Source organism: Ochotona princeps, chromosome 22 (assembly GCF_030435755.1).
Source record: "Ochotona princeps isolate mOchPri1 chromosome 22, mOchPri1.hap1, whole genome shotgun sequence".
In the NCBI taxonomy this organism is placed as follows: Eukaryota; Metazoa; Chordata; class Mammalia; order Lagomorpha; family Ochotonidae; genus Ochotona; species Ochotona princeps.
Window position 1 is genome coordinate 8,109,189 of NC_080853.1, and position 209,651 is coordinate 8,318,839.

General features: G+C 48.5%; 3 protein-coding genes across 7 annotated transcripts; 1 reads left to right on the forward strand and 2 right to left on the reverse strand.

The window, feature by feature from the left end:
- The first annotated feature begins 17,108 nt into the window (after window positions 1-17,108).
- On the forward strand, window positions 17,109-64,579 carry STAU1 (staufen double-stranded RNA binding protein 1). Of its 5 annotated transcripts, none has more exons than XM_058679301.1 (13): window positions 17,109-17,439; window positions 28,947-29,015; window positions 38,721-38,859; window positions 41,215-41,383; window positions 43,940-44,038; window positions 55,443-55,673; window positions 56,354-56,497; window positions 58,654-58,800; window positions 59,792-59,867; window positions 60,042-60,202; window positions 60,288-60,361; window positions 62,020-62,142; window positions 62,817-62,907. In XM_058679301.1, exons 3-12 carry the CDS (start codon window positions 38,780-38,782, stop codon window positions 62,096-62,098), a joined length of 1,260 nt encoding a protein of 419 aa, XP_058535284.1. In that variant the 5' UTR covers window positions 17,109-17,439; window positions 28,947-29,015; window positions 38,721-38,779; the 3' UTR covers window positions 62,099-62,142; window positions 62,817-62,907. The 5 variants fall into 5 exon arrangements, with proteins under 5 accessions (XP_058535284.1, XP_058535280.1, XP_058535283.1 ...); XM_058679297.1 differs by adding an exon at window positions 63,351-64,579 and having other exon boundaries at window positions 17,114-17,439; window positions 60,042-60,361; window positions 62,817-62,902; XM_058679300.1 differs by adding an exon at window positions 63,351-64,579 and having other exon boundaries at window positions 17,114-17,439; window positions 55,461-55,673; window positions 60,042-60,361; window positions 62,817-62,902.
- Window positions 64,580-74,068: 9,489 nt separating this feature from the next.
- On the reverse strand, window positions 74,069-104,662 carry CSE1L (chromosome segregation 1 like). The gene is made up of 25 exons (XM_004585887.4): window positions 104,515-104,662; window positions 96,239-96,334; window positions 93,284-93,426; window positions 92,247-92,348; window positions 91,857-92,002; window positions 91,442-91,532; window positions 90,610-90,717; window positions 89,254-89,346; window positions 88,183-88,350; window positions 87,950-88,079; window positions 86,717-86,782; window positions 86,199-86,401; window positions 85,424-85,508; window positions 84,954-85,015; window positions 82,583-82,719; window positions 81,808-81,911; window positions 80,285-80,382; window positions 78,667-78,817; window positions 78,382-78,590; window positions 78,035-78,132; window positions 77,870-77,955; window positions 76,824-76,905; window positions 75,940-76,086; window positions 75,354-75,585; window positions 74,069-74,460 (listed from the first exon to the last, which is right to left on the reverse strand). Exons 1-25 carry the CDS (start codon window positions 104,648-104,650, stop codon window positions 74,371-74,373), a joined length of 3,063 nt encoding a protein of 1,020 aa, XP_004585944.3. The 5' UTR covers window positions 104,651-104,662; the 3' UTR covers window positions 74,069-74,370.
- Window positions 104,663-109,966: 5,304 nt separating this feature from the next.
- ARFGEF2 (ADP ribosylation factor guanine nucleotide exchange factor 2) lies at window positions 109,967-203,881 on the reverse strand. The gene is made up of 39 exons (XM_058679333.1): window positions 203,577-203,881; window positions 190,027-190,057; window positions 189,048-189,171; window positions 180,454-180,600; window positions 179,143-179,322; window positions 178,577-178,811; window positions 167,835-167,903; window positions 165,630-165,781; window positions 163,240-163,370; window positions 162,020-162,254; window positions 161,398-161,497; window positions 160,565-160,704; window positions 159,287-159,395; window positions 157,495-157,678; window positions 155,207-155,318; window positions 154,508-154,713; window positions 152,490-152,574; window positions 152,219-152,390; window positions 151,461-151,612; window positions 150,175-150,303; window positions 148,185-148,343; window positions 147,125-147,272; window positions 145,985-146,084; window positions 142,161-142,201; window positions 141,893-142,062; window positions 137,314-137,465; window positions 133,246-133,418; window positions 131,580-131,740; window positions 129,269-129,399; window positions 129,006-129,135; window positions 125,239-125,374; window positions 123,439-123,577; window positions 123,272-123,326; window positions 120,892-121,006; window positions 117,734-117,864; window positions 114,622-114,790; window positions 112,535-112,673; window positions 111,578-111,695; window positions 109,967-110,571 (listed from the first exon to the last, which is right to left on the reverse strand). Exons 1-39 carry the CDS (start codon window positions 203,695-203,697, stop codon window positions 110,395-110,397), a joined length of 5,358 nt encoding a protein of 1,785 aa, XP_058535316.1. The 5' UTR covers window positions 203,698-203,881; the 3' UTR covers window positions 109,967-110,394.
- Between the last annotated feature and the right edge of the window lie 5,770 nt (window positions 203,882-209,651).

The following is a 209,651-nucleotide window of genomic DNA, read 5'->3' on the forward strand; positions in this document are numbered from 1 at the left end:
CACTGTGTGTGTATGCTGATATGGGTAATGGACTGAGCCGGACCATGCACTGGCTGGCACACACAGGAGTCAGGTTGGGATCACCCCTGGTGAGGTTTCTTTGGGGATCCCCTCCCCCAACTGGATCACTTGACTCAGAATTCCAAACATGGTGAAAATCACAGGATCGTGGAATACATGTGTCAGAACTGGTCTCCAGGGTTGCTGAGGCCTGTGCCATGGATGGCATAGTCTGGATGCTTATGGAGGTCATGACAACTAGTTCACTGAAGCAGAACAGATTGGACAGCTCTCCCAGTCAAGCCTTGACAGTGAGCAACTGGGTGAATTGAGACTCTAAAGTGGACTATGTCGGCAAATAGACCTTGGGAAGGATTTCCTCAACCGTGAAGCAACAAAGTCTATAGCATCTCAGAACCATCAAAACCACTTAAGCAGTACCCTCAGAACATGCTCCACACCAGGAATCCTGGGAGGACATCAAGGGCCGTCCCCCACTCCTGGGTACTGAAGCAGCTGGGCTGCTGGGAGCAGTCCTCTCCCTCTTTCTCCTCACTTTCCCCAGATACAGGGAGAAAAAAAGGAGATTAGAGAGAGTTGTCTTGTTCACTTTCCCCATTCCTCGAGCCTCCCTACCCTAATCGATGGTCCACATGGGCATGCATCCTTATCAACTATGTAAACATTATCAAGGCCCGGCGTGATAGCCTAGTGGTTAAAGTCCTCACCTTGAACATGCCAGGATCCCATATGGGCGTCAGTTCTAATTCCGGCAGCTCCACTTCCCATCCAGCTCCTTGCTTGTGGCCTGGGAAAGCAGTCGAGGAAGGCCCAAGGCCTTGGGACCCTGCACCCGCATTGGGAGACCAGGAGGATGTTCCTGGTTCCTGGCTTCAGAAGTGCACAGCACTGGCTGTTGCAGTCACTTGGGGAGTGAATCATCAGATGGAAGATCTTTCTCTCTGTCTCTCCTCCTTTCTGTATATCTGACTTTCCAATAAAAAAATTAAAATTTTAAAATGTAGGGCCTGGCGGCGTGGCCTAACGGCTAAAGTCCTCGCCTTGAAAGCCCCGGGGATCCCATATGGGCGCCGGTTCTGGTCCCGGCAGCTCCTCTTCCCCTCCAGCTCCCTGCTTGTGGCCTGGGAAAGCAGTTGAGGACGGCCCAATGCATTCGGACCCTGTACCCGCGTGGGAGACCCGGAAGAGGTTCCAGGTTCCCGGCTTCGGATCGGCGCGCACCACCCCGTTGCGGCTCACTTGGGGAATGAATCATCGGATGGAAGATCTTCCTCTCTGTCTCTCCTCCTCTCTGTATATCTGACTTTGTAGCAAAGTAAATAAATCTTTAAAAAAATTTTTAAAAAGTAAGTATCAAAGGGCCCGGCGGCGTGGCCTAGCGGCTAAAGTCCTCGCCTTGAAAGCCCCGGGATCCCATATGGGCGCCGGTTCTAATCCCGGCAGCTCCACTTCGTATCCAGCTCCCTGCTTGTGGCCTGGGAAAGCAGTTGAGGACGGCCCAATGCATTGGGACACTGCACCCGCGTGGGAGACCCGGAAGAGGTTCCAGGTTCCCGGCTTCGGATCGGCGCGCATCGGCCCGTTGCAGCTCACTTGGGGAGTGAATCATCGGATGGAAGATCTTCCTCTCTGTCTCTCCTCTGTATATATCTGGCTGTAATAAAATGAATAAATCTTTAAAAAAAAAAGTAAGTATCAAAAAGAAAATGAAAAAAAATTTTTATAGACAGGCTTGTATTGGTGTAAAATGCTTGAAATCCCTGCCTGTATTGACTAGCGCCTGCTTGGAATCTGCCAGGAGGGGGCGCAAGCGAGAGACTGGACAGTTGCAGCAGAAGAAGGAACCTGCTGGTGTGCTGTTCCTTTCCTGTGTTGCCCCAGCTATGCATCTCCTTGAAGTATCCATTCTTTCAGTCTGCAGGGCTTGAATTTGTCTTCTGTATATTTAGTTTTTAAAAGGTGGCCAAACAGAGACAGAACCAGGGACAGGCAGAGGCAGAGAAAGAGCTTCCATCCACCGACTCTTTTCCCCAGTACCCACATCAGCCACAAGGCGAGGCCAGGCTCAAACCAGGAGCCCGCAACTCCATCCAGGCCTGCCACGTGGCTAGCAGGGATTCAAGGGCCTGGACCGTTCCCTGCTGTCTCCCAGGGTGCACAGAGGAGCCAGCATTTGAGGTATTCCCAGTGGGCAGTGTAACCATCATACTATACAAACACCCCCAATTTTTTTTTTCTTTGAAAAGAAAGATTTATTTATAAACTGGAAAGAGGGAAGAGAAAGAAAATCTTCACTTACCAAATGGCTGTAACAGGCAGGACCAGCCTAGACTCTCGCTCCTGGGAGGCAGGGACCAAAGTGCTTGAGCCATTTACCGCAGCATCCCCAGGCATATCAACAGGGAACGGGATCAGAAGCAGAGTAGCCATGCTTTGCATTGTCCCAAGCAGCAACCTAGCCACAGTGCCACAACCCAACCCCTCCCTCCTCAGAGCCAGCATGTCTACACCCACGCAGAGCCAAGCAGAACTGCCTTGGCTGGGTTCCCTGCAATCTGAGAGCCTCCTCTGGGCTCTGGGAGCTCAACAACAGCAGGTTGACGCCTCTTTGGAGACACAAGCATTTCCAATACAGGCCCCCTACCTTCGGCCTGGCCCAGTTCTGGTTGTTGTGGCCATTTGGTGGATGAGCCAGTGGATGGAACAGCTGTGTCTCTCTGTAATTGCCTTAAAATAAAATCAGATTAATTTCATTTTATTTGAAAGGCAGAGTTGCAGAAAGAGAGAGAGAAATATATAGAAACCTTCCATTCTCTAGTTTATGCTCCAAATGGCCACAACATCCAGGGCTGGTACAGGCCCAAACCTAGGCTCCAGGAGCTTCATCCAGTCTCTAACGTGGGTGTAGAGGTTCTGGGATTGAGGCTGCCTTCTGCTGCTTTTCCAGGTTCATTAGCAAGGAACTGGATCAAAAGTGGACCAGCCGGGACTCAAACCAATGCTCACATAAGATACTGGCTTCACACATGACAATTTAACTCATGCCACAGTGCCAGCTCTTGTAACTCTGCCTTTCAAATAAATAAACTGAAAATTTAAACTTTCATAACTGAAGTTGTAGAAAGAGGATAGGGCAACAGGTGAATTTCATTTCATTTTTATTTTAAAACTTACTGTTTTATTTGAGATATGAAGGAGAAAGTTTGTGTTTGCTGCCTCAGCCCGCAAAGCCTGCAGTGACCGGGTGGAGCCAGCTTGGGGCTGGGAGCCAGATACTCGAGTCTCTCCCATAGGTGAGAAGAGCCCAACTACTTGAGGCATCACAGCTGTCTTCTGAGATCTGCATTACTAGGAAGCTGAAGTTGGAAGGCAGAGCAGGTGTGGAAGCCAGGTCCTCAACCAGGAGACACAGCCATCCTTACTGCTAAGCTAAAGGCCGGCTCCTCATCACGATGCTTTGACCAGAAAGGATGTGATTACTTCTCTTCACATTTCATTGGCCAAAGTACAACCCGACACCCAGAGGCTAGAGAAGTACAGACTTGCCTAAACATACCGGAAGGGAGAAGCGTTGGAAACATCTGAAGAAGGACACTGATGGCCGCCATGGTGACATACAAGATTTCTGGGGAGCTCTCTTTGAGAAGACGGTGTTTACCTGTGACCTGGAAGAGCCTGCTTTGAAGTTATCAGGACAAGGAGTGTTGTATGAAAACAGAGTAGCAAATGCAAGGGCCCGGAGGTGGAAACGAGGTTGGTTCATTTGAGGAAGTGTGTAAAGAATATAGTGAGTGGGAAGACAGAAGGGAGATGGAATTTTCCATCCAAGCCTTGTAGTATGCAAGCTGAGAGGGAGGCATCCTCGTATCTGCATGAGCTGTTGGGATCTTTGTAAAGGTTAAAACATTTTTGGAAGGCCTCATTTAAACAGGTGCTAAGTTTCTAGGTAGCTTCAACTGCGAATTAACACTGGGAAAGTCAACTGATTTTTATCTCTTGAGCAAAGTTAATTGATGTGACTGTGTAGAATAATGAGGGTGGGGGCGGCCTTGAGGCCAACAGAGGGTTCAGCGAGGAGGAATACTTGCTTAGCAATGTCTGATGTGGACAACGGCAGGAAGAGTAGGGGTCCTGAACTTGATTAGCAAATGCGGAGTCAGAGGAACTCATTCCTGATGCTTCTTGAGTGTGGCCTCATTTGTCCCTCATAACTATAAATTACCCCCATGTCATATAGGTGAGGAGTCCAGGTCTCAGAGAACATGTAACATACTAACTTGGAATGCGAGCAGCTGGCATTTCACACTAGGTCTGTCTGACTCACTGTCTCTCAGTAAAACCCCAAATATTCTGATTTAAGTACAGGCCGGAGCTGAGCTGATCTGAAGCCAGGGGCCAGTAATGGATCCTCATGTGGGCACAGGGTCCCAATTTGGGCCATCCTCTGCTGCTTTCCCAGGCCATCAGAAGTGGAACAGCTGGGGCTTGAACCCATATAGGATGCCAGTGCTGCAGGCAGAGGGTTACCTGCTACATCGCCACATCATCTTCAGTATTTTACCTTTTGGAAAGCATGTGAGGCCAGCGTTTTACATAGCACATTAAGCTATTGCCTTACTATGTGAGCATCCCACTTCATAGCATCCAGCGGCTCTGCTTTTGAGTCAGCTGCCAGCTAATGTGCCTGGGAAGGCACTAGGTGTCACGCAAGTGCTGAAAGCCCTGCCACCCACTGGAGAGACACAGGTGGCATTCCAGGCTTCAGCCTGGCCCGGTCCTGGCCATTATTGTTGTTTGGGGAGTGAATTAATCTCTCTTTCTCTGTCTATTTCTGCCTTTTAAGTAATAAAATGATAAATCTTTTTTTTTTAAGCGTGAAATAGGCAGTGGTGGTATGTTTCTGATTTCTGATTTGAGAGGACTGAATAAGGTAGCACAGGTGTAGCTGGATTTATCTTCTCAAATCCATTTTCCCTACTTCCTGGGTTGAACTGTGCTTCATGTTAACTATCCTTCCATCTTTTTCAGTGGGAGTTAATTAACTGAACAACTAAACAAGCTTTAAAATATAAGAATGTAGAGGCTAGGGGATGGCATTGTACCATAGCAGGTGGCTCTAGTTCTGGCTGCTGCACTTCCAGCCAAAAGACGAAGATGGCCCAAGTACTTGGGCCCTTCTAACTCACATAGCAGACCCAGATGGAGCTGCTGGCTGCCGCATTCAACCCTGCCAGGTCCCAAGGCCAACTTCAGACATTATAACTGTCTGGGGAGCGACCAGCAAATGGAAGCTCTCTCCCCTAACCCTTATCTCCTCCCATCACACTGCCTTTCAAAAAGAAATTTTTTTAGAGTGTTGAAGAGCCCAGCATGGTAGCCTAGTGGCTAAAGACTTCCCCTTGCACGCTTCACGATCACATTTGGGCGCCAGTTCTAATCTCGGCAGCCCTGCTTCCCATCCAGCTCCCTACTTGTGGCTTGGGAAAGCAGTTGAGGACAGCCCAAAACCTTGGAACCCTATACCTGCATGGGAGACCCTAAAGCGGCTCCGGGCTCCTGGCTTCAGATCAGCGTAGTTCTGGCTGTTGCAGCTGCTTGGGAAGTGAATTAGTGGACAGAAGATCTTCCTGTCTTTCTTTCTCTCTATATATCTGACTTTCCAACAAAAATAAAATAAATCTTAAAAAAAAAGTGTTAGAATGGGCATTGGGCCTAGCAGTAAAGATGCCGGTTATGGCGTCTTGTCTCCTGTATAGCTCCTGGATGCCCAGCTCCAGGCCCTGACTCCAGCTGGCACAGACCCTAGCAGGCAACTGTGACATGGGATGTCAGGACTGAGTTCCTGGCTCCCGACTTTGGCTTCAGCCTGACCCCACCCATTGTGGGCATTTGGAAATGAACCAGTGAATGGGAGCTATCTGTCTCTCTCAAACAAATTAATAAAAATTTAAAATAAGCACATAAAAGAGGGTATTCTTTGCAGTTTTGATTATATTCACCCCAAATTAAAAGCAAATGAATACACCCCTCAGTGAGTGCAGTAGGTATTGGGAAAGAGTGTTTATTGACTTGCAAATGCAGTGTTGTTAGATGAAAACAAAAAGCTGTCGAACAGTAGGTGCAGTAGAGTGCCATTTTTTCCCCAGTAATAAAATATTCATATGAAAGTCTGCCTGGAGATGCTGCAAATGTTGACAGAACTTATTTGTGGGTGGGGCAGGAGGAGCTGCTTTTTGCTTTCCTTACTGTTACTCCATGCTTTCTAATTAGTTCTCATTCATTATTTATATAATAAAGGTGTTTACATAAAAGGCAATGTTATTTCCATTTTATATTTTTTAAATCATCCTACAAGTACCAGGATTTTCTCAACTAAAGCAAAAGCTAATATAAAGACACTATTCTTTTTCCAGCTATAGGCAATTGTCTGGGTTGCCTTGTTCACCTAGGCCAGTGTTACACTGCTGGGAGCAAAGCAGCCAGCAGCTGGTAGGCATTCTGGACCTGCTTAATGCCAAGTCTGTTAATGATACCAGTGTGCCAGCTTAGTCTTCTGTTCTGTTTGTTCAGTGTTTGTTTTGTTTTGTTTTCAGATATGTGGGGACGATGGAGGATCTTGAGCCAGGACACCCCACTCTGGTCCCCAGACATGCCGTGCTGCTGTGTGGTAGGGGAAGGGGGCTGCAGGGAAGGGGTCCTGGGGACATGTTGGAGTGAAGGCCACTGAGGGCACGTTTGAAAGGGGAGAACTTCTGAGAGCTTCCATAGACTAGTCCGCTGCACTCCCAAGGAGGCAAGGGAGCTGAGACGGAGTAGTTTAGGGGGGAAAACTAGAGGGCATGTGTTTTCAGGTCAACGTACTGCCCATGTGGGAGACTTGGGCTGGGCTAAATGGCATTTCCCACCACCCATTGGTACACATGAGAGCTGGGGCTGGACTGCAGTACCTGCCCGTGAATATTGAGCAAGGGGTAGACCAGGTCAGGCTGGGCCACAGTGTCCACTGGAACATGAGAGACTAGATTTTCTTTAAAAATGTATTTATTTGTTTTTTTATTGGAAAGACAGATGTACAGAAAGGAGGAGAGACAGAGAGGAAGATCTTTTGTCCGATGATTCACTCCCCAACTGGCCGCAACAGCTGGTGCTGCGCCAATCCAAAGCCAGGAGCCAGGAACTTCCTCCGGGTCTCCCACGCGGGTGCAGGAACCCAAGGCTTTGAGGCGTCCTCAACTACTTTCCCAGGCCACAAGCAGGGAGCTGGATGGGAAGTGGGGCTGCCGGGATTAGAACTGGCGCCCATATGGGATCCTGGCGTGTTCAAGGCGAGGACCGTAACCACTACGCTATCGCACCAGGCCAGAGAGAATAGATTTGGGGGCAGATTTTGTAGGGAATGTGTGGGCTTGCCTATGTGGTACTGTAACACCCACCAGTTTGCATGAGAGCTGGGGTGGAGGGAGGGTGATGGGCTGAGCCAGGCTGGGCCACAAAGAGTACCTGACACTTGCAGAAGCCAGGGCTGCGAGGCAACTGGATTGGGCTAGTCTACAGTACCTGTCAGGGCATGCGAAAGGCAGGACTGAGGGCAGACCATACTAAGCATGGCTGAGCCACTCAACACCCAACAGCATGTATGAGATCCAGGGTTGGGGTGGGTCAGATAGGGGAACCTAGGGAATTCCCTTGCCAGGCTATAACACCCACTGGGGTGCATGGGAGCCAGGGCTGGGAGGACAAGCCAGGCAAGATTGCAGCACCTGCTGACATATGTAAGAGTCAGGGCATAGTGTGGGTGACACCAGGCAGGGCCAGCCTGCAACATCTGCTGGTGAGAGCTAAGACTGAGGGTGTGAGGCTGGGCTGAAGCACCCATTGGCACATGCAAGATGCAGGCTGGGAATAGGCCTGGTAGGGGAACTTAGGGGACTCCCCTGCTGGGCTGCAGCTCCCATTGGTGAGTGTGAGAGCAGACTGGGTGTGTGCCGGGTCGGGCTAGGAAGCATCTCTATGGTTTTGCTGCCAAAGATGTATAACTTGACTCTAATCCTAAAAACAGTTCAGTTAAACCCAAGTGGAGGGACATGCCACTGATTTGGCACTAGAGTTTTCACAAACACATGTGGAAAGAGCCCTGAGAGTCCTTGCATCCCTGAGGATCCTTTGACGGCAGGTGACAGACACCAGCTCTGCCTACCTCCAGCAGGAACAAGAATTTCCTGGAACGTGTGAGCTATAGGGCAGGCTCTATCATGAACAACTCCTTCACTTGGGCAATTGACACAACAACTCTTAACTGCTCTGTGCCTTGCTTTTCTACATTTTCCAAATGGCAAAAATTAAAGAACATATTTCATAGGATTACTCGGAAGATTAAATTTCAGGAATATCCATAAAGCATTTATTACAATGCCTGATAAGAACAAACTGCCCCCTAAAACTCCTGCAAGCCATTCAGGACAAACACCTAATGAGACGTGTCTGAAGAGTGTCCGGACTGAGCTATTAGCTTATCTACCCAGCCCATTAGGCCTGGGTGCCAGGCACGTAGGCTCAGTTCATCTCAGCCATCTGGGCAAACTCGCATAATGCTTTTGTTCTTTATCCATTCCCAGAAACATCCATCCTAAATGAATCAGTAGCTTTCTGCTCAGCATACTCTGAGGGTGGTTGTAAACCATCATCTTCTATTAAAAGCCTTCTCCAACCTATGGGTAACTCACTCCTCCCTACTTAGGTCTATGATTTTCAGGCCAAGCCAAAGTATGTTTACTCCATATGGTAAAGGAAGATTTGCTACCATGGAAGGCACCAATTGTAACCAGAGTTTGACCACTTCAAAACACTTTCCAAGGTTAATTGAAAGTGTCTGGGTTTGTGTTTCAGATTTAGGTCCCTCAGATTCTGCCCTGAATGAACCTCATGTTACCCTTGTTACAGAGCCTGTTCTTTCCTGTGAACGCTGACATAGCTGATGCTCCATAAATATCATTATCATTTAGGATTGTTCGAAGTAAACAAGGAGTAGCCAGTGCAAGATTTATAGCCTACTTCCTGAGTTCCTCACTTTATATGTTGAATTCCTCACCACAACAACACTTGATTATAACTTTTAAAAACGTTTATTTATCGGGCCCAGCGGTGTGGCCTAGTGGCTAAAGTCCTCTCCTTGAAAGCCCCGGGATCCCATATGGGCGCCGGTTCTAATCCCGGCAGCTCCACTTCCCATCCAGCTCCCTGCTTGTGGCCTGGGAAAGCAGGAGAGGACAGCCCAAAGCTTGGGGACCCTGCACCCGCATGGGAGACCCAGAAGAGGTTCCTGGTCTTGGCATCGGATTGACGCGTACCAGCCCGTTGCGGCTCACTTGGAGAGTGAAACGTCGGATGGAAGATCTTCCTCTCTGTCTCTCCTCCTCTCTGTATATCCGGCTTTCCAATAATAATAAAATCTTTTTTTAAAAAAAGGTTTATTTATTTATTTGAATAGCAAAATGGCCAAAAGAGAGGAAGAGATAAATCTTCCATGTGCCAGTTCTTTCCTCAAATGGCTGCACCAGGCAGCAGACAGGAGCCTGGAACTCCATCCGGGTCTCCCACATGGGTATGAAGGACCCAGCACTTGTGCCCTTCCCAGGAGCATTAGCAGGGAGCTGCATTGGAAGCAGAGCAACCAGGATTCACAGAGTGTGAACATGTCAGAGAGCAGCTTAGGCCCCTGCTCCACAACCTCGGTGCCTTGATGCTAACTTTTTTTTTTTTTAAGATTTATTTATTTTTTATTGCAAAGTCGGATATACAGAGAGGAGGAGAGACAGAGAGGAAGATATTCCGTCCGATGATTCACTCCCCAAGTGAGCCGCAACGACTGGTGCTGCGCTGATCTGAAGCCGGGAACCAGGAACTTCTTGCTGGGTCTCCCACGCGGGTGCAGGGTCCCAAAGCCTTGGGCTGTCCTCAACTGCCTTCCCAGGCCACAAGCAGGGAGCTGGATGTTAAGTGGAGCTGCCGGGACTAGAACCAGCGCCCACATGGGATCCCAGGGCTTTCAAGGCGAGGACTTTAGCTGCTAGGCCACGCCACCGGGCCCGCCTTGATGCTAAGTTTAACTGATCCTTGGTCCTCCCTCATTTTTCCTAAGTGCTGATGAAAACCATGGGATTTTTCCTACTCCCAAACAACCACTCCTTCGTTCTGTATTCTGCTAGGGCTTTGAAACAAAAACTTGGGCCCAGTGCAGTAGCTGGCAGCTGAAGTCCTCACCTTGCATGTACCGGGATCCCATAATGGGCTCCAATTCTAATCTCAGCAGTTCCACTTCCCATCCAGCTCCCTGCTTGTAGCCTGGGAAGGCAATAGAGGGTGACCCAAAGCCTTGGGACCCTACACCCACGTGGGAGACCCAGAAGAGTCTCCTAGTTCTTGGCTTCAGATCAGCTCAGCTCCAAATATTGCAGCCATTTGGGGAGTGAACCAGCAGATGGAAGATCTTTCTCTCTGTCTCTCTTCCTCTCTGAATGGCCAGTCCCTTTCAGAAGCTCCATGCATGTCTCCACCCTTAGAAAGCCCTTGCTTCTCTTGTGAATTCTGCGTGGAGAACATTTCACCAGAATAACTGTCTCCCTGACCTTTCAGATTGGCAAATCAGTAGCTGTGTTGTACTGTGTTGGCTAGCTGGTTGTAAGCAGCAGCCTTCCTTCTAGTGCTGGGTGGAAAGAACCGATCAGTACCTAAAAGAATACTAAAAGATCTAAAAAATGTATTGTATACATCTCAACAATGTGGCCTTGGGTCTAGCACCATGGCATAGCATGTTAATCCTCGGCCTGTGGTGCTGGCATCCTATTTTGGCATTGGTATGTGTCCTAGCTGCCCCACTTCCAGTCAGCTAGCTGCTTATGGTCTGAGAAAGCAGCAAAAGATGGCTCAAATTCTTGGCCCCTGCGTCCATGTGGGAGACCCAGAAGAAGCACCTAGCTCCTGGCTTCAGATTATGCTCCTTGATTGTGGCCTGGGAAAGCAAAGAAGCTCAAAGCCTTGGGACCCTGTGCCACATGTGAGACCTGGAGGAAGTTCCTGGTTCCTGGCATCATATTGGTGCAGCTTCAGCTGTTGCAGTCACTTGGGGAGTGAATCAGTAAATGGAAGATCTTTCTCTCTGTCTCCCCTCTTTCTGTACTGTGTTTCACTCCTCAAATAGACAAAACTGCCAGGACTGGGCCAGGCTGTAGCCAGGAGCTTCAGTGGAGTCGCCCATGTGGTTAGCAGGGGCCTAAGCACTTGAACCATTCTCTGCTGCTCTTCCAGGTGCATTGGCAGACTTGGTGTGGAAGTGGATAAACCTGGACACGGATTGGCACTCGTATGGGATGCCGACCACACTGGTGATGGGCCCCTCAACTTATCTTTTAAAAAAATGTCTATTTTACTAGGAAAGTCAGATAGATGGAGAGAGGGAGAATTTTCCATCCACTGCTTCACTCCCCAAATGACGGCAATAGCCAGAGCTGGACTGGTCCCAAGCTGGGAGCCAGGAGCTTCTTTTTTCTTTTCCTTTCTTATCTTTCACTTTTTTCTTTTTCTTCCCTTCCTTCCTTCCTTCAGGATTTATTTATTTTTATTCAAAGGGCAGATCAGATTTATAAGGAGAAGGAGAGACAGAGAGAAAGATCATTCTTGTGCTGATTGACTTCCCAAATGGCTGCAACAGCTGGAGCTGAGCTGATCTGAAGTCAGAAGCCATGAGCCTCCTCCAGGTCTCCTATGTGCATGAAGGGTCCCAAGGCTTTGGGCTGTCCTCGACTGCTTTCCCAGGCTACAAGCAGAGAGCTGGATGGGAAATGGGGTTGCCAGGATTAGAACCGGTGCCCATATGAGATCCTGGTATGTGCAAGGTGAGGACTTTAGCCACTAGGCTACTGCGCTGTGCCCATTGTTTTCTTTTCTTTCTTTTGAAACTATAATAAAATATATGTCTTTAACAGAAAAAATAGGAGGGAGAGAGGAAAAGAGAGAGAATTCCTCTCTGTTGGTTCACTCCTTAAATGTTTCCAACAGCCAGAACTGGGCCAGCTCTGAAGGTGGGAGCTGGGAAGACAAGATAGGTTTCCCAACTGGGTTGCAGGATCCCATGTACTGGAGCCAGGGTCTGCATTGGTGGGAAGCTGGTGCTGTGACAGGCAATTCAGTTCATATGCTTCAACACAGGACACAGGCATCTTAATCACTAGGCTAAAGAACTTCCTTTTCACTAATACTTTGTTTTTTAAAGATTTATTCATTTGGAAGGCAAAGCAGAAAAAACCATGTTGGATGTGTTGGCTCAGTGCCTAAACATCTGAGACAGCTGGTGCTGGGCCAAGCCTGAGCGATGAGCCAGGAGCGTCATCTTCTCATCTCCCACATGGTTCAGGGACTCAAGTACGTGGGCCATCACTTGCTCCTTTCCTGGGTTGGAAGTGGAACAGCTGGGACTCCAACCAGTGTTCCAATGTGGAATAGTTCTGTCGCAGGTTGTAGCCCAATGTGCTATGCTGCCACAATGGCCCCAAGATCATTTCTTTTGAATACTTCGATAGTATTCCATGGCCTGGACAGACCACAGTTTATCCATTCATCTACTGAAAGGTAGTTTTCTTGGTGGTTTCCAAGTGTGGTCACCTAGTTATTTTTTTCTTAAGTGCATTTATTTTTATTTATTGAGCAGAAGACAGCAAGGGCTTTCCATCTGCCACTTTACACCCACAAATGTTCACAGCAGCCAGGCTTGGCCAGGCTGACCCAGGATCCCAGACTCTGTCCAGGTCTCCCATGCAGGCGGCAGGGACCCAGGTCCCTAACGCCCCAGGGCACACACCAGCAGGAGGCTGGACAGAGATGTGATTCACACCCAGGCACTCCAGAACAGGATGTAGGAAAGCCAGGAAGTCACTTAGCCTGGTGGCCCACAACACCTGACCCCTTTACCTACTTTTTAATACAAACCATCTTTTACAGTTCTTGCCTGTGCTGTCTTACTTTGGAATAGGGAAACTGAGGCAGTTCCCTGTTAGCATCTTGTTGCATAGAAGATGAAGCTAAGGTAGTTAATAATTTGGGAAGATTACATAAGAATGACATTGAGCCATCACACCTTAGATATTCTGGAGATGAAAATTATGTATATAGTCATAACTGTAAATGTTAAACAATGGTTGAACTGAGAATTATGGATAAAAGAAGGGGAATTTGTGTGTTGTAGAAACTGTCAACAAGAATAAGGAAGCAAAATGCTCATATTTCATAGCAGACAACCAAAGGAACAAGTGTTTGTCGGACAGTCTGCCCAGGAATTCCATTTAGAAGAATGAAAAAGGAGTTTAGAGTGAATGGGGGTTGAGTGCTGTTTTTCATGACAATGTAAGTGTGTTTATACTATTTGACTTTTATTTATTTTCAATGGAAAGGCAGATTTACAGAGAGGAGGAGACACAGAGAGAAAGACCTTCTGTCCAATAACTCACTCCCCAAGTGACCACAATGGCTGGAGCTGAGCCAATCTGAAGCCAGGAGTCAGGAGCTTCTTCCGAGTCTCTCACGCAGGTGCAGGATCCCAAGACTTTGGGCCATTCTCTGCTGCTTTCTCAGGCTAAAAACAGGGAGCTGGAAGGGAAGTGGGGCAGGTGGGACACAAACCTTTGCCCATATGGATGCCAGCACATGCAAGCAAGGATTTAGCTACTAGAGTATTGTGTGGTGCCAGCTATTAGATTCTTTAAACTACAGTCACATATCACTTTAACTAAGTCAAATTTAAAAACTATGTAATTGGGGCCCGGAGGCGTGGCCTAGCGGCTAAAGTCCTTGCCTTGAAAGCCCCGGGATCCCATATGGGTGCCGGTTCTAATCCCGGCAGCTCCACTTCCCATCCAGCTCCCTACTTGTGGCCTGGGAAAGCAGTTGAGGACGGCCCAAAGCTTGGGACCCTGCACCCGCGTGGGAGACCTGGAAGAGGTTCCAGGTTCCCGGCATCGGATCAGCGCGCATCGGCCCTTTGCGGCTCACTTGGGGAGTGAAACATCGGATGGAAGATCTTCCTCTCTGTCTCTCCTCCTCTCTGTATATCCGGCTTTCCAATAACAATAAATCTTTGAAAAAAAAATAAAAATAAAAACTATGTAATTGAAGCAGTTGGGAGACTGGGTGTGGCTTCTTCTCCCACTTGCCCCCACCCCATTTCCCAGATACAGGAAGAAAAAGAAAATTTGGAAACCATGGTCTTATCTACTTTCCCCTAATCCTTGGCCTTTACCACCCTGATCAAGTATGTAAACATCATCGAAACACAATTTGTTTAAAAAAACCGATGTAATAAAACATAGAAATTATCTACGGACTAGATAATATTTGAACATAACATGCCTAAGTACAGTTGCACTCATGAGGAAAACTGTAGAAACTCCAGTGCTGTTGGACACGACAGGAAGCTCTAACTCGGGGGAGGACGGCCCCTAACGAGCGCCTCCAGTCCAGTGTGAGTGGACACCTCCTGCTCCCAAGCAACTCCGTGATAAGCAACGGGTTCTCCCACGGGATCGTGTCAAACAGGGTGAGGGATCTGCTGTTCCCATTGGATTCCTTGGTGTTAAATTTAAGAAAGAAGTGGGTCAGCTCAGGCAGCTGGGCTGCTTGGTGACCCAGAACTAACTCATGAGATCTACTTTGCACCTCACTTCTCTGGAGCCCATCACATCTCGGTGCAACAGCCTATCAGAATTTTTTTAGAGCAGTGGGTGAAAGAAAAAGAACTAGGAGAGAAAAAAAAAAGGAAAGGAAGGAAGGAAGGAGGGAAGGAGGGAAGGAAGGAGGGAAGGAGGGAAGGGAGAAGGAAGGAGGGAGGGAGTGAAAAGGGGAGGTGAGTTCCAGCTGTTGCGTCACTCGGGGAGTGAATTAGCAGACCCAAGATCTTCTTGTCTGTGTATCTGCCTTTGCAATAAAAAGAAAAGATTTTAAAAAGATTTATGTTATTTTTATTGGAAAGGCAGATATACAGAGAGGAGGAGAGACAGAGGAAGATCTTCTGTCCAATGCTTCACCTCCCAAGTGGCCACAATGACTGAAGCTGAGCCAATCTGAAGCCAGGAGCCAGGAACTTCTTCTGGATCTCCCATGAGGGTGCAGGGTTCCAAAGCATCGGGCCATCCTCGACTGCTTTCCCAGGCCACAAGCAGGGAGCTGGATGGGAAGTGGAGCTGCCGGGATTAGAACCGGCGCCCATATGGGATCCCGGGATGTTCAAGGTGAGGACTTTAGCCGCTAGGCCACGCCGCCGGGCCCGATTTTTTTTCTTAAGATTTAATTTGGGGGGCCCGGCGCAATAGCATAGTGGCTAAAGTCCTCACCTTGAACATCCCGGGATCCCATATGGGCGCCGGTTCTAATCCCGGCAGCTCCACTTCCCATCCAGCTCCCTGCTTGTGACCTGGGAAAGCAGTTGAGGATGGCCCGATGCTTTGGAACCCTGCACCCGGAAGACCTGCAACCCTGCACGCGTGGGAGACCCGGAAGAGGTTCCTGGTTCCCGGCTTTGGATCGGTGTGCATCGACCCGTTGCGGCTCACTTGGGGAGTGAATCATTGGACGGAAGATCTTCCTCTCTGTCTCTCCTCCTCTGTGTATATCTGGCTGTAATAAAATGAATAAATCTTAAAAAAAAAAAAAAGAAAAAAAAAATCCTGAAATCAGCAGGTAATATCTCAAAGATAGGCAGTGCAAAAATCTCCCTAGGAAACAGGTAAGTATGTTGACAGCAGACGGACTGGTAGTAGCAGAAAATGACATTAACCTTGATATCCCTCACAGGGTAGTGCATCCACGGGATGTACACTGTACAGCAGTGAACATGAGCACACTAGAACGAGGTGCCTAAACATAGCGGAACCACCCAGAATATCACCTTGAGGGAACACAGCAAGCTATAAGCTTGAGCCTGGGAAAGCCATACAGGACCCTGCAGCTGCGTGGGAGACCCGAAGGACGTTCCTGGCTTCCGACCAGTTCAGTTGCGGCCATTTGGAAAGTATACCAGCAGATGGAACAGCTCCTCTTTCTATCTTTCCTTTTCTGTGTAAAATCTATCATTCAAAGAAAAATAAATATTAAAAAAACTATACAAAATTGTACGATAAATTAAAAAAAAGGAAAGAAACTGTGACCACTGGGGATGTTACACCAAATTTTATGTGTTCCTTTTTACAAGATGGATTAAAAGGGAACAGGCAAAGCTCGTAAAACCCTTATGAAAAGTTTTTCTGTAAAGATGACACTCTCATTCTTGTTTCCATTCAATAGGAGGCTCTGTCAGTGTATGGAAACAGAAAAGAAAGCTGGACTGGAGATTTTCTTTTTAGATTGGAAGAGTTACAGAGATGGGGATGGGATGGGGACAGGGGAGGGAGAGGTAGGGAAAGGGGGAGAGGGAGAGAGAGAGAGAGAAACTCTTCCTTCTGCTGGTTCACTCCGCAATGGCCGCGGTGGCTGCAGCTGGGACAGTCCGCAGGCAGCAGCCAGGAACGTCTTCCAGGTCCCCTAGATGGGTGCAGGGGCCGCAGCACCTGGGGCCATCTTCCACTGCTTTCCCAGGCTTGATGACAAGGAGGTGGATGGGGACGGGTCTTCCAACTAGAGCTCCTATATCCAGGAGTCAGCTCAGAGCGCAGGCCCCAAAGTTATGGAATTAATTCGTGTATTTCATCCACACTAGAACGTAATCTCCAAGAGGGTAGGAGTGTTTGTCCCGTGGTTAGCTCTCGGAGTGGCGCTTCGCACATAACGGAGGCATGAGGATTAGAGATAGAACCGGCCCCTGACGAGACTCTGACACGAAACAAGGAAGTGCTGGCGGACAGCAGGCACGCGTTCCCCACGGTCCCGCTCGGGGAAGCAGCCGAACTACAATCCCCAGCAGGCCTCGGGCCCAGGCCCCGCCTTGCAGGCTGCTGGAGTGCTTTGTGGGCGCAGACCCCGTCGCACTGCCCGCCGGGACTTGTGGTCCGCGGCGCCCGTGCTGGGGGTGTGGAGCCGGGCCTGGAGGCGGGCGGGGGCCGGGGGCGGGCGCCGGCCCCTCCCCCGTCACTTCCTGCCCGGCTGCGGGCGCCGGAGCGGCTTCTCAGCGTTTGCGCCGGCCGCCGTCGCTTCTCCCTCGGCTTCCCGGTTCCTGTGACCGGCCCCTCGCCACACTCCCGCCCGCTTCCTCGCCCCGGCCCGGCGGCGCCCGCCTCCTCCGCAGCCACTCCGCCTCTTCCCTCCTGCCGTCCCTTCCTTGTCTCCCTTCTTCCTTCCTCCTTCTTCCCCCCCCCCCCCCCCGGCTCAACGCCGCCGCCACCGCCGCCGCCCAGGACCGCCATCCCGGGGCGGGGGTCGAAGCTCGGGGCAGCCAGCCAGGTGAGGCGGCCGGGCATGGCGGGGCCCCCCGCGCGGACGCCGCGGCCGCGGGGCGGTGGGCGGCGGGTGGGGCCTAGGCCTCGGCGGGCCGCGCGCCCGGCCTCCTCCTCCCCCCAGCCTGCTCCGCCGGGCCTGGCCTCCCCGCCCGCCGGGCCTGCCCCTGGAGACGAGGAGGGCGGCGGGTCCTGGGGCGCCCCTCGCCTCCGGGCGTCCGCCACCTCTTTCTTGCTGGGACTGGGAAACAGGTGCTTCGGCGCTCTCCGCCTGGCGCGCGGGGGACGCTGAAGTTATTCCTGGGCCAGGGGGGTGCTGGCGGAGTCCGAGGTCCCGGAGCGTCCGAGGGGCTCCCTAGCCGGGCTCTGGCGCGTGCCGGGTTGGGCACCTGTGTCCAGCTCCGGCGCTGTCCCTTTGGGGCCGGCCGCTTCAACTCTTTTGTGTGTGGCAGGTTAGGGGAAAAAGGGGGCTGGCTGGGAAGGTTGTGCGAACTGGGACGTGTGAAGCGCTTATCGGAGCGCCAGACCCACAGCGTGTCCCAATAAAAACCGCCTGCAATAATTCATTTGGCGTGATATGAAGGTATAATTTAGTGGGTTGAGTGGTACGCAAATTGACCTACCTATCCCCTGCGAGTTTCCCTGAGTCTGGAACGGCTGGCGTGTGCGGGGGACTTTGGTGGTGGTTGTTGTTTTTGGGTGAGGGGCTCCCCGGGACCCTGGGGCCGACCGCCTGTGTTGTCGGCGTCCCCGGCCGTCTCGCGGCTGCTCCTTGTCATTCCGTTCCTGGGCAAGTTGCTGGCGGAGTCCCTTGTCAGCCTCCCACGCTGTGGGGGCAGGGGGCGGTGGGCCGAAGTGGGCGAGTCCGTCTAACTTTGGACTTGTTTTTTAAATCCGCTGCAACTTGGCAATTTGTTGCTGTCTCTCGGTCGGCCGGCCGTGCGCGACTGTGCTGGACACCGTCGCTCCTGCGTGTTGCAGTCTTGGCTTCAGGACGAAGTTTTCGTCTTGTTCGGGAGGAGGGGGAAGATTTGTGTTTCGTTTCGTCCTCCCAGTGGTCGTCTGGCTGTGGGGAAGTTGTTAGGGTCACGCTTCCGTTGTGTTTGTGTTTTTGTTTTGAATGCTGGACAGAGTCGGGGTAGGGTTTGGTTGGTTTCTGCAATCGGCTAAGCAAATGGAGATGACATGGCTACTTGTTGCGGCGGAAACTAAAAATACAGTTGGAGTGTAGGGGGAGCAGTTTCGGTGCTCCTAGTGACAGGTGGGAGCTTTAGTCAAGGATTCGGAATTTCTGTTAATTCTGTTCCTAGGCGTGGAGCTGCACGTCTCCCTAAAGAAGTACAGCTGTGGATGTTTAGAGACTGGTCCTGCTCTGCCTTGGTATTTAAATAGTAAATTTTACGTAGCAAAATGAAACGTTTTCCTTTATACTCAAGTTCCAATAATGGAGAATGCGTGTTTTTCATATATTTTTTTCTAAAATACTTTGACACAGGCTTAGATCGTTTCTAGTTTAAAATCTGACTTTTTAAAAACATGTGACTGTGTAAGCATGTTCAGAGCAGGTTTCCCGCTACCAGGTCATACATTGTGGTTCCAGGCAAGTGATTTTTAATATCGCAGTAGCTAACAGATTTTTAAACTTTTTTTTTCGTAATGGAAAATATGTGAATATAGAATAGTATTGGTCATTCAGCTTAGTTTCTTTTTCTTTTTTTTTAATTCAGCTAGTTTTTTAAAAAAAATATTTACTTAACAAAGGAGAGACACTCTTCCATCTACTGGTTTACCCCTCAACAGCCTGCCACAGTTGGTTGGGCCAGACTCCCACGTGAGCGGCAGGCACACATGCTTGAGCCAAGTCGGGGCTCCTGGGCAGGCAGGTACTCACTCCATGATGGGAGGCCAAGTGCTGGCTTAACCCCAGTGCCACAGTGCCTGCCCAGCGTTGACAATTATTAACTGAACAGTTAAGAGAGTCTCCATTTCATGTTGTTCCTCCTCCCCCACACTGTATTATCCTGAAACAAATGTTAAACGTCCTGTCCTGGTATCGGCGGCTTTGAGTGGTCGATCTGTCCTAACGTTTGCATTTAGAAAAATCACGGCTGTTTTTGCGGGGTGGGGCGGGGAAGCTTCTCCAAACAGGTCTCCAAACAGGTGACAAGATTGCTCCCCAGCAAGGAAAAACCACCCGCTACCCAACCCCCCCTGCTGAGTTAGCTTTCTGTGTACATAAGTCTTAATTCTGGAGTTGTTAATGACTAATTGAAAAGCCATCAAATACAGATTTCCTTAGCTCTGCTTTGGAGGAGCCCCTTTTAACAGAGGTTAGCTTTGTGACAAAGTTAAATTACAGTTAATAGTTCATAATGAAAACTTTGCAAGTTTCTTTACAGTGGTTGTGTAAATATATTATTACTGCTTGAGGGTGTTTGACTTCAGGATCTTCTGCTGCAGAATTGCTCTCCATTGATTCCTATAAACAGCAAGCTATTACTGGTAACAAAATAATTTTTGTGACTCGCATGAAATCACAGAATAAACGTTCATTTTTTTTTTAAAGATTTATTCATTTTATTACAGCCAGATATACACAGAGGAGGAGAGACAGAGAGGAAGATCTTCCGTCCGATGATTCACTCCCCAAGTGAGCCGCAACGGGCGATGCGCGCCTATCTGAAGCCGGGAACCTGGAACCTCTTCCGGGTCTCCCACGCGGGTGCAGTGTCCCAATGCATTGGGCCGTCCTCAACTGCTTTTCCAGGCCACAAGCAGGGAGCTGGATGGGAAGTGGAGCTGCTGGGATTAGAACCGGCGCCGCTAGGCCACGCTGCCGGGCCCTAAACGTTCATATTTTAAGGAGCTCTTTCCCAGAAGTGTTATAGGTAACTGCCATTGTTAAGGTGATGTTCACATTTCTGGTCACGAACAGTTTCTAGGTTTTTAACTTGTAATATTATTATTCAGTTGTGTGGGTTTACACTGGAACCTGATCAGGCATACAGCAGAAATGTGACAAGTTTATAGTTATTGCAACTTGGGAGATAAAGAGGAATAAAATTAATCTAGGGGGAAAAGTTGGTTATCTAGGAAAGTACACAAAATTTATCTTTAAAACATGCTCAGTGCTTGCCATTAGGCTAAAAGGTGAAACTTCCAAGTATTTAGAATTATTACCGTAAGTAGTTTCTTTAGAATAAATTGTTACCTCTTAAGATTCAGCCAGAGAGCCCGTCTATACACAGATTTTTTTAAAATATATTTTATTTTTATTGGAAAATTAGATATATATATATATATAGAGAGAGAGAGAGAGAGAGAGAGAGAGAGAGAGAGAGAGGAGGAGGAGGAGGAGAGACAGAGGAAGATCTTTTGTCTGCTGATTCACTCCCCATGTGGCCGCAATGGCCAGGATCCAGGAGCCTCTTCCAGGTTTCCTACGTGAGTGCAGGGTCCTAAGGCTTTGGGCCATCCTTGACTGCTTTCTCAGGCCACAAGCAGGGAGCTGGTTGGGAAAGTGAGGCTGCTGGGATTAGAAGCGGTGCCCATTTGGGATCCCAGTGCATGCAAGGTGAGGACTACTGTGCTGAGCCCTCTGGGTGTAATCCTTAAATACTGGGTTCAGACGGCTCTGCTCCTCAGTGCTGTCTCCTCCTGGGGGACACAGGGCAGGCATTTGACCTAGGTGCCACCCAGTGTGGCTCAGCATATGGGGTGTTTTTCTTGGACAGCCTTTTACTGAATACAGTGAAAGTTAGATTCATCAGCATAAAGATGCAGCTTTCGTGAAAAAGGCATCATTTTGTGGAATTTCCTAACCCGGTTCAGAGAGCTTGTTTATCTGAGTGAGACCATCTCATTTGAAGTTACACATGATGACATAGGCTGCTGCGGGGGGGGGGGGGGGGGGAATGTGAATTCCTTCCCTCAAAGGAGCGCTTTCAGGATAGCTTGCTTTCTTTTTTAGAAAGGGATTTTCTGAGCCATCCAGCATGCTCAGGGAATTGTAGGTCGGCTTGGTTTCACTCTAGACCCAAACCAGGTTGTTTTAAATTAACTTCTGGTAGAGATGTTTGCGGTTGAAATGCTGGTGGTGTAGTTTTCTGTTGAGCATTTCTTTAAATATAACCCTTCACCAAAATCCAGCGACAGTGTTTATACTGCTCCAAAAAATACAAATTGCAAATTAGAGAGTGAACTATGAGAAGACCTGTTAGTTGCCATGGTGCCTTGCCTCAATATTTCAAACGTGTAACGGAGTTTGAAGACATCTTAGTGCACACCTCTGTAACTGCCATTTACTTTGTGCCATTCACATCTTGTTGTACTGGTTTCGTCATGTCCCATATGTCTGTCTCATTTTAAAATGTGTTTTGATACATTTCAAAGAAAATTGCAACGTAAACATATAAAATGCCTCAACATGCATATTTATTACCATTAATTTTTAAGCTGTGACAGGCCTACAAGGTATCTTTGGGATCCAAGAACTTGGTTGGTTTAAATTTCCAATTTTGCTTTGACTCCAGAGCTGTTTGCTTAAAAAAAAAAAAAGAAAAAAAAAAAAAAACCTCTTTAGTGAATTTTGCATGTGGGTGCTTATCTATAAGGCATGTATTGCAAAACTGATGTAATGCTAACCAAATCCTTTGTTCTTACCTAATAAGGTGATAATAGGATTAATAATATATACATTTGGTTATCAGATACCACCTGATGAATGGCCTGGATATTGTTGACAACTTAATGTTCTCAACTTCAAAAAATAATGCTGAATAAGGCTCATGTAAAAAAATGATTTATGTTTCTAGATTAGTAGAAACGATAATTATATATATATATAAAATTTATAATTATATAAACTGATACATATATATTTAAAATATTAAATCTGAAATTTAATATTACTAATTATTAAATTAAATTATTAGATTATTACTAATCTAGTGTAATCTGAAATTTAATTTTGGGAAAGAATTGTGGTGACTTCATGGGTATGTAGCAGCAATGGAAATAAAACTGGCCATTTTATGATAATATGATAGAAGCTTTTTTATCATGTTTCCCAGAGTATAAAACGATGGCTGAGGACTACCCCCTCATTAGAGTGCCTCTAAATTTGATGTAGCTGTTGGACTGGGTGCCCAGTGAGTGGGTTGGCTTTAGTCAGCATGTTCTGTGTTCCCATTTAAAAATTTTTACAAGTTGTATGCTGCTAAAGGTTTATATTTATAGATGTTTATGTGACCGAGAGCAGGATAAGTGAATTTGCTGGATAGTAATATTTGCTACTATTTATTGAACTCTAACGTGTGCCAGGTTAGAATTACAGGGTGAGAGTTATTTGAAGCAGAAGAGGAGTCCAAAAGGTCAGGTTGAATTTATTTAATATAAAAACTGCAGTTCATAGAGCTCTTTCTTGGTACTAATGTCCAAAGTAGACCTTTTGTGATGTGCAGGTACTCTCCAGGCCTTGGGAGAGAGGCTCATCAGAGCCGAGGATACTGAGGTGCTGCAAGAGGTGAAGGACCTGGGCAGGGCCAGGAGCCAGGCGGGTGGTGTCCTTCCCACTGATCTGCACTGTAACTCTGCTCAGGCTAATTGGTTCTGCTTATCACCAGTACCCACTGCCCCCAACCCCTCTTCACTTGCCTGTCCCTGGCACTGGGATGAGTTTGGCTTACAATGTTACATCTTAGAGGTAAATGGAAGGTGGATGTTCTACTAACTTTTGTGTTGGGCCTAGTGTGGTAGTCTAGTGTCTAAAGTCCTGGCCTTGCATGAGTGGGATCCCGTATGGGTGCTAGTTTGTGTCCCAGCTGCTCCACTTCCCATCCAGCTCCCTGCTTGTGGCCTGGGAAAGCAGTAGAGGACGGCCCAAAGCCTTGGGACTCTGCACGCACGTGGAAGACCTGGAAGAAGCTCCTGGCTCCTGCTTTCAGATCGGTTCAGTTCTGGCCATTGCTGCCACTTAAGGAGTGAACCAGAGGATGGAAGATTTTTCTGTCGTTCCTTTCTCTAAATCTGACTTTCCAATAAAAATAAACGTTAAAATTTTTTTACCTTTGTGTTGAGGGAAGCTGTTTCCTAAATTATTGGTAAAGTCTGTCATGGCGTTTGTTAACAAATTATTCAACTATGGTCATAGTTGCTCAGAAATCGGCTTCTTTTGAATGATACTTGATCGTAAATGAGTTAACTTCTAGTTAAATGAGTAAAGGCAAAGAGGATGTTGCGTTGTCTGCTTTCCAGTGGTTTCTAACATCCAGCTCCTGTTAGGAGTGTTGAATGCAGCTTTTCTTTTTGGTATGGAGCTGTCTTCTGAATATTTCTTTTTTTTTCTTTGAATCAGAAGCCCCTCTGGTTCTCTGTGCTGCAGGCAATGTTTGTTGATGGGTAGTCCTAAAAAGCCAGGCCGGTGAGATTAAATCTGCACTTGGACTTGTGTTTTTAGTGAGATGGTGTGAGATTCCTTTCACTGTTTACCTCCAGGAAGGGGACTTTGTAGTCTGTAAGTCCTAAGTCTGTCTCTGTAATCGCCAAAGGAAATGGGTCTTTTTCTGGGGATGATCAAGTGAGCAGGTAATGCTGCTTACATTCTTGCCACAGTGGCTCCCTTGGGGTTAGCTTTGTGATGTAACTAGTTCTTATCTGATTGTCTCACCTCTTTGCTGTTTGAGATTCCTCCTTTCTATAGGTTAAAGTGAACTGAGGCATGAATTTGCTTTTGTAAATTCCACTCTAATACAAATAGGGCCATCGTCTGCTGACACCATTGGGGTTTTATGCAGAATGCTAGGCAGTCCTTTCCTCCGTCGGAGTAATTTATGTGCAATAAATCCGATTATTTTTAGAAGCTTGTGTCTTTGTTGCACAATTTCACCAACCTGTTCCTTGAGTTTCCCTTATTCCTTGCCTACCTGATAGTTCAATATAATTAGGTAAACAGCTTTCTTTTTGGTTTTCAGTAGAGTAAGCCTTTGTGGTCACTAATGATTGATATTGAGTTTCTCTAGCTAGTAATTTCCCTAGTAGAGAATTTAAGTACTAAACATAAAGCATAAAGTTTGCTCTGTTTCTTTCTTTTTTTTTAAAGATTTACTTATTTTCTATTGGAAAGGCAGATTTACAGAAAGGAGAGAAAGATCTTCCATTCACTGGTTCACTTCCCAGATGGCCGCTGTGGCCAGAGCTGAGCCAATCTGAAGCCAGGAGCTAGAAGCCTCTTCTGGTCTCCCACATGGTGCAGGGTCTCAAGGTTTTGGGTCATCCTCAGCTGCTTTTCCAGGCCACAGACAGGGAGCTGGATGGGAAGTGGGGCAACTGGGGACATGAACCCATGCCCATATGGGATCCTGGCAGCTGCAAGGCAAGAGCTTTAGTCACTAGGCTGCTGCACCAGGCCCGTTGTATTTTTTAAAAAAGATTTATTTATTTTTATTGCAAAGTCAGATATATATGTATAGAGAGAGGAGGAGAGACAGAGAGGAAGATCTTCTGTCCGCTGATTCACTGCTCATGTGGCCAAAATGTCCGAATCTGTGCTGATCTGGAGCCAGGAGCTCTTCGGGGTCTTCCACATGGGAGCAGGGTCCCAAGGCTTTGTGCCATCTTCTGCTGCTTTCCCAGGCCACAAGCAGGGAGCTGGATGGGAAGTGGAGCTGCCGGGATTAGAACCGGCGCCCATATGGGATCCCGGGGCGTTCAAGGTGAGGACTTTAGTCGCTGGGCCACTGTACCGTTCTGGTCCCTCTTTCTAAATTTTTAATGTTTAAATATTTATGGAGAAAGAGGGAAAGACCTTTCATCTGCTGGTTCATTCCCCAAATAGTCACAGTGCTCGAAGCTGAGCTGGTCTGGAGCCAGGGGCTTTTTCTGGGTCTCCTACAAAGGTGCAGGGTTTCAAGGCCATCCTCTTGTTTTCCCAAACCATAAGCAGGGAGCTAGGAATGGAGCAGCTGTGAGTCGACCTAACACCCATATGGAATGCCAGTACTGTAGGTGGAGGATTAGCCAGGTGAGTCACTGCATGGCCCTGTTATTTCTTCTCAATAGTGTATTTTGAATGTGATTAATTAATAACATTTACTCAATTAAGGTGTATCCTGTTGATGTTTAGCAGTTTACTTTTATGTGGCAAATACAGTTCACAAATATTTCACCTACATTACTGGTTTATTCACCCGAGAATCATATGACTACTGTAACAGTATTTTGAAATTATTAGTTTTTATATTATTTTAAAAATATGTTAAAGAGCTGAAGCCTATCAGTATAACTTGGTTCGGGTGATTCAATTAAGTGGGAAGGTTAGGGCCCAAACTTGTCCCCATTCTGAGTTCTTTCTGCCATGTTCCAGTAATTAGGTGCCACCTGATTTACCCTTAATCAGCAACTTATGGCCAAGAGATCTTTAAAATTATGTGTCTTTTTCAGTAATAAAATGATGTGCTATAAAGGATGTTAGTACTAATTAAAATGCAGCTGTGATTTAAATTTGTATTGGAATCAAAGTTATTCCTACAGAAAAGTAACTTTAGTGAAAACAGAAGTATGTGTTATTTTTGTCCTCTTGCCAGTGCCTAGAATAGTGTCTGCAAGTGGGTCATTAATTGAACTCACTTTCTTATACTTTGGTAAGGCTTGTGGAGGGGTGTGGGAGGAGAGTGAAGGTTCGTGCAGTCTTCTGTCTTTTGCCATTGCTTGGAGCAGGTGCTGTATGGACACTGCTCAGGGCACCTTGGAATTGTCTTTGGAAATTGATGAGACTTTCAAAAGATGGATTTCGTTAGAAGACGGATTTACTCAGGCTAGCACTTGAGTAAAGGTGTTTGAGACCCAGTTGATCGTCGACTCTGCTATTAACCTGCTGTTACTCTGAGTATTGTCATTTGGTTGGACTCTGACAGTTCCTTTTTCCATTCTGATTTTTTTTTTTTTTGTTTAAGCTTACGCTTGTGGGCTAGAAAACTAGATGATTAAAGGTTTCAGTAAGTGCTTGGTATACTTGGGCTTGCACTGAGCGAGACCCTCGTTGGCTGAGGCATCTGTGGCTGTGTTTAGATGGCTTGAGAGTTCTGCTTTGTGCAGCAGCCGCTTTGTCAGTGTCTATTCCTGCCACTGCTTTGAATAGGCAGGATTGTGGAACAACTTTGTTCAAGATTGGAAAGTTACTGCTGCACCTGAACAGCCTTAGGATCAGAAGTGTTTCAAATTTGGGGGATTTTGGGGGTTTTGGAGTGCTAAACTGTGAGTTAAACATTCCCTAACCACAAAATCTAAAATATGATTTGATGAAAAACTTTCAGATTTCTGGGTTAGCAATGTTCTGCCTGTTTAGTATATGACTTACAAAAGGAGCCTCAAGGAGCCCCTGTTGCGATAAAGTGATTAAGCCATTGTGCTGATGCTACTAGCCCATTTGGATTTGGGTCTTGCACTTCCCATCCAGCCCCTGCTGATGGTCTTGGGAAGGCAGTGGAGGATGACCTGAGTGCCTGGGTCTCTGCCCCTCAAAGAGACCAAGCTCCTGCCCTTGGCCTGGCCCACTCCCAGCTCTGTGGCCATTTGGAGATTGAACCAGTACATGGAAGATCTCTAACTTCCGTTTTTTTTTTAAAGATTTATTTATCTGTTTAAATTGGAAAGTCTAATGTACAGAGAGGAGGATTTCCGTCAGATGAATCACTCCCCAAGTGGCTGCAATGATCAGAGCTGAGCCTATCTGAAGCCAGGAGCCAGGAGCTCTTCTGGGTCTCTCATGCGGGTGCAGGGTCCCAAGGCTTTGGGCTGTCCTCGACTGCTTTCCCAGGCCACAAGCAGGGAGCTGGATGCAAAATGGGGTTGCCGGGATTAGAACCAGTGTCCATATGGAATGCTGGTGCATGCCAGGCGAGGACTTTAGGCACTAGGTTACAGCACTGCGCCCATCTCTGCAACTTTTTTTTTTTAAGATTTGTTTATTTTTATTACAAAGTCAGATATACAGAGAGGAGGAGAGACAGAGAGGAATATCTTCCGTCCGATGATTCACTCCCCAAGTGACCACAATGGCCTGTGCTGCGCCAGTTCGAAGCCAGGAGCCAGGAACTTCTTTCCGGGTCTCCCACGTGGATGCAGGATCCCAAAGCATTGGGCTGTCCTCGACTGCTTTCCCAGGCCACAAGCAGGGAGCTGGATGGGAAGTGGAGCTGCCGGGATTAGAACTGGCGGCCATATGGGATCCCTGGGATGTTCAAGGTGAGAACTTTAGCTGCTAGGCCACGCAACCGGGCCCTGCAACTTTCAAATAGATAAATAAATAAATCTCAGGAGGTGGCTGGGGAGGGGATGATGTGGGGAAGGCAAGAGAAGATTGATTGTAAGACAGAACAGCAAAAGGGGAGAGCTGGGGAGATCTTCATTTACTGACTCACCCCTCAGTGGCCAGGGCTAGGCCATGCTGAAACTAGGAGGGAGAACCTCTCTACTCCCGGTCAAGTGGCAGGAATTCAGGCCTTGGGAGTGCCCTCTGCTGCCCTCCCAGGTGCATGGAAGCAGAGCAGCTGGGACTTGAACTTGCACTCTATTATGTCTGGAATGGGATATCAGTGCTGTACAAAATGACTTTTTTTTTTTTTAAAGATTTATTCATTTTATTACAGCCAGATATACAGACAGGAGGAGAGACAGAGAGGAAGATCTTCTGTCGGATGATTCACTCCCCAAGTGAGCCACAGTGGGCCGATGCGCGCCGATCCGAAGCCGGGAACCTGGTTGGGCCCGGCGGCGTGGCCTAGCGGCTAAAGTCCTTGCCTTGAACGCCCCGGGATCCCATATGGGCGCCGGTTCTAATCCCGGCAGCTCTACTTCCCATCCAGCTCCCTGCTTGTGGCCTGAGAAAGCAGTTGAGGACGGCCCAATGGATTGGGACACTGCACCCGCGTGGGAGACCCGGAAGAGGTTCCTGGTTCCTGGCTTCGGATCGGCGCACACCGGCCCGTTGCGGCTCACTTGGGGAGTGAATCATCGGATGGAAGATCTTCCTCTCTGTCTCTCCTCCTCTCTGTATATCTGGCTTTGTAATAAAAAATAAAAATTAATCTTAAAAAAAAATGACTTTTGTTAAATTTTCAGTGCAATTATATTTGCATCACCAAGCATATGGTTAAGATACTTATGAATAGAATATTTAGCTGTTTGTTACAGGATCCTTCAAAAAATGTACCCAGATGTTTGAAAATCAGGCCGGCTGATTGTACAATGTATGATGTACAGTTCCTTAAAAATTAAGTGCTGGGTTTTCACAGCTCTCCCAATAGGAGATAATTGAGCGAAAGCAGGGAGGTTCTGTCTGTGAGGGTGTGTGTGCGCATCCCAGGCAGCTTTCTTTAGTGGTCTCACCGTGGGCAGCTTCGCCCCCTAACCTGTGAGGCTGAGCTGACAGCGGCTTCCCTGTGTATAAGTTTTCAGGTTTCCCTAAAATGTGAACAGTATGCTTCCGCTTCATCATTGTTGTTTCTTCTTTTCCAGGAGTTTCCTAACCGCATAACCTCTCAGAACTGAAGGAAAGTAGTGTTCCCAGAACGCCCTGTTTCTGAGGTACCTCAGTTTCACTTTATAATTTCAGACTTGTAATCAATGGTACTTGAATGATTCTTCAGTGACTTGTGATGAAGCTGATTTTTATTTTAGGCTGTGGTGCTAGAGTAACATACGAAATTTCTTGCTTGATATATATTTTTTCCTTTTAAATTTTATTTGAAAGGTGAGTTTTATAGAAGGAGAGAGAAAAAAAAATCTATCATCTACTGGTTTACCCTCTAAATGGCTACAATGGTCAGAGCCGAGCCCAGCAGGACCCAGGAGCTTCTTCTGCATCTCCCAAGTGGTTGCAGGATCCCCAAACTTGAGCCATCTTCCTCTGCTTTCCTAGGCCATGAGCAGGGAGCTGGAATGGAAGTGGTGCAACCGGAGCACAAACTGGTGCTCATATGGGTTGCTGGCGCTACAGGCAGAGAATTAGCTTGCTAAGTCACTACACTACCCCATTATTTTTCTTTTTGATTCTTGATTTACTTGATACATGCAGGAACGGTTACTGTTGATAGGTATATGAAACCGGCTAGCCTGAACCACCATGTCAATGTAGTGAGGTGAAAACTGACCACTGAAGTTGTTAAATTTAACTTGTTTAATAGTATCTTGGTGATTGAAGCTTTTTCTTTTTTTTTAATAAAGATTTATTTTTTTGCAAAGTCAGATATACAGAGAGGAGGAGAGACAGGAAGATCTTCCGTCCGATGATTCACTCCCCAAGTGACCACAATGGCCAGTGCTGTGCCAGTCTGAAGCCCGGAATCAGGAAACTCTTCCGGGTCTCCCATGTGGGTGCAGGGTCCCAAAGCTTTGGGCCATCCTCGACTGCTTTTTCAGGCCACAAGCAGGGAGCTGGATGGGAAGTGGAGCTGCCGGGATTAGAACCGGCGCCCATATGGGATCCCGGGGCGTTCAAGGCGAGGACTTTAGCCGTTAGGCCACGCCGCCGGGCCCTGAAGCTTTTTCTTTAACAAAAGGTTATTTTTATTGGAAAAGCAGATCTACAGAGAGAAAGCTCTTCCATCCACTGGTTCACTCCCCAGATGGCTGCAGTCGCTGCAACTGGGCCAATCTGAAGGCTGGAACCCATAGCGTGTTTCACATCTCTCACATGGGTGCAAGGACTCAAGTACCTGGGCCATCTTTTTCTGCCTTCCCAGACACATTACCTGAGCTGGATTGGAAGTGAATCAGCCAAAACCCAAACCAGCACCTTTGTGGGGTGCCGGCATTGCAGGCAGAGGCTTTAGTTACTGCGACAACTCCAGCCCTGATGATTAAATCTTTGACAGCTTAGATTCTTTTACAAAGCCGTTTATTTTCACACTTAGGGAACTAATTCACCATTTTTTGTTGAGGTTATGAATCATGCTGTGTTTGCCACTTGCAGCTTGTGATCATCCAGAGGAGAGAGAGAAGTTTAGCAGGTTCAGGATTTTACAGTTGGTAGTTTAGGGCACTGCAAAATCGTGGTGTGTGTGTGTGTGTCGCAATTTGCCTTTTGGGTCTTACACATGGGTCCAAGAGTTCAGGCACTTGGGCCCCGTTCTGTTGCTTTCCTGTGCATAGTAGCTGAGAGCTGGATCAGAAATGGAGCAGCAGGTACTCAAACCAGTGCTCATATGCTGGCATTACAGGCAGTGGCTTTACCTGCTTGCCACAGTGCTGGTCCCAATGTATATGTGTGTTTAAAACTGTCTGTGAGGGGGAGCGAGTTTAAAAAAAGCTTTATTTGTTTGAGAAGCGCAGTGACGACGTTTCAACAGGCAGTTCATTCCCCAGATAGGTGCAGTGCCCAGGGCTGGGCTGAAGCCAGGAATCAGGAGCTTCATGCGCGTCTTCCCTGTGGGTGGGCCATCATCTACCTCCTTCCCAGGTGCGTTAACAGGGAGCGGGATCAGAGTGGAGCAGCTGGCCCTGAGCCCTGTCTGTGTGTTTGTTCTCCCTTTCCCTGTAACAGCAGAAAGCACAGTGTTTGTCAGTGCTGTGCCCTGTCTCTGGGGAACTCCTGCCTAGACCTGCTAACCAACTTTTCTGAGTTGGAAGAAACAAGCATTTTTTTTCAAAGGTTGAGTTAGAGGCATCTTCTGTTCGCTGGTTCGCTCCCCAAGTGGCCACAGTGACTGGAGCTGAGCCCATCTGGAGCCAGGATCCTCTTCTAGGTCTTGCAGTTGGGTGTAGAATCCCAAGGCTTTGGGCTGTCCTCTGCTGCTTTCCCACAAGCAGGGAGCGGGATGCAAGTGGAGTAGTTGAGACATGAACTGGCGCCCATATGGGATTCTGGCACTTGAATGAGGAGGATTAACCTATTGAGCCATTGCGCCAGGCTCCATCCTTTTTTTTTTTAAGATTTATTTATTTTTATTGCAAAGTCAGATATATATATAGAGAGGAGGAGAGTAAGAAATATCTTCTGTCCGATGATTCACTCCCCAAGTGACCACAATGGCCGGTGTGCTGCGCCAATCTGAAGCCAGGAGCCTGGAACCTTCTCCAGGTCTCCCATGCAGGTGCAGGGTCCCAAGGCTTTGGGCCATCCTTGACTCCTTTCCCAGGCTACAAGCAGGGAGCTGGATGGGAAGTAGAGCCGCTGGGATTAGAACCGGTGCCCATATGGGATCCTGGTGTGTTCAGGGTGAGGACTTTAGCTGCTAGGCCACGCCGCCGGGCCTGATTTTCTTTTTAATGTCAATAATATTCTTAAGATAGATTTTTGAAAGAGTAATGTGGCGGTGGGGAAGACAAATATCTCCATCTTGGCAGTCACGGGAAAAAAAAATCTGTCGGAACCAGGTCACAACGGACTTCTAAATGGTTCTAGACTTGTCCCTGGACAAGCTCGACTCTGAAAGCTTCAGAGGCCCTCTGGTGTTAGTTTGTTCTGATTCCAGAAGTAAACAAGGGACCGCTGCACCGTTGGGATGTTGGTGGATGAGGCCAGCTTGTGCCTCTGCCGGCCTGGCCTGGCCTGGCTCAGCTTGGTGTCTTTGGGTTGCGTACTCCTCTTGCTCTCGGGGGATGTACCAGGACTCAACTGCTTAACTTGTTATGGTTTTTATCTCTCTCTAGAGGTTAGGCTTTAAAAATCATCTTGAGGCTTTAAAAAAATTAAAGTAATATGCAGTTACTCTGTAATTAGTTGATGTTTGGGTTACTGCTGCTTTGGTTGAGTATTTCCTGAGAGATTTGTCATTTCTATTCTTTTTGTTGTTGGTTATTTTGAAATAGTTTTGATTGGCTTAAAACCTTTTCTCCATTTTGTGGGATGGCAATGAAAATGAGCAGTGCTGTTTGTTTAACTTGCAAAGAGATTGAAATTTATTTGGAAATATGCCTAACTCCAAGGTGAAAGACACTCCCGTGCTGCCTCCTGCAGCCTCAGCGGAGGCTTTTCAAGTCTTGTCTCTTGCTTCTCTTCTTTGATTCTGCTGGTAACAGTGCAGACACCACAGCACGGTCTTTGCTGTGCGCCCTATATCCTAGCATAATGAGCCATGATGCAAAAGTTTTCTTGTTTAGAATATATGATTAAATAAACTATCTGGAATATCTTAGAAAAACACATCTTTTGTCATCATAAAGACAAAGACATAGCAGAAATGGGAAATTCCTACTTTCCTTCAGCCAACTTAAAATTTCTAAGGATGCCAGTCTGAATCTGTGGCCCTTAAATGAAACTGTTTATATTACTTATCAGTGATGTTACTAATCCCATTTTTTTTCTTTTAAAATTTATTTTATTGGAAAGTCAGATCGATACGGAGAAGGAGAGACAGAATGATTTTTCTTCTGCTGGTTCACTCCCAGTATAATGGCTGGAGTTGAGCCAGTCCAAAGCCAGGAGCCAGGAGTGTCCTTTCTGTCTCCCATGTGGGTAAAGGGCCCCAGTGCTTTTGGGCTGTGTTCTGCTGCTTTTCCAGGCGAGGATTTAGCCACTTAGCCATCACTCTAGACCCAGTTGCTCATAATTTTGACACCAGAAACTTTTGACCTGATATTAAAAAAACCTCCATTTTAAAAAAAAGTTAATGGGCCCAGTGTGGCCAAAATCCTCACTTTGCATGTACCAGGATCCCATATGGGCACCGGTAGCCTGGGAAAGCAGTCTAAGACGGCCCAAGGCCCTTGGGACCCTGCACCTGCATGGGAGACCTGGAAGAAGTTCCTGGCCCCTGGTTTCAGATCGGCTTAGCTCAGGTCGTTGTGGGCACATGGGGAGTGAATCAGCAGACAGACATTTTCTCTCTTTCTCTCCTTTTTCCTCTCTGAGTTTTTTAAAAGGTTGAATTTTGAGTATAAGTGTAGTTTGCAATTTTTAATATCAAGTAATATTATACACTGCTGATTGCTCTTTGTGAAAATAACGGAGTGTGTAGGTATTATAAATCACTTTAAAGATACTGGGAAAGCTGTCATGTCAGAAGACTTAACTATATTCCAAGCAGAAACATATTCGTGTTCAAATCAAAGCTATATGCTATACTGGGACTATTTTCAAAAATGAGTAGTTGACACTGATTGTGAATATTGGACATTGCTTATCTCCTTAGAATTTACCTTTTTATTTTCTTTCCCTTGAATTTTTTTTTTTAAAGATTTATTTATTTTATTACAAAGTCAGATATACAGAGAGGAGGAGAGACAGGAAGATCTTCCGTCCGATGATTCACTCCCCAAGTGAGCCGCAACGGCCGGTGCAGGTCAATCCGAAGCCGGGAACCAGGAACCTCTTCCAGGTCTCCCAAGTGGGTGCAGTGTCCCAATGCATTGGACCATCCTCGACTGCTTCCCCAGGCCACAGGCAGGGAGCTGGATGGGAAGTGGAGCTGCCGGGATTAGAACTGACGCCCATATGGGATCCCGGGGCGTTCAAGGCGAGGACTTTAGCCGCTAGGCCACGCCGCCGGGCCCTTTCTCTTGAATTTTTTTGGGTAGAAGTTGAGACTTCATAATCCTAAATTAACGTGTCCTGAAAGCTGTTTAGCTGCAGTTGTTTGCTTTTGTCTCAAGTTCAAGTTAGAACCCATCTGCCACGGTCTCAGGGAGCCCAATTTCGACTGAGTAGGAGGACCCAGTCTCTTTTCACAGCCTTTGATGCGCAGTCCTCCTGCCAGCTCTTGGCCCTGTGAAAGTGCAGGTAGCCCTTTTCAAAACTCTGCTTTACCCTTTGCAACTGTTACCACTGCCAGTGTAGCTGCAGGTAAGCATATGAGCCAAACTGTGTTCTGTTGAAATGTTTTCTGAGTCTGTGTCCTGGGTCTGAAAAGTAGGTTGCAGGTGTAGGGAACTCTGAGAAGCAGGAGAGTTACTGCCCCCCACCCTTCTTCATCCATGACCCCAACAGTCTTGTGAACGGAACCTGATAGGAGGCCTTGGTTAGTTAGTGCAGCAACCAAGGTTGTAAGTTTGAAGAGAATTGAAAATTACTCAAACTGAAAGACTCATATGCTAGGCAGGAAGAACTGAGCAGTAAATACCACTTTAGGTATTTATTGTTCCCTGGGAAAATTCTACTTTTGAAATTATTTCCCAGAATGGGCAAGGAAGTCTTACTTGTGCAGGCTCCCTTTTTGTATGTCTGTGAGAATTTTATGTCAAGGCAGGGGCAGTGAGATTTATTGGAAGGCAAAAAAATGCATTGGTATAGGCTAATTTTTATTTTGAGGAAGTGAGTTTAGATCTGGAAGTTTCCAGAAACCTTAATGAGGACCAGTTAGAAGTTAAAGAAGGAAAAGTTGTTTGAAAGCAAATAAATTTACAAGCATTCAGATCTGATTATTAGAAAATGCACGTGTGCGCTTTCATAGGGCAGAGCCATTGCATCAGTGAAGTGTCAGTGTGGACTCTCCATGTGGAGGTCTTAGATTCCTTTCCAGCCCTTCCTTGTACCTAGCAGTTCCCTTTGCGTTTCCCCCTCTCCCTCTTCCTTGGTAAATCTGTTCTCTGAGTGTTGTTTTTGCTGCGGGCAGAATGTGACGTGTTCCGTGCTACCTGGAGGATCCCTTGAGTGCACCAGATGGCAAGCGTCACGTGTTGGGGTTCCCCGCAGCTGCAGGTTTCTCCATACTTGCCAAGTGAGGCTGTATTAAAAAGAAAAGGCATGGGCTTTTTCATTCCTTGGAGAGACAGTGTTCTTGTACCATTTTTTTTTTCTGATATCCATCATTATATTCTTTATCATCTCTTTTTTAAAAAAATAAGTTTTTTTTTTTTTTAAGATTTATTCATTTTATTACAAAGTCAGATATACAGAGAGGAGGAGAGACAGAGAGGAAGATCTTCCGTCCGATGATTCACTCCCCAAGTGAGCCGCAACGGGCCGCTGTGCGCCGATCCGAAGCCGGGAACCTGGAACCTCTTCCGGGTCTCCCACACGGGTGCAGGGTCCCAAAGCATTGGGCCATCCTCAACTGCTTTCCCAGGCCACAAGCAGGGAGCTGGATGGGAAGTGGAGCTGCTGGGATTAGAACCGGCGCTCATATGGGATCCCGGTGCGTTCAAGGCAAGGACTTTAGCTGCTAGGCCACGCCGCTGGGCCCCGCAAAAAAATAAGTATTATTTTTAAATATTTTTACATAGTTGATAAGGGTCAGGGGCCACAGGACGGTGGGTGAGATCACCATTTCCACATTCTCTTTTTTTCCTTCCTGCATCTGGGAGAAAAGGGGAAACAAGGAGAGACGACACACCCAGGCTCCCAAACTCCTCCACACCCGGGGATGGAGGACAGCCACCCGACACCACCCCAGAGTCCCCATGTGGGGCCTGCTCCAAGGGTCCTGCGCTTGAGCTTTTGATAATTCAACAGTTCCGAATTACTGCTGATCTCGTAACTTCAAGCATGATGAAATCTCTCCAGAATCCGCTGGCTGACATAGTCTACCTTAGAGTCTCTGTTTGCTCAGATTTTCACTGCCAACATTTGGCTATGGTGGTTGATCGATTTGTTCTGTCCTCCATCCCCTGTTGTGGTACCAGGTGTTCTCTGAAGACTCCAGTGTACTGCCATATCCTCCATGTGCACCTGGATATGCTGTCCACTGCTCCGTCTCAGCCACTGAGGAGGCCCAGCTCTGACACATGCACTCCATGGTCAGACCATGGCACCTGCAATTCTCTCCATGGTTGCATCTGTGAGTCCAGCAATTCAGCTGGGAGGATCCCCAAAGAAACCTCATCTGAGGTGATTCCAGACCTGATTCTTGTGTGTGCTTGCCAATACTGAATTTGAATACACGGTCTTCATGCAAGCCAGTGGGAGCTGCAGCCTAGTCGGGGTGACCCGCAATAATCTTGCCTCCGCCTTCATTTCCATGTTTGCCAGTATGTACAGCAGATTGTTCCAGTCTGACCCACAACCCATTCAGCTCTTATACATGTCAATAGGCATTGAAGCCTCGTTCAACCCAACCAGCCCTTCTCTCTAGCCCACACATGTGCCAGCAGGTGCTACTCTGTCTACCCATGCTGACCTCAGTCCTAGTTCTCATGTTCACCAGTGGGAGTGGTAACCCAAGAGTGAGTTGTCCACTTTTTCCCTACTGGGCCCACTTTCAGATACTGCACTGTCCAGGTGGTTCTGCAGTTTAACGTGACAGATTTTGACCCTCATGCCAGCATCTGCCAGCTAATGCTGTGGCAAAGCCCAACCAACCCATACCCACTCTGACTTATGCATGCACCAGTACGAGCAGTCAACCTAACCTGGCTTTTCCTGAATCAGCTCACATGAGGCCCACAGGTATTGTAACTCTAATTCACGCTGTCCAGTGGGAGTGGTGGTCCAGCATGGGTACCCCATGCAGACCCTCTACCGACTTCGCCCCTCCCCCCCAGTTCTCACGTGTACTGATTGGGTGGCCCAGTTAGGCATGGCCTGCCTCGCCTTGGCATTTGCCAGTGGGTGCTGTAGCCTGGCTGGGCCCAGCTAAGCCCCAATTCCAGTTCATGCTGGTGGGGGCTACAGACATAGCGAGCCCAGCTGTCCCCCAGGCCTGGGCCTCATGTGAACTGGCAAGTTTTGTGACCCAATCTGGCCTTACCTACACTCCATTCTGGTGCTTGGATTCGCCAGCAGGTGATACTAAAATACCACGTCATGAAGATTGAGGTGTTTCAGGTGACACATTATAGATAACATAACACGTTTTCTGAACTGAGAAGAAACTCACACTTTTTATCTTTAAGTGTTTGAGTGTAGCTGACACTTGGAGCCAGCAGATCAGCACTGGGAATCTGAAAGAGCTAAAAACCGCAAAGCACAGCTGCAGACAGACCTTGGGAGGAACCCCGTTTCCTAGATCCCTGAGCAGCTCTTTCTGTAGTGAAGGGAGGAATTCAGGTAGACATGGGCCAACATGAAGGTTTTTTTTTTTTTGAAAGATTTACAGAGAGAAAGAACAAATCGGGAAGATCTCAGCATGATTTCTGTGTTTTTTCTTTTTTTTCCAAAAAAATTTGTTTTTCATATAAATTCTCTTGAGTCCAAATTGCTGTTAAAATGGTTCAGGCTGTACTTAAAATGTAAATGCATCAATTATATAATACATGCAGTTGTACTATGAGGAGACTCATATTACTCATGTTACTCATGTAACTGAACTCTGAGGAAGCTGTTTCTTTTTTGTTGTTTTGTTTTTTAAAAAGTTTACTTGAAAGGCAGAATTACAAAGAGTGAGAAGACCTAGAAAAGTTTTAAAATTGCTAGTTTGGGCCTGATGCAGTAGCCTTAGTGGCCACAGTCCTCACCTTGCACCTACTGGGATCCTTTATGGGTGCCTATTTGTGTCCTGGCAGCCCCACTTCCCATCCAGCTCCCTGCTTGTGGCCTGGGAAAGCAGTCAAGGGCAATCCAAAGCCTTCGGACCCTGCATCTGTGTGGGAAACCAGAAGAAGCTCCTGGCTTCTGGCTTCAGTTCAGCTTAGCTCTGGCCATTGCTGCCACTTGGGGAGTGAATCAGTGGATGGAAGATCATCCTCTGTGTCTTCTCTTTCTCTGTGTATATCTGACTTTCCAATAAACATACATCTTTAAAATCGCTAGTTCATGCTTCCAATGGCTGTAATGGCTGGCGCTTGGCCACGCCAAAGTGTGGTGTTTAGAGGTCCGTCTTGGGCTCCCATGTGTGGGACGGGGACTCATGCACTTGAACTATCTACTGCTGCTCCCAGAGGAATTAGCAGGGAGCTGGACCAGAAGTGGAATGGCTGGAGCTTGAACCAGTACTCACATGTGATGCTGCATTGCAGGCAGTGGCTTAATGCACTGTGCTATAGCGCTGTCCTCAGCATAGTGCTTTGTAAGCTTAGCACACTGCTTTCCATCAGATGCTTCTCTGTAGGTGGTGTGCACAGTAACAGTAAGTCATTACTAACAGTTACATTGGTGAAGGATTCCCCAGCAATAAAATAATTGGGATAGCTGTGGACCTTTGAGTCATAGAGTTTTATGTGCAGTGTGTGATTATCACTGAAATGTCTCAGGTTAGATTGTTCTTTCTGGTTAATCTCAGTATGCTTGGTGATAGGATTGTTGTGAATATGGAGAGATCATAGCAGATGCCTAGGATTCTTGTCCTGAAGTCAAGCAATGAAGTACTCAGACCTCATGAATCCAGTTAGTAGAAAGCGTGCCAGTCTTGTTGATTCTGTTGCCATTGTCTTACTTACCTCCCCCACCAAATGCCTTGTGTTGGTTCTCTGTTGCAGGAGCCGTAACCCCTACTGTAGAGCTCAATGCACTGTGTGTGACACTTGGAACCAAGCCAATGTATAAGCCTGTTGACCCCTACTCTCGGATGCAGTCCACCTACAACTACAACATGAGAGGAGGCGCTTATCCCCCGAGGTAGGTGTTTGGTATTTGTTTTTATAAAATGCAGGAAAAAAATATATCCAGTTTTTTACATAGGATGTATTCTATATTCTATATCCTATACACACACACACACACACACATATATATATATTCTATATTCTATAGATTGTGCAGTGAGTAATGGTTTGGTCTTTGGCCCACCAAATGTTAAAGTCGTTTTAGTTGTGGTTGTATCTTTAGAACTGTGTCTTGGTTCGTTTTTAAACTGTTACCTTTGCAGAGGATCTGTCCACTTCAGTGTGGCTTGTGTTCCCCAAGCTGTGTGACTGCTTTGAGTAACTGAATTGTATTTGAAGATGATTCCTGCAACACCGTGATTCTTAACATTTGTATATTTTCAGATATTGTTTGGGTATTTTTATTGGAAAGGTAGATTTTCTTTTTTAACACAGAGAAAGAGACAGAAAAATCTTCCCATTTGGGCCCGGCAGCATGGCCTAGCGGCTAAAGTCCTCGCCTTGAACGCACCAGGATCCCATATGGGCACCGGTTCTAATCCCGGCAGCTCCACTTCCCATCCAGCTCCCTGCTTGTGGCCTGGGAAAGCAGTTGAGGACGGCCCAAGGCTTTGGGACCCTGCACCCACGTGGGAGACCTGGAAGAGGTTCCTGGCTCCCGGCTTCGGATCGGCACAGCACCGGCCGTTGAGGTCACTTGGGGAGTGAATCATCATCGGAGGATCTTCCTCTCTGTCTCTCCTCCTTTTTGTACCTCTGACTTTATAATAAAATAAATAAATAAATAAATAAATAAATAAATCTTAAAAAAAAAAAACAAAACTTCCCATTTGCTGGTTCACTCCCCAGATGGCTACAGTGGCTGCAGCTGGGCTGACCCAGAGCTAGTAGCCAGGAGCCAGGAGGCGCCTCTGGGGCTTTGGGGATTTTCTGCGGCATTACTAGGCCACAAGCAGAGGACTGGATTGGAAGAGGAGTAGCTGGCACATGAACTGGTTCCCTTATGGGATGTCAGTGCCACGGGGTAGAGAATCAGCCAATGAGCTGTTGCAGTGGCCTCTATTGGGTACATTTTAAAAAATATTTATCCCGTTATTTATTTATTTGTTTTTTTGTTTGGTTCTTCAGTTATTTATTTAAAAGAACTATAAAGAGGGCAGGAAAGACAGAGAAGGAAATCTCTCTTGTGCTGGTTCACTCTCTAGTTGACTGTAATGGCTGAGACCAGACCAAAGCCCGGAGCTTGGATTTTCATCAGGTCTCCATGTGGGTGCAGGAGCGTCTTCTTCTGCTTTCTCAAACACACTAGCAGGGCGTAGATCAGAAGTGGAGCTGCCAGGATTTGAACAGCCGTTTGGGATGCTGACATGACAGTGTTGGGTATTGTTTGACTTTGGAGCTGTGTTTTATAAACAGCCGCAGTGTAACAAAAGATTAATTGAGCCTAGAATGTCATGCATTGGAAACCTTGCTAATAATAACACAGAGTGGAAAGATTGATAATCAAAAGGGAAGTCTGTTTCTCTCCTTTTCCTGAACAGAAGGGAGGTGAGCAGGCTAAACCATTGGAGAAATTTGTGTTCTGATGTGCAAGAATCTGGGTTCAGCTCAGCTCTGGGCTGTGGAATTTCCAGAAATTAGAGTATTTTCTGCAAAATTTCTTGGTTCAAAATTCCTGCCCTCCTTGAGAGGCATGCAAAGTGCAATCCAAAGTTTCAGAAAGTAGAGCCAGTTGTTTCTGTCTCAACCAAAGCTAATCTGTTTTAGGTTTTGTCAGAACAGACTAACATTTTTTTTTGTTTAAAGATTTATTCATTTTATTACAGCCTGATATACACAGAGGAGGAGAGACAGAGAGGAAGATCTTCCGTCGGATGATTCACTCCCCAAGTGAGCTGCAAAGGGCTGATGCCGGGAACCTGGAACCTCTTCCGGGTCTCCCACGCGGGTGCAGTGTCCCAATGCATTGGGCCGTCCTCAACTGCTTTCCCAGGCCACAGGCAGGGAGCTGGATGGGAAGTGGAGCTTCCGGGATTAGAACCGGCGCCCATATGGGATCCTGGTGCTTTCAAGGCGAGGACTTTAGAAGCTAGGCCATGCTGCCGGGCCCCAGACTAACATTTTAAATTTAACTTGTTTAATATGTACTTCATTGTATCTTGTAGAATTTAAGTGAGAATTGTCACATAATATCTGTTTATAATCCAGTTCAGATTTTTATTCAATCTCTTGATGTGTTGGTGGAGTTATTTTTAAGTACTAACGTGATTGGGACCCATGGTGAAGGAAAGACTTGGAATTTGCCGGAGCACGTATGGGTGATTGATTACCAGAGACCGTGATTTTCCTAATCCCCTTTTATTTTTAGGTACATTTACCCGTTTCCTGTTCCACCTGTACTTTATCAAGTTGAGCTTTCTGTGGGTGGACAGCAATTTAATGGCAAAGGGAAGACAAGACAGGCTTCGAAACATGATGCTGCTACCAGAGCTCTGAGGATCCTGCAGAATGAGCCCCCGGGCCCCGAGAGGCTGGAGGTGAGGGCACCTGTCGGCCAAGCGGGGGAGGGGGCTGTGTGATGTCAGCAGGATGTGTGGGTGTGCGGGACTACCCTCCAGCTGCTGCTTCTGAGACACAGCAGTGACAAATCTTAATTTTCATGATGTGAAAGTGCTACCCTCCCTCTCTTATTCCCAGGGCTGTGTGACATCAGAGCAGGGTGCGTAGGTGTGTGTGAAAGTGTGAAGGAGCGTGCTGCCCTGTACTTTTAGCTCTCTTAAATTACTTAGTACTCAAACATGGCTTTGAGTGATGTCATGTGGTGTGAACATGTTCAGAAAATTGTGGTTCAGTTGAATTGTAAAGAACATGTATAGATGCGTTCTTCAGGACTAAAGGTTATGCTCTCCAGCATCTACTGGGATCAGTGGTACCAGCTTAGAGAATGTTCTCAAGCCGTATTTGTGTATTTTTTATGTATAGAAGTGCCTGTTACCTATTGTTGTGTAATATACTAATACAAAACTTAGTGATGGTTTCAACACCTCCGGGAGTTTATTCTCAGGAATCTGCAGTTCAAGTAGAGCCTGGCGGAAGTAGTTTGTCTTTTCTCCACGTAGCTTCGGCTAAGGTAGCTCTGTAGCAGAGGATCCATGTTCAGGCCGGCTCACTCACGTGGTGGTGAGTGCTGGGTGTCAGCTGGGAGCTGAACTGGGGCCCTCGGCTGGTATCCTCAGCTTCTCTCCTAGTAGACTTGTACGCCTCCTCACTTACATGGCTGGGTTCTTACAGTGGGTGTTCTGTACTTAAGCAACTAGAAGCAGCTGCCTGTTTCCTCAAGGTTTGGGTCCCAAAATGACAGGATCATTTCTGCCATAGCCTGTGTGATTAAGACCTCCGCTTCTAATTTTTTTCCCATTGAGGTAAAAAAAATGCAGTCAAGCTGATTGAGTATTTTAACTATTCAAAGTGTGCAGTCCAGTGGCTTTTGGTGCTAAATCCACAGGGTAGGGGGAAAAACACTTTTGGATGATTGTAAGGAATTTGGGCCCATGTTTTGTTTTTTAAAGATTTATTTTTATTTGTAAGGCAAATTTTTAAATTTATTTTTATTTATAGAGAGTAGGAGAGAAGACAGAGAGCTGGTTTACTTCGTAGAGAGCTGCAGTGGCTGAAGTTGAGCTGATCTGCAGCCAGGAGCTTCCTCTTGGTCTTCATGGATGCAGGGGCCAAGGACTTAAGCATCTTCTCTTGTTTTCCCAGGCATAAGAGGCTAGATGGGAAGTTGGCCAGCCAGGACAGATGCTATCACCTATGGCAAATGAAGTGAAATCAGATTATGTGAGGAGAGCGGAATTACAGCTAGTGTCTGGAATAAGTTTGTCTAGGAATATTCTCTTGATTCTGCACCTTTGTTTTGGAAGTCAGATATACAGAGAGGAGGAGAGACAGAAGAGCTTCCATTGATTCACTCCCCAAGTGACTGCAACAGCCAGTGCTTGCACTTCTGAAGCCAGGAGCCTCTTCCGGGTCTACAACGTGGGTACAGGTCCCAAGGCTTTGGGCTGTCCTCTGCCGCTTTCCCAGGCCACAAGCAGGGAGCTGGATGGGAAGTGGAGCAGCCAGGATTAGAACCGGCGCCCATATGAGATCTCAGCATGTACAGTGCGAGGACTTTAGCCACTAGGCTACGGCACTGGGCTCTGAACTTTTTTTTTCTGCCTAGCATTTCACTCTGTTTCACTTCTTTTAAAGCTGCAGCTATTAGTATTTTCCCATTTAGGATGTGTTTATCCTGGGGCATTCATGGCGAGGACTTTAGCCGCTAGGCTGCGCCGCCAGGCCCATCACTACTTGTTTTTAAAGGTGGTTTCCAAAGGCTTTTTGTCCAGGTAAGAAGCTTGGAGACCAGGCCTGATATGATAGCCTAGTGGCTAAAGTCCTCACCTTGCATGCAGTAGCATCCCATATGGACACCGGTTCTAATCCTGGCAGCCCCGCTTCCCATCCAGTTCCCTGCTTGTGGCCTGGGAAAGCAGTTGAGGACGGCCCAAAGCCTTGGGACCCTGCACCCCCGTGTGGGAGATCCGAAGAAGCTCCTGGCTTCTGGCTTCAGATCAGCTCAGCTCTGGCTGTTACTGCCAGTTGGGGAGTGAATCTATGGATGGAAGATCTTCCTCTCTGTCTCTCCTTCTCTCTGTATATGTGACTACAATAAAAATAAATAAAACTTAGAAAGAAAGAAAGAGACCCGCAGACCTTGTATGAGGGGGCTTTTACCCAAAATGGCTGTGTCCCCCACAGAAGGGTTTGAGTTGTGGCTTTTCTGGAATGTGGCTTCATAGTGTTTGTCCCCTGTGTAGGTCACCACTCTCAGGCTGTGGTTGCTGTTGCTGCATCCCAGTGGGACACATTAGTGCCTGCAGTCTGTCTGGGCTGCATTGCTTACTGTACATTAGGAGGCACATTTTGGTTCAAGCTTGGCCTTGGTCACTGGTTTAAGTCCATAACGACAAAATTTGTTTGTTGCTTTTATCGTTACCGTTGGTGTGTTGTTGATTTTATTGTTAACTGCTAAATGATTATTCTTTTAGATGAATGGAAGAGAATCAGAAGAGGAGAACCTCAATAAGTCGGAAATAAGTCAAGTGTTTGAGATTGCACTTAAACGGAACTTGCCTGTGAATTTTGAGGTAAGTTTATTTTACATGTAGAGCTTTCTATTACACAATCCTGTCAGCATTCATCCTAGGAATGAATTTTTGTCTTAAATGACAATGAAGCATGACTAGAATGATGTTCACATGCTATGAGGCCCCACACTCGATTATTATCGTTTCATTTAAGGGACCAGTGTTATAGTATAGCAGGTGAAGCCACTGCCTGCAGTGGCAACATTCCATTTTATCACCAGGGGTGTCAAGACAGTGGGGTCCTTGACTTCTGTGAGTTTTGCAGTCACATTAATACTTTCCCAAGAGTCAAGAGTGTTTTCTGATACCTGAGTGAGAGATTGCAGTTGAGATTTTGCTGTGTTGGACGTGGTCAGATTTCTATTTTGCACCTCTGCTTTTGTTTAGATTTCAGATTTGACTTTCAGACCTGTGTTTGGGGATATGTGATATTTAGCAGGGAATTGTTGGAGCCGCCCTGTGGTGATGAATATCTTTAAAGTAAACATTCCAAGATGGGTGGTGCCTTTGAGTTTGCTCACATGCATCCTTATATTAAATAACATATCAGAAGGTTGATATGTACCTCTTATTCGATTGAGCAGGGCTTTTAAATTAGTTAATTAATTGGAAAGGCAGATTTACAGACAGACGGAGAGGCAGAAAATTCTTCCATCTGCTTGTTCACTCCCCAGAGGGCCACAACAGCTGGAGCTGAGCTGATCTGAAGCCAGGAGCCAGAAGCTTCTTCCAGGTCTTCTGTATGGGTACAGGGTCCCAAGGCATTCATGTATCTTCCACTACTTTCCCAGGCCATAAGGATGGAGCTGAATGAGAAGTGGAGCTGCCAGGACACAAACAGGCACCCATATGGGATGCTGTGCTTGGAGGTGGAGGATTAGCCAATTGACACAATGTTCCAGCCCCAAACAGGGACTTTATTTTCTGTTGCATGTGGAAGGTTGCCTGACAGTTAAGTGTTGCATAATCAGGGAGTACTTATTTAATAGACTAGCAGTAAATTGTGTACTAATTTTTGATAGTGAGATCTCTCTGGAAGGTGTTTAAGACTGGAACCATTCTTAAATTCTTTGGAAGAAAATGTATATAGGTTGGCCTTAAAAAAATAAAGATTTATTTATTTGTTTAGCTGAAACAATAACAGAAAAATATTTTATCTTCTGGATTAATTTCCAAATGGGGCCCGGCGGCGTGGCCTAGTGGTTAAAGTCCTTTGCCTTGAAAGCCCCGGGATCCCATATGGGCACCGGTTCTAATCCCAGCAGCTCCACTTCCCATCCAGCTCCCTGCTTGTGGCCTGGGAAAGCAGATGAGGATGGCCCAATGCTTTGGGACCCTGCACCCGTGTGGGAGACCCGGAAGAGGTTCCAGGTTCCCGGCTTCGGATCGGCGCGCATCAGCCCGTTGCGGCTCACTTGGGGAGTGAATCATCATTGGAGGATCTTCCTCTCTGTCTCTCCTCCTCTCTGTATATCTGACTTTGTACTAAAATAAATAAATCTTAAAAAAAAAAAAACTTCCCAAATGTCTGCCTTAGCCCAAGCTGGGCCAAGGCACAGCTAGGAGCTGGTTTCCCACATAGGTGGGAGCTAGCTAAGTACCTGAGACGTCGTCTGCTTCTTCGATGCTTTAGCACGGACCTGGATCAGAAACGGGACTCAGTCTCAGACACTTGGGTATGGAATGTGGGCATCCCAACACGTGGCTAACGTGCTGCACATCAGCTCCTGCTCCTGTAGCTTGGCTTCTGAGAAATCATAGTTTTGGTTGTTGATAGGTCACTGGGAGACAGATAGCCCACCAAGGAGGGTCCAGGTTCAGAGTTAGACTGTATATGTGCTTGGACAAGGGCAGTTACTGTGTTATGTTTTTTATTTTCTACTTTTCCTGAGTCATTTGATTATAGCAGTTCTCCTACCATCTGACTCAATATTTTACTACATATGTATTCTTTAAAGTACATTTGTATTAGTAATGGGCACATTGCATTTGTATATACTTCATGGGAATATGGCATTGCATTTTGGTGTGCTTATCCAGTGAATTCTTATAATTCCAGAGTAATCATTAATGTGCATCTCTAATGATAAGGGTTGTTTTTAAAGTAATCACAGTCTGATTATTAAATATAGGACATTTAACATTGCTGTGTTTCCTGATACACAACCGATATTCATATTTGGCCAGTTGTCTCAATGATGTCCTTCTGATGTCCAGTATGGAATCCAGCTTTTCATTCAAAATTGGCCTATAGATCTTTAAGAATTCCTTAGTCTTTCTTGAAAAGTCATGGACAAGTTGAAAGGGCAGCTGTTTGTTTAGATGACCGTCCGTTTGGGGGGGTGTTTGTTTCTCCATGATTAGGTTTGGGTTCTGTTGTTTTTGACAGATCACCATGAGAGTGATGTTGATTTTTCTTCGAGTGTCACATGATCCATTTATCCAGTGTTGGTGAAGTTACCTTTGCTGTCTCTCAGGTCTCCAAGGAGACTAACCCATAACCTGCAAGGGAATGCCCACAGGCTTAGTAGATATTGAGGATTCTGGCCAGCATTGTTGATCATGGTGGTGAAAGTCCGAAGTATGGTTTTGTGCATATCTGTGCTGGCATTCTAGAGTCAAGAAAAACTTAGCTTAATCCCCTCTTACAGTTGCTTCATGTGAGCAGTATAGATGCATTGCTTTTAAAAACTTTTTATTTACTGGAGAAGCACGGAGGAAAGGAGATGGAGGAGGGAAAGAGATGAGAGCGAGCCCAGTGACCTGCAGCACCAGCATCCCAGTGTAGGATGCTGTTTCAGTCCTGGCATTTGGCTTCCAGTTCACCTCTCTGCTAATGACCTGGGAAAGCAGCAGAAGATGGCCCAAGTGGTTGGGCCCCCAGGTGGGAGAACCACATGACACTCCTGACTCTTGGGTTCAGCCTGGCGTAGGTTGGACTCTCGTGGCTATCTAGGGAGTAAATTAGCATATGAAATCTTTGTTTCTCCCTTTATTTCAATGACTGATTTTCAAATACATAAAAACAGTGGAGAGTGTGTAATCGAGTTCCCTGTCTCGCATCTGATGACTGATTCCCCTGATGCTAGCAATGGCTGGGGCAGGCTGGTCCAACCCAGGTCTCCTACTTGGGCGATCTTCCCCTGCTTTCCCAGTGCACTAACAGGAAGCTGAATGTGAAGCGGAGTAGCCAGTACTCACATGAGCACTCTAGTGTGGGATGCAGGTTTTTGCAAGTGGTAGTTTAACCTGGCTTACCACTGTGGTGCCCTCTGTGATACATTTTGAAGTGCTTTTTGTATATGCTGAGAAGTCAGGATCATTGTTCCTGCACAGTATACTCACATTGCTTTCCGTCTTAAATTACCCTTCTACGTCTTATCTTCAGATTCTCAGAACTTTTTTACGTTCTAGTGCAGCATGTTATTTCAGCCTTTAGAAATTTCCTGCTTCTGCTTTAGCCTCAATGAAAATAGCAATTTCTAATACAAATGATCTGTGACATTTCTCCAAGGAACCATTCTTTTTTTTTTTTTTTAAGATTTTATTATTTATTTTTATTACAAAGTCAGACATACAGAGAGGAGGAGAGACAGAGAGGAAGATCTTCCGTCCGATGTTTCACTCCCCAAGTGAGCCGCAACGGCCAGTGCTGTGCCGATCCGAAGCCGGGAACCAGGAACTTCTTCCAGGTCTCCCAAGTGGGTGCAGGGTCCCAATGCATTGAGCCATCCTCGACTGCTTTCCCAGGCCACAGGCAGGGAGCTGGATGGGAAGTGGAGCTGCTGGGATTAGAACCGGTGCCCATATGGGATCCCGGTGCGCTCAAGGCGAGGACTTTAGCCGCTAGGCCACGGCGCCGGGCCCAAGGAACAATTCTAATGGGCTGTGGTGTATAGAGACAAGAAGGAGGGGCCAGGTGGACTTCTTGCCTTGCAACAATCATTACTTCTAGACCCTTCTAGCAGATTGAGCTAGAATGTACATATGTATTTTTCAAGATTTATTTTACTTGGAAAATAAAATAAAAAGGTGGGGGGAGAGATACATCTTCCATCTAGTGGTTCTCTCCTTAAATAGCTTATAGCAGCCAGAGTTGGGCTGGTTTGAAGGTGGGAGCCAGGAGCTTCTTCCAGGTCTGTCACATGGGTACCGGTGTCCAAGGACTTAAGCCATGCTCTGCTGCTGTCCCAGGCTGTAGGCAGGGAACTAGATGGGAAGTGGAGCAGTTAGGACACAAACCAGTCCCCCTGGAGCTGGAGCTGGCAGATAGGGAATTAGACTGTTATACTACCACACTGGCCCCAGGTTATACATATATTTTAAAAGTCAGAAATTTGGGCCTGGTGCAATAGTGTAGTGGTTTAAGTCCTCTCCTTGAATGCGCTGGGATCCCATATGGGCGTCAGTTCTAATCCCAGCTGCTCCACTTCCCATCCAGCTCCCTGCTTGTGGCCTGGGAAAGCAGTGGAGGACGGCCCAAAGGTTTGGGATCCTGCACCCGCATGGGAGACCTGGAGGAGGCTCCTGGCTCCGGATTGGCTCAGCTACACCTGTTGCATCTGCTTGGGGAGTGAACCATTGGACGGACGATCTTCCTCTCTGCCTCTCTTCCTCTCTGTATATCTGCCTTTCCAATAAAAATAAATAAATCTTTAAAAAAATAATTAAAAGTCAGAAACTTATACCTGCTTTCAGTTTACCACCAGTTTTTCCTGTGTGGTTCTTACTGCACATCTGAATCATCTTCTGACCATGTTAAGATTGTGCTGTCGGCATCATCCGTTACACGTGTCGCCAGCAGCAGAACTGCTGTGTGGTGTTCACAGCGTCTCTGCAGTCGTTTCTCCTTGCAGTTCTTACCTTTTCATTGACAGTGTTTTTGTCAAAGCATTGTGCTCCCAAGTTACTTGTTTCTTTTCTGTGCTAACAGTCTACTGAAGTATGCTTTCATGTACAGTAAAATGTCCATGTCTTAAGTTGATATCTCAGTGAGTTTTAACATATTTGTGAAACTATGATTCACAGCTCAGATGCAGGTGTACAACGGTTTCATAACCTCTCAAAGTTTTCCTTTTTCCTAGACCACATGCAATGGATGGTTTTATATCTGTTTTCTTATGAGCAGTTACCCATATATTTACATCAGATAGTAGTTTATTGCCAGTGGCACCACACTGAGGGCTCTTGCTGTAAAGCTGCAGGAGATTCTTCGGTATGTCTTCTTATGTAGCTGTGTCCTTTAGACTTGCTGAGTCATGGGATGGTGCTTCCTGCTCACGTCCCAACTTGATTGCATCAGCTAATGTCGTCTTAACTGCTCTGCATCCTTGCTTACACTTGACATTGACAGTCTCTACTTAGCTAATCTGGGATGCCTCCTTTGTGTGTTTTTTTTTTTTAAAGATTTATTTATTTTTATTAGAAAGGCAGATATACAGTAAGAGATATATAAAGATTATCCGTCCGCAAGCAGCCGCAGTGGCCAGAGCTGAGCTGATCCGAAGCCTGGAGCCAGGAACCTCCTTTTGGTCTCCCACATGGACGCAGGGTCCCAACGCTTTGGGCCGACCTCTACTGCTTTCCCAGGCCACAAGCAGGGAGCTGGATGGGAAGTGGAGCAGCTGGGACTTGAACTCGTACCCACATGGGATCCTGGCACGTGCAAAGGAAGGATTTAGCCACTAGGCTGTGCTTGGCCCTGTGTGTTAGTATCTTATCATTTTGACATGCATTTCTCTGGTGGCTAATAATGAGCACATATCTTTGTATTGCTATTTTCCATTTACAGATCTATTTTGTAGAGAATTTGTTCATGTGTTACCTATTTTTTTTTCTTTAATTGAAGGGCTTTTTATTATTGGGTTACAAGAGTTCCTTGTTTTGCATGTCAGTTCTATTAAAGATGAATATACCAAATACTTTTAAAAGGGGTTTCAATTAGCAGTTAGCAAATTAAAAATTTTGAGTAATTCCAATTTTTTTTCTCTGTGATTGATATCTTTTGTGTGAGTTCCTTGCCACTGCTGTGATTATAAAGTTTTCTCCTGGAGTTTTCACTTTGAGCTTTCCCATTTCTATCTGTGATCCCGCACAAGCCAGTTTTTATTAGTGGTGTCAGTTAGGGGGCATGGCTTTATTTTTCTTATGTGGATATCTAATTATTCCACTACTTTTTTCTCTTTTTTTCTTTGTATGTATGTATGTTTTTACTTTTTTTTTATTCATTACTAGTTTTAAGATTTGCTTATTTTTATTGGGAAGGCACATTTACAGAGAGGAGAGGCAGACATATCTTCTATATAGTGGTTCACTTCCCAGATCACCACAGTAGCTGGATGTAAGCCAATCTGAAGCCGGGGACTTCTTGGTGTTCCACACATGTGCAGGGTCCCAAGGCTTTTTTATTATGTATTTTTATTTGAAAGCCAGATTTACAGAGAAGGAGAGACAGAGTTTTCAGCCACTGGTTCACTTCCCAAATGGCTGCAATAGCCAGAGCTGGGCCTGTCCACAGGCAGCAGCCTAGAGCTTGTTATGGGTCTTCTACAGAGGTACAGAGGCCCAAGTACTTTGGCTTTTTTTTTTTTTTTTTTTTTACTGCTTTCCTGGGCACATTGACAGGGAGCTGGATGGGAAGCATGGACCTCTACTGTTGCTAATATGGGATGCTGGCATTTCAGGTAGAGGCTTAACCTACTATTCCATGGTTCCAACCCCACTCCACTTGCATATTTAAAAATTTTATTTTATTTATTACGAAGGTGAGGGGTTGCAGATCCATTTGGGCCTCTGAGTAGAATTAGGATGGAGAGGGTTGGGAAGGGGAAGGTGAGTGAGGTACATGTTTCCGTCTTTCCTCTTGTGGCGGTGTTGGGAGCGGGTGGCCTGCACTGCTCCTTGCTGCCAGACCACTCCAGGGGTTGGAGCCGTGTGTTTGATGTCACATAAGAGACCCAGGTTGGGGGAAGAATGCCCTGAGCTGTTACTTGAATGGTCTGAATTGTTCTGAGAAGTTGTAGACTTGATTGCATCAGAGATGAGAAATTCTTGATGAGGCCTGGTGGCTGTCTTGTCTGCCTCTTGTGCCCACAGACCTCGGTGCTCGCTCTGTAACCTGGCCTGCATTGTCATTTAGCTTGTCCTTCTCTCCGCTGTTTGAAGATTGCCTTGAAGTCCTCCGCTGGCGGGGATGGGCTGGCTGGCTTGGCTTTCCCGTGTCGTGGGGTACAGTCACTAGTAGGAGTCAGTAAAGCAGAATTTGATTTTTTTTATGTGTTTGCTCAGAGTCATGTGACTTCAGATAGATAGGTCTGCTCCTATGCTCTGTCCTGCTGGCTTGTTTACCCTTACACAGTCCCGTGGTGCCTTAGTTGCTGTGGTATTAGAAGTCTTCCTGACAAGAATGCCTTGACTAATGCAGGTTGAATTTGGGTTTTATTTTTTTTCCATGTGTTAAGAAATCACTTTAATATTCTGTTAGGTTTGTGTTCATATTCAGATTTAGTTTTTTTCCTCCTTTGTTAACTTATGTTCATTTTTGAAATATGTGAGAACACTGAATTATTGAGAAAGTTGGAACCATTTGGAAAGCTGTATTCACGTTTTCTCTTGTGTCTCTACTCCATGCCTTCCTACTTGCCTGATTTTACTGGTTTCTGCTTTATCTTTCCTGTTTCTTTGTGCAAAAGTAAACATGTGAGCGCATATCTGTGTCTGTATATTGTAATATATGTGTGCTTGTGTATACATGCATGTACAACCTATTTTTAAACTATGGTCTTGCCTACTTTTAATCTGGGTAATCTGTGTTTCTTTATCCTTAGCTACTTTTCTTTTCCTTCTACAATTTTTAATTTCTCTTAAAGATGTATTGTTATTATTTGAAAGGCAGAATCACAGAGAGATACCTTTCATGATCTGGACTAATCCAAGGCCAGGAGCCTGGAACTTCTGGATCTCCCATGTGGGTGCAGAGGCCCTAGGGGCGCAGCCATCCCCTGCTGCTCCCCAAGCCATGAAGAGGGAGCTGGATCGTAAGTGGAGCAGCTCGTACTCAATCCAGTGCCCAGATGGGATGCCAGTGCTGCAGGTGGGATTTGGCCCGTTATGGCACGGTGCCAGCACCATGATTTTTGTGATATTTATTTGAAAGGAAGTGTTAGAGAAAGGGAGAGACAGAGATCATCCATCTACTTACTGGTTCATTTTCCATTTCCTGCCAGAGACTGGCGCTGTGCCTTGCTGAAGCCAGCAGCTTTTCTGGGTCTCCCACTTGGGTACAGGGTCCAAGCACTTGGGCCATATTGGACAAGCACTTGGGCCAGCTTTCATCACTTTCTCAAACTCAGTGGCAAGGAGCTGGATCAGAAGTTGAGCGGTCGGGATTTGAATCAGTCCGTGTGGGGTGTGGTGGTGCAGGTAGCAGTCAGACAGCAGGTCAAACCCACCGTGCTTACCACACTGTGTACTTTTTAAAAAGATGTATTTTTATCGCAAAATCAGGTCTATATATATACATCTATCTATCTATCTATCTATCTATCTATCTATATATATATATATATATATAGGGAGAAGAAGAGACAGAGAGGAAGGTCTTGGATCTGATGATTCATTCTCCAAGTGACCGCAACTGCCAGAGCTGTGCCAATCCGAAGCCGGGAGCCTCTTCTGGATCTCCCACATGGGTGCAGGGTCCCAAGGTTTTGGGCTGTTCTGGACTGCTCTCCCAGGCCACAACCAGGGAGCTGGACAGGAAGTGGGACTGCCAGGATTGGAACCGGTGCCCATATGGGATCCCAGCGCATTCCAGGCAAGGACTTTAGCTGCTAGGCCACCACGCTGGGCCCAGATTTATTTATTTTTATTCATTTACTTTATTTATTTTTTTTAAAGATTTATTTGTTTTTATTAGAAAGTCAGATATACAGAGCGGAGGGGAGATAGAAAGGAAGATCTTCCGTTCGATGATTCACTCTCCAAGTGACCACAACAGCTGGTGCTGCGCCGATCTGAAGCCCGGAGGCAGGAACCTCTTCCGGGTCTCCCATGCGGGTGCAGGGTTCCAAAGCTTTGGGCCATCCTCAACTGCTTTCTCAGGCCACAAGCAGGGAGCTGGATGAGAAGTGGAGCTGTCGGGATTAGAACCGGTGCCCATATGGGATCCCGGGGCTTTCAAGGCGAGAACTTTAGCCACTAGGCCACGCCGCCGGGCCCAGATTTATTTATTTTTATTTGGAAGGCAGATATACAGAGAGGAGCAGAGACAGAGAGGAAGATCTTCCTTCGGATGATTCACTCCCCAAGCAGCCACAATTTCCGGAGCTGAGCTAGTCTGAAGCCAGGTCTCCACATGTGTGCAGGGTCCCAAGGCTTTGTGCCATCCTCAACTGCTTTCCCATGCCACAAGCAGGGAGCTGGATGGGAAGCAAGGCTGCTGGGATTGGAACCATTGCCTACATGGGATCATGGCATTCGGCAAGACAAGGTGTTTAGCTGCGAGGCTACTGCGCTGGGCCCCACATGTGTACTTTTACAGTTTGATTATTTTCATTTAATACTCATATATTATGCTGGAGTTCACACTTAATCATTCACTGTCTAAGATTTTCTCTCAAGTTTTTTATGGGACTGGCTTGGTGGCATTTCAGGGTAATTCTCTGTGGTGCCAGCATCCCATAGGGCACCAGTTGTAGTCCTTGTTGCTCCAGTTCTAGTCCAGCTCTCTGCTCGTGGCCTTTGCCTTGGGGCCCTGTACTTATGGGGAGACCCTGGCAATTCTCCTGTCTCCCACCTTTAGGTTTGGTCCAATTCTGGTCATTGAGGCTATCTGGGAAGTGAACCAGCAAATGGAAGATCACTCTGTCTCCTTTGTAATTCTGACTTTTGTTAGATTTGCCAACCACCAGGGAAAGAATAACTCAGCCAAATATATGAAAAGAATTGAGATGGCCTTTATTTCAGGGAACCATGGTCACGGGCCTCCCTTCCCCATGAGGCTGAAAGGACAGACGTGAAGGAGTGAGCTGCAGAGGACGAAGAGCGTGGAAGAGACGGGGAAGGGGCTGTTTAAACTCTCCTTGACACGGAAGCTGAAATGGGGGTCACCTCGGCCCTTATTGTTGGGGGGATATGGGTCTGTGCCCCTCATTGGTGCAACGGTGGCTTCACAGCCTGAGTGGCCCACCAGAATTCCGCCATCTGTTCTGGGTTTGGTTGGAGGCAGTTTCTGCCCTTCTCCGGTTACCGTGGTAGCCATCAACTTTGAAATATAAAATAAACTTACTTGAAAGCTAGAGTTCAGAAAGAAAGGAGAGCCATCTTCCATCCGCTGGTTCACTTCCCATTTGTGTAATGGATGAAGCTGAGCTCCTCCGAAGCCAGGAGCCAAATGCAGTGGCCCAAGGGCTTTGGCCATCTTCTGCTGCTTTTCCGGGGACCTTAAGTGGGAGCTGGATTGGAAGAGGAACAGCTGGCACCCATATGGAATGCTGGTGTTGCTTGCGGCTGCTTTGCTCTGTTTGCCACAGTGCCAGCCCCTTTACCTGTTTCTCAGTCTTTTTTATAGCTGATTGCAGCCAGTATTTTAATAAGCCAGTATTTAAAAAAAATTTATGGGATTTATCCACGTATTTATTTGAAATACTTAGAGAGGAGAGAGAGCTTTCATCTGCTGATTTACTCCTCAAGCGCTGTAGTGGCCCAGGTGGAGCCAGGATCCTCGTCGGATATTTATTTAACTATCTGTTAAATGTATGAATGCTTTGAGCAGTGTTTGTGCTAGCTTAATGCATAAGATTTAGAGTCAGCCTCATTTCTCCAGTGGGTAGAGTTCAGGCCATTCCTAATTATGACTGTCAGAAGTCTGATTTGTAGAATACAGTTGCTTCAGCAGTTTCTAGAGAAAGCATTGTTGGGAATCCTACGTGGCAGAGTGAAGTCTGCCCCTCCTCATCCTGCAGTTCAGGAGTGAGTGGTCAGACCACTCCGAGCTCTTCACAGTGGCTGGGTCCCTGGATCGCAGCGCTGAGCTGGTGAGCCATCAGAACAGTGTGCTGGAGGGAAGTAGATTTGCTCAGCTTAGCTGAGGCCTCCGTAGTCAGGATGCAAAACAAAAATGCAGTGGCTCACTTTTGTTTCAACCTCAAACTAAGGACTGAATAATTTTCTTGTGAAACTCATTGACTGGCTCATTCGTTCTGATGGGGGCAGAGGTGGAGAGGCCAAGGATGCCTGCCCCTGCTGGCCGCAGCCGACTCAGCATTAGCAGGTGTGGAAAGTGAGAAGAGGAAGGAAGGCCTTCCTTCTGCCAGTTGTGCCATCCCCATGCCTCCTGGAAAGTGCGTGTGCCAAGCAGTGAGCCCGGTGGCCTTGAGCTGGTGTCTGTAACACTTCCACTCAGTCTTTCCTTCCCACCCAGGTGGCTCGGGAGAGTGGCCCACCGCACATGAGGAACTTTGTGACCAAGGTCTCAGTTGGCGAGTTCGTGGGGGAAGGTGAAGGGAAGAGCAAGAAGATCTCCAAGAAGAACGCCGCCATTGCTGTTCTCGAAGAGCTGAAGAAGCTGCCGCCACTGCCTGTGGCAGAGCGGGTGCGGCCCCGGATCAAAAAGAAAACGAAGCCCCCAGGCAGGGTAAGCACCTGTCGCACAGGTCGCCGGGAGGTTGGAGGGAGGCGAAGTGCTGTACTCTGCTTTGGGGTTGTGAGGTCAGCCCCGGAAAGGAGTCAGCCTTCATGTTGAGGTCCATGTGGAGTGCTGGGGCTGTCTGGGCTGATTGTCAGCATTCAGAACCAGACTTCTGTAATGTTGGCCTGCGTGTTCTTAGGGAGTTTCCTTACTTTCACTGACTGTGTTCTGGAAAATGCTGTTGGTCAGTGGAGTTGCAGAGCCTTACTTGTGGGCAGATTCAAGGTTCCTTTTCCCAGGGCATGTGAGCTTTGGGTATAATCCTTTTGATGATCTGGGCTTCTCAGAACCCAGTGCTGTGCAGACCTTGGAGGAGTTTGCAGAATTGGATTCTTTGTTCTGCCTCTCTATTTCCACGTGTTAATTTGTTAAAAAGCAGGGATTATAGCAATGCTTGCCTCTTTAAATGGAAATGTTGTTGGTTGCCAAGATCTTAAATTTTCATTAGAATAATCATTCAAGATGTAAAGCGGTTTTTAATTAGAAAAAGGAAAACCTGAGCCCTCATCAGGTCAACTTCAAGTTGCCTCTGTCCTGTCCTGTCCTGCTCTTTGAGTTGACCTTTGTCATTCAGAGTTTTTCTTGGATTAATTAACGAGATCACTCTTCCTTCCTTCTGGGCTCAGCTCCAGGCGAGCCCCGAGTATGGGCAGGGGATGAACCCCATCAGCAGACTGGCCCAGATACAGCAGGCGAAGAAGGAGAGGGAGCCCGAGTACCAGCTGCTCACAGAGCGCGGCCTCCCGCGCCGCAGGGAGTTTGTAATGCAGGTGAGTTTGCTGGGCTGAACTGGGCACCGCTCTCCGCTGGCTCACATATGGTCCTAGGGCTGGGAGGCCTTCCTCAGGAGACCAGGGCTCATGGACCATGCTGCTTGCATTAATGCGATGACGAAACAGGCGCTGTGCGCTCACTAGGGTCCTGCTCTTCAGCAGTTGAGGGTGCAGATGCTTTGTGCCAGAAGTTGAGAACACTTCCAGAGAGGTGGGTAGGTTATGGCTCAATGCTTTTCTCCATTGCTTTTCCTGGGAGTTTATGTTCTTTGAAATCAAAGTCTTGGGGCCTGATATGTTGGTTCAGTGGCTAAATTCTCACCTTGCAAGCACTGGGATCCCATTTAAGCGCTGGTTCATGTCCTGCTGCTCCACTTCCCATGTAGCTCCCTGCTTATGGCTTGGGAAAGCAGCAGAGGATGGCCCCGGTTCTTGGGTTCTTGTATCTGTGTGGGAGACCCAGAAGTAGCTCCTGGAAGAAGCCATCCTTCTGAACTGGCGCCGTGGCATATAGGTTAAGCCCATGCTTGACGCCATCATTCCATGTGGGCACCAGTTCAAACCCCAGCTGTTGCACTTCTCATCCAGCTCCCTGCTGATGGCTTGGGAAAGCAACAGAGAATGGCTTTAACGATTTATTTATTTTTATTGGAAAGGTAGATATACAGAGAGTAGGAGAGACAGAGGATGAGCTTCTGTCCATTGATTCACTCCCCAAATGGCCACAATGGCTGGAGCTGCTCCATTCTGAGCCAGGAGCCAGGAACCTACTCTGGATCTCCCACGTGGGTTTGGGAACTCATGGACGAGCGGCTGGATTGGAGGTGCAGCAGCCAGGACACGGACCCAGGTCCTTATGGGTGCTGACTGCTGCATGCAGAGGGTTAGTCTGCTGTAACCCCAGCACCAGCCCCAGGAATATTGGCTGATACACAGACCCATGTGTATGAACATGTGACACACTGTTGGTGTCTGTTTTATCTCTTTGAAAGACAGAGCCACAGTGAAAGATCATCCTCTGCTGGCTCATTCTCCAGATCCCTTTGGCGGTGCCCGACTCGGGAGCCCTGCGCCCATGCAGCCATGCTTGTGTGACAGGGACACTGGAGTGTGTTGTCTGCTGCCCCCAAGATAAGATCAGCAGGAAGCTGGATTGGAAGTGGAGTAACTGCCACCTGAACTGCCACTGTGATATGGGCTGCTGGTGTCCTGAGTGGTAGCTTAACCCACTGTACCAGTGTCTGCCCATGGTATTTTTGTTTACAGTAATAAAAACTGAGCACATAGGTAGCTCATATGATTTGTAAATGACATGTGAGTGGCATCTCTGCTGAACCAGGTAATAATTTTCAAAGACTAGAAAAATGTTTCAGTTTGTTTTACCGAGTACAATTAGTGATTATAGACTTTATGCACCTGTAAGCTTCATCTGTGCTATTAACCTTCCCTTCATTATTCTAAGTCAAGAGTGAATTAGTAACTTTGTGTTTGCTCGATTCCATGTGCAGATTTCTGTGCTGTGGTTGTTTTCACTGTGGTCACTTTCAGGCTGTGGAAGTAACACCTGTGATGGCAGAGTTGGGAGGAGGTGTGCGGTAGCTCGCTCCTGGAATATTCCCATCTTATAGACTCTAGGGAGAACAGGGAAACAAAAATTATTTAGTAAAATGTAGAAAGTGGTGGGTTTTGAGTATTCCTTACTTTTGGTAAGATAATTGTAGCCTGTGTTTAGTAGCCAGTTTTCCAAACTCCTAAATACTTAAAGATTAGCCCTGGCATTGTGGCATTATGGGAGGGCATCCCATAATGGGTGCTGTTTCGTTCCTAGTTGTTTCCTTAGGCTCTTGCTCCGTACTAATGTGTCTTGGAAAAGCAGTAGAGTATGTTCAGACCAAGTATTTGGGTCCCTGCCACCCACATGGTAGACGCTGTTGGCTTGGCTCAGCCTTGGTCCTTGTGTTCATCTGAAAAGTGAACCAGCAGCTGCAAAATAGGTCGCTCTTGCTCTGACTCTGACTTTGAAATAACCATCAGTTGTGGGCAACCATCACAAACCAGCCTCTGGGGTGTTGCTGCTTCTGAGCAGCCTGGTCTCCTGTCTGGTCTGTGCTATGCACATTACACGCTGAGTGTATGTTGGCCTTCTTGTGTAGGTGAAGGTTGGAAACCACACGGCAGAAGGAACAGGCACCAACAAGAAGGTGGCCAAACGCAACGCCGCTGAGAACATGCTGGAAATCCTGGGCTTCAAAGTTCCGCAGGCTCAGCCCGCGAAGCCAGCACTCAAGTCCGAGGAGAAGGTGACTGCCCAGCCAGCTCCATCCACGTTCCCGCTCGGGGGGGATTCCTGTGGTGTGTCCAGAGGGGACTGTTGGATATCTTTGTGATCCAAGAGTGCTCTGCCCCTCTCTGTAGTCATAATGACAGATATGGTTCTGTCACGTGTGCTCTTGAAGCCTGCAGGGAAGGCCATAGGTGAGTCTTTTCATCAGTTGCAGCAGGCTGTGGTTTTTCTGAAACAGTGAGGTTGGTGACATTTGAGTCCAAATCTGTGACTTAAAGCGATTTGGGATTTTGTTTTTCTCATGGATCAGGAAATGGAATGAAAATTACCCCATCTTGAAAAATGCACTTCTGCTGAGAATGCTCAGTAGGAACTTACTGGAAGCCCTTAATGACCTTATTTCCAGTCACTGAGTTGTCACTGCTGGGAAACGCCCACAAGAACGACTGAGTGATTCCTCTGCTGGCAACACGGACAGTGGAAACAGCCTTAGGTTAATGACTGAGACTCCTTGCACTTCTGGAGTCTGCACAGATCCTGGGCCTATGTTTGCAGTTGCCATTTCGCAGTGATAGACTTGGGCATCTGTGCGCATGTGTCCTTCCTTCTCAGAAAGGAGGCTGTTGGTGCAGCTTTCCCCTCAGTGCTGTCCTGAAAACCTCCACCCCGTTAACCGGCTCTTAGGCGAAGGAAACAGTCTTGATTTGTTTAGCTTCCGTTGGAATCTTTCCCGCCTTGGGTGCTCTGGCTGGCTTCCCTGCTCCCTCTGGTCCCAAGTTGGAGTCTGTGATGCCAAGCACAGACTCCACCTGCCAGGGAGTGGAGCAGGAGCGGGAGGATGGCTACAGCCAGCAGATGCACACCAGTGGTCGGCTTTGGGCACGGGACGGTTTTTTCTGCTGGTTGCATCTAATGAGCTGGTTGAAGTTTATTTCGCTTTACACGGCAGGAACTAATTCTTCAATGGTTTCATGTATGTTCATGGCCCTTTTTTTCCTTCTCTTAAGACACCAGTAAAGAAACCAGGGGATGGAAGAAAAGTAACCTTTTTTGAACCAAGCGCTGGGGATGAAAATGGGACTAGTAAGTGCCATCTGTACATTGTCTTCCTTTGCATGTGATTCAGGGTTTTCTGTGGTTTGACAGTAGGTGCCCGGTGGGCATTTGTCTCGGGGCTGAAGGAAGGAGTGGTGCGGGTTTGAGGCCACGAGGCCTTGGCAGGCAGTGGGGTGACCAGAGTCTCTGTGCCCTCCCCAGACAACAAAGAAGATGAGTTCAGGATGCCTTATCTTAGTCATCAACAGCTGCCTGCTGGAATTCTTCCCATGGTGCCCGAGGTCGCCCAGGCTGTAGGAGTCAGCCAAGGACATCACACCAAAGATTTCTGCAGGGCAGCTCCAAATCCTGCCAAGGCCACGGTAACTGCTATGATAGCCCGAGAATTGTTGTATGGGGGCACCTCGCCCACAGCCGAGACCATGTTAAAGAATAACATCTCTTCAGGCCACGTACCCCATGGACCTCTCACGAGACCCTCTGAGCAGCTGGACTATCTTTCCAGAGTCCAGGGATTCCAGGTAACTGTCGGGCCTGAGCCGAGAGGCCTGCGCCTGGGGCCGTCTCTTGGCTCCTCTCAGCAAGGGAGCTTGGCGCAGACATTGTGGTAGAGCAAATGAAGTCATTGCTTGGTACGCCCACAGCCCTGACCAGTGCTTGGTTCAGGTCCTGGCTACTTGGCTTTCAGTCCTATTTCCTGCTAATTTGTATTCCGGAAGGCAGCAGATGATGGCTTAAGGACTTAAGTTCATGTTCCCCACATGGGCAACCCAGATGGAGTCCAAGCTCGTGGCTTCACTCGCTTCAGTCTTGGCTTTCATGGGTGTTTAGAAAGTGAACCAGCAGGTGGATGATCAGTCAGTCTCGCTCGTGCTCTTTCTTCCTCTCTCTCTTTTTCACTTTGCCTTTCAAGTCCAGTATTTGGGGTGGAAATCTGGCAAAGCTGATGAGAAAATGTGGTGCAGTTGGGTCCCACTGCCTGCTGGCATCCTACATGAGCAGCAGTTTGAGTCCTAGCTGCTCTACTTCTGATCCAGCTGCTTGCTAATATGCATGGTAGAACTGCAGAAAAATGGCTCATGTACTTTTTGCCATTACGATCTACATGGGAGATCCAGTTGAGTTTCTGACTCCTGGCTTTGAGCTGTCCCAGTCCTGGTCATTGTGGCTATTTGGATGATGAATCAGCATCTCTCTCTGTCCCTGTGGTTCAGCTGGGTCTTTCCTCTTGCTTGTAGCCTGGCATCCCTTGTGGGAGCTGTTTCTAGTCCCAGCTATTCCACTTCCCATCCAGTTCCCTCCTTATGACCTGGGAAAGCAGTGGAGGATGGCCCCAAGCCGCACCCACTTGGGAGACCCAGAGGTGACTCCTGATTCTGGCCTTGGATCAGCCCAGTTCTGGCTGTTGCAGCCATTTAGGGAGTGAACCAGTGGATGGAAAAATCCTCCTTCTCGTTCTTTCTGTAAACCTGTCTTTCCAATAAAAATAAACTGTTAAAAAGTAATTTTAAAAATTTAACACATGCTGCTTTGGACACCTGCATGCCATGTTGGAGTTCCTGGGTTCAAGCCCAGCTCTGCTGCTGATCTCCCTGCTGGGGGCAAACTGGGGGGCAGCCTGATGGCTCAGATGGGTTGGGTCCTTTCACCCATGTGGGATGTCTGGATTGAGTTTACATCTCTGTGTCAGCTGGCCCAGCCCCATCCATTGCAGACACGTGAGGAGTGAGCTAGTGGGTGGCAGCTCTCTTTCTCTTGGATAAATATGTAAAGTCTTTTAAAAATTAAACTTCTTGTGGATGGGAGTGAGAAGTGGCAGCTTAGAGTGCTTTTGAGGAAGGAAGAGAGGAATAGGAAGTGTTCCCAGCATGCATTGTCCTTCCCCAGCCAAGCTGACTCTAGATACAAAGGCGCGGAGCACCAGCAGCGCTTACAGAGCTCAGCTTCTGCCTGGCTCCGCGCCTGCCAGGAAAGGGCCTGCTTCCTTCCAGCCCAGCGCTCAGTGGACTGCTCTGCTCTTGCAGGACTCTGGGCTACCCCGCTCCTTTGCTGCATTCTCTGCAGGCAGGGTGCAGGTGGCATGGCTGCCTGCAGGCCGAGCTCCACCTGCTACTGGCCCTGTGTGCTGCTCATGCCCTCTGCTTGCGTGCCCTGGCCTCAGCTCTCTCTTCCCCCGTAGGTTGAATACAAAGACTTCCCCAAAAACAACAAGAACGAATTTGTATCTCTTATCAATTGCTCCTCTCAGCCGCCTCTGATCAGTCACGGCATCGGCAAGGATGTGGAGTCCTGCCATGACATGGTATGTACCTTGGGGGTGCCTGGGGTGTGACTGCCAGCTGAGGTGCAACCTTCCCTTGCTTGGCTCGTCCTGGCCTCAGCAATTCCGGAAGGGCTTCTCCGTTGGCCTTGAGCCAAGTCCTTGGGGACGCCGAGTCCTAGATGCTGATCAGATGGCACCCTTCCTCCCCTGTGCTGGTCTGGGGCCTGACTGGGACCTGGGACCTTATCCAGGGACTGTGTATTTCCACAAGAACAAGGAATTGCAGGTGCACCTTGTGGCTGTAGGAAGCCCCTTATCTGGTACTGTGTTTAGATATCACCACAAGAAAGGTTGGGTTGATTAGATCAACCAGCCGTGTGACCTGCGTGTACTTGCTTCATGGAATGTAACGCAACCATCAAACTCATGTGTGAAGATAATGAAATCCATGATGGGTTTTTGTTTGGAAGCAAATAAAAATCTCTGCATTCTGATCACTTCAGGTTAAAAACACTGGAAGTGAGATTGTGAAATTAACAGGTAGTGATTCAGTGAAATAATCAGATAACCTTTTTTATTTGTATTTTGAATTAACAATCCAACTTTTAAGAAGTTGCTGTATTCTAAATGGAAGTACCCTCCTTTGGGTTCCATGTGTGGGGCTGGTGCTGTGGGCAGGACTGTGGTCTCACTCTCCTTCCTGTCACTCCCAGGCTGCCCTGAACATTTTAAAGTTGCTGTCGGAGTTGGACCAGCAGAGCCCAGGGACGCCGAGGACAGGCAACGGGCCAGTGTCTGTGTGAGTCTGCGCCGTCCCCGCACGCTGCCGTGTTCCTGCTCTTGCTGGCTCACGGGCTGTGACCCTGGGTCCCCTCAGGTTCTGGTCCCTGAAAGAATTCTGTTCTCTGGGCAGAGAGCTCTGCCTTTGTTCAGAATTACTTTGACTTTGAGTAAGCAATACATGCACATACCTCAGAGCCGATGACTGTGAGATGTGATGGTGCGCTTCGGCCTCACGGTCTCCACCCCCTCCTGTTCATGTTTTTCTTTAGAAAATATGCATCTTCCGTCTTCCGTCCCCTCATTTCCGGCTGCACGCCCAGGGGAGTTGTACTTTGGTCCAGTTGGTCCTGTGTGAACCTGGACTGGTACTGGCGGGCTCCCAGATGTTGCTGCTTCTCCTGTAGCTTAATTAATGGCCTTGACATATCAAAACTGTGTCATTTTTGTGTGTTTTTTCCTTAAAGGTGTGGGAGGTGCTGAAGCTTTTGTGGCAATGAACCATCACAAAATCCCAATATATATACTGAAAATACTGAAACTGCTTTGAAAATTTGGAATTTCTGATACCTCCAGTGGGCCGAGAGAGACAGTGGGTAAGAATGTGGGCAGCGGTGAGGACAGCACAGTCCTGAGGAGGTGGCTGTGGCCGAGGTCGAGCGGTGTCTCCTGCATAGCTGCACCTGCCTGTGCGAGGGGCTCCGCCAGGGCCGCAGCTCCCTGCCCCCTGCACTTCAGAGCTTGCTTTTTGGTTGGGGATTTTTTCCCCGTGCGTGTGGGAGAAGAAACAGGACGCAAGCCCCCTTCTCAGACTGGCTCACTCAACACTCGGGACAAACCCTGGACAACCACCCTGGAGAAAGGCCTTTAACAGGCCCCCGAGCGAAGAGCACCAGAAAAAACCAGATGCTTCCTTCCAAGCGCCACCTAGCCTTCCTAGCGTGCTTCTCCACGCCGTAACCACTGCTCTCTACACTGATACCTGTTCTTAGTTTCATTATTTTCTTTTGATTGATATGACACTATATGAAATTTTCATTTGAGAGTTTCCTCGTTGTATCTAGTTCTATAGCACAGTTTAGGAATTTGTCTGAGACTGACTTTATCAGTAATGTAACCGGCCAGGGTCACCCTGTGTGTCTGTGGTTCCGTGTTTGCTTTCATTGGCCACGCCTAGGACCATTTCACTGAATGCAAACCGTCTGCCCTTTGCTGTGGCTGAGACGGTCTTACGTCTCGGACCTTGATGACGTGTCCCGCAGTTGTATAAATTGGACAATTTAGAAATTTTAAACTTTAGATGATGATTTCGTTCCTTTTCTATTTTATTTTTGTTAATGCAACAGGACTTAAATGAACTTTGATCTTTGTTTTAAAGATTATTAAAAAATTGTGTCTATACGTGTGGCTCTTGGGACGTAGCTTGGTGACACTGCAGGAACTCGCACACCTGCAGGTGCCTGGTACTGCGGATTGCACCTGCTAGAGGGCTGACCAGAGTGACCGCGGGGGTGTGTACAGCTGTGTTGCTTTAGGTGTTGTGTTGCTGCACGCAGAGATGTGCGTGTGGTCCAGATGAGAGCGTGGCAGCCTCGCCAGCCTAGGACCGCTTCCGTTCATGTTTACGCTGGAATGTTCTCTCCCCATGGAATGTAAGTAAACTTAGTGTTTGTCACCAATAAATGGTCATACTAAATTTCTTTTGTTAATTTATTCTCAAATACCACTTCTGCTAGGTTGGACACCTCCCAACTCGGCTCCTACCCTGTTTTTATTTTTAAGAAAACAGATTTATAATGCTTGTGATTTCATCTGAACAGAAATCTGAAGAACTGAAATAACTTTATATCAAACTGTTGATCAATAAACAGCTACTAACGAAGTTTTTGGCCTGTTGAGCAGTAACTAAGGGATGATGTGAGTGACGGAACGGAGGTGTTGGCACAGCGGGCACAGGGCTGGCCTGGGTAGCTTCGCTGCCTGAGTGGTGTGAGTTGCTGTCTGGAGATGCGTCCCTAGGAGTTGCTGGGGTGTAATTTCCCTGGGTGTGTCTGTGTAACACTGCCTGCTGGGGGCTCCAGAGTTTACAGAGAACCGGGATGGACTGCTCAACTTAATGTGGTTGGTCAGAAGGTGTAGGTAGAACAAGTCAACATTTTAAGGATAAAAGCAGTGAAATGAAGCCATGTTATATCTTCATGTATATATTAAGAAAATGACTAATGAGTTCCGCCATGCCCACTGCCTCTCCTTGGGGACAGGCTAAGCGCCTCCCATGGGACCAGTGTGGACAATGGCAACGGAAGCTGCCTGTGCCACGTTCTGGGTTCTGGATTATTTGTAAAAGCTTATTCTGGGTCCTCTGAGGGGACATGTGACTCGCATTAGGCGGCTTCGGCACCCCACATTTCATGCTCAAATGAACCTGGGACACAGCTGGTGGTGGCTGTAGTGGTTGGTTTCTGCTGCCCACAGGAGAAGGCTTTTTTTTTTTAAATTTAAAGATTTATTTATTTTGGGGGGGGGCAGATTAACAGAGGGAGAGAAAGACATTCCATCTGCTGGCTTGCTCCCCGAGTAGCCAGAACAACCAGAGCTAAGCTGATCTAAAACCAGGAGCTCTTGCAGGTCTCCTACATGGATGCAGGATCCCAAGGTTTTGGGCCATCCTCGGCTGCTTTCCCAGGCACAGCTTTCCAATAAAATAAAAATAAAATCTTTTTTTAAAAAGACTTTATTGGAGAGAGAACAAAGATTGTGAGATCTTGTGTCCGCTGGTTGATTTCCCAGATGGGTTGAGCAGCAGGGCCTGGGTCATACCCAGTTCCGTCCAGGTCTGTCCCCCACGGACAGGGGCCCAGGACCCAGTCTGTCTGGGCTGCTTTTCCCAGGGAAAGGAGCAGGCAGTACTTGAACTGGCACCTTTAAAGGGGAGGCCCATGGTTGAATGCTGCACTGTGGTGGCAGCCTCTCTCCATCTTTCAGTATTTCATTTGTTTTGCAATAATTTCAAATAGAGAAGAGCTCTTGGTAGTAGAATGGCCTGTACATTGCTATCCCTCCTCCCCCAGGCTCCATCCTCACAGTCCCTTCAAAACCTCAGTGTTCTCCTGAATCAGGAAACAAGCAGGCATTGCCATGCAGGGGCCAGAACTGCCATGGCACAGAAGCTGGCACTGGGATCTATTTCTGTCAAGTCAAACCACAGAACTACCTGGAGAGTGCGCAATCCAGGAGTGGGAGAGGCCTGGGAGGGCAATAGTGGGCTCCTCCCTCTTGGGTTACCACTCCCACGGGAGGGCGTGAAAAGTAGGATGGGGCTGGGGTGGCTAGACAGACACCCAACAGCATCTGTGTGGGCTGCATAGTGGAACTGGTTAGAGGGAACAAAGCTTTAATACCCATTGACATGTATGAGAGCCGAATGGGATGTGGGACAGACTGTACTACTGCTACATATACTGGCAAACGAGGGTAGGGGGCGGGCCTGGTGGGGGTTATTGTGGGTCGCTCCGACTAGGCTGCAGCTCCCACTGGTTTATGCGAGGGCCAAGTATGTGCTGGGCAGAAACAGGCTGGACTGCAACACCCACTGGTTCCAGTGGAAGTTGGGGCTGAAAACAGAACCAACCCAGCAATTGCAACCACCAGCTGATCGGGGTGATGGACTGTGCCGGGCCCTGTACTTGCTAGTACATACAAGAATCTGGTCTGGGAACACCTCAGACAAAGTTTCTTTTGGGATCTCCCCAATCGAAATGCTGGACTCAGAACCCTAACCAAGAAAAGACAGAAGATAGGTCAGTCAACCATCTCAGCTATATGTTGGCATCGAAATACTGAGCGAACGGAGACTCTATGATGGACTATGTCAACCAGTGGATTCTTCAACGACCTCATTGTGTTTGGAGTGGCAAGAATGGCAGCGATTCATAACTGGTGAACTATCAAAACCACTTGAGCAAGTATCTCAGAGCATGCCCTACATCCGGGACCTGGGGTAGGTGGGAAATTGGGTGGGCCTTCTCCCTTAATACCCCCCCTTTAAACATGAAGGAAACAATATGGAAATAAAAGTGTTACCCACTTTCCTATAGCCTTTGTATCTTTTTACCCTAATTAACTATGTAAAGAATGTAAAAAAGATAATTTAAAAAAATAAATAAAAGCAAAAAAAATAATAGCTGCCATGGCAGCCCAGTCTCCCCCTGGCCAGCGTGGTGCGGGTGGGCTGGTGCTGCCTGCTGGGACCTGCCGTGCGACCCTCCCGTGTGAAGCCTGCAGCGCACACCTCTCTCCCCAGCCTGACACTGGCTGAAGGCATCAGACTTGGGCGGTAGTTGGCAGGAAGGCCACAGGGGAGAAGTGTGTCATACCATCAGCACCCACTCCTTTGTGAAGCCCCCTGCCTTCTGTCAGCACTCCATCCTGCAGCAGTCGCTGCGGCATGACTGGGGGACCTTCTGTCTCCTCAGTTGACTGAAGAAATGGTCCTGAGCCCAATCGTCTCCATAGGGACCCTTCACTTTGCTGTGCAAACTGTTGCAGATGTGACCGCCACCTGAGCCTTCTGGAGTGTGCCATCCCCGTGTTTGAAGAACCTTTTTTTTTCTGCTGTAAAATACACATGTGAGATAATTTAATAAGACAGCTTCTTCATCCATGGGAAGCATGAGGCTCAGCGCACTCGTGTGTCCACGGAGTCTGCATCAGCCCGTGGCAGCTCCCTGTGCTCCCTGTGCCGGCTCTGATTTGTCGCTGCAACTCTAGCTTGCGTTCCTCTTCATCGGAGTGGAGTCCTGAGCTGCTGATCTTTGCCTCTCGCTTTACTTGGAGCACGTTGGAGAACCTCACTTGCTTTTTTCGGTAATGATTTATCTATTTGGAAAGAGTACCAGAGGGAGACAGATCTACCCGCTGGCTCACTCCCCAAAAGGCTACAGCAGCTGGGGCTGGCACTGGCTGAAGCCAGGAGTCTGAGAACATCTGGATTTGCCATGTGAGGAGCTGGGCCCCTAGCACGTGGACCACCACTCAAGACCTCCATGGTAACAGGAAGCTGCATCAGAAGCAGAGCAGCCTACGTAGAAAGCTTAGCGTGCCACCCCACCATGGTGGTCTCTGCCATATCAGGATGAAGAAGGGTCCGGGTGAGTATAACCCCCGCCCCGCTCCTTCGTGCTGGGTGGCACACTGCCCTAAGGAGGGGTGGCCACTGCTGGGTACACAGGTGAGAGTGCGCATCTCTGCTGGGTCTCACCTGCTGCTCTGGGGGTGTGCCTGAAGGTGTGGATTGCTTTTCCTGCTGCTTTGGGGTGGGGGGCTGTAGCACACTCGCCCTACCCCGCCAGAGGTGTGCAAAGATTCTAGCTCACACATCCTCGCCAACATTTCCCTTGTGTTTTTGTTCTTGTTAAAAATGTTTTTTTCTTATTTGAACGGCAGCATGACACAGGAATGTAAATTTCATCCACTGTCTTGCTTCCCCAAAACCCCGCCATAGCCAAAGGTAGGCCAAGCTGATGCCAGGAGCCGGGGTGCCTCTCTGTCCCTGCCATGTGTCACAGGGGCTCACTGCTTAGGTTGTCTACCACCCCTGGGTGGAAAGTGGAGGTAGAGCAGGACGCCATGCCAGGCACTTGAGCGTGGGCATCCTGCACTGTGGCTCTGCCTCTGTGCCACAGGGCCCAGCCCTGGGCTTGGGGGTCATTGTAGTTGTCAATTGCAGATCTGTCGATTAGTTGTGTTGAGCATAAACTATTTGTGCGCCTTTGGAGAGACATCTGCTGACTTTGTTTTAAAGACTTATATGAAAGAGTAAGAGGGAGAGACAGGGAAAAGAATGGATTTTAACACCTGCTGGTTTGCAGCCCAGATGACCAGGCCAAAGCCAGGAGCCAGAAGCTTCTTCCAGATCTCCTGTGTGGGTGCAGGGGCCGAAACACTGGGGCTATCCTCTGCTGCTTTCCCAGGCCATTGGCAGGGAGCTGGGTCTGACGTGGGGTAGCTGGGATAGGCACCAGTGTCCATATGGCGGGGGGGGGGGGGGGGGTCAGTGTCCCAGGGGCAGCGTTACCTCCTTGGCCACAATGCCAGCTGCCGGCGTCCTGCTGAGAACTTTTTTTGGGAAAAACTAGTTTGGGGAAGAACTAGTTTATGTTTTGGGGAATCTGTAATGTGGACATTAATACTGCATCAGGATTTACAGATGTCCCCATTAATCCCACATCAGGATTTGCACATTTGTCCTAGTGTTCTGCAAGTTGATCTTTTTACTCTCTAGTGTTTTGGTGAGAAACTTTATCCTTAGATGTGTTCAGGCACTCATTCCCAGGCCTAGTGCTGTGGAGCGATGGCCATTTGTTGTTAAGACTTGCAGCTTTTGGTGTGTTTAGATGTCAGCTCCTTTAGGGTTTCTAGTTTGCCCTTTGTTGGAAAGACTATGTCGTATCCCCGTCGTGAGGCAGCTGGCAGGTCCCAGCGTTTTCCAGTGAAGCTTCAGAAGTACACATTCTGTAGTTGTGGCCACAGGATGAATACGTAGCAGAGAGGCAGGGAGGCCTACCATCTGCTCAGAGACCGGACCAGACCAGACTTGAGGGGCTTAAACTGCTGTTAGGCACCTGCACCCCATATGGTCCTGTTGGTACCTTCCAGCTTCCTGCTGATGCACCCATGTATTTAGGTCCTTGCCCATCTGGGAGACCTCAACAAATAGGCTCCCAGCTGGCCCAGCCCTGGCTATTAGGGCTTTTGGAGGATGGACCAATGACTGGAGGCTGTATCATTTACTTCTGGCCTACTCTGTTGGTCTGTGTGTTTCTCTGTATTCGGTACCACTTTGTCTTGATGGTTTTAAAGCAGAGAACGCTTTCAGATACTGGCTTCATTTCCTACACCACAGACTGGGCAGGGTCCCGGCCAGGCACTGGTCCCTTTCCCACAAGGGTGGCAGGGACCCTGCTTATTCAGTCATCAACATTCATTTGGGGTTCCTTTTGTTCTTTCTGCCTTCCTGTTGTGGCTGCCACCATTTCTCCAAGAGGCACTGCTCCCCATCTGATTAATTTAAATGGCAGAGTTGAGAGGTCCTCCCTCTGCTCCTCAGACAGTAGCAGTGGGGGCCTGGGGCTGGGCCCCCATCAGGAGCCAGGGCCTCCAGGCATGTCATACAGCCTGCCTGTTTCCGGGGTATTCTGTAGCTCATTCCTACTTGCCACCTGCCTCTTCTGTGCTATTGGGAGGGTAATGTCACCGTTTAGAGGCTCCCGTGTCCCTGCCTCAAGGTGGGCCCACTGAGGCCTCCCTAGCTTGCAATGGCAAATGGCAAGACAGGCCAGGAGTCCATGGGCAGCCCCTGCCTTCTGGCTAGCCAGGTCTCACCAGTCTAATGGACAGTACTCTGGAAATACTCTCCCTTCATGTTGGGGATCTTGTTAAGGATTCCTAGATTTCTGCAGCTGATGGGATGTCTTTATGGTTTGATGTGAACTTTGACTTGGCCACTGGGCAGGCCCCATGGCTGACTGTCCTGGTGAAGGGAACCTGCTCCCCTGAGCATGGGAGGGGAGTGAAAAAGCAGGTATATACACACGTGTTCTCATGCAGCCCTGGTTCATACCTTATAGACTGGGAGTACCCATGTGTGATGAGGAGGCAGTGGAACCAGAAAGGCCCATGGCCCAGGCAGGTGTCATGGTCACCTCCCAGTGGTGTCTTCTTTTTTGCAGTTGCCTCAGTGCAGATGTCCACTCGTTCTTAAGTTCTTTTTTTTTTTAAGATTTGTTTGTTTTTATTACAAAGTCAGGTATACAGAGAGGAGGAGAGACAGAGAGGAAGATCTTCCGTCCAATGGTTCACTCCCCAAGTGAGCTCAACGGCCGATGCAGCGCCAACTCAAAGCCGGGAACCAGGAACCTCTTCCAGGTCTCCCATGCCAGTGCCGGGTCCCAAAGCTTTGGGCCGTCCTCGACTGCTTTCCCAGGCCACAAGCAGGGAGCTGGATGGGAAGTGGAGCTGCCGGGATTAGAACCGGTGCCCATATGGGATGCTGGTGCGTTCAAGGCGAGGACTTTAGCCTCTAGGCCACTGCGCCGCCGGGCCCTTAAGTTCTTAATAGCTGGCATTTCCAACTCGTTCTCAGTTTCTCTGTAGGTGCTTTTCTAAGACTAGAGGTTCACTCTGCTGTGCAGACAGGCGCAGCCAAGCAGTGTGTGCACTTGGAACTTTGCTTTAGAAGCTTCACGCTCTGATTTAAAGGCATGAGTTTGAAATGTCCAGTTTCATCCATATGGATTTGTCAAACACTTAAGCTTAGGCGGGCAGGGGAAAGAGTTGGCCAATGAACTTGAATGGACTTTAAGGGGACAGGTTCTGCTGTAGCTCACAAGTACAGGGTGGGAGCTTGATGATGGACACAGTGTGGCTGTTGGAGTCTTTTCTATCTCAAAGTCAGATGTACAGAGAGGGAGAGAGAAAGAGAGGGAGGGAGGGAAAGAGAGAGAGAAAGATCCTCTGTCCAATGATTCACTCCCCAAGGGGCCGTAACGGCCGGTGCAGTGCTGATCCGAAGCCAGGAACCCGGAATCTCCTCCTGCAGGTCTCCCACACGGGTGCAGGGTCCCAAATCTTTGGGCCGTCCTCGACTGCGCCCCCCAAGCCACAAGCAGGGAGCTGGATGCGAAGTGGAGCCACCACGACTAGAACCGGCGCCCATATGGGATCTCAGTGCGTTCAAGTTGAGGACTTGAACTAGGCCACTGCACTGCGCCCGGCTGTTGGAGTCTGTCACTTTGTCCTAAGATCCTTGAGTGAACAGAGGACACACACAGGACTGTCTTGAAAATAGTGGACAGCAAGGAGCAGTCACACACCCAACCACCCATCTCACAGGAAACCAAGAGCTGGGCTGTTGACTGGAGCCCACTGTCTGTGTTGTCAGCTCAGGACCGAGCCTCTGAAAAAGCTTACTGGCAAAGTGCCTCACGTGTGCCTGTCCACACCTCATGCCCAGCTGTGGCTGAGGCATGCCCTAGAAGCCCCGGGGCCAAGTTTTGCACCCAGCTGTTCAGCTCTGGGCACTAGTTTCTGCCCCCCAGAAAGCAACCCTGTGGACCTGCCTGATCCCAGAGCAGTGGTTCCTGGACATTTCCCAAGTGGACATTTTGACAGGCAGGTGGACTCCACTGGAGAAGACCAGGCGAACCATGAAGGACCTGCCCTTTGATAGCGATGTGTGGTCTCTGCGGTGGCTGCAGGGCGGCCAGGCCAAGGACTATGGAAAGGGGATGGGATGGCCATGGAGCCCAGCTCAGAGGCAAGGAAGGACACCCAACTCCAGAAATGAAGTTTCAATGGCTGCCATGGCACAGCAGGTTCAAACCAATTGGGTTGTGGGCACCGTCTCAGCACTGTCTCCAGTCCCGGCAGGGAGCGCTGCTGTGTGTCGGCTTCAGCTTCACAGAGCAGCAAGGGCAGGTGAGGCGGACAGCACCGGAGGTGGCGAGAAGCTGAGATCATGAAGGGACATTGACTAAACGAAGCCCTGGGAAGGGACAGCAGGTCTGCCTGACCTGGTAGGGGTGGCCTCTGTCAGCATGGGCTGTGGCTGCAGTCCCAGCGTGGGAACAGAGGGGGAGGCCTGCCCACTCCCCGTCACGCCCCATCAGCTGTGCAAGGTGTCAAGAACCAGAGCAAGTGCCATCCAAATGATAACAGAAGACAAGGCTGAGGGGGCAAGTGCGCAGCAGCAAGTGGGAACAGAAAAGAGACAGAGGGGACAAACCCATAGATGGCCAGCGAGAGAATGCGTCGGCTCTGGGTCATGACATACCTGCAGGCTAAACCCGAGGCGCCCAAATGCATCAACTCTGACCTCAGAACGACCCCACGTTGCTGGGCGAAAACGAGAACTGAAGTGTCTGAAAAGGAAACGTCTTTAATTTTAAAATATTTAAAAGATTTCTTGCAAAGAAAATACATTTAAAAGAAGTGACTTTGAAAGTGGGTTTGTGCCATGTGATGACCCAACATGCGGAGGGCTGAGCCAAAGCCACAGGATGCAGTGTTTCCCACGTGCTGCCCGGGGAGGCCAGCTGGCCCCGGCCACCAGCTCCTCAGGATGGACGGCACACACCCTGCCTGTGGCTTCCCTGCACACGCGTCACTTCAGCTGAAACGCCCCCGGCGTTGATGTGCAACACAAGTGAAACCAAAGGGCCAAGTGAGAAGCAGCAGATTACAAGTCAGCCCAGTTCTGCCAACCCTGACAAAACAATCCTGCAACGCACAATCCAAGAAAGACCTGGGAGTCCAGTGTGAGGACCGTCTTGCTTGGTGGAGTAAGAAACCTCACTTAGTAAGCATTTTCAAAGCCTGGGAATGTTGTGTGGATGGATGTGTGTGCCCTCCCTGCTTGGTCAGTGTGGGAAGGCACCTTTAGGCCAAGAAGAGGGCTGAATGGACACCCACAATAGCAGTTGCTGGGCGTGGCCCCCCCACAGTGGCGCCAAGACTCCAGGGCAGCTGAAGAAGCGCGAGCCACTGTCCCCAGGATCCTGCCACACTGTTAGTGTGAGCTGACTCCACACCTTTCTGTCGGTGGCCGTGAAAAGCCAAGTGAGACCTGGAGGTTAAAGTTCCAGTTAACACATTGCTCAGAAATTCCCCATGCGGCACTACAGACACAAGCACCAAGGAAATGAGCTACTTGTGGGGGACCTCACGTCACCTGTGCAGGCAGTGGTCTCAGTGCACGCTGGCGAGCCACCAACACGACAGCCCAAGGACCACGGCCTCACAGAGCATCTGACTGCTGGCCAGAACAGGTCAGGTGAGCGCAGACAGCCCTCGCCGGACACTCTCCCGTGGCCTCAGCACCTGCTGCTGCCCCGAGGTGACCTCCCTATTAAGGGTCACCTTCTGCAGATAAGCCATAAATTCTGCCAGTGTCTCCGTTCTTGGTAAAAAACACAAAGAACAAAGCTAATCTGGTTTAGAAACTTGGATTTTTTTGGAGCCTCAGAGAAAATCTGTAGAAATCCTGTGAGAAGTTTGAGCATGAGAACCATCAAGAGGGCGGGTGGAGGGGCGTAGCCGGCTGCGGACCACAGGACGCTCGGACGTCACGGGGTTCTGACATTTCTGATAAAAGCTTCAAGGAAAAATACAAAGGACTACGAACAGCAACAGCTTCAAAACAGAAGGCTTTAGTAAGAGGTCTTCACAGAAGGTGTTTGTCAGCAATGACCACCGTCACACATGGAATTAGTGCTTGTCTGTGGAAGCTGCAAACTAGGAAAGTCCAGTTTCCTATTTGTGATCACACAAGCCACCTGATGTGTTCAGGGTTCAGCTGAAAGCAACATTTACTATCCTTTACAAGATGGACTTTGGGACAAGTTCAAAAGGGAAACTTGATTGAACACAGCTATGCTCAAAGCCACATGATTTCTGAAGAAACCGTGCTGGGCTGAGCCGGTCAGGAGCTCAGAGCAGCGTCACGCTGGCGGCCTGCAGGTAGCCCTGGAGGTACTGGAGCGCTTCGGCGTTGAGGCTGCTGCTCACCATCGAGGGCACCTGTGGGGGAAGGGACACGCTCGCTGACGGCGGGGGGCCTGACACACCCCACCCAGCCTGTCTGCCACATGGCGGGATCCAGCCACTGATCTGTCAGGCAGGGGGGTCCTGAGGGAAGCAGTCTTCAAAAATGGACAGCATCCCATGACGGCACCAACTTGAGTACTGGGTGCTTCATTTTTATCTTTTTTTCCCCTTAGATATTTATTTCTATTGGAAAGACAGATCTAATTTACAGAAAACAGGACAGAATTTCCATCTCCTGGCCTGCTCCCCAAGTGGCCACAAAGGCTGGAGCTGAGCCGATCCAAAGCCAAGAGCCAGAAATTTCTTCCGGGTCTCACTTGGGTGCAGGGTCTCAAAGCTTAGGGCCATCCTCTGCTGTCTTCCCAGGCTACAGGCAGGGAGCTGGATGGGAAGTGGAGCAGCCGGGACGCTAACCGGACACAACGGGGATCCCGGTGCTTGTGTGGTAAGGATTTTAGCCACTAGGCCATCACACCAGCTATTAACTGCCTTCACATGTACCTGGGGAAATAGTGGAAGATGGCCCAAGTATATGGGCCTTTGCACCCACCTGGCAGACCTGGGTGAAGGTCCTGGCTTTGGCCTGGTCCATCCCAGGCCACTGGAATCATTTGGTGAGTAGATGAACTCTGTCCTCCCTCTCAACTCTGCCTTTCAAGTAAGTGATACATCTTGGAAAGTTCCACAAAGTAGATGTACGGGCAGGTGGCACAGTGGTGGTGTGGTTAGAGGAAATGTCTTCCGGAGAAGTTACCCCCTGCCCACTTTTCTTTACAATGCAGTCTGATTAGGCTGGCTGAACACCCCTGTCCTCCTGCCTAACGTCTCCACTCATGACAGCGCTCTGGGCTGACAGGGGCACTCACCCGTCCTGGACAGGCAGTGGACAGTTTGTGCAGCGACTGTGCCAGGTGGATTTTGGGGTTGTTCACCATCTGCCCCACCGGGTCATGCTCCTTCTTCCCAGCAAATGCCAGCTGTGAGAAGGCTGTCTGGTACCCTGGTGTGTCTTCAATATCAATAAAATGTTCTTCGTCAGGGATGGTGTCATCTTCAGGCAACTCAAAAAGGCCAATCAGAGACTGAAGGAGAGGAGTCCTGCATCGAAGAGCCGAAGAAGCGGGCCACAGTCAAGAGGGCAGGCCCTTGGCAGCAAGCTGGACCTAGGTCAGGCCCACCCACTGCCATCCCTCTGGCTACGGCTCCCCAGGGTGTCTTCCAGAAATGACTCCAAACTAGCAGAGACCTGTGTCGACCAAGGAGCTAAGCATAAGAAGGAAGTGGCCGCTGCCTGGAAGCCGACCAAGGCAGGCGCTTCAGGCCTGAGGGGCCCCTGGCGGCCTGTGTGCTCCCTTCTGTCAACAGTCTCTTGAGCTTATGTGGACCAGCGAGGCCTGGCTGGAGCCACCCACCCCGCAGGCCGCAGGGTCACAGTCGCCTCCCCAGACTTACCACAGCTTGGTGTACTCCGTGTCCATCATTGCGGGGCACTCCGTCAGTAACTTGGTGATGCCAACCGCACAAATCTTTTTCTCAACGTTCCCAGATACTTTCTGGATTTCAGGAATAATGATTTTTTCCAAAACCATCCCAAACATTCTATTAAAGCAAAATACACACAACATCCTGAGTACAGCACTTAGCATAGCAAAGCACTAAACAAAGGCTGCAGCATCTCTGGGCAGCTGCTGGTCCTTGTATGCTAAGCACATACTTCTGGGGGTGGGGTGGAAATGCTAATATGCTTTTCAAGTAATTACCAAAGCAATTTGGAGCTTAGGAAATTTATGAGTAAATTTCCTAACTCTGCTTCTAGACCTGTAAGTGCCCAAGTATTAACGGAGACTTAAAAAAAGGTTTTTCTGAATTCTGAATGATGCAAAACCCATACAATTTGCTTTAATAAATTACTCTTCAGAGTGGCCATGGGGGCGATGGCCAGCCCTGCCTCACAGTGAATGCCCCAGTGCTGGAAGACACTTTCAGTTAATTTTTCAGTCGATCTGGGATTTTTCAGATCTAAGCTGCGATCTCACTTTCTTTTTAGAGCTGGCCCTTCAAGCCGTCCTCCATTATTTCCTTTATCGTAACAGGAAGTATTTTTCTTTGTTATTGGCACCAGGCAGATCTGAAGTTAGAGTGGGCAGCTTGAGCCCAGGCTCTTGGAGAAGACACAGAGCCCCGTCCCTGGAGGGTGGGGTGGCTCTCTGGGTATCGGGACCAAGCCACTCGGCACGGTCTGGGAAGCCCCAGTTCCTGTCCCCACGTGGGGAGCTCCGCTGTTACTGGGAGCTCAAGTCACGTTCTCCCTTCAAACAATAATAAGCAAAACTTACTTTGGTTGTATGCCATCAAATATCTCTTGCAGTGCTAGTGCTCCGTATTTTATGCAGTACAAATTAATAAAGACTAAGAAACCTGTTAAAAGACACAAGATGTCAGAGGATTTACAGCATTACGTGGTGATGTAGTCTGTCCACTGAAAGCTATGCATAATCATTACAAGCCACTAATTGGCATTGATGCCAGTGCTGTGTGGCAGGTACCGCCACCTAGGACTGTGGCATCCTGGGTGATGCTGCTTGATTGCTAATCCAGGTCCTTTCTAAACCCAATGCAAGATGGCCTGGCACTGGAGCCATGTGGAGACTTGCATCAGGTTGAAAAAAATTTCTGTAATAAACACGTCGATCAAGCTTAGAATACATGTAAGGGTCAGGGGTCAGTGTTGTGCAGAGCAGGCTAAACTTCCACTTGTGACGCCAGCATCCTGCATCATGAATGCTGGTTCCAGTCCACGCTAACCATCCTGGGCCCCTGCCACCCAGGTGGGACATTACGTTTTTGGCTCCTGGATTTGGCCTGGCCTGGCCCACTGTGGCTGTTGCAGTCATGTGGGAGGGAAACTGTAGAGAAAGCCCTGTCTCCCACTTGTACCACTCTGCTTTTCAAATCAGCAAAAAAAAAAAAAAAAAAAAAAAGAAAAGAAAAAAAAAAAGAAAAAAAGGCAGAGCTGTTTGTCGGCAACAGGTTCACATTCTCAGTGAACAGTCAGCAGCTTGGCAGCCACTTTGGGTTCCTCCTGGGGTACATCTGCGGAACTGGAACTAGAACTGGCACTCGCTGAGGGATGCAGGCATCCCAGGCAGCAGCGTAACCCACATGGCCCACCAGCCCAGCCCTCCATTACAAGATCACAGAATTCCCATCTTTAAATGATACTTGAACATACCCGAAACCTACTTCTGGAACACAATCCATAAATATAACCAATGCTGGTGTTACACAGTAATGTTATAACTGATACGAAAGCTTGCCTAACCAAAGAGACTAAGAACTTGAGCTCCTCTCTTTCCATAGAACTCCAAATAATTTCACTTACTCTTGATAAACTTTGTCGTTTTGGAATTCTGAAGTCTTTGGAACAGCAGGATGAAGATCTGTTTCCTATACTGGTCGACTGATTCCCTGAGAAGTGAACAAAGGCAAGCATGAGCACGCAGGGCTTGCCCGTGCCCTCCCGAGCCCCGCAGGCCTGCCCACTCACGGAGGCATGTGCTCAATGATGCTGTTGAGCAGATAGAAGCCTTGGTGGTCGTTGGCCTTGGACGCAATCAGCTTCTGGAAGACGCCGAGCAGCCCGGGCTGTGGGTATCGGAGCAGCAGTGAGAGGCCGCAAGTGGCCCGCATCCCCTCGCCCGCCAGCCAGCCACCCCCTGGCAGGAGTCACGACGAGGCCTCAGCTTCCCTCACTCTTGTTCTTACTTAGACCACAACACGGGTGCAAATTCCTGAGATTAACTTACTTGTCTGTAATTTTTAGATTTCCTGCATCATGGGTATAACCAGAGTTCTCAAATAGCATCGCCAATTTCTACTCCTATTACAACTCACGATTTTGTCGGCAGCCACGCTCGCGATCGTGTTCGAGCCGCGTTCCAGGAAGGCCTGCAGCAGCCGCACCAGCGCAGGGATGTTCCCTGCCCTCTCCCACAGCACGGGCTGCAGCAGGTGGGGGAACAAGGCCATGTAGGAGGACGGGATGTCATTTTTGTGCGTTTCCAGAAGCAAAGACATCACTTGAAAGACGTATGGGATGAATTCTGTGCATGAGAGGAAATGCAGAGTGAGCCTCGGAGGCGCAGAGCTGCTGTGCCAGCCGGCCGTCTGTGCACTCACCCTGCACGTCATTCTGGAGGATCTCGGTGAACACCAGGAACAAGGCTTCCTCGAAGTTCACCACAGCCGCGGGGTTGGCCTTGCAGGTGACCCTTATGGATAAGCAGATCGCCTCAAACATGTAGTGGTTAAAGTGAGGTTTGCTTGGATTCTGAAATTTAGAAAAAAAAAAAAATCCCTAACAATCTAAATGATTGTATTAAATATCTAAAATAAGACATCTAACTTCTGCAAAATCCATTTAAAGCAGATGTCATCTTTTTTTTCCTAAAGATCCTATGGGGATCCTGGTGCTTGCAAGGTGAGGATTTAGCCTTTGCACCAGGCCCTTACTGCTTAAAAAGCACCAGAGGACCGGTGCTACGGCTCAGTCGGCTAATCCTCTGCCTGCAATCCTATATGGTGCTGGTTCATGTCCTGGCTGCTCCCTGCTTGCAGTCTGGGAAGGCAGTGGAGGATGACCCAAAGCCTAGGAACCCTGCTCCTGTTCGGAAGGGACAGAAGAAGCTCCTGGCTTCGGATTAGCTCAGCTCTGGCTGCTGCGGCCATTTGAACCAGCAGACGGAAGATCTTGCCTGTCTCCTCTGTAAATCTGATCTGCCTTATAAAAATAATCATTAAATCAATAAAATGAATGGATTCAAAATGAATCCTTTTTGGGTAGGCAGAGCTGTGGAGTACCAGGATCACACACAGGCTCTGGTTTTGCTGCTTGACCGCTCACTTAGCTGCTTGCCAATGTGCCAGAAAGCACTGAAACATGGCCAAGTGCTTGGGCTCCTGCCTCAGGCCTCATGAGTCCCCTGCCCTCTGTGGAGTGAACCAGTGGGAACATCCATTTCTCCTCTATTAACTCTCCCCTTCAAATAAGTAAATAAAATTTCACCCCCGCCAAAAACAAAACCACAAAACTTTCACTAAACTAGTACTAGTCTCTGAGTAGCTGGCTAGTTTCTGGTGGCCAGAAGTCTACTATGCAAAGCTGTTCACCGTGGAGTCAGAAGCAGCTGGTGACACCAACCCGGGCTCTGGGGTGCCAGCAGCACCAGCCATGCCCTTCACGGCCCATCCTGGCAGGTGACGTGTAAGCCCTGAGCCCAATGCTCTGTCAGACAGCCCGTCCTGGCATGTGACATGTGTAAGTCCTGAGCCAATGCTCTGTCAGACAGCCCGTCCTGGCAGGATGGCGTTTCCTTCCCTCCAAGCCAAGTTGAGATGTTCTTCACACTTCCTGTGAATATATCTACAATTTCTTAAAATAATTAGGAGTAGATGCCGAAACAAGAACCTTCACTCCTTTGTTTTTTTCCCTAAAACTTTGTATATTACTTAACTGTGACTGAAAAACCATCCTGTACACTTTTGCCTGTAGTATTCTACTTACTGATGAAAAACCAATGCAGTTGGTACAGTTCTGATGAGTTTTTGCATAACGCGTGCAAGGACAAGGACGCAGAGGCCCCGGTGTCCCTGTCCGCACCTCAGCTTCCTCTCTCCTGCTCCTGTGCCCGGTCAGGTCGAGTTCATGACCCCCAAAGCCTCAGCCAGCGCCAGCGAGTTCGGGCGCCCAGGCTGAAGCAAGTTAAAAAGCAACCGCACGTTCACAATCGGCTGTTACCTTGCTAACAGCTAAGAGCTTCTGTGTGAGCTGAGTGATCAGAGTGGGGATGTAGGGGATTATGGCTTCCTGGAGGAGGGAAAAACTTCTCATGATAGCTGTAACAAAGGAAAACAGGAAACCGTTCAGTTAGACTTCAGAAGAGCCACCAAGAGTACCCACTAATCCACCTACATTGAAAAATTCTTTCAGAGGCTTAACCCTCTGACAGCACTCCACATTCAAAGGTGTGCCTAAAGTATCACCTTACACACGCTGTTATCCCTTATGGGTGTTGGTTCATGTCCCAGCTGTTCCATTCCCATCCAGCTCCCTGCTGGTGGCCTGGGAAAACAGTCGAGGACGGCCCAAAGCCTTGGGACCTTCACCCAGCCAGAAGCTCCTGGCTCCTGGCTTCAGATTGGCTCAGCTCCAGCCGTTGTGGCCACCTGGCAAGTAAACCAACTGATAGAAGATCTTTCTGCCTGTCCTTCTCTCTGTAGATCTGCCTTTCTAATCAAAAATAAATCTTAAAAACAACAAAACAAACAACCCTAGATATCATTTCCTTTTAAAAAAATCAGGACAAAGCTGGCAGTCATATTTAGTAGGGAGATACTGACTCTTCCCGGGGCCTCGACACTTAAAGAATCAGAGCTGGTTGACAGTGCTCGCGTTGGCAGCACAGACACAACGGGGACAACAGAAAATGGCTCCGTGGATACAGGCCAAGAGGAGGTGGAAGGCAGCCCAGCGGGGATCACCAACTGCGGGGGGCTCATCACGGCCTACAGGCAGCACCCCAGCCCACAGTCAAGTCAATGACAAGACCACCTGCTCGTCTCCCTTCACGGGAGACTGGGAGGCTTAGGAGCCCAAGCAGGTGTCCAAAAAGTAGCAGCTGAAAGGGGGGAGAGAATGCATGTCAGCTTCCAACTACAACTGCCCTGCTTCCACTAGAGACATTCGCAGGTGCTACTAAGCAGCACCCAACTAACGCCGAGCCTAAAGGATAGAAAGTGATTTTCTCTTGCTTCCTACACTTGACAGCTCCTCCAGATGAGTCAAACACTGCCTCACCCTTCAGAGGCTGCCCCTTGGCCCTCACACCTCAGCGTGGACAAAACCCAGGCAGAGGCAGGGGGTCAGGAGGACGGCACACACACCAGGAACACAAGGATACGATGACAGCCCAGAGAGCCCCTAAGAGTGCTGGACACACTCCCTCCAACCCACCCCGGAAGCTGACTGCACAGACCAGGGACAGTTTCTTTGCACAGTGTTTGCTGTGACCCAGATTCTGTGCTGGCCTTTTGGGATTCCCCAGGGGAAAGTGACTGGAGCCGGAGAAGGCACGGGGGGACACCGGGCACACGGCACTGCAGCTCCGCCTTGGCAGGCTCTGCACCCGCGCTGAGCAGTGCCAGTCACTGTGAAGCCTCTGAAGCTTTCCTCAGTAAACAGTACCAAGCAGCGGTGGCCCTGTCACCCCGACATCTCGGGCTGGCGTGCTGACACAGCTCAACACCACGGAAATGGCCTACCTTTCATAATATATTCATTTTCTGAAGAGCCAGGAAGTGTGAGAGCTTTGAAAAGGTTTGTTAGCAGAATTTCAACAAACGGTGCGATTTCTGCAGCTGTAAAACTATAGATGAAAAAACAGCTTTCAGTCACTACCAGGTCTTAAGCTGCCTGTGAAATACCCTTGGCCACTACTAAATCACTCTTCACAGGGCAACACATTGAGCCATCCCCACTGGCCACCAGTGGACAGGTCGGACACAACCCCCTACATGTACTCATATTAAGCTCCTGAGGCAATCTGGGACACAACTGAGCAGGCCCAAGAACCATGTAACCCCATCCTCTCAAGCGGCAGCGTTACCGTCCTTGCTTCCTGCGTCACCATGGAAACCAAGCCTGACTGGAGGTTGGGCAGGGGGCCTTGGTCATCTATTTGTTCCGGAGACAGGGTTTCTGCATAAATTGTAGTCTAGGAGACCGGCACTGGCTTTTCACCTCAAAGATGCCCCCTTCCACCCTCACTTGGCACAGAGAACCTGTACATCAAGTTCTTGATGAAAGACTGTTTCCCATTTGTTAGTGAAACCTCAGTGTCAAGAAATAACACTACTGACGAACGGCCTGAAAGACAGGCGGACCAGCCACTCTTGTACAGTTGTTCCTCAGGTCAGAGGTGACTCTCCTCACCCCTACACGACGCCCCTCCCTCAGTTACACAGAGGCCGCCCTGGACAGACACTGCACAGCCTCATCCCACCCTAAGGCCAGAGACCACTCGGGCCCAGTACTCACAGAGTGGCACTGCTGGGCCCTCGCATGGTGAAGAGCCGCTCCAGAGCATGTGCTGCGTACGTGTGCACAACAATACTTTCAGCCTGAAGATGATTAATCAAGAGAGGAATAGAGACTAAAAGATGTTCTTTTGGCACCTGAAAAACAGAATAATACACGTGCTGCTAATCTAATAATGACACTTTTGACTCAAAGACAACTGGAAAAGGGCTGACCCACAGTGCGGTAGATCAAGATGCCAGCATTCTGTATGGGTCCTGGTTCAAGTCCTGGCTCTTCAACTTCAGCCCCCTGCTAAAGCACTTGGGAAAGCAGCGCAAGACCGCCCGAGTGCTAGGGCCTCTGCCCCCACACGGGAGGGAGGCCTACAGCAATCCCCTGGCCCAGCCCCAGCTGCCACAGCCATTCAAGAAGTCAGAGACGAAGTCAATCTTGTCCCATCAAGCCCCGCTTTCTCAGGCCCATCAGCAGACGCAGCAGGTTTTGTGTGGCGGGAAGAATCGCAGGTTAGTTTAGGCAGGATGTTTTTTAGTTGTATGTACCCACCGAGATAACATCACAAATACACTGAATTTACCTATCTTCCTTTATAAGAACACTGATATTACCTTGAAGCTACTTAAGTATATCTTAGGAGAGGTAAACAAATCAAGTAATTTTAGGTATACGTACAACCTGAGAAAAAGGAGCAGTGGTTAAGAGCATACCACACCAGAGAATGGGTACAGGGCGGGCACCGTATTTCTTGCCAAGAGCCATTTGTAAAACCATTAACAGGCTTTTCACAGGGACTACCATAAAAAGCAGCCTGCTACAGATGTCCTCAGTGTCTGAGCCCACCTGTGGCTGTGTTCACAGGACTGCCTGAGATGCTGGCATGCCACAGGGGTGCCAGTTTGTGTCCCAGCTGCTCCACTTTTTTTTTTTTAAAGATTTATTTATTTTTATTGGAAAGGCAGATACACAGAGAGGAGGAGAGACAGAGAGGAAGGTCCTCCGTCAGATGGTTCACTCCCCAAGTGACTATAATGGCCGGAGCTGAGCCAATCTGAAGGCAGGAGCCAGGAGCTCTTCCAGGTCTCCCACACAGGTGAGTGCAGGGTCCCAAGGCTTTGGGCCGTCCTCAACTGCCTTCCCAGACCACAAGCAGGGAGCTGATGGGAAGCAGGGCCGCTGGGATTAGAACTGGCAACCATTTGGGATCTCGGGTGTGCAAGGCGAGGAGTTTAACCACTACGCTATCGCGCTGGGCCCTGCTCCACTTCAGATTCAGCATCTTGCTAATGTCCTGGGAAGGCAGTAGAGGACGGCCCAAGTGCCAGGACTCCTGCACCCATGTGGGAAACACACAGATTAAATTCCTGGCTCCTGGCTCCAGTCTGGCTCCACAGCGGCTGTTTCGGCCAAATAAGGGGATGAAATATCTATTTCTGTCTTTTCCTCCCTCTTTCAAATATAAGAAAAAAAAATAATCTCTGGCTCGTGTAGTTCTCCCACTCACATGGAGACCTGGACTGCACCTGGATGGGAACACTCTGCCTCACAGAGACATCTTAAAAAATGACCTCTGTAAAAGTAAGATGAAATCATAAATATGAACTGTAAACTATCAGCACTATTTATAACCTGCAGACCTCTACCCATGTGCCTCAGGGCAGTGGTGTAGCAAGGCAAGCCACCGCTCAAGAGGCCCACAATAGTCCTGACTGAGCACCGAATGATCTGCTCCGGATCCTACGACCCTGGGAACCAGCCAGACGGCAGCACATCCTGGCTCAAGGGCGACAGCAACTTCTGTCCACGTGGGAGGCCTGAGTGGAATTCCTGGCTCCTGGCTTTAACCAGGCCTTTACAGCCCCTTGGGGAGTGAAACCAGCATATTTTCTGACCTTGTATGCCTGCCTATCAATAAGTAAATCTTAGACAAAGCATCCCTGCCTTGGAGAGGTGGTTCCTCCAGGTTATGGCCCCCTCGCCCACATGGCACCAGGAAGAGCTTGCTAACAGCTTCGCTCTGGCCCTGGACTGGCCAAGGCAGCCTTTGGGGGAGTGAAGCCGACGGATGTCCTCTCCAACTCTTAAATTTTAAATAGATAAAGCAAAAAGTAAAAATACAAACATGAATGAAGAACATCTCTGCTATTAACTGCATCTTGATTAATCAATATTAACATGTGGAAATCTGTACTTTTGGTACAGATTTGGTCCCTGTTTAAATAAAACCATTATAAAAGACAATTTAAGATAACTGAGGAAAACAACAGATGGTCTAAAATCATAAATTAAGAAGTGATGCTTCTGTCAGAAATGAATGACAAAAGCAACGCATGAAGGAAGAGGCTGGCTCACCACCCACAGGAAGGGCACCCACCTGGTTCCTGAAGATCATCAGGTACTTGATGCCATCAGCTTTCAGGACAGGAAACTCATTCACTGGTAAAAACATTGAACAGCTTACAGTTACGCGAGTGCTAAGGACTGTTAATCCCACACTAGTAAGGACATTACCCGCAGTGCCACGCTGTACAGCTGTAAACGCTGGCAGGATGATTTTTACCCTCTTGTCTTTACAAGAGGAATGCATGGCAAACCAACATGAGTTCCTCAGTTAACTGAGACTCTTCCAGACCACAACTCGGTAACCCCATCTTCATGCCAAGCAGCACTTTTATCAAAAGCAATTTCACAGGACCAGATTTAGAGAACCATTAGACTACACTCACTAACACTCGGAGGGTTTTTTAAGGGTCATGGTGCTAGAGCACTCGTGATTTCTGCCATATTATCATCTCACAGTAACACTATGTGGACATATTGTATGAAAAATTCCACAAAACTTACCATTGGCTGACTTTAAATCAGGTAGGATGTGATTTACAAAGAACTCAGTCAAGTTTACAAGTTCATTTGCCTGTGTAATTCCATGCTGAAAAGTAATTTTGTAATAGTTCAATAAGAAATACTAAAAATGGAACGCATCTTAAAAATCATGCTCAAAGTGGAGATGAATACTTCAAAATAAAAACTGACTCTATACAAGCATAAAAAAAGACCATTTTTGATAGTAAAACATGTCTTTAGAGCCCGGCGCAGTAGCCTAGTGGCTGGAGTCCTCGCCTCACATGTGCTGGGATCCCATATGGGCGCTGGCTGCTGTCCCAGCTACTCCACTTGCCATCCAGCTCCCTGCTTGCAGCTGAGGGTGGCCCAAAGCCTTGGGACCCTGCACCCCCACAAGAGACCTGGACAAAGTTCCTGGCTTTGGAGCAGCTCAGCTCTAGCTGTTGGGGCCACGTGGGGAGTGTCCCAGTAGATGAAAGATCTTTCTTTCTGTCTCTCCTTTTCTCTGTAAATTTGACATTCCAATAAAAATAAATAAGATCTAAAAAAAAAAAAAGCAAAAGAAGGAAAAGAGAAATGTCCTTAAATGCCCAAGTCCACCATATGCGGCATCCGAGGGAGTGAACCAGGCAACACGGGACGTTCATTTCTTCCTGTCACTCTGTCTTAAACTAATACATTAAAAACAATTTTAAACATGCACATAAAGTTGTTTTTGTCTTTCGTAGCCTGTTAACAATATCGGGTTTACAAACAAATCGCACGACAAGCTCACCTTCTGTGTCTGGGCCTTCGACGCCAAAGACGTCACGAGGTAGATGGCTGCGTCCTTGTGCTTCCAGTGGACGGACGGATTCTTGGCGTATTCCTGAAGCATAGAATTAACATAACCAGAGAAGATTCCCGTCACGGGTCCCTCAAAAAACTTGCATAACCCTCGCACGAGATCACAGGCAGCCCTGCGTCTGGTATCAATATCTAGAAACCGAAAGGCAATTTGTTACGGGAGCAACCTCCACAAACCAGCCATTAACAAGAAAATCAACCGCCCCTGACCGTGACTAACAGTACTGATAAAAACTTCAACTCGCACCACAAGCACCAAAGTCAAGGCCACGGGATTCTGACAAACAGTGCTGAGCACATAAGCTACTTGCTGAGGTGTCAGATAATAAAACAGTCCTTCATGTAAGACAGCTGGGATGATACCCTGCATCCCAACCCGCAACACTGCCTGCACTGAACACAGAACCACCTGAAAAGGACTTGCAGAAAGACACCAAGACCACACACCTGATCCTTCCAAATCTCTTCTTATATACTCCTCAGAATTATCTTCAAATGCCTCTTCGTCAGCAGCTGCAAAGACAGGTGACATTTCAGAAACCCTGCCAAGACACGCCAGGCAGGCAGCTCCCGATTCCAGTGAGAGCGGCCACTGCTGGGGGCGGTCCTGGGCGACAGCGGGATCCCCCCTCCAGCATGCAAAAGCACACGCCGGGGACCAATGTAAGAACACTCCCGTTTTATCTGGACAGGTAAGAACATTAAAAAAACCCCAACAACTATAATTATACCATTCTTCCACGAGTCATGTGAACAACAAAAACCAGGAAGGACAGTAAGAATCAAGCTCTGAGCTCACATTCAGTTTAATGAAAACACAAAACACACCAAACTACGCTGTCCTTTGCTTCTGTAGTTTGGTTCCAGAACGATCAACCGAGAATCTGTGATCTACAGACTGAGCCCTTCTCCCATGTACTACTTCCTGCCCGGCACAATCTGCACAGAAACACGGGCTTTCAAACACAAGCCACGTGAGCTTCAGGCTTGCAGTAAGTTATCAATTACTTCTCTCAAATCATCTGCTTAGCAATAGCAATGTGCATGGTCATCTAAATCAAAGAAAACCAATTTTCACTGAAACTGAGAACCAAGACACTTTCTTCTCAATATAACAGCATTTTAAAAGCCTCTTTAACCCTCCAGCTCTAGAGCCAGCATCCCATTTGCCACTGGTTCATGTCCCAGGCTCCAGCCACTGTGGCCATTTGTGGGTGACCAGCAGATGGAAGATCTCTTTCTGTTAAGTATCTTGCCTGAGGATAAGAAGCAACATAACTTATCAAATTTATGTTGGGCCCGGCCGCTAAAGTCCTTGCCTTGAGCGTGCCAGGATCCCGTATGGGCGCCGGTTCTAATCCCGGCAGCTCCACTTCCCATCCAGCTCCCTGCTTGTGGCCTGGGAAAAAGGTTGAGGACAGCCCAAAGCTTTGGGACCCTGCACCCGCATGGGAGACCTGGAAGAGGTTCCAGGTTCCTGGCTTCGGATCGGCACTGCACTGGCCGTTGCGGTCACTTGGGGAGTGAATCATCGGACGAAAGATCTTCCTCTCTGTCACTCCTCTCTGTACATCTGACTTTGTAATAAAAAATAAATCTTTTAAAAAAAACTATGCTAACACACTGGAAAAACAGAGACGTTCCTTAAGTGACAAGCCCCCTATACTTGGCCATAATTACCTCTAAATTCCATGTTTGGCACAATGACCTTCTCGCAGATACTGGTCAGCGTGTTCTGGTCCTCAAAGAGATTCTTATAATGAGGTCTCTCACAAACCGAGGCCAGAAATTGAATCGCGTTACTTACCAACTGGAACAAAACACAACAGTAACATTTTCAGAAGCAAACCTGAACACCCTACTTTTTAGAAGGAGAGAAGGTCTTGTAATTGCTCGGCTCCACCTCATCTTACCAAATCATATTTAACCTCCTGGCCAGTTGTAACTAGCAAATTCCAGATGGCCGTGACAAAGCGAGGCAGGTACCGCTGAAACTCCTCGTCATATTTCTGAGCATAGAGGGCAGCATTATCACAAATCTGGGATTTCAGCAGTTCCAACAAGCCTGCCTCCTCTTCATCCTCAGAAAAAAAGAGAGAGAAAGAGAAAACTCAAACATAAATTTAATGTTACCACAAATAAAAGTAGCTATCACTTCTAAAACTCCCCCAACTTAACTTCAAATCAACTGTTATAAACCACATTTCCGCCATCGTCATCCCGGCCACAAGGTCTTTGGAATAACGAAAAGACACACTTCCCATTTAGTGACCAATGGAAGCAGCTCTCAGAATGTTTCCAAGTTCATTAAGGCCTTTTTGTCAGGCTGATCAATGAATCCTTCCACATTAGACCACGAAACAGCATATGCCTCAGAAACCTGAATGCAAACATCACCGCATGCTTCTCTAGTGTGGCTAGCTGGATCATCTTGCTGCCTCCCCAAAGCCTTATTTTGATCAAACACATAGTACTCAAAAAAGGATCGTCACAAATACTTGAGTTGCAAGACATTAAACAACAATCTAAAACAGGTCAACTTTGGTCTGCAAATCCTGCCTAGTGGACTCCAGACTGGTGTCCCCCAGCTCTGCAGTGAAATGGTCCACAAAGCTGGAGTTTACAAGGACAGGTGGTGTGGGGCACCTACTGGCAGGTGGACATCCTCCCCGAGCGCTTGGCTACTCTGCTTCCCACCCTGCTTCTTGCTGACCTGACCACAGAGGCAGACAAGCAGAGGCTGCCTCAAGTAACCGCACGAAGATCTATTTCTGTCACCTGTCTTTCAAGTAGATACAAATACATAATCAAAAAAGGTTAATTTTGTATACTAAAACACAACCAATTATGGAATATCCAATAGAATATTTTTGTTCAATGAATTTTATTTATTGATAATAGAAGATCAGTAAGTTTCTAGATAACAGCCAAATAATTACTAATAGCTAAAAAAGGGTTACTATGTTAATATTTTTAAAACTTACATCAGTTTGTAGAAGTTTATTATCCAGTGTCAAGAGGGTATGGAAATTGTTCATCCAAGTTTCCATGTTATCTTCAAAAAATTCTGGGAGATCCTAACAAATAAATATTAACTTGAGACTTTAAAAAACATTTACTAATTTATTTGAAAATTTATTTAGGTAAGAATCTGTCAAACCACTATGGAGCTGAACGCAGGTGAGGGGGGTTTGTCATTTCGAATATTGTACCTGAGAGAACCCAGCTTTCCCTCAAGGAATGCTCTCCTTGCAACAGCAAGTGCAGCCATGTGCTAAGGTAACTTCAGGTACTGCACAGGAACGAAGAAAAAGCCAGACCTTGCTTCTTGCCCCTCTCGATGAACTGCCCTATCTTGATTCTGGGGGACTGTATGCAGCCCAGCAGTCCAGATGCACATGTCTGACTGGGGGGCTGGGTTATGCAGCGGCCTCTGGCTCCTGGCTCCCGCCGCTCCCTTGCAGGCATGGTGACAGTTCAGGGAATTTGGCTCTCACCTGTCACTCACCCGGGAGCCCTAGATTGTGTTCCCAAGTCCTCCTTGGGCCTCGACTTGGCTGTGGCCACCGCGGCCATTTGGGAGGTGAATTAGCAGATATAAGCTGCCTGACTGTACAGAAACAATTACTGAACAGTGTTATTATTTCTTGCTCTAAAACTATAGCTCTGTTTCCTCCAAGCTGCCATGGGTTCTTACATCTCTTTCAGTCTACTTCACCATTCTGTTTCTTCCACAAACTTTCACTTAATAATCTATGTAACTAATAATTATTAATTAATTTTATGTAACTCTTAACTTACTAGGTGTAAGAACACTGCTTCCTGAGTCCGGTGCAATAGTGTAATGGTTAAGGTCCTCGCCTTGAGCCCTGGGATCCCAAATGGGCGCCGGTTCTAATCCTGGCAGCTCCACTTCCCATCCAGCTCCCTGCTTGTGGCCTGGGAAAGCAGTTGAGGACGGCCCAATGCATTGGGACCCTGGCACCCGTGTGGAAGACCCAGAAAGTTCCTGGCTCCTGGCTTCAGATCGGCACAGCACCGGCCGTTGCGGCCACTTGGGGAGTGAATCATCGGACGGAAGATCTTCCTCTCTGTCTCTCCTCCTCTCTGTACATCTGCCTTTTCAATAAAAATAAATAAACCCTTAAAAAAAACTGCGTCCTATGCAACACCTACTAGCTGCCCTAGGAACCACTCTGAGTACCCTGCATAAACAGGGTGAACAGGGAGTCAGAAAAAATCGCTTCAGAAAAATCATTCTCCATCGAAAGGAAAACTACACATTCAACATCAAAGAAGAAAAACAAAAAAACAAAAACAAAAACACAAATGAAACTTACCTGAAAGTTTAAACTATAAAACAACTTTGAGATCAGAATCAGGGAAGAAAAAAGAATCCTCAGGGCGGAGGCGTCGTTTGCATGGGTGCTGCAGAGCTCGATGGTGGCCTTGGGAGACAGAATGCAGAAGCTAGCACGCCATCTTAAGCAAAGACCAATGGACTTTCAAATGGCAATACACAGTCATGTAAGATTATGAAAAGTTCATCTACAATAGCACTCAATTCCAGTATTAACATTCTTTCTTATCATCTTTGTGATTCTATATAACCACATAACACAAAACTATCTTCAAATGTCCCCATTAATTCTGACCCAGGCACACAGGTTGTCTGACTGTTCTTTATCCTAAGCAAGAATCAGGTTTATTCATGCAGCGCAAGTCTCTTAGATCTCACCGGACATTCTAGAAGTGACCATGAGCACAGCTTCTGAGGTCAGATCTGGAGTCGACCCCAATTCCACACAACTAAAAAGCATTTCTTTAAGAAAGCTAAATGATTTTCCCCCAGTCCTAATTTCCTTATTGTATTAGACAAATCTGGAGTCTTAGACCACTAACTGAGAAAACACACAGGAAACAACAGTACTGTCAGTTCCTGTTTTCTGGACTAAGGGAATATATCCTGGTTTTCTCTATGTTTCGTTGTACTCTGGGTAAGACTTATGGCATGATTTGAATACAAATGTTAACCCAATAGCTAGGAGAAAAAAGATTTATTTTTATGTAATCTCACCTTTCAACATAAAAGGCATTAAGACATTTTTACCATTTAAGAATGTTCTTAAATTCATGCAAATACTGGCACTGTGTCAAGATGTCGTCTCGTACCTTAAAGAGATTAGTCAGAGGTAAAGCAAAGGCATCCAGAACAAGTTTAATTTCAGTCCATAACTCATTTGACTTAAATTCATGGCGATATCTAGAAAAAGCACAGGGAAAACACACAAATTAACAACTTTTTGTTCAGGTCTTCAAGATGGTGACTAGATACATATGTGACTGAACGACTTTTCTAAAGTTAAAAGGAGAGGAATTTCCTTTAAAGGAACCAAGCAGTCTACCACATCTGCATGTTTTACAGTTAACAGGGCAATCTGAAACAAGCATTCTAACTTGAGAGGAAACAAACAGTAACGAACTGAGAGGCTCACGCTCTGATAATCATGTTCACAGGAGGAACAGGAGGAATTAGCTCCACAAGCAAACACAAGCATTCTAAAAGCAGATGTCAGTACATCAATACCTTTTAAATAACGAATGTGCTGTACGAAGGACTCCATTAATAACGTGGAAATCTCCACTCTGAAAGCGATTCACCATTTCTGTCAACAAATCTGGCCACTTCTGAGGGAAATCTTCTCGCCCAATAATGCTGATAGCATCACTTAGCTGCGAGAGGAAAGGCTGAGTCAGCGCAGAGTCCTGGAGGCAGGCTGTCTGGGAGCACGGCCGTGAGGCGGCCCGCCTGGGAGCACTGCCGTGAGGCGGCCAGTCTGGGGAGCACGGCCGTGAGGCGGCCAGTCTGGGGAGCACGGCCGTGAGGCGGCCAGTCTGGGAGCACGGCTGTGAGGTGGCCAGTCTGGGGAGCACGGCCGTGAGGCGGCCTCCCTGGGAGCACAGCCGTGAGCCTCACCTGCTTCTGGATCTGCTCCGGGCTGCTAAGCATCAGGTGCACGATGTTGGCCTTAATGGCCACGCGGTCGGCTTCACAGATTTTGCTTGGTTCATCTTCAACCTCAAAGCAAAACATCAGGGAACTAGTAAGTAACTTAAAACCAACTTGTTTCCCTCAAAAGTACTTCCTCAGCAGATGGGAGTTGACAGTTTCTTCCTTGCTCTTGATTAAAAAACAAGACAAAAAAACCAAAAACCAAAACAAAACCCACTTCCTGGAAAAATGTGCTTTATGAAAAAACTGTATGAATTTCCAATGTTTTTTGCACTCAAAGTTATCTTTTATTATCCTATTTTTGCATAGAGTGTTTAAAGTATCCCTATATTTCCATACCCTACCAGAGGCCAAAATCCCTTATCAAAAATTTAAATTTAAAAAAATTTCAGGGTCCAGCGGTGTGGCCTAGCGGTTAAAGTCCTCGCCTTGAACGCACCGGGATCCCATATGGGCGCCGGTTCTAATCCCGGCAGCTCCACTTCCCATCCAGCTCCCTGCTTGTGGCCTGGGAAAGCAGTCAAGGACGGCCCAATGCATTGGGACACTGCACCCGCGTGGGAGACCCGGAAGAGGTTCCTGGTTCCCGGCTTCGGATCGGCACGCACCGGCCCGCTGCGGCTCACTTGGGGAGTGAATCATCGGACGGAAGATCTTCCTCTCTGTCTCTCCTCCTCTGTATATCTGACTTTGAAATAAAAATAAATCTTTAAAAAAAAAAAATTCCAAATTATTTTGCATTCTACAATAGGATTTTTCAGCTCTAATTTTCCTAGTCCTCAACAAAAATTACTTCAGTTATTCATTCTCACTTCCCAGTGTTTCTAACCATAACAGTGGTTATGGTCGAAACCCAAATAACACCCTTTTCAAGCAATTCAGCTTATGAATATGAAGTTTATCTGAATTTAAATAAAAACAACAGCAGCTTCTATCTTTAATGCCCATATGGAACCTTTATACAGGACATTACATTACACAAGTATTTCGAAACTACTTACAATTCTCCAGTTCCTTTTAATATAGTTCTTGAACGTTACTGAGGCACACACTTTGATGACATTATCCTGGGACTTCTCCAGTAATGTTAAAAGCAACAGTGGGTAATTCTGATTTCCTTCTACAGATTCAAGAAATTTCTCCGCTATAAAAGAAAAGCATGTGTGTATCTTTGAAGGATCAGAGAATTACAAGGTTAGGCCACCCTCCTTAGAGAACCTCTACGGCTCTACAGGGCTTTATGCTACAGAGAGTGACTTCTGGCAAAAAGCTTGGCCCAGAAAGTATCACTGGTATTTAACTTAGTAATACTGGAATGAAAGTAAAGTTGTTTAACTCATGTCAGCCACTGGGAGACGCGGGTACTTCCTAGAGTTTGATGACAGGGAGCAGTTAAGACATACACGTCCCGTGTCCCGTAGTGAGTGCCTGGGCCTGAAGCCGGCCTAGGGCTCCCATGCTGCGCTTTCCTGCTGGCGCAGCCCCGGGGAGGGGGGCAGCAGTGGGCTCTGTCAGCCACTAGGAGACCTGGGTTTGAGTTTCTGGCTTCAGCCTTGCCCTGGCCTTCATGGGCATTTGCAGAGTAAGATGAATAGGTGGGAGCTCTTTCTCTGCCCCTTGAATAAAAAAATAATGTAAAGTCATCAAAAAATACAATTTAAAAAAAGCTTACTTTGCTAGACAAAAATTGTGCAATCCACACACCTTTTCTTAATATGCGTCTTCTGTGAATTTTTTAAATCTATTTTGATCTATTTTAATCTAAAGCTGGCACCTACAGTACTCTACTGATGCCAGTTCATGTTCCAGATGCTCCAATTCTGACCCAGCTTCTTGCTAACAACCTGGTAACATAGAAGATGGCTCAAGCCTGTTGTAGCCACTTGGGAAGTCAACCAGTGATGGGCAGTCTTTCAGCTTTTCCTTCTTGCTGTAACTCTTTCAAATAAATAAATTTTTTAAGAAAAGTATTTTTTCCCTTTATTTTTGAAAATCTTTACATGGTTAATTAGGGCATAAAGATTCAAGGGCTACAGGAAAGAGGGTAAGACTATTATTTCCACATTCTCTTCTGTATCTGGGGTAAATGGGGAGATAAAGGGAGAAGCCCCACCCGGCCTCCCACCCAGCCCAGGCAGACACAGAGGAAATTCCATCTGCTGTCTCTTTCCAGAATCCTGCAAACTGCCAGTGGTGGCCTAACCAGCACCTCAGAGGGGCTCACTGCATGGCACCCCCCGACTGCCAGGAGACTCCAGGATGCATGGATTTCAAAACTTTCTGCAGCAAAATATACACATCTTTTAATTCGATTTTTCCCATACTACCATTCATTACTGGGCACAGTACTTGACTCACATATATTATCATTAGGATGCCATTAGTACTCCACAAGTTAAGTGGCAGTATTCTCATTTTCAAGAGAAGGCCACTGAGGTTAAGCAGGACTACAAGGTCTTACCACTGTCAAATGTTTAGCTCAGATCTCATTCTGCCATACTAGCCCTAAAGCTTTTTCAAACTAAAGATGTTTGAATACCAGCAGTGAGCTTATACATTTTATGTATTTGCAACACACATTCTGAGATAGATCACCTACAATTCTTCTCATTTTTCCAACCTGAAGTCTAATAAAGCAATTTACAGATTCCAATCTTTGCACAAGGATTCACCATATCTCATTTTCCAGGTTTTGTATCATTTAGCAGTTTTCTTTCTGTACTGAGTCTGAGGTTCTCCTATCTTCTCTGTCTACCCTGCCTTCCGTGCAGGACAAGGACTGCTGACCTGTAAAACGAGGCGGGGACACACACGCTTCTGCGTGAGTGCACAACATGCCCGACTCCTTCACCTCACACAGATCTCACAACCTGCCACGATGCTTCCCCGAGTCCAGCCAGCACCCTGGAAGCGGGCTCCTGGCTGAAGCCTACCCCTTCCACGCTCACGTCCTTCGCTCCCAGCAAACCCACACTGACTGCACGGCCTGCAGGTCTCAGCGTTCACCCCTGACTGCTACAGCTCCACGATCAAGGATCTCCACATGATTTCATAAAGACATCAAATGATCCTGAGAAATGTTGTATCCATAACTCTTTCCAGAAAATCAATCTGCTTCTACAACCTGTCCTAGAGTCAAAGAAATAGCACTGTCACCCTACAAAGACGTATAGTTATAACAGGAAAACCACTGTGTTTCTGAGTCTGCTCACCATAGCACGTGTTTGGGGGTCTACACGTCACAGCATCCACGCCCTGCCAGGAGCTCTCCACGGCGTTCCAGATGTGTGTGCATATCTTCCTGTTCTTGTGGCTTATACCAGGGGCCTAAATCCCCAAATACAACTAGTTGCAAACAGTATTTTCCCCTTAACTAGAACTCACATTCATCTATGACCAGTTAGAACCTGGCCCACCTCTCACTGACCTTCCCAGCAACTCCCAGCAAACACTGCTTGCAATTCTAAGATTACCCTTAGTTTTCTAAAGGTAACTGGTAAAACTGAAGAGGAACTCACTCTACATCTTAAATACACTAACTAAACCAACCTAACAGCAGGATTAACACTAACTAAACCAACCCCAAGAGAAGGATTAACAGATAAGACCTGATTCCTTGATTTAATGACCTTCATCACCCTGTAGGCAAGTACCTTCTATGACCAATCACCAGATTCCTAACAGCCAGACTTGAAGTTTCAATTTTCAGAAAGAACCAGAAATCTTAATTCATCAGTACTTTTTATTTATAAATAGTATTTTTAATCACAACAGATCAAGTAAAAGCTATTTCCACCAAACAAAAACATAAAAAAATATGTAACCAAAAAAGTCAACCACACACCACAAGCTATCCATGAGACTCCAAGTACAATCTCCCTGACTGCTGTCAAACTGTACAAACTGGCGGACTGCGCAGAAAGAATAAACCAACCCAAAACAGCATTTGTTCTTACCTGGACGTCTGATGGTAGGGTCGGGGTCAAGAGTTTTCTTTAAATATTCTGTTAGTGTTTGCAAATTTGCATCACTGAGCTCCATTGCTATAGAATCTAAAACAAAAAAGTTCGGTAATTCATCACTCGGGGACACAGTGAATCACACAGACGATCCTTGCGCATTAGGCAGGGCCCATCCCTCACTTCTTTGTTATTTTCCATATGGCCTACATGAGCTTGACTCTGAGTTTAGAGAAAGGAGTCTGGAACATGGACTGTTGTTGAAACAGGTAACCTTCAGGCCAGCACCACCGCATAGCACATTAAGCCTCTGTTTGTTGTGCCCTTATCCCTGTGGGCATTGCTTTGAGCCCAGGCTGCTCCACTTCTCCAGCTCCCTGCCTGTGGCCTGGCAAAATAGCAGAGGACGGCCCAAAGCACTGGGACCCTGCACCCGCTTGGGAGACTTGGAAGGAGGTCCTGGCTGCCAGCATCAGACTGGTCCAGGTCTGGGCTTTGCAATAACAGGAGTAAAGCAGCAGATGGAGGACTTCTCTCTCTGTAGCTGGCTTTTCAAGTAAAATAACAGATCTTTTAAAAAGTTTTCTTATTTAGGGCCCAGTGCAATAGACTAACGGTTAAAGTGCTCGCCTTGAATGCACCGGCATCCCATATGGGACGCTGGTTCTAATCCCGGCAGCCCCACTTCCATCCAGCTCCCTGCTTGTGGCCTGGGAAAGCAGTTGAAGATGGCCCAAAGCCTTGGGACCCTGCACCCACGTGGGGGACCCAGAAGCAACTCCTGAATCTCTGCTTCAGACTGGCTCAGCACCCATCATAGCGGCTGCAAAATCTTCCTCTCTCTCTCCCTCTCTGTATATCTGCATTTCCAATAAAAATAAATAAAAATTTTTTTTAAGTTTTCTTATTTAGAGGCTGGCACTATGGCTCAGCACGCTAAGCCTCTGCTGGCAACACTGGTAGTGCATATGGGCACTGACTCAAGTCCAACTTGTGGGGCTGGTGCTATGGTTCAACAGGCTAATCATCCACTTTTTAAAGTGCTGGCATCCCATGTGTGTGCTAGTTGTAGTCCCAGCTGCTCCACTTCCCTCCCAGCTCCCTGCTTGTGGCCTGGGAAAGCAGCTGAGGACGGCCAAAAAAAGTCCTTGGGGTCCTGCACACATGTGGGAGACCTGGAAGAAGCTCCTGGCTTCAGATTGGTTCCAGCAACCGTGGCCATTTGCGGTGTGAACTAGTGGACAGAAGATCCTTCCGTCTCTCCTTCAGTCTGTAAATGTACCTTTCTGATAAAAACAAAAATCTCTAAAAGCTTTTTTGTTTGTTTAAAAGTCAACTGTTCAACTTCTGATCTATCTTCCTGCTAATTCTCCCAGGAAAGCAACATGGGAAGGCTGCAGTGTGTGGACTCCCTTGTGAGAGACCCAGATGGAATTCCAGACTTGTAGCTCTGGCATAATTCAACCCCAACCACTGTGCTCATCTGGCAAATGAATGAGCAGATGGAAAATCTAACTCTGCTTTTCAAATAAATCTTTAAAACACACTTGCAAGGGCCTGGCACAGTAGCCTAGCAGCTAAAGTCCTTGCCTTGCATGAGCCAGGATCCCATGTGGGTGCACCAGCCACTTCATATTTTCTAAAGCTTACAGTTACTCATATGTATTACCTTTAAAAGTCAGGAAGCTTTAAATTCTTATGTTTAAAATATCTACCAATAAAAGGCAATCAATTTCCTTGCTAAGGTTCCATGCTAGCTGGAAAGATAACATACAACTGAGTTCTGAAATACAAAAATCTTAATAAAGATGTGTACGTGTGCACGCGAGCCTGCATGTCCTCTGCACTGTTGGCGGCAAAATGCCTGAACTGCCTGAGGCTGGGAATGGATTAACTGCCTCACTTAGTATGCAAATTTGTTCCCTGTGACTAAATAATCTGTTGGAGCACAGGGTGCTACCCCGGACTCCAGTGCGGATGCTGCAAAATCTATAGCACGTGTTACTAGAAAATCAAAAAATTCTGAAACACGTTTGCTTCCCGATAGGAGAGCCAAGTGACTCTCGGACAGCATCTTAATTACTGAAAGCTAGGAAGAGCCACTGTGGCCGGCAGGGTTCCCAGCAGTGCCGTGCGTGGGGCGGAACTTTCAAGGACAGACAGACAAAGCAGGACGAACCATGTTACAAAGGAAGAAGGCGTTCAGACCAGATAACACAGGGTTTCCAATTCCTGGCAGAAGAGGATAACGAGAAGAGGATAACGAGTGAAGGAACATGGTAACTTGGTCTGCAAACACACACGTATGAACTCTGCACATAACGCTAGGAGAACACTGCTTCACTTTCCTTAGTTCATGCGACCATGTTAAAGGAGAGGTTAACTCGCCTGCCCCCAGATCACTCACAGGATCAAATTCAAACACACCGACTCCATTTCTACCCCAGGGACGATGCCCTTCTGGTGGAAATCATGGCAGACGACTGCAGTAGGGTAGGAGCCCTCCCCACACACACCATGGCCACGTGACAAGAGGGACCAGAGGACCAAGCCAGTTAAGACGCCCGTTCTGCTTGACGGAAAGGCTGGGTGAGGGCCCGCCCCTGACTCCCACCTCCAGCTTCCTGGCAATGCGCATCCCGGGAAGCTTGCAGCTTGCAAGGTCTCCAGCTCCCGCCTCCAACAAGAGCCACACTCAGCCCCTGCTTTCTGGCCCTTGGCACAGAGGGCATTCGGGGAGTAAACACATAGACACAAACTCTCCCCATCGGTCTTTCAAAAGGTTAAAAGAAAACGTCACTAGGCTTTCAAATGCTCTGAAGTATTGTTCCAAAACAGAAAAGAAAAAAAGTCCATAATTTTTCATATTGATAAAATAAGCCAGAAAAGAGGGTTCAAAGTGCTGGGCGCCAGCAGGTATTCTCAGAAGCCACGACCTTCTGAAGTGAACCGCCTGCCTCAACACGTCTGTGCTATCTTCACTACAGTCCTTCTCTTTAAACGGAAAACCACAATCATGGCCCATTTAGTACATTGTGCCAATATGTGCACCTCCTCTGATCGAATGTATACCATTTTATGGGAATGGATGTCAAGCTCTCTCAATTCCACAGCATTTTTTGCTGGTTTTTAGTTAAGGTGGCATGTTACTAACTGTATATTCAGGGTTGCAGATACATATCATTACAGAGACTGACTGGATCTACTTTAAGTGTTTAAATACATTCTAAATTAATTAGAATTTCATTTTTTAAAGATTTATTTTATTTTTTTGAAAAGAAGATATACACAGAGAGGAGGAGAGACAGAGAGGAAGATCTTCTGTCTGCTGATCCGTTCCCCAAGCACAACCAACAACTAGAGCTGAGCCGATTCGAAGCCTCTTCCGGGTCTCCACGTGGGGTGCAGGGTCCCAAGGCTTTGGGCCGTCCTCGACTACTTTCCCAGGACACAAGCAGGGAGCTGCATGGGAAGTGGGACCGCCAGGATTAAAACCAGCACCCTGCACCATGGCCTAGCGGCTAAAGTCGTCTCCCTGAAACCCTCGGGTTTCCTGTCGTGTTTCCACACATAAGGCCCTTTAACTCTACACCCTGCGTCTGGAACACTACCAGGCTCTGGCCCTGTGGCACAGTACTCATACAGGAGTCTGCTAGGCACCCCAGCTGCTGCCGCAGGTGCCTGGGAAGGCTGTGAGCGGGCACCCAAGCACTTTGGAAACCCTAAAGGAGTTCTAGGCTCTTGGTTTCAGCCAGGACCAGTCCCAGCACTTGCGGCCATTTACGGAATGAACCAGTTTATCCAAGACACCCCTACCCCCACCATCATGCCTGTCAATAAAAGAAATCTTCAAAACAGTAACAATACCTGCCTGGCACACACCATGCATTAAGCGTCTGTTGCAGGAACTAACAGATGAGTCGGCCAGTCACCCAGACAAAACCTGCATTCTCAGTCAGAACAGATTATTCCAGAAGGATCCATCACTAGCAGCCACAACACCACGGAGCTCAGCAATATGTCAGACAAGTGACCAGCTCCTCTGCCATCATTAATTTCTGTTCTTTCAGCAGTGCCTCGAACGTGTGAGATCTGTCACCTATTGCTGTCCTTCCAAGCCAGTCCCATGTCTGTTCAGGGTGTCCCCTCCGCACAGTGAGCTGCGTCCCAACCAAGCTCCACGGGGTGCGGCCCACATTCCAAGTGTTACCTCCTGGGTGGGAGTTTGGTCTAGAGGCTTACATACCAGGATGCCCACATGCCACCTGACAAAGTCTGGGTCTGAATCCTGTCTGCTTCAGAGTCCAGCTTCCTGCCACTGCAAACCCTGGGTGGCAGAAGCTGACAGCTAAAGCAGCTAGACTCTCCAGTCCATGTGAAAGACATGGCTGGAGTTCTCAGCTTCTGCCTTTAGACACTAGAAGAGTAAAACCAGGGAAAGTAAGCTCTCCGTCCAACAACAACAAATACAGTAACAACAATAACTTAAAACTCTTTTCAGGGGCTCAGGGCAGTAGCTTAATGGCTACTTGCCTTGTATGCATCAGGATCTCATGTTGCCGCAGGTTCTAGTCCTGGCCACTCCACTTCCCATCCAGCAGCTCCCTGCTTGTGGCCTGGGAAAGCAGTCAAGGATGGCCCAAAGCCTTGGGACCCTGTACCCGCGTGGGAGACCTGGAAGAAGCTCCTGGCTCTGGATCAGCTCAGCTCTGGCTGTTGCGGCTGCTTGGGGGAGTGAGCCAGTGGATAGATCTTTCTGTACATCTGCCTTTCTGATAAAAATAAATTTTAAAACAAAACAAAAACACCTTTTCAGAGAGGCCTACTAAGCAGAAACAGAGTACCTAACTCAGTCACTCTCAAATCTCCCTGTTAAGTAACTTTTCTTATTATTTTTTAAATTTATTAGAAAGCAGTTATGGGAGCAAGAGGAAGACTGATTGGCTCATCTTCCATTTGCTGTTCACCCCCAAACAGCCAGTGCCTGCAGGGCTGAGGCCAGGAGCCCAAATTCCATCTGGCTCCCCCACACGAGAACAGGGAGACTCCCCAGATTTTAGAATTTAGATCTTTGAGTTAAAGTATATTCAACTACAGTCTATGCAAAAATTACAAAATCCAAAAAGCTGCAAACCCTGAACTATTTCTGGTTCCAAGCACTTCAGATAACGGATGCTCCTCTTGGAGTTGGCGTTGTCTTGACCTGATGGAGGACAAACATGGGAATTCTGGATAAGGGCTAGCAACACCAACTTAGCGATCTGACTGGGCCACAGGTGACAATCCTCTAACACTGCCAGACGTCAGAGTGGGGCGGCTCTAAGACCTGTGCTGCGCCCTTCAACCCTTCCTCCATATCACAGCATCTTCCCTGAGGCCTTACATCTGGGCAGAGGGAAAACACCCAATGAATGGACAACTGTCTGGCATACACAACCCTCAAGAACCACCCCCACACCTCAAGCCACCCTGTGTGGTCTCACTGAGGCTTACACCACTGGGGATCAAAGACAAACCCCTAACAGAGCCCACCAAGCCCCGGGGTACTTCAACACACAGCATTCCAGCTACCAGATGTCCCTCTGCTATTCCAAACATATTCCTACTTCTCAGGCCAGGAACGCCCCGCTCTGCCACCTTTTCTGTCTGATCTCTGTTCATTGCCAGCTCGGGGGCAGGCATCCCACACAGCTTTAAGACTCTGCCTGGGATGCCTGCATGCTATACTTGAGTGCCTGGAATCCAACCCTGGCTCCACTTCCAGCTACTGTGTACCCTACGACATGACAGGTGCAGGGCCACATGCCTTGGCCCTGACACTCATGTGGAGACCTGCACTGGGTTCCAGGCTCCAGGACTGACACTGTGGTGTAATGGGTAAAGCTCCTGGCCGCTCCACTTTCCAGGTCCCTGCAGTAGCACCTAGGAAAGCAGTAGAGGTTGGCACAAATGCTTGGGCCCCTGCACTCATCTGGGAGACTCAAAGCACCTCCTGGCTTCAGTATGGCTTTTGTAGTCAGATGTGGGGTGAACCAGCAGATTAAAGATCTCTGGAACTGCTCCTTTTAAAGCAACGAACCAATTTTGCGCTCCCCTGGCAGTTCCAGGCCACCTGCCTCAGCTGTCATACTTCTCAGGGGAGTAAGCCAGCCAATCAAGTGTCAGTCTCTCTTCAGAAATAAATCTTCCTAAAAGCCACCCTTGGGGCCTGGCGCAGTGGCCTAGCGGCTAAAGTCCTCGCCTTGCACGCGCTGGGATCCAATATGGGTGCCGGTTCTAATCTCGGCAGCTCCAATTCCCATCCAGCTCCCTACTTTGTGGCCTGGGAAAGCAGCTGAGGACGGCCCAAAGCCTTGGGACCCTGCACTTGTGTGGGAGACCTGAAGAGGCTCCAGACTCATGGCTTCAGATCAGCTCAGCTCTGGCCGTTGCAGTCACTTAGGGAGTGAATCATTTGACAGAAGATCTTCCTCTCGGTCTCTCCTCCTCTGTACATCTGACTTTGCAATAAAAAATAAAATAAATCTCTATTTATTCATGTTCTTGTCTTTTTCATCCAACAGGATAAAAGCTGCTCAAAGAAAGGGATCTTGTCCACTTCTGCTTTTTCATTGTAGTCTCAGAGATTAAGTGGAGGCTGAATAAAGTCATTAAACGGAAAGAGAAATGGGCCCGGAACAAATGGCTCAGCTAATCTCCCCTGGAAGCGCTGGGATCCCATAAGGGTGTTGGTTCGTGTCTCCACTGCTCCACTTCCCATCCAGCTCTCTGCTTGTGGCCTGGGAAAGCAGTCAAGGATGGCCCAAAGCCTTGGGACCCTGCGCCTGCGTGGGCGACCTGGAAGAAGCCCCTAGGTCCTGAATGGCTCAGCTCTGGCTGTTGTGGCCATTTGGAGCATGAACCAGAGGATGAAAGAACTTTCCTCTCCCTATAAATCTTTCAAACAAAAACAAATAGATCTTAAAAAGAGAGAGAGAGAGAATGAGAAATTCTGTGCAAGAGCGATTCTCTCCCAGCCCCCCGCCCCATCTTGTGCAGGAAGCGGCTTTTCATGGTCCTCCAAGTAGAACACAGTCATGAGAAGGGAAGAAGGCCCTTGCACTAGGAGAGAGAAGGCTAAGGAAGGGTAGTGGGAGAGCCTGGGTACATGCAGCGTCAAGGAGCCCAGCACGACCTGGGAACGCGCAAAAAAAGCTGGTCATAACTGCCTACGGTGGGTCGACATCACCAGAGAAGCCGTATGCCTCCGGGGTAGCCCTCAGGTGGAGGGGCACCCCTCTCCCCTACCCCTCAGGACACAGCAAGGCAACCAGGCAGTGAGGGGATAGAGTACAAGACAAGGAAAGTCCGCGGGTGTTCAAGGGAGAGCTGGGGGCGGGGGTGAGGCCTCTGCAAAGTCGGATGCCGCAAATTTCCAGATTACAGGTGTATGCAAATGTTTTAAGATTTGGAGGAGCTTGGAAAGTTCAAGAAAGAAAAAGGTCAAGTCGGTAGAGCCGCAGCAGCCAAGGAAGAGAGCACCGGGGAGAGAGGGGAGACGTACAGTGGCCGCGACAACGGGGTGTCCGCAGAACCGCCTTCCACGGCTGGTTCGCTTATCAAGCCTCATTCTGCAAATAGAGAAATGGAGGTGTGGAGAGACGAAACGCCCATCCGTGAACGACATTCCCCAGGCAGCAGCTAAGCGCCTTCGTGAACCCCGGGACATCTCATGCCACGGCCACCCCAACACGTGCACCGACAACTCGGGGGGCAGCGAAGGGAGTCGGGACTGCTGCCCTCCTTGCAGCCGAGGACGCCGAAGCGCACGGAGGGCTGCGAGGGTACGCGAAGCCCCGGCGCTCCCCACCCGCGCCCCGCACTCGGGGCCCAGCCCGGCCTCGCCGCCCCGTGCACGCCGCGACGGTCAGCGGCGCCGACGGACGCGCCCGGACGACCAATGAGCAGCGGCCCCGGCAGCCGGCAGAGCCAATCGGCGCGGCGCCGGAGGGGAAGGGGCGGGCTCCACGCAGGCTCGCGTTAGGCCGCCCTGGCCCAGCTCGAGGGCCGCGGGGCCTGGACCGGAGCCCGCAACGCCGCAGGACGCCGGGGAAGCGGCCAGGCTCGTCGGGGGGCACACGAGGCTCCCTCCGCTGGGCGCACGGCCCGAGGCCAAGGCCCGGCGGCGCGCGGTCCGAGGGGCCCGGCGCTCGGAGCTGCGGGAGCGCCACATCCCTCGGTCAGCGGGGCCCTCGGAAGCACCCCCGCCAGGTCGTGCGCGGCCGGCGCCTCACCTCGTGGGGATCCGGGTTCGGAGGAGGGAATCCCAGCCGCGGACTGCTGCCAGCACTGCGCACTCCCACCGCTGCTCCGCCTCACATTCAAACCCCGGCAAAATGGCGCGGCGGCGAGGCTGCGGCCGGGGCGCATGCGCGAGCGGAGCCGGGTCGGGGGGCGGGGCCTGCGCGGGGGCGGGGCCTACAGGGCGCAAACGGCCAATGGGGATCCCGCGCTGCTTCCGCTGACGTCACAGGTGACAGCGCCTGCCGCTCCAACCGCTTCCCCCACTTTGCAAGCCTGAGGTCGGCGCCCATCGAGTGACCTACTTGGGTTGTCATGGCCTGGCAAATAGTAGGACAGGAGGCAAGCTACGTAGGGAGCGTCTCAGGTCAAAGAGAGTTTCCCTTCCAGGGCTGCTGTTTGACAGAATTTAGAAAGGAACCATCCAGTAACACATGCAGTGCTGTGGTGAAAAGACCAGGACGCTCCGATGCTCCGCCAGGCAATGACTTGGAAGGCCAATGGGAGGGCGCTAAGCAGGTGTTTATTTACTGGAAAGGCAGAGGGACAAAGGGAGAAAGCTCGCGCTTCCATCATCTGGCTCACTCCCCCACGTGGCTGCCACAGTCAGGACTGGGCACGACCAAAACCAGGAGCCTGGGTGGCCAGGGACCCTGAGCACTTGGTCCATTCTCTGCTGCTCTCCCACCACGTCAACAAGGGGGCTGGTGGAAGCTGGGCTTACATGAGTTGGTGGCATTGTGGGTGGCAGCTCAACCTGATGAGCCACAACCGACCAGAGACAGCTCACATTGAGACATAGCTGACTGGTGTTTCCTTTAAGTGCAGGGATGTTTTTATACATTTAATATTTTGGTTTTATCCATTTGAAAGGGAGAGATAGATGTTTTCCCAAAATCCCCATAGCAGCCAGGGCTGGACCAGGCTGAAACCAGGCATGGAGAACTGCATTCCAATCTCCCACGGGGGTGGGCACAGGAACCCAAACACTTGGAGCCTCCTAGGGTCTGCTTCAAGAAGGAAGCTGGGGTCAGAAGCCAGCCATGAGTCAAAGCCAGGAACTCTGATATGGCACTTTTAATTTTTTTCATATATAATATAAGATTTTCTCAGATTTGCTTATTTTAATTGGAAAGGCCAAAGTACAAAGCGAAGAGACAGAGAAAGATCTTTCATCTGCTGATTCACTCCCCAAACAGCCACAACAGCTGCAGCTGAGCCAATCTGAAGCCAGGAGCCAGGAGCTTCTTCGAGGTCTCCCAAGCGGGTGCAGGGTCTCAAGGCTTTGGGCTATCTTCGACCGCTTTCCCAGGCCACAAGCAGGGAACTGGATGGGAAGTGGAGCAGCTGAGACACGAACTGCAACCCATATGGAATCCCAGCACATGCAAGGCAAGCATTTTAGCCATTAGGCTAATGCACCAGGCCCTAAAAATAAATTTTTAAAATTAAAAAAAAGTGTATTCAAAAAGAAAGGTAGAATGTTGTGCATTTAGAAACCTATTAACCTGACATAGAACTTTTCACTGTTTAGACTCACAGCATGTGAAATACAATCTACCCACAGGCCAGAGCCCCTGGGGTCTGCACCGACCACCGGCCCTTTCCGGCTGCAGTGGAAGGCAGGCAGGAGTGGGCAGTGGGGCCTGGTGGTGTTGAAGAGGCAGCCCTGGAGTCACTGTGGAGCTTCCTGTCTAGCTCAGAGGTCTCAGGCAAGGGCACTGACCCCAGCCAGCCCCAGGCACCATAAATGGGGGATGAGGGTGTGGTGCTGATGGCACAAGAACCTGCTTTTTGGGGTGGCTAAAGACGGTGAGAATAGTATCCAGAGTGATCCAGTGGGAGCCCTTGCCTGAGGCCTGCTGGTCCCCAATGCACCCCGTAGGACCCAGTTCCCTGCTCAGGGGGCCTTGTGCAGCAACGGATGCATGGCCTGCTACCCACAAGAGAGACCCAGATGCAGTTGCAAGCTCCCGGCCCAGCACCCTATTATTGCAGCTCTGTGTTCCCTCCTTAATTCTTTCAAATAAATAAAATTATCAGTGAGAAGGTAGGTCATGAAAATATCTTCTTCCCTGCCTTGGGGGTGGAGTTGGGGGGGTGACTTTAGCCGGAACCCAGGGACTCGGGAGCCTCATCTGCGGCCTCCGCAGGCCATGCACCTGCCAGGACTCTCTGAGGAAAGCAGGTACCTAGGGCTGGTTTTCATCCAGCACAGGTCTTAACAGGTGCAGGGGAAGTGGGTCTGTGGCTGGCAGTTTCCTCTTCAATCAGATCAAGGGCAATCCAAAGTTTTCCAGTAGCCCAAGGGGGGAAAAAAGGTCCAATTCCAATTTTGTGCCTAATCCTATGATTATCTTCTGACCTAGAATTCCTACGCCAAAACCAACCAACCAATCAACCAACCTGGGGCTGACATTGTGGCATAGCAGGTAAAAGCTGCTGCCTGCAACACATGCATCCCATAGAGGTGTCCCTTGGAAACCTGGCTGCTCCACCTTGGGTCTAGCTCCCTGGTAACAGGTCTGGGAAAGCAGCTGACAGTCCAAGCACTTGGGCGTCTGCACTCACATGGGAGACCCTGGAGGAAACTTCAGGGTCCTGGCTTCCGTCTGGCCCAGCCTAGGCTCTTGTGGTATTTGGGCAGTGAACCAACACAGGGAAGGTCTCTTTCGCTCTCTGCCTTTCAAATAAAAAAAATATATATTTTCTACAAAGTTTTAAAAGAAAATAAAAAAAATGTAACTTTTAAAACTTTATTGATTTACCACCTGATCAAAGCATATTTTAACAGTATAATACATAATTTTATTTTACATAGAAAACTTTACATAGCATTTCATATATAATTCTGCTTATTCTTTCAAAAATGTTTACATCTGTTGGGCAGGGAATGCTTTTCATTAAATTATCAATATTAAATGCACTTAATCATCGTGTATAATTAAACCAAAGTAACTATTGACTAACTTTTAGGCATTTTAAGGAGGTAAAACATACATCTTGCACATAAAGAAATATTTGATGCAAATATGCACATAAAATGTTTTAAAAATTAGAACACTGAGAACTACACCTTTGATGAGTCTTTTTATTTCTTGAAGAGCAAGGATTTCCAGATATATTCATTTCTTAAAACATTCAGCTTTGGTTTTCTTAGTTTCTCAAACTGCAAAGCTGCTGATGGCAAAACTCCAGGAGTTCAGGTGATATGTCGACCTCAACAGAGACCCCATGACAATGTTAAGGTGAAGGAAAGACCAGGCCCCTGCTGAAAGCAGCGTCTGGCTGCACCCTGACAACAAACTCCGCACCGGTTCCTTTAACCGCTGTAAAGCCTGCTAACTAGGTCTCCGCCATCACCAAAAAAAAAAAAAAAAAAAAAAAAAAAAACCAAGAAAGCCTACCCTTTTTTGGGTCTTTCTCTGTATTTTTACAAACACCCCTACCAGAGCAAAGTGCTATGTGTTTCCAGCTATTATCATACCGTTTTCCTAACGTACACGTTCTTTGGTTGTGCGTGGGGAATGCACAAGGAAAAGGTGTGTTTGACTGTAAAGATGCAGATTAGAAACTAGATTCCCCATCCACTGCTTGCTGTTAAGGTGCCAGAACTGGGGATTTCCTTAGACAACGAGGAGACGCACTCGAAGCAGCAGTACTGAGTGTGAATCACGACTTTTCTGGAGACCCGGAGCACAGAATGAATACCTGGCACTTTCTGAGGAAGAAACAAGGCCTTGGCAGGCACTTGGCTCTCCTCCTTCCCCAACTCCAGGCCGAGGCTGTGCTTGGTGGATTCATGCCCACGAACACGAATCGAGGCTGCTTGGCTTATCACTGGAGGCAAGTTCCCCTCTCCAGCTGACCACTGAACAAGAATGATCCCGGATAGTTTTATGTCCAGTTTTTACCAAGTCTGTTGCTGATTTGATTCAAGTGCCTCCTTCACAAAATTCCATCTTTTAAGTGACCAAAAGAAATCCAAGCCGAAATGTTTTGGGAAGTGATGGAAAAATGTCAACATTTTACTCCCTTCCTGGCAGCTAAAGTTTCAAGAGGAGCCAGGGTTAGGCTGGGAACGTGTTGGCTGGAAAACGCCACCCTTCCCCCCCTAAACCTTGAGGGAAGCCAGCGCTCCGAGATGTGGCTGTTGTTTGCACGTTGGACCCACGGCTTCTGTCACTGCAGATGCCAGAGACTGAAGGCTTCCATCCACAGATCTCCTGTGCTCTCCCTTCCAGCTAAACCATGCAGCTCCCCTTTCTTGAACATTAAGAATGGAAACCTGCTCTTGGATTTTCTTTGGTAGAGAAATTAAAAACACTTTTTTTGGGGAGGAGGGGAATGGAAAGAAAAAAGCAGATGAGCAGTGCTGGCGAAAATCAAATACTTCTTGAGGCTGTTCAGAGCAAAACAAGAACTGAAGAAAGCGGCCTCTTAGCAAAAGCACCAGAAATCCTCCTCCACAAGGGGAAAACAAAAAGAGCTGATTTCACAGCTTCCCAAATGACTGACTCCTAAGGCACCAGAGTCGACAGCCAACAAGCCAGTTTCCAGGACTAAGGGTGCAGGGCAGCAGTCTGAGGGCTCAGGGACTCTGCAAACACTTGAAACGCTCCCTGGTGCTCCAGGTGAGCAGTGGATGAGGGCCGACTATGAAGTGTGTCTTTCTCCCACACTCAGAATAAACAGAGTTTCCACCTACGCTGCTTGCGGGCCTTGGGTCCCGCACAAGGCAGCCCAGCAGGCAACCCTGCCTGCACATTCAGCTCCCAGGGGGGCAATGAACGCAGGTGCTGGGCGAGTGCCCTCTCCACTGTTGCCACAGACCAGCAATGTTGGCCCCAGGCTGGCTCTGGCTCCACCCATGACTCCTGGCTGAGGGGGTCCTAGGAGGGACCCTCCTCCCACGCAGGGGCCCTTTACAGGGACTGTGCAAAGCAGCCGCACTACGACACACACGGGGGAGGTAAAAATGCAAGGGTTTTTACTCAAAGAAACATGAACTCTGGCTAAATGACTGCTGCGTTTTCATCACTGTTTCCTATATTAGGTTTCAGATTGGGTTGGATGGACACTGTGTTCTGGGAGTGTTAATACTTATCCAAGGGCAGTTCATTGTCTTCAGTACACTGCTCATTTTCCTACACATTTCTCCCCAAGCTACTAGAACAGGGGGAGCCCAGGGAGAGCCACGAGGCACTATGTTTTCTGTCTGTTCAGCCTTAATAGCTCTTTAATTCTACTAACTTAATGACTAAATTCAGCCTCCGATCTTCAATAATGTTTTTCCTTTTTTTGTAAAATACTTAAAAAAAAATCACTTTGACATGAACAAAGCACAAAACACAACGGTTCCCTTTCCTGAATTTGCCCCAGCTAAGCTGACTGTGGCTGCCTCACGACTGACAGACACACTCAGACAACAAAAACAGCCCAGCATGTGTTAGGGGGCAGGTCGCTGCTACAAGAAAGTTTTATTAACACACTCTCTAAGAAACCGTGAACCTATACAGCTAAGTTCAGGATCTTCAAGGCGAGGGCTTCCTCTGACGCAACGCTGCCAGCCAATCACGGACTCTGTTGGAAGATGACGGCATGTACGAGGACAGACTGGACAGTTCAATCAGTGAAATGAAACAGCAGAGACGAGCAAAGCTGCCCGGGAGGTGACAGTGAATGACACACCACAAGCCTTGGTCGGGGATGTGGATGAGGCCAGCACAGAGGTCGTCATCCTTCTCCAGGCCATCCTGAGAGCCAAGCAGACACGCTGGCCCCTCGTTCCTGGGCGACCTTTGACCTGGTGTCCCCGTCTGACCCGCTGGGATGAGCTGCAGAGCTGCAGGAGTGGGCCGCGGGGTCCAGAGCTACCACGCTGGTGACAGTGTCGCCGGCACCTGCGGTGGCTCTTCTGGAATCCATATCTTGTAGACTACACCTATCCGTAGGAAGAACTTGCGCAGCACTGCTCGGAGCTCGGGGATCAGGTCAAACTGCATAATTTCACATAAGTAGGGGTAGTACCTTGAAGCATGTGCTTTGAACTTGGGAAAGAAACAGACAAAATTAGACATGAAACTTTTTTTTTTTAACAGCAGTTTTCCAAACGTATTCATCTCATCCTAAAACTTCTGGAAAGTAGCAGTGCCTTTTCTTGTGAAGCCACCGGCAGGTACCAGAACGCCACCTGGGCGCCTGTTTGAGTCCTGGCTGCTATATGCCCAACCCAGCTCCCTGCTCCTGTGCTTGGGAAAGCAGATGACGACGACCCAGATCCTCGGGCTCCTGCACTCACATGGGAGACTCAGAAGCAGCTCCCGGCTTCAGACTGGCCCAGCTATGGCCAATGTGGCCATTTACGGAGTAAACCAGTGGATGGAAGATCCCTTTTTATCTGTCTTTGCATGTGTAAATACGCCTTTAAAAATTTTTTAAAAGTTGCTTAAACTTCTTTTTGAGAAAAGTATATCAGGATAGCCTTGTTGTCAAAAGTACTTCTTCTTTCAAAAAATTTTAAGGGGAAGGAGAGAGAGAGGGCGAGCTCTCCTTCACTGGGTTCATTCCCCAGCTGGGGCTGAAGACAGGTCCCCCAGGCAGGTGGCAGAAATCCACTACTCAGGGCTGCATGCCACAGTCCGCCTCAGCAGGAGCTGCAGGTGAGGACTAGATGCAGGCACCCACGGGTGGTGCGTGGACATCTTACCTGCTGGGCCCAAGGCCCACCCTAGTCCTTTGGTTTTGTAAGGCTAATTCGTAGGTCTCAGCCAGTGTTTCACAACCTCACCCCTCCCAACATGCACTGAAAATCACCACCCGGCTCCCAGCAGCACGCTTATTTAAACATCAGCCCTCTGCAAGTGAAGCCCCTCGAGAGAAAGAGCCCCTGCACCCGGGGCCCCCACGGCGGGAGCGAATGACACATCTCTCCAATGAATGTGGATGGGCCCATTAGGCAAGCACCCTGGAGCACCGAGGGAAGAATGCCTCCAACTCTGATAGGAAGTCAGTTCAAACTGCTTGTCTTAGAGCACCTGTCAGGTGCCTTATTACCTTTTCATCATTTATCTTGAGGGTTTTGGTTAGAAGTAACAGCAGGAGACTTGTCCAGGCCTCCCGATGACTTTCAGAGTTCACTGTGATAAAATAGGCAAGCGCTTCACTGCACACCCTGCAAGAAATGTGAGAGGCCCCGGAGACAGCTGATGAGTGCCACTAGGTGAGTGACCCCCTCCCACCTGCAGCACCTGCCGAGCGCCACTCTGGGCCTCAGCTTCCTCAGCCAGAAAATGGGATACATGAGTGCACCAAACTCAAGTGGCTGCTGTGAAGGCGGAGTCAGGATGCTAATGGACAGATAATGCTCAGGCTAGGCACATGGCTAGGGCTGGGCTTAGCTAACACCTGCAGCACAATAAAAAACTATCAGCCACAATGTTCTGGCCTATTTCCTTCTAGGTCTTCTATTTAAAAACAAAAACTATTCTTGAAATTTGCCAGAAAGTACAGTTTTACCTATTGCTTTTTTTTCCTGGCCTGGGTGAAACTTAGTTTTATGAAAATTATGTTTTAAATTTCACTTTTCAATGACTGCCTCTTCCTGCGCAGGCCAGACCGTCATCTCACTCCGGAGATGAGCTGCTCTCATTCTGTCCTGCACTCTGCACTCAGTATATTTGGTATGAAGTCCACTATTTCTAAAACACCTTCTGGAGGAGATTCTGGGAGAGTGGAACAGCTGTCAGACAGAAGCAGCACTTCTGCACTCCTGGGGCATGCTGTGCCGACCCCATCCAGTGTCCCAAGCCCTGCAGGAAAGCCCACGCCTGACCCCACTGCCACCAGGACTGAGTGTCACGGCTTCTGAGTCCTGCGGGGTGGGGCTGGAGGAGGCGGTGGGATCCTGGCAGTTTCCAACGCCCAGAAGCTGGGGCGAAGGCTCTGCTTCGCTGCCTGGGACTCCCTCCCGGCTCTCCCACCGTCTCCGTAGTGGACCTTAAGTCTTCTTACGTTAGAAGTCGTTGCTGTATTTCTTCCCAGGAATCCCTACGGTTTTCATCCACATACATTCGAAACAGGATCCTCAAACAACAGGCCAGGCTGCTGGTTTCTTGTTTTAGGAGATTGGGTTTAGACTTGCCCTTAAAACCTGGAGATCAGACAATGATTAGTAGTGTACGGTACTAGGTGTATAATGCTGAGTGACCATGTGTGCACTGGCTACTTTGGGGCATCAGACTCCAGAGGGCCTCCTCGGTGTCACATGTATTCACTCTGCCACTTGGATTTGCCCCCTGGGACGTCATCACTTCCATCGGCTCAAAGTAACAGTGCTCAAGAATTCTAGTGCTTTTCTTCCTGTGAGATGGTCTAATTTAAAAAGGCAGAGTGGCAGAACAAGGGAGATTTCCCCATCCACGGGTTCACTCCCTAAACGCCTCCACAGCTAGCATGGGGCCAGGACAAAGCCAGAGGCCGGGAACTCCATCTGGGTTTCCACATGGGTGGCCAGCACCCAAACACTTAGGTTTCAGTTACTGCCTTCCCAGGCACATTACAAGGAAGCCAGCTCAGATGCCCAGCTGCTGAACTCAACACTCTGATTTGGGGTGTGGGCATCCCTAAAGGTGGCCCCATCTGCTGTGCCACAGTATCTGCTTCAGTGGAACTCCTCTACGTTGCAGAGCGCATTGAAGAACACACCTTTAGGAACACAGGTGTCCCATTCAGCTGCACAAGGTGCAAATCCCTCCCACAAGCTCAACCTTATCACAGACAAAGACACACAGCATCTCTGTTTTAAAGCCATAGAGAAAAAGGACGGTTTGTGAGCAAAAGTAGGCATTTTGGGAGAAAAAGTAATGAAGGCAATGCAAAAGTTATGTAGGAAGGGGCTGGTGTTATGGCACAGCTTATGACACCATACTGGAGGACTAACTCAAGTTCTGCCTGCCCCACTTCTGATCCAGCTCCCTGCTAATGCAACTGGGAAGGCAGAAGATGACCCAAGTGCTAGGGCCCCTGTCCACTTGTGGGGGAGACCTAAAGGCGTTCCTGGCTACTGGCTTCAGCCTGCTCCACACTGCTCTTATGGTCATCGGGGGGAGTAAATGAGCGGATGGAAGATGCCTTCACGCCACGTGTCAAACAACTTTTAAAAGCTACATAATGGCTGTGCTCGACTGCTTTCCCAGGCCACAAGCAGGGACTGGATGGGAAGCGGAGCAGCTGGGATTAGAACCGGCACCCATATGGGATCCCAGTGAGTGTAAGGTGAAGATTTTGCGCTAGGTTATTGCACTGGGCCCGTATCTCCTTCTCTCTGTATATCTGCCCTTCCAGTAAACATAAATCTTAAAAAAAAAAAAAAAAAAGCTACATAAAGGGCCTGGCACAATAGTCTAGTAGCTAAATCCTCATGTTGTGTTTGCCAGGATGCCATATGGGGTCCTGGCTGCTCCACCTCCCATCCAGCTCCCTGCAATAGCTCCTGGGAAAGCAGTCGAGGATGGCTCAAACTCTTGAGACTCTGCACCTATGTGGGAAACCCGCAGGAGGTTCCTGGCTCCTGGCTTCGGATCGGCTCAGCTATGGCCGTTGTGGCCACTTGGCGAGTGAACCAGAGGACAGAAGACCTTTGTATTTCCCCCTCTCTGTGTGCCTTTCCAATAAATAAATCTTTTAAAAAAATCTACATAAAGTATAACTTTTAGGTACATTCAAAAATAATGAAAATTTCCTTATCATCCCAGAGAAGAATATAATCACTTCTGGGATTTATGTATTGATTTTTGGAGGCAGAAAAGACAGAAAACATCTTAAATCTCAGGAAACGAATGCTTCTGTTCCTCCGAGACTATCACACATTTGTAATATCCTATTTTACATTTTATTTAATGCAAAATGTCCTGATTTGCTCTGAGAAACTGCCAAGTATCAAACAGTGCCTTTGGGATGAGGACAAAACGTGGCCAGTATCAGGCTGGAAAGTACCAGCAGGTTATCCTAGCTACCCTGAAATCATCAGGAGACTCACGTTTTAGGTTGGTGACCATGTAGCCACCGGGTCTACCTGCTTGCCATATGTGTGGCCATACCTGCTCGCCACAGGACGGTCCGCTGCTCGTAATTGGAGTTGAAGGCCTTCGAGAAGGAATGGGACTCCTGCAGGCAGTCCAACAGCTTAAAGAGGTGCTGGGAAGACATGTACTTATACATGCCCTGATCCTCTGTCTCTATGTGGATGTCTGCGTCCAGTGTGTCTTGCTAGAGGACAGAGGACAGGAGAGCTGAGTGAAGGAGATGGAGTGGCTTTGGGCACTCTGCTGGCAGGCAAAAGCAGGTCTGGTGCTCCGACGGTCACCTCTACAGAACACAGCGCCCTGGACGCCCTGAACTCTATCCATTCAGCCTGCCACAGCCTGGGGACACTAGACAGCTGTGCATGTGTCTCCAGTAGCTTCACTAAGGGACTGTATTCACTTGAAGAAGCGGAAAATGAGCCAAATCTAAGTACAATATACAGGGCAGACTGGTCGACAAAGCCCGAGTACAACCTTGCCTCAGTCAGGTAACACCTGGAAAACAGAGCTTGCAGCATATTTGGGGAAGGCAAGGACACTTTTACTGCACGTGTTGCCTAAAATCTGAAACGTAATTAAGGATCTTATATTTCGCCAGACCTTTGGGGACCAACTATCCATCTCACGGGCCACAGGCAGTGTGGACAACACTTCCCACATGTGTCCACAAGGTCACTGTGGTCCTTCTCCAAATTCCTGCTGACATCGCTGCAGAAATTGACAAGTTAATCCTACAAGTTCACACATCACACAAAAGATACAAAGGTGGACTGGCACTTTCCAAGTGCAAAACTTACTAACCAGCTACAGGGGTCAGGGAGGCTGGCCCCGGCATACAGATGGGCCCCGGCATACAGACATGAGCGTTCCTAGGAAAACGGTTTAATTTGGTCCAAAATACTTGGAATCTGTACTTGTTGTTTTCATGATTTGCACTTTCCTTGGACTTTCTGAAGGCTCATTATATACTCACGGAGAGCCTAGAAACAAACCCTTACATTTATGACTAAGGGTTTCCAACACAGGGTCAGCAAAGCTCATGGGGGAAAGAACACACATCCCACGATGCTAGGGAGATTGCACATCACATGCGCATGGAAGATGCTGAATTCCCTCACCACCTTACACAAGAACGAAGCAAGGTGTGGGCAAAGGGATGCGTCAAAGACTTAAAATTAAGAGCCAAAATTAAGAAACTCGAAACAAAAAGCCGAGCCTAAAAATACGTGACTTTGAATTAGGTAATCTTTTCTTAAACTTGACATGGCAAGTACAAATGACTAAAGAAAAAAAACTTGGACTTCATCAAAATTTAGAACTTCTAGGGCTGGCTTTGCGGTACCGTGGGTTAAGCTGTCCCCTGTGATGCAAGCACCCCATCTGAGCACTAATCTAAGTTCCAGCTGTTCCATTTCCAACCCAGCTCTCTGCTACTGCACCTGTGAAGGCAGCACACTCTACTGGTGCTCATGGCTCTCGGCTTAGGCCTGGCTTAGCCCCAGCTGTTGTGGCTACTTGGGCAGGGAACCACTAGAAGGAAGAGATCTCCTGTCTGTAACTCTGCCTTCCAAACAAATAAAATAAACCTTTAAAAAAAAGAAACTAAAACATTTGTCCTTCTCAGGATACCATCAAGAAACTGAAAGGACAACACACAGCATGAGCGAGAACAGGTGCAAGTCACATATCTCATAGGGAATTATATACCTAGAATAAATGAAAATGCCAACAATTTAGCAATAAAAAATAACAATGTAAAAACAGGCAAGGGATTCGAGGGGGCATTTCAAAGACAAACAAATGACCAATGCATACAAAAGGTATTTGATCTCACTGGTACCTCAGAAATGTCAATCAAAGCCACAATGAGATGCCATATCACACCCATGGCTGTGACTTTGCAAGGGCAGTGATAACCACTGGGCGGGGGTGGCTTCATACACGGCTGCTGGGGACAGTGCAAGCTGAGCATGCCTGATCCAAAAGGCTTAGCACCACAGTGTTCTGGATTTCAGGCTCTTTTGGGGTTTGGAACATTTGCATATATACACAGAGATACGCTGGGGGCAGGGCCCAGATCTTCACAAGGATTCATCTGTGTTTCATGTATATGCCTTCCAGCCTGAAGGTGCGTTTGCACGATGTTTTGCATGTCCCTGGACTTGGTATCACATGAGGTCAGGGAGGAATTTTCCACTTAGATTTCACAGCATCTCTTGGACTGGGTATGTTCAACATTTACATCTATATAACGGAAGGTTATTTAGCCACGTGGAAGAGGAAGGAAGCCGTGACTTGAGTTGAGTTTGGCGAGCAGATACGAAAGTTCACACATTGTGTGATCTCATTTATGTGAAATATCCAGAACAGGCAAACCCACAGGACAAAAAGTAGATGAGTGGTCCTAAGGGGCAAGCAGGAAGTCACAGCTCATGTTTTCCTGTATTTTCTGTGCAGTGATAAAGATGCTCCCAAGTTAGATGGTGTTGTTGGCACAGCTCTGTAATATGCTAAAATCACTGCATTATACACCTAAGAAACTGTCAATGTTTGAGCTAGCTTTAGCCCATCGCTGTTCAGCAGTAATCAAAAGACATACATAAACAGCCAGTATTAAAAAACAGGTGATTTTATGTGAAAAACAAGGGATGGTTCTGGCTCTTCTTGAGAAACTGGAAATCCCCCCCAGCTCTGAGGCTGGCAGGTGGAAGGACTGAGAGCCCTGACTGGCCCTGGGGCCACCCTGCCTGCAGCTGGCCTCCTAGGAGCTCAGTGTGCAACCCTGGGCGGGAGGCAATACCCAAGTTCTAGACACTCAGTCCCATGTACAGTCAACTTTCTGAATGAAAAGCTAAGATCTTTCTAGATATCTTGTCCTTCTTAGTCATTTGCAGTTAAAATATACACCAATTACAGGGATCAGGAGCACATTTTAGGTGGTGGGTGTCTGAGGGCCTGCTTGTTTCTGAGGGGCAACCCCCACTGATTCGATATTCCTGAATTGAAGAGTGTAAAGACATGGACACCAGGTTTGGGAAAGCCAGTGCTCGTGGGCTCCAGCAGGCCACTGACTCGGAGCCTCTTGCCTGTGGGTGAGGGCGGTCAAGGTGAGGCCTGCCATTGTTACCTGGGCAGCAACCATGTGCTCAGCATCCTCCTTTTTACTTGTTGCAGGGTAGAACACAATGTTGTCGATGGTCTGGATCAGCTCTAGCTGGACCACACACTTAATGAGGAGGCTGGCAAACAGCTTCTGATCTGTATTGGATGAGAGAGGAATCCTAATAACACTTCAGCCAACACTGTGGAGTAAAACGTTCACCGACTGCTGCTTGATGCCGTGGCACAGCCAGGTATCTACTGGCCTCATGGCGTGGACATATAGTTAAGTGCAAGGTACAGCAAGTCAAATGAAGAGGACCTGGTATCCAGGTAGGGTGGGGAGGTGAGCTTAAATATTCACACGTCAGCAAAGCTCACTCTGCAGACACGCTACCTGTGCAAAGGCCTGGAAAAAGGCGAGAGAATCGGCCTGCAAGGTTCCCTGTCCTCCAGCAGGGTGCTCTGTAGGATCTATTCTGACCCTACAGATCAGCTCTGCAACCCATAACCATAGTTGCCTGCAGGTCCTTGGGAGCAGACAGACCCCAAAGAAGCCAGAATCCCAGTGTGGGCTGCGGCTCCTTGGTTCTTGGTTTCTTGATCACTTGTTCACCTTCCTAGAGGCCACAGTAACTGCCTTCCGCAGGTTCTATTTAACAGTTACTAAGAGCACTTATTTACCCTTTAGACTGCAACAACTTTTGACAAATCAATATATTTTTTTTGAAGATTTATTTATTTTGGGGCCTGGCATAGTAGCCTAGTGGCTAAAGTCCTTACTTTGTATCCAGGCTGCTCTACTTCCCACCAGCTCGCTGCTTGAGGCCTGGAAAAGCAGTCAAGGATGGCCTAAAGCCTTGGGACCCTGCACCTGTGTGAGAGACCAGGAACAGACTCCTGGCTTTGGCTCAGCTCAGCTCCAGCCACTGGGGCCTCTTGGGGAGTGAACCAGCAGATGGAAGAGCTTTCTGTCTCACCTTCTCTCTGTAAATCTGCCTAGTGGCTGTTAAAGGCTGGAGTTGAGCCATTCAAAGCCAGGAGTCAGGAGCTTCTGCGTCACTCACATGGGTGTATGGTTGCAAGGCCTTGGGCCATCCTCTGCTGTTTTTTCATGCCACAAGCAGGAAGCTGGAACAGCTGGGACAGCAACAGTCACCCTATGGGATTCTGGCACCCTCATGGTAGAGGATTAGCCAATTGAGCCATAATGCCAGCTCCCAGGTCAACAATTCTTTATACCTAATTCCCATTTGGTTTCTGCTTCCTGATTTGACTCCATCCCTGCGGGTTCAGAGGCAGCCCATGTCAAGCACTTCAGGCCCATGATGCTGGCATCCAATATGAGCACCAGTTCCAGTCCCAGCCTCTCTATTTCCAATCCATCTGCCTGCTAACATGACTGGGAAAGAAGCTGCAGATGACTCACGCATTGGGTCCCTGACACCCTGTCACATGAGAGAGCAGATGGAGTTTCTGGCTCCTGGCTTTTGCCTGGCCCAGTTCTGGTTGTTGTCATCATTTGGGGAGTGAACCAGTGGATGGAAAATCCCTCTTTCCCCTTCCCTTTTTGTAACTGTCTTCCAAATAAAGAATACACACGGGCCCGGCGGCGTGGTCTAGCGGCTAAAGTCCTCGCCTTGAACGCCCCGGGATCCCATATGGGCGCCGGTTCTGATCCCGGCAGCTCCACTTCCCATCCAGCTCCCTGCTTGTGGCCTGGGAAAGCAGTTGAGGATGGCCTAAAGCTTTGGGACACTGCACCCGCGTGGGAGACCCGGAAGAGGTTCCAGGTTCCCGGCATCGGATTGGCGCGTACCGGCCCGTTGCGGCTCACTTGGGGAGTGAAACATTGGATGGAAGATCTTCCTCTCTGTCTTTCCTCCTCCCTGTATATCCGGCTTTCCAATTATAATAAAATCTTTAAAAAAAAAAAAAAAGAATACACACACACACACACACACACACAAATTAAATAAAGGTACAGGGACAGACAGCTCTCTCCCATCCACTCATTAATTCAGTCCCCAAATGTCTGTAACAGTTGGACTAGATTAGGTCAAGGCCAGGAGCCTGGAATGTGGGTCACCCATGTGGGTGGCAGGGATTCAACTAGTTAAACATCACCTGCTGCCTCCCAGGGTCCACATCAGCAGAAACTAGTGTGCTCTTACTGCACCCTTTCACCAGTCTGCCAACTCTCTCATTCACTGGCAAGTCCCGTCACCTAGCCAAGCCCCAGTTCACTGAAATATGACTGAAATGTAAAACACCACCCTTAAAGACTAGGGCTATGATTTGGTAATCACACATACCAGAAACACAGTGCAGTGTCTGCATGTTGCAACTGTTACATCTATGATTAAAAATGACTGATCAGCAGTACAAGATACCATAGCAACACTGAAAAATCAGCAAAAGTAATTTGAACCCTGCATCTAGTGTAAAGATTTCTAACCCTTCAGGAGTTTCTACTGGCTAGAAGAAAAAGGATTCAGAAATGCCAAAGCATCAGCAAAGATCACCAACAGGTAGACCACATAGAAGAACTCAGAAATGGCTCTTAAACACATGAAAACTCTCAGCTCCGTGTACAATTAGAAAAGTGCAAATTGCAATGACTCCAAAGGCATCAAATTCCATCTGCTGCCAAAGAGTAAGTAAATAGGCACAAACTCAATACACACTAAATCTGCAAAAATGTTCAACTGGCAAATGTGACAATCTGTTGACTCCATGTTCTAAGAATTTTATATGACATGTGCTAGGCTTAGAAGTCATATAAATGCCCATTAGTAGGAGCCCTATTAAGCATTAATAAACACATCTACATACTGGATCAAGAGTTAATAGTATTAAACAAAGTGAAAGTGCTTCATGGGCAACCCCTAAGAAACAGTCAAGGAGAACAGAATAACGCACAGTACGTGCCTAGGCAGTAACTGTAAGGAGAGTTACTGTGTGTGCATGTACTGAACGTGTGTGGAAGCAGTTCTGCTCGCATCTGCTGGCACAGGGATTAAATCACTGGAAACGCACGTGAGAACCAGTCACGCCACAGCCGCAGGGGTCAGAGGCCTGGGGCCTACTGTTGGTGCGTTCTGAACATCTGAATCACACGGTTGTGCGCCATCTACTGAAAGAGAACACATAAAGAACCAAGCAAAACAAACACAAGCGCCTTACTTGCATACGGTCTGCCCTTCCAGCTGTCATCGGTTGGGTTGGAGAGCTGGCTCTGGCCTCTCTCAGAGGCATTTTTGTCAATGCTGCTTAGAGACTGGCGGTCAAGGTCGATGTCCTGAGGGCCAATCAGAGACACACACAAGGCTCACTCGTTTGGAGCAGAACCCGATACCCGAGTAGATGTGTCAGCTTCAACACTGCTGGCTCAGCATGAACCTAAGTGCTACTTCAGTTCACTGCCCATCTTAAGCAACATTTCCCAAAGGCTGCCCTGTGGAGATGGAGAATTTCAATTATATGTCCCTCCCAGTCCCCTTGTAAATGTGTACACTGCTGGCTTACTCCTCCGATGCCTGCAGTGGCTCTGCCAGGGACAAAGCCAAGGACTAGGAATTCCTTCACAGGAAGCTGCAGGCAGCAGCGGAGCTGGCTACCCGGCTCAGGCACTCTTGACATGGGTGTGGAAACTCAACTGCCAGCCCCAACATCCAGCTCTGCATTTCATGTTTTAAAGTTGCTATATCCCAAATGCCTTTTAAAATCTAAAGGTCTCAGAATATTTGGGAATAAAAATGAGTAATTCACCTCCCCCTGCCCAGATAAACCAAAACGTCGCTGAGATCTGAACGTGAACATCTGAATATGGCACACGTAACAGACGAGAGCCACCCTTATTTTGGAGCAGAGAACTGTACTATTTATTTAGGAGAGCAATACAGAAGAAATGACATCAAAGCACTATTCCTAACAATGTCACCCTGGAACTGACCCGAGATGCCATTGGAGGGAAACTACGCAGTGACCACACGTGGCATCCGGTATCACAGCACGAGTCCAAGTCTCAGGTACCACCATTCAATCCAGGTTCCTAACATGCCTGGGAAGGCAACAGATGATGGTCCAAGTACTTCGGTCCTCGGATCCATATGGGAGACTCATATGGAGTTCTAGGCTTCTGGCTTCGGCCTAGTCCAGCTCTGTCCCTTGTGGGTATTTGGGGAATGAACCCACAAATGGAAAACACACCCTCTTTCTCTGCTCTGCCTTACAAATTAATAAATACATCTTAGAAATAAGTAATTTTTTGGTTAAATATTTATTTATTTTTATTGGAAAGGCAGATTTACAGACGTAAGGAAAGAGAGAAAGACAGCTCTTCCATCTGCTGGTTCCCTCTCCAAGCGGCCGCATCAGCTGGAGCTGAGCTGATCTGAAGCCATGGCCAGGAGCTTCATCCAGTCTCCCACGTGGACATGAACCGATGCCCACATGGGATCCTGGCACATGCAAGATGAAGATTTAGCCACTGAGCCATTGTGCTGGGCCCCATAAATACAGAAATCTTTAAAAATAATTTTGGGCCTAGAGCAGTAGACTAGTAGCTAAAGTCCTCACCTTGCACGTGCCGGGATCCCATATGGGCACCAGTTCATGTCCCGGCTGCTCCACTTCTTGTCCAGTCCCTGCTTGTGGCCTGGGAAAGCAGCAGAGGATGGTCCAAAGATCTGGGACCCTGCACCCAAGTGGGAGACTCAGAAGAAGCTCTTGGCTCCTGTCTTTAGATTGGCTCAGCTCTGGCTTTTGCAGTCACTTGGGGAGTGAACCAGCAGATGGAAGATCTTTCTCTTTGTATGTCCTCTTTTTGTATCAATAAAAATAAATAAATCTTTAAAAGAAAGCAACTTGAAAAAGTTGAATACAGTGTAGCCACTGAAAATCCTATTTCAAAGGTGGCTCCCAGTGTTGTTAACATATTATGTGCCAAGTGACCCTAGATTCACACCTGTGTGGGTCAACCAGCGGAGCATGCTCATACCAAGAAAAAGCTAGAAATGCAAATTGCTTTTTGCCAGTGAGGTGAATTATTCTCTTAATACTTCCCTGTACTTTATTTATTTAAGATTTATTTTATTTTATCTTTTTACTGGAAACTCAGATACACAGAGAGGAAGAGAGACAGAAACATCTTCCATCCACTGGTTCACTCCCAAACTGCCACAATGGCCAGAACTGCACCAGTGTGAAGCTAGAAGCCAGGAGCCCGGAGCCTCTTCCAGGTCTTCCACATGATTGCAGATTCCCAAGGCTTTGAGCCATCCCCTACAACTTTCATAAACCACAAGCGGGGAACTGGATGGGAAGTGGGACCACCGGGATTAGAACCGGCATCCATATGGGATCCCAGTGTGTGCAAGGTGAGGACTTTAGCCACTAGACTGCGCCAGGCCACAGTTCCCTGTACTTTTTGAGAACATAATAGTTAATATAGATTGCTTTTTTCATTTTAAAACTCACTTCCCATCAAAACAATAGCATAGGATGTTTAACTGTTCACTAGGATAGGAGGAGAGAGAAGAGACAACCAAAAACCCAGTCCTACCCAGGGCTTTTCTGTCGAGTCGTCCTCCATTCCTGCAGGCCTCCACGTCAGCAAACTGAAGGGAATGGGACAGGATGAGAAGCAGAAGGGTCCGTGTCAGAGACAGCCAGGAGCCCCGGGGAACCTGCTGGCCATGGGAGAGCTGCGCCCAGTGCCCTGGCACTTACACGTGTGGGATGGTTGTCTGGAATATGTCCCGCATGCAGCTGCACGTTTCATCCCACACAGCGACACTGAACTTCTCCCCGTTGGAGATCACCAGGTTCTCTAGGCAGTTTGTACCAGACCGAGCCAGCTGCTCATTGTCTGCAAAACCAAGCAGCTGCCGTTAGGAAGCCCTGCCCTGCTGCCGGGCCTTCCCCGCGACCGTCTCCCACCCCAGGCTGCTAGATTTTTAACCAAGCAGACAATAATACAAAAACAACAAAAGCTTTACCACTAAAGTGGGCCAGAAGGAGGTGGAACTGCTCATCACACGTCTACTTCCAGGGATGGAAAGAGGTCAGTGTTTTACTATTTTGAATTAAGTGGCTTATATATGAGCAATAGCAAACAGAGATGGAAAATATTACACAGTTTGTTGAAAGTTAGTCCAAGACTGTTTCCTTTTTGGCATCTAAACCAAGCAACTGTTTTGTCATTTACTTTTAGCAGTGACACTTTTTGACAAAACTTAACTAAACTTAGCCTTGCTGCAAGACAATCCAGCCCCAACGTGCACAGTATTTTCTTGAGCACACTAACTAATGTTACTATTCAAGCAAAAAAAGTCCTCTCAAGAAGCTGATTTTGACTGCAAGATTAATTAAAAAAAACCATTTTACTATAGAAAATATAAAATAGCATAACACACAAAGGTACATCTTTTAAAATACAAAATAAATCCTATATTCCAGCCCCTCCTTTTTTTTAAAGACTGGTGTATTTCTATTGGAAAGGTAGATTTACAGAGAGGAGAGACAGACTGTCCCTCTGCTGGTTCACTCCCCAGGTGGCCACAACAGCCAGAGCCAGGAACCTGGAATGTCTTACAGGTCTCCCACCCGGGTGCAGCATGCTAAGAACCTCACAGGTCATCCTCTACTGCTTTCCCAAGGCCACAAGCAGGGAGCTGGATGGAAGTGCAGCAGCTAGGACACGAACCAGCACTGGGATGCCAGTGCTTGGAGGTGGAGGATTAGCCTTTGAGCCACAGCACAAGACCCTACAATTCATCTTAAATGTTTTATAGCAGTCAGTGTTGTGGTGGTGTGGGTAAAGCCACTGCCTACAGGCACTGGTTCAAGTCCCAGCTACTCCACTTCTCATCCAGCTTGCTGCTAATGGCCTGGGAAAAGTAGAAGATGACCCAGCTGCTTGGACTGCTGTGCACATGTAAGAGATGTGGATGTTTTTGGCTTCTGGCTCTGGTCTGGCCCAGCACTGGCCATTATGGCCATCTAGGGAGTGAACTCTTGGATAAGATTTCTCTGTGTCTCTCCATCTAATACTTCAAATAAATAAGTAAATAAAACTTAAAAAAAAGGAAATGCTTAAACTGGCTTGAAGGAATTGTTCTGTTCTAATTAGACTTTAAAATACATATTTTTTGGGGGCCAAAGGCATCGCATATGTGTGCTGGTTTGTGTCCTGGCTCCTCCACTTCTGACCCAGCTCACTGCTTGTGGCCTGGGGGACCAGTGGAGAATGGGGGAGCAGTCTCCTGACCCACGTGAGCGATCCAGAGGAAGCTCCTAGCTCCTGGCTTCTGGTTGGCTTAGTTTTAGTCCCTGTGGTAATTTGGGCAGGTGAACCAGTGGATGGAAGACCTCTCTCTCTCCTTCTCTCTGTAACTGCCTTTCAAATAAAAGTAAAATAACATCATATACAAACTCCACGGCATTGTCTAAATGGTGTTCTATACTGAAGAAGTTAATCTTCCGCTAAGACAGGGGAGGAACAATGACCCCTTGGGATTGAAAGAATACCTTGCTTCACACACCACTGCAATTGTGCAAACACATCAGAAAGAAGGACTTCATTCAACGCTTCATAGAACTGTGTAAACACGTCACAGATAGCATAAAGTGCATGATTGCAGGTTGTTGTCATCCACTCAGATTTCTGGAAAAGCAGTAAGAAGATAACATTTGTATACTTCTGGCAAGCAATATGGTGACACGCCTCAGTAGTGTTAAAGATGTGCACAATGACGTGGCAATACCACTTCCAAGAATCAATTCTAAATAATCAGGGGCTGGCCCAGAGGCTCTACAGGCTAATCCTCCACCTACAAACACCAACATCCCACATGGGCACTAGTTCATGCCCCTGGCTGTTGTACTGCCTGCTTATGGTCTGGGAAAGCAGTAGAGGATGGATCACATCCCTGGGCCTCTGCACCCACATGGGAGACCCTAGAAAAGTTCCTGGATTCAGATTGGCCCAGCTCCACCCACTGTAGCCCTTTGGGGAATGAACCAGTGAATGAAAGATTTCTCCCTCTTCTCTGTCTCTCCTTCTCATACTGGGCCTGGCGCTGTAGCCTACTGGTTAAAATCCTCACCTTGCATGCACCAGGATCCCATATACATGCCGGTTTTAATCCCAGCTGCTCTACTTCCCATCCAGCTCTCTGCCTGTGGCCTGGAAAAGCAGCCAAGGATGGCCCAAAGTCTTGGGACCCTGTACCCGCATGGGAGACTGGAAAGATACTCTTGGCTTCTGGCTTCAGATCAACTTAGTTCCGGCCATTGAAGTTAGTTGGGGAGTGAACCAGCAGAAGGAAGAACTTTCTTCCTATATCTCCTTTTCTTGATATATCTGACTCCTCAATAAAAATAAATAAAATCATTAAAAAAGAACTGCCAAAGATTTTTGCGTACAAGTTTATGAACACATTTAGTCCAGCAATTAAAATACCAGTTAGGACACATGTTAGAGTGTGTCTAACTTCCTGTATTAGAGTGCCTACTCTGCTCCCATCTCCAGTAATGGCTCAAGCAGCTGGATCCTGCCAATCATGCAGGATACGTGGGAGACCTCCTAGCCTCCTCCCAGTCCAGCTCCAGCTCTTATGGGCATTTACGGGGTAAACCAACAGATGGGTGTGTGTGTGCACTCTTCCTCTCTCTCTCTCAAAAAAAACTTGAAAAGTTTACAAATACTGATGTTTATCACAATGGCATTCATATACTGAAAACGGATACAACACAATGCCAACAAATTTGTGCATCAAATTACTTACTTTAACGATAAGTATGTGTATATAAAATTACTTAACACCCATCCAGGATGAGTGTTCTGGGTAGCACTGGGCTGCCACTTGGGATTCCTGCATCCATCCTGGCGGGCTTGGGGTCACATCTCAGCTCTGCTGCTGATTCCAGTGTCCTGCTAAGGAAACAATGGATGGCAGTAGAGAACAGCCCAGGACCACTGAGTTCCCAGCTCCCAACTTTGGCCGATCCAGTTGTGGCTGTTATGGAATTTCTTTTCTTCCTTCTAAATATTTATTTTATTTACTCAAAAAAGAGGAGGGGGGAGATCTTCCATTTGCTGGTTCAGCCTCCAAATGGTTGAAATGGTTGGGACTGGTCCAGGCTGAAGTCAGGAGCTTTATTTGGGTCTCCCATGTGGCTGCAGGGGTCCAAGGACTTGGGATATCTTCCATTAGCTTCCCAGGAACATGTGCAGGGAGCTGGATTGGAAGATGAGCAGCCAAACTCAAACCAGCAGCCAAATGGGATGCTGGCACTGAAGGCAGCAGTGTCACCTGTTATACCACAATGCCGGTACCTGTTGTGGGCATCTGAAGAATGAAACAGCAGTTGGCAGATCTTTCTCTCTCACGAAAAAAAAAAGGCTAACATTTTCAGAATCAAAAGTAGTAAAAATGACAAAGTAGGTGAAATAACTTCTAATATTTCTAAGGATTTGCCATATTCTTTTTTAAGACATATTTTATTTTCATTTGAAAGGCGGATTTAGAGAGAAGGAAAAACAGAAAGATCTTCCATCTGTTGGTGCACTCCCAAATGGTCGCAGCAGCTGGAGCAGAGCTGAGCCAATCTGAAACCAAGAGCTACTTCTGGGTTTTGCATGGGGGTACAGGATCCCAAGGTTTTGGGCCATCCTTTGCTGCTTTTCCAGGCCATTAGCAGGGAGCTGAATGGGAAGTAGAGCAGCTAGGACAAAAACTGACACTCATATGGGATCCAGGCATTTGGAGGTGGAGGGTTAGCCAATTGAGACATCACATCAGGGCTGGCACATTCTTTCTATACTTAAAAATATGTAAATGAATAGAAAAATGATAAGACTCAAAAAGTGGGCTACGGTCAATTTGTAGAAGCAGAAATGGGCGATTGAGGTCATCAAGAAAAATATCCAATCTCACAAACAATTTTTTGAAACGTTTCGTTTCTAGTTATTTTCATCTATTTCACAGGCACAGTATTAAACACAGAGGCCTTCCATCTGTAGAATGGGGCTGATGTTGGCAAATATAAGGCCATAAAAAATTTATCATTTATTTATACAAAAGGCACCCTATGTAAATGTGTCAGCTCATGTCTGAACTGCTCCACTTCTGGTCCAGCTCCCTGTTGATGTGCCTGGGAGGGCAGTGGAGGACAGTACGATGCTTGTGGTCCTTACCACCATCTAGGAAACTTACACAGAATTCTGTATTCTGGCTTTGGTCTGGCCCGGCTCCAGTTTTGTGGGCACTGGGGAAGTGAACCAGTAGACATGAGGTTTCTTTTACTCTGCCTTTCAAATAATACTTTTTTTTTTAATGGAGAGAAGGTATGGCTAACACTTGCCAGCACTGACTCCATCTATGACTTCACTAAAAACCCTAACAGAACACAGAAAGCCCCCTAGAAGCCAGTGTGGGGATAGACCTCTGCTTGTAGTGCCAGCACCCTACGTGGGCAGCATGAGTCCTGGCTGCTCCACTTCCCGTCTAGATCTTTGCTAACGTGCTGGGAAAGCAGTGACACATGGCCCAAGTCCTTGGGACCCTGAACCCACATGAGAGACATGGAGGAAGCTCCAGGTTCCGGATTGCCTGCTTCCTGGATCCTGACTTTGGATTGGCTCAGCTGTGTCTGTTGCAGCCATTTGGGCAGTGATCCAGCAGACGGAGGATCTCTTTCTGTCTCTCCTTTTCTCTTTGTAGCGCAAATAAAATAAATCTTAAAAAGAAACGAACATGACTGGAACAACCAGGTCACCTCCCAGGAGACCTGGTACATGGTAGGTATGAGACCCGAGGCCTGAGACCCAAGCGAGCAGGCCTTGCTGACTCCCAGAGTCTAACGACCAGCCGGCACTGGGGCAAGAGTGAAAGGAAGGAAGTTTCTATTCCAGTTAATTAATTAGAGAGGCCAACTAAACACAGAGAGCTCCCATCCACTGGTTCACTTCTCAATGCCATCAACAGTCAGGCTTGAGCCAAGGCCAGAAGCCAGGAACTCAATCCATATCTCCTTGAGATACCTTAAGTGTCTGTGTTAGCAGAAAGCTACCCGCAGGAGCCAAAGGCAAGCATGAGACCCAGATACTCTACTACGTGGTATGACCATAACCCACTAGGCCGAATGCCTGTCCCTATGAATAGAATGTACCTTACCTGCTTAGTACTCAACCTCTGGGTAGAGGATGACACTCCCTCTCTCCACCAGAGGCAGCCACAGGCCTGGGGTTCTCCTCTCCCTGGCATCCAGGCAGCACTGCTGGCATGGCTTACCTCCGACTGTTGCTCAGGCAGCTTCATGTTGTCGAAAATTCGAAACACAATTCGGAACAGGTCCTGCCACCAATGCTTCTCAAATGTGTGGCCGTAGCTTTTCATGATCTCAAACATGACCGTGAGTCCCCTTGCAGGAAACACAGAAAGATTTGGAGGCGGAAAGGAGACAATGAAGAGGGCCAGAGAGAACTGTGGGGTGGGTGAGCAGGTGATGGGTGTACTTGTGGGGAAAGGGCCAGCGCCGCACGACGATATGTTACCTCGTCCGCACATCCAGCTTGCACCTGTTGATGATGCAGGAGAGCTCAAATAAGATGGGGAACCAGCCTCGGACCCAAACTCGGTCGCCAGGAGCCACGTTCATGTCATCACTTGTGTATTCTTGCAGCACCTAGAATGAAAGTCCCATCTCAGATGTGGACTGAGAACGCGGGAGGGAGGAACCGAAAGGCAATTCTACAGGGTGGACTCCTCACATTTTCCTCTTGAAGATCATCATTAGTAAGGGTACAATAGAGAATGGGACAGGGGCGGTCACTGGCCGGTCACCAGACGGGGCGGTCACCGGACATGGGCGGTCACAGGACAGGTCCCCTGAATGAACCTGTGGATACTGTTCAGCTTTCGAACAAGTTAGGGAGATCACAGAGTGCTGGGGTCAGGAGGTCTTACATTAACAAGAGCACTACGGTTAACTATCCAGGATGAGTCAACACCTGAGGTATTTCTGAAATGTCCCGAGGACACATACAACTCCAGTAGTCACCATTTACTAAGGGTTTGTGATGGACCAGGAACTGTTAAAGGCAACAGGTTTGAGTGGCAGGTAGACACGGTCCCATTTTGTATATGAATAAACTGGGGTATCAAGAGCGACGTAAGCAGCGCAAAGCCACACAGCCTGGGAAGGTCTTCGACGAGCTGTGACACTCTACTCTGTCTGCCTCCAGACTCAGCCCTCTCTGCAGTAGTGTAAGCTCGCCTCTGACGGTACCCGGCTACTCCAATGCAGCGGGCGGCAGCTTCTCTACTCCGGTTACCTGCCCTGTACGGTGGACGCAAGCGCCCACTTCACAGGTCTGATGGGGAATAAATGCAGCAGCACAGAGGGCAGCCTCGGCGGTGCCTGACAAGCTCCCAGGGCCGTCAGGGCTGACTGGCAGCAGCACTGATTGGCAGGACTGCGGCACTCAGGGCTCCAACGGGCACCGCAGGAAGGGGCTGTGTGCCTTTCACAAAATTAAAAAAAAAAGAGATTCAGTTCATTTTTACTTGACAGAGTTACAGAGGGTGGGACAGAGAAGGGAAGCCTCCATTTGCTGGTTCACCCCAGCAAATGACTACAACAGCCACAGCTATGTCAGTTTGAAGCTGGGAGCCAGGAGCTTCGGGTCTCCCACATGGGTGCAGGGTTTGCTCAAGGCTTGGAACATCCTTTGCTGTGTTCCCAGACCACAATCAGGGAGCCAGGGGGGAAGTAGAGCAGCCAGGACATAAACCGGTGCCCATATGGGATACTGTCGCTGCAAGTGGAGGATTACCCTGTTGAGCCACTGTGCTGGCTCCGGACATCACAATTTACATGTCTCATATCGCCCAGCTTCAGAGTTGAGTGACTCCATCATTTAGGCCAAGTAGTCTCTTCACAAAGGTGAGAGACACCAGAAAATCTTTCAGGAACATATTTTCAGGAAAAGCAAAAGGTAATTTCTTCCTTTTTTTTTTTTTATTGTTCTTCAGGTTTTGTTTAATTTATTTTTTATTGGAAAGTCAGTTATACAGAGACAAGGCGAGACAGACAGGAAGATCTTCTGTCTGATGATTCACTCCCCGAGTGACCGCAATGGCCAGTACTTTACTGATCCAAAGCCAGGAGCCAGGAACTTCTTCCAGGTCTCCCACATGGGTGCAGGGTCCCAAGGCTTTGGGCCGTTCTCGACTGCTTTCCCAGGCCTCAAGTAGGGAGCTGGATGGGAAGTGGGCTGCCAGGCCCTGCCTTTAAGATTAAAAAAAAAAAAAAAAAAAAGTGCAGCATAGGGGTCACTGTGGCATAGAGCAGCCTGCCATGGACACTGGTTAGAGGACACGCTGGCATCGCACGTGGGCACTGGTTAGAGGACCGGCTGTTTCACTTCCGATCAGCTCCCTGCTAATGGCCTGGGAAAAGCAGCGGACAATGGTCTAAGTGTCTGGACCCCTGGCACCCATGTAGGAGCCCGGATGAAGCACCAGCCTCCTGGCATCAGCCTAGCTCGGGCGTGACCTTTGCAGCCTTAAATGGAATGATCCAGTAGAGGGTTCTGTTCTCTCTCCCTCTCTCTGCAATTTTGACTCTGAAATAAATCTTTTAAAAAAAAAAGTCAGTAAGAATAAAATCAGTAATTTCCTACATGCAAAATCACGAGGCGGCGTAACTCCAGCAAAGGCAGCATTCTGAGATCACAGCCTGATCTGGGATAACCATGGGCTTCTGAAAGCGTCACTGGGAGCTCCTGGTCTGGGTTTTTCATCCCACGGCCCATGACCCATTTCGGATCACTCCCCACGCTGAGAAGCAGAATAGAAACCCACCCGAGGCCTCTCCGACACGTATTTGCCACAGAAGCGGATGAGTCTGATGGCTTCCATGCTGGTGTCAGGGAAAGCGGCATTGCAGGCAAATTCTGACAGGCACTTGACCGCGTCCTGGAAGGAGTCGATGGCGGCAGGGAAGTGGTGCTGGAAAATGTTGGCTGTGGAAAGACATGGCGCATGCTCTGTAAGACCTGGATGCAGAGTGGAGACTGAGAGACAGAGAGACAGACACACACTACCACCACCACCACATATTCAACAGGACCTGGATTCAGACTGGGGATTGAGAGATAGGCACACACACACACACACACACACACACGGCACATGTTTGGTAATAGATTTTGAATAGGAATATCACCCCCCAGGATGTGAGTACCTTTGTGGGGCTCTAAGCAGGTCAGCCTCTGTTCAGGGAGGAAAGCCCTGGATACTGTTCGGGTTCGGCTGTTCTCCTGAGCTTAGGCAATGATGCAAGGCCCAGACAGTCATCTCCTTATCGAGTGTTTACTTAGCATTTTCGTGGGTATCACACAAACACCTTGTTCCATGATTACAGGTGGGACCAGCTCTCCTGGCCAACCCAGGAACTCTGTGCCCACTCTGTACTGGGCCACCTGGCGGTGTCCTGGCTCTACTACTTCCTAGCTGAGTGACAACAGGCAAGCTGTCCTACTCTGCTTCTCTGTGCCTCAATTCCCTCTGTGGAGAAATGGAGGAAGAGTGCTACAGTGAGCTCTTGCTACGAGTGGTGGTTTTGTTCTACATAGTTGCTGTGTACAGATAACTGGAGAAAACTAAACCACTGCTAACCATGTGGGGTTAGTTTTCCACAAGATCCTGGTCATAATGTTCATCTACCATCCAATAGACAACCTTGTGGTGCATGTGTTTCTCTGTAAACACTAAATTGGAAAAAGCAGCATAAGATGGTCCAAGTGTTTGGGCCCCTGTCACCTCTGGGGAGACCTCAACAATGCTCCTGCTTCGGGCCTGGCTCAGCCCCAGTGGCTACAGCTGCCTGCGCAGTGAACCAGTAGGTGGAAGAGTCCTCTTAAGTTTGATTTTCAAAATACATAAATGAATCATTTAAAAAAATCAGACAGAGAATTTCACACACATTGCTGAGGCATTAACACAGAAGCCACAGCCACCAGCCCTCTGACTCTGGCCTGAAGGAAGCTCATCGGGCATGGTTTCCTCTGTGATGCCCATGCAGCCTTGCTGCACTGAACAACAGCTGGCAGGTGGCAGCGGGCTCAGGAGTCACCATGGAAAGCACGAAAACGTGCAGCACATGGCACTCGACAGGAGGACAGGCTCGTGGCCTGAGAGAGCGAACGGCGGGGAGCACCTAAGCAGCTGCCCCTCAGCGGGGAATGTGTCCGGTGGTTCCAGTCTTTTCTTCCCCCCTGCTTTGTGCACGCATGTGTTGGCAAATAACGGTTGGGTAGGTGAACTTGCAAACACGGACTTCACCAATGAACACTCCCTATGTGGTTTCCTCAGGGGGCTTTTGTGAGCATCAATATGAGTCATGTGCTGAGAATACCGCTGGCTCCAGGGCTATATCCCAGCAGGGCTAAAGCAAGGAAGAGGCTTTGGGCAGGAAGCCAGCAAGTGAGCAGTCAGCTTTCTAGACCTGAAGGGAAGGCGCACTTACTGACGATGTGGCCCGTGGTCTGGAACGCCAGCTCCACAATGTTCCCGTCATGATCAGAGGCGGCCTGATGGAACACGGCAAAGATGTTCTTCCAGCCGGAGCGGATGTTGGCTGCCTGGGAGTTCACCATCTGGGCAATGCAGCGGATCACCATGTCCCGGATGGTGGGGGACCTGAGGAAGGAGGAACGGGCCAGTCGTGTCATGCGTGCTAGGGAGGGTGGGAAGAGACAGGGACACACTCACGCCGTCGTACAAGAAAGCACTTAAAGATAAAAGTGCACAGAAAACCTCGGTCATTTACGCTTGGACCCCTTTCCTCCCATTCCTCTCCAGAACCATGCAGGATGCCTGGAGTCTGAGTCACCCAGCAGCAGGAAGGACGCCTACACTCAAGGCTGAAGAGCTGGCTCTGGGGACCAGCAGAACCACAGCGTGGAAAAGAGCCTGGGTTTGCTGTCACAACGTGCACTCTACAGCCAAAGGAGTCCACACGCGGCTTCCAAGGAAACAGCAGAGGCTAGCACTCTGGCAGAGTGAGCTAAGCCACAATCCCATTTGGTGCCAGTTAGAGTAATGGCTGTTCCACTTTTTTTTTTTAAAAGATTTATTTTATTTTGATTAGAAAGTCAGATATGCAGAGAGGAGGACAGAGAGGAAGATCTTCCATCCACTGATTCACTACCTAAGCAGCTGCAACAGCCAGAACTGTGCTGATCCAAAGCCAGGATCCTGGAGCCTCTTCCGGGTCTCCCATGCAAGTGCAGGGTCCCAAGGCTTTGGACCGTCCTCGACTTGTTTTCCAGGCCACAAGCAGGGAGCTGGATAGGAAGTGGGGCCAATGGGATTAGGGCCAGTGTCCAATTGAGATCCTGGCGCGTTCAAGGGGAGGACTTCAAGGCTAGGCTACCATGCCGGGCCCAGCTACTCCATTTTCAATCCAGTTTTGTTTTACCTGGGATGCTGTAGAAGATGGCCTAGGTACTTAGAACCCTGCCACCCATGTGGGAGACCCTAACTTTGGCCTGGCTCATCCCTAACCTGGCAGTGGCTACTGTGGCCATCTGAGAAGTGAACCAGAAGATGGAAGATCTCTCTATCCCCTTCTCTCTGTGCTCTGTCTCTCAGGCCATCTTTCATTGGTTTCCCAGGCACATTAGCAGGGCGCTGGATTGGAAGCGGAGCAGTTAGGACTCAAATAGATGCTCTTAGGGAATGTTGGCATTGCAGGACATGGCTTAACCCACTATGCCACAATCCAGGCAGGTCCCAATAATACAAATCTTAAAAAAAAGAGAGACAGTACAGTAACATTGCCATCTAAATCACTGGTCAGTTTTCTAGGACAAAATATTCTAACACATCATATTTATCAAGAGAGAACCATTCTTAGATTTTTGAGCAAGAATATATGTACACAATAAGTACATGCACACATGGGTCAGAGATTACATACAGAATTTAAGATGTAATATTGTAAATGCAACCATTACACAAATCTGACAATAGAAAGAATGGTCTTCTGAAAGAGCTATGAGGTAAAGCACTTATCAAATATATGCAACAGATTGGTATCTATGTTTGGCAAACTTCTGTGACATATATGATTATGGGGGGATTACTGCCTCACCAACAGTGTGGTTGTGTGTATGCACACACACATGTACATGTGTGTTTATGTAAGATAACCTACTGCTTCTACAGCACCAGCTGTGGGAGTCATTCACACTGTATGAGGCTTAGCATGAAGGGCTGGTCTGCCATGCTGACAGGAAAGGAAGGCCATTCCGAGGGGGCAAGCACAAAGTCAGAGTTAAAAATCAGCTAAAGTCCACGACATGCCACCTACAGACAACACGGATAACATATCCAGGTTATCAACACGGCTCCCTTGGGGAATAAGTCAATATATTCGCAAAATTATAAGAGGTGGATTTTGCCTGTTACAACTATATATATATAATGATAGTAAAGGTTAAATTGCAGGGAAAATATAACTTAAAACATTATTTAGGGGCCAGTGCTACGGCTCAATCTATTAATCTTCTACCCTCAAGTGCTGGCATCCTAAATGGGCTGATTCATATCCCAACTGCTCCACTCCCCATCCAGCTTCCTGCCTATGGCCCAGGAAAGCAGTGGAGGACGGCCCACGTACTTGAGAATCTGCACCCCTATGTGGGAGACCCAGAAGAGGCTCTGGGCTTCTGATTGGCTTGGCTGTAGCTGCTGTGGCCCTTTGGGGAGTGAACCAGTAGATGGCATCTCTCTCTGTAAATTTGCCTTTCTAATACAATAAATAAATCCTTTACAAATTCTTTTGTATGATGGCAGAGGTACAGAAGTGTGCCATGGGCCTGAGGGCACAGCACATCCTAGGCTCAGGTGTGCCAGGGGCCTGAGGGCACAGCACTTCCAAGCACAGGTGTGCCATGGGCCTGGGGGCACAGCACATCCTAGGCACAGGTGTGCCAGGGGCCTAAGGGCATAGCACATCCAAGCACAGGTGCGCCACAGGCCTGGGGGCACAGTAGATCCTAGGCACAGGTGTGCCAGGGGCCTAGGGGTATAGTACATCCTGCACACAGGTCCCTCATGTGCCTGATGGATTGGTATGGCCTGTGCACAGGTGTCACGGGCCTGATAGGTGCTACATAGATCACCCTGTTGCACTGCCCTTTCACTACACCGTTAAGCCCTTCCTTCATGGTTCCAAGGCACACTGTGGCTCAGGGCCTTCTGCTGTGGGCCTTCCTGCTCTTTGCTGGCAGAAGAACCCCTTCTAGGGGAGGAACAGATGCAAAGGCTCATGCCTAAGAATCCTCTTGCACTACCGAGTGACCAGCAGATGCTGTCAAGATTCTCTTTCAACCACAGAGGATCCAAGCTGCCACTACCACCCAGCTCTGAAGCTGGACAATGACCATGGCTCTCACCTCAGCCAGGAGCTTCTTGTCAGCCATGGCTACCTGCTGACTGAGCTGGAAAATATTTCAAACCACTTCACTTCTTGGCTTAAAATCTTTGGACAGGAGGTCAGCACTGGAGTACCACAAAGCTGGCATTCTGTATGTACTAGCTGCTCCACTTCTGATCTACGTCCTGGCTAATGGGAAAGGAGAAGATGGCCCAAGAACTTGGATCTCTACCACCCATGTGGGAGATCTGGAAGAAGTTCCTGGCTTCTGGCTCTTGGCTTCAGCCCGGTCTAACACAGGCTGTTAGAGCCATCTGGATGGTGAACAAGCAGATGGAAGACATCTCTCTCATTCTCTCTCTGTACCTCTTACTTTCAAATTAACAAGATCTTTATAAAAACTTCTTCCAACAGCTCCTACCTCACAGAGGGCAGTCCAAAGTGCTCCCTCGCAGTGGCTGATGGCTCCTCTGCGGACTGGTGTCCTGCTACCACTGAAAGGACTTCACCTTGGGTTTCCAGCCTTGCTCACCCTGCCCCAGCCGACTGGCATCTTCAGGGTCCCTTAGCACGCCACTCACCTGCTCTTGCTTGCACCCCATTATCACACTCCCACCAAGACAGCAAAGAGCCGTTCTGGCTTTGCTCTTCCTGTGGCTCACCTTAGGAGCTGCTCTATGTGATGGACAGCTCCTGATCCCTGCCCTCGACTAACAGTCCCCAGAACACCAATGCTGCTAAGTGCAGAACGCTCCCTGCGGAATCCATCCGGGCCCATAGGAACTTGTGTCCCACACAGAACAGCGGAGCACCACAGAGAAGGGGGTGTGAGGAACTCCTGCATGCTTGCACCCAGCTGCAACCATGGCCAACACAAGGCCCCACGGAACGGAGACCTCAAAGCTGTGTTCTCGGCACAGCAGATGCCAGGCCTCGGGAGGCTGTCGCTCAGCACGGGCTCTGCCTTGCTTCTGGAAGGGCTGCTCACACATCCTACTAAGGACAGTCGGTGGATCTCAGTCTCTCCATTCTGCCTTGTTCCACCCTCAATGGAGGGAAACAGGAAGTGGGGCTTTAGTGTTGGGAGGGCCTTGAGGCCGCCAAAGGAGATGCTGACCAAGGGTCTCCCAGAGCAATGCACAATGCACCTACCTATTTTTCTTCATAATGTGCTCAAAGGGCCTCAGGAAATCTTTCTGGAAACGGAAGTTGGCTAATTCACCCTTTTCAAGAAACTTCATGGAGAGTTGCCTTAATGAGTCCACAGCAAAAATAGCCACATCTTCATTGGGGTTACAACCCACCTAAGTGAGAACAGAAATGCAATGAAACAGACAGGGTGAAACACTGCAGACACACCCAGCTCCACGCCACATGTCCTGGGAAAACACACCCTCGGGGAAAAGAGGTCACTTCTTGGCCATGGTCTGCCCAGTTTTACTTAAGGGTAGTGAAGAAGAAGCAGTATGACACATTCAAGGAAAAATCTTTAAAAAAAACGTGCTATTAAGTAATTTTTAAAGTTATGAAACATATCACACAATTCATCATCTTAACCATTTTTAAGTATACAGTTTAGTGCTGTTAAGCACAGTCACCCTGCTATAATAGCCCATCAGCAAAACTGAACCTCTCTATCCATTAAACTGTCATTCTCAGATACAGTTTAATATTACCCAATTACATATGAAGGCTCAAGAGCCTTTGTAATCTATGGAAGGCCTTTCCACCCTTTCCCAGTGTCTATCACCAAAAGCACTGATTACCAATGTGTTATAACTAGGACCAGTGCTGTGGCATAACAAGCTAATTCTCTACCTGCTAGCACTGGCATAACACATGGGTGCTGGTTTCAGTCCCAGTTGCTCTACTTCTGATCTAGTTAATACCCTGAGAAAGTAGCAGAGGATGGTTCAAATCCTTGGGACCCTGCACCCATGTGGGAGATCTAGAAGAAGCTTCTGGTGCTGGCTTCAGATCAGTTCAGCTCTGGCTATCGTGGCCATCTGGGGATCAACCAGCAGATGGAAACTCTTTGCTTCTCTGCTTCGCTCTATGTAAAATCGACCATTCAAATAACTAATAAACCTTTAAGTAAATAAGCCTTTAAAAAAACTATAAGCTGGGCTCGGCACGGTAGCCTAGTGCCTAAAGTCCTCACCTTGCATGTACTGGGATCCCACATGGGTGCTGGTTCTAATCCTGGCAGCCCCGCTTGTGGCCTGGGAAAGCAGTCGAGGATTTGGGACCTGCACCCCACCCGCGTGGGAGACCTGGAAGCAGCTCCTAGATTTGGATCAGCTCAGCTCTGACCACCGCAGCTGCTTGGGGAGAGAGTCAATGGATGGAAGATTTCCCTCTCTCTCCTCCTCTCTGTATCTCTGACTTTCCAATAAAAATACATAAAAAAAAAAAAAAAAAAACTACCAGGTGTGAAAAATCCTGGGGAAGCTCTGAGGCTCATCAATCTCCTCACTGTGGCACAGCAGCTTAAGCTCCACATTCAGTATCAGACTGTCTGCTTCAAGTCCTGGCTGCTTGGTTTCCAATCCAGCTTCCTGCTAATGTGGGCCCTCGCAGGTTCTTGGGTTCACCCAGAGGGGAGACTCCATTGGCGCACAATGGTTTAAGTAGTCTCCTATGACAATGGCATTCCATACAGTAACGACAGTTTAAGTGCTTGCTCTCCACTTTCAATCCAGCTCCCTGCTAATGCACCGGGACAGCAGAGAAGGATGGTCCAAGTGCTTGGGCCTCCCCACCAGTAGGAAAGATCTGGATGCAATTCCTGGCTCTTGGCTTCAGCCTGGCTCAGCACCAGCTGTTGCTAAGTGAAGCAATCGTGACATACATACAGTAAAATTCACAGAGGTGGAACAGTACAATAGTGATGGTAAAGTGTCTAAATGCGGATGGAGTTCTACGGTTCTTCTTATTCCTTTTTTTTTTTTTTAAGATTTATTTACTTTTGTTGGAAAGGCAGCTTTACAGAGAGGAGAGATAGATCTTCTGCCCACTGGCTTACTCCCCTAATGGCCTCAACAGCTGAAGCTGAGCTGATCCAAAGCCAGGAGCTTCTTCCAGGTCTCCCACATGGGTGCAGGCTCCCAAGGCTTTGGGCTGTCCTCTACTGGTTTCCCAGGCTGCAACAAGGGAGCTGGAAGGGAAGTGGAGCAGCTGGGACATGAACGGGTGCCCATATGGGATTCCGGTGCATGCAAGGCAAGGACTTCAGTCACTAGGCTACTGTGCTGAGTCCTACACATTCTTAGCAAGTTGATGTGCCCATGTCCTAGTCATGAGTGAGAGATTAATGCAGCGTTTTCCATTCCAACAGCCCAGGAGAGGCAGATGCTTCAGGCACGTGCTCCACATCGAGTGCAGCTCTGACTCTCTCAGGACACACGGCACCTGTGCCCCGGGCCAGAAGAGCAGCAACCTGGGGATGGCCACGGGACATGGCCTGCAGCTCAAGCACAAGTCACAGCCGCATCCCAAGGCCGTGGGACTCCCATGTGGCCCAGGTCACAAGCGGAAGCAGAAGATTGTCCATGACGGAGAGCCAGAGCGCCCTGGAGTGAGCCAGCACAGTTCTCAGGACGTGCTGCTGCAGCAGAGCTCGGCAGCCTGCCTGCTGCCTGCCAGACCCTGTCCCGAGCCTGCTGGGATCAGAGGCCTGGCTTGCAGAGGCTGGATAAGACAACTGCAGGTGGTAAAAGCAGTTGCTACAAACTGATGAACCCCCTCCCTCCTTCCCAAATCGGCAGGCTTGCTGGGTTTGGTTGGGGCAGAATTTGGCAAAGTAGGCTTGGATCATCATTCTGGGAAGAACCTTTGAGGAATAAATGGGGAACATGTATTTGAGCTCAGCTGTCAGGGGCATGGATAAGAAAGCAAGCTACGGTAACAGCAAGCGCTCATGGTTTCTTAGGGAAATCTGCTTCAATTTTTTCCTTTTTTTTTTTTTTTTTAAGACTAATTTATCCAGCTGCTAAAACTGTTAGGTTATATTGTACCTAGGCAAGTGTTGCAATGCTAAGAGAAAAGCAGAAAGTAGCTGGTGGGCATTCTGAACCTGGTCAATACCAAGTTTGTTAATTATACCCGTGTGCCAGCACAGCTGCTTACTTTTTTAAAAAAAATATTTATTTATTGAAAGGCAAAATCACAGAGAAAGAAGGAAAGACAGAGATCTTTCATTGCTGGGTCACGCCTTAGACAGGATCAACGGGGCCGTACTGGACTGAAGCCAGGAGGCAGGAGCTTTCTCCAGGCTTCCCAGGTGGATGGAGTGGGCCCAAAAACTTGAGCCATCCTCCACTGCTTTCCCAGGCCATAAGCAGGGAATGGGATGGGAAGTGGAGCAGTCAGACTCTGATCCTCATCCACATGGGATGTTGGCGCCACAGGGAGAGGCTTAGCGTGCAATACCATGCCACTGTCCCCAGGCATGCCCCTCAACTATTTCAATTGTTCTCCAAGACTCCGTCTACCCTGAACAGCGGAGAGGGTGATGCCATGCCAGCCTGAAGACTGCAGAGCAAAGGGCTGCCATTCCTTCAGCAGACAGCTCCGCGGCACCAGTCACGGGCTCCAGGAGGCCCTGGCTCTTCCCTGAGGACTTCCATAGAAGACCACCTCCCTGAGAAGACTTCCCCAACCACACAGCTCACTTCACTGCTTGTTCCTTTTTCCCAAGACTGGTCCAACCCGAAGCCAGAGTGGGAACTCCATCCAGGTCTCCCACATGGAAGGCTGAGGCCCAAGCACTTGGGCGACATCCGCTGCTCTCCTGGGTGCATTAGCAGGGAGCTGGACTGGAAGCAGAACAGCAGTGCATTGAATTGGCACTCTGACATGCGACTCTAGCATTGCAAGTGGTGGCTTAATCCATTGCCCTCACAACACTGGTCCTGTTTTCTATTTTTTAAAAATTTATTTATCTATTTTTTTGATTAAAAAGATTTACAGACAGAAGGAAAAACAGAAAGATCTTTCATCTGCTGGTTCATTCCCCAAATACCACGATGGCTGGAACTGAGCCTAACTGAAGCCAAGAGCCCGGAGCTTCTTCCAGGTCTCCCTCATGGGTGCAGGGTCCCAATGTTTTGGATTGTTCTCTACTGCTTTCCCAGGCCATAAGCAGGGAGCTGGACAGGAACTGGAACAGCCAGGACATGAAATAGCGCTCATATGGGATACCAGTGCATGCAAGGCAAGGATTTTAGCAACTAGGCTACCGTGGTGGGCCCGGCCCTGTTCTTAAATATCTGTATTGTAACTCTAGTTCTCTCCTGTTCTCAGGTAATTTTCCTGAGATCAAGAACTGTGTGTTGGTAGGCAACCATGTCACTAATCTAATGGATTTCCCTTAAGAAGTGAATGACATCACAAATACATACATTATGTACATATATTTTAATTACTTTTTCTTCATATTTGTGAAATTCTGTTAAAATACATAGCTAACTTTTAATTTGTTCAGTATATGTGTGTATGTAGCTGTCTATATAAAAACCAAATCTCCAGTAAAAAGATCATTTTAACCCATTTTAACCTGAGTTCTTCCAGTCCAGAATTATGACACTCCTCCTGGCATGCTCCACAGGCAAGCCTAATTCTAGGCACCTAACACAGGGCCAGTCCTTTCTCGCTCCTTGTTTTTGGGATACATATATCCACTTATTTGTTTCTGTGGCTGACGGAATGGTTTTCAAACTTGCCATGTTACCTTATTGAAGTGATCGCCAATCACATGCCATATGCGGGACCACTGCAGCCGGATGCGGTTCATGTTGTAGTATGAGATCTCCACGATCTTCTGCAAGCTGAACATGCGAGGATGGTGGGGGGAAGCCAGTTCATCCATGGACACAGCACACAGCCAGCGGACAAAGTCAACTACAGGCCAGACCCAACACACGGGAAGCCTCGTTAGTAACAGTCAGGCGGCCACATGGGAGGCTGCTGCAGTTGTCACAGGCAACTCGGACACATACCTATTGCATTTCCATCCAGTCTGGTAGATCCAGTAAAGATTCTAGAAAGACAATTCCAGACATAATAAAATCAAAATTAGATTCTAGAAGCTGAAGCTCTACTCAAACTCTCAGAAAAGGCAGAGTGTGAAATATTTTTTTTTTTAAAGATTTATTCATTTTATTACAGCCAGATATTCACAGAGGAGGAGAGACAGAGAGGAAGATCTTCCGTCCGATGATTCACTCCCCAAGTGAGCTGCAACGGGCCAATGCACGCCGATCCGAAGCCGGGAACCTGGCACCTCTTCCGGGTCTCCCACGCGGGTGCAGTGTCCCAATGCATTGGGCCGTCCTCCACTGCTTTCCCAGGCCACAGGCAGGGAGCGGGATGGGAAGTGGAGCTGCCGGGATTAGAACCGGTGCCCATATGGGATCCCAGGGCTTTCAAGGCGAGGACTTTAACTGCTAGGCCACGCCGCCGGGCCCCAGAGTGTGAAATATTTTAAGGTCTGGCATCTCTACCACAATAAACGATCAGGCATCACAAAGATAGAACCAGTCAATGAACTGAAGCAGAAAAACCTATATGGAGAGAAAGAGTAAGTACTACACCCGAAGTCGGGGCCGGATATGACGTCAGTGGGAACTGCTGCACTGAGAACTCCACTAAGAAAAAATAAGTAACTGATCCTCTGTAAGAACAAGAACACCAGCAAAAATTATCAAAATTTAGTTTCTTAAAATGGAGTTCTTATTTGTATTGGAAAGTGAGACATACAGAGAAGACAGACAGAGAGGAAGATTTTTCATCATCTGGTTCACTCCCCAAAGGCCACAATGGCTGGAGCTGAGCCGATCCAAAGCCAGGAGTCAGGAACCTCTTCCCAGTCTCCCTTGCGAGTGCAGGGTCCCAAGGCTTTGGGCTGTCTTCAACTGCTTTCCCAGGCCACAAGCAGGGAGCTGGATCGGAAGTGGGGCTGTTGGGATTAGAACCAGTACCCATATGGGATCCTGGTGCATGCAAGGTGAGGACTTTAGCCACTAGGCTACCACACCGGGCCCATGAGTGCATTTTTTTTTTTTTTTTAAGAAAAACTGTTGACTCCTTGTCTGAATAGTGAGAGCTGTGACATGCTAGTTCTATCTTACTAGCTTCGTCTATTTCCACTTTCTTCTACCTAGTTGCACAGGAAGCCTTACAAACCAATAATATCAAAATAATGGTAACTGTAAACCCAGTAAACTGACAAGCCAAGCAGTGGGGGACGCAGTGTGACAGGGTAATCCGCAGTCCCCCAAACACCATTCTCGGCGAACTAACATTATGTGACTCAACTCAGACCTCACCAACAACGGCCTTTCCCTGTGGAGTTTGTATCAAAACTGATCAGCAGGATAATCTCAAAATGAGACATCCACAGCAGGTGTTGAGAAGCTCCAACGTGTCCTGGGACTCCGGAGAGCTGCCTACACACAGGCTCTTCACACTCCCAGGGCAGACAGGAGAAGGGCAGGATCTCCCCTTTGGCTGCCCTCGGGGCTCTGTCTGAACAAGCAGTGATGGCCAAAGTCTATCTGCAAGTCCAGCTCTGGCCTTTGTAGCCATCTGGGGAAGTGAAGCAATGGATGGAGGATCTCTTTTTTTATTTATTTGAAAGCTCAAGATGCTCAAAGGTTATCAACAGGGACCAGCACAGTGGCGTAGCATGTCAAACCACAGCTTACAGCACCAGCACTAACTGTGGGTGTTGTTTCGAATCCCAGCTGTTCTGCCTCTGCTTCAACTCCCGGCTAATGAGTCTGGGAAAGCAGTGGAGGATGTTCGAATGCCTGGACTCTGTACCCGATGTGAGACCCAGATGGAGTTCCTGGCTTCAACCTGGCCCAACCTTGGGTACTATGGCCATTTGAATCAGCACATGGAAGAACTTTCTCCGTTTCGCTCCCGCTCCATTCCCTCCTTAATTCTGTCTTTCAAATAACATAGGATAAATCTTAAAGAAAAAAAGATTATCAACCAAAAATTCTCTACCCAGTAAAGTCATCTTTCACAAAGGAAGGAGAAACTAAGACATGCGTAGGCGAGCACTGAAAGAATTCACCACTGGTACAGCTGTCCTGCAGATAGCAGAGGAAGTCCATGGGCCCAGCGCGATAGCGTAGTCGTTAAGGTCCTTGCCTTGCACGTGCCAGGATCCCATATGGCACTGGTTCTAATCCCAGCAGCTCCACTTCCCATCCAGCTCCTTGCTTGAAGCCTGGGAACCAGCCGTTGAGGATGGTCCAATGCCTTGGGACCCTGCACCACATGGGAGACCTAGAAGAGGATCTGGGCTCCTGGCTTCGGATCAGCGCAGCACCAGCCGTTGCGCTCACTTGGGGAGTGAATCATCGGATGTGAGATCTTCCTCTCTGTCTCTCCTCCTCTCTGTATATATCTGACTTCACAATAAAAATTAAACAAATCCTCTAAAAAAATTAAGATCATCCCAACTACAATCCTCAAAGAAATCACTGAAAATGGACTAGAAGAATTGAGTAATATGAAACATCAGAAGACACGTAACACAAAAAAAGGACAAACATGATGGAGGAAAGGGCGACCAGAGACCTTCTATAGTTAAAGATGAAGAGCCATGCGCCCTGTCTGCACATCCGGGTCTACCGCCCGTCTCCCACCTCTCAGCTATTTCTGACGATGGTCAAGTGACTCCTGTGGGAGAAGTGGCCTGAGGTCCAGCTCCCATATTCAGCCTTGCCTCACCTGGCCACTGTGGACTTCTGGGGAATGGACTGGGGATGAAAACACACTTGCTTGCTCTCTCTTTCTGCTTCTCAAAAGGTAAAGAAAAAAAAAGGAATGAGATTTCTTCATGGGCTGACAAAAACATTATGAAATCGTCAGTGATAACTGAATAATGCTGAATATACTGAAAACCATAAAAGTTGTAGATTTTCAAAGAGTAACGTCTTATGGAACATGTGAATTATATCCCAACTGAAGAAACACACAGAATTTGTATTGCCCACTATCTGAATGTAGACAAGGTGGAAGAATTAAGTGTAGTTAATCAAAGAAGGAACATCTTACTCTGTACATCTAAACCAGGTTGAAGAAAGTGAGAAAAACCTATCAAAAGCACATCACAGATAAGCAACAGTAGTACAGGAAATAAGCAAAGACTTTAAAATGCCAAAATTGTTCTGAGAGCAATACAAAGTGTGTGAAAATTCTACACTGCTGACATGCCAGAACTGTCCATGTTTAAGGCACAGTAGTCCATCTGACATTTATTCAGACATGTATTTAACACAAAGAAAGGCGGAAGTAATTACCAGGAGTTTGTTGATTTAAGGACATTCATATTTTAAGCATTAGTCCCTATACCTCTCTTGGATGGTCAGGTTAAGTTCCAAGCAAACAGACACAATGGAAAAGTCCTGGGGGGCGGGGGAAGAGGAGCCTAAACTCTTCAGATGTTTCTTAATTGCTAGGGCCGCTGCATGGAGTTCCTGGCTCCTGGTTTTGGATGGCCTCGCCCTGGGCGTTACAGCCTCTTGGGGAGTGAAGCAGTGGATGGAAGATATTTCTTTGCTCCTCTTTGTTTTTCTTTCCAATGTTCTGTCTTTCAAATTAATAAACAAATCTTTATTTTACAGGAAACTAGCAGAAAGGAAACCAGGTAATTTAAAACATCAGCCCAAGAGCCAGCATCTGCAGCACTGGCATCCCATATGGGTGCCGGTCAAAGAAATGAGGAATCGCTTAGGCCTAGTACCCACACAGAGGCGACCAACCCACCTCTGCGAAGTCTGACCGTACTGCAGAAGGAAATCATTACCTGTCCACAGCTACAACCACACTCTGCGAGCTGGTCTCCCCGACAGACTCCTGGAAGCTGGCCATCTGCCTTTTATCCACTCCACCACTCACCAGAGTACCTGAAACACGATGGGCTCTATCAGCTGCACTTAGAAACAGTCAGGAACTTAGAAAACTTCAGGAACAAAGGGCCCTGTTGTGTCAACACGCAGGGGGGCACAAGGAATGTCAATGAACATGATTCCACAGGTAAACCAAAACAAGAAAACCCCACCAATGATAGGATAAGCTCAAACGTATGTATTGCCATTTAAAATACATGCTTATTCACCAGTTCTCATTTATACCCACTTCTTTTCTCTATAGTCTTTTAAATTTTATATGATAAAAGGCCTGTCTTTAGACAAGCGTGTCGTGTCTCACTCCAGCTGAATGCTTGGCACGCTTCTTCACCTAGCTGCATCTTGGGTCTCCTCAGAAGCATTCTAAACAAAGATGCCCCAACAGGCACAAGCATCACACTGTAGATTCCAACCCCTGTGCCCAGGGCCTCAGAAGGCCATAAGCGGACAGTCTGGGCTTGGATCCTGCCTCTGCCTCTGCCACTTCTTGCGGCGTAGCCTTGCTCAATTCACTTCATGTTTCAATGTTCTCAATCACAAAATGAGGAGGACATGGATCCTTAGCGAACTGGGTTGTTCACAGAGGAAGAGGGGCGCTAACATAAACAGAGTGTCCAGAATGCAGCCTGGCATGTTTGCTTGCCCTGTTTCCTGAAAGCTCCCCAAATGAACATGGAACAGTTGCTGGACCTACCCTCTGATTCTACACACACACACACACACACACACACACACACACAGACACACACACACACACACACACACAGAGACACTAGCACTTCTCACTCAGGCACAAACACTGCAGTCTTTTTAAGGCTGCCCCTCCTGCAGGACGGGCACCAGGATGGGAAGGAAAGGCACTCTACCGATCTGGGAGATAGAGAAAGTTTACTTGGTAGTTTGAACATAGTTCAGAAAGCGGAAGCAGCATGCCCACCTGCAGCCATAAAGGCCCTGGCAAAGGCAGACCCAGGGGCACAGTGTTCCTGGTGACTTCGCTCACCCTCGAGGCCCAGGTCTGCGGCTTGCTGACTCACCCAGGCCAAGGCCCATGAACTCCTCTCCTGCCAGTGTGTGGCCCTTCAGGCTCCCTTCCCTCTCCCGGCCAGACCCAGACAGGTAGCGGGTCTTCACACCAGTTCCTATTAGTTGAGCGAGTTCTAGCTGGCTGATGCATTTCAGGATCTAAATGAAAAAAAAAAAAAAGACATGTGTTTCCATGTTGCCATCCTGAGTTATGATTCAGTTCCAAAGGCTCTGGGATTTTCCTTCGCCCCTCCCCAAATCCCATCTTTCCTACCATACCTGGTTTTAAAACAAATGACTTCTCATTGATACATTAAGCTATTGTGAATCTAATTTTTTCCCGAAGCAACTAAAACTGATGAATATTGTTTTTCTGCCCTCAGAGAGAGAGAGAGAGAGAGAGAGAGAGAGAGAGAGAGAAGTATCTTCCATCTGTTGATTCACTCCTCAGGTGGCTGAAATGGCCAGGGCTGGGCCAAAAAGCAAGCAGCCCATCTGGGTTTCCCACACGGATGGGTGCAGGGGCCCAAGGACTTGGATCATCTTCCTCTGCCTTCCCCAGGCCATCAGCAGGAAGCTGGATCAGAAGTGGTGCAGCTGGGACCCAAACTGGTGCCTATATGGCAGGCAGCAGTTTCATTGCTTATGCCACAACGCAAGCCCCTGTGTCTACTGCCTTAGGTGGGAATTTGGCACTCTCCCTAACAGATGGCTTGCTGTGAAGACTGACCATTTCTTTCAAGATCTGATTGGGAGAAAGCAGGCTCCCAGCTTTGTCTGACATGTATGCAGTAACTGTGAGAGCTTTCGGAGGCAGTGTAAAGAGCTGGGAAATGTGGAAACAACATGGGGAGAAAGTCAGCCCAACAGACTGAACTCCTGTGGGGACACTGGCCATTGGGTGTGGGAGGGTCACAGACGCCAGTGGATCTGAACTTTCCTTGCCTTTTGCAGCCCCAGAGGTCAAGTCAAGCTTTAAGAAAAACAGAATGGACAGAGAGCTAGCCACTGAATAGAAAGAAGGGACTCCAGGAGCTACCCTGAGCAAAAGCACTTTAGAGAGATACACACCTCGTGCCAGGAATTCCCCAGGTAGTTGCCATCTGTGTGAGCCACCGTGATGAGCGTCTTGATGGTGTCGATGTTTTTCTGCTTCATTTCGGTGATGCTGGAGCTGGCTGTCAGTAGGGAGAAGCGAGCAAGGGCCTGAACGTAGGCGTCTCGTTCCAGCTGCAACACAAGACCAGGAAGCACACTGACCCCACCCCGGGCACAGCCACTCCCACACCTGTGGCGCTGGGCCCTGGGTGCCTCGGACACTGTCATACGGCCAGACCGCTAGGCTTTCTGCACATCCACACACCAGTCATTCCATCCTGGGGTCCTTGTGCTTGCGGACAGCCCTAGGCGCTGCCACCTATCTGGGAGCTGGCTCTCTCCTTTCCAACCAGCATTAACCAAATTCATGTGTCCTGTGCTCCCTTCTCTCTGTTGAGTGCTGAGACCAAAGAATTCTACCAAAGGCTGAGTATTCCTTAATCAAAATGCTAGTGTTTTGGATTTTTTTTTTTAAGATTTATTTATTTTATTGGAAAGTCAGATATACAGAGAGGAGGACAGACAAAGAGGAAGATCTACCATCTGCTGGTTCACTCCCCAAAGGCCGCAACAACTGGAGCTGAGCTGATCCAAAGTCAAGAGCTAGGAGCTTCCACTGGGTCTCCCACGTGAGCGCAGGGTCCCAAGGCTTTGGGTCATCCTCGACTGCTTTCCCAGGCCACAAGCAGGGGAGCTGGATGGGAAGCAGGGTCGTTGGGACATGAACTGGCACCCATATGGGATCCCAGGACATGGAAGGCAAGGAATTTAGCCACTAGGCTACCGCACCAGACCTCGTGTTTTGGATTCTTATCTGATTTCTGAATATCTGTATATAGATGAGCTAAAGTTGAAATGAGAACCAAACCTAACACAAAATCCATTTCTGTTTTACAGACAGCTTCGGAGGAAAGCAGGGCAGAGGGTCCAAGTGTTTCATACCCTATAATCCACGTGGGAGACCTAGAAGAAGCTCCTGGCTTTCGTCTGGCCCAGACCTGGTTGTTGCAGTCAACCTAGAGCGAAGATGCCCTCTCTCCTCCTCTCAAAGAAATACAAAACAAAATCATGTTTGTTTTTTCAAAAAAGCTGAATACGTCCCCTTTAAGAAATAAAAGCGATACAAAGGATTGTTAACTGTTTTCAGATCTAACAGTTTAGAAAATGTACTTCATTTGCTTGCTTGAAGCTCTCAAGATTCTATTTGCATGTCTGCACAGAGAAGAAGTGGATGTGCGGGGGCTAGTGTAACACAACGGAGCTGCTACCTGCCTCATCAGCAGCTCAGATGGATGCTGGTTCAAGTCCCTGCTGCTCATCTGCTGATTTAACCCCCTACTAATGTGCCTGGCGAAGCAGGATGAGACGGCCCAGGAGCTTGGGCACCTGCCACCCGTGTGGGATGCCACATGGAATTCCAGGCTCTTGACTTCAGCCTGATCAAGGCCTGGCAGGATAGTGAGCCCGCTGATGGAAAATTTCTCTCTCACTCTTTCAGATAAATAAATAAATCTCAAAAACAAAATTAAAAAAAAAAATCTATACTTGATCTTAGCCAAAAAGGCTGAGGAACTGAAAAAAATAAAAAAATCTGATTCAAGAATTAAAGAACTACGCTAAGCAGGCAGGCAAGTGAAAAAGGCAATGGGTTGTTGGGGCAAATTCAGTTAGGTGGCTTGGGCTGTACCTACCTTTACGAAGGGTTTCAGTCTAAATCACCTTTTTTTTTTTTCCTGTAACAAGGCTGGTGCCAGCACAAGGCTATTGGTTCTTCTCAGCGGACACAAGTTATTTTTTTCCTGTAACAAGGCTGGTGCCAGCACAAGACTATTGGTTCTTCTCAGCGGACACAAGTTATTTGCTGAGACACACTGAGACAGCAATTCCTGCTAGCTTCACCATTTGCCCAAGTCTAAAAGACACAGACCCCAGTACTGCCGGTGTCTTATGGATGTCCACCCACCTGCATTCCAAAGATGCAGGCGATTCTGATAGCGCAGCGGATGCCCTCCAGGCACAAGGAGGCCACTTCCGTGTCATCACAGTTCTGCAGGCCGATGCTATAGGCTGCCAGCAGCGGAGTCCACACCAGCTACCACGGAAGAACGTTTTCAGAGACATGAGAGTCACAGCATGAGAACAGTTGTAAAAGGCCACACCAGGATGCCCAGGTCACCACTATCTGTATTTTAGTCTATTCTACTCACAACATAGAATAGTTCCGCTAAGCCAAGGCTGAGGAATAACTGTTTTTCTGCCAAGGATCATCTAGATATCCTTAGATATCTATGACATCATTTGCAGGTCATACAAAATTAACTTAGAAATTAGCCTGTTACGGATATACTGAATTTCAAGTCCTGCCGGCAGCTGCCTTGGCAGGGCTAAATCAAAGGATTTCTTGGACCTTTCAGAGCGCACACACCAGGCATTTCCCAGCCCTGCAACTATGGTTACAGCCACCAGACCAGACATGCTCTTCACTGAACACACACTTGAAAAGACAGACGGTCAGAACGTGGCTACTGTGCCCCCTCTGTGGGTGGCCACTGTCAAGCAGAGGCCGACCTGTAGAGGAAAACCCACCAGTGACATCGGGTTGCTACTGAAAGGCTTCTAACTCAAATTAATCGGATTCTGTTTTTTTCTTCCAATTGTCTTATGACTTTTTCAGAAATAAAAGGTTTCAAAATAGAAAAGCAACCACCTAACAACACTCTAAAATACTAAAAAGACATCTTAGGAAGAAAATGGCGTGCTGTAGTCGAAGTTCATGGACCATTTCTTAACATCTTCAAAACGGGGACCTCAGGAACTTATCTTTCTCCCACCCAACCTCATCTGATGATGCAAGCCTGTGGCCACCGCAGCAGGATGTCCCAAGTACAATGCCTGTTTACCTCTGCCTAAACAACCGTCAGTTCCTTCAGGGTCCACTGCAGCCTCGCATCTGTCCCCACTGCAGAGGTGAAGAGAGGCAGGTGGAGTAACCTGACCCAGGCCCCAGGGCTACCAGGAGGCAAAGCCAGGATTCAAACCCACACACTTTGATGCCAGAGTGCAGGGCCAGGCTGGCACTTCAAAGGACTCACAGGAAGGACTCACTATAGCTGCTGTCATCACAGAAGCACCAGACTCGCCCTTCCTCTTCTGATGCTCTCCACCACTGCCTTCTTGCGGGCGAGCCCCAGCCGGCCACCTCCACAACCAGACTCTACCACACGCCCTCTGATCGCTCAGGATACTCACCTTGAACATGGGCCGGACGTGGTCCAGGTGAGTGGCACTCGTAAAAGGGGCTTTGGCGTGGCTCACAGCCTCCATCAGGGCCTTGGCTGTCTTTGCCATTTGCTCCATCTCCAGGTTGTAGAGCAGCCGCCGCTGCTTCTCACTAGCTACACCTGCAAGGAAGGGTGGGACACAGCAGGAACACTCGCTCAGTGCTTGGGATATGCCAGGGACAGTTCTGGAAGATTTACAGTGATGAGCTCAGAAATCCTCCCAACCTTCTTGTGAGTGTATCACAAATATTACCATCACTTGGCAGGTGGGAAAAACGAGGCAGAGAGGCTAAGTTATGTGGCTCTGGTCACACAGCTGATGAGTGGCAGAGCTGGGTCCAAGGTAGCATCCTCCAGGGCCGGGGCTCTAACCTGCTGCCCCCTACGTCCTCTCAGACATGGAGACTGACAGCACCAAGGCGCCCCCGCCACAAAGTCCTAATCAAGTCCGGCACAATCACGCTGGGATTGAAGCGCCATTTTAAGGAACATTCTTTTTCGGGAATTTAGCTCTTAGATTAATTATCTTAAATCTCCTCTTGCTCCTAATCACAAATTTCACAAGACGGTGACATCACAGAGAACACCAACCAAATCACAATGATTAATGCAAATCACGCTATCTGGGTAGCAACATATGCAAATGAGATTTACCAGAGTACTTAATCATGCATTCTGATACTCCAAACCCCAAATTCAGGGAGACAATTTGCCACTGGCCCTTACTCTGCTTAGTGGATTTGGATGCAATTGTGTGCTCCTTGGTCTCTCTCATGGCGATCTTCTTGCCTTCTATCTCCTCGTAGATGCCGGAGAGGTATTCTTCCGGCAGATCCTTACTGTCGTCAATGCCTCGATTCATTTTAATATATTGCTCTTTTGTCATCTTATTTTTTACCTGAGGGTTTAAAAAATTAACAGCCATTTAAAAGACATTCAAATGCCCAAAGCTGCCTAATTAGCTACAACAATGCCTAAATCATGAAAACATTTTTACCTGAGGACTGTGTAAGTCTGTGGTCAGCATGATGATGGAATATGCGAGGACATAGGCCGTGTCGGCACTAGCAAACAGCGTCTGCCTGCGAGAAAGGAGCCACAGGGAATGAGCACTCACAGAGCCACGGCTGCGAGGGCAACACTGACAGGGGACGGCCCGCTCCCAAGGCACGCGTGCTCCATGCGGACCCCGGTCAGGCGAGAGGCTTCACTCTCTCCCCTTCCCTGAACGATCACCAACAGCCCACAGCTCAGAAGAAGCCAACTGAGGTGTGTGTCAGGTCCCAGGGGACTCTCAATCTTTTTAGAAAAGATTGAGGCGGAGTGAGGCAAGTAAGCAGGGATGCCAGCACGCTCTCCCTTGGTGCTGGCACTCCTGACACTGGCCAGGCTAAGTGCCCCACGGGCCTCAACAGAACCCACTCGGCGCCACCCCAAACACAGAGATACCTAAAGCTGCTGGGATTGGCCACCGCACTTCATAGTGTCCGTTTAAATACTGAATAATCGAACAGTAAAAGTAAGTATGTGCTTTTGTTGGTTTAGGCCAGAAGCAAGAAACACAGGCACCTGGATGACGGCCTGGACAGTCTGCAGGGGTCCATCCCAGTTGCCCTTAACAGGCAAGGGGGAAACTCAAGAATTACAAGGAAAGCTGTCTGATCTGAAGAGAGATTTACAGGACAGACCAAGGCCTCCATGCCCATACAGGAGACTTGCTTATAAAAACAACATGTCTTCACGCCTCCACAGAGAGCTCCAATGTCCACGCGGTTACAGCAAGCAGGTGCTGTCTCTGTTGACCAGGTCGTTTCCTGGAGACTGCCTGCCTCACACTCAGAGGACTGGGACCAATTAACACCACACCCAAACTGCCTTGAGGCAAAACTGTGGTGCAAAGTTTCCACTAAACACTTCCAACCTTAGGCTCACAGAATTTGCACACATTTTCACTTCCTGTTCAGTGAAACAGGAGGCTTAGAATGAGATCCTGCTCTGTTACTCACCAGCTGGCTGACCACAGCCAAACTGCTCACTCTCCCAGAGTCTGCTTCCTTATAAAAGCAGAAAAGGGGTATAACTCCAAGGTTTACCATTAACTAAATAAAAAGCATGCAGAATCCACAGCATGGCTGACACACAGGAGAGCTCTAGTAACTGTTATTTCTCTCCACATCTTACACAAACACAGACCATCAGTGTTTTGGCTCTGTGGCTTAGCAGGTGCCACCTGTAGTGCCAACATCCCATATGGACAGTGGTTCGAGTCCGAGCTGATCCACTCTGACCCAGCTCCCTGCTAATGCACCTGGGAAGGCAGCAGACGATGGCCCAAGCGCTTAGGCCCCTGCACCCAAGTGGGAGACCCACAAGCTACAGGCTCCTGTCTTTAGACCGGCCCAGCTCCAGCCATTGTGGCCCTCTGGGGAATAGAATGCCAGCAGATTGAAGATTTCTCTCTCTGATTCTCTTCCTCTGCTTCTGTCTCTCCTGCATTTCAAATAAAAATCAATAGATCTTGAAACAAAACCAAAAACTACCCATTAAAAATATGCCTGGAGATAAAATGACATACTTGGAGTTGCTTTATTAGTAACACAGCCATTTCTGTAACCTGTTTTCAGTACACAATCAGAAAAATCTAAATTCTTGAGATCCATCCTACAAATTAAATCAAAGAATTGCTCTTGATTAGGAAACAAGTGTCCAAATGTCTCTCTCAGCTCCTAACAGTGCTCCTTCACCATAGCTAACAGCATGGGTTTTAGTCATGTGACCTTAACTCTTCTGACCCTCAACCTCTTTATCTGTAGGCTTGGCACACAAACTGTTGCTACGAGGTCTTCTGCAGGACAGTCCTTTAGCACGGGCCTGGCACGCAGGCAACAGTAGCTTCAGTTTGTTGGTACAGACCAGGAAGATCAAACAAACCCCAATCAGTTGCAGATCGGAGTTCTGAGATGAGCAAACAGCAGCAGTAGCAACGCCGTGACAAGACCTCAGCACAGCGCTTACCCTTGGTTGCACTCTATGTATCTTGCGGCAAACTTTTCCATTAACCGGTCAATCTTCTGGGCTTCCCCAGGTAGACGGAAACCTTCCAGGAATGTCCTCAGGGCTGAGACAAATTCCTTCTCGCAGAAGTCAAGTTGGTCCACGTAGGCATACATCACCTCCTTGTTGAACCTCGTGCTTTCTCCCAGAAAATCTCCTACCTGGGTCTGAAACACACACTCATGTCTATAAACTGTTAAACATGGACCAGACCAGGCCCTGGCTGTTAGCGGAGGTTGAGGACACTCAACTCCAGATGCTCACGACACATTGGACGGTTAGAAAGATCACAGGACTTCCCAAGCAGCCCACCCACTTGTTCCAGATTCAGGCTGTCCTGCTACAGACAGAGGAAGAACAGGCAGTGTGAGGGACTTCAAAATGGAAGTACGCTTGAGAAGGGCGGAGCCAACAAACAAGCCTCCAGCAGTCATGGACTCCCCAGCTCTGCCAGTGTCTTACCAAACAAGAGGGTGTAACCACCCGCCGGAGGCCTGATGCATTCCCTTCAAGAACCCTTTTGCTAACGCTGGCCTGAGATGAGCAGGACTGTTGGAGTCAGGGGTGCATAACAGACACAGCACGCAGAGCCCCCCAGTCTCAAGGTCAAGCTGAGAACCTTGACAGAACCCAGTGACACCCTTAAAGCCCCAGCCTTACAGAGTCAAGGCGCTCCTCCTGGTGTAGGAACTGGGCAATGTCATCAACAGACGTTCCCAGCATGCCCTGCTCCTGGAGAAACTGGATCCCCCTCTTGGGTTTCTTGTTGAATCTGTTTCAAAGAGATGGGACACAGGTTGCAGATTTCAGAATCTAGAGGGTAGAAAAAGCCAGTATTTGAATACCATAAACAAGCCCTCACATGTAAACTAGCAAAATCCTGTGTGCCTTGCTAGCTTTTCTGAATTCTACAATTCTATCTTATTTTCTTTTTTAAAGACTTATTTATTTAAAAGGCAGAGTTAGAGAGAGGGAGGGAAAGCAGTAAGATCTGCTATTCGTTGACTTTCCAGATGGTGACAACAGCCATGACTGGGCGAGGAGGCCAAAGTTAGGAGGTTAAAGTTTCATCTAGGTCTCCCATGTGGGTGTAGGAACCCAAGTCCTTGGGTTAGCTACTGCTGCTTTCCCAGGAGTATTAGCAAGGTGCTGGATTGGAAGCGGTGCAACTAGGACTTGAACCAGTAGCCATGTGGGATGCTGGCACTATAAGCGGTGGCTTAACATGTAATGCTGGTGCCATTCTCAATTTCTGAGCCAGCTAAAACAGTCTGACAACTGTCTCCCATCCATCCGTTTCTACTACTAATGGAAGCTTAGTGACTTGCTGGGCACATAACCACCTGGAACAAAAACTATACCTTCCTGTCCTCCCTTAAGCAAAGCACATTGTCACGTGAAGTTCCGGCCAGTGCCTCTTGGTGGGATCCTTCAGCAAAGCCAACTCCTCCAGCTCCAGCAGCCATCTTGGACAAGAAACCCTCCATGAAAACCCTGTGCTGGGGATTGTGAAGCAGACAGGTCCGAGGAGCCTGGCTCCCGGAAGTGCACCAGCGTCCCTGGTAGTCTCCGACCGTCTATGTTTGGACTGCCTTGACTCAAGAGACAAATACACATGTGGCTTTTGCACTTTGGGGATAAGAACAGAGACTGATTCAGTAGGTAACAAAGTCACAGCATGCCTCTTCTGAGTGAGATATTTTACCAACTCAGGGATGAAAAAGAGCCCCAAGCATTCCAAGCAGGGGACACCTCAGGGAACAGAGGTGAAGGTGGTCAGCGGACCGAAAACCCTGTGGACCATGTGAGCTTCGGCAGGAGACCAGGTCGGTAAAGGAGCAGAGCAAACTGGACTGAAGGGCCTTAGGCAGGGCCATGGAAACACCTCTTCATTTTTAGGATTACTTTAGGAACAAGTGTCCTGGGGTAGCAGGTTACTTGAGGTGTTCACACCCATGGCAAAGTGCCTGGGTCTGAGTTCCATCTTTGCTTCCATTTCAGGCTCCTGCTAAGGGCACCTGGGATGAGCAGATGATGACTCAAAGACCTGCATCCCCAGCACCCACACAAGACCCTGATGGAGTTTCTGGCTCCAGTCTTCAGCCTAGCCCAGATCTGGCTGCTGCAGGCATCTGGGGAGGGAATTAGCACATGGAAGAACTCTGCTTCTCCCTCTTTCTCTATCGTTCATGCTGTCAGATAATAAACAAGGATCACTTTTTAAAAAAATCCAATCTACTAAAAAAAAAAATAAAAGATGACTTCAGCTGCTGTGGGGAGGTGCAGATGGTGATAGGAGAAATGAGGAGAGATCACTGTGGATGAGTGATCCCATGACTCCGACCTTTACACAAACACTGAACTCACGAGGTTGTCCAATCACTAAAGACCAGGCAGGATGTGGGGGGGGAAGAGAGAGAGTGTGTGTGTGTGTACCCACTCACGTGTGGAAAAGACCAGAAAAAAACATACAAAGACAGATCAATAATTGTGCCAATTCTATGGTTGTATGGGGGAAAGATTATTTTCCATAGATGTTCAATTAAGAATCTCATGACAGCTACAAATTACTTTCAAATGTTCAGAAAATATATCTATCTATATCTATCTATCTATCTATCTATCTATCTACTTAAAATGACAAACTTCTGCGTGCTGGAATTTTTCCTAATCTATAATTAAAAATGAGAAACACGCTCACTGATAATTTCCTGAAGGCAGTTGTTTCATGAGTGATTTCTGCATTCCTGCTTTGTCCTCGCCTCTATTTTCTAAACTGCTTTACTTTTTCCCATTGGAAAGGGAAGAAGTCCCCACCAACCGCACCACGCTCACACCATGTGCACGCGCTGATTCACCTGGCTGGCTCAGCCGGGCCCACCCATGGCCAGCACCACCCGTGTCGGGGATCAGCCCCCGGATTCCCGAGACGCGGCCGCCACACTCACAGCTCGATGCCATGCTCAATAATCTCCTTTTGCTGCTTGATGACCTCAAACTGCTCCGGGTCATCCTGAATGGCTGTCTGTGTCCCGGAGGACACTGTGGACTCCATGGACGTCACACTGCTCCGCCTGCCCATGTCCAGGCCTTTCCCGTCCCCCATCTCCTGATCCAGGAGCCTCTCCTGACCTGCAGTGATACAAAAGCAAAGGGAAACAAATTGGCAGAGGAGACACACACACGAGGCAGAGCTGTCTGCCTCCCCGGGCCTCTGCTAGCGGAGGCAAGGAGGGCCGAGAGCCGGCTGACTTGCAGCTCCTCTCCATTCCGAGACAGGAGGTGATGGCTCAAGTGCAGCGTCCCTGTCACCACCTGAGGAGCCCACGCTGAATTCACGCCAGTACCTGCTGTCTGTCTCGCTCTCTTAAAGATTTTATTGATTTGAAAGGCAGAATAACAGAGAGAAATAAGGAGAGGTCAACTGTCCTGCTGCTGGTCCACTCACTCCCCAATGCCTGCGACATTCAGGGCTGGGCCAGGCAAGCCAGAAGCCAGAAACGCCAGCCAGGTCTCCCACATGGTGGCAAGGTCCCATGTATTTGGGTCCTCATCCGCTGGTTTCTCAGGCACATGAGCAGGAAGTGGGGCAGATGGGACTCAAACTGGAACTCCCCTATGAGACACACACGTCACTAACGGCAGTTTGACCCACAATGCTGGAGCCTCCCCTTTCTCTTATAAACAAATACAAAAATGCATTTAATATGTAACTTAAATAATTTGAAAAAGTGTTCAACAGAACAGGGTCAAAAGCCAAGAAGCAGCCATCGGGACACAGGAGAATTTGGTATATCAGAGTGATGCCTCAAACTAACAAGAAAGAGACCACTGGGGAAAAGTTAGACAAACTGATCAACTCGGAAAAATGAAGTGAGAGAATAACTTCCCACTGTTCCCCTAAAATATACAAATAGCTCAAACACAGAACCTTCAGGCCCAGTGTGGTAGCCTAGCAGCTAAGATCCTTGCCTTGTAAATGCTGGGATCCCATATGGGTGCTAGTTTGTATCCTGGCAGCCCCACTTCCCATCCAGTTCCTGCTTGTGGCCTGGGAAACCAGTCAAAGATTGCCCAAAGCCTTGGGACCCTGCACCTATGTGAGAGATCTGGAGGAGGCTCCCGGCTCCTGGCTTTGGATCGACTTAGCTCCAGCCGTTGTGGCCTTTAGGGAGTGAACCAGTGGATGGAAGGTCTTACTGTCTCTCCTCCTCTCTGTATATCTGACTTACCAACAAAAATAAATAGATCTTTAAAAAAGATAAAAGAATCGGGCCCAGAGTGGTAGTATAGCGGCTAAAGTCCTTGCCTTGAATGCACTGGAATCCCATATGGGTACCACTTCTAATCCTGGAGGTCCTGCTTCCCATCCAGCTCTCTGCTTGTGGCCTGGGAAAGCAACTGAGGATGGCTCAAAGCCTCAGGACCCCGCACCCGCATGGGAGACCCAGAAGAAGCTCCGGGCTCCTGGCTTCAGATCGGTATAGCTCTGGCCATTGCGGCCTCATGGGGAGTGAATCAGTGGATGGAAGATCTTCCTCTCTATCCCTTCTCTCTGTATATCTGACCTTCCAACGAAAATAAGATTTAAATCTTAAAAAAAAAGTAGTTAAAGAAAGAAACAGAACCTTCAAAATGCTAGACTAGCAAACTAGTCTTTGCTCAATTCGAAGCCAACTACACCCAGACAACTTTTCCCAACAGTAGGCTGTCAGGAATGGAGAAATGCGGCTTTCTCACCCACGCTGGTCTGGTGGTTGGGATTCACATACAGGTCTTTGCTCCACTCCACCATGCACTTGAGGATGGACACGAGGCACTCCAGGCCTTTCTTCCTCAGACTGAGCTCCTGTTGGACCAAGAGGCACAGTATGGAGACTTGGCAGAAACACTAAGAACGCGCAGGTGTGGGACTCCCAGCACATCCAGAGAGGGCACGAGACAATCACGGACATTTGGTGCTATTAGGGACAATGACCAAGGACCAGTTCCCAAGGACACACATATCGGGGGCTGTCGAAAGCCCGGGCATGGCCGAAGGGGATCACTACAAACATCCTGGCCCAGAAGAGAGGGCAGTGTGCCTAACCTCCTGACGGGAGTCAGGTATTTGTGAAGAGCATTCCCATTCATTCCTATGGAAAAGAAGACAGGCAGGAACGGAGGGAGCGAGAGACAGAGGGGGTGGAATGAGAGAGGGAGGGGGTGGAAAAGGTGGGTCCTAAAAATAACGTCCTAAACAGTGATTTAAAAAGAGAAAAATAAAACATTATTCAGCAAATGAATGATTCTGGATATAGCTTATCCTCCAAATACCCCAAAATACACTACATTCAATTTTAAGGATTACTTGATAATAAAAATAACAACCAATTTTTAAAAACAAATCTTGAATAAGAAACTGAGTTGCAGATAATCTAAAAAAAATATGTATTTTTTCGATTCAGAATAGCATGCAAGGCAGCAGAGACTGTGCGAATTTTGGATAACCGTGAACTTCTTCTAAGAAAAATGTCCATGCAGCAAAAACCCCACACCTAACCTGAGGCGCTCACCAGGCTGGCCTGCTCCCTCGGAGCCCTCTGGCTCTGCTGGCTTTGTCAGCACCCCACCAGGCAGCCTCCCCTGCCTGCATTGGAACCGGGCGGGGTCCTGCTCTCCACACTGACTCTGGCAAGGGGGCGGGGAATGAATGAGCATCCTACAGCTGGTCTCAGCTCAGAAGTCACCTTCTCCGAGAGCCCCTGAGCACCCCTGTGAGTGACCGCTCCCCATCTGTGGCACTGCCTGGCTGCTGTCCTTGTCTCTTGTTCTCTGCAGCCCTTCCCACACCAGCCAACTCAGTTCTTTACTGCTGCCTTGTGGGGCAGGAGGCGTGTGCACATCTACTGAGCTTCTGTTTTGTTCACCGCTCTGTGCACAGCACCGAGGACGGAGTCCGGCATGTGGTGGTGCTCCCCCCAGGCTTGCCTGAAATGAGTGGGCTTCCAAGGTAAGTGAGGGCCTTGGTATTTTTACCTGCAGAGGTGTCATGCCCAGCTCGTGCCCACTTCGTCCCTGAGCGATTTTCGACAAATCATTTACAAGGCGCTCAAAAATGTTAGCAGCATTTAAATCGCAGTCATAGTTGACATAGATATCCACAACACACTGGGCATCTGGGAAAACAATCAAAGACAAACAGCAGTTACATTTTCTCTAAATGAGATGTTTCTGACAAGAACTCAGAAGGCCACACTTCATTCAGGATGGTCTATCAGAAGCCCTGTTTCCAGGCCTGCCTCCTCATTAACTGTAACCCCGGGCACTTCATCCCACCCCTCCACACCTCACCTTCCTTGTCAGAAAGGGGCTAATGATACACCATCTACCTCTAAAAGTATGTCACTCTCATGAAATCACCTTACAAGACAGACATGTGGAATGCTTTGTTGGAAGCCCATGACTGTAAGGTGTAAAGCACATGCAAATTCAGTTCAGGACCCTATCCAGGTAGGCAGCACCAATGCTCTGGGCCTGTGATGAACGCACAGTGCTTGGTACACAGGTAGGGTGACCATGTGTCCCAGACTGATAGGATCAGGGGGTGGGTTCTGGGATGTGGGCTTTTACATGCAAAACCCAGGAAGTCTGAGACAAATCAGTTTGAACTGGTGATGCTCTGAAAGAGGAGAAAAAGTGGGAAAGGACAACTCACTAGGTTAGAGTGAGCCTTTTGGCAAGTGACTTTTCCTAACACATCATTTCAATCCTACAAAGAAGGGCTAAAAGTCTTAATCTGGGCTTCGGCAAATGAAGTAGCCACAGCTGAGCTGAACCTGCCTGTGGCTGGGCGTCCACAGGGCACCTACCTGCACAGATCCTCGTCAGAGTCTGAATGACCATCCACCTGTGCTCAAAAGAACTCGTCGATGTTTCTAAGATGTTCAGGAAAATCTCTTTGAAGAAGACCTGTATGACAGGAAGACAAAGAGGACAACTGGCAGTGACAACTAGGGCTCACAGAGGAGCCTGGCAGCGCCTACCTACAGTAAGCCAAGGGGCCTGGGCAGAAGGAAGAGACAGCATCAAATCTACCCTCAGGGAGGGGATGGCTGCACACAGCCCCATTGTGGGACGTCACCCCTGGGCTCCCACCTTGCCCAGCCACATGGAGATGCAAAAGAAAGGGGGGAATATGGATTTTCAGCTGAAATATTATTTTCTAATTTAGCAACTAATAATCCATATGACTTCAATTTACAGACCACACAAATATGTTTAGGCTGAGTTCAGCACACAGACTGTTACGTCAAAGCTTTGGGTAAACTACGGATCGTACAAGATCTGCAAAACAAAGTTTTCATGAAAAGGTGCTCTCTTTATCACTCAGCAGAATCAGTAACCATGTAACCCTATCCTGGTGACTGTGCCGCCAACAGTTGATTCAGCTGAAATGAGTTATTTAACAACAATAACAAATTGAGTCTCTACCTCTATTTGCATTTTCAAGTGCATTTTGAAATTTGAAAGAAGAGTAAGAAAAATGGCGAGAGAGAGCTCGAAGACATCAGGCACCGAAGAGACGCCGTTTTTGGACAAGGCCACGCAGAGATATTGCTTGATTGCATTGATAAACATCTCGTGAGTCCGGAAGACAGGGCCAGCGTTCTGCAACACGGACAGGAGCAGCTGCAGCGACACCACCTTGGAGCGCAGCTCGTGGGATCTGGCAAGGAACACGGAGGGCAGTAAGAGCGCGGGAGGACAGACCGTGAGGCAGGACACTGCTGCAGAAGGGCTTGTTCCTCCAGCAGCAGGCCCTCTGCTGAGAAGCCTGTGAGCTAAGACTTAACAAGAGGCATCTGTTAGCAAGAGACCTGCTCTGGGGTGAGCTGGGTCTTCCTGGTGTCTGCAGACCTTCTGGGAACAGGCTTGAGCGTGAGCCCGAGGCCCCTGCCTGCTCCATCTTTACATGTGAAGACCCCAAGGTCAGGATGCTAAGAAATGGAAAATGCTCATCAGCCTTTCCCTCATGGCAGCATTCCTGACAAAAAGACCTGAAGACTAGCATTAACGATGAATAATAATTGCAGAAACAACAGTGGTTATTAGTAATGGACAAGACCTTGTGCTCAGACTAACATCATCTCATCTTTCCACTCATTCCTGCAAGGTGATGTTTCCTAGTCCCACTGTGCAGGTGCAGTTCAGCCAACAGCCACAGGGCTGCTGCCAAGCAGAGGAGCTGGAAGTGCACACAGCTCTCGCTCTAAAGCCCCCGCTGTCGGCACCCCACAGGGCCCTCCCTCAGCCTTGCAGTAGCACATTTGCTATGAAGAACTGTTGGCTTTCCCTGAGCTGAAACTGGCCTTACACCTGTGCCTACAAAGCAGGGCAGAGAACTGCATCCACAGGTATCCCGCCCTTTCTTACTTCCCAATCAGGAGATTAAAGAAGGCATTTAGCTAAATACACTGACCATTTTCAGCACAAGAACACATCAGGGCCAAATCTTGGTGACTGGGTATACAGACAGTGAGCATGAAAGGACTGTAGGGACTTCATGGATTGGAAAAGCTGCGGGCCATGCCCACCATTCCCACCATGCCCCCCACCCAGGAGCCAGGACGTTCCCACCACAGGAGGGTGGGAACTGGCAGCACGTGCTTCTGGCTCACGGGCTGTAGCTGGCCAAACTACTGCCTGCTTACTTCGGATCCGGAGGACCTTCCCCAAGGGGCTTCATGGACAGCTTGCACAGGGAGCGGAACACGAGGAAGGCGTCCTTCTGCAGAATGTGGGAGAACCTAGCTGCCACCTGGTGTCCTTGTGCGTCTGATTCCTGAGGTTAGAAACAGATGAAAACAAAAAGCAGACGGGACAACACGAAAGGGCAACTCTTCAAACACAAGAAAGCTCCTGATTTCAATGGGGAGTTCATCACAGGGAGAGGTGAGGGGAGGAACAGAGAACAGGCCCTAAGGGGCTGAGGGCTCATGGCACCGGGTTCCAAACTTTGGTCCTTATTCCTCAGAAAGGTGGCATGGACGACTTAAAATGATAAGCGATCCAAGTTAAACAATACCAACTAAGGCGGGAAACAGAGCATCTCACGATCACAGAAAATCCGAATAAGCTTATTTTTTCCAATTTTTTAAAAAAAATTTATTTGAAAGAGTTACAGAGGAGGAAAGACACAGGCAGAGAGAATCTTCCACCCACTGGAACCCTCCCCAAAGGCCTGTAAAGGCCAAGGTTGGGCCAGACTGAAGCCAGGAACACAGAGCTGCTTCGGGGCCTCCTACATGGGTGCAGGGGCCACCTTCTACTGCTTTCCCAGGTGCATTAGAAGGGAGCTGGACCAGCCGTGGAACATCCGGGACAAGAACTAGCACCCACATGGGATACCAGTGGCAGAGGTGGAGGCCTAACCGGGTTTGCCACAAGGCTGGCCTCTGAACTAAGTGTATTTTTATGCAAAAGAAAAAAAAAGTGAGGGGGGGGGAGAAATCCATGCAATTTTTTTCAGAATACATATTTTCCCAAGAGCTTTCTGGAGACCTCTAAATGATAATCCAAGGACGATTTTACAAGGTCATTACACAGAGTTCAGTTAGTGTGGAAACGTGTCTGTGACACGGTGTGAAGGGGACAAGGCCATGTCCCAGCCTCCTGCGCACAAATCCTCGAGCGCATTTAAGAGCAACTCTCTAAGCACATTCTTCCATTTGTTTTCATTTTATTTGACAGACAGACAGAAGGCAGACAACAGAAAGATCCGGAGAGAGAGAGAGAGAATGCAGGCTTTTCTGTGCGTTGATTGATTCCCCAAATGCTTCCATCTACTGGTGCCGGGCCAAGTCAAAGCCAAGAGCGTGGAGCTCAGTGCAGGTCCCCCGCCTGTGCGCAGGGGTCCAGGCACAGCTGTGCTGCTCTATTCCCCAGGCCATGAGCACGGAGCTGGACAGGAAGAGGGGCAGGTGCCACTGGTTTTTCTCACTCTGACACAATGCAAGCCACTCTGACATTCAAAAAGAATAAGTAAATCTTGAAAAGAATAAAATAAATTAAAAAATAATACAAGTAAAAAGAAAAAGTAAATCTTGAAAAGAAAAGCAAAGGTTGAGAAACCTTGGGGAAGCTATGCAGAAAGAAGGACCTGGCTGGATAATCATGTCGTATGACTCTATGTTCCACATGCTGATATATACAATTTTCAAGAGTATAATAAAGTCATTATTTTGCAAAAATAACGTGGCAGACATACACATGAAGCTGAAAGGATGTTCACAGTACACATCAAAGTTACCAAGCATGTTACTACAGAACACGTACACAGTTACTCTGCTTAAATGGAGTAATATGGGCCCGGAGTGGTAGTCTAGTGGCTAAAGTCCACACCTTGCATGTGCCGGGATCCCATATGGGTGCCAGTCCACGTCCCAGCTGCTCCACTTCCCATCCAGCTCCCTGCTTGTGGCCTGGGAAAGCAGTCGAGGATGGCCCAAAGCCTTGGGATGCTGTACCCACATGGGAGACCTGGAAGAAACTCCTGGCTCCTGGCTTCGGGTCAGCTCAGCTCCGGCTGTTGCAGCTACTTGGAGTATGAATCATCAGATGGAAGAAACTTCTCTCTGTCTCCTCTTCTCTTTATATATATCTGACTTTCCAAAAAAAAAAAAATCTTAAAAAAAAATGGAGGAATATGTCAGAAGTAGAAAAATCTGGAAGAATCTACATAAAATGTCACCAGGGGTGAGTTCTGGGTTATGAGACTCAGAACAACTTTTTCCTCATATACTGACTTTCCAACTAGAGAGGAAAGCCTGTTCTAGATTTTTCTGTTTTCTCATAATGACTGCATGTTATTCTGAAAGAAGGAAATGGACAGAAATTCAAATTTTTAAAAATTCTGGGTAAACAGGATTTAATCACAATGTAACACCAGTCAAACTGAACACATTCCAAGAAGTGAATAGCCCAGGATGACGCCAACTGAACACTGACCAGGAGATGTCTCTTTCTCACTTCTCCTGACAGGGATTAATCATGCAGCCCTCAAGGTTACGACGGACGTGAGTGAGGACAGTCGCCAACATACCAGGTTATCTGCTGATGACAGGGACTGCCTGTCGTCTGCGATGCCGTTGGTCTGTGAGTTCTCATCAACCCCAGGGGGACCGCCACTGTCCTGGCCTTCCAGGGCTCCCAAGCCCCTCTCGGGTTCTGTCACACCATGCTTTTCCGCTGCTTCTGAAAACACAAGCACAGAAGTCATCACCCAGTTGGCCCGTGCCCTGGTGGCTGCCTGAGCCCCTAAGGGCTCACCCGACCGTCCACCTGCTGCCATTACTGCCCCAGGACTGACCCAATAGGGAGAAAGAACTGGCTATTGGGATGCTTGCTTCTTAACCACAGTGCACTGCTGGGGCCACAGCATGCACAACCCACCCCAGGGACTTCATTCTTACTACCACCCAAGCCAAAGCGCCCCTAAAACAGTACACTGCAGCAGCCCCGCCCACCCTGGACAGCTTCAACTGAAAATGATTAGAAGTCACTGAACATCTGAAGCACAAAACTTTTTTTACACAGTCGTTATTACTGGAATTAAAGAAGAACAACTTATGACAAAAAACATTAATTACAAAGAAAAATGTAGACCTGGGCTTCCTGGCCAGCTAGGAAAGAATTCTAAAAAGAATTATAGTCTCACCATATACTAAGATCAAATCTAAATGGATAAAAGATCTACACCTGCATCCAGAAACCTTCAAACTTTTGGAAGAAAATGTTGGAAATACTCTGCAAGATCTAGGGGTAGGTCCCTACTTCCTAAGAAGGACACCAAAAGCAGTAGAAATCGAGACCAGAATAAACAAATGGGACCTCATCAAACTACGAAGCTTCTGCACAGCAAAGGAAACAATCAACAAAGTAAAAAAACAGCCCACAGAATGGGAGAAGATCTTCGCACACTGCATAGGTGATAGAGGGCTAACCTCCAGAGTATACAAAGAATTACAAAACAGCCAAAACACCAAAATAAACAAGCCACTCAAGAAATGGGCACGGGAAATGGGCAGACATTTCACAAAGGAACAATCCCAAATGGCAAATAAACATATGAAAAAATGCTCAAGCTCCCTGGCAATAAGGGAAATCCAAATTAAAACATCAATGAGGTACCACCTAACGCCAGTAAGACTGGCCCACATGAAAAACACCAACAACACTTGCTGGCGAGGTTGCGGGGAAAAAGGAACCCTACTCCACTGCTGGTGGGGCTGCAGATTGGTACAGCCTCTATGGAAATCAGTATGGAGAATATTCAAACAACTCAAAATCAACATACCATATGACCCAGCTATAGCACTCCTAGGAATATATCCAAAAAACTTGTTTTACGAGAAACCAACATGCACTCCTATGTTCATAGCAGCACAATCAGTAATTGCAAAAACATGGAAACAACCAAAATGCCCATCAACAGAGGATTGGATAAGAAAGCTATGGTTTATCTACTCCATGGAATACTACTCAGCTATTAAAAAAAAACAAAATGCAGTTCTTTGTGGCCAAATGGGCCAAACTGGAAACCATAATGCTAAGGGAAATGAACCAATCCCAAAAGGTTAGATACCACATGTTTGCCTTAATTTAAGATGATATGATGTTAAGCATAACATGTTATGTTATGGATATTATGTCATATGTAGTATATAAACTAAAATTGAACTGTGAATGGGGGGTCACAGAAAGTGGTTAAGAAATCGCATTTATTTTTAACATGTTGACTGCTCAATACCATGTCAATTAATTCCATAACGATGTTAATTGTTGCAGATGGTATGTTAGTGCTTTTATTTGACCGGGATGATACTCTGCTGACTCTGGCCTCAGACCAGAGAGGGTCTACCCAATAAGTAGTTGGACTTGACTGGACTATAAGATGTTGGACTCTGTGCTTGGCATATACTTGCAAAGAGGGAATTTCAACTGAACTTGAACTATGGTTATGCAACAAGGTGGAGGAACCCACGATGGGGGGAGGGTGGGGGGAGAATCCCAGATTCTATGTAATTACAACACAATGTAATTAATGAATAAATTTAATTAAAAAAAAATAAAAAGAATTATAGTGTTCATCATTTAATAAAGGAAAGTGCATTTGTTCACTAACAGAACAATGAAACTCTAAGTGGCATTTATTATGTGGCTCTTCAAAGTCTCTGGGATCAATGCATTTGGTTGACAACTCCCTTGGGGCATCGGGCGGGAGGGCTAGGCTATCCTTGCCTCTTACCTTTCACAGCCGAAGCGACTACGTCTTCTAGGATGTCCTTCACCACCTCCTGGGCTCCGTCCTCCAGGCCTATACCACGCACAGCCAAGTACAAGGACACACCGGGACGTTCCCAGCGAAGACAAAGGAAAGGAAGAAGATTACAACAGTGTTCCTCTGAAGTCCTGCTTCCGAGGGCAGAGGCTACAAACCCCATGGTGCGGCAGACGACACCCCCAGAAACCTGAAAAGTCTCACACAGCACCTGCTGGACTGTCCAGGTCTGCTTGGGGGCCTGCAAAAGGCCTTGGGCATGGCCCTGCCACCTCTCGAGCCCAGACGCTTGGCCCAGGAACTCCCCACAGCTTCTGACTTGGGGGAAGGAGCTGGATATCCTCCAGCTGTGCCTGTTAGTGCCAAGGGATGGTGGATCCTTCTCTGGTGCCTGTACCCTGGATACCATGGCGCCCTGGCATGCAACAAGCTTTCTGCTGCCTCATTCCCCGCAGTGAGAGCCCCGAACCCAGCCCAGGATGCCTCAGGAGAAATGTGAGGGTTTGCTACATGGTCGAGGAGATTCCTCTGTAAAGCGTTAACTGGTGAAGTGGAAGAGGTTAAACACCTGTCATTTATTATTTCGGGGGACTCAGGTTTTGGGAGGGGTTGCCGGTATTGTGGTAGTGGGTTAAGCCACTAACCACAATGCTGGCATTCGATATGGGTACAAGTTTGTGTTCTGGCAGCTTCACTTCTGATACAGCTCCTTGTTCAAGTCCTAGAAAAGTAACGAAGGAAGGCCCAAGTAACTGGGCCCCTGTCACCCATGTGGTGAGGTTCCTGGTTTCAGGCTTGTCCAGTCCCAGCTTTGCAGCCATCTGGGGAGAATCAGCAGATAAGGATCTCTCTACAACTCTGCCTTACAAATACATACATAAATCCATTCTTAAGAAAAAAAGGGGGTGGGGGGCTGAGCTGGAGTTATGAAATACTGTGTAAAGCCACCACCTGCAGTTGCAGTGCCAGCATCCTCTATGGGTTTGAGTCCCACCTGCTCCACTTCTGCCTGGGAGGCAGAGGAGGATGGCCCAAGAGTTTCGGCCTCTGCATCCACACTCCTGGTTCCTGGCTTTGGACTGGTCTAATTCTGGCCGTTGTGGCCATCTGGGGAGTGAACCTGTAGATGGAAGATCTCCCAGTCTCTCCCTCTCTCTCTATAACTCTGCCTTCCAAATAAATACATACACTTAAAAAAATGAAATAATAAAAAAAAAGAGTACCAGTTCTTGCAAAGAGTTATAAGCAGCTCTCAATTAGACTCTTGGAAGTAAACGTGAGACGTCATACTGACCAAAAGGACCATCACCTTAGTTTAAGTCACATGATCCTTTAATTCTGCCTTGAGGAGGACGTTCACCGGGACAGTTCTACTACACTTGGTCGGCGAGCTCCTGGGCGCCGAGTGTTTCCAGTGAGCACAGGACATGTCCCAAGAATCCCCATGGGTAAGTACATTTGCAGGTGGGACCATGATATCCTGTGTTTTTCTTATAAAGGGCAAAATGGAAAATGCAAAGCACCCTGACCACAGGCACAATCTTTTCACTGGTTTCTACACCCAAAACCAATGAGCTGGATCTGCTACGTCACTGCCCTATCACCTTCACTATCCGTGCAGTTCAAATGCACCACTTACCATCTGCGTTAGTACGTACACTGCACAGTGCCTTCAAGCTAACTCATCGTAAGCAACTAAATCTGCAAAACAGTTCTGCATGTTCTAATTATATTTCCTGAATGTATCTTAAAATAAATGTGTCAAGATTAAGATCAAAACTGTTCACCTATGAATCACCTAAAATCATCTCATCTGATCTGGCAAACATCTGACCAAATATTTCCAAGAATTCCTATCCTGTTTCAACATTCTCTGATGCTACGAGTTACAAAAATTTGGTGAGTTTCCAATCCATAGTGTCCATTCCACAGGACCTGACAACTTGGCTTCTTTACATTCAAACACAGGAAACATCCACTCATTTTTTCCCAAGATGCTATTAGCTCATAGCGAACCCAGAAGCTGACAAGTAGCGACTGACAGGTGACTGTCACCTGGCCTACAGAATGTATCATTTTCCTGTACTTACTCTTTAAGACTTCTGAACTAGCTATCAACATTTATATACTCAGAAACTAAAAAGAAAGACGGAAGGGAGGGAGGGAGGAAGGAAAAAAGAAATGAGAGAGAGAGAAATAGAGAGAGGGAGGGAGGGAGGAAGGAAAAAAGAAATGAGAGAGAGAGAAATAGAGAGAGGGAGGGAGGGAGGAAGGGAAGCAGAGATGGAGGAAGAAAGGAAGAACAAAGAAGCCAGAGCTAGCTTCTGGCTACAGAATTCAACCACGCGGTAACCCTGGCCACGCCAGCAGCGGTCTTCGTCAGCCAGCATCCGGAGCACCCGTGGATACCCTGCTGCCTCACCATGCCCAACTGAGGGTCTCTCTTCCAGGGCAACCAACCCTTAGTCACCACCACACTGGACTGGCACTGTTCTTCTGTAGTGAATAAGAAAGTAACATGTCCACAGTGGGTGCTTGGTCGAGCAGGTAAGACACCTACACACCACACGCCAGGGCCTGGTTTGAGTCCCTGCGCTCACGGGTGGGGGGGGGGAGCTTTTCACCAACACAGACCCAGGGAGGCAATGGTGATGGCTAAGGCAATGGAATTCCTGCCACCCACGTGGGAGGCCTGGCTCGCATTCCTGGCTCTTGGCTCTGGCTCAGCTCCAGCCACTAATGACATTAAGGGAATGAACCAGAAAACAGGAGCTCTTTCTCTTTGCCTCTCAGATAAATAAATTAAAGAATAAAGAAAATAAAATGCCAGGAATAGGAAAAGTGGGAGACATTGGTAGATGATTTAAGAACATGAGAAGGGTCTGTGCTGTAGCAGAACAGGTTAAGTGCTGCTTACAATACCAGCATCCCATGTCTGAACATGGCTGCGGTTCCCAGCTGCTCTGCTTCTGATCCAGCTCCCTGCTAATGCGCTTGGGAAAGTGGCAGAGGATGGCCTGAGCACCTGGGCCCCCGACACCCACATGGGAAACTCAGACAGAGCTCTGCACCCAGGCTGCAGTCACTGCGGAGTGAATCAGTGGACGGAAGATAGATCAGTCGTCTCACTCTGCTTTTCAAGTGAATAAAAACAGAACATGGGGGGGGGGTGGTACAGCACATAAAGCACCCACCTGCAAAACTGGCATTTAAAAAGAACATTAGTTCATGTGCTCCACTTTTCTTGAAAGATTTATATGGAAAGTCAGATATATAGAGAGGAGGAGAGACAGAGAGGAAGATCTTCCATCCAATGATTCACTCCCAAGTGGCCACAACAGCTGGAGCTGAGCTGATCTGAAGCCAGGAGCCATCCTCGGCTGCTTTCCCAAGCCATAAGCAGGGAGCTGGATGGGGGAATGGGGCTGCTGGGACACAAACTGGCACCCATATGGGATCCCGGCACGTTGAAGGCAAGGGTTTTAGCTACTAGGCTACTGCACTGTGCCCGGCGCTCCACTTTTCAATCCAGCTCCTTGCTTAATGACCTGAGAAACCAGCAGGGAGAATGATCCATGTGCTTGGGCCCCTGCACCCAAATAGGAGACCCGGATGGAGCTCCTGCCTTCAGATCAGCTCAGCCATGGCCACTTCGGGCATCTAGGGAGTGAACCAACTGATAGAATATTTCTCCCTTTCTGTCTCTCCCTCTGTCTCTATAACTCGTTCAACTGAAGAAATAAATTTATTTATATACTTTGAAAGTTAAAAGTTACAGACAGAAGGGGAAGAAACACATAGAAAGTTCTCCCGTTGGTTGGATCACTCCCCAGATGGCCTTAGTGGCTTGCCCTGGGCCAGAGTGAAGCCAGGAGTTTCATCATTTGGATCTCCCATATGGGTGGCAGGGGTCCAAGCATTTGATCCATCTTCTGTTGTATTTCCTGGGTCATTGGCAAGGAGCTGAACTTGAAATAGGAGACAGCCAGGGCACAAACAGGATCTCAAATGGGGTGCTGGTATTGCAGGCGGCAGCTTTACCCCTTATATTACAATGCTGTCCCCAAAACAAACATGGCTTTTAATGTCATCTGCCACAACTTTCTGAAGTCCTCTCTGACACACGATGCGTTTAAGTCAGTGCCTGGAAATAGTGAGTGCTCACATTTGAGGTTTGTGGGGCTGTGGTGCAGTGGGTGCCTATGGGAAGGCTCTGTGAGGGCCTTAGGAGAGAAGCTTCCTCCGTCATATGCCCAGTCCTGCAGATCGAGTCAATCATGAACCTTCTCAACCAGCCACACTAAAAGCAATGTCAGCGAAAGTCGTCACTATCTTTCGGTCCTGAGAAAAAGAAAAATCTCCATTCAGCAAGGGTTCCGCTGTCCTCGCTGTAGTTTTTGCTTTGAGGAGCCGTAGGAGCTCTGGTTTGTGCTACAAGCAGCATGTTCCTCACTCTGTTTAGCAGGTTCTCAGGACCCAAGCTGCAACAGCAATAGAGCCTGGCAAAAACCAGAATGTTCTAAAAAAAAACCAACAGTACGATGGGCCAGGAAGCCCTAATTCTCACAGAATGTTCTGCAGAGGGAGCTGCTGGGTCCCAAAGAATCCCCATGGGGAAGCAGCAGCAGGATTTGCCCCTCCCCCCATGCTGGACAACTGCTTTTGCTGACTACAGCAATGACCACTAACAAATCTGTTGTGTCAAACTTTTATGCAGCCTGTGAAAATGACATCCAAATCAACCCAAGCACTTGAATGGAGCAAGCAGAGCAAGCTCAGCAAGCATGAGACCTGCTGCGGAGCCCCCAGACCCCACCGCTTCCACAGATTCTGTCTCCAGGAAAAGTAAGATGGTCACCTTGAGCAGGCTCGGACAGGAAATGTCCCTGCTGTCCCAGAGCCCTCCCTAACAGCCTTCTGCCCTCCTCACAGATCCATGATGTCAGGTTGGCAGGGAATGTGCCTGCATTTCACAGCTTTCCTTGCAGAAAGAGGGGTCATATGATCAAATCCTAGCCGTCCTTGGGTAAGGGAGGGTTCAGGGGTGTGGTTACAGCCTCCAGCACTGCTCTGGGGCCTTCCCTCTCCCTTCTTCCCTCCTGGATCAAAATGGCAGCATTCTGCACCAAGGCCAACCCTGGGGATGAAGTCACACACCAAGAATAGCTTGGAAAATTGGAGTTGGAGGCCAGGCCTTCCCAGGTCCCTGTCCACAGCAGGGAGGCAGGGACCACGGGAGATGGGGCAGAAGACTCAGCAACAAGCAATCACGCATAATTCAATCAGCAAACCCAGCGCCTGCCTGGCACTGGGCGGGATCTGGAGCATATTGCTGTCCACAAGACAGATCTTTATCTTAATCCCGGGAACAGTAAGTGAGCAAATCTCATTAAGTGCCACAGGGCCAGGGAAGTCATCATGAGGGGAGGGAGACTGGAGCAGCAGGGGCTAACAGATGATGACAATGAAGTGTGACACGCCTTGTTTCCTAGGAACAGGTCTGAGTGTGTCCAGTGAGTCGGGGCACTCATTCACACAGAAGAGCACTAAAGGGAAAAACCAGAGAGCAAGGTTTTTTGGGACATGTTCCAGCCATGAGCACACAGGGCCCTCTGACAGGAGACACAGCAGGCGACTCCCAGTCCCCATCGTGCAGCTAAGCAGAACGCTGCAAACCAAAGCGCTCAAGAGCCGCTGGGGTTCTGCTCCCGCCCAGACTGCCAGAAGTCAGTCAGAAGGAGCAACAGTGCACTCGGTTATTTTTATCAAGTGTCCATCTGAAACTTCTCCTTCCTCTGTTAAAAACAAAACAAAACAAAAATAATGAAACTTCTGAAGCAGATTTGGGACTCACACGAAAAACAGCCAGGCTCAGCTCAGCCTACCACACCCTCCTATCACACGCACATCTGATTACTCTCTGAAATACGTCCTGTTTTTGAGTCAACATAGTTTTAGTTGAAATCTAAATAATAACTCATACATTCAAACCTTCAAGTACCAGTTGTACATCCCTTTTACATAAGAGGAAACTGACTCTCCATCTCGCTAAACATCTTAGCATCACAAAGCTACTGCAAGTTGCCATGAATCTGAATCTAGGCTGTCCGATCAAAACTTCTGAAGGGGCTGAGAGAAGATAATTCTGTTTACTGTATTTAAAAGAGTGGGTGTTTTCCTTTTCAAGAATGGAAAGCAAAACGCAAAGGTGTGCTAAGAACTGCGTAATCAGACAATTCTGTATATTACCTGCAGGAACATAAAAACGCTAACAGCTGGGTCCAGTGCGATGGCCGGGTGGCTAATTTCTGCCTTGCATGCCGAGGAGCCCATGCGGGCGCTGGTCTAAGTTCCGGCTGCCCCACTTCCCACCCAGCTCCCTGCTCGTGGCCTGGGAAAACAGCAGAGGATGGCCCAAAGCCTTGGGATCCTGTACCCACATGGGAGATGGAAGAAGCTTCTGGCTCCTGGCTTCGGATCAGCTCAGCCCTGGCCTTTGCGGCCACTTGGAGAGTGAAGCAGCAGGTGGAGGATCTTTTTCTCTGTAAGTCTACCTTTCCAATAAGAAAATGAGGCAGTAACTGCTCAAAGGAGCAGAGACCCAGTGGAGGTGATGAAACGTCCTAGAACTCTCTGCTGACTGCTGCAGAACTATACCTCCGGAATGGAAGAACGTGTGGGCTGGGAACTAGAGCTCAAGGTAAGCTAAAAAAAAAAGGGTGAGTGGGATTGGAAAAAGGCAGGGAAACCAGGGGAGTGCAAATGGATAAAGTGTGGGGTCCCCTAGGAATGGCTGGTTGGCTGAGCCCAAAGGTGATACGAGCCAGGATGCCTGAGGCTCAAACGTCTGCCTGCCTTGGTTCACAAGGAGCGATCCTATCCACTTCTTCACACAGCCTTGCTAAGACTGTCAGTGACTGTGAGTTCATCAAACTGGGATGAGAAACTGCTAAAGGGAAAGAAATTCTCCCCACTGACACAAATTACAAGGGGAAGCTGTGGGAGGTTCCTTGTTAATTAAACAGGAAAACAGATATGAGTGCTGAGTCAGCAGGCGGGAGCACGCACCTGGCCCAGCCGGAGCAGAGGGCTGTGTGAGCCACAGCTGTGCTGCAGCACCTCCCAACTGCCCCCTTCACCTGCCTCTTGGGCTGCTCTTCCTCTTGGGCTTCCAGAGGGCAGCTCACTCCCTCTTCTAAAGGACACATTCCTTCTCCAGAGCCAAATGCTGAGAACTGGCAGCTGTCTGACCTTCTTTATTCCAGTTTTTATTTACATATTTGAGGGACAGAGAGAGCTTCCACCTGCCAGGTCGCTCTCCAAATGCCCACAACAGCTGGGGCAGAGACCAATGAGAGCCAGGAGTCAGGGACTCATTGCAGGTCTTAACCGACTACGCAGCCATCACTGCTGCCTTCCTAGGGTCCACGTGAACAGAAAGCTGGCCTTGGAAGCCAGAGATGGGTAAGGAACCCAAGCACTCCAACAGGGGACAAAACCATTAGACACTTGGCCCGTTCACTCTGCTCTACATGTGATGGCAACCCTTCAGATCCACTATTTGCAAGTCTGCAGCTGGATTCTTGCAGGGTCGGGGAGGAGTCTCCAGAGATGCACCAAATACTGGCAATAAAATTCACCATAGGGGCTTGCAGGGTGGCATATTCTGCTAATCCTGTCTGCAGTGCCAGCATCCCATGTGGGTGCTAGTTCGAGTTCTGGCTGCTCCACTTCTGATCTAGCACCCTGCTTGTGGTCTGGGAAGCCAGTGGAGGATGGTTCTAGTCCTTGGACCCTTGCACCCCCAGGGGAGACCTTCAAATGTTCTTGGCTTCCAACTTCAGACTGGCCCAGCTCTGGCCATCACAGTCATTTGGGCAGTGAACCAATGGATAAAAGATGTTTGTCTCTGGCCTTTTCTCTCTGTCACTCTGACTTCCAAAGAAAATACATACATAAAATAAAATACATAAAATAAAATAAAAATTCACAGCAATATACTAGCAATCATTTTCTTTTCATTACAGTGGAACTTCAACTTATTGCTTCTGCAAAATGGTACTTAGAAATCATGTTTTTTCCCCTATTTATTCAAGAACTGCGCTGTTTACTGGAAGTGCATTTCTAGGTGCTGAGCACACAGGGGAACTAAAGGCTCAGGGCTAGGCCAGGACTGTACTTCCATAATTTGGGGCACTGATAAGCGACAGGAGACAGTGGTGAGGTGCAGCGAGTTAGGTGTTACCGCAATGCTAGTACTTCATGTGCATGACAGTTCATGTCCACGTTTGATCCAGCTACTTGCTAATGGCCTGGAAAAAACCAGTGAGAGATGGCCCAAGAACTTAGGCTTCTGCCACTAGGAGTGACACAGGAATGAAGCTCCTGGCTCCTGGCATGGCATGGCATGGCATAGCCCTGCCCCAGCTGCTGTGATTATTTGTGGGTCTGTCCTTCTTCCAATGTAATTCTTCCTTTCAAATAAATAAACTATACATATATATAAATTACATATATATTTTTTATTTTTATTGGAAAGGTAGATCTACAGAGAGAAGCAGAGACAGAGAGAGAAGGATCTTCTATCCACTGTTTCAATCCCCAAGTGGCCGCAATGGTCAGAGCTGAGCTGATCCTATCCAGGAACCTCTTTTGGGCCTCCCACTCAGGTACAGGGTCCCACAGCTCTGGGTCGTCCTCTGCTGCTTTCCCAGACCATAAGAAGGGAGCCAGATGGGAAGTGAAACACCTGGGACACAAACCAGCACCCACATGAGATGCAGCATTTGCAGGTGGATTAGCTAATTGAGCCACTGTGCTGACACCCATAAATAAACAAATCTTAAAAAAAAAAAAAAGAGGGGGGAACAAAGGAAGACAAACATGAGAATTACCAGGTCATCAGGGGGCATCAGGGAAGTCTTACTCAGTGTAAACTGAGAGCTGTGAAGATGGGGGAAGAGGCAGGAGAAGAGACAGTGAGCACAATGGCACTGAGGCCACAACCAGCAGGGCACTTCTGGGAGCCAGAAATGCCTGTGCATCGTGCAGCAAACAGGGGGGTGCAAGAAGCAGGTGGCAGGGTGGACGGGGACCCTGTCCCAACAGTGCGTGGAAGCAGGGGGCCGAGTGGGCATGGGTGGGATGCACAATCACCAAAGCATCCGAGTTGGGGAGGAGCGCGACAGAATTCAGACTTTGCAAAGGTCACCCTGGCTGCTCTGCAGAAAGTGGGCTAGGGCCAAAACACTTTCAGGCAGTCCAGAGGGAGCTACTTTCCTGCCTGCACAGCTTTGCTCACGACCATGCGCTTAAAAATTAATGTTGACTGGCTGCCCACAGCTCAATGAGTGTTATGGTAAAAACGTGGCTCTTGCCCTGGAGGGTTACAAAGGCAAAGATGGACTTTTCTTCTCTCTCCCCATGCACGTGCTGCGGCTTCCGGCCCGGTTTCCCCCCAAACTTCCTTCTTCTTGTTCCCTTCCCCTTTTAGCTCCCTCCTGCTCCCATGGCAGGAGACATTCCCCTTCTCTCTCTCTCCCCCTCTGCTCCCATCCCTATCCCTCTGGAATAAAGAACCTCCCAGGTAAAAGCAAGCAAGCACACAAAAACAGAAAGGCAAAGGTGATGACAGTTGTGCAGGGTGGCCGGAGGTGTCCGGGCCTCTTCCTGTAGACACGGACAGCAGGGGTGAGCACACGACCACCCACGTCCACGTGCTGTTCACCCTGAGACATAGGTGACGCAGGGATGTCAGCACACGTCCACCCGTTCCTGTCTGAGACACACACGGCTCTGAGCAGACGGAAACAGGACAGCACTCCAGTAACTATGCGTGGCCTGTTTCAATGCATGCCGAGCACTCTGATAAATTAAACAGTAAAAGCTGCTCACGTGCATGTACTCGAGCAGGGAACCCAGCACGAACAGGGTCAGTATGAGAGGAGAGCAGGTCAGTGCAGGACAACAGGCTTGAGTGGAAAGCTACTCTAACACACTGATAATTTCTCCCTCTGACTCTGCCTTTCAAATAAGTAATAAACCACTCTCCCTTTTCTTTCATATATATATTAGAAGAAAGTAATCTGCAAGTTTCTGGAAAAAAAAAAGAATTTTGATTCTGCTTCATAGGAACTCCTCAGGAAGAGAGGCAAGCATTCAGAAATTATCTGAACCAAAACATCCACAATCTCAGGCAATCTCCTTTTACTTCAAAACTACAATCAGGTGTGGGACATTCTTTCCTTTAACACAAGCAAACCCAAACAAGTAAAGAACTTGGCTTCCAGAAGAACACAAAAGCGCCTGCCCTCTGCCAACTATCCACCCACCCGCCTTCTGATTCCTCCCAGGGTCTCAGTGGCTCCAGCTGCCAGGCACTAGACAAGGTAGAGATCCCGAAGAAGCAGTACAAGTGAGCCCCTGTGCTCCTGCGCACAGATCAGACAGACACGGGATGATGTCACCGAAGTTGAATCCCCAAAACGGAGGCCCCAGCACTGAGGCCACCATGAGGGAGCAGTGGCCACAGGCCACAGCAGACACCAGTGTGCCACGTTATGCCTTGCTGGCTGTGTCCCTTAAGATAGCGGACAGGAAGGCCAGGAACAGAAGAGCTGTCACCAGCAGTCCCCGTCGGAAGTGACCCAACACCTCATTCGTTGGTCCCTGGGCCACAGGACGACGGCTCTCACCACGCACTACCATACCTGAGAGCGACACGCCTCTGTCTCTGTGTGGGTCTCCGTTTTCGGCACTCACTCTCCCAGAACCATCCCCGACGTGTTCCCCGTTGGTTAGATCTGCCTTTTCTGGAGTGGTCGGTTTGCTTTGTGCCTGACTCTGTTTCCAGCGACTGAACTTGGGGGACACTGCTGCGGCCTGGATCACGGGGGACTGGGGCTTCGACTGGACTGGTTTTTCCAATTCTCTGGCCTCTTGCAACTAAAACGCAACAAGGAAGTCATTTAATTTAAAACAATCCCAGGATTTTGGTGAGGAAGAAAAACATGCCAGCCTACTGCCTAAAAAACTCAATCAAAAGCATAAAATTTTAAAACAGGAAACTCAAGAGAACTCCAATACAAATGATAAAACCCATGCCCGATGCTCTCTGGTTTTAAAACATGACCAAAGCACAGGAGCGAATATTCACAGGAAGCAGGGAAAACGCTGAAGTGCCAGATCTTTAGCAGCTCCGATGCCACGCACAACAACTCAGGGCTGCCAGGGTGCCCCGCCCCAGTGGCTCCAGCTGCTGTCACCTGTTACTCACCACTTGGTTTTCCATGCGGGTGAAGATGACGTTTAGCATCTGGGTGAGGGTGGCCTTGGCGGTGGTTTGATTGATGAGGTTTTTACTGGCCAGGTAGATATTGTAGCATGTCCGCACTGTTTGCAGGATGGTACCCTCATGAATTTCAATGTGCGGAGAAGTCACTGCCGTCAGCAGGGCCTAAAACAGAAACCAGAAACCTTCAGCTCCTCCAACACCCATCCCCCTTCTGCCCTCCCCTGAAGAAACTTCTGGAGGGTTTGATTTTGTCCTATACACTAAACTGGGTGACTGCTACCAACAGCCAGCTTCCCAGTGCTGCGTGTTTAAAAACAATTACTAACTCCACAAAACCCAGATCGTTAGAAATCGGTTGTTGAAATGGGCTTTCTATTGGCTTGTTTTGTTAAAAGTCCAACATATGAATCTTACTATGGACTGAAAACCCTGGAAGGAAAAGACGCTTCTCTAGGGACAACATGTGCTGTACCCTGAGCTCCCCTGGCAGTCACACGGTGCCTGGGGTTCACAGGTGCAGCGCCTGGCGGGAGGTGGCGTTTCAGGAAAGCTGCAGCCAGGGCAGGCGTTTGGCAATTCACGGGGCAGGACTTGTGGCACAGTACATTATGCTACCCGTGCCGGTCAGCGATGTGGCCCCTCTGCTTCACATCCAGCTTCCTGCTGATGCGCACTCTGGGAGGTGAAGGCTCAAGGACGGCGCTCCCTGCTCCTTGCGTGGGAGACCCGGCTGGGGTTCCCTGGCCCCTCTGCTGACAGCACCCAGGGAGTGAAAGGTCTGCTCATCTGTATCTATCTCTCTCTCTCTCTCTCTCAGATGAAATAATTAAAAAATTTTAGCCAAGAAAAAAGAAAGGTGTGGCTAACACACACAGCCATCCTTCATAAAGCCAACATACTCAGAACTTGGCCACAGCTGTTCTGATGCTGCTCGCTGACAAGCCGTTCTCAGGCTGCAGCAGGGGAGTGAAGACCTCCTGACAAGCAACAGGTTGAGAACCCAACATTTCAAGGGAGAAAAAAAAAAAAAACCAAAACAGAGGATTTCAAGCCCATTTAATTCACAAGTGACTTGCATCGCTATTAGCAGAATCATTGACTTTATAAACACACCTGGTTCTGCTCTTCTTGTCTCTGTCTACGTTAATACATTCTGATGTTTAACCAAAGATCTAAGTGATGCTTAACTTGTTCTGCTCCAGCCCAGCATCACCTGGAGCCTGAACACATGGTAAGCTGGAAAGCTGCAGCTTTCTGACTGAAAAGCCAAGCCAGGAAAACAAATAGAAATACCTTAATTATTTGCAACTGAACCCCTTCATCAGTCTGAGGGCCCTGGAAACAATTGCAAATGGTCTCCACAATCCTGTCGATGAGCCGCTTTCCCGGGGCACCGCTGTCGGGGGCATTGCCCGTGATGTGCCCGTACGCGATGAGTTTCTAAACACAGAAAGAACACAGATGAGAGACGGTTCTGCCTGGCCGGCATTGAGGCCGCCCACAGCAGCCGAAGAAAAGCAGTCAGCATGGTCATGAACTTCCGTTTCCTGCAGCTGCCCCGGCTCCCAGGAGCCAGGCGGACACAGCCAGTCTGTGTGGGCACACCTTCCTTCCTGCCTGCTGATGGCTAACACTCCCTGTGACGGTAATGCAATGTCGGATGAGAAAAGCAGGGTGCAGAATACAGCCAGTTTACAGCTAGTCGTGCAGAAGCACGAAGGAAAACCACACATATTACAAAACAAAGTGATCGGGGATTGTCTAGAGCTCAGGGGAGGGTAGCTAGAGGGACAGCGAAAGGGACAGGTTACGTGTTCAGTGCTTCATTCTAAGGTCATTAAAATATATTTCAAAGTTAGATTGAGGTAATGGCTGTACAACTCCATCAACAGAATCAAAAATCACTGAAGTACACTTGTACTTCAAGTACAGGTCAACTGCGGCAAGCGTCCGGCTTAGTGGTTAAGGCACAGGTTAAGATTCTACACCCCACATCACAGTACCTAGGTTCAATCCTTGGCTCCACCTCCTAACTCCTATTTCTCGCTCGTGTACATCCTGGGACAGAGTGGAAATGGCTTGGCTGATCGAGTTCCTCCCACCAACCCATGTGGGCGATTTGGACTTGGTTCCTGGCTTCTGGCTCTGGCCTGGTCCAAGTCCTGGCTTCGGTGAAGTGGATGGGAACACTGTGTACCTCTCAAAAATTTAAAGTAAAATAACACTTATGCTAATTAAAAACATATAATTATATATATAAATTTTTAAATGTTCAGATACAGAGAAAACTAACAACATGTCTTGTTTGAGAAGAGAACGGAGCAGTGTGGGCAGGGTAGGACTAAGCTACTTCATTCTATTTTCTACACGTAAAACAAAACAAATCTATTCAAGAGAGAGAAAGGAAGAGAGAAACATTCCCATCTGCTGATTTACTCCCCGAATGTCTGCAAAGACCAAGCCTGAATCCAGCTGAAGCTGGGCACTGGGAACTGAACCAGGTCCTCCACATGGGGGCAGGGACCCCTCAAAAATCACCTGTTTCCTCCTTGAGTGTTCGCATCAGTAAGCGGCTGAGACTAGGGACTGGAGCCAGGAACTGAACTCAGGCACTCCAATAGGCGATGCTGGTTTCCTAACCGGTGCCTTTAGCTATGGGGCCAAACTCCCACCCTTCTTCATTCTTGTTCAATGTGAGTCACATCAGTGCATTTTCTATTCCAAAAATTCGAGTGGAACTGGTAACTGCATTCCACACTAGACTTTCAAACTGTATCGGTCAGCCACATGGCTGGAGAAACACGTGGGTTCTTGTCAGATTACTCCTCAGTTTGGACAGGGGCTGTCTGTGCCACCCCACTTACAACCTGAGGTTCAGCATGGAGAATCACAGAGTGGAAAGAGTGATAAAAGGTCAAGATGTCTTCCAAGCCTGGCTTGGCCTGATAGATTTCATTACAGTTACAGATTTCTGGGCCACAACCCGCACCTGCTGAAGCAGAACTGCTGGAGTAGAGCCCAGGATCCAGGGTTTTGCTTGCAACTCTCCAGGTAACTGGGAAGGCAGACCGAAGCCCAAGCGGATTCTGACACATACTCTGCTATGAGTGAGCTGGTGATGACTTAGAAAAAAATGCTGGCTTGGACTTCACACTCCTAAGCTTTGGGCTGTGTCATTCTCCCCTCTGGCCAGACCCAGAGGACCCCTTTGTTCAGCCACTCTGTGGAAGCCCGCCACCATGGTTTCTCAACAGCTCCTCCCCATCATTAGCTGCAAAAGCACTGCCACTCAACAAGCAGAGAGAAAAGCAGACCAAGACCCTGCTGGGTCAAGTGACTCAGCGGGCAGGAGCAGGGCCTGTGCACACCCTGCTGCTCAAGTCAGGCCTTGTGACCTCCAGATGGCCACAAGGGTGAGGACCAAGTGCAGTGTCTTCCTGATGCCCTCTCACTGCTGCCGCACAAGCCGCTTCCTCTCACTCCTGATGGCCTCGGGTTGGCTTGAGCACTGGGCGATGAGTGCTATGCTTCATGAACCGCCAAGACCTGGATGCTGAAAAGCGAGCTCTTGGGGACACTAAGACTGGTGGCTCAGGTGTGGGTCTCCCGCATCAGGCTGCCTGGGTTCAATACTCATCTCTGGCTCCTGACAACAGTATCCTGCCAATGTGGGTGCTGGGAGGTAGCAGTAATTGGGTCCCTGTCATCCACATGGGAGACCTCCTGGCTTTGACCCAGCCCAGTTCTAGGTGGTTGGGACATTTGGGGAGTGAACCAGCATATGGGAGCTCTCTGTCTCTCTGCCTTGCAATCACTTTAAGAAAAATAAAAGCAAGCTCTAATATTGAAGCTATAAAGCAAAGAAAGAGATGAACCACTGGGCTGGCAAGTGTTCTCTCCTGTCGAGTCCACAGAGGGCACATGGCCTTTCCACGAGAAAAGGGTTTCCAGCCTCCTGTGCAGTGAGAGGGGTCAGGAAGACAGGCGCTCCAGGGTCCTGTGGGCCTTCCACCCTTCCTTGGACCACAGTTCTGGGTGCTGGAGATAAAACAGCAAGTGACACACATGGCTCTACATCTCAGTTTATTCTTGGGGAGTGTGGAAACAAATTGGGGGGAGACACAATAAAGCCACACATCTGGAAGGGAACGTTTAGGGACCTGTGGGAGTCGCAGGCTCCCTGTCCGATCCCCATCTGCCCCAGCTTGACATTCCTGATGCAATGAGGGAGTAGGCAGGGGTGGGAGCCTGCGGGCAACTGGCCTGCTACCACACAACGCAAGGAGGCCTGTTTAGGGGTGTTCTGGCATGGCAAGAGAGATGAGAAAACACAACACCCTCCACGAGGCTTCGCTGCCTTGCTGGAGCTGCAAAAAGGCCATCTGTTGCAAAACAAGACATTTAGCAAGAAGTTAAAGTCTGCACTGTTCTAAACCACTCCAACAACGGGGTGTGATTAATTTGATATAAATAGAGTCTTCTACCTCACTGGCCTAGCTACTCTCCTCAGGTTAGCTCTGTGTTTTGCCTCAGAAGAATCACCTCTCACCCGGAGAAAACAAAGGCACACAGCCTGGACGCTGGCACGGGGCTGCTCACAAGAACCGGAACCCCAAGTGTACGTGCCTCTCAGGAGGGCCAGGAGAACAGCAGCAGTAACGCAACCCGTGGCACACCAGCTAGAGCAAGCCAGCTGACGTCAGCAACACTGCAAGGTGCAGAAAGTGAACTGCAGCAAAATCTGCACGCGGGACACTATGTCTTGAAAAAGGCAAAAAAAGAGAAAAGCACATACTTAAACAAGCAACCGGTTCTGGAGCCAGTAGCTCAAGGGACTCCAGCCTTCTTGGTGGAGCACAGAGCTTTTTCTTTTTTTAAGATATTATTTATTTTTACTGGAAAGTCAGATTCAGAGAGGAAGATCTTCCATTCTCTGATTCATTCCCCAAGTGGCTGTAACAGCTGGAGCTGAGCTGATCCAAATCCAGGAGCCAGGAGCTTCTTCCTTCTCCCACACAGGTGCAGGGTCTCAAGGCTTTGAGCCATCCTCGACTGCTTTCCCAGGCCACAGGCAGGTAGCTGGATGGGAAGTGGGGCCACCGGGATTAGAACCACTGCCCATATGGGATTCAAAGCAAGGACTTTAGCCACTAAGCTACCATGCTGGGCCCTCAGCAGAGCTTTAAAAATGTTTTTGACAGGACCCAGCATGGTGGCATGGTAGGTTAAGCCACAGCCCATGACACTGGCATCCCACATATGAGCACTGATTCAAGCACTGGTTGCCCCACTTGCAAACCAGCACCATGCTACAGTGCCTGGGAAAGCAGCAGGAAATGGCTCCTGCACTTGGCCTCTGCCACTCTTGTGGGAGACCTGGATGGAGTCCCTGGCTCCTGGCTTTGGCCTGGTCATTCTGGCCATTTAGGGGAAGGAGCTAGAGAACAGAACATCTCTATTCAGGTAGAGTTTAACAAAGAATGCAGGTGTATATAACTCATATAGTTACAAATTAACTTTTTTTTTTATTACAAAGTCAGATATACAGAGAGGAGGAGAGACAGAGAGGAAGATCTTCTGTCCAATGATTCACTCCCCAAGTGAGCACAACGGCCAGTGCTAGGCCGATCTGAAGCCAGGAACCTCGTGGGTGCAGGGTCCCAAAGCATTGGGCCATCCTTGACTGCTTTCCCAGGCCACAAGCAGGGAGCTGGATGGAAAGTGGAGCTGCCGGGATTAGAACCGGTGCCCATATGGGATCCCGGCACGCCACGCCGCCGGGCCCACATATTAACTTTTAAATGTGTGGTAAAAATCCAGTTTTCTAGTAATAAGTACTAAAGCTGATGCTGGTGATATGAACAGGACGGGTCAGACCAATGACTCCTGCAGCCTCCATTGGGAGGGAGGAACAAAATGTTACATTTAGCTCTATTTTCTGTCTCGTTCATTTAAAGTTCTATTTTGTATGTTGCATAATATATGCACTTCAATAAGAGTAGTACATGATTTCAAAATGAAAAAATCTACATATATTGGGCAAACGTCTGCAAAATTATTTAAATTAGTTTTACTATTTGACCACAAAAACTTTAAAACCACTCATTACCAGCGCTGGTCCACGCTCTGCAGCAAGTAGCTGCCATATGGGCTGGCTTCCGTTGGCACAAGGGCCACCAACCTGGGCTCATGCTCCCCTGGGCCCTGGACTAAGTTGGGCTGGGCCAAGGACCCACTGGTGTGCGCGAGACCTGTCACTGGGAGAAAATATGATGCAGGCGCTTGGGGAAATGTATGGACACAGTCCATACAGGTAAACGCAAGAACCAAGGCTAGCAGCAACTTGGACCAGGCCAGGTTACAGTACCTGCCAGCATATGTGTGGGTCAGGTCTGGGGGCAGGCCAGGCTGAGCCAGTCCATAGCACCCACTGGCAGATGTGAGAACCAGGAGAGGCAGCAGAATACGCCAGGTCAAGCCACAACACCAGCCAGTTCACATTAGGGCCAGCACTACAATTTGGGGCAAATCCTGTCAAGTTAGACTGCAAAACCACCTGCAGAGTGAAAGATCCAGGACTGGGAGTGGGCCCAGTAGGGGAATTGTGGGCACCTCTCTGATGGGCTGCAACTCCCACTGGTGAGCATGAGAACTAGGGCTAGGGGTGGGCCTGGCTAAATAGGTGACGGCACCCATCAGCATGAGCGTGGGCTGGATAGTGGGGTTCGTTGGCTTGAGCTAAGCTTCAATGCCCGGCGCAGTAGCCTAATGACTAAAGTCCTCGTCTTGCATGTGCCAAAATTCCATATGGGCACCCATTCATGTCCTGGCTGCTCCACTTCCCATCCAGCTCCCTGCTTGTGGCCTGGGAAAGCAATAGAAGACAGGCCAGAGCCTTGGGACTCTGCACCCACGTGGGAGACCCAGAAGAAGCTCCTGGCTCCTGGCTTCAGATCAGCTCAGCTACGACCATTGCGGCCACTTGGGGAGTGAACCAGGGGATGGAAGATCTTTCTCTAATGTCTCTTTTTCTCTCTGTAAATCTGACTTTCTAATAAAAACAAATAAATCTTTAAAAAAAAAAGACAGAACTGAGGCTGGAGACAGAACTGACACAGCAATCACTTGTGAGTGTAGGCTGATGTTGGTGTCAGACAGTCAGACACCGAACTAGCAAGCACACACGAGTCAGGTCTGGGATCACTTCAGAGGAGGTGTCTTCGGGGATTCCCCCAACTGCTCCAACCATGGGGAGAACCACCAGAACTGTGGCTGGACCATGGAGTGCATGTGTCAGAGCTAGTCCTTCTCAGTAGTTTAGATGGAGCAGCGGATGACATACCCAGATGCACATGGAGGATATGGCAGTCCACTGGAGCCTACAGAAGACATCTGGTACCATAACAGAGGAAGGAGAGCAGAACAAATTGGCCAACTACCCCCAGAGAAGCGTTGGCAGCAAACATTTGGGTGAATGGAGACTCTAAGGTGGACTATGTCAGCCAACGGATTTCTTCATCCTTGGAGTGGTGAGATCGACAGCATTTCAGAACTACTGGAACCTTCTGGGCAGAACCCTCCAAGCATGCTCTACACCAGGGACCCTGGATGACCCTGGTGGCCATTCCCCATCCCTGGGTACTGAGGCATTTGGGAGGCTGGATGCAACTACTCCCCTTTTTTGCCCCCTCTACTAAATACAGGAAGAAGAAAATATGGAAAAAATGATCTCACCCACTTTATCCCAACTCTCTAACCCGCAACCCTTCCCAATCTAATCAACTATGCAAGCATCATCAAAATAAAAAAAAAACTAATCATAAAATCATAAAATTAAGCCAGTGTTGTGACCTAACAGGTTAAGCCACGCAGCCTACAATGTTGGCTTACTGTATCAGAGAGCTATTTCGAGTCCCAGCTGTTCCACTTTGAGCCAACTCCCTGCTTACAACCTGGGAAGGCAGTGGAGGATGACCCACATGCTTGGGCCTCTCACACTGACGTGGGAGACCCAGATGGAGTCCTAGGTCCCCGGGTCCAGATCTGATCATTGCATCTATTTGGGGAGTGAATCAGAGGATGCAAGCTCTCAGTGTCTCTTTCTATCATTCAAATAAATAAGAGAAAGAGAAAGAAAACCATTCATTAGCCTAGAGAAGACAATCAGACTCTCCTCCCCTGAGCTGCCCTGAGGAAGTGTGAGGCCACCCAGGGTTCTGCTGACACCTGGAGCAGCTGGGAGGCTGAAGCTTCTCCCCAGGGGGGAAAAGGAATTTGGGCAGCAGGGCTCAAGACCAACCCAGCCCCCCCAAAGCACCTTTGCCCCTAGCTCCGCCCCTAGCTCCGCCCCAAGCTCCGCCCCAAGCTCCAGCAGACAGGCAGAGTGCCTAGAGCATGTGTGCAGCTGGCTCCAACTCTCTGCCCTGTTTCTGAGACAGAAGCTTCTTGGCCGGCTCTGGGAAAAGCCAGTCAGGCAGGCTTGGCCAGGACAGCAACCAAGGACAAGTTCTTCCTTCACTAGTTCAGGGAGCACCCTGTCACTTCTTGATGTCATGAAGAGGATATATTTTGAATTTTGTAGGCTCAACTCACAGAACTTCATTCTAAAAACAGCCACGGGCCATAAACCAAGACTTGCCATGGACTTAACATAAAAGCAGCACAATGGTGTCTCCCTTAAAAAACTCTGGCATATGCATGGCTCCAGCAATGGACCAGGGGCCCGAAATAGGGGTTCAGAGTTGACATTAGGGGCCAGCGACTTCCTTCCACAAAGGAACACACTCTCAATACTTTGAGTGTTGGGATGACAGGGTCTCTGGCACTGCTCAAGCCACAGGGACCCGTCAGCCAACAGCACAGCAGCTGTTAGGGACTGACTGTATGCATGGTTCCTGGTGTGACATTCACTCTAACACCCATGGTGTACACACGAGGAACTGGGCCCTGGGAGATAACTGACTAGATAATGTTGTGAGGGTCCTTACAGAGGCTGCAGGCCCAGTGCAGTAACCTAGTGGCTAAAGTCCTTGCCTTGCACGCGCCAAGATTCCATGTGAGTGCCAGTTCATGTCCCGGATGCTCCACTCCCCACGCAGCATCCTGCTTGTGGCCTGGCGAAACAGTCAAGGACAGCCCAAGGCCTTGTGGGGCCCTGTGTTCACATAGGAGACCTGGAAGAAGCTCTTGGCTCCTGGCTTTGGATCATCTCAGCTCCGACCGTTGTGGCCACTTGGGGAGTGAACCAGCAGATGGAGGATCTTTCTATCTCTCCTTCTCTCTGTAAATCTGACTTTTCAATAAAAAAGAAAAATATTTAGAAGAAAAAAAAAAAGAGGCTGCCAAAAAAAAAAAAAGCCACTACCTAACAATGTCAAGCATCAGTTCGTGTGCCAACTGCTCAGCTTCCAGTCCAGGTCCCTGCTCGTGCATCCGGCAGCGGATGACAGTCTGCTGTGTGTGGGTCCTACATCCCCCATGGAGGAGAAGTGGATGGAGTTCCAGGCTCCCGCTCTAACCTGCGCCCTCCCCCGCCCCAGTTGTTAGAGTAACTCGGCAATGAACCAGTAGATTAAGAGCGCTCTCTCTCCCTGATGTACTCCTTCAAACAAATAAACCTTTAAAAAAAAAAAAAAACAAAGGCTTTATGTGCCCACATAGACCAAAAAGTCCAATTAATGCTGAGTTTCATTTAGGAAAAACACATAAGCAAATCAATGAATATATTTCCAGGTAAACTAATTCTAGCTTCATTAAGCTTAGTACCTCTCCTTACCCTGCCTCATGAGACCAAGCAGAGTCAGCTAAACTGCTCCTCTCACTGCGAACTCCGAGAGCACACGGAGGGCCGGGCAGGCCCCAGCACAGCTCCAGTGAGGATACGTTACCTGCAAGCAGTCGAGGGACGTGCTGACCACCCGGGGGGACTTGGACTGGCAAGCCAGCTCAAATGGAAGGAAATACTTGTCAGCTTCAATGAAGTTTGCTTTCGGTGGTGCGGCAGCGCCGAGCCTAAGAAAAAGCAGGAGAAGGCCAAGAAAGGGGAAATAAAAATAAGAGGCTGCTTTTTCTGTACCTGATTCACTCACCTTCCCAAGAGCAACCATTTAATGAAACAGCCTGCCAACTGCACCGCCAAGCCAGACAATTCAGTCGGAGGAAATACCACAGAGGCACAACACAGGGAGGTCTCTGCCCAGTGTGGTGAAGGTTGCTGCCAGCTGTGCCAGAGCCTCACTTCTGCACCTCCCACATGCTTTCTGACGGTGAGGTCCTCACACGAGAGACAGCGTTGGGACAATACAACCCCTCCCGGTTCATATTCTTGATCCTTGTGTTAGCGTACACACAGGCTCTGACACCTAGGAGAGCCGAACTCATGCAGACATTTAAACCCCAAAGCCTTATGTTAACAGGTGCATGGTGATGGTTGATGCACTGAGGGTAGAGGCCAACCCGGCTACAGCATCTGGGAGGTAGGCCCACGGGGGTGTCTGGGTCCCTGGAGCGCGCCCTTGAAGGTAGCTCTCATGAGAGCGGAATGCTTTCAACTCTCCACACGACCCTTCCTCCACATGGATTCAGATGCCAAACCAAGCCCACCTGCTTCCAAGGAGCTCCTCTCAACCACCTGAGCTAAAGTAAGGTAAAACTAACATTCCCTCTGTAAAGTCCCCAGAGTTGTAGCAGTAACCTGCTAACCTAGCACTGGTTCAAACACAGCACGGCCTGCCATGTGCCCAGTATGGCATTAGGGGAGGGTGCTGCCCCAGGGAAACAGGACACACAGAGGAGGGGGCCTCGCCACGTGTGTGCATGCAACACATGCCTGCTGTCTTCCCACAGGGACACAGTGCTGTCACTCACCTCTGCTTCTCTATTTCTGCTTTAATTTCATCTGGAAGGGAAGAAGGAAAAACATATTAGAAGCAGGCTACATTTATTAAAAGAAAACTCCATTGTAAGATACCTTGAAATTATTAAGAAGAATGCTGATAATGAATTTTAAATACAGTAATGCTGGTAGAAATTGAAAGAAATAATGGCACCGAGAGGAGTATTACCTAACTTTTCCAGGGTAGTTAGTTACTCCATGCAAGGCATTATGCTACAAACGTGTGTTAACTCATGTGACCTGCACCACAATGGTACAGGGGGATACTATTATTATTTCCATCTTATCAGAACACAGCTGCTTATTAACTTCAGCCATGCAACTATGGGGTGAGTAGCTCTGCCGTGGGCCATTCTGTGCACTGTGGGGTGCTCAGCAGTACCTCATCCTCTACCCACGGAACATCAGCAGACGCCCTGATACCCCTTAAGTCCTGAAAAACCAAGAATGCCTTCAGACACTGCCAGGTGTCCTCTGAGGAACACTGTCCCTGGTGAGAACCAACAGTTCCTGTGGGGAATCTCAGACCCACAAGGTCAGGAAACCTTCCCACTGTCCTGCAGCAGGAGCCGTGGCACCACGCAGACCGAGGCACCTGCGTTCCGCAGTCCCTGTCCCACGGTCTCACGGCACAGGCTGAGAGCACCTAACACAAAACCCTCAAATGCTCCAAAACTCAAAACTTCCTGAGTGCCAACATGACGCAGTGAGGGACAAACTCCACACCTGTCTTTATGACACAGGCAGAACACAGGTCATGAAAATGACCACTTAAAACTGTGCTCAGCCTGTGTGTCAGGTGTACAGGGACACAAATGCGGGCCGGTGCTGTGGCATAGCAGGCGAAGAACCATGGGGAAGACTCAGACGAAGCTCCTGGTTTCAACCTGGCCATTGAAGCCATATAGAGAGTGAACCAACAGACAGAAGCTCTCTTTTTCTCTCTTCTCTGCTCTGACTTTCAAATAAAAGAAATCTTCAGCAAAACAAAACAAAGCAAAAACAACCACACACACACACACACACACACACACACACACACACACACAGAAATGTGTGCTTAGACTTGGGTTCTATTTCAAAATCTGAAAAAAAAATTACAAAATTCAAAAACATTTCTGGTTTCAAACAGTTCAGGTAAACCATGGCTAATTTGCAAAATAGTAACATTTTTTAACTGTGCAAAAATATGCATAAAAAGACTGGGAATAAATACAGCAAAATGGTGAAACAAATGTTACAAAATATTGAAGAAAACTATGTAAGTGGTGGGGATGCTGATTCTTCTCATCTTTTTTCACATTTCCTACTATAAATATATATAGATGACACACACCTTTAAAACAACTCTGGTAAAGTATTCATACCTAACATTCACTATTTCGATCATAAAAAGTATAGTTCAAGCGTATTAAGGCATATGTAATCATGATGAGTTAAAACAAATTCAAAAATCCTCACTATAGAGGTTGCAGTAACTACACAGGCAAAGATCTGAAAATAAAATGTCATTATTCAGAACCCCTCACCTCAGACACAGTCTTCCTCCTGGGAGAAATGGCTTGTGCTCAGAGCAACAGACCTCAGTGTCTGAACACATGGCCCTTACACCCACTTGGCTGAATGTGCCCCTGGCAGGCCCACGGGCTCCGGGTACCCTCAGAACCAGCAAGGGAAGGGCGTGGGCATGAACACCACACACACAGCTTACCTCCCACAGGACTGCCTCCTTCCCCGGGCCTCCCAGGAGCCAGAGGTTTGGACATGGCCTCAGGCACCCCAGCAGGCCCAAGACACGGTTCAGGGGATGACAGATTTCCCTTTCTTGGGTAACTTTATCCTGGACTGATCTTGAGGAGGTGAAAAATCAAGTAAATGGTGGCAGTTTCTAACTTCCCGTTGGTGTGTCAATATCTTATTACAGGCGTAAGCAAACAGGAGAGAAGTGCCCAGATGACTTAACAGCTAGCATTTGGCTCTTAGACCATAAGGAACGGAGCAGGTCTGTCAAGGCAGCCGTGTGGCACGCGTCCTGCCCTTCGGGGACAAGCAGCAGCTCCCCCTGCCCCCGAAGAGGCCCACAGAGCTGTGGGAACAGCTTAAAAGACTCAGCCTACGGGGCTGGTCAAGTCTGCAGAAACCTACAGAAACCTACGCCTGTGACACCAAGGCCCTGCTGCGGTGATAAGATGCGGTGCTACCCCGCTGACACTCTGCAGTGGCAATGCTGCTCATCCCCCCAAGTGGACATCTTCCTTCCCACCAGCGTCACCTGACAGCAGTTGAGTTTCAGCGTTAATATCCCCGAAACAGGTTTGTGCTAGCCTCTGAGCTCTAAAATAACCTTGTTTTGAATGCCAACCACACCGGACCCACAGACTATCAATCACTTGCCAGAATGGCTGCTCAGATGACTGGAGATGGCCAAACCAAACCCACCAGGCTCATCTCACCTGTCTCTACCTAAGCAGACACCCCAGAAAGCCCTCTTGGTCAGTCGGCTGGAACCCCGAACACCGTCAGCGAACCCCACTTGTCACAGCTTCCATGCTGACCACAGCCCTTCCTCCTCTCATCACCCTAGCTTACCTTGCTCTTCACTGCCCACCAAAGGGTCAGTGGCCTCCTGCGCTCAGCATGCAGAAGCTGTGATGAAGAGATGCTCACCTCCTCTTAACAAACCTTCACCTCCATTGCCTCCCCACTCTCCCTGGCTTCCCAGGAGCTTCCCACCCCCTGCACTAGAACTCGAGGCCTCCTGGACCACCCTGAGCCTCTCGACTGGCCTCACTGCTTCGGCTCTCTGTGTCCCCTCACCCAGCAGCCAGAGGGTCTCCCTGAAGAGGGAAGACAGGAGCCAACAACATGGCACCACCTGTGACACTAGCTTCCCAGTTTGAGCACTTCAGATCCGTTCGTGCCATGGCATCTGGGCGAGCCACAGAAGGTGGCTCAAGTGCTTGGCCCCCGTCAGTGCTGCGGAAGACCCGGACGGAGCTCCTGACTCTTGGTTTCGGCCCGGTCCTGCCCCATCAATCATGGGCATTTGACGAATGATCCAACAGACGGAAGATCAGCCTCTGCTGCTCTGCCTTTCAAATACATAATATATATATTTATAAATGATATCATCATATCTCTTTTGCTCAAAACTCTCCAGTGGCTTTCCATCTCTAAGTACAACTGGAAATCGTGACCTTGGCCTCCAAGTCTCTGGGTGATCCAGCCCCCCACCCGCCCTGCCCCACTCTCCCTGCTGTCTCCCTTTCTTCTACCTCCTCGTCCTGCCAACAGAAAGTGTAGCCGTTTCAGGCCTCTGTAGCCACTGTTCCCGCAGCCTGACAGCAAGGCTGACCCTCGCAGCCCAAACCTGCCATCCCCGCACCTCCTCGCTGCCAAGCGTCCTCACTGGTCTTATTTTCTCATCTTTTCATGTGTTCCAACACTTAGTTATCTGAAAACCAGAGTTACAGAGAAAACGAGACACATACACAGAGCAGGAGACAGACAGAATCTTGTACCCACTGATTCATTCCCCAAATGGCCACAACAGGACTGGTCAGACCGAAGCCAGGAGCTAGAAACTTCTGAGTCTCCACATGTGTGGAAGGAGCCCGAGTACTTGGGCAATCTTCTATTGCTTTCCCAGGAATATCAGCAGGCAGTTGGATCAGAAATCGAGTAGCCAGGAGTTGAACTGGTGCCCATATGGGATGTTGGTGCTGTAGGCGGTGGCTTAATCCACTGCACCACAAAGGTGGCACCCTATTTATTTTTCTAATCTTTTTTCAGAGTATCCAGCAATTTCTTAGTTGTCTGCCTTCCTCTGTGAATTCTGTGCTGAGTTCCAAGGCTCTGGGAAGGCTCAGCTCCGATCAGGAGACAATCAATAGTAGCTGAGTGGATGAACATTCTGCCCTTTGTCTTCCCTGCATTCTCTGGCTTCTCCCTCAAGGCACTAACACAAGTTCAAACTTAAAGCACAATGCAAAACTTGCACAAGACGCAAGTGCCTTCTCCTCTTTGCAGCACAGCCAAAAAACCAGGGAAGCCTCCCCATTTGAGGGAGGTCTGGTTTCTTTTATCCGCTCCCAGCCGGCCCAGTCTGGCATTTGCCAGCTACAGCACGTCACCTCAGCTGCTCAGACAAAGGCCACCAATGACCCACTGTGTCTCAATCTGATGGGCCTTTTTCCAGTCTTGCTCTGCCATGCGCTTCCCCTCACCCCTCCTGGAGATGTTCTCTACTCTGGCTTCCTCCTCAGCTTGCTTCGTGCCTGGCTCAGCCGTTTCCCTTGCAGACTTACTCTCCTCTGGCCAGCCAGGGAGGGTGGCAGCCCCAGGCCTGGACCCTGCCTCTCCTTCTCTGTAGTCTGTGTTCCCACAGAAACCCTCAGGGCCCCCTTCTATTGCCAGCTTCTGCTTCTCTTGGGACTGTTGGGCTTATCAATGCAGCCACTGCTGAGTTCATGGGTCCTTCGGGTGCTGAAAGACAAATCCAAGTTCCAGTTCAGATTATTTGGTCTTCTCCCACAGGCCCATCCAGAGGGAAGAAATCTAAGTCTGGGGCCAGCCTTGCAGTACAGCAGGTAAAACCACCGCCTGCAACACCAACACCCTATATGGCTGCCGGTTCATGACCTGGCTGCTCGACTTCTAATCTAGTTCCCTGCTAATGGGATGGGAAAAGCAATCCAAGATAGTCCAAGTACTTGGAGCCCCTGCAGCCCACATGGAAGACCTGGAAGAAGTCCCTGGCTCCTGGCTTTAGCCATTCCAGTCACCTGGGGACGGAAGACCTCGACGATCCGCTTTCCCATGCTCCTAACCCATCACCAGGTTCTCAGCTTTACCTCCCAACCAGCTGGGCATTTTTGCTTTTGACTCTGTTCCTACTGTCACCACTTCTAGCCCAGAATTCTTTCCTGCATGACAGTAACTATCTCTTCCAGGCATTCCCCTTGGTCTTCCTCTGAAATACTCTGAACATGGCAGCCTAAAGCGTTTCCAAAACAAAAAGCTGGTCAATCTATTAACTTTTCCCCTCCAGTATCACACCTACTGCTTTTAAACTTAAAAAAAAAAAAAAAATCAAACTTTCCAGGCCTGGCACGGTGGCTCAGGGGCTGAATTCTCGCTTTGCACATATCAGGATCCGACATGAGCACCAGGTCATGTCCCGGCAGCCCTGCTTCCCATCCAGCTCCCTGCTTGTGGCCTGGGAGGGCAGCAGAGGACGGCCCAAAGCCTTGGGACCCTGCACCTATGTGAGACCTGGAAGAAGCTCCTGGCTCTGGCTTCAGATCAGCTCAGCTCCAGCCGTTGCAAAAATTTGGGGAGTGAACCAGTGGATGGAAGATCTTTCTGTAAATCTGCCTTTCCAATAAAAATAAATAAATCTTTTTTAAAAAATTCAAACTTTCCATTATAACTTCCAAGATCCTGCACGTCAGGGGACTTTGGATCCTCCCATTTACCATGATTCAAGCATACAGTGGCCTCTTTCAGTTTTCTTCCAAGTGGTGCTGCTCTCTGCCACAGGGCCCTTGCTTAGGTGGCTCCCTCCACCACATACCCCTACCTACTCAGTTCTTCAGATGTGAAGATTCCCATGCAGACGGAGGAGATGGCATTGTGGCACCCCGTGTGAAGACAGCATGTGCGATACAGCATGCTGGTATGTGTTCCAGCTATTCTACTTCCAATCCAGCTCCCTGCTAATGTGGCTGGGAAGGAAACAGGTGATGGCCCAAAAGCCTGGGCCCTGCCACCCATGTCGGAGATGTCAATCCAATTTCCAGCTTCTGGCTTCAGCAGGGCCCAGCCCTGGCTGTTGGAGCATTTGGGGAGTGAACCAGCAGATGAGAGATCTCTCTCTCTCTCTCTTTGTCTCTCTCTCTCTCTCTCTCTCTCTCTCTCTCACACACACACACACACACACACACACACACACTTTCCCCCCAGGGAAGCCTGCCTTCACTCCCTCACAGGGACAGATGTCCCTCCATTAGGACCACCCAGGTGGTTACTCTGACCCAGAGAGAACTGTCTCCCCTGTGAACTCTGCTTCCCTTAGCACCTGGACACGGGGGTGATGCCCAAACAAACACCTCCCCACGGGGTCAGCCCACACGGAACAGCAAACACTCGCTGACCACTCCCCAGGAGCCACCAAGGGAAATTTCCCCTTCCAGCACATGAAGGCTCTTCTCCCACAGAAACCTGCCAAAACGATCAAAACCTCAAGCTCAAAGACTTACTGTCAGCCAGGACAGTAAAGCCATACACGCTTCCTACAGGAAGACTCCCGGAATGAATCAGCAAATGTGAAACTGTTCTCTCAGTTAGCCAAGCTGGAAAGAAAGTCAGGGATTTTTCTGGCAGCCCCACCCTGGGCCTGGTGAAAACGGTGAGAACTAAACACAGCAGTGAGCTATTTTTTTTACAGGAGACTCCATGTTCCTGATGATTAAGGACATATTTTTGCAAGCTTACGCCTCTCCTCCAAGAATGGGCTCCCTGTTGTCCCTTGTGCTGCTTCCAGAGGCGCCCAGCACAGCTCAGGGCTTTAAGCTCCTCCATCCGACTGCTGCCTTCACCCAAGGAAACAGCACAGGCCTGCCAGGCTGCCCAGGGGCCAGTCCTGGGCCAGGGGCAGCGAAGGGCACCATTCGGTCCCTTCTGCAAACACGGTGACTCCAGGTTACCCAGGAGGTGCCAGTTCTTCACGGTGCTGGCTCACTGAACCTTTACCACGAGCCTGTGTCGTGGGGGTGAGAGCCACTACCACCGCAAGAGACTGAAACGCAAAGATGAGGAATTACCAGCCCAGGATCACAAGATGTTCAAGAAACAAAATTTCAACAGCTATCAACAAATTTCCCACCTTCTTTTTAAATCATCAAAAAAAAAAAAAAAAAGGATTGATTGATTGATGTGAAAGGCAGTTACAGAGAGAGAGAAAAACTGAGTAACTCTTTCATCTAGCAGTTCACTTTCCAAATGGCCATGTCAGGTCTGCGCAAGGCCGAAGCCAAGAGACAGGAGCTGCATCCTGGTTTCCCCATGGGCCCGAGCACGGGACTATCTTCCTCAGCATTCCCAGGGGTCTGAACAGAAAGTCAGACCAGAAGCTTGGCAGCTGGGATTCAAACTACTCAAGAAATGGGCACGGGAAATGGGCAAACACTTCACAAAGGAACAAACCCAAATGGCAAATAAACATATGAAAAAATGCTCAAGTTCCCTGGCAATAAGGGAAATCCAAATTAAAACATCAATGAGGTACCACCTAACACCAGTAAGACTGGCCCACATGAATAAAAGCACCAACAACACTTGTTGGCGAGGTTGCGGGGAAAAGGGATCCCTACTCCACTGCTGGTGGGGCTGCAGGCTGGTACAGCCTCTATGGAAATCAGTATGGAGAATATTCAAACAACTCAAATTCAACATACCGTATGATCCAGCAATAGCACTCCTAGGAATATATCCAGAACAATTGTTTTATGAGAAACCAACATGCACTCCAATGCTCATAGCAGCACAATCAGTAATTGCAAAAACATGGAAGCAACCAAAATGCCCATCAACAGAGGATTGGATAAGAAAGCTATGGTTCATCTACTCCATGGAATACTACTCAGCTATTAAAAAAAACAAAATGCAGTTCTTTGTGGCCAAATGGGCCAAACTGGAAACCATAATGCTAAGGGAAATGAGCCAATCCCAAAAGGTTAAATACCACATGTTTGCCTTAATTTAAGATGATATGATGTTATGTATAACATGTTATGTTTTGAATGTTATATGTTGTGTATAAACTAAAATTGAAGTATAGGTGAGGTGGTCACAGAAGGTGGCTGGGAACTCGCATTTATCTTTAACATATTGGTTACTCATTACTATGTCAATTAATTCCATAATGATGTAAATTTTTGCTGATGGTATGTTGGAGCTTTCAATTGACTGGGATGATACTCTGCTGGCTCTGTCTTCAGACCAGAGAGGGTATACCTAAGAAGCCGTTGAACTTGACTGGACAATAAGATGCTGGACTCTATGTTTGGTATACGCTTGCAATGGGGGAATCTCAACTGAACTTGAGCTGTGGTTATGCAACAAGGTGGAGGAATCCACCATGGTGGGAGGGTTTGGGGAGGGGTGGGGAGAACCCAAGTATCTATGTAACTGTGTCACATAATACAATGTAATTAATGAAGTTAAATAATAAATAATTAAAAAAAAAAAACTAGGCTCATACAGGATGCCAGCCCCGATAAGCACTTTCCAGTAATTGATAACCTTCAGACGCTGTTCCTAGAACGCTGACCTTCCTGAAGAATCACCTTGAACTTTTTCAACAGTCTTCAAAACTATCGTGATGTGCAGCACTTGTAAACAAAATGGCCAAAACACAGCTTTCTAAAATTAAAAGCTTTATTCCATATGCCAATTGAAAGTCTTGTTCTGCTATATCAATTTAGATATTTTCTTTACTTTCCAAATTTTATATGTAAGTTTCTTCATAATAATAAGACTAGTGTCTTTGAATATATCAACATTAGAACAAGAACAATATCATATGTCAAAAAGCAATTTGCCATATGTCACCTGGACGTGTCAATGTCGGAATGTTTTACGAAGCTTAATGTACAACCAAGATTTATGAATGTATTCGCTTCACTGGCTCCCCTCCCAATGACAGGTAAACAAGTTAAAGTGGTTTCTTAGACAAAGAAGCAACAGGCAAGCCTCCTTCCTCCGCAGATGTGCACCCGACTCCTCTCCATGATGCGGCCAACTGGGGACAGCCTCGTCTGCGCTTCAGTCTACCTGTCCACGCTCCCGCCCTTGTTTCAGCCCACTTGGCCTCACTTCACCTGCCTCATGCCACCCAACGTGTTCGAGCCAAGGTCACCAATGTCTTAAGACCCCATGAACGTAAGAGCTGGAGCTGGGTTTGCAGATCTGCACGTCGTGTTGCCGCTGGCTCCCCAACAGGCTGGGCGGCTGTGGGGGAGCTGCTCTCAGAGCCTCGGCTTCGCGCTGCCGGCTGTCCCCTAACAGACACCACTCGAGAACTCTGAGCGGAGTCACTGCAGCGGAGGGGACGGCACAAATTAGCAAAATTGAACTCAAATACGGCTTCACGCCCCAGCAGCTCTTCATCATCTTGTCTTCCTTCTCGGTCTCTAAATTGAAGTACTCTGAGGACACACCCAACATAAGGCTGCGGAAGACAGCAGGCTCTTTGCCTCTGGAGGCTTCTGAACACATCTCCTGACTCAGGGGAAAGGCGGGCTTCTAACAAAGCGGCACACGGTGCAGCGATCAGGTGTAAGACCTTTTGCGTGGAGAAGCAAGCGAGCACAGCGGTACCCATGAGGCTACTGGACTGATGCAGCCCCACTGCCCGAGCTCACACGCTGGGGCCATCAGATGCCTGGCTCAGGCGCCCAGGCCCTCAGGCTTCACTTCTCTCGTCCTCTGTGGGGACACTAACATCAAGAACTACACTAAGGCATCGCCAGGCACTTGGACCTGCGTGGTACATGGCAGGTACCACACAACACAGGATTTTAAATGTCACTCAGTGGCATGTGAGAAACTTACATGTTTCCTGTTCTTGGACTTCCTTGAAAATGACAGCTAGCAATGAAAGTATACTTACAATTTTGTGCACATTAAGTAAGATGAAAAGACAAATTTCTGCATATTCAATTTAAAAGCATTTAGATTATCTCGTCAAGTCTCCAAACCAAAGTATAATTTAAAGCTATATTATAGTTTGAGGAGATGGGTCTTGAAACAATTACAAAAGGCAGATTTGGGTGCTGGTGTTGTGGCATTACCAGCTGAGCCGCCACCTGGAATGCCAGAATCCTAAATTGGTGATGGCTTGAGTTCCGGCAGCTCTGCTTCAATCAAGATCCCTGCTGATCCGCCTGGGAAAGTCCACAGGCCCCTGCACTCATGTGGAGTCCAGGATGAAGCACCTGGCTGGTGCCTGGTTCAGTCCCAGCCCTTGTGGCCACCTGGGAAATGAACCAGCAGATGGAAGGTCTCTCCCTTTGTATCTCCCTCTCTCTATAACTGCTTTCAAATAAATAAACCTTTTAAAACAGAGGAGGGGTTGATAATGTAATCACAGGGCTAAGCAGGAAGGTACAGTCACTACAAGTTCTCCTTGCATGCTCCAAGATTCCCATATGGGTGCTGGTTTGTGTTCCAGCAGCTCTACTTTCCATCCAGCTCCCTGCTTGTGGCCTGGGAAAGCAGTCGAGGACGGCCCAATGCCTTGGGACCCTGCACCCACGTGGGAGACTCAGAAGCTCCTGGCTTCGGATCAGCTCAGCTCCAGCCACTGTGGCCACTTGGGGAGTGAGTAGTGAATGGAAGATCTTTCTCTTTGTGTCTCCTTCTCTCTATAACTCTGACTTTCCAATAAAAAGAAAAGAGAGAGAGAAAGAATGTAATCATAGTCCCCTACAGTGGGCTGAAGGATTGAAAATTATTAATAATAGTATAGCTTCAATAACACTAGTATAGTTTTATAACATATAATGAAGTTATAACACTACTAGTATAGCTTCATTAACAAGTTAAAGAGCAGTGCTGTTCTTGGAGCAATAAACACTCTCATGGGCACTCTCCGCAAGGAGGGCAGAATGACACCATCCTGTAGTTGGGCAATCCTTACCTACACTTCGAGATCACCCAAACCTGTTCCATTCTGATCATCACTGCCTTTACGGGAGACAACCTCTGTCTTCACCTAGCCAAGTTAACACTCTAATAAAGTCTTTCAGTTATGTAGTTACAGTCGTGTTTATTGCTCCTACAAACCAAACACAACAATGTCATTCCAGAAAGATAAAAAATATCAAATCAGATCATTTGGTTGTTGCAGAGTAAAAAAATGTATCTATACCTATATATCTATATTCAGCTGTTTACTGAGCACCTGCCATATACTGAGTTCATGGAAATGTCGACTAAATCTTTATAATAACCTGAACAGGAATATGTAAGATTAAGTAACTGCCCAGGGTCACAAAGATAGCAAGAGGGAGACGGAGGACTTGGACACTGGAAGCCTTAAGTACCAGAGGTCACATTCCTATCTTGTAAGAGCCAGGAGGATCCAGCACAGCCCGGCAGCCCTGGCCCCCTCCCCAGCCTGCTGCAACCAGCGGAATCCTATCACGGGCGCTGCTCCTTCTAAGAGCGCTCCAGTGGACAAGCGTGGCAACTCTGAGCAGCCATTTATGGCTTCTCTTATCAGAATGAATGGGTAACCCACACTGAGCAGTCTCCAAGATACTTTTGCAACACATTGCAACACTTCATGTATACTGATTCCTTAAAATTCTCTTCTTCAACTGGACTCCTGGACATAACCTGGCCCTGGAAATAACAAAATATCAACGGGTACTTAACTGTTTCCTTGGTGTGCAAGAAAAGCCATCATCTCTGTTAAACAGCGACAACATCCAACGACTTCTTAATGACGACAGCCACTTGGACAGGGTCCCTTGTGGCATTCCCTGTCATACCACTGGAGTGGTGAGTCATAACGATGAGAATGGGGCTGGCACCTCCCGAATGAGCTGTAGAGTCTGTTGTCAAGTTACTTCCTATACGGGCCATTTCTTTAAACACTTAAAACGTGAATCCCACAGTGCGTTAGACAAATCTTAACTACACAAAGAGATGACGCAAAAATATTCTCTAATAAGCTCTTGATGTTACGGCTCCTCACAACCGCCACGCCAATTTTCTAAGAGGGTTCTAACAATACCAAGATACTTCATAGTGGTTACAGAAAATGAAATTCAGTTTATTTGTTAAAAAATTTTTTCAAAGTCATGCATAATCGATATTTCCCACTAATTTTCATAATAGGCATTCCCCACTAATTATTTGAAGAATACTCCTATAATCTGGTGAAATATGTTCTCTCCAGGAGATTGCTGAAGGGCAAACAACTACTCGAAAGCTCCCACAACAGGCCTTGAAGTGACACCGAGCGCACAGAATCCAGGCAGATCTGAGCGTGGAGTTACAATCAGTAGACTTTGGCGTCACCAACAACAAACTGTTTTGCCATGAAAACAACACTCTACAGTCGGCCTCAGTTCTCTGTCTAGAAAAGCTTTAAAAACCTAAATCGCAGGAAAAGCCTTCCACTAATCCTGAATTTCACCGAACTAGCACTTTGCAGATTATCTAGGCAACAACCACGTTCCTATCATTGAGTTCTTGACCCTCTACGGAGCCTCCGGCCCTTTGACCAACGTGATGACAGCCAGTGCGAAGGGCACAGGCGGATTCCTGGATCCGGACACAGAGGAACCTTGCACCAAACGGAGCCTCCCACTCCCTTGGCCCTTTCCCCAAGTCCAAACCCAAAGCCCTGGGGTGGGATGAACTTAGAGATAGCTTTGGTCTGACACACTGATCCTCTCCGCCCAGAAACTTTGCACGCTGGATACCTCCTCCCTCCTTGGAGAGGAATTCTTTCCGGAGCACCCCTAACTACAGCAGCGGGTCCTTGCGGCCTCTCCATCAGCCCCTGCCCTTCGAGCTTTCACCGTGGGGTTTGTCAGGGCTCACAAAACGCCTCACCTCATTTCTTATTGACCTATTCTGTCTCTTCTGGTAAGAGTTTACACTCGACAGGGGCTACGACCTCGTCTGTCTGATTTGTGCCTGAGACGAGGTGGCCATTTGATAAATATTTGTTGAGTGATTAAAACGGAAAGATTGGACACTGCTGTTAGCATTAACTACCAAGCTTGTAACGAACTATAAGCTAGACTCCTCTTCCTCTTTCTGAAATCCGCGGGCCCAGGCAACCAGCAAATATGCAATGGGCGCCTTACTATGTGCCAGGCACTGCTGCAGTCAAAAGCGATACGGTGGCGGAGGAGTGGACGCCTCTTTCTGCTCCACAGACCCCCCACATTTTAGTGGACAGCCCAGAATGAGCAGGTGCCTCGCCCACCACAAGGCATTACCATGTCTGGGACATAAGGCTCACCCTCGCAGGGAACAGCTATGGGAACACTCCCCCACCCCCACCCCCACGAAAAGAACATTCTCCAGTCAGACACCCCTAAAGCGAGCCTCAGGGGTTTCCCTACATACCAGGCCAGCAGCTCTTTCCACCTGCTCTGCTCACCTGGGGAAAACCCAACCAGCCAGAGCCCAGGTAATGTGGACACTCGGGGCTAGGGCCATGGAGGGCTTGGAGGTAGGTGAGGGGAGGAACCAGGAAACGGGCGAGCAGTCGTGGCAGGAGCCTTGAGCAGGGAGGCCAAACAGGCTCGGCTGTCACCAACTTGCCAGGTGACCTTGGGCCAGTCTGGAGCAGCCCGACATCAGTTCCCCTGGGGGGATAATCCCCAGCAGGCCGGGAAGGTGGGATTCGGGGTCAGGGGGAGCGAAGGCCGGGAGGCCGGGAGGCCGGGGAGGGTAACGGCCGCGTAGGGAGGCCGGAGCGGGGCGGCTCACCCACCGAGCGCCACCTGGCAGGCCCTGCGCAGCTGCGAGTGCTGGGGCCGCTTCACCTCCTTGTCGGCTAGGATCTTCTCCAGGGCCCGGGACACGAACATGCTCTTGGTCTGGCTCTCCTGCATGGCCCCGGCCCAGCGGGGGCTGGCAGCCCCGCGGGCGCGCGACACAAGCGAGTGGACGGACGAGCGAGGCGAGGGTCCCCGCGTCCCTGCCGGCACCGGCCGAGTCCGTGCGCGCCGCCCCGTCAGGAAGCGACGCCGCGGCTCCACGGCGCCGCCATGTTGGAGCGCGTCACGTGACCACGTGACTGGCAGGGCCGCTACGGCCGCCGCACGTCCGTGGACCCCGTGACCTCCCCGAGGGGCGGGGCCAGGTGGACGCGCGGGTTGGGGCGAGGGTGGAGGTGACAGCTGAGGAGGTGAGGGAGAGAGGCTAGGAGGAAACTGAGCAGAGAGGTGATGGGGTGAGAGTTGAGGAGCAGTGGGAGCAGGCTAGCAAGAGGAGGAGGAGAGATCAAATCGAAGGAGAGATTGGGAAGGAATGACAGAGGCGAGGAAGAAGGGGGTGTAGGGAAAATGAGGACGCAAGGGGCTTCAACGAGGAGCGTCCGGCCGTGTTGTAGCTCAGTGGCTAAGCTGGTGCTTGGGGCACCCACACCCCGTGTCCGGGTGCCCGGGGTCATGTCCTGACTCCCCTTTCTGGTCCAGCCACGTCCTAATGCAGCTGGGAGGTGCTTGGAGTTCCTGACACCCATGTGGGAGACCCGGGTTGAGTTTCTGCCTCCAGGCTTTGGCTTGGCTCAGCCTCGGCTGCTGTGGGCATTTGGGGAGTGAACCAGCAGATGCAAGATCTCTGTGTGTCTTTGCTTTTCAAATAAATATTTCTCCCTTCTTTTTTTTGTAAGTATTTATTTTTATTGGAAAGTCAGATATACAGAGAGGAGGAGAGACAGAGAGGAAGATCTTCTGTCTGCTGATTCACTCCCTAAGTGGCCACAATGGCTGGAGCTGAGCCAATCCAAAGCCAGGAGCCCAGAGCTTCTTCCAGGCCTCCCACGCAGGTGCAGCGTCCCAAGGCTTTGGGCCATCCTCCATTGGTTTCCCAGGCCACCAGCAGGGAGCTGGATGTGAAATGGGGCCTCTGGGATTAGAACCAGCACCCATATGGGATTCCGAAGCATGCAAGGCGAGGATGCTAGCTACTAGGCTACTGCACCAGGCCTTTTCTCTTCTGTTTAAGAGTAGATGGGGTATTTGGGATGTGAGATCATGAGGTGGGATTAGTGTGAAGACAGTAGGAGAATACGTGGGGGTCATCAAGATGAGAACAAAGGAGCTAGGGATAAGGGGAGGGGAGAGGAAGTGGGAAGAGGGGAGCTAAGCAGGAGAAAGAAGGTGGGGGTAGAGAGAGGGAGGAGCGAAGGACTGAGGAACAACGCTGGTGGGGCAGGTTGTGACGGGGCTGGGGCAGTTGAGGAAGAGGGGGAAGAAGTGGGAGCTGGAGAGAGCAGAGCCAAAGGTTGCGGGGAGAGAGAGGAGGGGGCAGCCCACAGCACTCCCGTCCACACAGCCCCCCACTCGGCAGTGAAGCTGGTGCTGGCCGCCCTGTGGAGTGCCATTGCCGTGGGCAGTGCTGCCTGCCAGGGGGAACTCACCTCCCTCTGGAGCTTACCCACTCTGCTTGGCCACAGAGCAGGGAACAAGACAAGGGGACTTCAGGGCCACTGGGCAGGCGAGAAAGGGAGCTGACCAGAGTTCCCAGCCTGCACTGAGTGTGAGTGAACAGGCACTCCAGCCCCAGGACAGCTTGCATTCCATCCCCACATCAAAAGATGACATTGCAGACTAATAAGTTTCCACTCGCAGCACTAACATCCTATGTGGGAGCCAATTTGTGTCATGGCTGCTCCACCTCCCATACAGCTCCCTGGGAAAACAAGGGAGGACAGCCCACCTCCTTGGGCCCTTGTATCCATGTGGGAGACCCAGAAGAATCTCCTGGCTTCAGGTTGGCTCAGCTCTGACCATCACAGCCACTTGGGGAGTGAACCAGCGGGTGAAGGATCCTTCTCTCTGTCCTGCTCTCTGCAAATCTGCCTTTGGGAAAAGCTAAATAAATCTTTCAGAAAAAGAAAAAAGGTATAACAACAACAACAACAACAAAAAGACTGTGCAGGAGGAGTTTTACCTCCCACAGGTTTCTTTTCAGGATAGCTCATGGAGCCTTTCTGCTTACAGAAGACTATGCAGCACCTGCTGATGTGCCAAGCGCTCCTGGCTTCCGCTTCTCAGTTCCAGGCCACCTGCAGGGGAGGCCCTCACCTGCCCTCCTGCTCTGTCCCACCCCCCACCAGTTGCTGCCACATCACCCCAGTTACTCTCTCCTCTCTCTCTTTCTTCTGAAAGATTTATTTATTTGTTTGAAAGGCAGAGTTAGAGAGAAAGGACAATACAGAGAAAGGGATATCTTCTAACTGCTGGCTCATTTCCCAATGGCTGCCATAGCCAGGGCTGGGCAGGGCTGAAACCAGGAGCCTGGAACTCCTTCCGGCCTCCTATGTGAGTTGCAGGGCCATCTTCTGCTGCTTTCCCCAGGTGCATTAGCAGACAACTAACTGATCGGAAGTGGAGCAGCCAGAACACAAACCAGTGTCCACATGGGTGGTGGCTGAAGATGCTATGCCACAATGCCTTCCCCTCTAATTGATTTCTTAATTGCACCCAGCTTAATTTGAAATGGTTGTGATTACTTATCTGTGTATTAGTTACCTGTTGCTACAAAACAAATGACTCAGTGGTGAGCGGTTTATTTGTTAGAGACTTACAGCGATTCCAAGCTGTCATCTGCTGGTTCACTCACTAAATGCCTGCCACAGCCGAAGCCGAGCTGGGCCGAGTCCAGGTTCAGAAACCCAGTCCCAGTCTCCCAAGTCAGACGGCAGGAACCCAACTGTGTGAGTCCTCTCATCTGCATCAGGAGGAAGCTGGAGTCGGGAGCCGATCTCGGTTCCTCTGATGTGGGATGTGGCTGTGTTAACTGCTAGGTGAAGTGTCTATCCCAGCACGGGGTGGTTTACAAACACATCTTTATTATATCGCAGAATTTGGCTCAGGAGCTGTCATGAGCTCTCAGCCCTCGACTGCTTTCCCAGGCCACAAGCAGGGAACTGGGTGGGAAGTGGAGCAGCCAGGACATGAATCAGCACCTGCATGGGCTGGGCCTGAGAGAGCATCTTTAGGGAGCGGGAGTAGTTTGGGGTTCATGAGCTCAGCTGATCAAAGACACGGTCTGGTGACTGAAGATGTAAGTGCTGGCTCTGGGCTCTTAGTAAGGAGAGCAGTGTGTGGTCAAGTTCCAAACAAAAAGCATCTTCCCCTTGATTTAATCAACACTTGCAATAGAAGTGAGGGACCAAGTCCAGCCCACACGCAGAGGGGAATAACCAAGCTCCCCCTGTGAGAGGAAAGGTGCATTTTTGCCGTGTGTCTGGCCATTTCCTTCCTCACTTCCCGAGTGAAGCATGAATTCTACAGGGGAAGAAATGCGCGCGCGCTCTCTCTCTCTCTCTGAAAATAAAGTTACACAGAGAGATTTTCCATCTTCTAATTCACTGCAGTGATTAAAGTGGAGCAGCCTGGATTTGAACTGACACCCGTGTGAGATGCCACTGCTCTACCGATTATGCCACAGTGCCCACATCAACAGTGTGTTTCTTATCTGTAGCTCTGAGCTCAGAACCCATGGCTGGTGCTCTGTGACTACTTGTGAGATGGGTGGATAGGGCTCAATTGGGCTTTGTAGGATGTAATGTTCACTCAGTGATACCTGGAAGCAGAGGACTTCTGTGTTTCCATGAAAGGCACAGTAAGCGTCCCCAAAGATATCATAGTTCTGGGAAACATGCCACCATCACCAAGCAGGATGAAGTGACAAGGTCTGTATCAATTCTCTTCTCTTTCTGAATAGTGAGAACTCAGTATTTGATCTTACGTGAACCACACTTCTTGGCCGCTCTTGCATGTTTTTTAATAGCTTCATAAATTATGACCTACTGGAGACGTTCAAATAATGCTTCTCTTTTGTTCTCCCTGGGTTCTGGTGACTGGGACATGGACTTAATGGCTGGAGCTCCAGCAGCATTTTTTCCTCTTCATTTGCCCTGCGCTTGATTGTCCCCTGCCTAGCTTGGGGTCAACTTTGGATTGTGTGTAGACAATGACCTCTGTGCTTCAGGTGGCCTGCTGCTGCTCACCTTTGGCTGGACCTTTGGCTGGATGGCCTCCAGCTCTGTCCTGCATGATCCCCTGTTATCTTCTCTTTACTTTTTTCAAGATTTATTATTTATTTATTTATTTTTGGAAAGTCAGATATACAGAGAGGAGGAGAGACAGAGAGGAAGATCTTCCATCCAATGATTCAATCCCCAAGTGGCCACAATGGCTGGAGCTGAGCCAATCCAAAGTCAGGAGGCAGGAGCCTCTTCTATGTCTCCCTCCTGGGTGTAGGGTCCCAAGGCTTTGGGCTGTCCTCAACTGCCTTCCCAGGTCACAAGCAGGGAGCTAGATGGGAAGTGGGGCCGCCGGGACTTCCAGCGCTCATATGGGATTTCAGTACAGACAAGGCCAGGACTCCAGCCACTAGGCTACTAAGCTGGGCCCAATCTTCTCTTTACTTTTTATACATTTGTTTGTTTTTATTGGAAAGGCAAAGAGAGAAAGAGAGACAGAGATCTTTCATCTGCTGGCTCACTGCCCCCAAACCTCAAAACAGGGCTGCTCCAAGCTGAGAGCAGGAACCTGGAACCTCATCTGGGACTCCCACATGGGGTGGCAGGGACCCAAAGCACTTTAGCCACCACTTGCTGCTTCCCAGGTGTGTTAGCAGGAGGCTGGATTGGAAACTGAGTAGCCAAAGCTAGATATGGGATGCAGCCATCCCAGACACCAACTTCAGGCCATCTTTTGCTCTTTTCTCAACTCTGTCTCAGGCTAGGGATGGTCTCCAGAAAATACAAACTGCTCTTCCCAGAGTAACACAAGAGGAATCACTTGAACAGCCACGCCCATTTGGGGGCTTGTGCCTATCAACTTCTACGTGAAGTCGAAGTAAATACCTTTGACTGCTGGTTCTCCATCCTTTGCAGCGGACCCTGGTCCTGATAAAGGACCAGACAGGGATGCACAGAAATCGTCCATCTTGATTTGCTCCCCAGATGGCCACAAAAGCTGAGGCTGGGCCAGACAGAAGCAGGAGCTGAGATCCCTGTCTGGATCTCCCACATGGAGGGCAGTGGCCCATGTCTTTGGGCCATCTTCAACTAGATAGGAAGCAGAGGGTCCCTGCTTTATATACAGGATGCTGGCACAGCTGTGCAACACACCAGCCCTCTCCCCACCCCACCTCTTTAGCAAGGCTAGGGTCTGGAACTCTTCAATAACCACCCCCCACCCACCGAGTTTTCTCTTTCCGAAAAAATTAGAAAGACTTTGCCCCCTAAATTGGAAAGACTTTGAGCCTGCCCCAGGCCCTCAACCTTAATGTTGCTATGTTTCAGCCACCAGAGGGCACTAATGTGCAGGTAGTTCAGAATATAGTCTTTTTCTTTTTTTTTTTTTTTTTGAAAGGTGGGGGCAGAGGAAAGGCTTGCTTCCTCACCTTGGCCTGGAATCCTTGTCCCTGGAGCTTCCCAGACACTGGAGTGAAATCTGAGAGCCGTGTCCTGTGTGAGCTCAGGTTTGCTAGGGGCACATGGAACCCCCCAGAGCTGCTCGGCAATGATTGTGCAGGTGTGTTTGACAGAGCCCAGCTGGCCGGTCCAGCCCCAGCCAGGGCCACGTGTCGCACTCACACCTCCGCCTTGGCTTCCCTGTAGCCCCGTTAGCTGCAGTCTGGCTCTTAACCGTGCTCCCACACCTAGGGGAGAAGGGAACGGGATGGGGTGTGCTCCAGCGGCTGTGCCTTCCCAGGGTTTTCACCCTCCAAGGGATCTGAGCAGCCTGGGTGGGTGAGGTGGAGCGAGGTGGGTCTCAGGGCCTCTCAGACCCTTGCCGGATGTCTTGAGCCTGTGGCACGGCTC

Bases quoted from the DNA above. Each gene is read 5' to 3' on its own strand.
- ARFGEF2 (XM_058679333.1), bottom strand. From the start codon at position 203,697: ATGCAGGAGAGCCAGACCAAGAGCATGTTCGTGTCCCGGGCCCTGGAG. The intron at 121,007-123,271 runs GTAGGACTGGGT...ATTGGCCCTCAG, and splicing joins ACTCGACAGAAAAGCCCTGG to GACATCGACCTTGACCGCCA. The intron at 112,674-114,621 runs GTATGGCCACAC...TCTGATCTCCAG, and splicing joins GACCGTCCTGTGGCGAGCAG to GTTTTAAGGGCAAGTCTAAA.
- CSE1L (XM_004585887.4), bottom strand. From the start codon at position 104,650: ATGCGCCCCGGCCGCAGCCTCGCCGCCGCGCCATTTTGCCGGGGTTTG. The intron at 81,912-82,582 runs GTGAGTACTGGG...TTTCATCTATAG, and splicing joins GGGCCCAGCAGTGCCACTCT to TTTTACAGCTGCAGAAATCG. The intron at 77,956-78,034 runs GTGAGTGGGCAG...TTCACTTCTCAG, and splicing joins ATCATTGAGCACATGCCTCC to GGAATCAGTCGACCAGTATA.
- STAU1 (XM_058679297.1), top strand. From the start codon at position 38,780: ATGTATAAGCCTGTTGACCCCTACTCTCGGATGCAGTCCACCTACAAC. The intron at 44,039-55,442 runs GTAAGTTTATTT...ACTTCCACTCAG, and splicing joins ACTTGCCTGTGAATTTTGAG to TCTTTCCTTCCCACCCAGGT. The intron at 58,801-59,791 runs GTGACTGCCCAG...CCTTCTCTTAAG, and splicing joins CACTCAAGTCCGAGGAGAAG to ACACCAGTAAAGAAACCAGG.